We start from the raw sequence: 213,780 nt of genomic DNA on the forward strand, positions 1-213,780 counted from the left end.
CACCCAATCCCACAACACCCAGAGGAGGCTGGACTCCCAGGAGCTCTAACTCGCTCAGGAACATAGGATCACCGGATCTCAGGAGATTGGTCACACCAGGATTTTAGCATCCCAGAGGCAGCCAGACTCCCAGGAGCTATCACAACTAGGATCTCAGGATCACAGTATCACAGAGATAGCTGGACTCTGAGAAGTTCTTACACAACCAAGATAACAGGAAAGACAGGCTTCAGTCAGCGACAGTGACTGCAGTTAGCACTAGAGATAACCAGATGGCAAAAGACATAAGCAACAGAAACCATCCGGGACATGCAAATGGAAGTAGAAACAAAAAAGAAATCACAAAGGGAGACTACCCTGGAGATAGAAAACCTAGAAAAGACAGCAGGAGTCAGAGTCTGTTCCATATTTTACCCCTGCCCATCCGTATGCAAATCAAATTGTGGATCTAAGATTTTGTGGCTAGATTGGTTCCCCAATCCCTCCATTGGAAGTCTTGCCTGGTTACAGGGCATAGGCAGTTCAGGCTCCATATCTCCCATAGCTAGGAATCTTAGCTAGATTTCTGGGAGTTTCCAGTTTCCGTTGTTCTAAGTTTCTAGCTTGTTCCAAAGATGCAAATTCTCAATCCAGTTGTTTCACCCACAGCTCTCTCCCTCTGTTTTCCCCACAACTCATGTCTCCTATCCCCAACCCTCCCACATTCAGTCTCCTCTCTCTCTACAAACTTTTACATATAGAAAATACTCCTAGTTGCTTTGTGAGGAACCGGAGAGAAGAGTGGTTACCGAAAGGTGATAGTAATTTGCTAATCATGGCCCTTTTACCTTGTCCTATGTCCCAAGCTCCCAGCAAGCCCCTAAATTCAGTCACCACCATTGTCTCTGCTCCCTGAACCTGACTGCCAATTGTGTTTGCCTGCCTTCTTTTCTGTATGACAAAGCACCACCAGAGATAACACAAATAAGAAAACAGCCTTGGACTCAAACAGAACAGGTCTGCCAAATCTGCTACAGGACTTGTTGCCAATTGAAGCAAAGAAAGGAGGAGAAAATTTCTTCACATGTGCGCAGATCTCCCCTAGCCTATAATACCAGCTGTGAGTACTTCTCTCACAGTGCCATTGGATCAATGTTTGAAAACATTTTTTTATCCCAAATGACCTTGATCAGACTAACAGCAACCAACACTTCTCTTATGACAGATGGACCATCCTGTGGCTGCAGTGTTCAACCATTTGGACAGAATCCCATGGTGCTTAAGTGAACCTCAAACTTGCCGTGTATCTGAGGCCCCTTAGAATTACAGATAGCCTCAGTCTGAGCTGGGCCCCTGAGCAGACCTTGGGCACCAGCTCTGCACCCAATCCCAAACACCCAAGGCAGGCTATTCTCCCAGGAGCTCTAAAATGCCCAGGATCATAGGTGAGGAGGCCACAATACCCACCCCAGACAGGGAGTAACTGGGACCTCCTGGAGATCCAGGGTCGCAGGAAACTCTGCCTGACCAGTGGCACAGATTCCTTCCAGTCTACATTGGTGCCCTGAGCAGACCTTGGGTGCCAGCTCTGCACCTAATCCCACAACACACAGAGAATGCTAAACTCTGAGGAGCTCTAAAATGCCCAGGATCGTAGCTCTGCACCCAATCCCACAACACACAGAGGAGGCTGGACTCCCAGGAACATAGGATCATAGGATCACAGGATCTCAAGAGCTTAGCCATATCAGGATTTCAGGATACCAGAGATACCCTGACTCCCAGGAACTTTTATACCCAGGATCTCAGAATTATAGGACCACAGAGACAGCTGGACTCTGAGGAGTTCTGACACAACCAAGATAGCAGGACAGACTGGCTTCAGTAAGAGACAGTGAGTGGAGGTAGAACTAGAGATAACCAGATGGCTAAAGGCAATCATAACAACATAAGCAACAGAAACCAAGGTTACTTGGCATCATCAGAACCCAGTTCTCCCACCGTAGCAAGTCCTGGATACCCCATCACACCTGAAAAGAAAGATTCTGATTTAAAATCACTTCTCATTATGATGATAGAGGACTTTAATAAGGACATAAATAACTCCCTTAAAGAAATACAGGAGACCACAGGTAAACAGGTAGAAGCCCTTAAAGGAACAACACAAAACTTCCTTAAAGAATGACAAGAAAACACAACCAAACAAGTGAAAGAATTGAAAAAAACCATCCAGAATCTAAAAATGAAAGTAGAAACAATAAAGGAATCACAAAGGGAGACTACCCTGGATATAGGAAAACTAGGAACGAGATCGGGAGTCATAGATGAAAGCATCACCAACAGAATACAAGAGAGAATCTCAGAAGCAGAAGATACTATAAAATACATTGACACAACTGTCAAAGAAAATGCAAAATGCAAAAAGCTCCTAACCCTAAATGTCCAGGAAGTCCAGGACACAATGAGAAGACCAAACCTAAGGATAATAGGTATAGAAGAGAGCGAAGATTCCCAACTTAAAGGGCCAGTAAATATCTTCAACAAAATTATAGAAGAAACCTTCCCTAACCTAAAGAAAGTGATGCCCATGAACATACAAAATGCCTACAAAACTCAAAATAGATTATACTAGAAAAGAAAATCCTCTCTTCACTTAATAATCAAAACACCAGATGCACAAAACAAAGAAAGAATATTAAAAGTAGTAAGGAAAAAAGGTCAAGTAACGTATAAAGGCAGACCTATCAGAATTACACCAGAGACTATAAAAGCCAGAAGATTCTGGACAGATGTCATACAAACCCTAAGAGAACACAAATGCCAACCCAAGCTACTAAACCCAGCAAAACTCTCAATTACTACATATGGAGAAACCAAGATATTCCATGACAAAACCAAATTTACACAATATCTTTCCACAAATTGCACCCTACAAAGGATAATCGAGAGAAAACTCTGACACAAGGAGGGAAACTACAACCAAGAAGAAGTAAGAACATAATCTTCCAACAAGAGAAGATAGCCACACAAACATAATTCCATCTCTGAAATAAAAAATAACAGGAAGCAACAATCACTTTTCCTTAAAATCTCTTACATCAATGGACTCAATTGCCCAATAAAAATACATAGAATAACAAACTGCATATGTAAACAGAGCCCAGCATTTTGCTGCATATGAGAAATGCATGTCAGAGACAAAGACAGACACTACCTCACAATAAAAGCCTGGAAAACAAATTTCCAAGCAAATGGTCCCCAAAAACAAGCTGGAATAGCAACTGTAGGCAGATCATACCAATACTTGTGGATCACAATGAAAGCAATGTTAAGAGGAAAACTCATAGCTCTAAATGCTTCCAAAACAAACAAACAAGCAAAAAAACTGAAGAAAAAACATACACTAGCTGTTTGACAGTGCACATGAAAGCTCTAAAACAAAAGAAAGCAAATACACCCAAGAGGAGTAGATAGGAGGAAATAATCAAACTCAGGGCTGAAATCAACCAAGTAGAAACAAAAAGAACCATACAAAGAATCAACAAAACCAGGAGCTGGTTCTTTGAGAAAATCAACAAGATAGATAAATCCTTAGCCAGACTAGCCAGAGGGCACAGAGACAGTATCCAAATTAATAAAATCAGAACTGAAAAAAGAGACAAAACAACAGAAACTGAGAAAGTTCAAAAAATCATCAGATCCTACTACAAAAGCCTATACTCAACAAAACTGGAAAATCTGGATGAAACAGAAATTTTTCTAGACAGATATCAGGTGCCAAAGTTAAATCAGGATCAGATAAACCATCTAAACAGTTTCATTACCCATAAATAAATAGCAGCAGTTATTAAAAGTCTCCCCACCAAAAAAGCCCAGAACCAGGTGAGTTTAGTGCAGAATTCTAATAGACCTTCAAAGAAGACCTAATACCAATTATCTTCAAACTATTCTACAAATAGAAACAGAAGGAACACTACCTAATTCGTTCTGTGAAGCCACAATTACACTCATACCTAAACCACACTAAGACCCAAAAAAAGAAAGAGTAATCTCTCTTATGAATATCAATGCAAAAATACTGAATAAAATTCTTGCAAACTGAATCCAAGAACACATCAAAACAATCATCCATCATGATCAAGCAGGCTTTATCCCAGGAATGCAGAGATGGTTGAATATATGGAAATACATCAAAATAATACACTATATAAACAAACTCAAAGAAAAAAAATCCCACATGATTATTTCACTAGATGCTGAGAAAGCATTTGACAAAATTCAACATCCCTTCATGGTAAAAGTCTTGGAAAGATCAGGAACTCAAGGTCCATATCTAAACATAGTAAAAGCAATTTACAGCAAAACAGTAGCCAACATCAATCTAAATGGAGAGAAACTTGAAGCAATCACACTAAAATCAGGGACTTGACAAGGCTGCCCACTCTCCCCCTACCTATTCAATATAGTACTGGAAGTCTTAGCCAGAGCAATTAGACAACAAAAAGAAGTCAAAGGGGTACAAATTGGGGGGAAAAAGTCAAAATTTCACTATTTGTAGATGATATGATAGTATACTTAAGTGACCCCAAAACTTCTACCAGAGAACTCCTAAACCTGATAAACAACTTCAGCAAAGTGGCTGGATATAAAATTGACTCAAACAAATTAATAGCTTTCCTCTACAAAAAGGACAAACAGACTGAGGAAGACATTAGGGAATTGACACTCTTCACAATAGTCACAAATGATATAAAATACCTGATGTGACATTAACCAAGCAAGTGAAAGATCTGTATGACAAGAACTGCAAGTGTCTGAAGAAAGAAATTGAAGAAGATCTCAGAAGACGGAAAGATCTCCCATGCTGATGGATTGGCAGGATTAATATAGTAAAAATGGCCATCTTGTCAAAAGCAACTTACAGATTCAATGCAATCCCCATCAAAATTCCAACTCAATTCTTCACAGAATTAGAAAAGACAATTCTGAAATAACAAAAAACCCAGGATAGCTAAAACTATTCTCGACAATATTCTCAACTTCTGGCTGAATCATCATCCCAGATCTCAAGCTGTACTACAAAGAAATAACTATAAAAACAGCATGGTATTGGTACAGAGACAGGCAGGAAGATCAATGGAATAGAATTGAAGACCCAAAAATGATCCAACGCATCTATGGTCACTTGATTTTTGATAAAGGACTAAAACGATCTAGTGAAAAAAAGACAGCATTTTTTAACAAATCCTGTTGGTTCAACTGGCAGTCAGCATTTAGAAGGATGCAAATTGATCTATTCTTATCTCCTTGCATAAAGCTCAAGTCAAAGTGGATCAAGGACCTCCACATAAAACCAGATACACTGAAACTAATAGAAGAGAAAGTAGGGAAGAGCCGTGAACACATGGGCACAGGAGAAAAGTTCCTGAACAGAACACCAATGGCTTATGCTCTAAGATCAAGAATTTGCAAGTGGGACCGTATAAAATTGTAAAGTTTCTGTAAGGCAAAGGACACTATCAATAGGACAAAATGGCAACCAACAGATTGGGAAAAGATCTCTACCAATCCTACATCTGATAGAGGCTTAATATCTAATATATACAAAGAATTCAAGAAATTAGACTCCAGACAATCAAATAACTCAATTAAAAAATGGGGTACAGAACTAAACATAAAATTCTCAACTGAGGATACTTGAATGTTTGAAAAGCACCTAAAGAAGTGTTCAACATCCTTAGTCATCAGGGAAATGCACATCAAAACAACCCTGCAATTCTACCTCACATCAGTCAGAATGGCTAAGTTTGAAAACTCAGGTGATAGTAGATGCTGGCCAGGATGTGGAAAAAGAAGAACACTCCTCCACTCTTGGTGGGATTGTAAGCTGGTACAACCACTCTGGAAAGCAGTCTGGCAGTTCCTCAGAAAATTGGACATAGTATTATCTGAGGACCCAGCTATACCACTCCTGAACATAATACTGAAAAGATGCTCCAACATATAACAAGCACACATGCACCACTATGTTCATAGCAGCCTTATTTATAATAGCCAGAAGGTGAAAAGTACCCAGATGTCCTTCAACAGAGGAATGGATACAGAAAATCTGGTACATTTACACAATGGTATACTACATAGCTACTAAAAACAATGAATTCATGAAATTCTTAGGCAATTGGATGGAACTGGAAAATATCCTGAGTGAGGTAACCCAATCACAAAAGAACACACATGGTATGCACTCATTGATAATTGGATATTAGCTCAAAAGCTCACAATACCTAAGATACAACTCACAGACCACATGAGGCTCAAGAAAAAGGAAGACTAAAGTGTGGGTGGTTTGGTCATTCTTAGAAGGAGTAACAAAATACTCACAGGAGCAAGTTTGGAGACAAAGTGTGGAGCAGAGACTGGAGGAAGGACTGTCTGGAGACTGCCCCACCTGGATATCCATCACATGTGCAGTCACCAAATGCAAACACTGTTGTGGATGCCAGGAAGTGCATGCTGACAGGAGCTTTATATACCTGTCTCCTGAGAGGCTCTGCCAGATCCTGACATAAACAGATGCAGATGCTCGAAGCTAACCATTGAACTGGTCACAGGATCTTCAATGGAGGAGTTAGAAAGATGACTGAAGGAGCTGAAGGGGCTGGCAGACCCCATGGGGAGAGTGACAATAACAATCAAACAGAGCTCCCAGGGTCTAAACTGTAAGCCTGGGAACACACATGGAGGGATCCATGGCTCCAGCTGTATAGGTAGTTGAGGATGGCCTTGTCAGGCATCAGTGAGAGAGGAGGGCCTTGGTCCCTAGAAGGATGAATGCCCCACTGTAGAGAAATTTGAGAGCAGAGAGTCGGGAATGCATGGATGGGTGAGGGCACACCCTCATAGAAGTAAGAGGAGGGGGGCATGGGATAAGGGGTTTAGAGTATGAATGTGGAAAGGAGATAACATCTGAAACATAAATAAATAAAGTATCCAATAAAAATAGGTAATGGAACTGGCAATTGCAGTCGAGCACTGAGACTTTTTGTCAATAATTTATTATGGGGATTCCTTATAATCCTCAAGGACAAGGTACTGTGGAAATGGCCCATTGAACTTTAAAATAATCCCTCCATAAAATAAAAAACTGGGAGGTATATCCCTGTATACCACTAATTTATTTAAATCATGCTCTTTTTATTTTAAATTTTTTTAAAAGTGTGGATACCAAGTAACTTTCTACTGAATGTTTATGGCACCCTTCAACTAGCCATACGTATGCTTAGGTGAAAAGGAAGGATCCACTTACAGGAAAATGGCATAATCCCGACCCAGTATCAAAATTGAGGAAGAGAGCAAGTTTGTGATTTTTCTGCAGGATGCCGAAGGTGTGTGGTGGCTGCCAGAGTGATTGGTGAGGCATGCTGTTGCTGAGCCAAAGAATGATGCTGACCTGTGAGCTTGCCTAGTGCCCTGACAAGGGTGACTGGGAAGCTGTATTGGACATATATTCCTGATCCACCTTTGCTTTCCTATATCCCAGATGGGACAAGCTACTTTGTCTCAAGTTTTTAGACCTTGTGGGATAGAGAATCAAAAAGAGAAGATATAATGATTCTGATATTTTTCTTTTTTAAAATTTTTTATTGGATATTTTATTTATTTACATTTCAAATCCTTTCCCCATCCCTCCCCCAGAAACTACCTATCTAATCCCCACTCCTCCTTTTTGCTTTTTCTTTATTAGTATTTTAAGTTAACATACAAAGTACTGGGTTTTATTACAGCATCTTCACACGTGTCATTAGAGTTCTGATTTGTTTCCCTCTGCCCCTTCCCTTTCTTCCTCCACCTAGTTTCCTCATCTGATTTCCTGTCACATGTATTCTATCACCTTCCCTCCTCATCTTTTTTTTCTTTTTTGTATTAGTAACTTTTTAAAAAAATGTTAATCAAAGGCTTTATAAGTTTGGAAATGCTCAATAACAAGATGCCCATACAATCAGAAGTGTAACCTAATACCCAACCTAGATATACCAACTACTACCTTTGACTAGCAGAGACATACGAACATCTGCCTCCATGTTCCTCTCTCTCTCTCTTCTCTCTCTCTCTCTCTCTCTCTCTCTCTCTCTCTCTCTCTCTCTCTCCCTCCTTTCCTCCCTCCCTCTCTCTCTCCCTCTCTCTTTCTCTCTCTTATCTCCTAGCTCCTCCTCTCATTCTCCTCCTCTTACTCCTTCTCTTCCTCTCCTTACTTATCCCACCTTAGCTCCTCCTATATATCACCCTTCCTGTTAAAATAAAACTTTTCTCTCAAAATACAGATCATAACTATACCAATTTGTATCAGTAAGGTACAAGATAGACCTAATACCCAGTCCATCATTTTGTTGACTAACCAGAACGTCTGTCATCTTTCCTAACTAAAAGATTTAGTTCTGAACCCGGCTTTTTTTTTCTTGGCTTTAGAATGTCAGCTAAAAACCATCCTCTCAAGTCTTTTCTCTCAAAGTAAATAGCCGAGATTGACTATGAGAGTATAAGTCTTCAACCACGTCAGAAATCCAGAATGACTGAATTAACTGAAATTATGGGAAGCACAAAGCATAGCTTCTAAAACTTAGCCAGTTTATAGAGACCTCTGAACACCTGGACCTTCCCTATACTACAAAACATTGGAGCATTCGATCTTCAGCCTTCTGGCTCAGGATCATCTGACAGATCCAGTGATACAATTATTAAGGGCTGATTACTCTGTCTTGGCAGATATAATCAGTCGACTATTCTGCAAGTGTGTCCTTTTCTGGACAGTAATTAGTCTGTAGATGAAAAGAGGCAATTCTTGCCTAGTGGCTGTCTCACCACAACTGAAGTAACTCCAAAAATGCTCAATTTCTTCTTAGAATCCAAGACAGGAAGCTGTCAGGAGCAGACAGGTCTCTAATCAAAATGAACATTAATACAGAAATGTTTGTAACGTCAATTCTGTGGACTTCTGATGTTTTGAAAACCAACTATCCATGTAAGGCAATCTGGACTGTTGTCTGCTAATTCCTCTCAGCTATTTCTAAGTAAAATATAAAAAACACCCTAACAATAAACTCAGAGCCATGAATTTGCTATAGGCCCTTAACTCACAGGCTACCCATCTTGAATCAGTTAAAAGAGTTAAAGAAGGACTGGGTCTAAGCCTTGTATTCCTAAATGTGTTATATAGGCACAATGCCTATGAGAGTAACGATATTTATCTCACTTTTATATCAATAAGAAACTCATACCAATGAAAACCTTAAATTTGAAATCAAAGTAAATTTTGTACCATTTAAGAAATTTTAACTTCAGCTTAATAACAATTATACAGATTTCTACCAATAGGTTATGGAAATGCAATAAATCCTAGCTCTTCCTCCATATTCCAACAAAACCACTACTTTTCCCTAGAAAGAGAGCCCAATATTAACTACCTCAGTCCCCAAGCCCAGGGAATAGGGTCACCGACTCTTCATTAACTTCTTCAAGCTGATTACAGGCATTGAGATATTAGAAGAGGGAAGTGGGAAAGAATAAATTGATAAGCCTGACGTCTGCGTCTTCACTGCATCCAGCTGAAATTTCAGGACATCAGAGGTTTGAGCCAGTCTGCTCAGCTTGCTTGATGAATAAATATACCAAGGCTGGGTATTCTGCAATATACAATTCTCAAAACTAATTTTAGTATTAAGGTAATTTTTTGTTTGAATTGTGAAATCTAGTCTTCTGGCGGCCTGCCTCTGTCATGTCTAATTCATATAAGTTTCTATGAGGGTGTGCTCCCACCATCCTCCCATTCCTGCCTCCCTGCTCTTAAATTCCCCAACACTAGAGAATTCAAACTTTCAGGCACTCTACTTCCACTGATGCCTGACAAGGCCAGCCTCAACTACCTATACAGGTGGAGCCATGAGTCCCTCCCTTTGTGTTCTTGGGCTGGAGGTTTTAGAATGGCTACTCCAGCTTGTTTCTTAGGACCATTTGCTTGAAAAATTGTTTTCCAGCCTTTTACTCTAAGGTAGTGTCTGTCTTTGTCACTGAGGTGGGTTTCCTGTATGCAGCAAAATGCTGGGTCCTCTTTACCTATCCAGCCCATTAGCCTATGTCTTTTTATTGGGGAACTAAGTCCATTGATGTTAAGAGATATTAAGGAACAGTGATTGTTGCTTCCTGTTATTTTTGTTATTAGAGGTGGAATTATCTTTGTGTGGCTATCTTCTTTTGGATTTGTTGGAAGAGGATTACTTTCTTGCTCTTTCTAGGATATAATTTCCCTCCTTGTATTGGAGCTTTCCTGCTATTGTCCTTTGTAATGATGGGTTTGTGGAAAGATATTGTGTAAATTTGGATTTGTCATGAAATATCTTGGTTTCTCCATCTATGGTAATTGAGAGTTTTGCTGGGTATAGTAGCCTGGGCTGGCATTTGTGTTCTCTTAAGGTCTATATGACATCTGTCCAGGATCTTCTCACTTTTATAGTGTCTGGTGAGAGGTCTGGTGTAATTCTGATAGGTCTGCCTTTATATGTTACTTGGCCTTTTTCCATTACTGCATTTAATATTCTTTCTTTGTTTTGTGCATTCGCTGTTTTGATTATTATGTGACGGGAGTTGTTTCTTTTCTGGTCTAGTTTATTTGGAGTTCTGTACGCTTCTTGTATGTTCATGGGCATCTCGTTCTTATGGTTAGGGAAGTTTTCTTCTATAATTTTCTTGAAGATATTTATTGGCCCTTTAAGTTGGGAATCTTCACTCTCTTCTATACCTATTATCCTTAGGTTTGGTCTTCTCATTGTGTCCTGGATTTTCTGGATGTTTTGTTTTAAGAACTTTTGGCATTTTGCGTTTTCTTTGACAGTTGTGTCAATATTTTCTGTGGTATCTCCTGCACCTGAGATTCTCTCTTCTATCTCTTGTATTCTGTTGGTGATGCTTGCATCTATGATTCCTGATTTTTTTTTCTAGGTTTACTATCTCCAGCGTAGTCTCCCTATGTGATTTCTTTATTGTTTCTACTTCCATTTTATGTCCTGGATAGTTTTGTTTAATTCCTTCAACTGTTTGGTTGTATTCTCTTGTAATTCCTTAAGGGGTTTTTGTGTTTTCTCTTTAAGGGATTCTACCTGTTTACCTGTGTTCTCCTCAAATTCTTTGAGAGTGTTATTTATGTCCTTCTTAAAGTCTTCTATCATCATCATTAGAAGTGATTTTAAATCTTGCTCTTGTTTTCCTGGTGATATGGGGAATTCAGGACTTTCTAGTGTGGGAGAGCTAGGTACTAATGATGCCAATTACCCTGGGTTGCTGATGTTTATGCTCTTGTGCTTGTCTTTCGCCATCTGGATCTTTTTAGTGCTACCTGCCCTGTCTCTGAGTGGAGCTTGTCTTTCCTGTTATCTTGGTTGTTTCAGAACTGTGTAGGGTGGGTGTTACTACTGGGGTTAGAGCTGGGGCCCAAGATCTGCTCCGTGCTTGAGCCCAGATTGGAAGGAACCAGTGCTCAGGGCCAGGAGTGAATTCCTGGGTCCCAATGGGTCCCAGTTATTCCCTGTTTCAGGTGGGTGTTGCTGTTTCCTTACCTAAGATACTGCCCAGGTTAGAGCTCCCAGGAGGTCCACTTCCTCTGGGATTTGTGAGATTGGGTGCAGAGCTGCCACCCAGAATCTGCTCAGTGCTCAGGCCCAGACCAGAAGTCCTTATATTTTTCTTAAAGGTGACAAGTTATTCAGACTCAGACTGAATGTAGTGGTCTAGAAATCAATCCAATATTGGAAATAACAGCCTTCATTTGGAAGGCTGGATCTGAACATTTTCAGAGACATATTTGGAAGTTAGCTGCAGTTCTCTATGATGTTATGTTAGCAAGGCATAAATTGGGACAGGCTCTGGATTTCAAACAAGTGTTAATGCATGTGATAAGGCTCTTTTAATTGTCAAGTTAAATTTACTTTTGTCTCTTCTACAGTACTTATTCTAAGTTGCACTGATTGTATCCTTTTTAACTGTCTTAGTGTGTTTTAACCTGGCATATCTGTTACAGGGGTCTATCAACCAGCTTTTGTCTTACTGTCCTGATTATTACAGAACCTTGGTTTTCTGAAAAAAGCTTGCAAGTGCTGTAAAAAGTAAGTTAGGCTTTAAGCAGAAGCAAGAGAGTAGTGAGTTTGATCATTGCAAGTATAACAGCTTTAATTACATTAATTGCTAGCACCACTGCTTCTGCAATTGCTTCGACACAAGAAGTTAAGAGAGCTACTTTTGTTAATCATTTAGCAAAAAATTTTACTAATGTGTTGCGTATACAAGAGGATTTAGATAGGCTTTTGGAACAAAGGATTGGTGCTCTTCATTCTATTCAAATTATTGGAAGGAGATACAGAGTTTAAGAGTAAGGAGTCATCTCAAGTGTCATGCCAAAACCAATGGAGCTGTGTTACTTCTAAAATTTACAATGATACTCATTACAATTAGAAAAAAAAGTTTAAAGACAATTGTAGGGTATTTTGCATAATTCTAACACCTCTCTGGATGTTTTAACTTTTCACAGTGAACTTATGAATTTAAAGAATGCTGCTCTGCTGAGCACTGATGCAGAGGATACTGCTGACAAAATTACCCATTATCTGAGGTCAATATTTTTATTTTGATCAAGCTTCAATAATGGCATATGTAGCTTGATCATGCTAGCCCTTTTTGTCCTGGGAAGACTTTTATTCCTGCCCATCGTGTTAAAGCTTGTTTTTAACAACATCAACATGTTGGCAGCCAAAGTACATGACTTGAAACTGAAAATGGCCCCCCAGACAGAGTTATTAATTTAACAGGCTGGTAAACCAAGGACAGGTACAATTCTATACAGAGCCTAACAACCTAAGACAGAAGTGCATTGCTTTTGATAATGCATATTCCATGATGGATAAGGAAGGCATTCTTGTCAGAATGACTTAAGACAGGCTCAGTCTTGTTTATGCAATAAAAAAGGGGGAGATGTGGATAGCTTTTAGGGCTGCCAAGGACAAGGAAATGGGCTGCTTGGAAGGAATCTGACATTGGCCAAGGACAAGGAAATGCAGGTAGGCATCTGACATCAGGCTAGAACAAAAAAGTAATTTCAGGCAGGAATCTAAATCTTAGGCTATAATGAAGAAGTAGGCTTCCGGCATGAAAATGCCTTGGGGTAGGACAAGGCAATAGGCTCAGATATTTTGATCATCCTAATAAGCCCATAGAAATAATGATCATGGGAATGATCACAGGACTCTGTTTACTGCCTTGCTTGTTCTTTGACTATCAGTGTTAATTTTCTTGTTTGTTCCTTGACTATTTGCACCTATTTTATTGATAGTTCCTCAACCTAGAACTTACCTTAATACTTGCATGTAGTTAAAATGGTATAAAAGCAAAAGGGAGGAGGAGGGATGTGATGGGGGGTTATGGGGGTGGGGGAAATGGGGAAAGGGGATATCATCTGAAATGTAAATAAATAAAATATCCAATAAAAAAAGAGAGAAAAAAGAAAAGATCATTCCTGAGTCCTACAATTCTACACAGCAGTATGTGCCCCATGTTATCATCGAAAAATTAGGTTGCAGTGTATCTATACCCAAAAGAGAGCACAATAAAATTCTAAAGGATCAGGAGAAATGGCTCTGTATTTAAGAATACTTGCTGCTCTTGCAGAGGATTCTGGTGGGTTCTGTTCAACGTGCTCATTCAGTGGCTCATACTGTCTATAACTTCACTTCCAGGGGCCTGAACACTCTCTTTAGCCTATGCAGGCTGTTGCATGTACTAAGTATACATACCTTGTACTCCATACTGCAGGACTGGTTTCTATTTTCTACCTTATTTCATTACTACTAGAAACTTGGGCAACTATGTATGTCATGTAACACAATACTGGGTGTGATATGTAGATTCTGTATATTTTAAACCTGCTGTTAAACATGCAGTTTAGTGTAGACAACTCTATGATAATCAACATTAGAAAGTATGCAAAATTTTAAACCTACAGTCTCTAGGAACTCTAGTGGAGCTGTCTGTGATACAGAAGTTTTTAATGCATCCACACTTTTTCTTCTCCCATCTTCACAATTTGAGAAGTTAAAAATTTGGTTGTTGGCAAAAGGAGCTATTTCTATCACTAAAACTAAAGTTAAAGTGGTACTTTTCTCAGATAAACTCAAGACTGAGGTGGGTGTGATCTGGGAGGAGTTAGGGGAAGAAGAAAACATAATCAAAATACATTATATGAAATATTTAAATAAAATAATATAAATTGAAAAAATATTTATTTAAATGATTTTTGGCTTGTCCCATAGACTCACAAAGCTCCTTATGAGTGTGTCATGTCCCACAGAAGTGAGAAGACAGAAATGAAGTCTGAAGCTCTGCCAATTCTCACATCAAGGCATAACCCTCACTAGTCCCCAATGCTTACTGCATAATAAATACACTCCACACACTTAACCACTGAAGTGATACTGCATGCAAAATGAAAAACTCAACATTTACAAGCTACCCTGATTCTCTGTTAATTCCACCTTTGCTTTGATTTTAACAATAATTTTATTGCTAAAAATCATTATAAAATGAATGTTAGGTTATGAAGTATAGTTTTCCTGCACAAGGTTAATTACCACTTTAATTAATCCAGCCACCTGTGGTCTGTCTTTACCTTCGAATCACCCTGTAATTAAACAGGAAAATTTAGAGAAATCCAACAAAACTAGTGCTTCCATCCCATTATTTTGCATTTTCTTGATTATTTTGTGTGTAATATTAAGTCTAGAATTCATATAAATCATCTACAAAGTTACAGTGACATTAGGTAACAACCTTTATCATGATATGTAGCATAAAACAGGACTAGGTTTCAACAGGGTATTTGAAAATAGTCTGTTGTGATAAGGATGAAATGATGGAACATGATGACTACTGGCGGATTGCAAATTTGGCTAAGTGTGTAACCAAATGAACAAGTCAACCAAAGCCAAACTAATAATCATCATTAAGTTCCGACAACTCTGGTTGCTTTACCAGAGGGAATATTAAAGGCTGAAAGGGAAAAAAAGCCAAGTAACATATAAAGGCAGACCTATCAGAATTATATCCAACTTCTCAGCAGAGACTCTGAAAGCCAAAAAGGCTGGGGCAAATAGCTTGCAGTCTCTAAGAGATCAAAGATGGCAGCCCAGACTGCTATACCCAGCAAAACATTTGATCACCACAGATGGAGAAACCAAGATATCCCATGATAAAACTAAATTTAAACAATATCTGTCTGTTGACAAATACAGCACTACAGATGATACTAGAAGGAAAACTCCAACCCAAGAAGGGTAACTTCACCTAAGAAAACACAGGAAATAAATAATTTCACACAAGCAAAACCAAAAGAAGGGAAGTGTGCTGTGTGCATGCTCACGCTCTCTCTCTCTCTCTCTCTCTCTCTCTCTCTCTCTCTCTCTCTCTCTCTCTCTCACATACACACACACAAAACTAACAACAACAACAACAACATCAAAATCACAGGAATTAACAATCATTGGTCATTAATATCTCTCAACCTCAATGGACTCAATTTCCAAAAAAGACACATGCTAACAGAATGGATGTGAAAACTAGGCATGATCAAGGCAAAGGATGCTCTCTGTGCTGTGCTCCAAAGAAAGTTATCTACCCCATCTCAGTTCCCTGAAGACTTTCACCACAAATTTGGAGAAGACATGCCATGTTGAGTAGACAGCACGTAATCTGTAAGAATTGAAACATACTGTAGACTAAAGAGAGCGCTCAGGGGGTAACATGTCTTGCTATGAAAGCATAGAAACATGAGTTCAGATCCCAGAACCCATATAAGAAGCTGGGTGTGACAGTGCATGCTAGGGACGTGGAGACAGCCAGATTCCAGAAAGTAACTAGCCAAGAATCAGTAAGCTGCCTGACCAGTAAGAGAGCTTTTATCAAAATATGTTAGACATTGCATCTGCCCTCCAACACTTGTGTGAATACATAAGCATATTCATATATGGAAATATCCACATTAAAAAGTATGTACAAGAAACACTGCATGCGCACACACGCACACAAACACACACACACACACACACACTGCTGACAGGATAGAATAATAAGAAATGTCAAAACAGGTACAATTAATAAAAATCAATTAAAACCTTTTGTAACCTAGATTCCATAATTAACTATAGCTAAAGAAAACAGAAAATTACATCATGCAGTCATCACATGACAAACTATATTGTAATTAAAGATATTTAATATATTCACCAATATTACGTAATTGGTAGAAATATAAAAATGAATACCTGGATACATAGGCAATTTCTTATGGGGTTTGTAGAGTGAACTGAAAACTGCCAACCACACATATAAGTCTAATGTAAAATAAGAATTCACTGAGAATTGTACAAAAAAATCAAGAAGCTGTGTTTAAATTACAGCTGTATTAGTAGTGAAGTATTTGCCAAGCACATGGAATGTCCTGTGTATACTCCCCAGCATGGGGAAAAACAAGTTTTATAAAAGACTACAGTAACAAAGCACTAACCCTTTACTTACACAAGTCCCTCTGCAACTCACAGAACATATACTCACAAACCCATTCTTCTGCTGGTATTACATTACATGGGACCCATTCTTATAGTTCTGTTCATCAGGGAAACTTTAAAACAACACACTGAATAAAATTTAAAAGTAATTAGGCATTCCTGTAACCCAGGAGGTTTGCCTTAACCAGGGAAACAGGTGAGAACCCTCCCCCAATATGCATGCCTGTTGGGACCCCGACAGAGCCTAGCAGATGTGGGATCTACCCCACTCTGTTGAAGCCCCATTGCCTTTCTGGTCTGCACTTCCACCTGCACCCATGTTAAATCGGTGTGCCTGCCTCCCTGCCTTCTAACCCCACAGCCTGTCTGTCTCCCAGGAGGTCAATCCTAACCAGGAACACAGGAGGAACACTCTAACCAGGGACACAAGCAGCCTGCTCTAATCAGGGAAATAGGAGGTCTGCTCTCAGCAGAGACAACACTGCCTGCCTCCCAGGAGGCCTGATCTAAACTAGGTCACACAACTTTACCTGCATCCCAGTAGGCCTGCTCCAATCACAGGCACCCAGGCCAGTCAACACCAGAGATAACCAAATGGTGAAAGGCAAGGACAGGAACAAAAGCAACAGAAGCCACTTTAATTTGACACCATCAAACCCAGTTCTCCTACCACAGCAAGCCCTGGATTCCTTAACACACCTGTAGAGCAAGATTCTGACCTAAAATACCATCTTGTAAAGATAATAGAGGCCAATGGGGAGGATATAAATAACTCCCTTAAAGAAATACAGGAAATCACAGGCAAACAGATAGAAGTTCTGAAAGAGAAAACAAACAAATCCCTTAAAGAAATACTGGATCAAACAGGTGAAGTAATTGAACAAAACAGTTCAAGACCTAAAAATTGAAATAGATAGAAACAATAAAAAAAAATCACAAATGGAGGCAACTGTGGAGATGGGAAACCTAAGAAGGAGAACAGGAACAACAGACGCAAGTATCACCAACAGAATACAAGTGATGGAAGAGAGAAGAAATTGATATATTGGTCAAAGACAATGCAAAGTGTAAAACGCTCCTAACCCTGAAAATTTGGAACAAGATGAAAATACCAAACCTAAGAATGATAGGAATAGAAGAGGGTGAAGATTCCCAGTTAAAAAGGCCAGAAAACACCTTAAACAAAATCATAGAAGCAAACTTCCTTAGGCTAAAGAAAGAAAGAAATGGCCATAAATGTACAGGAAGCCTACATAACACCAAATAGATTGTACCAGAAAAGAAAATCCTCCAGCCACATAATAATCAGAACACTAAATGTACAGAATAAAGAATGAAAATTAAAAGCAGTAAGGGAAAAAAGGCCAAGTAACATATAAAGGCAGACCTACCAAAATGACACCTGACTTCTCAACAGAGATTCTAAAAGCCAGAAGATCCTGGAAAGATGTCATGCAGACCACAGACATTGGACAAGACAGCTACATACCAGCAAAACTCTCAATTACCATACATGGAAAAAAACAAGATATTATATGACAAAACCAAATTTAAATATCTTTCTACTAATCCAGCCTTACAGAAGATACTAGAAGAAAAATTCTAACACAAGGAAGGTAACTACACCCAAGAAAACACAAGAACATAACCATATCACAACAAACCAAAAATCAGAAACGAGATTGGAGACATAACAACATAAACTAAGGAAATTCAAAAAAATCATCAGATCTTACTACAAAAGCTGATACTTACCAATACTGGAAAATCTAGATGAAATAGATGACTTTCTAGAGAGATACCATATACCAAAGTTAAATCAAAATCAGGTAAACTTTCTAAACAGTCCCATAATCCCTAAGGAAATAAAAGAACTCATTAAAAACCTCCCAACCAATAAAACCCAAGAACAGATGATTTTAGTGCAGAATTCTACCAGATCTTTAAGGAGCAGATAACACCAATACTACCGAAACTATTTCACAAAATAGAAACAGAAAAAATGCTACCTAATTCATCCTATGAAGTCACAGTTACTCTGATACCTAAATCACACAAAGAGCCAACAAAGAAAAAGGTAGGGACTTGAAGTGCTTCAACAAGTTTTGCTTATGAATATTGATGCAAAAATACTGAATAAAATTCTGAACAAACTGAATCCAAAAGAACATCAAAATCATTATTTACCACAATCAAGTAGGCTTCATCACAGGGTTCCAGGGATGGTTCAATATACAAAAAAAATCCAACAACATAATCCACTATATAAACAAACTCAAAGAAAAAAGTGACATGATCATCTCATTAGATGCTAAAAGCCTTTTACAAAATCCAACACCCCTTCATGTTAAAAGTATTGGACAGATCAGGAATTCATAGCACATATCTAAACATAATAAAAGCATTATACAGCAAACCAACAGCCAACATCAAATTAAATGGATAGAAACATGAGGCAATTTCACTAAAATCGGGGATAAGACAGAGCTACCCATTCTCTCCCTAGCTATTCAATACAGTGCTTGAAGTTCTAGCTAGAGCAATTAGACAACAAAAGGAGATCAAGAGGACACAAATTAGGAAGGAAGAAGTCTATGTATCACTATTTGTGGTGGATATGATAGGACACATAAGCAACTGCTAGAATTCTAACAGAGAAGTCCTACAGCTGATGAATAACTTCAGCAAAGTGGCTGGATATAAAATTAACTCAAGCAAATCAGTAGCCTTCCTGTATACAAATGATAAACAGGTTGCAAAAAAATAGACACCCTTCACAATAGCCACAAATAATATAAAATATCTTGGTGTAACTCTAACCAAGCAAGTGAAAGATTTGTATGACAAGAACTTCAAGTCCCTGAAGAACAAAACCAAAGAAGACTTCAGATGGTGGAAATATCTTCCATGTTCATGGATCGGTAGGATTAACACAGTGAAAATGACCATTTTACTAAAAACAATCTACAGATTCAATGCAATCCACTGCAACACAAATCTTCAAAGTTATGGAAAGAGGAATTCTTAACTTCATACAGAAAAACAGAAAGCCCAGGATAGGCAAAATAATTCTGAATAATAAAAGAACTTCTGGGGGAATCACCATCCCTGACCTCAAGTTTTACTACAAAACAAAAGTGATAAAAAAACAAACAAACATGGTATTGGTACAGAAACTCACAGGTGGATAACAGGAATAGAATAGAAGACCCAGAAATAAACTTACACACCTATGGACACTCAATTTTTGACAAGAAGCCAAAAACATACAGTGGAAAATGCATGTTCAACAAATGATGCTGGTCTAACTGGCAGTAGGTATGTAGAAAAATGAAAATAGATCCATATTTATCACCCTACACTAAACTCAAGTCCAAGTGGATCAAAGACCTCAACATAAAAACCAGATACACTGAAACTAATAGAGAAAGAAGTAGGAAATAGTCTGAATCTCATTAACAGACGAAAATTTCCTGAAGAGAACACCAATGGCTCAGTCTTTAAGATCAACAATTGATAAATGAAACCTCTTAAAACTAAAAAGCTTCTGTAAGGCAAAGGACATTGTCACTAGAACATAACGGCAATCTACAGATTGGGAAAAGATCTTCACTAACCCTACATCTGATAGCGAGCTACTATCCAAAATATATACAGAACTCAAGAAGTTAGACTCCAAAAGATCAAATAACCCAATTTAAAAAATGAGGTACAGAGTTAAACAGAATTCTCAATAGAGGAATATCGAATGGCCGAGAAGCACTTAAAGAAATGTTCAGCATCCTTAGTCATCAGGAAAATGCAAATTAAAATGACCCTGAGATTCCACCTTATACAAATCAGAATGGCTGAGATCAAAAACTCAAGTGACAGCACATGCTGGGGAAGTTGTGGAGATAAAGGAATACCCTTCCATTGCTGGTGGGATTGCAAACTGCTACAACCACTCTGGAACTCAATCTAGCAGTTCTTCAAAAATTAAAAAAAAAAAATAGTTCTACCTGAAGACCCAGCTATACCACTCTTGGGGATATATCCACAAGATGCTCTAGCATACTATAAGGACGTGTGCTTCACTATGTGCATAGCAGCCTTATTCATAATAGCCAGAAACTGGAAGCAACCCAGATGTCCCTCAACTGCAGAATGAACACAGAAAGTGTGGTTCATTTACACAATGGAATACTATTCAGCTATTAAAAATGAGGACATCATGAATTTTTCAGGCAAATGGATGGAAATAGAAAAAAAAATCATACAGAGTGAGGTAACCCAGACCCAAAGGACATGCATAATATGTACTCACCGATAGGTGGATATTAGTCAAAAAGTACAGACTACCCATGATACACCTGACAGAACCTAAGAACTTAAACAAGAAGGAAGACCCAAATAAGCTTGCTTCAATCCAACTTAGAAGTGGAAAGGAGAAGGAGGCAGAGGCAGAGGGAGGGAGGGACCTGGCTGAGAGAGGGCAAGGGTAGGGCAAAAGTGTGGCAGTATCAAGTGGGGAGTGGAGAGAGAGGAGAAAGGCCCAGAGGGCCAGGTGAATGAATGAAAATATTCAGCTCCTGGGAATGGAGGTGGTAGGAATTTCTAGAAAGTCTCAGATACTTAGGGTGGAGGAGGCTCTCAGGACTCAAGGTGGTTTACCTTAGCCGAATACCACCTCCAATAGCCAGACAGGACCCCCAGTGGAGGGATGGGGACATCCACTCACTTACAAAACTTTTGACCCAAAATTGCTCCTTTCTAAAAGAATTGTAGGAATAAAAATAGAGCAGAGACTGAAGGAATGACTTACCAATAACCAGAGAAACTTGGGATCCATCCCATGGGTAATCACCAAACTCTGACACTATTACTGATGCTATGTTGTGCTTACAGATAGGAGTCTATCATGGCTATCATCTGAGAGGCTCTACCAGCTGCTGAGAGAGATGCAGATACTCAAATTCAAGCAATGGACAGCGGATGGAGACCCCTATGGAAGAGTTAGGGGAAGGATTGAAGGAGGTAGCTCAAGGGGATTGCAACCCTGTAGGAAGACCAGCAGTGTCAACTAACCTCGACCCCGGCACCTCTCAAAGACTAAGCCACCAACCAAAGACCATACACAGGTTAGTCCAAGTCCCCTGGCACATATGTAGGAGAGGACAGCTTTGTCTGGCCTCAGTGGGAGAGGATACACCTAATCTTGTAGAGACTTGATGTCTCAGGGAAGGGAGGTGCCTGAGGCAGAGCACCTTCTCAGAGGCGAGGGGGAGAAGGATGGACTAAAGAAGTCTAGGAGCATGGACCAACGTGGGGGGGAGCAATATTTGGGATTAAATAAATAAAATAATTAATTTTAAAAGTAATTAGTATTGTATAATTACTGAATGGACTGAAAAAAATGAGTAATAAGTCTGTTAATATCCTATTCACAAATTGGAAATATAATTATAGAAAAAAGAACAGTTTTAATTATAAAAAGGAGTCATGATGTTTTCTAGCACAGTACTTGGGCAAACCTATGTTTCTAAGCCCACTCATCTAAGAGAACTCCTCAGCAGTTCCTAACATGTGACAAGGTCATACAATATAGAGTCCCATGACAATAGAAGAAAGAGAGCCAATGACCATTTTGAGGCAATAACCAGTCACTAATAAGGGCTGAATCAGGTTGTATGAGGTGAGATTTAAATAGAACAAGGACATGGAAAGGACAGATGCAGACCAATGCCATTATTGTTTCCTTAAGAAACAGGATGAGGGACTGGGAGCATAGGTCACTTGGAAGAATGTGTGCCTAGCATGCAGGAAATTCCTGGTTCAGTCTCTGTACCACATAAGAGCAGACATGGTGGCCCTCACCTGAATTCCAGTTGGGAGGGAAAAGCAGGAGGCTCAGAGTGCGAGGTCTTCTCAGCTATCTGATGAGTTCCAAGCCAGAATGAAAGAGAAATGGAGGAGGGAGAAAAGGGTGATAAAGTTGTTATCAAAGGGGTTTCTTTTCCACTGTTAGTATGAAAATGAGCTCCAAGCATGAGATTTGTGTGTTTAAAGAAAAAACTGTGAAGAGAATAAATCTCTGTCCAACATAATCTGGGAGGAGGCTCCTGGGTCGAAATAACATGGACACAGGAATGGAGAAATGTTCCTGAGACAGAGCTTCTACAGGGTTTTGCACTAGGTTCCTGCCTAGAATTCCTGTCTAGATTTCCTCCCTATCTTGCTTTTGGTCATGGTGTGTCTTGTTTGGTGTTCTATTACTGTGAAGAGATGCCATGGACAAGGCAACTCTTATAAAAGAAAACATTTAATTGGGGTTGGCTTACAGTTTCAGAGCATTAGTCCATTATCATCTAGGCAGGGAATACGGGGGCAGGCAGGGAGGTAGGCAAGGATGAGTATGCTGGAGAAGTAACTGAGAGTTCAGTATCCTGATCTACAAACATCATGCAAGAGACAGAGAAAGGAGGGAGGGGTGAGGGAGGGCTGATATGGGCTTTTGAAAGCCCACCTGCAGTGTCCTAGTTAGTTTTGTGTCAATTTTACACAAGCTAAAGTCATCTGAAAGCTGTCAACTGAGGAAATGCCTCCACAACATCCATCTGTAAGGTATTTTCTTAGTGATTCATGGGAGAGGACCCAGCCCATTGTGGGTGGTGCTATCCCTGGGCTTGTGGTCCTGGGTTCTATACACAAGCAGGGTGAGCTTGCTTAGATTCATCATGAACAAGTCAGTAAGCTGCATTCCTCCATGGCCTCTGCATCAGCTCTTGCCTCCAGGTTCCTGCTCTGCTTGAGTTCCTGCCATGGCTTCCTTAAACTAAATGATGGACTTCCTTCACTGTGTAAGTGTAAGCCAAATAAGCCTCGCCAACTTGCTTTGTGGTCATGGTGTTTCACCACAGCAATAGAAACCCTAAGACACCCAGTGAAACCCTAGGACACCAACATGGCCACACCCCCTAAGTATCCAAGACTAAGGATGCAAATATACAAGCCTATGGGGGTCATTTTCATTCATCCTACCAGATGATGTTTATCATGGCAACTAAAAGGCCAATGAGAAAGGACAGTTAAGGGAGAATTATGCTTAGCATAAATGGGAAATGTCTATCAAGACAGAAATGCAAAACTTTTCTGATTTGCCTTAGCAGAAAGGCTGAGTATAACACGGCCATATTCAATCCCTGCCCAATTTCTGCCCATTTCCCACTGAAAGACCCAGGGGGTAGGAAGGTAGAGAGTTAGGATGGTCCAACAAGAAATTATATGGGAAAAATGAGAAGAATGAATTTAAAATCAGAACAGCAAAGAGACTGAAGAGACAGACAAGGATTCTGAGTTAGATGCACTAACCAGGGGCTCTCCCTCAAAACAGGCAGGTGGTGTGTGTGTGTGTGTGTGTGGCTTTGGAGTGTGTGGCATAGTATACAGGGAAGTCCAGCAGCCTGAGGTTTTGTAGAAAGCCAGCTGTGTCTCAGCCTCCTGGACACTGGAGTTAGAGAAAGGGCGAGGCTCAAGCTGAGCAAATAAAGAGAATTGTGATGTTAGGGAGGGTCAAAGCCTGAGGGACATGAGTGGCACTTTAGGCAGTAGGTGCCTAGGGCACCTTAGAGCTCTGCAGCATGTGCCTTCGATTTAGGGATGACGAGCCTGAACAAGTCTACCCAGTGAGTCCTCTGAGGTCTTTAACTATATTCTACCCTAGGCTTGCAACCCCATGCAGTCAGCTCCAGCCATGCAAGGTTCCAACTTGGGGACTGAGATTTAGAAATCTTGAGTGAACAGACAAGATCCTAAGCTGATAGGGAGATCACTGAGGAGGAAACAGGACCACAGTTCTTGCTCCAGTTGGACCTGATCTATTAATTTTGTTGACTGAAGCACTGGCCCACCCTGGAATGCTGGGTAGGAACTGCAGAAATGAGGAATATGGGCTCGGTGAAGCTCTAGATGCTGAGACATGGAGTGGAGATTTACTTTGAAGTTCAAGGTTAGAGTTGGATTAAAGTTGAGAAGAGAAGTATTTAAGGGCCTCTTTATGAGCCGGACAGTTGGGACTCATAAAGACATGCTTGCTGTGCTCCATGACTTCATTTCTCCAGTTTCCTGGATTTGGGAGCCACATTAAAAACTACACCTCCTTCTGCATGGACACAGATTAGCATCTGGAAATCAACTTGTCAACTGAATTGTGACACTTTTTCAGTTTTTGTACCTCTTTTTCTTCTGGAATGAACCCAACACTCTGCCTGCTCTCTGTAATGTGACTCAGAGCCTGCTCTCCATCCTCTTTCAATTATGTTTGATTGTGCTTTCTCTTGCCCTGCTTCTTGCCTGCAATGATAGTTGTAACATTTTAAAGAGAGGGGCTTTCCTTTCTGCATTATCTTGACTTTGTGTGTGTTCTTACTTACTATGTAGGAAGGACCACGAAAGCACCATCCTTCAGATGTTTCAACCAGGCAGGTAAATTTTATTTCAACTGTTTTTAACTTATGCATGAATGTGTGATGATCATTAGACAGACACTCCTTCAATGTATCCCTTATACATCTTGGGTCCTGAGACTACTATAATAGGTCTTGATTATGTTGGATATATACATCATATATATGTATATCACACACACACACACACACACACACGCACATATAACATTTGCAGCATATATAAACTATAAAATAGAGTAATAAAACAGATTTTAGACTTAAGACTTTGAAACATTGTTTCCAAATCCACCTAGAGGCTACCTCCCCATTTTACCTCCCAGCATCTCTCAAAACCACAAACATTATTTCAAATACCATTTTCCAGCCACTTTTTCCAAGTATGTGGCTGTGTGTGCCTCTTTAAGTGCATTGCTGACATTTCCTTGAATTCGAACGTCATAATTCAGAGTCACAAATGTTGGCTCCTTAGTCCTGAATGCTGTATATAATTGTAGTTCCCTTATTTTCATTGCTGATTAATAAATTAATTATGGGACAAAGCATGCTTCATTAGTTTTTTCTTGCCTGCTACACTGGTTTAGCTCAACATTGTTCTTTAATGGACAGTGGCACTATGAGCATTTGAGTACAGGTCTCCTCCCCATGCACAAGAAGTTCTGCATACTTACACAGGAGAGGGATATTTGGACCATGGGGAAAACAAGCTCTTCATTGATCTGAGGACTGCCTCATTGTGTACAGTGCATCATACTCACTCCCCACCCCCCAGCAGTTGTGTCTCTACACTGTGTGGCATGTCTTCACAGCATGAAGCTTTCATTCCTTGGGCCTCCGGTACTCATATATGCCATACAATGGTGTCATAAAAGGCTACAGAGGAAATAAGACATGTATCATGGACCCATTTTCTTATTTCTATATGGAAAAAAAACCTCTGAACAGTTGTAATAAAATTATACTTAACAATAAAATTGAAAATGTGTGACCATTAGTCAGGGTTTATAGAAACATGCATGCTATTGATGTGGGAATCAAGAGTAAAGAAGCCCCCGAAAGGCCTCCTGATGCCATAGTGTGGTTCTTCTCTACCTATGAACAACAAGATGAAAAGAATAGTTTGGGGGTTTGTGTTGTGATTTCCCCCCCACCTCCATTCAACTAGCTAAGTAGTCTACGCGCTGCTCTTGTCATTTTAATTGACACCAAGTCGAAAATGAATCACATGTTGGCTTTATATGTTCTGAGAGGTTCTATTTGTTTTTCTGTTTTACAATTCTCCTTAAGTCTATGGAAAAACGTATCCATTACATGCAAAACATAAAGAAAGAAAAGAGGAAATTGGGGAAGAGGTTCGCAAGGCCTACTCCAATTCCGGATCCAGGAATCTTGGTAAGTGTGTGACTCTCACAGAAGTCAACAGTGTTTGCATGCTACCAACACCCTCCTTTTTAATGCGTCTGATTGTGCTTTCATTTTCTCTGGAAGAATTTGGCAGGCCAGTCTTGAGAGACTCCCTGAAAATTTACATAGAAACTGTCTCCTAATAAAGACAAGAAGTTTGATCTTTCAAGCCATATTGTCTGTTGTTTTGTCCGGCTTACTCATTTAAATCTTTGATTCCATTATTTAAAAAATGAGTTACAAAATTTCCTAAAATTATTTAGCCTATAATTGAATACTTCAAATCTTAGAAAATTCTTTACACTGATTGTAACTTTGTGTGTGTGTGTGTCTGTGTATATACCATATGTATGTATAAGTATATATATATTTATTTTATATATGTATATATTCACATATATACTTACTTTTATATGTGTATGTCTTATGCTATGTGTATCTAAATCCCCACAGAGGCCCAGGAAAGGCTGTCACATGCCCTGAGGTTACAGGTGGTGGTGAGGTGTACACTTGACAAGGGTACTGGAAATCTAAGAGCTAGAACTGTTAACTCTGAGCTATCTCTGGCCCTTGATACATTTTTATTAGAATGCAAATGCTTTTCCAATGCAGTCTATCCTACAAGAGCCTCTTACAGCAGCACTGAACTGCACATTCTGTGGCTCAGCAGAGACCTGATGGCCTTCCGACTTGACAGTCTTTTGGTTATCTGAAACAGCTGTCACTCTCCTCTAGTGTCAGAATTTCTTCTCTTCTGGTTGAAATCAATTATTTTCTTATCTATCCTGCTTTCTGCTGACTGCTGAGCCCTGGCTGTTTTCAAGCAATGATTGTTTCATATATAAATGTTTAGATACTTTATCAGTTTCATGCACTGCATGTACAATATAATGTTTTCTGTATTCCACCTAGCATGTCCGTTCTTTCCTCAAAACTGAGGAATACTCTGATATCTCACCGTTTCTATCCACTGTCCATAGCAAGTTGTCACATTGCAGAAATCACCCAGCATGGAGCTCTAAGAAAAGATTGTTCCTTTCACTTAGAAATGTGCAGGCAAGGTTCCACCACATGTTTATTCTTTGATAAACCAGTTTAAATTTAAACTTATATTGGTTTGTTTATTGTGGAGTATATGTCTTTGGATGAGGATGCATACACCACAGTATAAATACATAATCGTGTAAAAATTGATACTCTCCTTCCATCATGTGTGTTACAGGAATCAAACTCAAAATGTTAGGCTTGTCAGCAAGTGAGCCATCTCACTGGTCCAGCTCACTTTTATCAGTGAAAACTACCTAATTTTTTGGATGTATATAGTGACCGCAGTGACTGTATATAGATATACTGTAGGATGTCTTTGTTGCTATTAAATATTGATGTATGTAATACTGTTTGGAAAGGAAGGTCTCAATCCTGAGAGGGAGATAATTGATAGCTCCGATGACTTTTTCTTACATGAATTTCAATTGCATTTTATTTTTAATTGTGTGTTCTACTTCTTCATAGTGGACCTAAGCCTGGAGTCCTCTAGAAGAAACCACACTCCAGACCAAAATATGTGGACTTCTGGCATTGACCAACAAGTCATGGTTTGACTTCATCTGAAAAATAAAGGAACGTGTGGCCATTCTGCAAAATAAACACTGAGCTTGCACTAACATCCAGGCTTCTGAATTGTATTAGGTACCATGTCTTATCACTGCTTTTATTCTGTGGTAAACTGGAGTCTTAAATAATATGCAAAGATTTTGAAAAGATATTGTGCTTAAATTTTTGCAATTGAATGTGTGGCTTATTTAGATATTGGGAGCTATGATTCGATAATAGGAGAATAATAGGATAATAATCCCATCTAGAGCTACCAAAACTCAGGTTGATACAGCAAATAAAGGGTAATATAAACAAAATTGCCACTTAAAGTCCAATACTGAAATGCAGTTCTATGTTCACATATAAAATAAATAGTAGCTGTGTCTGGTATAGTGAAATGACGCTTTGTTACGAAAGTAATTTCCAACTTGAAAGTGAAATGGTGGTTGTTTTCTAAAATAGTTGGCAACTGTTCAATAAGTGTGAGCAATGCAACTGGTCAGTTATTTGCAGTCTCAGAAGTGAGATGCAAAATGAGATACTAAGAATTCTGCTTTTAAAACTATATGGAACTATGAGAAATGATGGTTAATAGAGTCTGGAAAAAAACAGCCAGAAAACAGGACGAAATACTTAAAAGTCATTTTCTAGAAATTGAACAATATTCAAAGTACAACCTGTGTTTTCAAGGAATGAGAAGTAAACTTGATCAATCAAGAAGAAAGTTTGCATAGAAGAATGTTTTAGACTATTCTAAAAGGCAGGACATGGAACCTGAGCAGAATTCAGAAACTTCTTGAGTTGTGGGCACACTGAGGAAAAGAATAAGAATCTAGGAAGTCTGATTTAGCTGATGTTGTAGGGATGAACTCCAAAGAGTAACGAGTGGCCAGGCAACGACAGTCTTCTACTACTTGAACTGATGGCTTCATAACCATATAACTGCACATGTGCAGGGTGCAGTTCAACAGTTTTCTTTACTCTGTATTCTTGATGAAGGTCAGTCTATAGAGGGCAGACTAATTGTGAGTTCAACGCTTACCTACGAGCCAGCATTCACAGTCCTTGTTGATCATACAGGGTATTTAGCTAGCAATAGAGAAGTCAAATGATAGCAACAAATTCCTCCCAAATAAGCAGCTCTCCAAGACCAGGTCTTGGAAGCTTAACAAGAAGTTTGGATCTCACCATCCCCCACCCCCCTTACCACTTCAGAGGCACTGCAAGATCTCAACAGACATCTGGAAGTGCACTTGGTACTGAGGGTACAAAGTCTATGCTTTTCTCTGTACACACGCATATATGATAAGCTGAACTTGTAAATTAGAGAAAGATTAACCACCACAACTAATAATGTTTTTATTACAACATATTAAAAGAATATAATGTTTTATTACAACAGTGTTTGTGATAATGTTATGGTTGTAGGCATTCCCTCTTGAGAGAGTTAAGACAAAAACAAGAATTTTGTAGACCATGGTTGACTGTTAAAAACAAATGTGTTTAGGTGAATTTATGAGCAAGATGGGCTCCTATACCCAGACTTATTCACGTATAACTGCCCCCTAGAGCAAAAAGTAACACTCAAAAGGAAGAGTTCAAATTCTAGATATGCAACACTCACCACATTCAATAGCTGGTAAGGCAATATGATCACAGTGCAGCACAGGGTTGTACAGAACATGGGGAAATGGAGTCTCACAGACACAAATATGAAAAGAAATAGATTAGATATAATTTAAGCATTTTTAAATGCATTACCTATGTACACTTAAGAATTCAGTGAGAAGCATGGAACATGGACACAAGAGAAATAAAAGGTATCTAAAAGAAATAAGCAGAACTGATACAATCAAACAATAATTGGAATTTAAAATTTTACTAAAAAAATTAGCACAGGGGCAAACCCATCAGGTAGCGAAATCAAAGATATCACAAATAAAGCCTCAGAAGTTATCCAAAGTAAAGCAAAGACAAAGACTGAGAAAATGGCTGCTGCCTTGAGACCAGATCAGGAAGACTGAGATGTGCTGTTGTGGACCCATTTACAATCATTTTTAGGTGAAAAGTTAAATGCTCAAGGATCTTAGAATACAAACATGTTTCGATGACTTCAAAATTAAATGTCTAAAACTGAAAGGAGGAAAGAAAACAGGAGGAAAAGGATGAGGAGGAGGAGGAGGAGGAAGGAGAAGAAGAAAAAGAAGAAGAAGAAGAAGAAGAAGAAGAGGAGGAGGAGGAGGAGGAGGAGGAGGAGGAGGCTCACAAAAATGCTGAGACATGAAGGTATGAATGAACAGACACATAAAATCAGCTAGTCTAACTGAAAAGGTGGCCACTAGGTTAATGTTGAGAACCTATCTCAAAGTCAGTCAAACAATCAATCAATATATAAATGAATATAATGGAGAAAAAATTTAGAAAGATGTCCTTAGCCTTGACATATATCCGTATAGGAACACATACACACAAACACACACACACACACACACACACACCACAGTTAACAGTGAAGGCAAAATGCAATACTAGAGTTCTAAATGAACAGAGAAGAAAAGGCAATACTGATTGTCAAACTATCCATAGCAACCATCTACACAACCTAACCATGCTACCATGGACTATGAAGAAACTGAGATTTTCCTCAACTTGTAAAATACACAATTGTTATAATTTTATAAATGCTGGCAGAGGATAGGTATGCTACCAGTCAGAGACAAAGATGAAAGAAGTTTCTACAGCTAAAGCACAGACAACACAAAGTAGAGACATTGTGGACACAAGCAAGGAGTCAACTGTAATTATCAAGATTGGTTACCAAATATGTTTCAAAGGGATGTTCTCAAGAATGTAGAGCTCATAGGGGCAAAGAAAAGCAACAGGATACAACTGACAAAGGAAGGCATCCAACCAGAGACAGGGCAGGGGGTTGGGCGGAGGGTAGCGGGGTGCAGGGATAGATGAGAACACAGTATAATGACGTATATATATTGAACAGCCACAATTAATTGCACTGCTCAGTATGAGTATGCTAATGTTTATAGTTCATAAAAAACTGACTTGTATAACTAAATAGTGCTATTGCAGTCATTTCTGAGACATCTACCAACAGACAAAGGAGTTTGTAAAGGATGTGGAGATGAACCACTTCAGAGACACAGAACAGTGTCTGTTTTAATGCATGTGAACAACTGCTTACACAGTGAAAGCCTATCGACTGTGATTGCTCAGCACAGTACCTCAGCGTAGACAGGGAGTGCTAATACCTCTCTGTAGAGAAGAAACACATAATAAGGTGTGGGGCAGTGGGCTGTTAGAGGCAGCTGGGCCCTGTTCGAGCATAAGCTTCGAATCCCGGACTTTCATATGATGGAAGGCATTCGGTGTCGCTCCTAGCGCCTGGCTCTTATCACTCAGTCTCAGCCCCTCACAGCACCTCCCACAGAGTGGTCTATGGCCATTGATCGCATAGGAATAGTGCCTCAGGCCCTCTCACATGTAGATGAGGCATCCCCAAGCTCTCAGAACAAGCCAATAGGGGATATCTGCTACCAGACTTTAACCCACCCAAAACTGTATATATTGAGCTAACTCGGGAGAAGTAAAAATTGCGAGAATCATCCCGTTGTCCGAGAGTTTCTGTCGTGGACCCTCCCCTCTTTGCCAGCTACCCTGCACCTCACCTGCTCAGCAAGAGCTATAACACTAGAGCTGTAACACTTAGGAAAAGGTCTCCTCTCCCAAAATGCCTATGGGATTCTCCCCTCCCCGTGCCTGGACTGGCTTGGTGCAGAGAGACGACTGCAGCATCTGGGAGCAGCAGCCTAGGCAGCACTCTCTCCTTTTGGCCCGGACCTTTGACTTTCCACACCAGGTCAGGCGGGAGACCAATGGACAGCAGAGACCCGGGTGGAGGCAGTGACAGACCCTCCCTGCTCACACCCTGTCCCCAGTCAGGCCAGAGATCATCATGGGACACCCTCCAGCAAGGACCTACAATAAGAAGCCAGGAAGAGTGCAGACTGGTCAACAGGCCACTATCTGCTACTCAATGCTTCTTCAAAATTCATTGTTCTGACTTTTGGGAATATCAAGAGGGTAATAATGTGCCATGCTTCTTATTTAGAAGTTCAGTGTGCTAGGTAGGCTGACTGCCAGGTGATGCCTCCGTTTTCTCCTACAGAAAAGATTAATAAAACACATTTCTAAAGCCGACTTTCTTAAGCCAAGAACAGCAAACAACATCAAATGCAAGTTTTATCTAGTCTCAAAGTTGGGAAATGTCTTAGAATATTTTCTATTGCTGTGATAAACACATGACCCAAAGCAACTTGAGAAGGAAATTTTTATTTCAGTTTACAACATTCAATTACACTCTAGGACTAAGGAAGTCAGAACAGGAACACAATTCAGGAAACTGGGAATCTGAACTGAAACAGAGGCCATGGAGGGGTGCTGCTTACTGACTTGCTCCTCTTGGCTTGCTCAGTCTGCTTTTGTAAACACTCGGGACCATGTATCTAAAGGTAGCAGCACACACAGTGGGCTAGGCTCTCTCATATCAATCATCAGTCAAAAGAATACCCTACAGACTTGCCTAAGAGCAATCTGATGTAAGCATTTTCTCAATTGCAGTTACCTCTTCTAAGATGTCTCTAGCTCATGTCCAGTTGACAAAATTAACCAACACAGAGAATGAAGCAGTTGTGTCAAAGAGGATACTGGGTACACAATGGGCTTGCGTCACAACTAGGGAAAGCCCTATGTTACCTAACAGGCTGCTAGAAGACCTAACCAGCTTCTCCTCTGGAACATCAGTATTTTCCTAGATACTAAGCATATCTGATTCACAGAAAGCTTCGCCAAGTATTCTACCACAAAACTATCATGGAATACTCCTGTGAACAGCTTTCATCTCAAGGGAATGAAAAGGTTGATAATAGAAATACTTTGCAAACAGCATTTTCTCCATTTTTATGTAACACAGTTTTAAAAATTATTTTCTTTATTTACATTCTAGCTGTTGCCCACCCTCCTAGTCCCTCCTCCCACAGTTCTTCATCCCATTCCTCTTCCCCCTTACCTCCAAGAGGGTGCTCCCTCTCCAGCCCTCCCCCTTTCCTGGGACCTCAAGTTTCTCAAGGATCAGGTGCATCTTTTCCTACTGAGACCAGATCAGATAATGCGCTGGGAATCAGGGGAGGGGCTCAGGACCAGCCTATGTATGCTCCCTGGTGGGTGGCTCAGTCTCTGTGAGTTCCCTGGAGTCCGGGTTAGTTGAGACTGCTGGTCTTCCTATGGGGTCACTCTCCCCTTCAACTTCTTCAATCCTTCCCCTAATTCAACTATGGGATCCCTGACTTCGGTCCAATGGTTGGGTGTTAGTATTTGCATTTGTAACCATCCCTGACTACAAGCTGTACTACAAAGCAATAGTAATAAGGAAGGCATGATACTGGTACAGGGACAGACAAGTCAATCAATGGAATAGAATCAAAGACCCAGAAATAAACCCACACCTATGGACACTTAAATCTTTGACAAAGAAACCAAAAACATACAGTGGAAAAAAGAAAGCACCTTCAATCAATAGTGCTGGTCTAACTGGCAGTCTATATGTAGAAGAATGAAAATAAATCCATATTTATCACCTTGCACAAAACTCAAGTCCAAGAAGATCAAGGACCTCATTAGAAAACCAGATACACCACATCTAATAGAAGAGAAAGTGGGAAACAGCCTCAAACTCACTGATACAGGGGGAAATTTCCTGAACAGAACACCAATGGCTCAGGCTCTAAGATCAACAACAATTAATAAATAAGACCTCATGAAACTGAAAAGCTGTAAGGGAAATGACATCGTCAACAGGAAAATCGACAACCTACAGATCGGGAAAACAATCTTCTAACCCTATACTTGATAGAGGGCAAATATCCAAAATATATAGAAAATTCAAGAAGTTAACTTTCAGAAACCCAAATAACCCAATTAAATATGGGGTACAGAGCTAAGGAGAGAAATCACAACAGAAGAATCTCGAATGTCCAAGAAACCCTTAAATGTTCAAAGTCTTTAGTCATCAGGGAAATGAAAATTAAAGTGACCCTGAGATTCCACCTTATACCAATCAGAGTGGCTAAGATCAAAAACTCACGGGACAGTACATGCAGGAGAGTTTGTGGAGAAAGAGGAACACGCCTCTATTGCTGGTGGGATTGCAAACTGGTGCAACCACTCTAGAAATCAATTTGGTGGTTCCTCAGAAAATTGGAAATATGTAATGCATTTTTAGTTAAAATAAATCAATTGCCAAACTGATATAAAAAACAATGTAATAGAATTAAACAAACAAGGAATTATTTACTTTAAGGTGGAGACAGAACTCAAGTGCATTGCACTTAAAGGCAGGAGTGATTATACATCTTGAAGTTACTACGTTATTTTGCTTTCTATTGCTATAATAAAACAGCAACTAAAACCAACATGGGAAACAGTTTACAACGTGTTACAGCTTACAGTTTATCATCCAGGGAAGCCAAGGCTTGAAAGAGAAGCCAAGGAGGAGCACTGTTTACTAGCTTGCTTCCTGGATGAAATTCAGCCATTTTCTTGCACAGCAGAGGCTCTTCTGCCCAGAGGTGCTAAGATTAGGCCAGGAGAAAAACATCTTAAAAGGGAGAGGAATGTTTAAAATTGAAAGATTTCTGATGTAAATTCTTTAATAATAGGGAGGTCAGAGACAATTAGAAAGAAATTAGAGTTTGGTCAAGTTGAAGGAAAAAAAGGCAATCAGTAATCTTACACCTGAAATGAATTTCTGTTAACTGTGCTTTGTACTTATCAAAACATGAAACTAACAAAATGTGAAATATCTTGAAAATGAAAAAAAAACCCTCAAAATTCTGAGTGGGTAAAGTAGGGGAAATTTTTATATGTTTATAAGAAATAGAATTACAGAAATTTGAAATATATTTGTACTATTTTGAAGTGCAGCAACTTCAAATAATAGATTCTGTGTGATTACTAAAAGGAAATGGAAGCATCCGTTCACTTGAATGAAACATATGTGAGTGGTAATCCACGGACAAGAGAAATAGAAACAGAAGGAAAAAAGAAGGAAAGAAAAAAACTAGAAAAGAAAATGCCACCATTGTACAAGTCTGGTAGACAGAAACTGTTACATACCTGTTGATTGTCCTATCTAAAAGAAACAATAAACGTGCTGGGGTTTTTGTTTTGATTTTTGTTTGTTTTTGTTTTGAGGGCAAACAGCTGCATTTGGGAAATAAAGACTGTCAAAATAACCACGAAGCCTTGATTTGGCAAAACACGCGCTGAACAGGAATGATAGGCTTGGCCCTAGCGTCTCTAAATCTAATTTTTATCACATTCAGGGGAATCTTACAGTCATAAAATCTGAGCTGCACTTCACTGAAGTGTTTCTGGGTGTACTTTTTCGTTGTCCCTGGGGTGGGAAACTTGGATTATGTAGTGGTTTTCTCGCCCTGCCATCTCAGCGATCCAGTACTGACCTCACTAAGATGCCAACAAGGTAGCAGATGTCACCCTTGAACCGCAGGTTTCAGAGTCCAGGGTTACTACTTTCCCTAGCGCGGATTCAGCAGGTGCCTACCCATGCCCAGTACGCTTGCGCAGAGCTCCTGGTGGCCAGGGCTCCGCAGCAGCAGAAGGTGCTCAATCCGCCGGACTTGGAAGGAAGGGTGGAATTTCAGGAGTCTTGATGGGAGTGGGAGGGTGGGGTTGTGTGTGAACCGGGATAGGAGCGGGCGTTTCATTTAGGGAGCTGTCTGACAGCCACATGGTTCAGGTGGAGCACTACTGAAGGGGCGGGGCTTGCCGCAGATGGGTGGGGCGCTGCCACAGGAAGGCTTCAAGGCTCCCGAGAGAAACCCCTGGGATGGTTTGCTGTTAAGCCCTATTGGGTGGAATTTGTGGAGGAGGCGGGACTTGATGTTGGACCGGATGATAGGGGATTGCCGCCGGGTCGGGCGTAGCAGGTTCTCACTGGGGCGGGGCTTGCCGTAGGCCTGGAGGGGCGGGGCTTGTTGCTAGGGCGGGTAGGGCGGGGTCGGCCTCAGGCAGGACAGGGGCGGAGCTTGTGGTGGCGCTCGCGGTAGGGCGGGGCTTGCCCCTCAGGTGGGGCGGGTCTGACTGAGGGGCAGGTCTTGGCGCGGGACAGAGCTTTGCAGCAGGTCGGGTGGGGGCGGGGCTTGCTGCTGGGCGGGGCCTGCTGCAGCCCCCAGCGAGGATTCGGGTTCCCGGCCCAGGGTGCCTGCGTCCCCATGGGGCTGTGCTTCCCGTGTCCCGCGGAGTCCGCACCGCCATCCCCGAGCCCGGTGAGTAGCCGGCCTCCCCGTGCAAGTTTTGCTCGTGGCGGCCGTTGCAGTGCAGTCGGAGGGAAGGTGCACCTGCCGGGCCTCCTGTCCCTTTCCTAGGCTGTCCTGCGGACCCTCCTTGGATAGGCTAGGGCTGTTCAGTTCTCAGTGGCTGCTCCGGACATGTGTCTCTTCTCCTGTCTGTACCAGCTGTACCTGGAAGGTCCGGGACGCGCCGCTCCCCTTGCCTTTTAGTGGCTATTTAATTAACCTGCGTCTTCCCTTTACTCAGTTTTTAACAGCTGGTTTGAATGCCACATAAACGAACAATACGTCTGGGTGTAGATTCCCCGTAGTGCTGTATTTGTGATACTTTTGTGTGAAGACAATCTTTTTATTTATTTATTTATTTTTGATATTCGAATCTAAGCAGGCCTTGTGCTATAACAGTATATTTATTTTAATATCCTTTACCCGTACTTGATAACATAACAATCTAACTTGTTCTCAACATCGATTCTTGAGGTAGCTAAAGATTATTAAAGAAATGTGGAATTTGTGGAAGTACATTAATTCCTTAGCCACTAGGTCATAGATACTAAGTGACTGTTTAGTTGATGTGGGCAAGTTCAACTTGCCTTTATGGCTGCTGTTGTTTTAAAATGCTGTTAATTTTGCTTACCTCATGAGAAAAAAAATATCATTCTGCCAGCATTTGTTAAGATATCTCTCCTCCCAGTCTCTGCCCTTAGCCATAGGGCCCACTGGTATATTTCACTTAGTACCTAAGATGTCCCTGACCACCTAAATAAACATGCTCTCTGTCCAGCAACCTCCATCCTATTCTGTCCCCATCATGACTATTATATCTCTTCCTGAGTAGTCACTCCCATCAGATGTACGTTTGTGTATTTGCTTACATTTGTTTCCATGCACTAATCAAAGCTCAAGCAAGCTTTGTATGCATGGGTGTCTGCATTTTGTTGCTGTGTTCTCAGTGCCTAGAAAAGTTAGTAGCAGTCATGGTGATGGATGAATGTGTGTAGTTGATGAAAAATGAAGACCCCAAGAGAATGCACTTCATTGTCTCAATGTATTTAAAGAGTTTATAAATAAGAAGAGAAGGGCATAGGAAAATAACACGTGTCCCAGAGGTGGGACAAGTGCCTGAGTTTCTTTTCTTTTTCTTCCCCGTCATATACAGGGAGATTGGCCCATTGGTTCTAAATGTCTTCCCCAACGTTCAGCCTTCCTCATTCTCCTTTTTAACTAACTTTCATCCTATGTTTCTATCCTTATAGTTTAAACACCATTTTAAAAAGTAGCCCCACTGTAAGTCCATTTTTATAAGAAGTAAGTATTCTGTAAGCCAATTTTTGTCACATGTGCTAATTTGGCTTGCTGGTCTAGAGAATGACATTCAGAAAGTCAAATATTTAATAAATATTGGAATATTGATAGAATTCAGGGCTGGTTTGTTTTATCTTTTTTTTGGGTGAAGGTACGCTCTTACCACATTGCTCAGGCTAGCCCTGTGGACTCCAGCAGTCCTATGCACCATCTCTCACATAACTGCCATCTTAGTGTCCTCCTACAGTGACTTGCTTTGTGAGGCCTTTTGCACCCATACTACATTTTTACAAATTGTTTCAACTTGTAATTATGATTTATTTTTGTTGCCCTCTAAAGTAAAGGTGTGGAAGGGGTCTATGCTGTTTGACTTTATCCTTGAGACACGTGTCATTTATTTTCTTAGGAAGAGAAAAGAGCAAAGCTCGCAGAGGCAGCAGAACGAAGGCAGAAGGAGGTGAGAGCCCAGTTGTTTGTCTGCTCCATAAGTGTTCAGTTCACTTTCTGCAGGTGTCTGTCATGTCCCCACGATCTAAACGCAGAGTGCCTGATGACGAACACGGTTCTGTACTCAAAGATAACCGCTCTGGGAATGATGTCCGAGTACTCACAAACTGTATGCATTTACCTTGTTTTCTGTGATGGATTCACATTTGGGCCTGTCCTGCCAGGGCATTCTTCCTGAGGAGAGTCCTGCTCTGCTGAGGAGAATGGGCGGACTAGTTTCAGAAAGAATTCCCTGTGGTTCTCCCTGAAGCAATGGCTGTGTTCTCTGCAAGGTTGTCATAGCAAACTGCCCTGTTACCCAAACCAGACCAACTCCCCACCCCTAAAGGAAAAGTAGAAAGGCAAAACAAGTGCCTCTGGATAGCAGATACTTTTGCTTTTTCCTCTAATCCCTGCTTGTTGAATTTTTTAAAGGCGGCATCTCGGGGGATTTTGGACATCCAGTCAGTGGAGGCAAAGAAGAAGAAGAAAGAACAGTTAGAAAAGCAGATGGAAACATCGGGGCCACCAACAGCAGGGGGACTTAGAGTAAGTAACCAAGCCAGTCATTCCCCTGGGGATGCCCTGAGAAAGATTGTGTGTGGCAACAGAGAGAGCAGAGGCTGGAGGAAGTGTCTACTTATTTTAATATTATGGAAATAGATTTGCTTTCTTTTAAAAAAAATCATAGATTTTCTTTCTAAGCACAGTATCTTAATAGTTTTAAGTGGAATTCTAATCGTCAGAAACAACCAATATAGGACACCACCTAGAATGTAAAACTCTACCAAACTGTCATTTTGACATGTGTCAAATGTCTGCTTGCACATAAATCATGAAGTTGGGTTCTTCTAAAACTCATGCTGTGTAGCTTTAATGTTCTCACTAGAGTTTGAGACATTTGGGTGTGTGTAGCATATTTGGTTTTGTTTTTATTTTGTTTTGTTTTTGAGATATGGCCTTCTGTAGCCCATGCTGGCTTCAAACTCACTCAGTAGCCAAGGGTGGCCTTGAACCTCTGATCACCCTGCCTGCCCCTTACAGTGAGTCCATCCAGGCTCTAGGTACTTGTAATCTTTCTGTTATCTTAATCACGCAATTGTGAATGTAGACGACGGTTTGTGCGAGTGAGTGGTGCGTATTCCTCCCACTGTCTGTCTGTCCGAATAGACCCTGGGTGTGCCTTTGGTGGACAGGCTAACCTGGGAGGTCTTTGAATTGGAGGCTGTAGTGTAGCAGGAGTGGAAACATTTTATTGTACATGTTGCTGACCAGGAAAATAACTGTTCAGTTATTGTGATTTTACAAATCACTTCACAGGAACCCCATTTTTAGCATCAGGATAATTGTGAAAAGCATAGCGCCCTTAATTGCGCTCAGCTTTTTGGTTAATTACTCTGTAATTTGATTTGCTTTTGTCTCAGAATCACACACGCACATACTTGAGGCACATCTGTCTACGTGGGTCATATATGTGAGCCAGAACTGTAGCTCGAAGCTTAGGACCACCCTGAGCCGAGCTTATCTAAGCCAGGAACGGCTCCTCGTGATGGCCACCATCTGTGCGGCTTAGCACTCTCATTTACTGCAACCTGTTTCAGTTAATGAATTAAATGAAAAGAAAACTGCTTTTCTTTACATTGGCGTTTTAATAACTCATAAAATGATTGGGTTCAGTCTGTGGCCATTTTTATGGATGTCATTTCCAAGACTCAAAAAGAAGACAGTAGTAGCTCTAGTATAATTTTATTCGAAAATAAGATCAAGTTGTTATAAGAAACATATCCTTTCTTTTTCCTACTAAAATAGAAAGGTGCCACTAGGTTAAATTCAAATAGCGTTCTCAAAAAACAAGAAAGAATAAAAAGCAAACCTTACTACTAGAAGTAATGTTGAGCTCCAAAGTTTCCTGGTAGGAACAGAGGTGCTGAGTTAAGTTCATCGGGAGTGCTAGGTACTAAGTTTAGGTGCCGTAGCTGTCGTGCATGAGTCAGAAGTAAGAAAACATTTGTTTCACATGTGATAGCCTAGCAAGTCTACTATTGGCTCTGCAAGACTTTCTCCTTAAATCTGAAGCTTCTTCATTCTGAAGCTTGTAGATTGCAAAGATATTAGGCCTCCTGTTACTTCTAGGCCTCGTCTCTTATTCCTTCAGGCTTCTTGAAGGAGCTCAGTACCAAAGCCATTTCCATGGTTATCCTTTCTCTTTTCGTGGTGTTTCTCTTACAAAATCTGATTTCCTTAGTAAACTGCCGTGAGCATCAAGCCGCAAAGTAGCTGTAAATTTTTCTCAAAAGGAGTGAGCCATCACCCAGTGTTCTGATGCTGCCCTGTTGGGTGGTAGTCCTGGCCACCTCTAATCAGCAGCTTCAGGGAGTGTGTACTCATCCTCTGTAGCCACCTGACTAGAGCTTAAAAGGAGAAATTTAAAGTGAATATGTTAGTACCTCAGGAATAACAGGAGCACAAGCACAACATAGACAGTGGCTTGTTCCTCCAGTGCCTCCTTGTTCTGTGCATGGCCTGGAGGACCCAATAGGCCAGGAAGAGTCTTATGAAGAGGAAACTGTTTCCTCCCCATTGTCATATATCCATCATCTGCCTGTCCACAGAGGTGGCATGGATGGTGCTCTGAGTCTTACAGAAAGGGTCAGTGCTAGGCCGACGCCAGGGTTCACAGCCCACCAGAGGGCATGCTAATATAGGAGCAGTGGCTAAAGTGCAGTGTTGAAGTCTCAGCCAGGGCTGTGCCTGTGAATATGAAGTTTCCCTGAGGCTGGGGTAGAACATGGAGATGGTTATCTTCCCAGCACAGTTTCCATGTAAAGCCAGATTGAGAATTTCCAATGTCATATTAACACTAGTCTTCAAAGAAACTTTTAAATAGAGAACTGTTTAAAAATCCTAAACAATACAGAATATACCCAAATGTGTGCCACAATTAAATGTTCATTTTTATTATTTTCAATTTACTGTGTGCATGCAGGGTAGGGTATGTCAGGTGACTGCAGATACCCTCAGAGGCCAGAGAGCCTCCAGATCTCCTAGAGCCAGAGTTACAGGAGGTGGTGAACCACGCAGTGTGGGTGCTGAGGATTGAACTCAGGCCCTCTAAGAGAGCCCTCTATGCTCTGTACCACAGAGCTCTCTTCGCAGCCCTGCGCTTCTTTTTTGGAGACTAAAGACACACAGTATTTAGACTTCAAATACATCCTGTAATACAGGATGGTAAGTTAACTCCTATCCTTAATTCTGGAAAGGTATACTGATTAAAAATATTTAGCACTAAATGTTTCTTGGATACAGTTTGAAAATAGTACTTAGCAACCGAATATTTATTGTCTTTATTTGGAGGATTTTCTAAAACTTATTATCACAGATTTCATAAACTTTGTTAAAAACAACAACAAATAGAGTATTTTCTTACTCAAGAAAGGGGAAGATCTTAACACAAATTATTTAATAACTACTCTGTATTGGGTCCAGCTCAAGAAGAAAGGATTCCCCTTTTGTGTTTTGTTTTTGCTTTTTTTGGCTTTATTGATGCTGTTTTTCCCCTCACTGTGTTGAGTGTTTGGGATGTAGCTAATGAAGGAGGTGTGGTGTGTGCCAGCGTCTGAGTCTGGTGAACAGCCACTCACATATGCATGCAGTAGGTATATGCCATGGGCTTTATTACTTATGGGCAAGCTTTAGGGGACAACAGAAACTTGGGAATGGCTTCTGGGTCAGGACAAATTTTTAGGTCCAATAGAATGTACCGAGGAGTCCCATTGGAAAGGAGAACACTCTGGGCCCTATTTCTTGGGGACAACATGACTAATGTAGTTCCAAAATTGGAAGAAATCCAGTAACAAGATACTGGCTCTTGTGGCCAGTCCCCAACCCCATTAGAAGATGTAACATCTCCAGCACATTGAGGAAGCCTCAGGCAGTGATGTCCATCCAAGAGAACAGAGTCCACCCAAGGCAACCCTTTTATCATATACTCCAAAACATGTCTTATCTGTATTTTTAAGCTCCTATCTTACTTCAGATTCTTGTTTGTAATATTAAAATTGTATCATTCATAGCTATTTGCAAAAAATCCTTTTGGCATTCCTTTATCCCATATTTTTCTGGTTTTTTTTTTTTACTAGACTATCATATAATTTAAATGAAAATGTACTGATGCCTATATATTTTCACTTTTTTTAGTGGACGGTGTCATGAAGCATATCATACCTGGAGGAGAATCCTGCTACCAACTCCAGCATCTTCCGTCAGTGGATTTCATCTGAATGTCTCCTCTTTACAGATATGAAGAGTCAGACTGTATCATTAGTGCCCTTTAATGCAATCCTAAAACTAAATACACTAATTATACAAAAATATTGGTAATATTTTTATTTTCAAACTTACAAAATAACCTGGCTTTTCATTCTATTCCATTTTCCCTACCTTTATTTTCTCTTCTATAGAAAGTAACTTTGTAGTTTTTGTAGTTAAAATATGGATCCAAAACTGTACATATGCATGGCGTGCCCTGGTCCTACATATCTCTCCAGTGTTGAGTTTGCTGCTGTACCTGCTTCATAAGTAGCCTTGCTCCCTAGAGTCATGTGACAGAGCCTGCAGTCTGTCTCTGTCTCACTAAATAGGGAGACTTCAGTGTCCAGACTTAGTGCCTTTGCTGATCATCAGGGAAAATCCTGAAGATGCATTTGAAGGATTTCAGGTGAAGGAAGTCTTTATTTTTATAACCCACTAAGAAATGAATATTTGTAGGCAAATATTGACTCTCTGCTAATTTATTTTCTATACCTAAGGCATATTAACTTGAAGTTACATGTCAGTAGGATGTCACCTGAGTGACCTGCTGATGTGTCCTACTAGAAGCATGAAAGTCTGTGTAGTGAAGGGATGAAGCCAACTGAAAATCAGGTTGGAGATAATGAGTGATAATATATTTGTCGTAAGCAGTTTATTCTTCCTCATTTATTAAAGAGCAATTGTAAGATACATACAGACATGATGTTGCCAATGAAAGTATGAAAGAAAAATATGTGAATTCTGTATTTGGAAAGTATAAGGATGTCAAAGCATGCAAACATCAGGAGGTATCTTGCTTGCTAGTCAGACAAGAGGTGTGCGGATCTCCATTCATTAGACTTGACTTATGACATTGTGCTTGTTTTCTTCTGTGTAATAAGCAAAGATGCAACTGTGCAAGGCTGCTGCTGCTATGGATGCCAAGGCATTCAGTGCCAACATGCAGGCCTTACCTTAGAATTTATAGATTCTAGCCAGTCAAGAATCTCAGTGAATTAGGTCAAGTCACAGCCATAAAAAGAAACTGAGCCACTGGCTTGTCTGCCCCTCCCACAAGGTATCTGATAGTGTGCCACCCATGTTCTTTTTAAAGAATTGGAGCTATAATATACGTCTCAAAATGACTGAAGTATTACTTTTCTATCATTCAAAATGTTTCATGAATATCTAGGCAAGAAATTTTATCAGCTCAGTTTTCATTTAGTAATTGTGATATTTTTCTTCATAAATGACAGTGATATCATCAATAAGTTGACTTTCAGAAATAATTTTTAGCTCATTTTGGTAAGTAATATTTCTGACATAGGAAGGCTGTCTCATAGCTGAATGGGGAGAGAGGCAGCACACACCATCCTTCACCATAGGAAGCCTTCCAACTGTTAGCACAGACATCCCATTTTCTTCCCTTCATCTTAGAACATGGCTTATGCAAAGAGAAGTCTTCGTTGAGTGGGTAGTGCTGCATTTATTGCCTAATGAGTGACATACAGGTTTATTCCTTGCTTGGGATATTAGGATACACTGCTTTTGGCAGCTATGGGCTGCCTCTGCCGTTCCAAAGCCATGTGCATGGCTATGGCCTGTCCCACAAATATGATGATGTGCTTAGCCTCTTCCCAAGGCCACACATGTCATCGGCACTAAATGGTGAAATTGAATCTCATGACTGTGATTGAAAGGGGGAAACAGGATGCTTGATGAGAAACTAGGAATTGGCTATTAGAAATCATATATACATCTAAACATTTTGTTTAGGTTATGGATAGTGATGTAGAGGTAAGTTTTCTATAATTTAAGGCTCAAATAACACAGCATAACATTGAATATATCTTCCAAACGTTATGGTCAAGTTGCTAAAACATAAGAAAAACCATCAGATGCAGAAAGGTAACCAATGTATGAAAGCTACAGCCTTTATTGTAATTCTGAAACTGATGTATCTGATGATAAAAGAGTTACATATCATTACAGAAGATCTCTGTGACTGGTTGTATGTTTGGAAACATCTGTAAATGGCTCTTTTATCTGGTTTGTGTTATGATTATACCTGGAATGTGATTTATTCGTTTTCTAATATGTTTTGAGCTCAATCTTACGTATTACATACATCGTCCTATACGAAAGTTTCCTTTGGCCATCTCTCTTAGTAAAATCTTTCTACTCCATTTAAACAAATTGTGAGTTGCCTTCGTAGTTAGGGACACGTCCATGTCTCTGGGGTTAATAATGGAAAGTTAACTAATAACTACCTGGAGGAGGCATGTTTCTTATCTCATCCTGTAAAGAAGTAATGTTATTATGTTGTTATTACTTTTGCTTTTAGATAAAAAAATAAAGCACTGTAGAAAGGCTCTGTGCATCATCCCCAGAACCATGAAAATTTGACATAAAATTTGAATTTATGTTTATCCAAAAATTTGGCTTTTTTACACTGTTAAGAACTATACTGTGTCCTTGGAAGATGAAAAGCATACCTTGTCAGTTTTGAATAAAGTATATAGTTTAACAGATTGGCAAGAGTTAGGTGCATGTGCCTGCCTCTTGTTTTGAGAGAAAAAGGACATGCCTTTAAAAAAAACATTTTTAGTAATTCCTTGAGAATTCCACAATGTATTTTTATTAAATACATCTCCCCAGATCCACCTCCACCTCCTTATCCACTCAACCTCATGTCCTCATTTTTGTTTCCTTTTTAAAATTAACCATAGAGTCCAATTTGTGATACCCAGGTACTCTTGGTTGTGGGGCCTGCCCTGGAGGGTGGGAGACCTACCAAAAGCCACTCTTAAAAGTGACTCTTCTTCTCCCAGCACCTATCAAATGCCATTATCTGGGGGTGGGACTTCATGCTCATGGCTCACCTTGCTTTGATTCTGTCTTGCTTGAGTTTGCACAGGTCTCATTGATAATGTCACAGCAGCTTTAAGTTCATATGCACAACTTCCCTGCTCTACTCTTACAATTGCTCTGCCCCTCTTTAATGGTGACCTATGAGCCTTAGAGGGTGGGGTGTGAGGGACATCCTATTTAGAACTCAGAATTCTATGGTCTGTTATTCTCAGAATGCTAACCAGTTACCAGTCGCAAGTCTCTTTCTTAATCACCATCTATTTCCTTAACTTCTTTCCTCAAATTCCTTCAGACATTACACACACACACACACACACACACACACCACACACACACACACACTCACACACTGTAACCTGACTCAGATATGATAATAAGGCCCTATGTATTAATTTTCTAAAACGAATCATCAAACAGAAAAGACAACACCACTAACACAAACCTACCTATAAAAGCCACTAGTGTGCATAGCAGGCCTTTGAAGTCATTTTGTATTTGTTGTTGCAGAAGTTGTCACAACCTGAAGTCTCAGTTCTTCTCCAATGTGGCTTTTTATTGCACTGTTGTTCCTGTTTGGTTTATGCAGACACTGCATCAGAACATGACTAACATAGGTTAAAACCTAAATAGACATGAAGTCCTTTATCTGTGTTCTCCTTGCATTCCATCCTGAAGAGCACTGCCTGCTTTCATGGTACTGCTTTTGACCCTTTGACTTATCCATTATTTTAAGGGAAGAAAGAGAAATTTTCTTCTCAGCAATACATTGTCCAGCAACTTCTGAAGTAAGCATTGCAACTTGGAGAATATTTTTTATGATGTTCCTTCATTTGAACGAAGTTTCTGCATGACTATCCTGTATCTATTGTTTTGGCTAACCACAAAGCAATACCTAATGAAGATATCAAAGAATTCCCACTGTAAATTTATGAATGCTACAATGAACATCTGAACGTATTACTTGTAGTGACATCTATGCGGGTACTGTACAGGTATGCTGCCCTCCATACTTCAGCATGTCCCCTGGCAATGGCCTTGTCCCTACTTGTTTATTTGGATGCTGTTCTCCATATGGGTTATAAGACTAGGTGGATCCTTAATCCTCTATCTCTGCCCTATCATCTTTTCTTGCATGTTACCCTAGCTGAGAAACTGATGCTAGACTCGTAAGTCTTCACAGTTCAGTAAGAGCCATTTGTATTTGATCATGTCCTTCAGGGTGCAGTCCTATTTTTCTTTATCCCTATTGGTATGGATCAGCTAGCAGCAAGTCCCCACTGTCAGTTTTGAACACATTCTTAGACACACTTGAAAGATCACAGTGGGTATCATATAAGTCTAATAATCTTCCAGGTCCTAACCTTACCACTCTTAAGTTATTTTGCCTTACTAAGGCATTTTAAAAGGTTAACCTAGGCAGAGCTAATCTAATCACACAGAGTCTTAAACCTGAGGACTTTTCCAACCTCTAGCCAAAGGAAAAATTATGAAGAGATAGGTCTAAACAATGTCAAGCCATGTTGCTGCCATGAGCCAAGGATTGCAATTGCCTCTGGAAGGTCAAAAAGGCAAGAAATGGATTCTTTCCTGAAGTCTGCAGAAAGACACAGCTTTGAGGGCACTTTGACTTTATCTTAGCAAAACCATACTGAACTTCTGACAATAGAATTGCCAAAGGATAACTCATACTCTAATGACTTTTTTTTTTTTTTGCTAAGCCATACATTTATAACTAAAATTCTCTATTGAAAGAAAAATTTAGACATGGGAAAGTTGGAAAGAGTGTCAATAAAAATGCAAATTTTAATGTTGATTTTAATTGATAAGGGTTGAACTACTAAAATGTACTATGTTTCAAAAGCCAGTAGAGTTATTTATTATGCCAAGATCATCTTACCTGGCACAAAAGCCGGAGACTCTATTTTAGTTTCTCACTGACATGCTTTCCTAGACTCCCAACTCCTTTCCAGTACCACTAACTTACAACATACTTGCTAAAATGTTCCCCATGAATAAGTTGGATGTTTGAATAATCGGTCATGTGACATACAGATGCTTTCTCTCTGAGGTTTTGCAGCAAGGAAGATGAATTTTTCTTATTTGAAAATAGTGAAATAATAAGTCAACTCCACCATTTTAAAAAAATGTCAACATCCTTTGCTACTGTGAATAAGCACCACCTACATTCTCCTTCCCCACATGAAGATACTCTACACAGCCATAACGTGACACTCCTCATATTGCTGGCAAATTAGTAGTTTTGAAGATTAACTTTATTTAAGAGTGAAGCACTGATACAGAGGCAGATAATATGTAGGGGTTTTTTTAACTTTCTGTTTTTAATTTTTAAATCAGTGTGGACAACATCTTGCTGTTCATTGATACAAAACAGCCCTGCCCTGGATATACATGTCTGTAACATCATTTACTACATGAATTTACTTCATGAGAGAGCATGGCAGAATAGGACTAACTAAAGATATATATTTTAATAAGAAAATGCTTGAAATAAACAAAATCACAAAGTTGATGAACATTTGACTGTGCAGTCCACACATCAAAATATAAATGTCTGCTAGCTTAGGCATATGTATTTCACTAAGTGATTATCCTAAACACAGCTTCTGTGTGTGTGAAAGGTACCTGCTATTCCTAAGGGGCTGCACAGGCAACATCCAAAAGTACCCCAGAGGTTGGTTTGGTCAGGGATCAGAGATGAACTTTAAGGCAATCTTTCCAAGTCAATGGAAACATCTCTGAAGTGGCCTTTCCAGTTAAGTATTATGGCTGAGAAAACTCTGCAGTATATAGTGTTGTCTGACAATTTTAGTAGCACATTATCACATTGTCAATTTGTAAAAAATAGTTATAAAATCCCACCATTATAAAAGTTTCTGGGGTGCTTTAGCTCATAGACAGACATACAGCAGGCACTTTCTGTTGATCTACCCACATATGTAAATATAGTCTAGTCATGATCACCTTCAACGGCTATACCTAGAACTTACTTCCTAACAAAGTTTGTTCTAAATACTATGTTCACATATTGAGAATAATAGTGATTTGTTTACAATTTGTGTGATCTCATTACGTTTAGAATTTTTCCCCATAGGCAAAGTTCTACAGATGCATTAAAAATAAATAGTGCTACCTTGTGAGTATTTTCCTGCCTGATACTGTGTGGTTTTTCAGAGCATGTGAACTACACTGACTATACTGTAGAATGGACACAGGCCATTGCATGAGTCCTCTTTCAGAGATCAGTTTCATTTAATCTCCTTCTTAGCCTTGTAGGTGGCAGAGACCACCAGGTAATTATCTGGGTTCATGTCCTTCAAGGTTGGGGATTTGCTCTGCACAGGGGATGTCTTGCCGTCCACACGAGAGATCTGCAGCATGCGGCAGGGGTCATGCTTGAGCAGATAGCCTGCGAAGGTCTCCCAGCCTCCTCCCACACGGACCATCACATGCTTGTTGTGCAACATCTGGAAGGAAAGAGCAGTACAGTGGTCAGGCTTTGAGAGTTTGCACCAGATCTTATAGCAAATCCCAGGTCTAGTGAAATTAGCATTGCTTGCCTTACTTCCATGGCCCTTGTGTATCCATACTGTCTGCTTGGGACAAGGCTGCTTGTGAAAGAAACTCTGTGCAGGTGAGTCCCAGGAAAACACCTGGAATCTAACTTTCATGTGGCACAGAGCATCCATATATATTTCTCTGAAGTGTGCATAGGAAAGCTCTGTGTTGCACAATGGACCACTACCACTCACCACTGCCTCAGCTCACACCAGTGTTCCATCCTTCCCAATGGGTCATTTCCCTCTCCACTAGAACTTAAGAGACCACAGAAGTCTCTGGCTTTGACATAATGTTGGTCATGATGTTAATGTCCACAAACACACTTGCTACAAAATACAAATGAAAATGCACTCAGAAAAGAAGTGAGATATGTTCTAGTCATTTCAAGGAGTGATATATTTGTTTTTCATTGACACTAGTCTTCCCCGTAGCTTCAGAATACACCTATTAAAATCAACAAAGCCTTATAGATGGTCATGAGCCACCATATGGGTGCTGGAAATTGAACTCAGGACCTCTGGAAGGGCAGCTAGTGCGTGCTTTTAAGTAAATAAATTAAAAAAAAACAAAGCCAAAACAAAGTATGTAAATGTACACACACACACACACACACACACACACACACACACACACACATGCACTCTTCTCCAAAACAAGAAAGACAACAAAAACTTACCTCCAGGCTGGGAAGCCATCGTGAGCTCCAGCCTCTACCTCTCCAGTGCACTCAGGAAGTGCCACTACACCTGGGGACATGGTGCTGGGGACCGAACACAGGGCATCTTGCATGCTAGGCAACTCTACAAAGTGAGCTGCATCCCCAGCCCCAAGAGAGGTGTTTTTTTTATTGGATTTTTTTTTTACGTTTCATATGTTGTCCCCTTACCCCATCCCCCACCCACCCAGGAACCCCCTATCCCCTCACTTCTCCTCCTGCTTCCCCAAGAGAGCTTTTAACTCTGGGAAAAAGTGAAAAATCCTTTTCAGCCTAGAGTATTCTTATTACATAAACACACTCTGAAGGTTCTATGACAAATCTCAGATGCTTACAAAGTGGAAATATGAAATATAGTCTCCTGAGCATGGAGAACACAGGAAATAAACCAGTCCCCCACTTCTGCAGCAGAGATGGGGATCTCAGCACAATACTGTTGTCAGAGTCAACAGCTGAGGATTGCCAGGAAACACCCTTGAGGCTCCTCTAGGGTCACTGTCCTGACTTGGTCAATGTAGACTACTGGACTTAACTAGTTCTGTGAGAAACATGGGCCCTGAGTCTGGCTTCAGCAGAGGAAAGCGTTATTAATGACAGACACCACAGTTGAAACAGTCAGCTGTTTTCCAGGTTCTACGGTGGATTAAGGATTGTGAGGACTGGGGGCAGGAGACACATCCATTGATTTCTTCATTTTGAAATCTGACCCTGCATTCCTTGCAGGTGTTTATTTTTGTTTTTTTCTTGCATTCAGAAGGCAATCACAGGAGAGGTGACTCCAAAGAATGACTGACCAGCCTCCTCCTCCTAAGTCATTAAAGGAAATAGTGTACAGATGCTCTCTTGTACACTATTTAATGTAGGGTTGCTCTCAACCCTACATTAAAATATACTTACTACAAAGTTGGAAAAAGTCTTCCCTTTTAGAAACAGACAAGACTAACTGTGTATAAAATATTTTTATGGTACAGCAGTCACTCAGATCCACTTGACAGCCCAAGACTGGGGGCACTGGTAACACAGGTCGATAATGTGATTTGTTTTCCCATTTTTTTTCTTAGAACTGTGAAATGCTTCTCTTTTGATTTGAAACAAGGTGTGTACATGTATGTGTGTGTGTTCTTCTGCCCATAACCTAAGATATATCACAGTGACAATAACAAAAGGAATGCAAAATCAAAAAAGCAGCAGCTCGAAAACTTTACTGTGAGCCCTGGACACACATATTACCTAATGTTTCACACTTCAAAGAATACTGACTCCGCCCTGAAATGGGGAGAGGTGGGCCTGAGCACATTATCTTCTCTCACACCTCCCTTTCACCACACCATGTCAAGCCCTTTGTGAGAGAAGAAGCTCCAGACTGTCTTATGGGCGGTATTCTTACATTCAGACCTCGCTATAATGTGCAAAAATGTCTGCGGTCAATCTTAGAGCTTCAAGTATGAGATTAAGATATTAAGGTCACAGTGACAGGTATCTAATTCCAGAAATTTAAATCCTATGCCCCTTTTACTTAAGTATGTGCTCATTTTTAAAAGAGAGTCCTGTACCACTACATCTCCATGAAGAAAACCTCTATGTTTCAACCTAAAAGCAAATTAACTGGATATAAACCAAATTACTCTGAGCTTGGTCCTCCTAGACGCTCTGGCCCGTTCCTTTGATGGATTCAACACATGAAGATATTATTGAGAGGTGATCAAATACAGGAGATGGGCCTTTCAGAGGAGGTGGACCACGAAAGGCCCCCTTTCAGTCTCTCAGCTTTCCACCATGAAGCCAGCAGTCTTTGCCTCACATTCCACCCTCCATAGTGCTCTGCCCTCTCCCCCAGGTTCACCTAATCCAAAGACTAACACCCCTTAACCTCTGAGCTAGAATAAGCCCTGCTATGGTGCTTTTTCCTTTGCTGTTTGCCCTTATAATCTCTGAGCTCTCAGTTTTAGAATCCCATATCCGCAATCTCACAGCACTGCCAATAGCAAACTTGTATGATGCGCTTATAAGCTATGCTCACTTTGCAAAAACAGTGATGCCTTTACCAGAATTCCACTTTATACATAGGAAAGTGAGATGGCAAGAAGCTTCTGTAAGGTCATAAAGAAAGCAGTGAGCAGCAGCAGGAGCAGAAGGGCCCTTTCTTAATTGCATTCACTATTTCTACAGTCGAGACTTTGGTTTTTGTGTCTTCTAATCATTGGCCACTGGGGTCCCATCACAGACATCATCCATGTTGGGAATAGCAATACATAGTTGGAGCAGATTAACAACTTGCTTAAAATAATTTATAGATATACCCTAATAAATTTTAATTTTAGAATACTGTCTGGCTATGGTTCTAATCATTCAGAAACAAGCATTCACATATAGTGACAGAATGAAACACATACACAACCAGGTGTCCCTGCCTCTGCCCTTCCAAGGGACACAGTGCTCTATCTTTTATCTGAAGTAAGAGTCCAGAAAGAAGGCCGCTACTTCAGGTTAATTACCTAGCCTGCAGGGGTCACATTATATGTAGGTACCAAGAACTTCAGAATCCAAAATTGCTTCACTCCCTCTTCTTAGAGTCATTAATGAGTGCTTAGAAATAGAAACAAACCAACTCATTTGTCATTTAAGAGGTAAAGTATACATGCAGATCACAGATAACTACATGTCACAAAACTACAAAAGCACTCACAGAAAACACCTAGAAAAGGTAGGGGGTACTGGTGATGCACTTGTGCCAGCATGATTAAGTTGACTGTGACCATACCATGTCACATAAACAACAAGCAAAATTGCCTCAGATTTAAAAAAGGATGAATACCAAGTAGTGAAAGAGTTTTCAATGGGCAAAATTTAACATTAAAGGCTTTGTGCTCACATTTGATAAGACTTTTTTAGTGACATCCCTGGAGGAGGTCTGCATGAATGACCATGTCTGTCCCAGCTCAAAATCCCCATGAAATGCTTCAGGTTCCTTCTCTTTTCTGAGTTAACTCTAGCTCTGCTCCTGCTGGCACCTGCCAACATCAAGAGCAGCAGGAGTGCGGGTCAAGTACTATTCCATGATGCTCTCATCCTGGCTCTCACTAATCCACACTCTACCCACGACACAGAAGCCTTTCCACTGGGAGCATCTCTTCACTGCACTGCCTCAGTTGAACCTCTGAGAGTGGTTCTTCATTGTCTCCTGTGCTCCCACCAAAGGACGCATCCTCTCCCAAGCTGCAGGTTTGAAGCCAGGCAGGGAAGAGGTGGCAGTAGTGGTCCAGGCAGATTTGCCATCCCCAGACTGACAGGATGACAGATTTTTAATAATCTTCTATCCATTCTGCTGTTTCCTTTCTTCTCTGCCTGCTGGACATGACAGGAGAAACCTTAGGGGCCAGCTGCCACTTCTCTCATCCTTTCTCATTGTTTCAGATTACCACAAGCATAGCAGGACAGAGGTCCCACTTGTCTTTGTCAGAGCCTAAACTCCAAATTTCCTACATTATTTTGAAATAGTCGAAACTTCACACATCTTTCTACATATACTTAACAGCTCTACATTTTCAAGGAGAAATAAAGTCCATTCCTTCATTTAACTATTCAACAAACATGGTCTGAATACCCAGCAAAGCCCTGGGGCTCTTCACAGCATTAGGCACACAATGGTTTTCAAATGCAGTTTAAATGGATATTAACTGAATAATGCTTATCCAATAAATTAACAAGGTTAATGCTTAATACTGCTCCATCCAACTGCCTGTTTGAAATATTCTGCATTATTCATTAAATTATGGAAAGAGAAAGATGAAATTATTTGTGTCCTCCTTTAAAAAAGTCCTGGTGTGGATAATAATCCATATCATGCTATGTGTAGAGAACATCACTGAGAGAAGGCAAGCGTGGAGTCTGAAAGGGAAGCTAAGGGGCCACTGCACAGGGAAGGATAGGGTGGATCTAGACAGCTACAGATGGAAGAAAGAGAAGGTGGGAGGATGAGGAAGAAGCATCATGACTAAGTACAAAGAGAATGAAATCCAAGTTCTTTGAGATGGTCTTTCATGAGTCCTTCTTACCTCTAATGCTGTTTAAATGGCAAGCAGTAGCAATAAATTGTTCAACAAGGTTTCCACATGCATGACCTCCATGATACTTAAGTGGGCAGGTGCCATTTAGCCTGGGTCGTCCAGCCCCTCTGTGGCTTTCAGTGAGCTTTTCTCTTCTTAATGGATCTGGAAGCTCACATTTCAACACTGTCTCTGTTCTATGCTCTCCATTGGAGTGGGAGGCAACTGTCTGACAGAACTTCCTACATGAAGTGGGTCACCAAAGTTAGATTCTTAGATAGTGTTTGCTTCCTAATTCCTAGTCAACTCCGTTCACTGTGTGTTTTTACAAGGCGTCATAATGTGAGCACAAATATTGTTTTTAGAAGGCAGTCATCTGTTCTCCAGAGAATATTACATTAATTTATAGGACTGCAAACTCCACCATAGTTTCATATCACTCTGCAATGACATATGTTTCAATTAGACAACTGGGAATTCAGCTGTCTGCCTCAGGTTCCCTGACACATTCACAAACAAGACAGCAGATGTTGAGCAGATGGTTTGATGGCAGGATTTTCAAAATAAGTGATAAGGTCATAAGGCTGCAGGACAAACTAAGGCACCAGTGACAAAGCATGATATCTGCTACCTACTTCAGAGATGAGGATTTCATGTTAGGTTTTCATAAAGCAGCTCATCACAGCCCAAATAAACAGGCTCAGGAAATCAGCCCTCAATGCTGATTACCTCTGATGCTCCCACCCTTCCTATAATAAACTTCTGAGAAATGAGTAACATGGAAAAGAGAGGATACTGTCATTTGCTCAGTCTCTACCAAGAGTGCCAAGCTGTAACCATTACTAATTCTGTAATACTTTGACAATTGGATAACTCTGCCTATGCCTCAGTTTCTTTCTGAGCAATGGACATTTCCTTTTAGATTCATTGAGACAGAGATATTGATGGGTAAATACGAAGACACTGTGTCTGGAACACAGAGGGTACTTAACAACTGTAGAAAGTTGAATGTTCTGGCAACTATAGAAACATACCTTATCAGGACAAGGACTTGTTTCATTCTGTTATCACAGGGGCTCCACCTTGGCAGGCTGGCATTACTGTTACCTCTATCTAGAGAGAACTGGAGCCTCAGGCACCACTCAAGAACACACGTAGACTTGGCTTCTGATGCCCAGTGGTGTGGCCCAGCCTCCTCTGTAGAATTATACATCGAGATAATGGAGTGTGCATGCCTTTACTTGACATCTGAATTACTGTAGTGCCCCAAATGGTGAGACCCAGCCCCCAAACAAGAATAGGCCTTGTGTCACAAAGATTCTACTAAGGCTTGCTCAGTCTCTACCAAGAATGCCAAACTGTAACCACCACTAACTAAAGTACATGTCTGAGGCTCATTTAGAAATATCTGTCTCCTGAAGCTTCCTTCTGGAAGCTAGTATGAGACAAGCAGATCACAGAAAACACGCAAGTGATGGTGGGAAGAGTGTTCTAGCTGCCTCTGCTGGAGACTGTGTGGGAGCATTAGCACCAGCTCCTTTCAATTCCTGTTTCCTCCCTATGTAAGGTATCCTTTTACCCAGCTCTGCCCCAGATGCAATTAAGAGGGCTTAGTTGCAATCTAATTACTTACCAGAGGCAGAGAAGACAATGTAATAATAAATATTTTATAAGACAGTCAGTGTGGCAAAAGCAACGAGGTGGAAAACACTGCTGCTAGAAGGGGAAGACTGCCTAGAAGAAGGATTTGTAGTCAGTTTATTCTAGAGTAGAACAGGAAGTCAGCTGCTGCAAGACAGGAATCTATTCAAGAAATGAAGCCAGACTCCAGCAGCAACACAGAAACACACACACACACACACACACACACTCCAAAACAAAAGTATTCCCTGGATGACACAAGGTTTTGCTGATTCAAATCCAACTCCGTAATCTCTTCTAAAGCCAGTGTAAGCCAGGGAAGAGCCAAAGTCAGTAGTAAGCAATGTTGATGCACAAGATTGGTGCCCAGATGATGTCCTGCTGGCTCTTGAATGTTAACAGCAGAATTTGTAGTCCAGATACTCTGAAAACACTATGAACTTGTCAGTAATTTTAGTAAAGGGAGTCACTAAAAAGGAAATTTGGATATTTCTGAATGAATTCAACACTTCAGTGATCCATCCAAATGAAAGGCAATGAATAAAGCCATTTATTTATTTAAAAAAATATAAAGTCACAAGGAAAAAAAAAGAGAGAATTTTGGCAGTTAAAATTGCAATGTAGGTAGTAGTATTTGTCCAGCATGTATAAGGCCCTGTGTTCCACCCTCAGAACAGCATAAAAAGTTTAATTGAAAAGGGATGAAACAGGCAGCTGGCTCTACAAGCCCACAGAGGAGGCTTTTCAAAAGAATCTAGACAATTCATTCCTGGAAACTACAGAAAACTTAGGTTTAGAGCTGCCTGTTACCTCCATGAGATGAAGAGGGACGCATGGCTGAAAAGACAACAGCATGACATTGCATCGGGGCTGTTGGGTCTCACAGTCTAAATGTGCACCAGAGCAGAAGAGAGCAGGGCTGAGGCTGCAGAAACTGAACCAGTTACTCCAACCCATGGCAGGACAGGTCACAGGATGGAAAATGGCCTGAGAACATGGAGAGGAAATGCAGTCAAATGCTTACTACCAACCCTGACAGTGCTCATGTGGACCTTAACTGCCCCATTAGTATGCTGGAAAGTTTTTCCCTAATCTTGCTAGATTATCACAATCACCTCCGTGTCCCTCAGTATACTCTCAACTGGACAATTACAATAAAGATGCAACTTCTGAAATCACTACAAGCTAATGATGACACTGGACTCCCCTTTAACAAACTTGAGGAGGTTTAGGTAATGGAGCAATACTGCTACCTAATCACAAATCTATTTATTAACATGGTAGTGGAATTGATATTTACAAAATTCTTTCTGATACTGCTTAAGATTTTTTTTTAATATTACCCATCAGTTGAATTTTCCCATCAGCACAGAGGCCATCTCAGCACCCTTAGGCAAGTTCACGATGTGAAGTTTCCCTAGCCTCCCATTTTCTGTAAGATACAACCCAAGATTTCTTTTTCACCCTGCTTCATTCCAAGACCAAGATTCCTATTTCTCCCCACGGAAGAAACCATGTTTTTTTTAAATCCTATTAGCTTTCTCAGTGTCAAGATTTTGTTCTTTTAATTTCATCTCTAAATTATTTTCAGCCTAGAATCTATTCTTTGGCAAATTTTTCCAAAATCTTGATTACTAAGTAGTTCATGAGCTCAGAAGAAATTTACAAACAATTCCGATTAAGCAGTATATAGGAATAAAATTCCTAGTATATATTGACTTTCAAAAGTATTTTAAATTTATTTTTTTACATTTCCTACCCAGCTATAAAGACTATGAGTCATAACAATGGCCAGAACAACAAGATATACCCAGAGATGATGGTGTTCATGTCTTAGGGGTACTCAAAAGATGTCTAGATGTACTTAGGAGAGAAACCATTCCTGGAACTGTAAGCTTAGTGGACTACTCATCCTGGTCAGGAGAAACTGTTGCTGTCACTTTCCTAAACTCGTATAATTACCAACTGAATTCTAAATTCTTATCATTCTACCCACAGAGAAGTGTGTCTCTCATCCTTCATCAAAGAAACTTCTTTTTGTAGCAGGTGGAGACCATCACAGAGAGCCACAACTGGGTGACTGACTGGTCACCATGCCTAAATGACTGAGCACAGGAACTTCAACTGTAGATGATAGCTGTATAACACAACCTTTGTTTTCATCTTCCACATAGCTAACATCATTGTTTAATCTACATAGTTTTATCTGTTCAGAATCCAGTCTGTTTCATATTCTTATCTCTCCGTTTGTTCTCCCAGGGAGTGGGTGAATATTGGAGTGTTCTCCACATTGTTGGGTCTTCTTGCATCCAAAGCACAGAGAACTGAAAATTCACCCTGATCTGTTCTCACCAGGCTGGTCACATGTTAGCATACAAATGAGACTTCTGTTTCACAGGGCCTCTCAGTTCCCCGTGAGGAGAAAGGCTCAGTCCCTGTTTACAATGCCACACATAACTAAGCCTCTTGGGAACGTCCCCAGAAATCCAGTATTCACTTTTCCGACACAGACTGTCAACACTGCCACACTAACTGGTTTTTGCTTGTTTGTTCTTGTTTTTGTTTGTTTGTTGTTCTTAAATTTATTTCACATTTAGCAATCCTAAAAATCTTATTTTTATTTAGTAATGTACATTTTCATCAGGTCTTCTATTTTGTAATTCAATGACTTTTCTCTTCTGTATTCTCTTATCCACACATATCTGTATTCTCTACCCATGACTTCCTCAAGGCTTTCATATATAAGGCACATGCAAAGTCATGTGACACACACATGTGAACTTACAGAAATGTTCTCTTTATATTCAACCCCTGTAAACATATCACTCTCTACTCTCCTCCTTTTCTACTTCAGGAACATTTCATATTTGTCCAACTGTGGTGGGCCAGAACATTACAACTACTTCCTGTTTTTCAGTTCATGTCTCATACAATATATAATTTCATTTAAAATTCATGTTGTGGGGGTCGGAGGTAGAGCTGGAGTACTGTCTGCTCTTGCAGAGGACACAGGTTTGATTCCCAGCATCGATATAGCAACCCTCGAGTGTCTGTGACCCCAGTCCCAGATGACGTGATGACCTCTTCTGGCTTCTGCAGGCATCATATGCATGTGGTACAGACATGTATGCAGGCAAGACACCCATATACACAACTTAATAAAAAATAAATATCAACAACATTTTACAATTTATTAATTTTTATATATAATCGTGTGTGTGTGTGTGTGTGTGTGTGTGTATCTCAGTGTCTACATGGACATTTGAGTGAAGATGCCCTTGGCTGCCAAAGAAAGTGAACTATAGTTCTTTAGAACTATAATTAAAAGCGATTGTTATTTGCTAGATGTTGGTGCTGGGAACCCAACTTGGATACTCTGTAGGAACAGTACTAACTTTTAACAGCAGAACCATTTCCCCAGCCCCCATGTTACAAATCTTAAGACATGGTTTCCTCACCCACTTCCTTTTTCTCCCCAACAACCTGTTCCATGCAACAAAACTATGTTCCTCTTTGCAAAGTGACAAAGCTCAGGAAGTGTCCTGCAAGACTCCTCCTCCCTTTCAGTGAGTACATGGGCTTTCTGGCGTCCTGTTCACTGTGATAACGATGTGGAAAGAGCACTCATGCCTTCCCATGACTGAGCATGCTAGTTTTCCTTCTAATTCAGCTGGCCCTCAGTAATGTGTCTGTTTACTTAACAGCTTCTTAAACACACCAGTCTCTAGCTTGCTGACAGAACTGATACCAGCACTGTTGCTGTAAGACCCACACCTTTACCTGTAGAAGAAGCCTCTGGGTAAAGACGGCAGTGGGACAGACTCAATCTGATCCTTCCTCCTATCACTTCTTTACATTTATCATGTTTAATTATGTGTCTGCATGAGGACACATGCATATGAACACAGGTCTGCCCAGGCCAGAGTGGACCCCTAGTGCCAGAGTGGAGGTGGTTGTGAGCTACCTAACATGGGTGCTAGGAACTGAACCCAGATCCTCTGCAAGTGCTCTTTGCCACTGCGCACAGCACCTCCTCACACCACTCTTATTGTCTCAAATGCATTCTTCTCTTTCACTGTCTTTAAGTTTATTTACGTACCTTTACGAGTCACAATCCCTTAGTATCTAACCAGCTTGTCCAAGAAAATCAAAGCAAACATGCTATAATTCAGTTAAAGTCACTTTGATTATTTCCATACCTAAAATCCCCTCTTCTCTTCTTGTGGACATGCTACTATTAATACAAACTTCTGTAAGGGGCATGGCTGTTTCATGCTTGGTTCCTGGTTAGGTCACGCTCAACATTATAGCTATTGGTTCACAATACCTCAGCCATGATATGTGGCAGCTGAGACAGGCCTTCAGTGGACTCCTTTGGAAGGAAGGGTCTCTATCATGTGACACTAATGCCTACCATGCTCCTTCTGCTTTTCTGGCGTCCGTGGAGAGGACAGAGCCTACCTTTCTCAAGCCCTCTCCAGCTCATAGTTTCACAGAAATCCCCTTTGTGCACTTCTCCATGTCTTCATCTCTGCATCCTCAAATGTCAACCCTGCCTCTCTTTCATCTGTATCTCTGCCATGCCTCATGAGGACCTTGGGAAGGAGGTTAATTTTACCTTATCACCTTTCTTCCCCTTCATCTGGAATCTATCTGATCTCTGGTAGTAGTTATTTCTGCCTGAGTTTCTTCAATGTTACAGTTCTGTTATTAATTCTACTTCTGGTGTTACTTTTATTTCCCTTCTAAAGTCCATTTGTATAGCTATTTTATTTCCAATTTTCTTTTGATACCGTATAGCAAAAGTAGATCTTCTCTGCATGGATATTTTAAATTTCTTTTTATTGTAACATAATTTTAATCATTTCCTGTATACCGGTATCATGCTTGCTCCAATAAACTTTTGCAGAATAGGGCACTGGGTGGTCAGGATCTGTAGGTCAGGATTTGTAGCCTAATGTTCCTAATTATAAGTTGTCTCTATTACAGCTGAGCAGGGATCAGTGGCTTCTGTAGTTCTGGGCAGGTGAGGCTACAGCAAGAAGGTCACTGAGAGGCATGAGGCATTCCTGTCTTTCAACCCAAGCCTTAGCCATTTTTTTCTAGTCTGCTGTGTTATGAGGTAGGATGCCCTTCACAGGAATACCTTTCATACTCTAGAATTTAGGAAAGGAGGCCCAACTATTTCTTTCTCCCTGCTTTCTAACATTCTAACTCAGCATCAAACTGTATGATTTCCTGTTTCCTGATCACTCTCATTTCTTTTTCAAAACAGAATAGAATACTTCTAAGGACATAGAGGATGATTTGAAATCTATGCATTCTGTACTTGGTTATTTCCTTTATCTCCTAAAGGAAGATGGAGATCATGGAAGTCCTTATTGCTAGGAGGTCCCATAGGCCTACATATCAATGCCTACCATTAGGTTATTCACTCTTTATTTACTCTTCAAAAGGCATTTACTAACCAATTGCTGCTTAAAAAAGAGTATGATAACCCCTGGGCCCATCAAAGAGAAGATGGTGAGCACATCCATGCTTTTATTTATCCTAACAGTCTGTTAATGTAAACAGATGGTGGGCAAGTGAGTGAGGCCATGGATGGCCAATCCAGGAAGCTGTGAGATGGAGATTCTAGCTGTGAAATGCAATGTAGCATCACAGAATCACACCCAGTCTTAAGATCTGCTCATTCTGGTTTCCACTTTCAAGGCAAGAAAGTGAAAAGACTCAGTTTCTCAGTTTTCTTTGCATCTAAGCAGCCATGTGGCTCTCCTCATTCACAAGCCATATTGAGATGTCTAGAAAGAAGTCCTGGCCATCTCTGCTTCTTTTTCCCATCCTAAAAGTCAGATGTGGTGACTCAAGCTCTATCCTGCAGCAGCCATATTGCAGTATAAAGAGAGGAATATGAAGAAGCTAACAATATACCAAAGATAGAAGACCAGAACATGGATAGGTCCTTTGTCTCATGCTCTACTATCATTTGATTCTGACTCTGTCACATATATGAATATGTAAATAATTAAGTAGACTGATAGAATTTTCCAGAAGTCACTGGATCATTCAAGATGTATCCCCAATTATTACACACCTTAAACTAATTAAAATTATCACAGGGAGCTTTTGTACTCTGGTTCCCAACCCATGGGACAGTTAGAAATTAATTTCTCCCTCCCTCCCATATCTCTATGTCAATAATAGAGTTTTAAGTCCCAGTTTGGTGGCACATGAGTGCTTCATATGGAGGACTCAACTTGAATGGAAACCTTTCCTGAAAGCAAACACGCAATCTGCATCTTAATCATTTCCTAACTCAACCATAATTTCTTGTTGCTCCTACTCCTGCTTCCTGGATTCCCTTTGAAGGTCACTCAAATTCTTTGAGATAATTAGCAAGCAAGAATCACAAAATAATATTTCAAGAACAGCAGTGAGAACAGAGGAGATGTAATGGCATGATCCTTTTTTAAGCTGAGCAGATAGATCTTGCTGAAACACAACTGTAAGGAGATGCATGCTATTTCATCTTGCAGAGACACTCGGACTCCTTACAGATTAGGTCTCCTAATCAGCATGAAGCCAATAAATCTTCCCATAGAACCAGCTGCAGATTCACTGTTGCATATTTTAAAAGGAAAGAAGAATCAATATACTCCCACAGACACATGGAGCCTTTGCAACATTTGTTTCAAAAAATAGCAAAGTAAAATGTCATGTGGTAAATAAGCACTGGATTCAGAGAACCAGACCTAGTGTGATGAGTACATATCTACAACTGGTTTACTTGTTTCAGTTTTGCTGGATCATGTGGTGTTTTGTGTTTTGCATCTATAGTAAAATCCAAGGCTTCACACATGCTAGTTAAGTGCTCTACGAATGAGCCATATCCCCAGGCTCTATAAGAGACATGGTGAGTTTTAGAGGTAAGAGGTAGCACTGCTAAAGCTGAAGGGAGTGAGGAGGGCTTGTATATGATAAAATGTGTTATGCTCATGTAGGAGATTTTTAATGATAAAATAAAATTAAATTAAGAAAGGAAGGGAGGAGGAGGGAGGGAGTCAAACAAGGTACCCAGAAGCTTTCCAACTATGGCAGTGGTCACAGCAGACCTGCAGTTACTGAGTCTGAGCAGTAGAGGGCAGAAGCACATAAATCCTTGAGTTTGTTCGTGCTTTAAAAGAAATATTCTTTTGTTGAAATTCTATCTACGCAAAAGAAGCCAACATGTCTCACTCGGCACCTCTCACTAGTGCATCTTCTTTTTGTATTTACTGAACTCAAAACTCTTAGGCTACTGTGCTTTCAGAATAAATCTACTTTTCAGTCCTGAATATTTCTTTGTGTAAAAGCAAATGTGTATATGTATACATAAACACAAATGATGCAGCTATAACTACATATGTGCCTATGGAATTGCCCAATAATACATTGTGTGATTTTAGAATTAACTTTATGAGTATAATGAACCCAGTACAGTACCTGTAGTAAAAGTTGCTTTGTACATACAGAACACTTTACATCACCCAACACTTTTGTCAACATTAAGGGAAGGTACTTGATGTTTTTATTTGTGGTTCAGAATCCAGGAGTCAGAGTCATGAAGCAACTTGATCAAAGGTCACATGCTGTGATTAAGTGCAGCACTGGGAGTTCAATGCTCTGAGAAACTGGGGCTATGGCTCAATCCCACAGAATTTACCCATCATTCACAAAGCCCTAGATTGCTTTCTCAGCCCTAAGGAGTATAATCTCCAAATATACATGTGAGCAATTATTAATACTTATTGTACTTGCATTAATATTACCAAGTGCTAATCCTCTGCATATCACACAAGTGATTACTTCTTGCATTATGAGTAAGTGGATGTCTATGAGCAGCAGACAAGTTGACATAGAGGAACTTATTATGCAATGGAACACAAGACTAATCTGATTGGCTAACCCTAGAATTCGTAGAATACCCACTGGTGTTTTCTAAAGTTCTTGATTAAATACAAGTTTCATGGTATCAGCTTGATGTTTCTTTGCATAATTTTTAATTCAACTGATATGAATGCAGATCTGCTAGCAATGGCATACATCAAGCAAGCATCATGATTTTTGTGAAAAAACTAAGATGAAATGATCGATGTCTTAAGGTCCTGGGTGGTAGAGCTCTCCCAAGCAGGCTCTGCCTTTAGGAATACAAACCATAAATGTATGGGGTTGTTCTTTAATTTTAACTAAATCTCTCTATGGAACACTAACTCCTTCTAAAAGATTTGGGCAAGTCTCACTTGTATGATTGTAATCCTCTTTTTTAGACTCAATTACAGCTCAGCACATAAAACGTTCTAAGTATTATCATAAAGGCAGTTCCCATGTGTGCTAACAGGAGGTCTTCTGGTTGTATGATATCTCTCCCATAACAGAAAATCACTCCTTCACAAGTTGTTGGCTGTTCACTTTCCTACAGTCTCTTATTCCCTGAAGACGGGAACTGAAAAGCTTTCTAAACACCCTTCAGGTGAAGATGAGCAGTACTCTAGGCAGCAGAAATCTGAGCCAACCACCCAAGCTCTGCAGAAGTGATCACAAACCTAGGATGGAGGCCTGAGTAGAAAATAACCTTGTGATTCACACAGTCTGCCAAGGCATAGCTGTGGAGGTGCCTAGGCATCCCAACTCCTAAGATACCAATGAAGTCCTAAAAGCAAGTCCATTGTTGTGTGTTGCCCATCTCATTCCTGAAGATCAAACATTTGTTGGTCCATTGCCGTCTGACAGTCTCTAGTTAACTCTGTTCTGGTAGAGTAGATGTGTCAGGAGAGAGACAAAGCAGTTACCAGAGGGGTCTTGTGTCAGAGTGAGTCAGAGAGAACAGTTAATTTCTCACCCAGGATGAGTAGAAAGAGAGGGTAGCACAGAACCAGAGGCTGTGTGCACTTGACCTTAATTTCCTATGCAGACTAGAGGATGCATTTTGTGAGTGCAGTGGAGGGTTTTGTTTTTCTGTTCAGCTTCCCCACCCACCTTGGTGATGATGTAATCACTAACATAGGCTGCAGTTGGGTGTGAAAACATTGTCAGCTCACATCAAACAAGGTATTTTTGGAATTCACTCAGTAGAGACTGTTTGCAGCAGTGGTTCTCAACTTTCCTAATGTTGTGACCCTTTAATACAGTTCCTCATGTTGTGGCTACCTCCAACCATACAATTATTTTCATTGCTACTTCATGACCATAATTTTGCTACTGTTATGAATCATAATATAAATTTCTGATAAGCAGGATTATTTCTAGTGAACTCTGTGACAGGATCATTTGATCCCAAAGGGGTCCTGACCCACAGGTTAAGAACCACTGGTTTAGAATATGATGGAGTTTTTCTATTCTTACTTCCCTATTTTGTCCTCTATCCATGATGGTGTGACATAGAATTTGTTGTGTCAGGCTTGCCTCTTAGTCATCCTAGAAGGTGGAGTGGTCTACAAATGAATCTATACTGTGACCTTAGTACTAACAGAGTCAACAGCAAGTTTAGGAAATCAGGGAGATCAGATGTGATGGTTAAGAGCCTTATATTGGAGTAGAAGACAGAAGACACGCATAAGTTCTAAACCACTTGTGAAAAGATTTGAAGATGGAGACTGAAATTGGGACTGAAGGAGAGTTCCAGAAACTTGAGCATGCACGGTTGGGGTTATTAGCCTGATGAGGAGCCTAGCAAGCTTTGACTTTGAAGAAAGACAAAATGAATGCTTTAGATGATGCTGAATGAAAAATTTCTATGACATACTTGGTTCTTTATGCCAAATAATCTAGAAGGATGCTACTTTATATCTACTTCACAACTCAGAAGATCCATAGTCTGCCACACACCACCAGATATGGCTGAACTGAGATGGACTGGAGGTGAAAAACGTAAACTGAGTTTGAATGCACATTAGATATCAGCAATTCAAATCTTCCCCCTTGAAGCTGAGAGTAAAGAGTGATTATTGGGTTTTGAAGAAATGAAGAAGTTAGAGTAATGATGGTGATTACTGTGATAGTGATGATGATAGTGGAAATGAAGATAGTGATGGTGATAATTTTGAATGTATGATCATGGTGATGGTCACTATGGTGGTGATGTTGATGATGCTAACTGTTCTTCAAAAGAGCCTCCTGGTAAGGTTACAGACTAATATTTTCCCTAATTTTCACAATATATCCTACATACTATGAGTCCCTCTCACAGCAGTTTTATAGCTTACTCAGATTGATAAAATAGTATCAGGTCCATATTACATTTTAGTATAAAATGTGTATTATTCTACACTATCATGTTGAAAAAATGTCTCAGAAAAATTCACTTAAGAAATAACATAGTCCTTATTTTAATCAATCAATAATGTGTACAGTGTACACACCATGCAGTATATAAATTGGTTTTTATTGAGAATCAATTGTTGTTTTAATCAGACCTGATGTTTTTGAGCCCAAGCATCCTTGCCATTAGTGAAATACAAGTGCACAATACTTTATAACCCAGAGCCCCTATTTCACTAAGCTCAAGACTAAAAAATTGCAACTTCAGGGGGAGACTACCATAGAAAAATTACTCCTGATGATATTTTGGTTTTGAGTTGATAACATACTGCAGTGAGTTAAAAATAAACCTCCATGCTTACCATTCCCTTATCTTCAGCTATGAATCCAGACCACCAATTATGATTTCCTTTTTATAGAGATTCCCAGTGCAAACCTACAAGTAGTTAAAGGGATCAATGGAGGAGCCTCCTACAGAAACAATGGCAACGCAGCCCCAGGAGAAGGGTTGAACACCAAGCATTTTTTTTCCTTCTGACAGAAAACTTTCAAAAGAAAAATGACAGACAGCTCTTGCTAGAAATTTTAATTAAAGCTCAAATGAGAAATTCTAGATCAGGCCAGATGGCATCTGCACCGATGTGACCCGCTGCAATAGCAGCACGAGGATCTCTGCCAGAAAATACTGTGCAAAATGGGCCATCGTGGCCTCATGTGCCATTTAATCCAGCTTTCTACAAAGGCTAGTTCTGAAGAGCCTTCAGAGAGACCCTATGCCTCTATAACTAGCTCAGAATTCAAAGCAAGCTGCGCTTGGTTGCTTAGTGACACCCTAGTGTAAATCACAGGGTGTTTTAGTGCGGAGGGTGGGGGGAAGGAGTCCCTTATTTATCAAAGGACAATATGTTCTGCTGCTCTGCCCTTCTGTTTTTGCTGTAGTTATTAAGCAAGACTTCCTTTAGTTGCAGCCTAAGAACTAGCTATCCATATAAATACCAGAATCATCACCCCCTGAAACTGCCTGCTTCCCAAAAGGTTCAGGGGAGATGTGTTATTTCCCTCTACTCTGCCACAGTTTCCCCTCAGACTCTGACAGGTCCCACAGGTCAAAAGAAAGAATTTGGAGTTAATTCCATATGAACATGGTTTAGTCTTGACCCTACCACTTACAGATGGTCTGTCTCTAGCCAGATCTGTTCATTTCCCAGGTTTTCATATGCAAATCTATCTATTTGAGGGAGGCACTGCAAGATCAAATGCCCTAGTCTGCAGGGCCTTAAAAATCATTAGACATTAATTAAGTATACATTTTTTACAAGAATTCTTTCATTATTTCTCAATCTTGCTTATTATTTCATTAATACTCTTTAAAGGCTATATTTACTCTTTAAAAGCTCATATCCTCTTTAAAAGATGGTTAACTGAATTTAGTCGAGTCCAATTTACAATTAAATTGCTTGTAAGAGAATACATCTTACTCTAAAAACATAATATTCTTTGTTAAAACCATTCTTGACTGGTACCTTTCCTATATAAATTCCCCAAAAGAACAAAACAGGAAATAAATAAATAAATAAATAAATAAATAAATAAATAGCACTAATGGAGCAAAAGGGTTGATTTCGTGGGTTAAGAACCTGTACTGCTCTTACAGAGGACCCAGGTTTGTTTCCCAGTACCCTAGTTCAAGGGCTCACAACTGCCTATAGCTCCAACTGTAGAGGAATATGACACCTGCTTCTAGCTTCTGCGGGCACTCCACTCCCATTCACAAACACATGCACACATACATACATAAAATTAAAAATAAATAAAATCTACAAAACTAATGTTCAAAGGAAATGGTTTGAATATTAGTAACTCTTGTCCTTTTAATTTCTATCACCCATCATAGAGTCAAAGTCCTAACTCCCAGTGCTGAGATAATGCTTGCTATTCTGCCACATGGTCACTCCAGTTACCTCGTCACCAAAGTCTGCTCCCCGAATCCTTGGTAATGACCAGCCAGCTCCTGGTATCATTTTTCTTCCTCCACATGCAGAACAAAACCTACTTTCTACTTTTAAAAATCTCCTATGAAGTTAGCAATGACCACAGGTTTTAGTTATAGTAGATTAGATGCAATCAGAAAGTGAAGTGACATTTTTAGAATCTTCCTTCAGGGTTCACATGTGTTCCACAGTTTCCATCTTTCTTTCTAGACACAGAGGCACTTTGGGCCATATGTATCTCTTGAGACTCACTACCCCTGCAGAGTGCTGAAACACAGAAACTAAGTCCCTGCATCCTCTGAGGAACAGTGTCACAAACATAAACTCTATGAGGAAAAAAATACATTTTACCTTCTCTGAGTCACTACCATTTTATTTATTTATAGCTGTCAACCCTGACTCTAGTCAGTGGAATGACTGCTGAACTTTAAAACGTTTTCTATTTCTTCAAAGGCATCTGTTTGATTTTGCACAACACATTTACTATACGATTACGAGTCAGTGTGGTGCATAAGGAGGAATGCAATGAGGGGCCCTGCACAGCAACGGAACACTCACTAGTGAAGGGAATACATTGAAGAGATACATTTTAATGCAAGGAAAGTGGAGCCTTAAGGTCTGCAATACTGAAGAGCAAGACCACAGACGATTAATTGCAACATCACAAATGTTTTCAATGAGAAGAGTAAAGTGTCTGCTACAAGTAACTCTGAAGCAGAGCCTGCTCTGACAAAGCCCGCCCAAGAGAAACTGAGGCTTGTTGGAGTGCCAAGCTGAAATAACAATAGCCGCAGTATAAGCAATGCTCCTGAGGCTGAGGTCAGGAAGCTGGCAAACAAAGGAGACCCACTGCATCTAGAGGAGCCGACTTCCCCAAGGCCCTTCACCTGGAAACAGCACAGTGCACTGATGGACTCATAGCCCACCGGCTAGGGCTGAGCCATGGCCTGTAGGACAAATTCTCACCCTTCCCCATCACGTTCTCTACCAGAGGGGTGTACACAAAGGAGAATGTGCATCAGGGTGTGGGACCGAAAGCATTCTGGAACTCATTTTTCAGAATCTTTTTGTGGGTGAGGAGAAAGAATTTATACCCACACCATAGAATAAAATTATTCTCTGAATCTAGGGTGGTTTGCTTTTTATACTGCCAAAGAGAAAAATACTAAAGTGAAAAGCAGATAATCCTTAATGGGACCATTGTCCCCCTAGTTTATATAATGAACAGACCAGACTGAAACATGCAAGTCATCTTGCCCAACAGAGCTGGCTTTGTCTCTGCTTACACCACCACTTGGTTACCAAAATAAATATATTTATCCTATTCAATAGAAGCTGCCTTCTCAGAATTTCTTCTCATTTTTTCCCTACAGTAAGGAATAAGAATACATTTAACAGAACAAACAGGCAGCAACAGTTTCACTGAGCTCCTTGGTCCAGGGAAGAAACTGAAAACAATCCGTGAATGGATGGAAATGAGCTCAGGAGGCCACTAGAGGGCAGCGTCGCTCCTAAAGCCAGGACTTCTAACCAAAACCTGAACCAAGTATTGGCAAAGTGGGTATGCATGCATCAGTCAGTTGGTAGCACTGCCCAGACATGCTCAAACATAAGCTACAAATATTCTAGCTGCAGCCCTCCGATAAGCCAATTCCAATCTTCATTTTTCTTGTTGAGCTCTTCCTTTTCTTCTGTTCTCAAGGCAAGTCCCTCTTCAGCACGTAAGTACCCAGCAGATCACAACAGATCTACTGCAGAGGTCTTACTAGGTCACTCTAGAGCCCATTTTGAATTGCTTCTAATACTCCGTTCAACCTTATCAGAACCTCTGTGTTTGTTCCCTCGGATGCATGTTTGTCAGAAGAGCACCCCTCAAAGGCTGGAGCCCTGTCTTTACACAGCTCGGTTCTTAAGAACCAGATTAATTTGTAGATTGCTGTTGGATGGGTGGATGATCAGACCTCTGAAAATTATCAGGGTCATGCAGCAAACAGGTTGAAGAAGCATGTGACCCAGAAACCTGCTTTACAAAATGTACATGTATTTACCTGTTTGAGTGGGGGGGGATGTACACCATACGCATACCATGGGAAATTTGGGAGTTAGAGGAGAACATTTAAGAGTCGGATCCCTCCTCTATCATGTAAGTGTTAGGGACTGAACTTAGGTCATCAGTCTTGGTGACAAGCACCTTCACCTGCTTAGTCATCTTGCCAGCCCCTGAACTATAATTTAGACACACTTCTGTCTAGTTATTTTCTTAATACGTAGTCATTCTCTCCAACTGTGACGTAAGATCCACAAGTCAGAATGTCACTTCTTCGGCTTGACATCAAGCCCCTCCACATTAATCTATCTGTCTTTCTTGCTCTAATACATTTTCTCCCAAACAAATGCTGAGTTCTGACTGTACCGTATGTTATAAATTTGGTGGGATACTAATTTGATGGTGTCATCTGGAGAACAGCCTTTTCTATGATAGTCAGGTTAAGGTTCCTGGGAGTCAATACCAGTGATCTTCTAGGAGGGACAAAGACAAAATGACACACATGTGAACTTCCTGATTTCATGTGACATTCTGTACTACCAGAGGAGACCCCTCTGCCTTGGGCTTCCAGAATTATGAGTAAAAGGAAATGAGGCTGTTGTCATCATAACCCACCTTCTCTGTGACGTTGTGTCATCAACAAAGAACTGACCAAGACATAGCACCTTCTATGTACTCTCTCTAGAGTCTCAGCAAACTGGCCCACCAGCATTCAAACTTCTGCTGTGCTCCCCCAGCCTTTGGTGAGGTTTGAGATGGTCCCATTTCTAGAACACACATGCTTCAATACCCTCTAAAAGTTCTCTTCTGAAAACCCAAGATACCTATGAGTCTTTAAATCTTATTTTTTTGTGGAAGGACTTCCAGATGAATTGTCTATACTTTCTTAGTCATCTAAATCCATTAATATCTAAAATGTGTCAAGTCTATTGTAAGTACTCAGCAAATTTTGTCAAGAGAAGTAATGTGTGTAGTTCAACTCAGCCAGGCGCCTTTACTTTCTGTCTCTTTTTCTCTCTGTTCATCTTGGGTTTCCTCCAGATGGAGCTAAGTGTTTTAAAGTCAAGAACCTGACTCAGCTCCTTACACAATGGAGATCTCTAATGCCTGTATATTTTAACCACATGACACAAGCACTGGACATTGCTGTTAAATGCAAACCCTGAGCTTTGCCTGTTGAACAGCATTTAACAACAACTGTATCCACAACAGAACTAACCCTGTAGATCTCATCAGGGAGATTTATGAATTTCATGAGTATCTCCTTCCTTTTCATTAGTTAATATGTTGTACATGCCTAAGCTAGCCTGGACTGATGCATTGTAAAATGCAGCCATCACTCTGAGCTCTTCTTAGAATCCTACCAATTCTTCCTATGAAAATAATGACTCAATAGTTGTGACGTATTAACTATAGGAGAACAGCAAATGAGGCAACCTGGAAAAAAACCCAGATCAAATTCTGTCCACAGGCCCACCATGATGTCAGAGAGAAGAGATATTGCGGTGAAGGTTGCATGTTCTCAGTGCTGATTGCAAACCCCTCACTTGGTAAGCACCATGTAATACAAGGTAAGCCTGATTAGTGATGACAGGCTGAAAAGAAAGGATTTCTTTTTCTTGACAAAATTTGCTGAGTACTTACAATAGACTTGACACATTTTAGGTATTAATGGATTTAGATGACTAAGAAAGTATAAACAATTCATCCGCAAGTCCTTCCACAAAAAGAATTTCTGAAAAGAGGATTTTATAAAACCCTCTTCAGTTACAGAAAGTTTTCACACGTCATAGTTCCTACCTTCTCCTAATTCTGTAGTCTCTAATTTTCCTAATTTAACCTACATTTTAAAGGGGAAATAGATGGGCAATGTTGACAAAAGTTCTCTCTTCATGAGCCAATCACAAATCTCCAACCACCTAATCAGTTACCCCCAGTCCTCTAAATCACCTATCAGAGTGACTCAAAGGCCTCCAGATCCCCGAATTAGAGCATCTCATAGACCTCCAAACCACCCAATCAGACCTCCAAACCACCTCCAAATTACCCAATTAGAGTGGCACAAAGACATCGAAAATACCTAATCAGACAGAGATAAAGACATCCAAACCATCTAATTAGAGAAACCCACATACCTCCAAATCATCCAACCAGAGTGGATATGGTTGGTTCCTTTGTTCCTGTCTTTTTTTTCTTTCTACCATTTAAGATGGCATTGCAGTGATCTATGTCAGCACGTGGAAAACTATGTATAGCCAGAGGACAAATTTAGTTCACCATGGTATATATAAAATATTATTATAACACAGCCATGCTAATTGATTACCTATTACAGTCAAAACAAGAGAATGGAGTAGTTGTAACAGAAACTATGTGCTGTAAATAAGTTGTAAATCATTATATCTAGACTCTTACCCTTTGCCATCAATCTGAGTGTTGTGTCTTTCTCCCACTCCTGGGACATGAAGACATACCTTGTTTACTACCCTGTTCATGATACCCATGCCAGACACTTGGTAGGTGCAGAATATCTGCAGGTTATGAAGAACTTGCAGACTTCATAAGAGAAAAATGTATTAACTCGTATTCAAAGCTCTCAACTCAGCCACACATCTGGAACCACTGCTTCTGGGCATGTGTGTAATGAACTCATGCTGAGAAATTTGTAAATGGCTGGAGAATACTCCAGAAAGGATTTTTGGCACAAGGTACAGTTTTAATATAAATGCCACAGGCTCACTGTGGGGCTTAGAGGGGGCAGAGCAGCACATTTTTTTATAGCCCTGTTATGCTAAGCAAAAAGCATGCTAAATCACCAGGCCAACTGGGACTGTGAAATCTGGGCGACATCTGGAGAATAAGAACTTGGAGTAAGAAATGTCTGAAAACTTGTTGATAAGGAACACCACTCTGTTTTTTGTTAACTTATTTGGTCTTGTCAACTGATATTACCCAGAGATTAAAAAAAAATCACTACTGTCAAAAGGCATAAAAAATACCATTTTCTAGAATTCTTTTTTTTTTTTTTTTTAGTTTCTGTGAGTAGTAAGCAAATCTATTTTGTATAAATTTCTCACCAACGCAACTCCTTATTAACAAGTAGAAATCACAATCTATTGGAACCAACCAGTTACAGCAACTAAGCAGATGGTTGCAAGAGTGGCCAGTGCCAGTATGTTTCAGCTATTGTTGAAGGCGCAAAGATGGCCTCAGCAGTTCCACTGGCCTCAGTGTTTCCACATGAAAGAACTCCCATATTTAGGGGAAAAGTTGAACTCATGGGGTTGTGATGCCAATGGTATTTTGTGTGTGCATACATGGGAAGAGGCATGAAAAGATAGAGGACAAGCAGTTGGTTCCTTTTCTACCTGTTGGTGCTAGAGATTGAACTCAGGTTGTCAGATGAAACCCAAGTCATTAGTCTTGGCAGCAAGCATGTATACCTGCTGACCCATCTTGTTGGCACTTATGTGTGGAACTTTGATCAGTAGAAGGTCTTGGGTAAGGAGCCACAGTCCTAATGCACACATTCTCCAGCCTAATATGGCTAGCTAACATTTCTTTAATCTCTACACTTAAGGTTTATTCTCTGCAATGCGACCAGACTGAAGGACAATGCCATCTATCCACATATTTTTTAATTCTAGAAATTTCTCTAAAATCTCTGTATGATTTCAAGATAAAGTCAATGTTTTTATGGCAGAGAAAACTCTTTGTGACTCCTGGCCTCATTCCATGTGTATATATCTGGCTCTTATGACCCCTCCACACTGGCCTCTCGTCGCACCTCCTCCTCTGGGCTCTGGGCTCAAAACTGCCCTTCCACAGTCTTGATAGTGTCTGATTATATCTCTATTTTCCTTGTTCTATCTTTTCTGATACTGATAGCTTTTTATACATGACCTTTCCAACTCTGATCGGAGCTTTCTTTTCTGTCCTTTGATAACCATCTACTTTTTTCTTGAGGATCTTTCTAGGCTTTATCTTTGTCCTAATGGCTTTTCTTGATTCTTGAAAAAAGCTCTTCTGGGACACTCACCAGAAATATAACCTCAAGAAATACATCACATAAAAGATTAATGAAGACACAGCTCAGGTTTAACTCTGGGATGTGATGCTGATGTCTCCCCGAAGAAAACATTAACGCCTAAAGTCAATGTGCCAAATACCATTATAAGCACTGCCCCAAGTACTGCCCCAAGTACTGCAACTGTGGGTCTCTAAGATAAATATTAGGATATTCTCCTATGAAATCACTCTCTTATAATACTTCTTAATTTGTATTAAATATCTTGTAATAAAATCAAAATATATTTTGTTATGAAAGTCATTCATTTAAAGAAAGTCAGAACAAGGTAAAGATAAGCCACATGAGGTGACTCACTAATTAGCAATCAGAGAAAGCACCAGAGATTTGAAGAATCATGTGAAGCACAGAAATGGACCACTGACTGCTTAACAAAAAGTATCGAGGCAGCCAAAACTCAGAGACCAGGCCATTGCACACTATATCAGCCCAATGGGAGCTCCTCCAGCGCAATATAGATGTAGCAAGCTCAGGGTGGTCCAAACAGAAGGGATCAATGCTGAAACAGGGTACAGGATACAAGCGGCATATGAGTGGGGTGAATTCAATCTGTGGCAAGTGATTTAACATGAAGCACAGAAAATAGGGAAGTGGGCTGAGATGTAAGGAAGGCACAGCAAGCCTTACACAGAAGCCAGAAAAGCTTAAGTATCAAGCAACTCCAGAACATGGTGCAGGTGCCCACACAGGACAAGCTGTAGTCTAAAGTTTCCAGGAAGAGGAAGAGTCAGGTGGCTTGTTCTGTACAGACTTCTGCACAATTAATTTTATCCCTGGGCTCAGAGGTGTGATACACCTTCTTATTTATGTTTACTGCCCACTATGTAGGAAGGTCATGACATTATTCTCTGCAGCTTCAAGCTTAAACTAGAGAGAAAGCTGGCCCCAAAAAGGGCTTCATTCACTGAAGATCTAGGAGAGTCAGAGGCCTACAAGATGGCCAACTCTTGAATCTCAACACCCACATACTTTGGGCATTTCCTGGTCCCCGGAAAAGAACAGGAAACAGACCTGCTTCTGATTTTGGCAACTTCCATTGAAACACCACCAGGTTCATCATTCTGTCTCTGTGTTTAGACAGAACAGTAAACAAGGAACTGAGATGGGAATACAGTCCTAAAACTTGTCAGGGTACTCCCGGTCTATCATCTTCTCTAGGGGTAATGCAGACAAAGAAGTAAGAACAAAACAGACCCTGAATATTACATAGGGTCCCCCAAGGGGATCCAAGCTCCCCACAAAGAACCAACATGCCACCTACATTACAAACTTTGCATGGAAAATCCTGTTTCTAAGATCATATTATTTGAAAAGTTTTCTTTAAAAGGACTCCCTAAAATAGGAAATGTCCTGACTAAGGTTTCCATATCACATTCTTATTTCTCTAGTTCAATATTCATTTTGTTTAAAAAGACATACACACTCACACATAGGCTTACACACACATGCACACATACACACATACTGTATATGTGTGTACACAATCACATGTACATGGATATAGATAGCCAGGCATATATCCATGCATATGAAATGACAGTCACACATACATGCACACATATGCACATACACACCCATTAGTTAAATGCATGCATACACATACACACACAGGTGCACACAAATGTGCAACATGGACAGCTACACAAACCATGCAAATGCACATGGATGTACTCACACTTATACACACATATGCACACGCACACACACATACGCACATATAGTAATCAAATAGGAATATGTGATAGATGAGATGATGCATTTAACTGTTCTCTCTAGAAATAGGTATTCTCATAACGTAGTTCTGAGATATACCAACCATCTCATGAAAAGAGAAACTAAAAACATTTCTCTAAAAATATGCATTTCTGTGTAAGAAATAAAGCTCTTTCAAGTTTACTGCTCTCTTAGATCATATTCTTTTCTTTAAAAAATACATAAAATGAATCAGTTTTCTAGGCACACTGGCAAACTGAGGACCTCAAACTAGAATATGTTTCTAACCCTGTAAACAATACACTAGTAAGGCCAGGGCACATGTGAGCTGGGGGAGCACGCATCAGAACTATGAATGGTGCTGGAACAGAAATGTGGCAAGTGCCACAAGAACACACGTGTGTTAAACTACAAAAGGTCATTTGCATAAAAGAGTGGAAACTTCCCCAAATAAATGGTAATTCTTATTTCACAAATCTGTTATTTAAATGTTTAACAGAAAAGATTATGACAATATAGTTTACAGAAGCAAGTGTCAGGCTAATATTTCCAAATGATTTCAATAGTAAGGTCTATAAGGATAAGCATCTAAGTGTGGAGGTCTTATTAAGAAGACAAAAACATAGCCAATGTATTGCCTTCCATCTACCCACAGTATACATTTAAAACTTTTACAAATATGGAAAATCAAGGAGAAGTCATGTTTTATATTTTACTGAAATGATACATGACTGTCAACCCTGAATGCCCAGCTCCCCTTGCTTGGTTGGAGGTCAAAGTTCTACAGTGAATGCAAAGGGAAGAGATGCAGTCTAATCAACTAGGTAATTACCTGCAGTGTCTGCTTTGCTTTGGCTGTTGAGACATAGGCACAACTATGAAGACCCTACTGAAACAAGAAGATACAAGGTTCATAAAACACTTGCCATCTCCACTGCCGATGGCGAACGAACGGACAGCACCTAAAATTACAAACTACTCCTTTGTGACAAGAGTAAAGAAAGCTTTTTGTTAGTTACAGTAAGAAGACTATCTGTTTAAATCCTGCAGTGGAGGGATGCTTTATCACACTGGGATCCACAGTGGTTGAGAAGAAAGAGGCACACATCCTCTGGGAATTACACACTGTTGACTCTTGGGGTTTTGAATGGCAAATGTTAGGATGATCCCTTTTCTGGAGTACTGCTGTCTCCTGTTCAAAAACAAAGGAAGCAAATGAGGGAAGAAATTTCCTGCAGGACACCAGATGTAGGTCTCAGTTCTGTGTGGGATACATGACAGCTCAGAAGACTCCTAAAGCAAAAAGTCCTGGAAATCTGTTAAGTGAAGGATCCTGCCATCTTGGTATGACTTTCCTACCCCACCAGGTAAGACTTTATATCTTTGACAAGGCTCCACACCTGAAAGCTGTGTGTGTAAGCAGTCTTACCTTACAATCACACCATTCTGTTGTAATAAAAAGTGTATTTTGAAACAGTCCAAGATCATAAGGGCTACAAGGAGACATCTGTTCTATCTGAAGGGCAATTCGGTAAAGAGTTCAATGGGAGTGGGAGTTGAAGTTTGCAGTCCAGACTTTCTGCATAAACACAGTGTGGGTGGACAGCTGAGTCATCTCTGGGAAATGAGGGTTTCTTTTTCTACGACTGTGTATAAGTGTAGCTGTAATTCTATTGGTTGGTTATTTGTCAAGGTCATCTTCCCTTTTATCCTTAGAGTTTCCATCTTCAGTCTTCCCTCAGTGGAAATAAGCACCTATATTACTCAGCAGATCCACCAGTGTTTGGCACCAGGCTCTGAAGAGCCTATTCATATCTTTGGAGCTAAAATGTCCTTGAAATTCAGGCTCCTATGGAGTGCTACCTGAAGAATTATTCTGTTGTTATTAAGACTCTGAAAAAATATATACAAGATGAATGTGATGCCTGAGTGTAGATCTTCTTTAGCTGCAAGCTGTGAGCAGCTGTTATCTAAACATCTGTAAGTGCCGCTTTGCGACATGTACACCTGTATGCAGTACCTTCCTCTGCAAAGCTTGGTCCAGCTTACCCTGAGATCTCAGGACAGGAGCAGTGCTGTCCATCCTTTGTCCTTTCAGGTGGGGAGGCAATGTGCCACTAATAAAACCTATGCCCAAAGAAAGCCTACGTTTCCCGTAATAATCCAAAACTTCACAGTACTAAGAATATTAAAAAAGACTGCCTGGCTGGGTAGCAGCCATGACTGACACATGTGTAGATGGAGATAACCTAGCACATTGTTCTATACAGGTGTTATTGCTGTGGTCTAGGACTTTCTGCAAAGCTTCCAAGACACATATGAAACCTGTTCTGCCCTTTATCTACTTTTCAGTGACGCCTAAGAAAGACTCAATTGTCTCTGCCCTTGATAGTCTATGAGAGTAAATTTTAGGGGGAAAATATGATTAATGTCAACATTCAAAGTGAGAGACAAAAAATGTTAACCAAAATGGCTGCTGGGAAAGAAAAGGAAACATTCAATGAGTTGGTTTTAAAAAAAAAAATCTGAAGAACCTTTTACATGGCTATGTCACAAATACAAGTCTACCTTGAATTCATGGTTCAGTAAATTTTGTTTGTATCACTAACTCTCCTGTGGAATTTCTGTGCTAGAAAACAGCATTTCTGTGGAATTGACAGGGGCTTAGCCAGTGTGCAGCTGCAGGATCATGAGCTGATGGCAGAAGCTCACTTAAAACAGCTCACACCACCAAGGGCGCTGTGTTTAGAAGAGGATTCTTTAATGTAGGGGTCACCATTTAGGGTTTTCTGAGGTGAAAAAGGCAAATATTACTTGCAATTTTTGTTCAATTTTGTAATTTCAGAAATTTTATTTTAAGAAACTACTGATTTATCATAAGGAAAACTGATTGTTAACTGCAACTGTCAATCTGACTGGGTTTAGAATCTCCCAGGAGATATAGCTGTAGGCACATATGTGAGAGCACGTCCAGAGGCTTCACTGAGAAGAGAAGCCCATCTGCATGTGTGCAGCAGTGTCCCACTGTGTGAGAAAGCACACTGAAGGACTGAACAACAGGGAGAAAGGAGACAGCGGCTTGACCTCCAGGATTCATGTCTTTGTGCATCCTGTCTAAAGGCACAGAATGTCTATTGCTCTAGCCACTACGCCTCCTTCACCATGCAGGACTATGCTCTTAAGCTGAAGCCAAAGAAAATCATTCCTTCCTTAAGTTGCTTTGCTCAGTATTTTGTCCCAATGAGAAAAAAATACACTGATATCTATTCAAATTTTTATGCCTTGTTTTTCCCTGAATCTACAGCAGTGGTTCTCAACCTGTGGGGCACTATTTCTTTGGGGGTTGCCTGACCCTTTCACAGGGGAAACCTAAGACCAGCTGAAAATGCAGATATTTGCATTATAATTCATGACAGTAGCAAAATTACAGTTATGAAGTAGCACAAAAAGTAATTTTATGGTTGGGCGCGCTACAACATGAGGAACTGTATTAAAGGGTCGCTGCCTTTGGAAGGTTGAGAACCACTGAATTCCTCGATTATTCCTGCCTCTAACACAGTAAGTGGCAAGAGACTACTTTTTAATACAATGTGCAGGCAAATTTTACCTGGTTACCACCATGTCCTAGTTACAGGCAAGGTTTGAAATATCAATTTGTACAATTAGTGCTAAGAATGTTAGACTGTGCCACTCTGGTGAGCTGTACAGCAAGGCTGGTAACTTAAGGAGAAAAGGCGATTTCTTTTAGCACAAGATAATATGGTGTCACTGAGAAGCAGAAATTAAAATTTTCAAGCATTAGAAGGAAACTAAGAAGTGAAGTGAGCAAGCCCTATGGACATTTGACTTTTTATCTATACAGAAAACAGCACTTAATGAGCGTACTGTTCCTTATTGCCCGTAATACTGCGGCACTGTCCCACATGGCCTGTTGTTATGCACTAACTACAAAGCTCCAAGATGGCTCAGTGTGAATGCAGGTCTTCATGGGTCTGTCTGTGTTCTGTTTTCACAGCCTGAACCCACAGGGGACTACGTGGGATTCATAGAAACGATATTCACACTTCTTTCCCCTACCTCGGGGTAGATGGGTCTCGTCAACAGTTCAAGAGAGCAGAGCCCTGCATTGACCTGCGCCATTGGCTTCAGTCCTCTCCTTTCTCCACAGTTCACATTCAGACCAGCATAGCTGACTTACACCAAAAACTGTTCTTGTTGGGGAGACTGCAAGTAAAAGGCAAATACCAACTTGTGATTTCCCGTTACAATGTAATGCTCATTTTGTTCTAGGTAAATGGCTGAAAATTTTAAAGTATTTTCATCTTAAGGAAAACTTCAAAAAGAAAATTTATTGTGTAGATTTAAAACATATGACGTTCAGGTATTAAAATTTTGTAATATGATTTAAACTGAATTTACTGCTTACTGGCTAGACTACCTCAGCAAGGTCATTTTTAGCTACCAGGGCAATGTATAAACTAATGACCACATTGGCTCTTCTTAAGGAGTGGTGATAGTAACAAAAGGGGGTCATCTGTAAACCAACATCTTTAATAAGTCCTGTCAAAGTAAAGTAACTTCTGCCACCATGGAAGGGTACTGAAACTACTGAAGGAAGGTGGAGAAGCCCTATCACAGTAAGAGAGCCATTGCCACTGTGGAGTGATGTCACACCATGGAGGGATGCTACCATGGAGAGAGGCCACATCCTGGAGGAAGGATGTGCAGGCAGATGCTGATTTCTAAATTTCCCTTTCAGGCATGTGCTTCAGAAGCGCACGTTGTTGAGCTAAAGACTGAGTTTATCCTTATTAATCAGTTCACACTAGCCCTTTCTTCTAGTATACAGAGGTGTAAAAGGCAACATGTCCTCTCTCCCTGAGAGAACTCCTCTGAATGAAAACAGATTAAGACATTTAATCTTTATGGAGCCAAAACCAATATTAAATTAAAATGTACAATTGTTATAAACTGAGAGCATTCCTATTTTTTCATTCAGATGATACACTGGCTTTTGAGGGCTTTCAATCCACAGCAAATACGTTAAAAAGAAAATCATTTTGTTTGTGGAACATATGAAAACTACTCTTTTGGGGTTCTTTGCTTTTATTCATCTTTTGGATTATTTCTTTGGAGTCTTCAAGGAGGTTTGTTTATAAAACTATGTTTTGACAGAACACAGGTAAAGGAATAGCAAACGAGAATGCTAGATATAAAAATATGGGTTAGCTGCTATCAGGTGCCAAGAGTTGCACGGAAATAGTCAAAATGATAGTGATAACCTAAGGGTAGCCTTGCTGTAACAGCCTGAAGACCGATGTGAGAACTGCGTGCCCTGAGTCAGACATTCAGTTTAGACAAAGTCTTTGATACTCAATAGTTGTGTGATCGTCACAAATACCTGGTCATCTGGTAGCTAAGTTCCATATTTTAAAAATGAGGATAACAGTTTCTACCTCAAAAAACTGTGTGCCCTGGAGGGTATGAACCAAGACAAGCATTTAAACAATTAACTAATACACAGAAAGTGGTCCAAGACACTGTGTGTGTGTGTATGTGTGTGTGTGTGTGTGTAAGACTGACAGCAGAGAGGAAACATTTTGTCACAAAATTCTTGAAATTGATTAAAATATCAAATCATTGAACTAAATTATCAACTAATTTTACTTCTAATACATATACATGCATGAATATGCATGTATATATGCCCGCACTCATTACATGTAAATATTCTCATATGCTTTTTTATGCAGAGAGGCTAAAGCAATACAGAAATTGGGAGTACAGAGCATAAGCAAATAAAAAGGTTAAATAATCCTGGGGCAGAAGAGATGGCTCAGCAGTTAAGAGCACATTGCTAAATAGCTGTAGGTGACAAATTGTTAGTCTTCAGCTCTGATTTTTTTATTACACATCAGAGTTACATCTTAAGCCAAATGAGAAAACAAAAAATGCCATGAACTCAGAGACTTGTTTAGATTTATAAGCTGTTCTTTTCAGCCTTGTGATAAATATTAAACTTCATTTTCCTTTCTTTTAAAGATGATCTAAAATGCATATGACATCAGGTTGTAATCCCAGATAAAAGTCTGGTTTGAATTTCCCACATTTGAAGGTTTTCAATCTCAAAATTAAAACCTCAAGAAGACCACACATCAGCTGTGTTTCTTCAGTCAAGGCATCACCTTAATTATATTTACATTTTTCCATCACATGCATTTCTCAGAAAGAAGTAGCTAGCAGGTTTTATTATTGCTTGATAAGTGCTAAAGAGACATTTTACCAAAGTGCAACTTATACCATATTGTTAGCCCCAGTGAACATGGGTAAGTGGCCAATTGAAATTCTTTAAAGGAGCAGACTCATTATCCAAAAGAATAAATTTTAAACGCTGAAGTCAAAGTACTACATGCATTTTTAGACATTTTTGGTTCCTTTGTCTAAACTGACACTGAGTTGGGCCAAATGAACCAGAAATATGTTCACAAATGCTCCTTTTTGTTCCCATAGATCTGAGCACTGGAGGTATGTTTTGGGATTTTGCATACATAATGGAAATGAGGCCTTAAAAAAAGCATAAACTGTTATCGAGTTTTGAAAACATAATCATCACTCTCACAAGTTTTCAAGTTAGATAGAGGGACACAGCCATGGGTTTCTAGAGACCGGGTAATGGCTGCCCCTGTGATGCTCAAGCTGAGACATATGGAGGCTTTAATCTCGTCCCTACTTATTCTCAACTGCTTTTTAACACAACAGCCCGTTTTTCATCACCTGGAGTGGTTTGCAATTTGAGTCTGGCTACTTGTTACTCCCAGTAAATCAATATGTGTCAAAACAGCAGCAAGACAGGTAATATGACTCTCTCATAGGACCTCCAGCCTCAAAGTCCCAGAAGACTCGGCCAGGGTCTGTTACTATGGCAACAATGCTAGGCACCTCTCTGGCTTATCCAGCTGGAGTGAGTTGATTTTTATCACACAGGTGTAATATTCTGAAGAAATTTTAGAGTAAAGAAAAAAATTCAGAGTCAATAACAACATGTGTAATTTTTCTGTTGATCTATGATGATTTAATTCAAAGATAATTCTCAGAGAATGTCTCCACAAACCCCTCTCCCCCGGCTGGCTAAACTGTCATTGTCTTTCACTCAGGGATGCCGTGTATTCACATTTCTTAAGATGAGAAATGAAAGGCAGGGAACTAAGAGACTGCAGGATGGAAGAGCATAAAGCTTTACCAAAATGCAGACACATGTTATGCAAGTGTTTCCAAACAAAAGGGATAGACTTTAAATTTTTATTCTATTATCAACGGAAGACTCAACAAGATGATTCGGGCAGCCAGAGAATTATCTTTGAGTCCTCTTAAGGCATTCGAACAGATAACAGCATATCTTAAATTACACAAAGCTCTAATTTGTTGTGGCAATTGAAAGGGACAGTGGATTTTGAATAGTGTCATTTGGTCAGCATCTGTAATTATAAGAATTGTGACCAGTGTAGGCAGGTAATAGGCTGATTTAGAGTGAATCCTGTTGTTCACAAAGCAGAAACACACTTTGTTCTAAGTATTTTAAGCGAAAATGGCAGGGGGTGGTTTATTATCATGGACCTTTAAATGTGCCATAAAAGTGGACAGATATTTTTAAAACGTTAATCTAGTTTGATACAAAGCCTCACATGTCTTCCTGCCTCCAGCTCCCTCCCAGGTGCTACAATTACAGGTATATACCACCGCACTAGAGGGGCTTGGAATGGAATGTGCTCTTCCAGGAGTCTGGACTTGAATTTTATGGACATAACATTTACTTGAAATAGTCAACACCCTTTTACCCACAAAAAAGATTGAAAATAATTTCCCAGCTCTATGAAAGAGGTAAATTTCTTAGACAAAGTATGCAAAGTACTTGGAAAACTCCTAGCACAAATGGAACTAATTAAATTTCAGTTGTCTTTCCTACAAAGTTTCTCTACTCATTTCCGTGGATATAGTTTTTAAATAAAACAATGCACAGACTCAAAACTTAGTCTTTATTAGTAAGGGCCTTGAAACACATTTGTTTTAACTGTGCTAAACATGTTCTAGACAACCTGTATTTCAATACAATTCTGAGTTTGAAATAATTTAATTTTTTTGTTTCAACACATAGGGTCCTTTCTAGAATGTATTTTTGTTAATTCTCCACCCAAGAAGACATTCTAGAAAGGGGTGAGGACCAATTCTATGATTGAATATATTTGCAAAATGCCATTCAGGACATTCTCCCTAGAAGACTAAAGAATGTATACTGAATGATCTAAGAAAGTTCAGGTAAAGAAATCAGCAGTAGTAAAAAGTGAACATAAAAGTTCATCTGCCAGGCTTTATATGCCAGCTCCACCACTCTTCAGCTTTTGAGAAAGGTTTGAAAATAAAGACATGGCTTCATTTTGTGCCCAGGTAAAATATCACTAGGTTCCCTTTTACTCACAATCTTCCTGCCTCAGTGTCACCAACACTGGAACTATAGCCATGTGCCACCATCTTCAGATCCTCTAACCTTAAGCGTTACTCATGTCTTGAATCTAAGCTTCCTCAACTTTTAAATGGGAATGACAACAAGACGTTTCCCAGTGTAGGAAGGAATTAAAGTAAGATATGTAAAGTGTTAACTCACCAGTGGCTAACAGAGTCAACTATCAGTATTTAGAGTCATTTGAAAGGCTGTCAACCTCTAAAGATGTTTTGACCATTTTTCAGAATGGCTGCTGTTGGAATATACTTTGAACAACCAAAATTTACTGTGATAGTTAGGGGAACGAGTTACGATTAATTAAAAAACCTCATATATATGCTTTCACCGTCTCAAAGCATAGGATGTCCTGCTCCCACATAAAACTAGAGGAATGCTGTGGTGGGAGATTTTGTCCCATGCACAGGTGCTGTACAGGCTCAGCTGGGGTAGCCTGTAACCACTTCAACACACCAGCATACCTTGTTCCCACCAACCCATTATCTTGGTGTATTTCCAAGTTGCTAAGTTTTATAGGGATGGGACACCAAGTAGCTAAAGCATTAGAGATCAAAGAGATTGTAGATACAGCTCTCTTGTGGGATCTGCAGAGACAAAACACAGTACTCAGAGACAGAACTAATATCTAGAAGTTTCCTAGGGATAATCATCCACACAGTAAGATTTCAAAACAGAGAGGAAATGCAAACACATACACGGATACGAGCTTTGCCCTGGTGGGAGTACAAGGATTTTCTGTTGACAATAGACTTGGAACCATCTTGGAGACACAATCCTGGATACGACTGTGAGGGCATTCCCACAGAGGTAAGAGCCATCTGGAATGTGGGCAGTGCCGTCCACTCAGTCAGAGGTCTTATCCCATACCACCTACAATGGGCCTCATACCCTTAGAGTCTGAACCATAATTAATCCTTCCATTATGCTGTTTTCTGCCAGGCATCAGCAATGAAAACAACCAGAGAACAACATGCCAGAGAAAATATGTAAGAAGTGTGAAACAAACCAGAGAATTCTTCCTGGCCTAAGTAATAGCAACAGAAATGCAATACAGTTGCTTGCCCTCCTCTAGAACAGGGAAACTCAGGGAAAAAATCCATGAAAATGAACAATCAACTAGTTAAATAACAACCTTCAAGGGACCTTTAATTATTTCTAAATTTATAGTTGTATCAGTTGGCTGAATTATCTTTGATCGTATTTTAATCATCATCATCATAAAATATAAAGAAAAAATTTCATGTTTATAATTATTTGTTAGGGGCTGGAGAGATGGTTCAGCAGTTAAGAAAACTGACTGTTCTTCCAGAGGTCTTGAGTCCAATTCCCAGCAACCACATGGTGGCTCACAACCATCTGTAGTGGGATCCAGTGGCCTCTTCTGGTGTGTCTGAAGAGAACAACAGTGTACTCATATAAATAAAATAAATAAATCTTTTTAAAAAAAATCTTTCGATTATCACTATTCTATTCACATTTTATTCATATGTTATTTCTACATAAACTAAATAGTTTATTTCTTACTTAACCATGTATACAACCATCCCCTAGCATATAGTTGTCTTTAAAATTGTCATTTCTGGAGGCTGGAGAGATGGCTCAGCAATTAAGAGCACTGTTGCTCTTCCAGAAGACTCAGGTTCAATTCCCAATACTAGTATGGTTGTTTGACCTGAATCTTAAGTGGTTTTGTTTCACTCTGGGAAGGTGAAAGAATATGCATTCTATCAGGTTCCCAGATGTTCATATGGCTCACCTGGGGACACATTAGCAATCTCAGTGAGACTGAACACTATTCATCTGGTTGGGAATTCTGACATCTCTTCTCACATGCTCATACAGATTAGTGGTGCAGATGAGTTTTCAATATGGGAGGCCCCACTAGACAGCAGGTGAAGGAAGGAAAAAAAGAACATGAAGGAATCCAGGCAGCAGTCAGAAGCCTTTGGTTTGAATTACTGTGAAGCACTTGTCTGGTTGACTGGAAATATTAAAATATTGCTGAAAAAATTGTTAGATTTTTTTTTGTCCTGACCCCCTACATCCTGAAATAAATGAGAAATTTATGTTGGATGACAGTAAGTTTCTACCTTCAGAATAGAAGCCAAGCTGTTTTTAATGGAAAAAATAAAAAACAAAAATTAGTTTTATAAAACACCATGTGTGTATGATATGTTTGTGTACATAAGCATATATGTTCTAGTGTATGACCACAAGTGTACACATGACACAGTAAACACACAGAGGTTTCAGAAAAGCCACAGTGGTCTATCCTTGCCTTCTACTTTCTTAAGAATTTCTTTAGTATATTGCTGCTGCCTAAACAGGCTAGATAGCCTTCAAGCATCTAGGAATTCTTCTGTACACCAGCTGAGGTTATAGACAAGTGTTATCAAGTGCAGTTTTACTGGTCAGATAAACCCAGGTCCCATGCTTGTGTGGCAAGTGCTTTACTCAGTAAACCAACACCTCAGTCCCACTCCCACAAGGCAGCCCCATAGTTTTGTTCATGAAAGATACAGGGGAAAATCTGGTTTGTGAACTTATTGTACATCAGTTAGAGATCATATTTTTTAATTTGGGAGATGATTAGTAAGATATAGTCTAAAATCAGAGTTGAAAAATCATAGAGATTTGTTCCCTGTATCACAGGTTTCAATAAATTCGGGTAGAGACTAATTCAGTCCCTCTAGAAACATGCACGTATGAACATATGTCTACATAAGCATCTGGCAGCATGTATTTAAATCTATCTTAATTGTATGCTCTCTTCTAGAAAGTCACAGATAATATGTACACTTAACAGATAGCCTCTATAAAATATCTTCCTGGATCTTTTTCTGAATGCCACACACATTCTTATTTACTTTTTTTAAAATTTAGTTTGGCATTATTGTTTTTCTTTCAATGTACAAAGAGAAATTATGCTCTTGTACTTATACAATCACAAAATGGTCCCAGTGAGGTCTTCCTGAATCAGAGATAGAGGCCTACTTGCCCTGTAGGTAGGACTCTCTGAGGGCTAATTCTATCTGAGCCTGTGTTTTTATCATTGTGTTGTCTTTAAGATTGAAGTCCAATGTTTTAAATTACCTTAAATAATTCTGCATAGTTCTTTGAAGTCAACGGGCTCCTTAAGTCCTTAGGGAAACAAGACATCTCTTAAAATGGATGGATAACTGAGGATGAAGCCTGAGATGGCATATGTTTCACTGTCTGTATATTTAATATAACAATATTCAAGAATGTATTAAAGAAGACAAAGATGTATTTGATAGCTTCAGGAAGCATGATAAATCTAATTTTAAGTTTAAAATTTAAAATATGTTGATACAAAAGAATGTAATTAAGCTATTGGGCACGGTGACACACCTTCTATATCTATGGATTCCACTATTGCCACTTGCCCTTTAATCCAAGTGTTCAGAAATCTATAATTAAAGTATTACATCCTACAACCTTAAACAGCACTGAATTTCTGAGCAATCCCTACCATTTCCACACACAAACTGTTACAGCACAATGAGAATGCACTACAAAGGGCTCAGCCAGCCAAAACTCTAAAGCATCCGTCAAAGCATCACGTGATAACATGTGTTAGCCGCGGGCTATATTTAGTCTACTCATCTGACATGGGGAGAAATAGAGAAATGTGCACTATGGGTGCAAGTCGGGTGTCTCAAATTTCAATAAGCAAGTCTCTACTAAGATAAGAAGACATTGCCTGAGATTCCTCTCACTCTGTTAGGGTAGACACAGACTCACAGGACAAACATGTCTCTGAAGGCCTCTCTATGAAGTGGGTGGCAGTTACTGCAGAGACAATTGGTCAGTGTTCAGAGAGTTAGTACCTGTGGAATGCTATGGTTACATAGTAAGTCTCTAGATCACAATCCCTGATGCCAGAGCCCAGGAAGCATCATCGAAGGGAGGTAGAAAAATTGTAAGATAGAGAAGACTGCTGTGAATAGTGTCTGTTCGACCCTTCATGGCCACTGCACTCCATTCATGAATTCAGAACACACACTCAACTATTTGCAGAAGATCAACCCAGTCAATAAACCAGCAGGGATGAGGGAGAGTTGCTGAGGAGTTTTGGTAGGTGATGGGTACTCAAAGGGAGACCCAGTTACTTTTAGGTGAGTGGCTCTTGGTAAGTAGCTCGTGCTCCACTGATGGCCCCACACTTGTGTCTAACAGGCACCCTAAATCTGACTCAATGCGTTGACAGAAACGATATGTGAAATTTGGAGGGAGAGTGTAGGAGGGTAGTACAAATGAGAGGAGGGTGGATATAAAGTATACATGACGTTCTCAAGAATAAAAATGTTATTAAAATATTTATGAACATATATTCATGACATTAGCTTTGTGACCAAATGTGTTTCATAGTTTAACCAAAGCTACAAAATTTCATTCAATCTGTACTTGCTTTAAAAATCACATGAAACATTTTAGAAAAGAGTAGAACCACTTAAATGCAAGACTTGTGGTGGTGTCTCATTAAAAACTGTTGTGAGCATGTTTAACAGCCTGATGCTGCACCTTGCTGCCAGACAGTGAGCAACCTCCCTGTGGGTCATGATTTTACAGGCTTGCCTGAGTGTGCGATAGTAAGTGAAAACACTGTCACCCAGAAACATGATGATTTCACTCACAATAAAAGCCTTAATTCTTCTATAAATGATGGAATAAAATTAGCAGATATGGAACAGTTCCTGAAAACTAAGACAAACCATCAAAAACTAGCACACCTAATAACTACTATCAACTCTTATGCTGGCCATAAAGTCTTTGATAATTGAACAGACATGAAAATCAGACATAATTAAGCATGCACACTGCATTCTTTTGCTTGTAGATCCTAGGTGACATCTGAGGAAACAGCGTCCAATTTATTAACATCTCTATCACAAAAATACAAGGCTGTTTCATAAGGTCCTTTGTTTTGACTGTAGGCTCTGGGGTCTCATATTCTAATGGAAGCTGATTCTCAACTGAGCAATTAGCCTGGTAAAATGTTAATGCATCCACAGAGACTCTAAAGCATCATTATTTAATATGGTGATGTAAAAGCAGGCTGCTGAGCTTTAAACATGCGTGTTTTCCTTGCAACAAAAAATAAGGCAACAATAGCAGCCGGTGTGCTGTGACCCAGGGTGATTCAGAAACCTCTAGTACTGGTCAGCTTTTATATCACTCTGAACCACAAAAGCTATTATTACCTGTATTTGTTTATATCAAGTAAATATTACCCTGAAATTAGGAAAAAATCTAAAATGATTAATAAGGTTTAAGATCAAATTAAGATAATTATTTCTTTGTCAGTGCTGCAGATTCTTAAGGAGGTCTGTTGTTCTAAGTTAACAAGTGTAAAGTTTCACACTGACAAGCTTTCTAGTTGAGAATCAACCTCCTTTAGACTATAGGAGCCCGGAGCCTACAGTCAACACTGATGAGTGTTTGCTGTCCCTGACTCTTACTTGATGCATTCCTTAAGATGCTTCAGTTCTACCACATAACCAAGATATTTTTAACATGTTGAGATGAGAAGTGAATAGAGAATACTTCCCTTAGAAAGAGCCCAAAGGACACTGAAAAAAAAAAAAGCACTTCTCTGAACCAAAGCTTTCTGGGGGTATATACATAGTTATATGTCCATTTTTTGAAGAATTTTTAGCCTTAACAAATATGACAGCTTGTTTTGAGAGAACTGACTCTCTTGACTGTTAGCAAAGCAGATTCTGAGTAAAACGCTTTAAGTTGAATCCCTTTCAGCCCCTGAGAACTCTGATGACTTACGTTAGGGCATTCTCTCTCTTCTAATTCATAAACCTTGGTGGGAACAGCTTCAGTCACTGTTACACCAGAATACTGTAGTGAGGTACTTTTTGGGGATTTTGGTGTTAGGGATCAAACCTAGTACCCCAAAGTTTAAAGCAAGCCTCCTCCTAACTGTGCTCTATCTTCAGTTCCCTAGAGAGTTTTCAATCTTACCACACTGATCCCTAATCCAGACCTATGGAAAACTCTTGCTGAACTAATCTGGAAAGCTGACAAGAAGCAAAAGGATGATGATTTATTTCCTCACTGTGATAAATGGAAGGTCCTGGAAGGGCACGTTTTCATTCCACTCTATCGAAATGAAAGGAATACAGGAAACATAAATGGCAACCCTGTCCCTTTGGAGATGATACTCCTGTATGCTCTGATATGCTCTGTTCACCCAGCCTTCAGTAGTACATTGTCATGTCTACTGCTCTGCACAGGTTTAGTGACAGCAGAGGGAGTTCCTGATTAGTCATATGTCATACTTCCCTTGACCTTTTCTCTGATTCAGGCTGAGAAAAACGCTCATGTAGATGAGAAGGGGATAAAGGACTTTACCCTGATGAAGAGGATCTTCTCTCCCACTCGGTATCGACCTTGAGAGAGCCGCTCCACACAGAACTTGGTTGGGCACTTGCAGGGTGGATCTTCAGAGATTCTTTTTACCTGAAATAGAGGACCACAATCACTGTCTCCAATGAAGTTGCATGTGATTATTCTCCAAGAGCGCAATCATGGCTGAACTGTCAATCATTTAGACTTGTTCTGTATCAGAAATGATATAAGCCTAGGAACTCTGGCTGAAATGTGAAGATCAGGCTCTCAAAGTGTCTTCTGAATCTCTGAGTGTGAAGCTGATGATGATACTGATGAGGAGGGAGAATGAGAGCAGTTGGCATGGTAACAGACAATGAACTAGAGATCCCAAAAGACAGTATGTGTGGGGTCCATAAAGCAAAGATATTAAGAGCTAAGATAAAGCATGCATAGGCAACCACACTGAAAGCTAGGGCAAATAAATGCACATGACAGAATGCTTCTTCAAGACAACCCCACTATACCAATCTATTTAATTTTGAAATACATGAAGAACAAATATCTTTTTGGAAACTTTTTTCTTTTTTGAAACTCTAAGGTTTCCCCCTAAAATTTTACTAACATGTTACTCACAGACTCCTGCACATTTTACCTCATCTTAGGTATCATATATAGTGAAAAACTAAAACATGATTCTGATTAATGTTCCTCTGGAGTTCTCATGAACAGACATCAATACTGTAATCCTAAGAACAGCTTTAGGAAATTCATTTGTTTTCATAATCCAAGAAACTTCTAGAATGTTTTTAAATGAGAAAGCTCTTTGAGACAATCTAGAGTAACCCAAATATCCCATACATTCAACACTGATACTTAATTTAATTAATCTGCTGTCAGCAACTACTATTTTATATAGTAAGATTAATTCAACAAATATGAAAGGGTGGCACTTACAGCTGGCCATTAAGAAACCCAGCCATTGCTGTTTATTTATTTATTTATTTATTTATTCATTTGCTGAGTGTGTACGTGTGTGTATACACAAATACACACACATGTGCTAGAGTACACATATGTGCGTGTATGTGTATATATGTACATGTGTAGGAGGCAACTAGGTGACTGCTTCTATCTTTCTCTGCCTTATTCCTTGAGACTGAGACTCTCACTAAACCTGGAGCTATGAGTGACCAGCAAGCCTCAATGAAGCAAACAGAAGTAACATTATTTTGAAAGTGAAAGAACTAACTTCACAACACTCATGTCTATCAGTGTCTTTCTAATCCTAAATTTTATACTGACACAGTCCTAAGATTCTGGGACTTTACTGTGATGGTAACCTAATAAATTAATATTGATCAACTCCAGCATCACCTTGTTGAGTTTAGTTCCTTAAAGGCTAAGATAATATTTTACCTCATCTGAAATCCTAGACATAAAGCATAGCACCCTAATGGAACAGAGAAGATTTTAAGGCATGGATCCTCCAAGACACAGAAGGACATCAGTGGAACAGAGGAGTCTTGGATCTAGATAGCCTTGGAGACAACTTTCACTGAACAGTAAGGGAACAACTATCATTCAGTTAGCAATCAGGCTGTAGATTTGAAATCTGAGTTTTTGCCATCCTGTCATGGTAAAGCTAAGGCAAGTAACATACATGAAGGGAAATAGTGATGTAATCCCTTACAAAACAGACTTACATTCTGAGCTAGCCATGAGCTCATAGGGCACAGAGTTTGACGGCTCACTGTTTTGTTTTTCTGTGTATACCTCTTCCTACAGACGTTTGTTAATATGTCACAGAAACACATAGCATCCTTACCACTACTGTAAGGGTGGTGGGGAGAAGAAAGAAGATAGCACAAAGGATCTAGAAGACAGGGATGAGGTCTTTGTCACCAAGGAGCCCAGAGAACAACAAAGCTCACAGCCCAAGGCATCATAACTTATTGAGAAAATGCACTACTGAGAAAGGACAACCCTGGGACTGTATGGGAGACAACTCCAACTTGTAGGATCCTCAGAAAAAACATAGAATCTGTTTGCATCAAATAACCATGAGAAGCATTTTCTCAAGTGGCCTGCCCTTTCTTTACTTCATCCTCACTACAAAAAAAAAAAAAATGGACTTGTTTGTTGTTGTTGTTATTGTTTTGTTGTTACTTGTTTGTGTTTTTAAATCAAGGCCTTGTTTTTTTTTTTCATTTGTGTCAAGGACAGAAGCAAAAATAGAAGAGAACAGGCCAGACTAGGGGCAGTGGAAACACATAGTTAACTGTGAATGATGACATTCCTGCTTCTTACATTACCATGAGGTAATTCTGTCTGCCAGGTGCTCTGCTCTTGGCTAGGAACTGAGCCGGATTGGGGCTGAAATGAGATTTCAAGAGGGGTCTAGTTACTCAGAATTATATTATCTCTCATCCCCAGACTGAGGAAGTTGATGAAGAGAAGGGAGACAGGGAGAGCCATTTCTTAGAGCTGCATTTAACACCCTGTAAGAGCAAGCTCAACACAACAGGACGAAAAGAGAACCCTCAGGCCGACCTCTATGCCTATCATGGCAGAATCACTCCACCAGGACTTAGGGAAGAAAGTAATCTGAATGGACACCACTGTGTTTCCTCTGAGAGATCTTGATTAAGGAAGGGGGGCTTTATTGTCTACATAAAAGGTCACCTATTTCCCTGTGGTTCCCCTAAGAATCAGACAAGAAAATGTGAGCAAACAAAGGTGGTTTCAGTCCTAGCTCTTTCTGAAGTCGTCCGCTGGAATATGATCATCTTGGCTCGGCTTCCCTTTCTTTCTCAGTCTTTTCTGCTTGTTTCCTTTGCCTCCTCCTTTCACTCTTCCATACCCTCATCTTTCTTTCCTTTGTGGAGAAACATAGAGTAACTGTGTACAAAATAACTCTGTGCTAACTACACACAGAAACTTAGAGAATCGCCCTTTTTTCTTAAATTCTTCTCTCTCTTTTTTTAGTACATTTATTGGGTTACATTAAGTTCAGATCCAAATGGCTATGTGTACCTGGTATGTGGCATAGTGGTTACAATGCTAGCTATTTCCTTTTTACCTTAGATACATGGGGTCCAATTTAAACCATTAATGGGGTTCAGATTACTTTTCTTTCTGTCCTACTGTCCCCGAAATAAAATACTTCAGTGAAAAACCATTAATGCAAAAAAATTCAATGCAGTTTACAAGGCTGAAGAATGAAGACGACTATAAGAAAGGTCTACGTTCTCATATATTTGGAGAAATTCCAGGTCAATTAGATTTTTGAGGGAGCTCGATACAATTTGCATGATGTTGGCAAGCTTTCTGAATGCCAGACTGAGAAAGTAATATTTTGTAGTTCTTACTTTAACCAAATCTTTCCCCACAGGCATTGTGGTAGTAGTGTTTCTTTAAGAATTCTTTTAGAAATGCTTAAAATCTAAACATTGTACAGGACACAAGAGTTCTAACTGGTAAGAGACAGATGTGTCCACTTTCCGCATTAAATGTGTCCACTAATGCACATTCTTCCATTAAACCAAGAGTTATATTCTCATAAGTGCCCACATAGATTTGGGTTGGAAGAACAGAAAGAACAGACCTTAGAGCCACAGCAACTTGTGAGTCCTGCTGTCCTGGGTCTCTATATTACTGGTTGTTGTTGTAGCTGTTGTTGTAGTTGTTGTTTTGTTTTGTTCTGAATTGGGATATTAATAAAACAGCATCTAATCCCTCTCAGTGTTATGACTGGTTGGTGTTGTTGTTGTAGTAGTTGTTGTTGTTTTCTGAGTTGGAATATTAGTAAAATAGAATCTATTCCCTCTCAAGGTTATTCTACACCTTGGGGTTCTCTTTGTATTTCTCCTCTCCCCAAAGATGAAGAATGGCTAGCCATGAGACAAGCTCCTAAAGATATGGGAGCATTCTTGCTCTTTCTCCCTGGTTCTGGTAAATGGGCTCAAATGGCAGCACCTCTTCCATTTCTAACAACACAGCAGAGTACACAGGGCATATGGTTCAGAAAAAATGATTGAATAAAGAGGACAAAGAAGAGACTTTGTTAGACAGCATATCTCTCAGGGAGCTGGGTAGATGTAGACTTAGTCTTGACAGTAAAAATAAGATTGCACCTTGGGAAGAATGGACATTTAGGTCCCATTCATAACTAGCTTATTGCACACTTAAAAATACTTTGGACAACAATAAGTAAGATGTGACATTTATTTAGAGTGATAAACAGCAAGAAAAAATTCATATGTTGGCTGAGGAATCAGATTAGTGGTAAAATGCTTATAATACATATATGAAAACCTGAATTTGGATCCTTGTTAGCCATGTCAAAAAAACAAAAACAAAAAAACAAACAAACCACAAAAGCAATCACATATCTGTAAACCTGTTCACAGGAGAACCCCTGAAGTTCTCTGGCCAGATAGTTGGCCTAAAACACTGGGTTCCAGGTTTAGTGTAAAATAACAGCAACAGCATAAGGTAAAGAAGTAAACAGAAAAATACCAGAGTAAGCCTCTATCTTCTGTGTGCATGAACATATATGTGCACACCCAAGCACAAGCACCTCCACAGGTGCACATACACACAATCTTTTATGGAGAGTACCACAATGTAAATATTGAAAAAAATAAAATATATTTAAATAAGCATTTAAAAGAAAAGTATATGTTATAAAAGCAAAAAGGAGGAGGGGGGATGGGATGGGGGTTTCTAGGGAGGGGAAATGAGGAAAGGGGATGGCATCTGAAACGTAAATAAATAAAATATCCAAAAAAAGAAAAGTATAATGAAGCCTGTTGAGGAACTAACAACAGTTACCTCAACATGAAAGAGGTAGTTCAAAGGACTAAAGAGTTGTAAAACGCACTGGGTTAGAACAAGGAAGACTATGAGGTATCAGTGGGGCAGGGCTTCAGGTGGATCCAAGAGGATCCTATTGATTCTGTCTCCAGCTTGCATTGTCTTAAAACATGCTGCCTTTGAGGACTGCCTCTACAGAGGATTTTCAAGACTCTAGTGATGAAACAAAGCTATGGTAATAATAGGCCTGGACCTCATAGTAAGAGCTGTGAGGTTCTCCTGACCAAGTAATTAGGAAGCAAATATAACACTGGGTTGATATTCATCAGGCACTGTAATATGGGGGGAAAGAGTGTAAGTACATGTAACAGCTGAGAGGAGGAGAAAGAATGGGTGTGGCCCTGTGGAACACATGATTTTTGATAAATAAGCCAAAACCATGCAATGGAAAATTGAAAGCATCTTCAGCAAATGGTGCAGGACAACTAAATGTCTACATGTAGAAGAAAGAAAATAGATCCAACTTTATCATCCTGCATGAAACTCAAGTCTAAGTGGATCAAGGACCTCAGCATAAAACCTCAGCATATTTAGATATACTAAATCTCATAGGAGAGAAAATAGGAAATACCCTTGAATGCATTGGTACAAGACACAATTTCCTGAGCAGAACAACAATGGCTGAGGCGCTAAGACCAACAATTGATAAATCGAACCTAATGAAACTGTAAACCTTCTGTAAGGCAAAAGACACTGTCAATAGGACATATCTGCAGCCTATAGATTAGACAAAGATCTTCACCAACCCTATATCTGACAGACAGCTAATTTCCAAAATTGACAAAGAACTCAAGAAGTTAGACACCAACAACCCAAATAACCCAATTAAAAATGGGATACAGAATTAAACAGATAATTTTCAATAGAGGAATTGCCAATAGCCTAGAAGCACTTAAAGAAATGTTCAAAGTTCTTAGTCATCAGGGAAATGCAAATCAAAACATCTCTGAGGTTCCATCTTACACCCACCAAAACAGCAAAGATTAAAAATTCAAGAGACAGCACATACTGGTGAGAATGTAGAGGAAGGGAAACACTTCTTCATTGCTGGTGGGAGTGTAAACTTGTACAACCACCTTGGAAATCAATTTGACTCTTTCTCAGAAAACTAGGAATACTTCTACCTCGAGACACTGGTATATACTTCTGGATATACACCCAAAAGATATCCCAATATATCACAGGGACACTTGCTCAACTATGTTCATAGCAGCTTTATTTGTAATAGCCAGAATTAGAAAAAATATAGTTGTCCCACAACTGAAGAATGGATTTTAAAAAATGTGAAACATCTACACAATGGAATATTATTCAGCTATTAAAAACTCAGACATCACAAATTTTACATGGAAATGATAGATATTGAGAATATCATCCTGAGTGAGGTAACTCAGTCCCAAAAGGATATGCATGGTATGTACTCTCTTATAAGTGGATTATTAGCCATAAAATACAGGTACCAGGCTATACTTCATAAGCCAAAAGAAGATAAACAAGAAGAAAGGCCCAAATGAGGAAGCTTGGATCTCACTTAGAACAGGGGATTAAATAGTCATAGGAGGCAGATTGAACAAGGGTACTCGGAGGGAGGGAGACGAGGAGGATAATGGGGGGGTTCACAATCAGGTATGGGCACAGTCAGGAGAGATGGCTAAATGGCCATGAAAATGAACGGAAATCTGCAACCAACCCAGGCAAGGATGTTGAGGGGTGAACATCCCCAGGAGGAAACAGGGACCTGGGATAAGGGAGGCCCCAAGAATCAATGGGGGTGACCTTAGCTGTGACTCACTACACTGGGGATATGGAACCTGAAGAGGCCACATCCTGTACCCAGGCAGAAACCCCAGTGAAGGGATAGAGACATAAACCCACCCACAAAATTTTTAACCCCAAATGTATCCTGTTTACAAGAAACGTAGGCATGGGGGATGGAACAGAAACTGAGGGAATGGCCAACCAATAACTGGTCTAACTTGAGAGACATCCCATGGGCAAGCAGCAATCCCTAACACTATCAATGATACTCTGTTATGCTTGCAGACAGGAGCATGCTGTCCTCTAAGAGGCTCCACCCAGTAGCTGACTCAGACAAATAGACACCCACAGCCAAACAGTAGATAGAGCTCAGAGACTCTTATAGGAGAATAGGAGGAAGGATTTGGGGCCCCAAAGGGGGTTAGGAACTCCACGGTAAGACCAACAGAGTCAACTAACCTGGATATTTGGGGCTCTCAGAGTCTGAACCACAAACCAAAGAACATAAATAGGCTGGACCTCGGCCTCCCCAATCATATAAAGCAGATGTGCAGCTTGATCTTCATGTGGGTCCTGACCAACTGGATTGATGGCTCTCCCAAAATCTGCTGCCTGCATGTGGGATATGTTCTTGGAGTTGGGTTGCCTTGCCTGGCTTCAATGGGGAGGAAGCACCTAGCATCACAGAGACTTGAAGTGCCAAGGTAGGGGGATACCCAGGGGAACCCTACCCATTCAGAGAAGAAGGGGATGTCGGGTGGAGGAAGGATTGTGGAGGGGTAACCTGGAGGGGGGCAGTGAGTGGGATGTAAGGTGAGTAAGCAAAAAAACCTAAAATTAAAAAAAAGAATGAGTGTGGCAGCACAGAGAAGAGGGAGGAGAAGGAGGAGAGGGGAGGGGAAGGAAGAGGGGGTGGGGAGGAGAAAGAGGAGAAGGAGGAGGAGGAGGAGGAAGAGGAGGAGGTTGAGGAGGAAGAGGCAGAAGAGGAGGAGGAAGAGGAGGAGGAAGAGGAGGAGGAGGAGAGAAGAGGAGAAGGAGAGAAAGGCAGAAGGGGGAAAAGGGGGAAAATCGAGAAGAGAGAAATGTGGAAGGAAAAAGAGGAAAAAGGGGGAAGGGGAAAGGGGCAAAGGGGGGGAGGAGAAGAAGGAGAAGGAAGAGGAGAAGGAGGAGGAGCAAACTCATGCTAAGTCTAAAGAAAAAGCATAAAACATCATGGAAAAATTACTCTCAACATGTTAACAGCATGTTTTTGTTATTATACCACATCATCTAATTATTGTACAAAGTTAAAAAATAAAGAATTATGAGAAACAAGGCACATGATCAGTCCGAAAAGGATTCCAAGAACACCTTCCTGTGGTAGGAAAGCTCTCTGACTATTTGCACATTCGGAGTGGTGTGAGTGGCTACCAGAAACAAACTGGATTCAAATGTATTGCAGGGATACCTTGGTGGGCCACGCTCAAGTATACTACCTTTGTGGGAACTCATAGTTGCTTAGGAACTTGTTAACTTTCTCCTTTTAAAAATTTGTCATGTGAAGAAAAGCAAAAGATGGGAACATGTCTTTCAGCACAGGAAAGCACCCATCAGTCCACTCTACCACTCTTCCTCAGCTCAGACATTAGAGAGGGATCCTGCAGTTCTGGCAGCCCTGCATCCTAACAACTAAAAGCATCAAGGTTCCTACGAGCCTTCCAAGGACTTTGCTTTCTCTGGCAAGACGATACTTCAGTCTCATACCTCTAGCACTGTGATGTCCCATAAGCTTACAGGCAATTATAACTCATAAAGGCAAACTTCGTATAAACCATACCAAGACATGTTTTTTTCTTGTTTGTTAATGTCTTCATGCATTTAAGACATGAGCATGATAGCACATGGAAATATTTTTGAGACATACCCCTATCATAAGCAAGGATTGTTTACTATAACCCAGAACCTACTTATTCCTATAAAGATGATGTCACTGCAGTGTGTTCTAATCACCAAAGCCTGTGCCTAGAGGTCTGCAGAGTAGACAGACCCTAGAGTTAGATAAACACCTGCTGGAACCTAAGCTCCTCTCCTCCTAGAGTCAGGAAATTTCCAATTTCCACTCCCCCTGCAAGCAATCTTCCTTTCATATATAAGAGCTGTCAAAAACATAATAATAAAAGCCAACTTGGCCAATACCAGGCAATCAATACAGTCACCTTTTCTGCTATATGGGTTGTTCCCTTCCTCAACAATCCTCAAGATTCTAGCCATGAAAGGAGCTATCAGGAACTAATAAGAATGAGGATTAAATATTTTTGAAAATATTTTTAAGGAGTCGACTCATTTCCTAGATTTTCAGATCCTGTTCAATGGAATTACATGACACTTTAGTTTAAATCACTGGTTCAGTTTTGAGTTTCCAGATGAGCTATAGGAGCACAAATTGTCTCACTGGTGTTAAAATGAATCCAGAGGATCTGAAATGCATGCACTCAAGTCAAAATGATCCAAGAGGGCAGGGGAGGTTTTATATTTGGAAGACTTGTAAATTTCACTCACTGCATCATCCAGTAGGTTTCCAGTACTCTTCTTTCCTGAAGACTTTGATGAAGGAGAAGGTGAAGGAGATGGGGCAGAAAGTGTCTCTTCTTGTTCAATTTCTTTTTCCAGCTTTATCAGACCAGGAGGCTCCACACCATACCTTTCAAAAACATCAGACAGTTATGCATGCACATGTACACAGTATAACAATGCAACAGCTGTACAGCATTCTGGTTTGTGAGTGCCAAGAATTACTGCCTTTTTAAAATGGCATAGACTCTGTGACTCTGAAATGGAACTTCGTGAATTAATATCCTCGAAGCAAGGTAAAATACATGTAGCTGCAGTGTATGTGTAAGGGCACATGCATGGAGGTATATGATTTAAACATACTCAATTTTACATGTAACTGTCTCAGCGACATGAACACCAAAGGGAATTTATCTTAAACATTTTTCTGTATCAGAATTGATAATATCAATGCTATAATGAGAGCCTGATTTAGAATATAAACTTGGTAATGACAAAGATTAAAACAGAGGGCCAGTTTCAAAATTAAAACAGCAGAATCCGAGAATTAAAAAAAAAGGGGGTAGTAACTGATTCTACAGAAAAGAATTTCACTGGGAAGCTGTTTATTTCCTATACAGAGAGAGCATTGCACGTGGTTGCACAATATTACAAGCCCTTAGGAACAGGACAATGAATGCACAGCTAAGAGAGTACACGATAGTCTCTGTTATCATTGTATCTCCCACAATCACGTTTTCCTTAATTAAAATCTAAAGAAAGATCTACTAAGTTTTATAGGTCTGTATCAGCTTTGCTTAGTGGGAGGAAGCAAAGATAATTCTGAAACTTGACAGCCATGAGGCATTTAGGAAATCGTCTAGGCATATGCTTTCATTAACAAACAGATGAATGTCTGCAGAAGACTGAGATGGGATAGACTCTCCAATAAGGACTTGCTCTTGTCAGCTTGCCTATTCTTTCTGATCAGGTGATTATTATAAAGGAGAGATAACACTACTTGGTGATTAAAAGGTTGTTTTGAACCAAGTGTGGTGGTGCACACCTGTGATCCCAACACTCAGGAGGCAGAAGCAAGATATTAACTTTGTGATCAGTCTAGACTAGTTGGAGGAACCCTCTCTCCAGACGAAACAAGAGAAACAAACCAGGAGTTATTGAATAGCATACAATATAGACAGTCCATGAGCAGAAAATAAGAGCTGACACCATGCTCATAACTCTTAGTTGAGCACTGTGTCAATTCAACAGCCAATGTCAAACCTGCCTATGTGCTCCAGTGGTGGCTTGCTACTTTCACAGATGTCACTGTATACAAGTGCAGGGCAAAGTTTCTAGGGAGGCAGGTTTTCTACTAGTGATGCTTGATCCTGACAGAGGGGGCTCAGTTGGTTCAGTTTCTGTCCTCTTGGCTCATTGCCCACACTTCTCTCTGACATGAAAGGACATGGATAAGTTGATGTGGCTTCACTAGTTCACTCCGTTTCCTCTAGGGAGAAATCTCCTCCTCCATGGGCCCCAGGCCATTTCCTCCTTGCTGATGGCCTTATTCTAGAGTTCAGTCATAGACACTCAAAAAATCTGTTAACTTGGGCCTTTTAAGTCATAAAAGAAATACTGTGATTCTTTTTTCTTTTATTTCTTTTTCTCCCTTCAGAATCTGGAGAGTAGAGAAGGGTTCTGTGCATCTGTGCATCAGACGCCTTTTGAGAGCAAAAAAGCTTATGTAAGAATTAAGTACAGTTTACAATGCCACACCAGCCTCTAATCTATTTAGTAACTTTTGTTCCATAGTAAACAAACAGTTGCTATAAAGATTTGGTTACCAGATTTTGTATTTCTACCTTTTTGTATTTATAAACCAATTAATACAACATTATAAGACATATGGTATACTATGGATTCTATCCTATCACCAGAATTGATTCACAACAACGTCAGATTTCCAAACAGGCCAGAAAGTCTTTGGAAGGCAACCGTCTAAGCTGTTAGACTTCTGTGGATTCTTAGCTCCATTAAGGTATAAATCTTGCCTGCCTTGAATGTTCTCAAGAGAATAATATAAACCTGGTTAAGTCTGAGGAATCTGAGACACTGTGATCATCCCAAATTCACATTAGTTGTAAGTAAAAACATATTTTAAAATGTAAATAGATTAGAAAATATTTTATATTCACCCATAGGTGGACGATGGCCACCTCCCAAGAACAAGGGACATATACTTTGCCTTAAAAGAATAAAATAGCAAAAATGCTATTAAAACAGCAAAAGGCTCATCTCATGTCCAACACAAAACAGACAGGCAAGCTCTGATGAATTTAGAACAGAAACACACATGGAAAATGTTTCCCTGGAGATTCTTCTTTACCTGAGAGAGCTGAAAATCAGTTGTGCCACTGACTCAGAAAGTCAGTACCAAGCCCACAATCCGATGCTTAATTTGGCTTTTGAATTCTTCAAGCTGTTCAGGGTAGAGTTGGGCAGTAGCAGAATGCAGATGAATATGATTTGTTGGCTTCCTGTCCTTTTTTGGGCTATCAGCAGGCTATCATGACCCACCCCAAGGCTGGAGGCTTGCACCTACAAGCCAACTTAGTTGTCAAATGCATTTGTTCTTCAAAAGGCAACCTCGGCTTGGTATCAGTAACTTTTATACCTCTTCACATGCCCATTCTTTCTATAATGTTTTTACAAATTAATGTTTTTTAGAATAGGGTGATAGAATTTGGGGAGAAGGGAGGTTTTTTTCTAAGCCTCATTAAAGGATCTAACCAGAGTCATCAAGGAAGTTGAATTCACTGAAGCTAAGTCCTGATTCCTGCAGGGTGGATATGGTCTAAATCCTCAGAGGCTGAACACTTACTTTCATCTCACTAAAAAGTAATACAGTCAAGGTTTGGCAACTGTACAGGGATGGCTCTCTCATTTTGCTGGCACAGGATGCAGTGTTTGGGATTAAGCTAACTGGAAGGAATACACCCCAAACTCATTCCTGACCTAGAAAATCTATTCAAACTATTTAGTAGTCTGTACATTCCAACAGGAAACATCTGTGTTCCATTGTAGTAGGGTCGGGGGACAAATTTTATAGACTAATGAAACTTCATTTTTGTAAGGCACGTAACAGATGGTTTATAGATTCTTACCAGATAATTTTGCCCCATTTTTCCTATTTTAAGACAATGTAAACTTAGATGTATATGTGGAAAATGCCCCAGCCATGGGAAAGGATGCATAAACTCCCAGCAGTCCTTACAGGTCCTCCAAGTGAATCCATTACTGATCTTAACACATGATCACTTTTCTTTTAAGTAACATTTCATTAGACCATGACTGAAATAGAAGATTAAAGAAAATGTCCTCAAAATATTTCCTTTGAATGGTCATTAACTTGTTCTGGATCAAGAGAACTGCAAAACCCAAAGTCATGAGATGATGCGGTGTGCCACTGACACCCAAATTACCATTTCAGAAGCTTTCATTTTTATCATGAAGATAACCTTAATCTTGCAGTCAGAAAAGATGTTGAAATACTAGTTATTTACTTTTTCATTTTGCATAAATTAATACTAAGTATTGGTCAAAACAATCTTGATTTTGTTGAGTTGCATTGGTCAATGCGATATTTTTTTGAATTCAGAATTGTGTACTTTTCTGATCTACTAGGAGAGATATTTTACCATCCAACAATGACAGTTCTGTTTAGTTAAAACGCAAAGAAATTTTACAATGAGAACAGAAGTAATGTCACCATCTCAGAGCCCAGATTCGCCTCAGTTCTTGAAAGAGTTCTGCTGAATATCCGTAGGCAGATAAGTATAGCAGAGGTTCCCAGCATTGTTTCTAAAGCGATGGTGGTGTTCTTAAGAACATACATGTGAAATCTGGAGGTATCACTTAGAATGGAATATAAGGAGGCATCTCCTACTAGTGAAAAAAACACAAAACTCAAGATATTTCAGGAACTTCAGTAGAATCAAACTCATCTTTATGGGAGAAGATGAATGTGGTTTCTGGGTGTTCCCTGAAAACCACTCCTTGGGCCAACATTGTTCAAATGCATTAATCTATCTGATCTTCAGTAGCAGACACAAGAGAGGAGGGAGTGAGGTCAAGTATCTAAATCTAGATCTAAACCTCAGGGGGAGCTTAGAAGTGAAATGAGACAAGGTGGGTTGGGTTATCTATCCTTCATGCTATCTTACTTCAGGAGCTTCCAGTACAACCAAACAAATAGCTTGGATATGTTCAGAAAGAAACAAGTGGACCTTTTTACCTGAATAAAACTGTCTAAGGAAAGTAACAGCAAGAGGAACGCATTTCCCCATTTTCTTTTGTGCTGAACAGTATAAAGTGCTTCACAAGTCTCACTCAGTTGAAGGAGTCAGAAATATAATCGAAAGTTAAATATTGCAATTTCAGGGTGATCTTTATCTCAACTCTACCCTGAGGTACTTATTTCCATGGTGTATTTTCTGGAACAAATGTAGCCTTTATCTTAACTCATATGGTCATAAAATGTGAGTGTGTACAGACCAATACACAGTAATCACTACCTAAAATATCTGTGCTGGTCTTCAGATGTAGGTTACCATAGAGTGTTCAACCTATACATGAAAGCCCTAGGATGAATCCCTAATACCCTGTGCTCCCAAGGGTATATGCCTACAGTCTTAACCCTGGAAAAGTTGAAGTTGGATGCTAGGATCATTCTAAACTATACAAAGAATATGAGGCCAGATTGACCTACAGGGTATTTTGTTTCAAAATAAACTAATTGACTGAATAATTACTTACTTTACTAATTATAGTGAGGAGGAAACTCTTCATATGACATTTTACATTGAAATTGATAAATATATTGCTATTTTCTTCATTAACTAAGATGTACACTAGTTTTACATTCCTATGTCAAAGCTAATTGTTGTCAGATCAACAACTAGTAGCTAGGCTTTAGTTTTGGTAGTGGTCATATCTAGAAATATTCTTTCTAAATTAAAGTATTGTGATGAAAAACCGTTGTAAAATAAAATGCCGAAAGCAGAAAAATGACTATCAGCCACATGAGGACTGTAACTGACCCAGCTACTCTGAGGAGTCAGTCTTCCTGCAGAGGCAGTCTTCCAGTGGCTATATTCCGTTCTCAAAACTTGACCATCTAATGAATCTGTTTGTACTGTTTAGGCACAAAGTAGAATCTAGCGCTTTTCTTATATTTAAATCATATAATTATACCACATACTACTTTCCTAACTCCTTATGTCAATGCTATTGCAGAAGCAGTGGTGCTAGCAGACAGAGTTATTAACAGGCTGGCAAGCCAAGGACGGGTAACATTCTGCACAGAGCCTTACCAACCTAAGACATAAGTGCATTGCTTTTGATAATGCATATTCCATAATGAGTAAGAAAGGCATTCTTGTCAGAATGACCTAAGACAGACTCAGTCTCGTTAAAAAAATTAAAAAGGGTGAGAGGTGGAGAGTCTTTGGGGCTACTTAGTAAGAAGCTGACATGGGCCAAGGACAAGGAAATGGGCTGCTTGGCAGGGATATAACATTGACCAAGGACAAGGAAGTAGGCTTCAACCAGGAATCTGACATTAGACTAGAACAAAGAAGTAATTTCAGGTAGGAATCTAAATCATAGGCTACAAACAAAGAAGTAATCTCAGGCAGGAATCTAAATATTAGGCTAGAACAAAGAAGTAATTTCAGACAGGAATCTAAATTTTAGGCTAGAACAGGAAGTAGGCTTCAAACATGAAAATGACCTTGGGCTAGGATAGGGAAGTAGGCTCAGATACTTTGGTCAACTGATAAACCTTCAGAAACAGTGATCATGAGAGTGTTCACATAATTGGGGTTAATGCCTTGCTTTTTCTTTGACTATTTATGTTTATTATATTGCTTGTTACTCGATTGTTTGCATCTATTGTATTGCTAGACCCTCAAACTAGAACTGACCTTAATATGTGCATGTAATCAAAATGGTATAAAAGCATAAAGGAAGAGGGGGTATAGGATAGGGGGTTCTAGGGAGGGGAAATGGGGAAAGAGGATGACAACTGTATTGTAAATAAATAAAATATCCAATAAAAAAGAAAGAAAGAAAATTTTCAGGAAAAAAAAAGAAAAGAAAACTTTCCATAACACATCTTCACATAAGAATAAAGGGGGCTGGATAAATAATAGCTCAGTGATTAAGGGTAAGTACTACTTTGATAGAGTACTGACATAGGGAGGCACATAGCTGTTTATAACTTCAATTCCAGGGACTCTGACAAGCTCGCGTGGCCTCTGCAGGTACCTGCACAAACATTCACAGAACTTCACATATACAAAGATGCATACATTTACTTAAAAAAATCTTATAAAAATAAAACCCAGTGTCTCTGTTAAAAACATAGAAAATTATATAAAAAACAGCCCCATTCAACTCAAAAGTAAAATCTCTGAAGGGTGAAAACTGACAAGAGAATCTCAAAAATATGTAAATGGGAGACTAAAATTATTAAACAGAGAATAAGGGATGAAGGGGAGGAAATAAGAGAGAAAAGATTTCCCATTGAGTAAACTGTCCCAGACGGTGTCAAGCAAGGACCTGCAGAGATAACTAAGTGGCTATAAGCTCTTTCTGATTTTCCATAGGCTCCACACTGGGCATATCAAAACTTCCTGCAACTCCAGTTTCAGGGAGCCCAGTGTCTTCTTCTAGACTCTGCAGGCTTCTAAATGGATGCACATCCAGACAAGCAGGCACATAAAACCTATGGACATTTTTAAGGCATGAAAGAAAATGAACTTCATTTAAGGATATCCATGACAAAGACTGTCCTGACCACGTGAAGCAGTGTCGACAATAGTAGAGGCATACTGTTAACTACAGTTCTCAATATGATCCAAGCAATTCCATTTGCAAAATGGCTTCTTAGCATCTGTTAAAATGTCAGCAATGAGATGCCAGCATACTTTGGTTGCCTGAGGCTAAGATGTGTCTGTGTCTTGACAAGAGAGGTCTTACCTACCTGGCTGCAATCCGACCAAGCTCTAGCAAACAGAGACACACTTCTCGGGGCTGCTTATGCAGAACTGGAAGAGAAGACAGACATAAACACCTTTATGATAGAAAATATTGTAAAGTATCTATGGGGGACATGCTTGCCAATGACCCTTCTGTTACCCTCACAGTCAGAGACGAGCTACTTTTCATTCTGCCATTCATAAGACTCAATCCAAACCCTCAACTGAAGATGCACAGTACTTTTGGGAACTCTAGCCAAACTGTATCCCAAACATCATTGGTCCAATGAACTCTCCTTATAAAAACATTGCCTTCAATTAGTCAATGTTAGTAAATCTATGCTTGATACACATGTAGCAATAACTATGATATAAGTAAGATAATTAATTAAACATATCACACACAAACTGTGCGGTGAGGACTAACCTTTTGAATATATTGTGTAATCTCCTGGTTTTTATATGAGATTGAATTAATAAGAAAACTACAATTCTTTGTTTACTTCCAAATAAAGGCATTTGTCAAATGGGACCTACAATTTGATGTTCTCTGCTAATCAATAATTGACAATTTAGAAAAAGACACACTCCACTGACTGGATTCTTAAAACATGTGTGTATAAAATAAGGTACCACTAGCCAACAGATAAGCTGACAAGAAGCCTTCTTTGAGTTGCTATTCCTGAATTATATGACACTATTGCATAGTAAAGCTGTTCTGTGAATGGCCTTGGGCAGGTCAATGCAGACAAGACATATTTGTATTGGTGAGTCAATACAAATGTTGCTTGTTCTATACTCCTAATCAAAATTAGGGCCATTAAAAAATATTGTATTCAACATCAAATAATCAATAATGTAACAAATCTTTACATGGAGAAAAGTCTTCACAAAGTTATTATTCTAATAAGATAAAATAATATTTATTGGTAAGAAAAATAGAGATTTTGCTCTAATTCATAAAGCTAGAATTTTATAATAATTCAAGTCCCATTCTCTCTATTCACTTAATCTAAATATTCTAATTTCCTGTCTCCACTCATTATGTAATAAAAATATTTAATCTAATGATAATGAAAGGATTTGTTTGATGTAGATCTGAATATTAAACATATTTGTATTTTGACTATTAAAATTTGAGATTTCATTTGGTTGGAACAGACAATCAAATTAAGTATCATTAATAATTTGGTTATAAGATGTCACTTTTAAACTTAAAAAAATCAGAAATGCTTACTAAAACCATAATTGATCATAGAAATCCTGAAATAAAAAAATATTCTCATTCCCCATAAGCAATGGAGCTTTAGTTGTCCAATGGGAAACTATTATAGAACCTAACTAAGGGGGGGCCTGAATATTTTCTAATTAAATAAAGATTCTTTACATAAATATCTTACAGCTACAGCTACAAATCTGTCAGCTGACTGTGGCTAGGATGACAGTCACCTCATGAAGCTTAACTGAAGGTGTTGTTCAATCACCTTCAATTCAGTGATAGGGGCATGTGGCATTACACAGACAGCAATGTCAAACAGAGGACAACACTGAATACCACATAAACAGAACCAAGAGACCAAAGCCAATCTACCCCATCAATTTCTTCATATCCTAACTTTTTAAGACATGGTACTAAAATTGAACATGGAGTTTTTATTGGGAGGAAGAACAAATGGAAGTGAGGAAAGGAAGACATTTAGATGCCTGATGCTTCCCTCATCTTCAGTGAGAGCTGTGTGAAGGAGGTACAGTGTCATTCACTTCTAAGTGGAAACATCAAAATAGTAGTGGTCAGAGCAAGTGAGTCCACTTGCAGGCAAGTGACTGTTAAAAAGCAACACCTGACACAACTGACTTGAGTTTTTAGCTGAATGAGTACTGGAATTCTGATGAATTGGTGTGAGTACATAGTGGTGTGGAAACAGGACTGCTACACAGAACATTTGTTCTAAAGAGGACCAATGATGGGGATAACATGAGAAATTTATAAGAGGGATCCATAGTAATTACTCATCTCTTGCTTTCCTCATTTGCCAAAGTAAAACATTTTGCATATGAAGCTCAAATGTTGACTCAATGTGGACATATCAGAAAATCAGTTTGACAAACTAGAGTAAGCTCTGGGTCCCCATCAACATTGTAACAGAACTGACCCAGAGACTCTAACAGAAACAAAGCTGTCTGAGATGGGAGGGGGAGGAGGAGATGAAGAAAAGCAAAAAACAACAATGATGTACATGTACGTCAATGCCATTTGTACCCAATCTTCAAAGTTAGCGTAAAATATGGAAAACAAGACAAAACAAAACAAAACAGAACAACATTTCATAGAAAGAATTTCACAGAAAGACTGAATTTCAATGTCAAGTTTTCATGGAATTATTATCATTTACACAATAATAATACGCTTCAAATTTTTATAATTGTAAATTATTGTCTTTGACTCGACTCTGACAAAAATGGCCAGAAAAACATGAACAGTCAGACAAAGAAGATACAGTGATGCATGACTAGCAGACCTGATGATAGGTTGCACTGCACATTGCAACAGCGTCTTCACCACACATGACACCTCCACCATGTTATGTGTTAGAATACCAAGGGTGATAACGGTCTTGTGGGACAGGTTATGATGAACAAGCAAGAAAGATGAAATTGCCTAGCATTTTTATACATGATAAGAATTTAGCTTAGGTAAATGCTTATTTAATAAGCAAAGATCACTTTTAGCATAGCACTTGTAAAACTGGATTTAGAATCCTTTAATGCCATAATGTGTGTATAAGACACAGGAGTCTGCCTTGACTTTGACACAGTAGCAAGCTCCACTCTGAAGGGACCCGGCTATAGGCATGGATCCAAACTGCAAAGGTGCAGGCATGAGTGTGAGGACCCATGGGTCTTATCTGTGTTATATAGAGAAGTAATTCTGTGAATTCTCACACTGCCTATCTTATAACATCCCTGTGGTAGTTAGATAAAAGAATACTTTACTAAGCACAGTACTTAACACACAGGAAACACTAGCCTGATGGCACCTCTCCTTTTAATTATTACACTTTTTGTTGTTATTAGTGATTTGCCTAGGAAGATTAACTTCACTTGTTTGAGTCAATTAACATTCATCACTTTTGTTTGTTCCTATGGTCATCTTATTGTACCCTTGTAGTGAACAGTGATAAAGTTCTTGGGCTGGAGAGATGGCTCAGCCCTTACGATCACTGGCTGCTCTTCCAGAGAGCATGGCTTCAATTCCCAGCACCCATATGGCAGTTCACAACCATCTGTAATCCTAGTTCCAGGGGATGTGACACCCTCACACAGACATGTATGCAGGCAAAAACCAATGCACATAAAAATAAAGAAAAAAATGAAAGAAAAAATACTCTAAAATGAAAAAGAAAACACAGAATAGTTGGGAAATGCTAATTTAGAGCATTCTGTGACAATGAGTATTTTTAATATTATGGGACAATATACTTTATGGGCTGATATACATACAGTTTGGCTATTACAAGTTTATGCTAGATTTAAATTTAAGTAATAATTACATTTGTGCATGAGTCATTTTGTGCATTAGTCTCTTTAAGACCTAACCACCTTGACATTGATTTTTTGAAAATAAAACAATTTAGTGGAATCCATCTTCAATAATTAACCTGGAAGTATTATGAAGATAGTGAATGATTTAGGAACCAATGAATCGAATGTCTGTCTCTAAAACGGCAGTCAGGAACAATTCCAGCATGCTGTGTGAGCTAAGGCTCCTGCCTCAGCCTCCTGCAGTTCCCGTCTCTAACTTAATTCCCCAGTTGCCTTTTAATAGAGACTTCTACTGCAGTGTACAGTGGGAAGCATTTCCCCATTCTATCATCAAAGCAATATGGGTTTTTCTTTGAGTCAGTGCTAGAAGCTAGATTTCTTCCTTTCCTCTGAAAGGATTCTTTAAAACAAAGCAGCTCACCATCAGAGGCTTTTACAAGTTATTTAGAAACTTTGACACTGAGGTCTCAGAGAAAAGCAACACAACCTCCAACTCAAGATGCTCATGAAGCACGAGTGGTGCTCCACACTTACGCCCTGTGCTCGAGAGGCAGAAGTGGGCAGACAGAGCTCTGGAAGCTGGAAGCCAGCCTGGTCGTGTAGAGACCAGCCAGGAGTGAGGAATAGTGAGATCCTTTCTTTAAAAAAAAAAGTGAGAGTTTAGTTTATAACTTATGCAGAATGCTCCTGGCCCCAGAAATGGAACCTGAGTTTAAATGTCACAGAATCTTCAAGAACAAAATGCACAGGACTAGATGTATAGGTTACCTACCTTCTTTACGCTTTAGCAGATGGACAAAGAAAGAAAACTACAAACAGTGTGATGTCCACTTTTTTTGTTTCTTTATGCAAGTAAAGGCTATAATATTTAGGACAATGTAGAGAGAAATGTTTAGGGTTTTTTTTAGGAAGAATAGCTAGAACAAAATATTATTATTATATGAAGTTTTTAAATTAGAAATATGTCATAAATTTATGGCTGAATATCATACCAAAGTAGAGAGAATAAGTCCTAGTAAATCCGATGGGAAGTCGGTAAAAAAATAAACTGAAAGGCAGTCTGAAGATCAGTGTATTAGTCAACATTACAATATCAATAAGCTTCTTTTACAGTAACATCTTTATTTACTAAAATCCATACGTATGTGATGTAGCCGGTTTATAACGCATGCTGTGAAATACAGCAGTCACAATGAGAATACGACTTGATGGACTTTGTAGGTATTCCTCTCCTGTTGTAATCTACACATTCAAAAGCTGAGGGCTGGATAAGTGGAAGGTTAGCCACAAACTGTCCCCTGTGTGTTATTATTATTCTGGGAGCTACCCACAGAGAAATCTAATTTAAATACAAGAGCTGTCGAGGGCTGCCATTTATGAGGCACAGAAGAAATCTAAGGATTGCAGTGCCTGGAACAACAAACTAACTGCTCAGCAATTAAGAAGAAAGACTCTCACAGGTCACTGATGCTGGGTGTGTTGGCTACCACTCATTGTTAACTTGATGCTAGGAGACTGGCCTACTGGTACACTGAAGTAAGGGTAGCTCTGAGAATGTCTCAGTTAACTGACACAGGAGGACTCATCTGCTTAGCAGGAATCTCCAGCTATATAAAATAAGCATGTGGGCACTGATCCAGGCTGTCTGCGCTCTCTCTCGCTCTCTCTCTCTCTCTCTCTCTCTCTCTCTCTCTCTCTCTCTCTCTCTCTCTCTCTCAGAGAGTAAATTGAAATTCCGAGGCAAATAAAACTTGTCTCCCTTGGTTTGATTTTGCCAGGATTTTTAGTTTAGCAACAAAAATTAAGACAACACATGGCTGAAGAGAGACATGCATACAAATAATACACAGTCAGACCAGACCCCCCCAAAAAATCTCACCCATGAGGAAGACACTGTAAAACGGAATTAGATGTAGTCAAGTTCAATGAACAAATGTGCTAGGACACGGGTTTCCTTTCTCTAGCACATAGCACTCAGAATTGCCATCAGGGCAAGTGTATCTAGTTGGGTTTATTTACAGTTACTTATTTTCCTTTAATTTAAAGTAATTCTATACAACTTTCTAATTCTATTCAAATTATTCATTTCTATAAGGAGTATAATATTTAGAGGTGAATAAAAATGAATTCAAATCTTGGCTACCACGTGGGAGTGACAAAATGTGGTCACAAATGATTTAACTCTTCCTCACACAAGCTTTTGTTTGTGCAGTGACGTTTCCTGGCAGACTACAAGGAGTAGCGTATGTGCTCTGCTTTGCTGCCCTTGATGAGCACAGAAATACAACAATTAAACCTGAGCCAACTTAGACCCCACCCTGGAAAAGGTACACAGCTGCCCAGTATCCTTTCAAGCAACTTGGATTCTTTAAAGTCCTTGAAACTGCCACCCAGTAAGATACTCAACAGTCTCCATAAACTGAGTGTTATTCTCCTGAACATTTTCCTAGACACTGTGCAGACAGCTACTTCTGAACTGGAATGCTTGAATTTCTAAGTAAAAGCTGATTTGGGGGATGGTTGTAAACATCTGTAGTCCCAGCATCAGGAGGTGGAAGCTGGAAAGTCAGGAATCTAAATCATTCTTAGCTATATAATGACTTTCCCGGGTTGGCCTGAACTGTTTGAGACCATTCTCAAGAAAGAGATAAAAAGAACAAAAGCAAACAAAACATAAGAAATTAAAGACAAGAATTAAAGTGCTAAGACAGTATTTTTTTTTAAGTAAAAGAAGCTTCTAAATGAAATCTAAAACAAAATAATCCTGGAGAAAAGTCAAATGAATACAAACACGTGGCTATGAGTCAGTAATGTGGCATTGCTATCCTACAGTAATACTAACACCTAACAAATAAAGATATTCATAACAATAGACTAATAACAATATTGACTTGATTTAGCCCACAGACATATTCTTAGTTTTTAATACAGACAAAAACAGGAACAAGAACAGGGGGCATATCACACAAGGGATGCAGGCATCAAGTATTGTTTTTCTGATGCAGCCAGTGACCAAGCAGTATAGATTGGGGACAGTTATTCCTGAACCCCAGAGAGTCCATCTCACTTTAGTAAGGCCATAGATTTGCTATGGAGAATGTCTGGAACCATAGATCACAGGCTTTGTGAAAAGCTCTGCTAGTCACAATGGTGCATGGAAAGAACAGAAACCACACAACAAGCACAGGCACAGCCAGCGAATCAGAATTTAAAAGGGTGACAGTCACATGGGTCACATAGTGCATGCTACACAGCAGACAGCAAACCCGTTTCTCGGTGGGCAGATTCGTTCTCTGAGAAACAGATGAACAGTCATTGCGCTCCAGGTCCTACAATCAGTCAACAACATGTTGATATTGACACCAGTACTGCAAGCAATCTGTGTGCTTTTAGAGTTTCCCTGACCCACCCCTCTACCTCCTAGATAATGAAAATTCACAAACAGAGAAAAATCAAACATGTCACAGGGGTGGGGGAGAGCTGACATATTCTCAATGAGTTTTCTTTTGTTAGTTGCATATAATACTCCTTATAAATAAAAGCATCACTTTTCAGAAAAATGTATTAAACATTAATAAGCCTTAGAAAAATCACACAAGAGCACCAATTTATGACATAATTTTAAAATATTTTAAGCTGGGAATAAATCAAATATTTCTGACTTTAAATTATAAAATGAGTCAAGTAAAAATAACCAATGTCATTTTAAAGGTAGTTAAAATATCTAAACTGACATTTGAAAACATGTCAATTACTGATGGAAGGACTACTGACAAATATAGTCTAATAATCTTTATATCTAATAACCTTTTGAAATAAAAAATATAAATATTTTACTGCTTTCTAACTTGTTTTTTATTCCATGTTTTAAAACTCACTAAAATAATAAATAGAGAATTGTTTTGATACTAGGCTTATGAATGGCACATGTTTAAATTCAAAGAAATACCTATGGCCATCTTTTTCATGTGAAGCACAAGCACAAATACTGAGAAGGCATCTAGAAAGGCTACCATCTGTGTAAAGAATCAGCTAGGTCAGGGCAGCTACCACATGGACATCATCAGTGCGACAGCTGCACGGGGTGCAGAAACACAGCCTCTGTGGCAGGGTTCTACACAGTTCTCAGTCACCCGGACTCTATAGCCTCGAGATACCATGACAGCTTGTAGAAAATATCTTTGAATGTCAGGGATATGTATTTTTAGTTTTTAAAATGTGTCAGTGGGCATTGGGCTTTCCATCTTTTACAATTTTCTTCAGAGAAGTCAGTAGAAATTTTTTTAAAAATCTGTTAATGTATGCAACTTTATCTAAAGACCATAATAACTTTATTCAGCAATATACTCAGGAATCCTACATGCAGGCTTTTCTTAACTTTTCATTAATTATTTTGGATAATATTCACCTATTACCACTGCTGAAGTGTTGGGAACATTTTCCAGCATATTCTATGATTTTGTATCTCAGTTTACTGGTTAACTTAACCTGTTATCAGTACTCATGGCCTTTGTCCCTGTTCTCCTTTGCTCATTTTTGAAGGCACGTTTGAGTACAGTTATATCGTATTATATAAAATTGACATTTACAGGAGAAAATTCTCCCTCAGACTCTCAGAGTTAAAGCAGGCCAAGGGTGGTGGCTGATATATATAAACCCAGCATTTTGGAGGCTAAGACAGAAAGATCCAGAGCCCAAGGTCATTCTCAGCTACAAAGCAAGTTCAAAGCCAGCTTGAGTCCCTCGAGGCTCTTTGAGACTCTGTTTTAAATAATAATAAATAATGATAATAATAATAATAATAATAATAACAACAACAACAACAATAGGATGACCTGCAGATCACTTCCTTTTTGTACTATGTGCTGTACAATATTCTCTTCCAAGAATCAGAAATGCAACAAACATGAGAGGCACCTGGAGCTGGTAGCTGCCACACTCCCTCCCCATTTCACCCTATATGCCCCCAACACTCAGACTTGAGGATTTTCTTGACATTTACAGTTTTGGGGAAAAAAAAAACCCAGATTGAATCAGCTGTAAGCAGTGGAGAACTTCTGAGAAATAACCGCAGGAGAGGGCTGCTGCACAGGGCAGCTACTGGCTGCTTTGGAGAGAAGGCGGCTTCCTGTGTGCCCTCTGAGCACCGCGAACAGAAGCCTCTTCACATGGGCAGCACTGTGATCTAGTTTATCACTCACTCAGACACAGTCCCCCCCTCCATCAGGCATCTTTTTACTCTACTTTCTGTTCAAAACACTAGGACACAAAGGATGTTTTTCACTGAGAACCACTGAAATGAAATCTTGAAGTAGAAAAAAAAAAGAAAAAGAAAAACCTTGCCCTAAATTCCCTTTCAAAGGTGAAGCATGAAAGACATCAAGCAGAGCACACAGCACTATTGTTGTGGAAAAGTCCAAGGCCAAGGCCAGCAGCTTGGCTCTGCTGCCTCCTCAACACAGTGCATAATAAAAACACCCAGGGAGAAAGGGCTCCTCTGGGAAATGAGATTTCTCTTTGTCCTTCCGCTTTATTGTCATTAATATCCACGGGCCCAGCTGTTTCCTTTCTCCAACTAATCCTAAATCAATGCTATAATATTGACCCTTTTTTACTGGATCCCAAGGGCCTATAATACATCTCCTTCTACACACTCTGAGCACCAGAAATTTCAAATATATTTTTAATTGAGCAGCAAAACAGAAAGCCTGATTATCAGACTTAGTTTGGTACTGATCTTAAAAATAGTTTTTGAATTTTAAAAGGCTGAAATTTTAGATGTAGTGAATCTGCTTGGATGTTTAAGCACCTTTTAATTTAAATTTACAAGATAAGATAAAAAACCAAATAAAACCCAAATATTTAAGGAACAGACTATGTAGTAAATTTTTATATATAAATTATCATGGACTTTCTTTTCATAATACCACCTTCTATTATAAACAGGAAGATACAGGGTATCTAATTTTTCTTTACATAACTGTACAGTTGCACAGCAAGGTCACTAGATAAATTGCTTTAGGTCTACAGTTTCAGTATAAAATGTATTATTTATGACTTAGATTGAGTTGAGTGTTTCAGAGCATAAAGACATCACAAATGTGAATTGCAGTGGTATTTCCAGGGAGGAATCTGGTACCACACTGACTTCTGCTAAATTCTATGGAAAGTCCTATTTGTCCAGGCAACAAAATGACTCACAGGCTCAGAGAAAACCAAGCCAAGGCCATGGAGATATTCAGAGCTTTTGTAACCCATTTGGTTTTCTATTATAACTGAAAAAATAGTAAATGTTTAATGGAAGTCTGTACAATCAACAATGTCATGAATTCATGCAAGTGTAAAGCACTTTCTTCTATGTAGCCATTCTTTGTCAGTTCATAATTTGAAGCATGAGGTTAACTGTCTCCATACACAGGTGAGACACAGGATGCCTTCTTCACAACTGACACTTGACTGACCACAGCTGTAGAGACAGTGTGTGCTTTCAAACCATTCTTCTCCATTTACTTTCTATAATCTTCATTTCATAATTCTAAATGCCTACAAGTTAAAAACCTACTTGTAAAGTTGCTATTGAGCTGAAGGGACAGTAGCTTCAACAGATGCACACACCTGTCACCAAGAACAATCAATCAAAGCCCACTTGTTCAATAAACCTTCAGGGAGCACACTTCTGTATGTGCCAAATTACTGTCTAATTATTCTCATTCATCCTTCTCTTAAATTTAGAATACCTTCTCTTCCCTGCTGAGAAATTTCGCAGACACTTAGTGACCATCATTTTCATGTCTCATTCCCTCACCTTGGAACAGACACAAACGGCCTTAGCATATGAAATGTCAAGTTCCCACCATCACTGTGAGTTTGCTAGGTTTAGCAGAGAAATACTATTATCCAAAGCTTAGGGACAAAGGCTCTATTAACTATTTGGAAGGTAGTTTATATACTTATTCCCCTGAAGAATGCTTGGTTTATTTTAATGATAATATTTGGTATTATATGATTTGGTAAATTGATTTTGAGAACCTTAGACAAAAAGGCCAAAGCTTTTCCTTTTCCCATTAGATGTCCCCATTCTTCACTTTGTTATACTTTGCTGGGGCCAATTTAATTCCAATATTCTCCATGTTGGAATTGCATTACAGAGGGACTTCTGCAGTTAGAATTACATTGCAGAGGGACTTCTGCAGTGAGCTTGGACATTTAATCCCCGAGTGTCAGACAGTATGGAACCACTTGCTAGTTCAATATGTCATGTGTTTCCTTCCAAGCAATTAAGCCTCTCACTGTGTGGTCTGGAAATGGAATTGCCAAAATTCAATCAGAAGATAAAACCTCAGGAAACAGCAACCTGGGAAGGTATTTTCACTGAGGTGTCTGTCATCTCTGTTACTTTAATATCCCTTATGCATACCTGATTTTTAACCCAAAACCAGTTAGATACATAAACCAGCAACCTTCAGTCACGACAGGCAGAACTGAAATGTTCACCCTTCACAGAGGTAGCCACACCTTATCCTCTCTTGGTGGAGCATAAGTTACCTTCCAAGTACAGATTAGTTAGAGCCTAGTGGTAAAACTCCAGTTCTCCATCCAGTTTGTATTGGTCTCACTCTGTTCTGGCTGCAAAATGCTCTGCCACTTCTATCCCTGTATTTTACGAACCAGCTGACCAGAAGTAAGACAGCAGGTGTATTTTTCTACCTTGACCTGTTTACAGCTTCGATATTTGAATTTACCTTGACTTCTTGAAAACAATTTGAAAAATAACAGCACACAAAAACTATGGTGGATGGATACACTGGAAGAAATGGCAGTGATGATACCCGACAGCTAAAGTCTTGAAGGAAGTACATACCTAGGCCCTCAGATTCAAAAAGGCATGTTTCATCAACTCCCAGATCTCGGCACCAGGATAGGAAATTGGCTGTGTTGTCTCGGGCAAAAAAGGAGCCCGAGGGTGCACTGGCTTTGCAAGGAATCTTCTTCAGTGGTAAGGTCTAGAAAATAAAGAGATTTCAGTCCGGAGGGATGCTAGGCAAGTCATTTTATATGCACATTAAAAGTCACTTATGCTTTCAACAAGATGCTTTGAAGTTTATCTCATGTTGACAAACGTGTGTGAAGAACAAAAAAGAAGAATGTAATGTTATAAAAACACAGGAGACTGAACATCTATGTGGCTGACACACATCCTCATCTCAAGAATACCCACTGGTAAATGTACATGAGCCCTTTCCCTAATGCAGATTGATTTTTCTTTTCTTCTGTGATTACTTTGGCTTTTTTCTTTCATCCAAATAACATATCAGTCTTCTTCAAAAATAGGTAAAATTTATTTTTTCATATCAGTATTACAAAGGAGATGAATGTGTCCTACAATGCAAGCAGATACACCACACCACCAAGTTCACAGAGTACAGAGAGTGTGCACAAGCTGAAGCAAAAAGGCAGCAGAAGAAATCGCTACCTCACACCTCTCCACACTGGGCCCAAGATGACATCCTAAAGGTCAGATTGTTATCTATGGTAATCCTTCTAGGCTCCTTTCATTTAGACATATGATGTAGCTTGACCAGATAGAAATAATTCATGTCTAAACTTGATGTTTTTACCTTTAACAGTATTTACGTTCCAAGTGACTTCACTTTGGACACATAAGAGAAAATACTTCTGATACAGGTACATGTGAACCTAGAAGACAATCCTGCTAACATTTTCCCTGGAATCTTAACCAGGAACTGCTGCTTAGCACCACAGGCTTTTCCTTTAACAGAGCAGAACCAGTTCCCAAGCACTACACAAAGCTAAGGAACTCATGTGATGTTAAGGCCAAGTCAAGTATTTTGTAGAAGTGAGTTGTATAAGATCTTGCTGAAAAAGCAAAAAGATCCAGGGAGACTATTTGTTGATTTGGATTCAGACATAGACATTCCCTCTACTCACAGGAAAAGCAAGATGCTATGGGTTGCTGAGTTCACTTATAGGGCATTATAACACCACGAAATGGTAACCTGACTAAGCTGGTGAAATTTACACAGTTCTTCACAGTAAGAGGTTCTGTAGCTACAGAATAAGAAATATCTGCTGCTATGTCCTGGAAGGGCTTGCTACTTGAGAGGCACATCTTTCCACTGAAGAATAAAGTTGACAGGAAATACACACGACTGAGATTTGTTACATGAATACTCAAATATGTATGTTTTAGGTACTATAGTTATCATACACACACACACACGCCACACACAACCCAATATATATGAACCTGCCTACATGGTAATCAATCACTTTGTTTTTTATTAGTATAAGTTAACTGTATAATATATTGAGTTGCAGTGTGACATCATCATGCATGCACATAACCCTTGACCACATTCACTTTGGGCATCGCCCTGTTCCCTTCTCTGAGTCTAACATCTAACACGTCAGCTTCTACTCTCATATCTTCTTTACATTCTGGGTATCACGCACGCTCCTAGGTCTAGCCTATTTGCTTAATATGGTGATCTCCGATCCCATCCACTTCTCTGCCAGTGACATAAACCACTCGTCTCTATGTCTGATTCTTCACTGTGCAGCATCTGTCACATTTTCCTTAATCGTTCCTTTATGCTCTAGAGGGGCATCTAGACTGAATCCTTCCTTGGCTACTGTGAATGACAGTAGAATAAGAAAAAGTATATGGCCATCTCTATGCTGTGCAGGTTGATTTCTTCTAGCACATATCCAGGACTATTCTAGTAGGCTTTGCAGTAGTTCTATTTTAGCTTTCTGAGGAATTTTCATACTGATTTTCATAGGACTGTTTTAAATTTACTGCAAATGATGTATAATCCTCTCCAACAACCTTAGCAGCATTAGTTGTTTTTTGCTATAAAGAAATGTCAGGTATCAGCAATCGTTTTCAAAGAAATGCTTCCATATATGAGTCTCAAAAACAATCATACAAATCATGGTATAATGTCTCCTTTATAAACTATTTATGGGCACCAATTTGTATTTTAAAACATTCATGTCTTTAAATCCAGCAATTTCATTCTAAGAATATATACTGTTCAACAGTGACTAAGTAGGAAAAATAGAAACAAGAATATGTCGGAGAAACTTGGTGGAGTAACAGACAATGTAAATACTATGTAGTTCTATATGATCATTTAAAAGGAACAAAACATACATATACTGAACCATAAATGTTCTCAGAACATACTCTTAGGTACACAGTAATTTACATGTGTGTATTCTGATTTTATTCTATGATGTGTGTAAGTATGCATAGATGGCCTATGTATGTTAAATTTCATATAAAATGTTACTGCTCATATTTATAAAATAAAAAATTATAAATATGTCAAGAAGAATATGCATCAAATTAGGCAGAAATTACCTTTGAAGAAGGGGTTGGGTGGTGAAGTAGGATTTTGAGTCACTTTATTTATTTATTTATTTATTTATTTATTTATTTATTTATTTTTAAATGTTAATCAAAGGCTTTATAAGTTTGGTAATGCGTAATAACAAGATGCCCATACAATCAGAAGTGTAACCAATCCCCAACCTAGATATACCAACTATCTTTGGCGGAGACACGCGAACATCTGCCTCCATGCCCCCCCCTTGTCTCCTAGCTCCTCCTCTCATTCTCCTCCTCTCCTTACTCTTACTCTTCCCCTCCTTACTCCTCCCACCTTAGCTCCTCCTACATATTACCCTTTCTGTTAAAATAAAACTTTTCTCTTTGAGTTACTTTTGATGTCAGATAAAATCCAGCTTCAAAATGTGGTGAGTGGGGCTAGAAAATCAATTCATTTTTAAAATTTGATCAACTTAAATTCAAATAGGCACATGTGGATAATGGTTATTATATTAAATAGCACATCAGATGAGAAAGCACAGCCTTTATCTGATGTTTCATAAAATGTACGTGACTACTTATCTACTTTTCATGAAAGGAGAGGTCATATCTCCATGCCTCCTAACCTTCTTCAGACAGACTATTCTCCATGTATAATAAACACACTCAATGGTACACACCAAAGATTTTACTTGAAGGATGAATGCTTGACATAAAAATGGAATTGTTACAGCATTGGGTTGCTTCAACTTCAAATGGGTTGTAGTGACTACTCAGTCCACACTGCTTGTATAACCTACCCTTGGCGACAGGGTCTTGTCCATTGTCCAACAAAACACTATCTCTGTGATGCCCACAGTGGTCATGCACAGGAGAGCCTTACTTCACTACTGATACATGGTAGTATTAAGAAGTAGCAACACAGAGTCTGTAGCATCTACCACAGTGGATGCACATGATGCATATTCATATATTGACCTCTCAACTTAAATGACAAAGCACAGCACCCTGAGTTAGGTAACTAAGAGGACAATCCTTAGACGTTGAGTACATACAGAGGTCAAAGTAAACCACTCAGTTTCACATACATGAGTTTCAGCTATTCTGTGATAGCTCAAATTTGTCTTAAAGCATGTATATTTTGGCATTTGGTATTCCCCAAATTTAGCCAACTGAGTCTAAAATAAAGAATTGTGCACTGTGTCCATAAAAATCTGATGGTCAATAAGCTGAAGCAGAATTAAAAAGTGGGACATTTACCAGAGAGAGGGGAACTCTGGGAAATATTCAGGTGGGAGTTTTCACCATCAAGATTCAGAGGAAGTTGAACACATGAGATTAAGGAGAGGTAACCAGCCATGTGGCAGACATAGAACAGAAAAAAATAGGTTAACTGAGTTATAATCTAGTTGGGGATCAATCCTAGCTTAAGGTCTAGGCAGTAATTCATAAAAAATTAACCTCTGTGTGATCATTAGGGAACCTGAGGAACATAGAAAAGCCCTAAATAATTTACAAAAAATTAGGTATTATCTGTCACCTACTCCAGTTATTTAAAAAGTAAAGTAAGTGAAGAGGACTGAGAAAATGCCATCTTTCGTTCCCTTTACATTGTTAACTACAATTTTATTTCTGGCAGTTTAAATAAGATTTTTCTTCATAAAAGCTCAAGACAGATGCCTATTCTTAATTACATCCAGTAGACATTTCAGATATAAAGCAGAAGATGATGTGGTGCTGGCCAAGAAGTAATACTGTTTCTTTTCCAAAAGGTACGTGGAGTGTGCAGTTCAAATATGCAGGCAATAAAGTCACTTTTTCCACAGTGGAAATAACATTTCCATTTGAATCCCTGTTGCTCTCAGATTCCCTGTATACTTTATTGAAAAGTAATCTCTCTCTCTCTCTCAGTAAAAATTTTTTGCTGAGATTTAATGTACCAAAGTATGTAAATTCAAATACCATGTCACTTTAGGAAGGATAAAAATAAGGGCTGGCAAGATAGTTCTATGGGTAAAGACACTGGCCACTAATTGTGATGATCCCCAAGTGCCACATGATAGGAAAACCAACTCCTGAAAGTTGTTCTTCGACCTTCACATATGTGCAGTGGCACTGTGCATACATGCACACACATTAAAGAATAAATGCAATATTTAGAGAGGTGGCTCAATGATTAAGAATACTGCTCTTGCAGAGGACCAAGGTTTGGTTCCTAGCACCCACAACAAACAGCTCATAACTACCTGTATCTCCAGACCCAGGGAACCCAACACCCTCATCTGGCCTTCATGGGCACTGCAAGCATTTGATGCACATAAACTCACACAGGCACATATACATAAATAATGAATAAACCTTAAAAATAACACCAAGTTTCTAAAAGGATGAAAATCTGTTCTTTAAAATAAAATTATACAAAACTTTGAAGAGAAAAAATTAATCATTTTTATCATTGCAGCCTTCAGGACCTTGTACTTCAACACTGACTTAATACACATGCAACTGAAAACATCAAGCTAGAATTTTAAATGACTCCTCTACTTCCTCTCTAAGACAAATTTGATTTGATACAGATCTGGCGTTTTATGTAAATTCTGTTGTGGACATCATATTATAATATCGTGAAAGAACTCACGAGAAAAAATACAGAGCTTTCTCAAAGCATAGCTTGCTTGTTTGCTTGCCATAGCTTTCCTTCTTTAAAATAGTGGGAATAATTGCTTAGTAGGTCTATTGCACTCTAGTGTAATGTCCACAGTCAGAAGCATATGGACAACACAGACTAGAATCCATGAGTTATTCAAATGAAAAAACAGAGGTCACAAAGTTGGAGGGTAGAGAGTTGGGAGTGGATCTGGGAGGAGCAAAGGGGAAGAGCTGGCATGAATATCATCAAAATTAAAATCATAGTTTAATAAAACTTCCAAAGAATCAATAAAACACTAAAAGTTAGACTTAAATAACACATAGATCTTCTTAGTTACTTGGAACGGTCTCTGTTATGACATAAGGGAAATGAAGATCAAATTTTGAGTGAAACGTTAACCTTAAAAGATACATAGGCAATGAAAGAGTTTTGATAAGTTAAAATCCTCTGTCTGCTGAAAACCCTACCCAGGAGTTACAAAAGCTCATTCATAACTACTCACAAGGAAGCAACCAAGATGGCTTCAGAAGTTGAGGTAAGAAACTAAGTGGCTGAATAGATAGACAATTAAATATTAATCAGCAGTTAGGAGAAATAAGCTCTCAAGCCATGGAGAAGCATGGAGAGAAATGTAAAGCCTTTCACTAAGGAAGAGATGCCAATTAGAAGTGCTAAAAGGATACATGCTACTTGATCAACTCCATAGCAAACTGTGATAGGCAAAGCTAGGAAGACAATGAAAGATGACCTGGGAGGCTGGAGAGATGGCTCAGTGGCTAACACTTGCTGATGAACCATGAAGACATCAGGCACTCACAACTGTCTAACTCCAGTTATCTAAACATTATATGTCCATATGTCCCACAAATATACTTACATATATACATGCATGTACACAAAAGAAAATTTTTTTTTAAAATTTGGGACAGTAGGCACAGAAGGATCTTAGGATTTTAAGGTCATTGAGACTACTCTGTATGATGTCATGTTGATGGACATATGTTATTATTTACTGTCAAAATTCATGAGTGGAATATACAATGAGAAGAGTGGACTCTATGGTGATCTTTGTGCTGCTGAAATCTGTTAATGAAGATTCCTAGGCGGGAATAGATGTACCACTCTGGTGAGCTTACCACCGAATTTTACTTTAAACTAAAATCACCTCTAACAATTGGAATAAAAGCCAAATTATTAAAAACAAAAAGGAGAAAATAGAGCCTGGTGGCGGTGGAGGAGTAGAGTGAGGCTAGGAGACATGGCTGAAAGAACACAAAGTCCAAGAAACAGAGTTGATAGGCTGGCATGGTAAATAATAAGAAAGTGAAATGTCTGACAGACTTGAGCAAGATGCCTATAGGGAAAAGGACGAGGCATGATGCAACTAGAAATGCTGACCAGGAACCAGAAAGGTCTTTACATCCAGCAAGTATTTATGAAATTGTATTCTCCGTCAAGGTCACAAGCTCCTGAACATCCTGCAGAGGCCAAGGAGAATACCTAAAAGATGGTGGTGGTTAGCTCCAAGGGGAAGGTGGCAACCCTGGAAACAACTGGGAGCTCACCCAGTATCCAGTGGGGAAGCCCGTTTTATTCTTGTCACTCACTATATACCTACAGAACTATAGCCTCAGTTAGGTTCTAAGTTTAAAGGTCTCCAGTGTTAGTAAAGATTTTGCCCTATCTCTAAGTATTGAGGGCTCCACTGAAGAATTCTGATCAAAGACGTGATTGGCTGACTTCAGTTTTAAATGACATGATGATCAGATTGCCATCTGATAGAACAATCAGTCAAGAAAACTTCACTGTTTTATCACTGTACAAGGTATTGAGTATGAAGAGAATAAACTTCAACCTCCAGTCTTCAGACAGTATCAAAATGGCAATCATAAGAATGTTAAACAACATACAAGCTGTTTCCCATTTGCAATTTTCTAAGTTACTCATACACACCAATGTACATGCACACACTCGTATGTATGTGTGCTCACATGTGCATACTCATGCTCATGTGCATGTGCTTATGCATGTGCACAACCTATACATGAACTCTACAAACATATATGCATATACATATGTGCAAACTCATATACATATGTACATACACTTATGCATGCATGTTTACACATACTAATGCACCTGCACATACTGACAAATACACAATGATACAGACATGTGCACACACATATGCATAAGTATAAACACGCACATGAAGAATATCCTTTCCCAGAAAGCTTAAGGCTCTTTTCAGATTTTCCGAGTTTCTTAGATTTCAGAATATTTTCATCAATTTGAAGTGGTATTATAAACGGAGAGGAACTGAGTCATACTAAGATGCTCATCTCTGTTTTGTATACATCTCATACACATAGTCTTGTGCAGCTGGGATTTTACTCTTCATCTTCAAGGCTCTCACGTGACTATGACAGGTCACACGAGGTCAGATGTGCGATCTTTTTCCCTATGACATCACAACAGGGTGAAATGCTCCAGTTTCATATTGTAGAAGCACACTTCTATGTTCACACATGCATATACAAAAACATATACTTTATATATGCACACATACACATATATACATATAGATATATATTCACAAGTAGCAAATATATACATATATATGCATACACATATATATACATACATGCACAAATAAAACATATATGTCCTGTGTACATATATATGTATGTAAAACATATTTACATGTACATTCCCATACATGCACATATACATTTAATATATATACATATGTATATATGCACACATTCATATATATACAAGTATTTGCACACTCACTTATGATATAGGTAAAATGTAAAATTGTATCTTTTGTTCTTTAAATCTCAAACTGTTCTCATTTATTCTGTAAATCTCTGTCTGAAGTTTACAATCCTGACAGCCCCTCCCACCAACTGAAATCCCGAAAATACTCCCATCATGTACTAGGAGGACCCTGAGTATCAGATGAGCAGAACTTCCTTTATTTTAGTAAGTGCTTGTCAAAGTTTACCATTCCCCCATTACTAGTGTAAAAAGAAAAAAAGAGTCTTCCTATTAAAAGAAAACATAGAGTTTATTTGCATTATAAAAGGTGGCAGAAACTTGAAAATACTACTCCCTACTCACCTTTAAAACTTTAAACTTTATTTCAACTAGTCAAATTAAGGTTTGAAAAGGCTAGCGTTGTTGCTTCTGTTGAGCCTCATGTTTGTTGTTACTGTTAAAGATAGTTTCTGCTCCCAGAATCTATTTCAATAAAGTTGGTTTGGCTTGTGTTGTTCGTAACATTATGTTCTATTTCATGAATTTAAAAGCCTCATCCTGGGAGAGTCTCAATGCTTCACACACTGTCCACAGCAGTACAACAGGAAGCTCTGAGGACTTCTCATTTGGATGGAGAACTTGAGCATCTCTCACAAGACTGGGCACAGAGCACACTGGGAGGTTTCTGAGGTCAGCCTCCACACCTAGAGGATTTTATTCTTTATTCTCAGTCCTGACTGAGCCAGATTGCTTGATTTTCTCCATTTGCCTTCAATGTATCATTCTACCATGTACTTTTAATATGGGACAATGATTGCAATTCATCTAACAGACAAGCAGGCTGTGCTATGTGAAATTAGACATGACCAGTGAAATAATGCCAGCCCAACATGTATCCCAGACAACTTCATGCATGATATAGAATGCATATCCAAACTGCTGACTGGGACAAAGGAAGCTTTCACACAACAGCCCCCAGAGAACTCAGAAGAGCTGGAAGTTCTGCACACTGTAAATTACCTCATCTGAAAATACCATGCCAGCTCTGTGATGAAACAGAATCCTTTCCCTGGACCACACACACAAAAATAGCATGAGCACTAACATTTTAAATTACCTAGAAATTTTCAGATACTTGTAAATGAAGAAATACCTCTCTTCCTTAATTTTTAGACTTATAAAAGGCTGTTGCTATAAAAATCTCAGTGTTTCTCGTTTTACAAAATAGCTTGCAAACTCACTATTGATTTGTTCAAAATACCTTGAATTTCTCCATTTAGAAACAGCTCATTTTCAAACAATTAATTTCTCATTTTCCATATGGGGAGGGTTATTTTTCTTGACACTGTATTCTACATTCTCCTGCCATAAAAGCAACGACTAAAATTAGTGCTATCAGATATCATGGAAACACTCACTTCTCTTGCCAATGAGTCTGAATGTGGTTAAGGCAGGAAGTGGGCCTGATGGGGGGAAAGATGATGTCATTGTGGAAAAATTCAGTAGATTTATTTCCTGCTAAGAAGCAAACTCTGCTAATGCTTGGAAGTCACACAGATGAAGTGTGTACCTGTGCTTGCTCACGTGTCTGTGCTTACGTGTCTGTGTATGTGTGTCTGCAGAGGGTTGGGGGGATGGATTATATCACCTCCTGTGTCTGTCTGCTTTTACTTGTATACATGTGCATGTGTGTGCTACTGTGTATGTCTGTGTGAATGCATTTGTGAGCCTCTGTGTGTTTAACATGTTTCCAACTCAGAAGGTACTGGAATTGTTAACTGTTTTCTGATGTGTTAATTTGTTTCATTTTCTGTCTCATGTGTTTTAATGGAAGCTGTTTACACTGTCAAGCAGCAGCCTATGATTTGGGCTTGTGACAAGACTGGTGTCACCTCCTGGGAGGTGGTCCTTTCCCAGTATTCACATAAACCTGCATCGGCTGGAATTCGGGCAGGTTTCTAGGGCAGATGTTGCCAGTCTATTTCTTCCTTCTCTCCTCTCTTCTGACAAAGGGGCTCTCATAAATGTAAAGTAGAGTTTGAAATTCTCTCTTGGCATTGTGCAGCTCACAGACCTTATTAGAAGCATACTTTACAATAAAGAGGCTCTGAGGTGAGAGTGGGGACATAATGCCTTTCTTTGATTTAGCAAGGTTGTTCTCATGGCTAGACAACCATCTAACTGTGTGAAACAAACAAGAAAGGAGATGAAGTGACTGAGGTAGGTGAGTGAAGTTCTACACAGTGGACACTACTCTAGTTTAACACACTCTCTAAGTTCAGTCACACAGTGAAATGTCCCCTTCCTCATAGTTACAGCTCTGCCTGCATGGAACTAACTTTCTTATGGCTTTGTGAGTCTTGTCTCAGGAGCATTGTATTGTTACCATGTATGCTGAGTGTCCTGAGTGTTGGCTTTGAGGGTTTTCACAACACCTCTACTCCTAATCATACACAGAAATCTCCTCACCAAAGATGTGACCCTAACATGTACCTAGCAGCCAATCCTCTATCACATTTTCAGCTATATGATATAGTATAATATAACACACACATTTACATGACAGCTATAGAATATTTACAGCTCATAGTATACTGAATTGCTAAGGGTGATAAAATGAGGACCTGGCTATGCCATATTTTTATTCCCTTGTCAACTACCATTAGCCAATAGTCACACATTCTCAGAGAGTTAACAACTGTCGTCACACACTGATCTGAGCACTGGAATTCTCAGGCTCTCTTCTGCATTTTCATACAAACTACTTTTACCTTGGTTGTTAAATGGTACTTGGGTAGATGGCTAATTAGGGATCTAAAGAAGAAAGAACCTTCTCGTTTTCCTGTTTCAGTCATTTTATTCTACAATCAGGATCACTTATGGAAGAGATGTATAGATGTATATACATGATCTCATCTCTATGGTTCTTTTAGCAACTGAAAGGAAGATTCCTGATTACTGCAATAATGCCTCAGTTCATGTCAGAAGTATCTCCTGAGGACCCACTGCGTGAGTATCCAGCAGTTGTTCTCTTTATTAACTCTCAGAGCAGAGTAGCTGGACACAGTACTAGCTGCCATGACTCGTCTGATTATCACTGCAAGCAGCTGTGAAACACTGTAGACACAGACCTTCAATCCTCAAAATGAACAGATCCTGTCAATCCTAGTTAGTTCGTTTTTTATCCCCATCTTCACCTTTAGGCAAACTGTGAGCTCTTCCTGTCGCACTTGGCCAGTGAAGTTCATACAGTACACATGTCCGCCTCTGGATTACCCTGAAATCATGCAGTCTTAGCCATCTCCTTTTCTTAAAATGTACCAGCCTACAAGATAGCTCAGAGAGTAAAGGAGCTTGATGTTATCTGATGACTCGAGTACAATCCCTGACACCCACCTGACATCCACAAGGTGACCTTCACCCTCCACATACACATGTGATGCACGCACACACACACCCACACAAATAAATATTTTAAGCAGAGAAAAATTTTGTGGAAGGTGTAACTCAGTGGCGATCACATTCCTAGTGAGTGAGTGCTCCTAGTTTCCATCACAAGTACCACAAAAATAAACTATTAACATATGTAAAATACTAGAACGATCATAAGGCATACAAAAGCCACATAACCTTTCTATTTAAAACAATCTAATACATTAGACAAATCTTCCAGTTTCACAACTCATTACAGGCAAATATAAATTTTGAAATTTACAAAATTTCTATTGCCAAATATTTATAAATCAGTCAGGTTTCTGATTCCCACATGAACTGTCAGCTGTAGAAACATTTTCCACAGAAGAGCTGTGTTGTAAGGAGTTCAGGGAGTAACATGAGTTGTTACTGGCTCCTGATCTTTGCTAAAAGGCATGCCCATGCTTTAAAAATTGCAAAAGGACATCACCACCTACAAAGTTAAAAATGAATGCATTAGTGCAACCCATAATATTTTTTAAAAATTATGATTTGGTGTTAGGTCATAACCATAGCTATTATAGGGTAAAACTGATCAAGAGGCTGTAGGCTGACCATGCCTGGCCCCTGGACTATAGGTCTTGTCCTAACATTTCTTCTATGGGACAGGACAAAGACAGAAGAGGTAGAACTCAGTCTCCAGGAACAAATAGGTCCTAGGAGGCATGATCACTGCTGCCTTTCTCCTGACCCTAATGAGAAGAAGGTATCCATTATCGTGGGCTATCCTAGGACTAACTATCCGTGTGTTCATAAACATCTTACCTAGACAGATTTAAGAACCTACATCTTAGCCTGAGCTGAAAAGTTCACAGGTGTCAAAACACTGCAGCATAGCTAGGAGTGTATTATGTTTCATCTCACAGCAAGACTCAGAAACTCCTGGCCAGATAGTTATACACCCTCAATATGTATTTAAAATCTCAAGCACCATGCAGTGTCTTTCTCTCCCTATGAATGAGATTGGCAGATTGATAATCTGAAAAGAATAAGCTTGCATCTATGACTTCTGTTTCCTTCCTAGGTTTTCTATCTCCAGGGTAGTCTCCCTTTGAGAATTCTTTATTGTTTCTACTTCCATTTTTAGATCCTAGATGGTTTTGTTTAATTCTATCGCCTGTTTGGTTGTGTTTTCTTGCAATTCTTTAAGGGATTTTTGTGTTTCCTCTTTAAGGGCTTCTACCTGTTTACCTGTGTTCTCCTGTATTTCTTTAATGAGTTGTTTACGTCCTTCTTAAAGTCCTCTATCAGCCTCATGAGAAGTGATTTTAAATCTGAATCCTGCTTTTTCCGGTGTGATGGGGTGTTCAGGGCTTGCTATGGTAGGAGAACTGGGTTCTGATGATGCGAGGCAACTTTGGTTTCTGTTGCTTGTGTTCTTGTGCTTGCCTTTCGCCATCTGGTTAACTCTAGTGCTACCTACACTCACTGTCTCTGACTGGCGACTGTCTTTCCGGTTATCTTGCTTGTGTCAGAACTCCGCAGAGTCCAGATGTCTCTGTGATCTTGTGATCCTGAGCTCCTGGGTGGAAGAGCTCTTGGGACTCAGGCTTCCTCTGGGATCCTGAAATCCTGGTGCTCTGAGTACAGTGGTTCCTCAGCTGCTCTGAGTACAGTGGTTCCTCAGTGGCTCCAAGTGCTGTGGTTCCACCACTGCTCTAAGATGATTTAGGGTACGGCTTCTTCAGAGGAGCAGACTCTCTATGTGTCTGTCCCAGCCAAAAGGACCAAGCAAGTGGAGGAAGGGGAGTGGTATTCTGGAGGGACAGAGTTTGGGTGGGTGATGGGTCCAGAGTGCCCCAGGCTCTCAGTTGCAGTTCTGAGGTATAGGGTTGTAGGGGAGGGCTCTTACCAGCTGCTCTAGGAAGGTTCAGGATAAGGTGTCTTCACAGAGCAGGCCAGCCAGGTGTCTACAACTAGCCTCTAACCCTTATTCCTGTAAGTAAGCCTGATGACACTCAATGGATCAATGAAAAAAAAAAAGGTATAAAAATAGAAGGGGATGAGATGGGAAGCAGATGGTGATCAGGAGGAATTCGAGAAGGACTGAATGAGAAATGGCATTTATGTGTAGGAATATAGTCAAAATTCACCTCTCTCTCTCTCTCTCTCTCTCTCTCTCTCTCTCATACACACACACACACGCACACACACACACAGGTATACACACCCATACACATATGTATGTATATGAAAAGGTCATGATGTAACCCATTACCACATATAATCAGTATATGCTAATAAAAGCATGAAAAAAACAATAAGCAACGATTATAAAGTCAACAAAGCAGTGAACTATGACAAGAAAATGAGCTGTCCTGTGTGCACTACTCTCCCAAGAGTGGCCAGGGATGGGTCCCATGAGCACTTACTACACTATCTAGTGCCAGTGCAGAACTGAGGCTGGTGAAACTCAATGACATTAGTTGGTGTTATCATGGAGAAAGAAAGCTAAAACCTAGAAAATGTAATGTGACAGGCAGGGTATTGTGCATGTCTCATCAGGATATGAGTTTGAGGTCACTCAGTTGGACTTTTAAGATCTTTTTTATAGTAAAATCTTGGCTGTTTTTTTTTTTTTTTTGTGCTATGAGCAGATGCCCGACAGGGAGCAATATAGGGGAAGGGGTAATTCTGGCTCAAGGCTTAAGCAGAAATACAGTCCATCATGGTGAGAGAAGGCATGGGATCCTGCCCTGTGTGTATGTGTCCAGGCTATTAATCTTGAGGCCTGCCCCTAGAAACCCACTTCCTCCAGTAAAGTTCCAATTCCTAAAGATTCCCTAGCCTCTTGCAAAATACCGACTGCTGAGGTTAAGATCTCAAACATGTAATCATGTAGGGAACACTTCATATTAGACCAAGGTAGATATAAAGAACAGCATGACTAGGAAGGGACAGAACTGTGACTGAAACAAGTTCCTTCAATATTAATATGGTCAGAGACTCTCGGAATGAGAGAAGGCAAGAAGGTGCCTAACTCTCAGAATATGTCTGTCAGGACAGAATCAGGCCAGTCATCTCTGTTAGGATGCTTAGACCACTAGAAACCTAACTACTTTAGAAGCAAAGGCCTTTACACGTAAAGTAAAGGCCAACACTCAAAGTTCCTCTATAGTACAACAACACAAAGGGAAGATCTGAACTCCGAGTTCTCTAGCTAGAGGCCATCTATTGAGCCTGTGTCCAGGTAAGTAGGCAACATCATTATTTCCAGTCTCTGTTCTAAGGCTTCTTTCCTGTTCTCATCTAACTGACCCAGACTGTACACTGTGATCTAGGAAAAGAGAGATACTTGTAGAAGTTGCAGAGGCATCTTAAGAGCACACCAAAAGTAGAGCACTTTCCAGTGCATACAGGTTATTTTGCTATTTCGCTGGATTTTTCTGAATGCGTGATTCAATGGATATTCCCAATAACTGTCAAAGTTCTTAGTTCCTGACACATTAATAAGTTCTTGTTTTTTATGAGTGTTTGTCTATAGGTATGAATATGGATCACATGCTTGTCTGGTGCCTACAAAGTCAGAACAGGCATTAGGACCCCAGAATTGGAGTTAGAGACAGTTTTGAGTCATGATGTAAGTTCTAGGACAAAGTCCTCTGGAGGTGTAGCCAGTGATCTTACCAATGGAGCCATCTCTTCAGCCCCTAAAATAGTCCTTATATAATTCAAGTAGCAAATAATATTGCACACCTGTAGGAATATCAGATTCAAACTATTACCCAATAGTTTGTGAGCTGGAAAGAAATCCCAATCTCATCTCCACACACTCAGAGAAAACATAAAAATTTAATGCATTTAAAGTACAGAAGAGGACATATAACAAGATAAGAGCTTTTCATTCACACATCAATCAATGCCCTGTTTCTTGGCTTCCATCTATTAGAATGGAAAATTTACATTTCTTAATTTTTATAAATAGAAAAAACAGAATCTCATATACATATTCTTCACACCGAGCTTGTGTTATACTGCATACTACCTCCAGGTTTGTAACACACAAGGTCCACAGACATTTCAGCATTCCAATGTTATAAAACTTATACTGCACCCACCTCAGTGATTGTTATGAAGCACGAGAACAAGATAGTTGCAAAAAACGCATGCACCCCAGGCATCAGGAGTGAGTCAAGGGGAACCCTGGGAGGGTCTTGAACACATACGTGAGGCTTCAGAGGACAAGACAGGAACTGGCTGGAATTACAGGACAATATGTCAAAGTTCTTAGTTCCTGACCCTGCCTTTCAGCTGTTCCATGATGGAGGCTGAGTTTCTGCAGTGGACTTTTACACCCTTGAACTACTGAAAGACCATCTATCTATGAAACACTTTGACATGTTGTTTTTAGAGTTATTTTGGTATTTATTTACATGTATGAGTATTGTGCCTGCAAGGATGTCTCTGCATCACATGTATGCAGTGCCCTCAGAGATCAGAAGAGCTATCAGATTCCCTGGAAGTAGAGTAACAGACAGTTGTGAGACATCATTTGGGAAATCACCATGGGCCCACTGGAAAAAGAGCCAGTTCTCTTAAGCACTGAGCCATCTCTCCAGACCCTATCATCACAGTATTTTATATATGCCTTTGTACTCTGTTCTAACCTCCCCTTATGCTGTATATAAAATATACAACAATAGTAGATAAATACATACCTAATATGAAATATGAATATTAAGGGCATGTATACTGAAATATTCACATAATGATTTTAAAATTCCTTCTGTATGTAAGAATATCTAAGCTGGAAATGTCAGTCCTGATTGCCCCTCACCCATGTCAAGCTGGTCCCTCTCCTTTCCCGAAACAGCCCGAGTTTCTGCTTTCATGACACATGTTTTAGTTCCCTTTCATTTTCTCCCTCCATTACTATCTCTTACTCCCCTCTGCTGGCACCTTTTCTAGTTTCATGACATGTAAACATCACATACACACACACACACACACACATGCACACGCACACACTTTAATCTTGGTAATGGCCACTTTTGCTTAGCTTCTATTTTTACACCTCAGTCTGCTCATGTGGCCCATAGTAAGTCTAAAAATCAGCTGACAGTAGTGAAAACATGTCAAACTCATTTGCACAGTGTTCTCAAACCTCCCAATGGCACAATACCACGAACTATATCGTGCTGAGCTCCATCAAGGCACCTCTCTGTAAAACAGTCAGGATAGAAATACTCCTCGTTTTAAAAAAGCCTGGATGGTCAGAAATTAAGAATCCATGAAGAGAGAATTTTAATTTATTGGAAAATTATTTACTTTAGTGCATTTACTTCTACTTTATAAATCTTAAGAAATTGGAGTTTATCACTAATTTTTCTACTCTTATTATTTTTTCTTTGCCTTAACCACCAAAATTTATTTCCACATATTTTCAACTTTCCAGATCATCATGTTTCACTTTGTTTGCTTAGTCCTAGTATTTCACATTTTGAACAATAAATTTTTAAGTCTAAATTTATTTTATCTAGTTTTGTTTTTTGTTTTGTTACGGGATCAGCTCTAAGGTTTCACACACACTAGTTAAGTTCTCTTCAACCTAGCTACACTACTAGTTAAATAAATAAATACACATAATTAGAAGTGAGTACCTCTAGTTTAATCACAGCTGAGATTCCTGTTTTTTTTTTAATATCATATACTGCTGTGACTGGTGAGAAGGAGCACAATAAATATCCAAGGAGAGGCATAAACATTTTAACTATCCAGACCAGGCATGCAAGAATCCTCCTCTTTTCTGGAGATGCCAAGTTTGAGCACTGGACTAGTCAGAAAGCATACAATCAAAACAACAAAAGTGTGGGTTCCTCTTTCTTTCTCTTTCTTTCTTCCTTTCTTTCTGTCTTTCTTTCTTTCTTCCTTTCTTTCTGTCTTTCTTTCTTTCTTTTTCTTTCTTTCCTTCCTTCCTTCTTTCTTTCTTTCTTTCTTTCTTTTTCTTTCTTTCTTTTTTTATTCCTTCCTTCCTTCCTTCTTTCTTTCTTTCTTTCTTTCTTTCTTTCTTCCTTTCTTCCTTCCTTTCTTTTTTTAAGTTTCACCCTAGTAGAATGACATTACAGGGCTATGAAGATGCCTGAGTGGGCAGAATTTTGAGTACAAGTATGAAGACCTGAGTTTGGGCCCCAGCACCAACGTAAATGCTATGTGGACCTTATAGGCAACCTCTAACCCCAGATGCTGGCAATCTGATACCCGGTGTCAAGCTGGCTAGCTACACAAGTTAAGTTGAAGTGAGCTCTGTGTTCAAGTGAGAAATATGGCCTCAATACGCATGGTAGAAAATCATCAAAGAAAACAGGCATATGTGTACCCACATGCATGTAACCATGCTAATACATACTATAGATATCACACATATTCACAAGCAAAAAAAATCTGACATACAGGATATTAGAAAGATTATTAATGATACTCTGTTATGCTTGCAGCCAGTAGCATAGCATTTGAGAGGGTCTATCCATCAGCAGACTGAAACAGATGCAGATACCCACAACCAATCACTGGATGGAGGTCAAGTCTGGGACTCTTATGGAAGAGTTGGGGATAGGACTGAAGACCCTGAAGAGGGTAACAACTCAACAGGGTGACCAAGAAAGTCAACTAACCTGGGCCACTGGGAGCTCTCAGAAACTGAGCCACCAACCAAGGAACAAACACAGGCTGGAATGAGGCCCTTGGCACATATACAGCAGATGTGTAACCAGTCTCCATGTTGGACCCCGATAACTGGAACGGAGGCTCTCTCTAAAGCTGTAGCCTGACTGTAGTATCAGTTCTCCAACAGGGCTGCCTTGTCTGGCCTCTGTCCAAAAGGATGCGCCTAACCTGGCAGACACTTGATGGCCAGGGCAGAGGGATACTCAGAAGAGGGCTCCACCCTCTCAGAGAAGGGGAGTGGGGATGGGGGTAGATTTTAGTGAGGGGAACCAGGGTTAGTACTTGGGATGTTAATTAATTAAAAACAGAATTTATTATTAATAAAAAGAAACATTAGGTTTAGATATCTTTTCATCATTCAAGAACCTCAAATCCTTTGATGTTCAGATTGATATTAATAGTAAATTTGTTATATTATGATACATATACTAATTAAGTTAAAATTTATATTAAATTGCTATAGACTTGGCTCAAATATATCATATATCTACCATATGATTCTATTGATTCTATTGCAACCATACTATGTGAGAAAATCACCCATCCAGGAAAAGCAAAACTGTGAACATCCTAGACAGACTGGTTCTAGTCTGAACCTATTAATCTTCTAAGAGGAATTAAAGAACACAATTTCTTCATAAGCACTGTGTCTAAGCAAACCAAAGCAGGTATTAAATGTTCTCAATCTACACAGAAACATTAAATCTATAAATTGCCTATGATATATCAAAATTTGCTTTCAAGTATTAAGAGCATGAAATAACTCTTAACACAGATGCACTCACATGCATTCTTAAAACATGAACATAGCAGATTTCATGCACTTGCTTAAACATGCTTACACAGCTGTAAAAATCCCCCCAGAAATCTAGTAAATAAATAAAAATAATGCTTGGAAAACGAGAATACGTAATTTAAGATAGGAAAAGACATCATTAAGGGCTTCCTGGTATGCTTTCATTAATTAATTCAGAGAAGTGACCAGTTCATTTATTATCACTATCATTGTTACTAAATTGAGTATGGAATATAGGATAGTTACCATACACACAGACACACACACACATGCAAATGTTCACACACAGAGACATATGCATAGCACACACATAGACATATACAGACACACATGTACATATACACTGACATATACATTATACATACATGTACATACATACAAACACATACAGTGACATACACATATATGTACACACATAGATATAAAAACATAAACATACACAGATATTAAATACACACATACACAGTACATATACAAACACACATACATACATACACAGCACACATAAACACATATAACATACATATACAGAGACAAAACAAATACATACAAACACAAACATATATATAGACACATACATGTAAACAGAAACACACATAGACACACACAAACACTGACACATATATGCTCACATACTCATACACAGATACACATACAAACAGAAACACACACTGGCACACAGACATATACACAGAGACACATACACTCACACACTTATACACCCAGACACAGACATGTACACACACATACAGAGACTCATTTTTATGCATATATACAAGCACATGTATACACACAGGACATACAGAGAGATATAACACAAACAAACACAGAACAGACATAATGCTGTAGTACAATTATTATTTATGGACAATGAAAGGGTCTTTTTCCCTTTGGAAAATATTCATATTTCTATATTGCACTGTAATATAATAGTATAATATATATTATATATGTTGCTAAACCTTTTAGTAAATTATCCTTTAATATAGACTTAGATTGAAGAGTAACAAAATGTACCATCTTAAGCATCTCTTTCCCTCTCTTCCCTTTCGCTCCCTGTTCCCTTCCTCTCTTTGGGATAGTCTCCTGTAGCCCATGCCGGCCTTGAACTCTGTACACAGGATGCCTGTGAACTCCTTGCCCTATGGCTTCCAGTTTTGAATTGCTGGGATGGCAGATGTGCACTAGCATGTCCCAGCTCTCCTATGTATCAATTTTCACTGTGGACAGAAGCTGGGTTGAAAATCATAGTTTGACAAAAACATATTTAAGAATTATAATGGCCACTGTGATAATAACCATTTTAATTTTCATCTTTTCAAAATGCTGTATTGTTCATACAGCAATGTATATGCTATTTTGACTTCAGAAGTCATTGTGATATACATAAATTCTGTCAAAGACAGAAAAGAAAACTCAGCCAAAAGCTAGTGTGCCAAATGGACTCAGATTTAATTTGGGCGTTCAAGCATCAGAAATTAAGCAATACTATATTTTAATCATCTCTTTAAAAATCAGAATCATATTCATAGACTAAAATAAATTTGTTACAGCCATAGTAAAATTTTACATCGTATTTAACTAAAAAGACTGGGATTAAGGAAATCCAGATTTTATAAAATCTCACTGTAGTTCTTGTGGACTTGCAAGAATTTTTTTTATTTTGTTACCTTTTGTATATAGTTTTATTGTAAAAACAGAAGCTTTAGAAGAAAACAGTTGTAAAGTTTTTGGTCTCAGGAGTCCCCAGAGTGTCAGAACTACCATGAAGTCTAGTGCAAATGGCTACAGATGTGGTCGCAGAGGCTGTTATGCTAAATATGGATATTTACAAAGCATGAATTTTCTCCTGGTTAATCTAAAATATTCACTAAGGGTCTGTTAACCCTAGTTCATGTAGGGAAGGGATATAGATGGATTGAAATGCACAGGTTAATTAGAACAGACTTATAAATAATAACGGCCATAATAATAGTAACCATTTTGATTTTCAACTTTTGAAATGATGCATTGTTCACACAGCAAGGTATATACTATTTATCCAGAGCTGTTAATTACTGTAGTATAAGTAATTAGTACCAATTCCAAGTTAGAGATTAAAAACTAAGCATTAGACACAGCCAATTAACAACTAGCACAAGCCTGTCTCAAAACAAACTTGAAGAGACACCTTCCAACACAAAGAAAATGACAGAACTATGCAGTATTCTTAGCAGGGCAGTTTTCCTCTGTATGATCCTGACCTTGGGCTTTGGTCTTTCTGTTCCTAACAATAATAAAAATACGTGCTAGCAACATCTGCAAATAAAGCCTAGTGACAATGCCATTTTTTCTTTGCTAATTGCTTTAAAGTTTCTTATAAACTGGCCTTCTTTCAGGAAAACACTCTCTCTTTGCTAAACTAAATGAAGCTCTGTCCTATTACAGTGAAGATGATGGAGTAAGGACAAGTGTCTGCTAGTAAGCATTATATAAAGCACTTTCTACATGGAAGCAAGGGCATCAAGAATTAGACATGGAAGGGAGTGTGTTCCATTCTTAGCAGCTGCTTTCTACCCAGAGGAGCTGTGCAAATCCCTTGGGATCTGCAACCTTCCAATCAAGGGAGAAAACGTGAAAAGAAAATACATGGGTATACAGCACAGAGCATGGGTCTCCTGGGTACCTTTTGAGGAATGTGTCCAGGAAGCAACTTATAGGGAAACAAACTTCAGGTCAGAGAGGAATTCCAGTCTACTTCTTAACAATAGCCACATGCTACTGGGTTACCAGACAGCATCACAGAACTGCTTTGAAGAAAAACAACTGAGGCTCAGAGTTGGTGGAAGACACAGTAACATGAACATTGACATAAAATTTAAAAATGCCATAGTGAGAGCCATCTTCCAGTTAACTCGCCAAAATTACGAACACAAAGGGAAAGAGGAGAGGCACTCGGTATATGTTCTCTAGGCCTTTTAGGAAACATGGAGTTGTTCCTTTGGCCACATACATGCGAATCTATAAGAAGGGTGATATTGTAGACATCAAGGGAATGGATGCTGTTCAAAAAGGAATGCCCCATAAGTGTTACCACGGCAAAACCGGAAGAGTCTACAATGTCACCCAGCATGCCGTGGGCATCATTGTAAACAAGCAGGTTAAGGGCAAGATTCTGGCCAAGAGGATCAATGTGTGGATTGAGGACATTAAACACTCGAAGAGCAGAGACAGCTTCCTGAAGCGGGTGAAGGAGAACGATCAGAAGAAAAAGGAAGCCAAAGAGAAAGCACCTGGGTTCAGCTGAAGCGCCAGCCTGCACCACCCAGAGAAGCACACTTTGTGAGGACTAATGGGAAAGAGCCCGAGCTGCTGGAGCCCATTCCATACGAATTCATGGCCTAGTGTATAAAAGAAATAAAGGACCCAACTGCAGAGTTTTTCCTTAGGTTCAAAAAAAAAATGCCATAGTGAAATCCATTGGTAGGCATAATCAACATATGCTAATAAAAATTTAAAAGAAAACCCTAATAAAGCTATATTTATATATGCATAAAGATAAAATATATCAAAATTAAGTGTCTGGTGAAAAACAAACACATGCCCTGCACCTCTGCCCTACCACAGGTTCAGGAATCACTTATAAACTGTATCTTCCCATTTTAACCTGTCTTCAACATATTTTGAACTTCGTTTTTTTCTTTTTCTCCCATATATATTAAAATTAGAAAGACTATTATCTAACTTGTTTACTCAAAATTACTGAGTATGGTATTCTCCCAATATCCTGGCAACAGCTAAAAAGATGAGAGAATTAAGACCCCCCCTAAAACTGAGCAATTAAAAAGGAAAATAATTTGCCTAAAGTTACATAAATCAATGATACCACTTATTAAAACACACAAAAATAAACATTCCATATACATTGTATTATACAATATTACATTACACCAGTGTTCTGATAACTAGTTTTAGAAACAAAATCTATTCGGTAAACCTTTGTGCTTGATTCATTTCATTGCTCAATGATACAGTTATATGTTCGCTGTTTTTCAATAGTGTTTCAGATGTAGCAAGTTTATAGACATGCCCTCTTAGAACAGCATCAGTTTCTATAAGCTTTCACTTAATTACACTTATTGAAAGGAGTATGTAATTTATATAATTAAAAAGAAGATGGCATGTTCCCTAATTACAAACTAGCTTCCGTGCTGTTTTGTTACTGCAGACATGATGCATCATTCACACCCAGTTCTCACACAGAACCCTTTTTGTAAGTCACTGTAGAAATTTCTGCTCTGAGCAGTGCTGTCCGCACAGAGATCGCAGCAGCAGGGGTACCTGTCTCTTACCAGTGTCTTCTACATACAGACCTTCCACACAGGAGTGTCCATATCTTAACAATATATTCTGCATAGAGACAATCACTGTGTGTGTATGTGACCCTCAGGAGTGTCTTCTACATAGAGACCCTCCACACAGGAGTACCTGCTTCTCAGCATGACTTCTGCATTGGCATTTTCCACACAGGAGTACCTACCTCTCAGCAGTGCCTTCTAGATGGGGACCCCACACACAGGTATACCTGACTCTCAGTAGTGCTTTCTACATGGGAACCGTTCATACAAGAGTATCTGCCTCTCAGCAATGACTTCTGCATTGGGACTTTCTACACAGAAGTATCCATCTCTCAGCAGTGCCTTCTGCATGAGGATTTTCCATAGAGGAGGACTCATCTCTCAGCAGTGTATTCTGCACTGAGAAACCTTCATACATGAGTATTCATTTCTCAAAAGTACCTTCTGGATAGGGACCCTCCATATAAGAGTATGGTCCATTCATCAGTGTCTTCTGCAAAGAGACCCTCCACACAGGAGTACCAGCCTCTCAGCAGTGTCTTTTGCAATGACATCCTCCATACAGGAGTGCCTGACTCTCAGCAGTGTCTTCTGCATGGGGACCATCCACTCAGGAATACCCAACTCTCAGCAATGTCTTCTCTATGGAGACGTTACCTTGGCAGGTTTGTTGGCATCCATGCTCTCTTTGAATTTCTCCTGCACAGTCGCTGCAAGCTGACACAGCAAGGCACCATTATCCAACTTCTCCATGAAAGTTTCTGCTGTTATCTCTTTCCCTGAAATAACACAATGGAGAATTACAAAAATATTTTCTTTCCCTAGCACAGACATCAGATTAGAGCATTATTTCCCTAGCACAGACATCAGAATAAAGAACATTATTTCATTAGAAGTGTCTTCTATTCTCTCTTAATGAATTCTATGAAATGGCCACAAGCATGGTTTCTTTAGCATTTTATGTTTTCATTTCATGGTTGGAACCTCAATACTTTATATGCATTCTCACTGTACAAAAATTGTATTTCATTTTAATTTGACAAATGGTATCTTGGATAAAACATTCCCACCATTTAGCAACCAGGGAAAATGAAAACCAGTCAATGAAACTCCAAGAACTAGACTTCACAGGGATTATATATTAACAGAAATAACAAAGCAAAATGTATTAGACATAAATACAATGGATTTCTCTGCATGTAAAAAGTTCTCATTCTTGGTAGCCCACTCAATTATTTTGGCCTAAAAAATAGACCTGGTATGTCATATGACATTATTTAATTATCACAACAACAGCTCAATTGAGAGAGTACATGTCTACCATGCAGAAAAGCATAGGTTCACTCCCTAGCAACACATATGAAAATTCTTCTCTTTTTAAATTGGATATTCTAATTATTCACATTTCAGATGTTATCCACTTTCTCCAAACCCTCCCCCACCCAGGAACTCCCTACCCTGTTCCCCCTCCTGCTGCTTCTATGAGGGTGTACCCCCACCCACCCACTCCCACCTCCCCACCCTCAAAATCTCCCTGCATACTGGGGCATCCTGACTTCACAGGACAAAGGACTTCCTCTCCCAACAATGCCTGACCAGGCCATCCTCCACCGCAAATACAGCTGGAGCCATGGGCCCCTCCATGTGTGTTCCCAGACTGGTGGTTTAGACCCTGGGAACTCTGGTTGGTTGGTATTGTGGCTCTCCCAATGGGGCCGCAAGCCCCTTCAGCTTTGTCAGTCTTCTCTTTACCTCCTCCATTGGGAACCCCATGATAGGTTCAATGGTTAGCTGTGAACATTTGTCTCTGTATATGTCAGATTCTGACAGAGCCTCTCAGGATACAGGTATATCAGATTCCTGTCAGCATACACTTCCTGGCACTCACAACAGTGCCTGCATTTGTTGACTACACATGGGACAGATCCCCAGGTAGGGCACTCTCCAGATGGCCTCTCCTCTAGTCTCTGCTCCACACTTTGTCTCTGTATTTGCTCCCTTAAGGATTTTGTTACTCCTAAGAAGAACCGAAACACCCATGCTTTCGTCTTCCATCTTCTTGAGTTTCATGTAGTCTGTGAGTTGTATCTTGGGTATTGTGAGCTTTTGGGCTAATATCCACTTATCAGTGAGTACATACCATGTGTGTTCTTTTGTGATTGGGTTACCTCATCAGGATGATATTTTCTAGTTACATCCATTTCCCTGAGAATTTCATAAGTTCATTGTTTTTAATAGCTGAGCAATACTCCATTGTGTAAATGTACCACATTTTCTATATCCATTCCTCTGTTGAGGACATCTGGATTTTTTCCAGCTTCTGGCTATTATAAATAAGACTGCTATGAACATAGTGGATCATGTGTCCTTGTTATATGTTGGAGCATCTTTTGGGTATATGCCCAGGAGTGGCATAACTGTGTCCTCAGAAAATACTATGTCTAATTTTCTGAGGATCCACCAGACTGATTTCCAGAGTGCTTGTACCAGCTTGCAATCCCACCAACAATGGAGGAGTGTTCCTCTTTCTCCACATCCTCGCCAGCATCTACTATCACCTGAGTCTTTGATCTTAGCCATTCTGACTGGTGTGAGGTGGAATCTCAGGCTTGTTTAGATTTCATTTCCTTGATGACTAAGGATGTTGAATATTTCTTTAAGTGCTTTTCGATCATTCGAGTTTCCACAGTTGAGAATTGTTTGTTTAGCTCTGTACTCCACTTTTAATAGGGTTATTTGACTGTCTGGAGTCTAATTTCTTGAGTTCTTTGTATATATTGGATATTAGCCCTCTATTAGATGTAGGATTGGCAAAGATCTTTTCCCAATCTGTTGGTTGCCGTTTAGTCCTATTGACAGTGTCCTTTACCTTACAGAAACTTTGCAATTTTATGAAGTCCCATTTGTCAATTCTTGACCTTAGGACATTAGCCATATGTGGTGGCACAGAACCACAATCAAAGCATTCAAACAGAAGAGGCAGGAGAATCAGTAGCTCAAGATCATCCTTGGCTACATTTCATGCTGAAAGCCAGCCTGGGATACATGGGTCTCTACTAAAAAATGACAAGGACAGCAACAGCAACAATAACAACAACAACAAAATCAAAACAAACACTGATTTTGGTATGATGGGTCAACTGTAAAGTGCTTGACAAGCAAGCATGAGTACCTGAGTCCAGGGCCCTAGCAGGAGGGAGGGGAAAAGGGAAGGAGGGAGAAAGGGAGAGAAAGAGAAAGGGAGGGTGAGATGAAGAGAGGGAGGGAAGAAGGGAAGGGGGAAGATAAGAAGGAGGGAGGAGAGAAGGAGGGGAGAGAAAAGACAGACAGGCAGGCAGGCAAGCAGACAGGGAGAGAGAGAGAGAGAGAGAGAGACCTGTAAAATGCTAGGGTTCAGGTTTGTAACTCTGGCACTGAGGAGGCAAAGACAAGAGGCCCTCTGGACTTTGCTAGCACTGGTTTAGCTGAGTTGGTGGTTCTGGGTTCAGTGAGAAACCCCGTCTGAACAATACGGTGAAAGGCAGCTGAGGAGTACATCTGATGTGGATCTGACCTCCATAAGTTTAACCTTATGCAAACACAACATATGAGCCACCATATATGCACATGCATGAACATATACACAAACACACACACACATTTTTTGTTCTTTTTAAGGAGAACAATGGCACATAAATAAATGATCATTGACAACTAAGAAAGCCACTAAACCTCATCTAAACTACACTAAACCTCATCTTTAAACCCTACAAATGTGTTATTCTAGATTAAGATTCAGATAAGAGTGTTATAAAAGATAAACTCTAAGTAAAACATAAAAACCATTAGAGTATTGCCCTTCTGAGCACAGCCTTGAAATGGCAGTCAGGTCCAGAACTCAGCTTTGCTCCTCCCTCCCCGCAATGACCCTCAGAGAATCAGCATAGCTCTTAGAAGCTTATAGTCCTCAACCACCATAGCCATACGTGACTGGATCCCAGTTAGTTATTTACGTTTCTGAGATGATCCCAGACTATATTTTCTTTCTCCTTTTCCTCTTTAATTTTTAGATAGCTTTTTTGAGATGTATTTCACAGCCTTTCTCATTTGATGTTTTATAAATACCATGCATATATTCAGAAATGTACAGTCATCTTCATAATTTCAGAACATTTTAATCACATCACATGGAATTCAACAACATTTAGCTGCCACGATTCCTCAACCACGTAAATGCAAGCACCACTTGTGTCTTGCCATAGCTGCCACAAGGCAACTTTAGCACGCCCTCCTCTCCTTTGCTCTGGTCCTCGTTTTCAGTGATCTGGATTATTTTGTTAGTTCATTTGTTTGTTCTTGGGTTTTGGGCATTTTTTTTTCCTCCTTGATGTCCCAAAACCTGAAAGTTGCAAATCCTACTGATTCTTTTGCTCATCCCATTATGGTCTGATGACTAGCATGATGACAAGAGGCATGGGGGTTGTTTCCTAGGTGTGGACTCACTTTCTTCACTAAGACATCTTCACTGAGAACTCTCGATCCCACCTGTATTTTGCAAAACATATCAATACAACTTATCCCAATCTCCAATGGGCTCCAGCCATGCCTCTATTTAGCTATTCAAATGCTTCACAATCTGCCGGTGCTTCACATACTGCACAGACTTGATCAGACCCTTCACAGACTTTCCCTGACAGAATTCCATCTCCCTCCTCCGCTTCTCGGAACTGATTTCTCAGGGTTCACTACTCTCTTTTATATAGTCATTCTCACAGATAGCTCTGTTTGGGGTGCATGTCAAACATTTTCTTCCTTTACAAATTACATGTTTTGTATAAAGCTCTAGTTTCCTCAGTATTATGTAAACCTTTTGAGACGTGTCTTTTTAAATCTCCTACAGGCCGCGAATGTAGCTTAGTTGGTACACTGCTTGCCCAGCATATTCAAAGCCCTAGGTCCCAACTGAGCACTGTAAACAACAGCCTTGGAGCTGTACAGCTATAATCCCTGCACTCAGAAGGTACAGGCAGCAGGACCAGTTCACAGTCAAGGCCTTGTGTGTAAAAGATAAAATTTTTAAATAAAATCTCCTATAGAGGTAAGCATTGTATGATTCATGTGATGGGCACCAGGTAAATGCAACCAGCAAGCATGTGAATTAACAAATAAAACATCTAGAAAACCTTGACAAAACATTGGGGCTAACACAGGCTTACTTTCTTATCTTAAGAAAAGCACAGGGGATGCAATTCCATGGACACTTAAATATAGCCCACATAAGTCACAGAAAAACTACTGATTTACACTTACAGAATCCAATATTTAAATTTCTTTTTTAAAAAAGTCTGTTTGAAAGAGTCTGTTTGAAAGTCTATTTGAAAGAGAAAAAGTCTGCAGTGTGTGTGTGTGTGTGTGTGTGTGTGTGTGTGTGTGTGTACATGTCAGGGGGCATATATGAGAGGGGAAAGGAGTGAGTGAGTGAGTGAGTGAGTGAGTGAGTGAGTTAGTTAGTTAGTTCTTGCGTTCTCTTTGTCCCTGCTGAGTAGCTCACTTGCTATCCTCTGGTGAGGATAATGACTTCAGTAGGTGACAGAGCAGCAGTACTGTAAGTACAGACCGCAGAGGTTCTCCTGCACAGGCTGCTTTGCTTTAGAAGTGCATTGATTTCAGTTGACTCAGAAAGGAGGAGAGGAGTCTTGAAACACAAAAAGCCAGCAGGAGAGATTATATGCTGTGCTCTTATGTCAGTCCAATGAGGAGAACATTATCTTGAAAGCAGTCATGGCACATCAATACCAGAAATAGTCGCTTAAAGTTGTCAGTTTATTGCGATTTATTTAACTATCACGATAAACTTTACACCAAGTACTTAACTGACTGTGTTGAATGATCCTTTTATAAACTGCAAAGATACTCTGCCCCTGGAAGGAGCTTGACGTTGTAAACTCCACAGCAGCTCTAGGGCTCCTCCTCATATTTTCACGTGACTAGATGATTACAGTAAGTTGAAAAGGACTCTTAATAATGAAAAGAAAATTAGTTTTCATTAAAGAGCTATCAGAAATTTGCCCAGAGTTACATTTTTCACTTGGTTTTCCTTGGATCTCACAAATGTCCATTGTCCTGCCCTATATGAACACTTGAAAAAACTTTACACTGAACATCTGTAACCAATGAAGAATATATTAGGTGTCAGCTTTCAATTCTGTGTATTTTATAGCTTAGAAAGGTGGGGGTTTTGGCTAAAACACAGACTGTTATATACTTTATAGTTGAAATGGACTGCCTCAAATGAAGGAAAAATGCAAGGCTGAAAAGATCTATTAAAAAATCCTTTATATGTAATATATTTTCCATCAAAATATTAAGTCATTAAATATATATTTTCAATGTACTATATAATTGTAAGAAGTCAGCTATAATGGTTTTCTGGAATGATTCATTACTTCACCTACATTCCACACATATCACTAACAGTGTTTAAGGAAAAGGTAGAATACCATGCCAGTTGGGTTTACCCAAAACATATCCATAAGAGCAGGCTGTGAAGAATGAATTACAATTACTTAAGTAAAATTATCATGTAATTAATGACCTCTGCATCACAAATCAGGTCTCCCTTATTGTGTAGGCAACTTCACATATCAGATTATAAAGCATACACAAGTGTATTTGGAGTCAGATCATTGCCACTTTCTCAGCCCTGCCTTTCCCATATCTTAGTACATCTAGAGAATCAAGAATAATAGATGGGTACCACTAAGCCATCTTGGATTACCAGATACTTCACCCCATACACGCCATGGTAGTGAACTCTGATTTAACATCCTTTCAGTCATTCCTGATAGCTGACTGGCAGACAGTAACCAAGGCATCTGATCGAGAACACAGGAGTCACTGGCCCATAAGGCCCTTATAGGCTAAATGAACAAAATTAGCATCAGCCTCAGAATTTCTAGGACTTGGATAACTAAAATCAGCATGAGTGCTCATCTGTAAATACCTTTCAAACTATGTTTGACATAATTTCTATAAAGATTAGCTATCCGTCTATAAAATATTTTAGACTGGCACTACCTGAGAGTGGGGACAAAAATCCATTTATCTTCTATTGGAGGGAGAATGGATGTTTGTGTCAAAAAGTTAGCAATACTGGATTACCAAAGATAAGACTACAGGTAATATTCACATTTGACATTTGGACACAACATATCAGGCATGTGAACACATTTGTATGTTACTTCTCACAGTACTACAGAGTACATGTTACTACTTACCTTTAAAAAAAAAAACAAATTCACACAATGAGCACATAGTCCTTTGACCCTGGCATTCCAAGTTCAAAGTCTATGTTCTCAGCCATTTGGCTTGACAATTTCAATATTTACTGAACATACAGTGCCTACTTCCTAGAGCAGACCATTCTTCCAAATGAAATTGGGATTGTTTTGTTTCCTTACATAGAAATGTCACAGATAGCTTGTAAGAAAGTGATCATCTTAGGACTGTGAAATGAACAGGAAGCCTGGAACATAGCTGAGAAAATTGTGCAGCCATGTTCTAATATTTGGTTTGGAACATGGCAAAAGAAAGCTGGTATGGTTTCAATGTCTAAAGATAATTCTGATGGTACAGTGGCAACTTATTTTTCATTACTAGAAGATTCAAACATGACTCATTTTCTAGTGCAATCCAAATTACTCAGCATTTTTGACACTGAGTTATCTTATCCCAAATTACTTGGTATTTTTGAGACTGAATTTTGAGTGTGATATAGGAAGTGACACATGATATCAAAACACCAGACCAGGACCTATCACATGCTGACTCACTAGTCTGCCACACATCTACATCAGTGATGGCAAAGGGGCTGTGTTACAAGAACTGCTTTCAAACAACAAACACACACACACAGACGGCTCTGAAGGACAGAATCAGGAGAACATAAACCTGTGCCTATACATATCTACACTGAAAAAGCACACGGGTGCTTATGAAGTTTTATTGACTTACCAAGAACACGAGGGTCTCAGAAGACAAGAACCCAACCCAATAAAAAGGTATCCTACAGTAGGAAGAACCTCCTGTCCCAAGTTTACTGGACAACAGCTGTGTTTGATAGCACTGGCTCCAAAAGACAGATGTTTCGTTTTCTTCATTTGAGACAGGGTTCCTCTGACTAACATCACTGACTGTCCTGGAACTGGCTTTGTAAACGAAGTTGGTCTTGAACACAGAGATCACAGCGATCTGCCTGTCTCCCTCTCTCAGCTGTTGGGACTAAAGACATATACTGCCACATCTGGCTTGATGTTTACTTGTTAATAAAGAAAATTGCAATAAATTTTTAGCAATAACTGAAAAATTCAAATACATCACTCATGCTAAATTGAAAACTTATAAATTTTCTTTTCTATCCATGTAGAAGATCAGAAAACCGGAATTTGCCAGACTATCAATTATTGATGCATTCTCTAAATATAGGCAAAATCAATTCAATGTAACTTAGCTTTGGGAAAAATAGAGGATAATTTCTAGGTAGATATAGACACACAACTCTTCATCTTGAAAACCTACAACCATTAATAAAAGCATCAACTCTTTCCAATGTTTAATAACCTTTCTTTAAAACACAATACCCATGGCTTCAGTATCATAAAACAAAACTAATAGAGAAATTATAATGTTTAAACTATGCATAATCCCAAGTGACTACATTTGTCTTACAGCCAGACCAACACAATTCTCAGACATCCACTGCCAATCACAGAGCTAGATGTACTTAATTCTACATCATAGATGAATCCTGCAACCTAGAGCTATTTATTTATGCTTCAATCATCAATTAAAAATTTCCTCAAGATTTGCTGGCATAAGCTTTTAGTGTTGTGGTACATTGTAGAGGCACAAACAATGAATGAGTGATACTTGGTTCAGAGTTAAAAGAACTGAGTCGACAGCCTACAGTACAGATAGAACATGTGTGTTTAATGTGGATCAGACCTGTCAATAATGGGTAACAGAAATCACCATGTAAGAAGCAGTCCAGCACACATTCTTACTGAAGATGGAAGAATCTTGACGGCCCAGCTCAGTCTTTCCTAAATGTTTAACATATGCTACTACATGGCCCCAGTTACAATTGGAAAGTGTAGCAGACCTACACTGAATATTTCCTGTAAGACATCAAAGGGCATGTGAGTGCTCCAAAACACAGATAGTGACCTCCTCACAAGTCATTTACTTCAACACATCCCAGAGAATAGCCAGTATTAATGCATAAGTTGAGGGTGACTAAGAGTTCATTACTGTATCTTCATCTCTATAATTAGAACTCTACAATGGTATTTACAGCATCACATATCACATTGGAGCCATAAATGTGAATATTTATCTCTGAGAAAAATAAGCAGTCTCTTATCCATCAGACCATTTTTTGGTCTTTGGAGAATCTTAAAATAAATTGTTCTTTTAAAAAAGTCCTCTCCAATTGACATTTTATGTATAGGATCAGAAATCTCCAAGTTTAATCACTGACTAGCCTTTAAAAAGTACATTTTTAAAGTTACATTTTTAAACAAGATAACTAAAATGGGGTCATCAAAGTTCTCTACAAGTATGACCCCATGAGAACAAGAATCTAAAAGCTTAACATTTCTTTCTCATTCAAGAATTTTGTGCTTAATATAGAAACAGGAACAACATGGAAACTGTCACCAGGACAGTTCTATGGTATAAGTACATAGAAGTGGAGATCTGAGAGACGGCACTATACAGTAAAATATATGAATATTACTCAAATGGTAAAAAGATGCTTTAAAACATTTATATATCCTCCCTCCTCTCTTGTGTGTGTGTATGTGTGTGTGTGTGTGATTGTATGAGTTTATGTGTACCAAGTGTGTGTGGTGCCAAGAGAGACCAAAAGAAGACAACCCAGCCCCTGGAACTGGAGTTCCAGACGGGTGTGAGCTGCCTGATGTGAGTGCTGAGAACAAAGCCCAGGTCCTCTGCTAAAGCAGTAAGTGCCCTAACCCTCTGAGTGCTCCATCCACAATGATAAAACATTTTAAATTTTCACTTCTAAAGCAAGTGCACACCGGGAGTTGCTACTAAGTATAAGAAACCCATCTTCCAACAAAGCCATTCATCTCTTCATCTCTCACTATTATTCAAAACATGTTTATTTTTCTATTTCCACATGTTTTACCATTTTAAACAGTTTCAAGTGTTTAGACTCCTTTCCAAATGATCATGAAAGTGTTTCTTTGAGGTCTAGTCTCTGTCTACCTGGGGTGAATTCCAGTCCATTGAAAGGTAATACTCAATAACTACATTTTTAAAATCCCTTTAGGATCCCTTCTCTTCATAAACTATCAATTCCATTCACTACAATTATTAATAAATATTTTAAAAAATAATCTGCTTCTTTTAAAAAAATTACCCATTATATATTTACTTTGCCTATATATGTATTTTGTTGACCAAAACTACCCAAACCAAAGCTCCAGACTCAGACTTCTTGGAAACTTAGACTTTAGGAGCTGGAAAGGATATTAAAGAGCATCTCCAACTCTTTCATTTATGGTTGAGGACATCCAGCCCAGAACAGATAGCTGAGTGACTTTGGGCATGTTTCCTACCAGTGGAACAGCCAGAAGCTGAAGCCAGGTCTCCTGATGCCCAGAAAGGAGCCAGGTCTCCTGATTTCTAATCCAAGGATCTTTCCATTACACATACTGACTCTGTTCTTTGAGGCTGTATTGGGCTGCTCACACCGATCAAGCCACTTTAAGAATGATCACATTGGTAACAGAACACTTTGATGACCTAGACACCTAACACTGGGTCACTCCTGTGTGTAATCGGGCTGTGCTGTACTCACTCTCATTCCTCCTGTTCTGACATCTCCGTGTCCCTTTATTGATCACACTACTGATTACAGTCAGTACAATTTTTTTCAAGACAATGTGTGATTTAGCCCCCAACAAGTCTTTTTTTTTTAAATTAACAATTTCACAGGACTGTATAAGTGGAACAGTAACTTACATAATATTAACTATGACCCAGGAACTGTACAAAGTACTAGAGCCTGTTCTCAATGTCCGTATCACAGTTCCAATGAAAACTTGTATCTGTAGCAGATGGCTAAACATTAATAATAGTCATTAGTTAGCCCTGGAAGGACAAAATCAAGGAAGGCAATGACTGCCTGTTTGATGAGGTTAATAGTAAATTACTACCAAGCACAAGTCTCTTCCTCCTTTTAGAGACAGTCCCATAGTGGGGTGGAGGACTTTGCTTGGGGGAAAGGGGTTCTGAAATATACCCTTTCTGAGGGGTATATTGTGTATATCGACATTTAGTTTTTGTTAAGCTATGAAGTTAGTCCAAATTGGGTGTTTATGATGAAGAAAAGAACAAGTACCTCCCCACAGACAAAGACTTTTATAAATATAAAAGCCAGGAAGCATAGAAAAACTCTGCAAGAGGCAAATGAGTTCTCAGCCTCTGCTAGATTACAGCCAGAGGGATGCAGCACATAAGCTCTATCTTCCTAGCTAGAAAGTGAAGCCTTTAGCTTGCAGGATTGCTTCAGTAATAAAATAGTGTGGCTCCATCCTCTCTGCCAACCACAAAGCAGCACCTAGGCTCTGCTTGTTCCACAGTTCAGTCCTACATCCTGAAAACTGTAAGCTCCTAAAGTTGTAGCTCACTCTTCTTGTCTGGGAAAATCTGGTACTGAGGATGCTCTGGCTAAATATATGGTGAGCCTTTAATTGTACAAATCTGTACCCTTCATTGGTGCACTTTGATCCCTGAAATTCATCAGACAAAAGGAAAGACACCATTAACATGCAGTATCACTTTTCTCAACAATGATACTTTTCTAAAAGTGTATATTTAAAACAACAGAATTTAGTTCAAAGCTAAATTCCTTTAGTCAGTCCACTTGGACAAAGCATAGGTATTCTCCCTGAGTCCCTGCACTCAGCAGCTTTGGAAGGTGTGATGGAAAAGTAGGGCAAGAAGGAAAGTTTTAGAAGCAGCTCTCACAGAGCCTGCAGTTTGAACCAAAGCACAAGTTAAAGTGGTCAGCTGCAAACCCATGAGTCAGAAATAAATCAGACCAGAGCAGGAACAGCATAAGCAACTTGACCGCAGGTTTCCACATTCCAGTGCAGGATGCGGGAATATGAAACACAGCTAACGTGAGAGGCACTGGGAAATTCATTTAAATTTCCACAGGCTTCGATTTCCCAGATGAAATATCCTAATAAAGAAGGTCTTTCTTTCCCAGGTACGGTCACATGCTTGGGAGAAGGACACTCTGAGAGGAGGTAAAATACACAAGACGCTGTTATCTTTGCTCTCAAAGTGATATCTTATAACCTTACCTAATAGATTGGTTAACCACAAGGCCAAGTCTTCTTTCATCGGCAGCAAATTAGCTTCGTGTCTGCTGGCCAGCCACTGGCTGTACTGATGCATATCAGACAGGCCAGGGCCGCTGCGAACCTTGGGGCTCAGGGCAGAGCACATCATTTATCCACTCCTAACACCTACTGTGGAGACAAAAGAGCAATGGCTTTTTATACAAGTTAAAATTTAAAAACTTCCACCACCATGACATTGTAATGAGCCTCATCCATGGGCTTCTGTGACGTCAGCTCAAGTTATTAATTATTAAACCCCAGAGGCATTATTTGCTTTATTCATCTGGCTCTCTAACTTTTAGTCAGCTACTTGGTAACAGAAACAATCAAAGGTCAAAGAGAAAGTCAAACAATAAATGCTTAGCTCATGTAAAACGATGTATTTGGGAAGGGCCAACTTCAAGGAAAAGAAACAGAGTAAAATGTAGTTAAATGGAGATTTTAGTGTCTGGCATCCTTTAAGCCAGAGATTTCCACAAAATGTGAGTGTTGAACACAAGCACTGACAGTATTCACATGATTTCTAGTAAACACATGGGGACTGTTGGTAAGACTCCTACCTAAAGGATTAAGCATAACATGCAATTTGTTGGTGATGGCCAAACTCATTCAAGGACACACAATTGAAACACCAAGTATTGGGTAGGAGAGGAAGGGTATTCAAAGAGTCCCCATTACCACTCTTGAAATCACAGAAGACCAAAATGAGAAGGGAGGAGTGGCATAAGCAGTCTGACTCCTTGACATCACAGTAGAGTCAGGCTAAGATATTGTTCTTAAAGCCTCAAGAACTCTTTCCATAAAGACACAGTCTGATAGAATGCAGTAGTGGAAAACACTATTCTTGCAACTGCTGCCTCTGGTAGCCTCTGTTCTGGTTTCCCTTGCTCTGAATCTTCCTTATTTTAGTTATACATATTGAGTTTTGTTTTTAATTGGTTTAGAGTATGTTAATGTTTTACATCTAAAATACAAGTGGCAGAGAAAGAATTTGCTTCTCATATTAGATATCCCATGTTAATACACAGCACAATAAAAATAAATAAATAAGATTATTTCATGACATGATTACTTCATTGTATGCATAACATAAATCTCTACTTGAATCATTAAGTACTTAAATAAATATTTTAAAGTACATAAATACATTTAAGAAGTTAAAATACATAAGTCGACCTTAGTATATCACCTTTGTCTACGTTTCTTTTAAAGACAGAGTCATAAGTAACCCAGAGTAGCCTCAAAATGCTATATAGCTAATCGTGGCCTTGTTCTTCTGATTCTTCCGTCCTACCTCCTGAACTCTGGGATTACAGATATGCCCACCATACTGGCATACAAAATGCTGGAAAACAGTCCCAGACCCTTTTGCATGCTAGGCAAACATTCTACCTATTGAGCTATATCTCCAGCCCCTCTCTGAATTATTTGTAAAACCTGATGCTATATAAGTAAAATAAATATACTGAGGCAGTCTTTTATCTGATATAAAATGACTTCACCTTTGTTCACAACAGTTCAATCATTTCATTTACAGTCTATTTCACCATAGGACCTACTCTAGGTACAAATCAGTATGTACATAAAATAACCAAAAAAGTCCACCCAAGTGACAAAAACTACAAGACTATCTGCAATAGGCAACTCGTTAGATGCATATGACATCCTGGATACTTCATCTAAGCATTGCAGTGTAAGTAAATGACATGTTGTCTCTAGGGTTTTACTCTTTCAAACTTTGTGCAGGACTCCTTGGTAGTTATTCTCAAACTCTCATTTATTTAGGTTAATTTCTTTTAAAAGTTTTTTTTAATAAATGACCTATTTCTATTTTTCAATGCAAAATGTGGTTATCTCCAAAATCTTAGAACATACTGTTGGGAGAGGTAGTTAAATACAAAAAGTACATAATAGCACACAACTGAAAGGTACAATTTCATTCTGGATGCAGTCAGCTCACTCTTTTGACATTTTCTAAGTATCTGAAGTGAAGCACTAGGAAGGTGACTTGTGTTTACTACAACTTGCCATAGGTTACAAGACTGTCAACATATGAATTACAATGTTGCTGTTGTTTATTCTCTCCCAGTTAATAACAGCATTGCTCACGTTTCCCTAAATGTTTGCAATTAAATATTAAAAACAAAAAACCTCTGAAATATTTTCAATACCAATTCTTTTTAAATTATGTTCATTTCAGCAAAACAATACCTCTGTCTGTAGCTAATCAGGATCCTACAAGATGGTTAGCCTGTCAACATGTATGTAATCAATTGTGTACATCTAAGCACATGAGTCACACATTCAAATAGCTAATTGAAATCTTAAAAGGGTTACCTCTAAATTATCTTCCTTCTCAAGACACAATCTCTCCCACTACTTCCCTGAAAGTGAGATACTGTCTCACAGTAACTCTACCCTCACTCTTTTGTGTGTCCTGTGACTCCCATTGATGCTTCAGAGCCCTGTGTCATTCTACAAAGGCAAGAAGACGCCTCAGGTTCTGAAGCTCATTGTGTAGCACAGAGTCCATCAGAGGATCACTTACAGTGAGCCTAATGGCATGTAACAGTTCCAGTGAGGCAGAGAGACAACAATCCTTCCCCTCAACATTTCTGAACAGTGAAGTTGTTATTTTCCTTGACAGTAACACCTTTATTTCTCATGCAATCTCTCTTGTGTTTCACCAGAAATGTAACCCAAACTATCTCCTAATATGGACAGATGAATTAACTAAAATCAGTAAAGATAACTAAGCTAATTTTATTTTTAAAATGTGTACATAACCACAATTTCAGTAGAGATGGTCAGTAAAATTGGGGTCAGATTTTCCCAGAGGCTTAGTTGGTAATTCAAATACTAGAAAGGTTAAATAACTAAACTATGGCAGATGCAGAGAGATACAAAGGTATCTTCACAGATAGGACTTCTCTAAGCCTTCTATAAAAAGAAGAAAGATGGGCAACCTAATTTCTCTCCATATTTTCCAATTTCTCTCCAATTATTTTCCGTATTTGCAATCATAAATACACTGAGCATAACTCAGTAAGTTTTCTTAAACTCTCTACACTTATGCCTTAGAATTAGCTAGATAGTAAACAGAAATGGAGCCAGCTAGAAGGAAAAAAAAATACGGAGTCTGAGGAATTCACCACATAATGAAGCAGACTCTCACTGAAATGACTAAACTGTAAAGAGGGAAAGAAGGAAAGAGAAAAGGAAGGAAGGAAAGGAGGGAGGGAAGAAAGGAGGGGGTATGGAATTTGATTGTTATATAATTTGTAATAAATGTTATGTGTGTATAGATGAACTGAGTTAGATCCTAAAGAAAAACTATGGAAAATATCATGCCAGTTTTTTTGGAGCACATTTAAAGTTTCCAAGACTACAGAACATGTTAGTAGTAAATTTAAATACAGGGTATAAAATGATCAATGAGACACTGAACAGTGCAGTGTCAGGATAAGGAGAAAAAGTTTTCATTGTCTAGACAATGAAAGACATTTTCAAAAAAAAATGTATGCAATCCAAATATTTTAAAAGACCAATCAATAACTTTGTTAAATATTAAAGTCAACCAATTGGAAAGAGTAAGACTTCAAATATGTGTATAAGCTCACTAAATTGGAGCTTCTGCGAGCTTTCTCGGTCTAAATGTAGGTAACTGAACTGTCAGGACTTGGAATGAATAAAAATAAACCTTAAAGGGAAAAACATGCAGAAACGTACACAACCCCCTTCAAAGATTGTGTGCTTTTCCTGTCTTTCCATAGGAAAGGTGACTCTGGAATAGCAATTATGGATCTGATGAGACGTGGACAAACCCGAGGGAAGGAGGGAAAAAGTTAATGAGCCTGAAAGTTAAACACCGTGTTTAAAGACTGTCTAGCTCATGACTCCAGAATGCAGCTGAAAACATCGAGTTTGCTCTGATGGGGAAAACAATTCTTCCATCCTCCTAGAGGTGTGCTTTGATTGTCGTCAAATGGTTTGTCCTGTATCGAGAAGACTGGCATGAGAGAAAACCGATTTTCATATATCTATATAGCACAATGTTATATAGATAATAAATTGTAAAGAAAAAACAGAAGCACAACAAGTAAACGTACTACTTGATGATCACCTTCTGTGAGACTCCACTAGGGATGCTAATGAACAGACACAATACAGGAGATGGAATCCAACATCCTGAGGGGAGATAATCACTCAGTGGCCTAGCCATTTAGAAACTGTACATGTCATTGGACTTTTCTTTGTAAATCTGAAATCCGGGTTGTGTACTGTGGACTGCAGCTTTCAAAGATGATTGTGAAGATTCAATATTCATGATGTTCCTTGGCAAATATCACCACAAGAAAATGTGGCAAAATAAAATGGCTTATTTTGGAAAGAAAATCTACAACAAAATAGGATTTTCATAATTATCAATCATTAATATGAAAGGAGAGAAGAGAAAGAGATGTCAACAGATAAAGAATTAATGAGCACTGTACATCATTAAAGCTCCAACATTCTCTGCATGTTGAGATCTACACCCAAGCTTAAGTGTATAATCAATTATGTGTAGCAAAATGAGTAGTTTATAAGGAGTTAAAGATGGTAACAAAGAATACTGTACTTTGATGTCAGTTAATCATAAGCTAATAATATGATAATATTCTGCACTTACTGAAACACACAAGTGCCTATAGCTACTATCCAAACTTCTCTGTCTCCCTTTCTCCCTCCACCTCTCCCATCTTCTTTATTTAAAACAAAACAAAACAAAAACTAGTAAAAACAGTAAAGCTCAAAGGATGTGCCTTTAGAGGCAATCTGAGCTCTCTTCCACAATGTTGCCCTCACTTCTGACCATTAAGTTTTAAGTGTTAAAGGTTTCAAACAATGCAGAAACAGAGATTATAGGACACTAACCCTCCCTTTTAAAAATTAAAAACAAAATGAATACGTAAATCCAAAAACTCTTCCAACATCTGGCAGGAGAAATGTCATCTTGAACTAGACTCAACTGAGGACTTTAATATCATGTGACTTACATTAAACAACCAGTAACATCTCTGGAATATGTAGATTCTCAACCAATGTTCTGAATGCAAAATCCTTGCTTCTGCCGTTTTTTCCTTTTATTAAAAACAGATTTATCTGTCAAACAATAAATCCAGATTACATAGCCCCCTCCTTCTCTTCCCAGTTACTTCCCACTTCTCCTGTTGATATCTACTACTTTTCTGTCTTTCATTAGAACACTGATGTCATTATTGGTTTGTAGTTTAACTTTGTTTGGTTCTCTAGCCCAGTCTGTGCCAACTCACTATGTAGTCCATCTCGGCCTACAATCTGAAGTGTTCCTGTCTCAGTCTCCCAGGTACTAGGATCAAATGTTTGTACCTCCATTCCAAGTTATAAATGTGAAACCTGAATTCAAGAGCCTAATCAGAAAATAAAGTCCACAATTTAAACATAAAAGCAGTCTCAGATATTGTAATGGAGATATAACCTCTGTTAAGGACCAAATCAAAATAAATTGAAAAAGTATCAGGCAAAATAACATACAGCTTTAGTTATGTAAATGGGGAACAGACTCAAAAAGCCCTTGGAAAAGCTGAACAGAGAAATTCTCAAATACTCCTAAGAGACTTGCGGCCTAGGAAAATATTTTGCCCAAATTAATGGGCTATTCATACAGTCATTAAACCTCTGCACCCACCTTGTTCCTAGTCTAACTCTTTAGGTATCTTTCTTACTGACAGCCAGCTAGTGACTTATCTTGGATAAATCAATCAAAGACAGAGGGAGAGAGAGAGAGAGGGAAAGTGGGGGGGGGGGAGAGAGAGAGAGAGAGAGAGAGAGAGAGAGAGAGAGAGAGAGACATATACACACACATTTCTTTCTCAAGACAAAATATTTCTGGCAGCTGAGATTTTTTTACAAGTCATTGTTCTCAAAGTCCTACTTAACCGTTCTTCCAGACAGTGAAGCACAGACTTTTAGACCTCTGCCAGACTAAGCTGAGACACAATTTGAGTAGAAAACCATCTAAAGTCATTATGTGGAAACTATTATGGCTCACATCAAAAGTTTATGTAACTCAATTTGGGAAGCTCTTCTTAATTCATGATAAGATTTGTATATTGTCTATAACACAAAAATTATATTTTAACTCAAATATAGCAATGAACTATCAGAATTCCACATTTTCTTCAGATATATATGCAACAAATAAATATATTTGTGTGCAACATTATGTATATGTATATATGTATATGTCTGTGCATATTTCATATAAAGAAAAGAGAATAGAAATATCTCAGGTGAATTTCCCTGAAAACATCTAATACAGGAAGTTACCAAGCACCTTAGTCCACCTTGGCAAGAGATACTTCTACTCTCCCTCATGTTCTTTTCTCTAGTCTAACAACATTGATTGGAAAACAACTGTGAGAGTTCAAGAAAGAATAAATAAATTTGGTTTTCTTTGGGACACAATATCAAAGTCACAAAACCACAAAAATAATGCTACAATTTCTACAGAAATTTCAATCAAAACTTCCTAGAAACTTGTTAGAAGCACACCATATGTTTTAACCTGCTCAGGTCTTCACAGGGTTCCATGAACCTGCACAGCCCTCCAGTTCTGAAACACAGTTAGTTCTAAAAGGCATGTTCTTACAGGCTCAATTAAGTCCTGAAATTTTGCCACATCTTGAAACTCAAAGTTTAATGCTTAGTACCAAGCTTGGCCATGCTAGAAAACTCGAGGAGAGGGGCCAAATCACAAGTCCTTTGACTCTGGTGAATTCTGCCATATAGATTTATTTCCCAGCAAAGCGCAGTCCACTGCACAGAGTAGGATGCTTATAGGTAAAAATGAAGAGAGATATATAAAGCTCAATGGCAAAGAGTGAAATCCAAGCTATCCTTCCTGGTCAAAAACCTCTCAGGAAGCCCACAGCACAGGTTCTGAGAGGCATGGTCAAGGCACTGTGCCCAGTCTTGGTTCCTCCAGCGCTTACCTTCTCTTAGGCAGTCAGAACCTGAACACCCATGTTGGAAGGGACGACCACCACACTCTCCACAGCTAGAGCAGGGCATTCCTTGAAGAAGGGCTCATTGATAAATGCCAAAGACAAGCTAGGCAAATCAGATGCGAGCTGTAGTTACGAGCACAAAACTAACAAGTTGGCTGGGAAAAGCAGCAATGAGCACAGGGTTTGTTCTCAGCCCTGCCTCTCAGAGTCTCTTGGGACAGGTGGGAAGGAAAGGAGGACTTCCTGTGCCTGGCGGATGCTCCCAACCTGTCTGAGCCTTTATTTAACACCATGAGGCCAAATGAGCGTCCCTCTGAACACAGGACCTTATTTCCTCTACATAAAATCTCCTATGAACAAATTATCAAGTTTGTTAGAGAGGTTTGGGGTGGTGGGTGGGGAGTCGATGAAAATAAAGAAAATGGGAGAACAAAGAATAATTTAAAAATAGTAATTGGAAGAAAAAACCCACCCCACCTCTATGTGTATTAGAATACAGAAAACAATGTTGGGCGCTGAGTTTGCTCCCATTCTAATCCCACACTAGGAACACACTCAGGATGTCTAGACCACGTCAGTCCTTTAGAGTTGATATAATTTAATTTTGCCAGGGTAACTAATGCAAAAAAAAAATTATTAAGTTGGCTCCTTTACTCCCCAAACAGTTTCAGACTCCAGTTGTATCAGGATAGGCTAAAATGAAACACCACGTCAAAATACAAAATTACAGATAAATTTAACGTTTGTTCACACACAGAAGGTTCAATTCTACCCAAGTCGTTCACCAAAAACAGTCACCCCAAACTGCATCACGACTTCTCTCCTTCCTCTTCCCCCATTAAGTCAAACCATCAGGAAGTGTGAATAAGACCGCCAAGCTCCCCATGTATCCCCCCCACACCCCCCCCCAAGAACCGCAGAGCATGCACAGCGTTACAGACACGCTTGAGCATCACGTATGTGTACATTTACGTCCAAGCGCTAATGAGACTTCCTCACTTCCTCCCCTGGTTGGCTGAGCGGTCCCAGAGGGCTTCTGGTGCTGCTCAACAATAGGGCTGGAGGAATGGAAGCTGTTTCTTGGGTACCAGGAGGTCCCCCTCTGCAGTGAGCACTGCTCACCCTTGGTGCTGCTGCTGCTGCTACTGCTGCTGTGGGTGTTGCTTCCAGTTCCCTCCCCGGCTCCTGCCTGCAGTAGTAGCTGGGCTCCCCTTCTGGTTGCTTGCTCACCCAGCCAGCTGCTCCCTTCGACTCAGCTCAGCAGCACTCACGCTCTGGGCTGCACCCCTGAGGCTCTTCCAGAAGCGGGTCCTGTGGCCCCGGCTCCCTGCAGCCCAGCAGCACGGTGGCGGCAGTTGTGGCCGCACCGCCCCTCTTCATACTTCTGTGATGGCTCCTCTTGGTGCTGTTGGGAAAATGATTTTAATCCCTTTCGCCAGAAACAGATTTCCTACATTTCATCAGTCCACACGGACCAAGCGGAAGTAAAACGCTTACTTTTTTTTTTTTTCCTGCTGGACAGCAAAGGCTGATTTACCCTTCAAATGGGAGAGATTGTATTACAAGCCCTTGGCAGCAATTCCGAGTTGGGGCCAAGCTCCAGCCCCTTGCCTGTCCCCCAAACACTAAGCTAAGGCAGAAGGGGTGGGAAGCTGGGAGGGTATCATATTTAACTTCGGGGATTTTAAAAGTCAATGACTTTAGCACAATGTTAAAATTGGGTGTTGGAAAGCTTTTCTTTCCTGACCTGTGAGTTTGCATACTCAGTGGCATGAGCTTTCTAGTAACTTGGGCCAGTGTTCATTACAAATAGAAGAATGTGATGTCTTAAAATTCTGTTTAAATATCATATTTTAGAAGGGTCTGCACCCAGGGCTGTTTCTACTTTAGAAAGGAAATGTGATTGTGTCCTTCCTTCTCTCAGCCATAATTCAGTGTTGTGTTGAACATCACAGACAATTCAACCCAACTGCTGTGTATTAGGATATGAAACTTAAGATGAACAGCTTTGCAAGAAGTGGACAGATGCTGTTCTGCCTGGTTCACTTCTGAATGACAGGAGCCTCAAGCTGATTGTTGAGTTTCAACTTCTCACAGAGTCTGCTGTAAGGGCCCACGTTGTGTACTTCTCATCTAGCGTGCTTGACTGCAGCACACAGGTTCTCACTGACTCCTAGATACTAGGTTAAAACGGAATGAGTCATGCTCACATCTCTTACCAGAAAACAACAACAAAACCAACCAAAAATACCCATGAATCTACAATAGCAAACCAAGGCAGAGTACTTTACCTCCCATTGAACGTGCATTCCGCATTTATTATTACTCCCATCTGGAAAGGTTATTTGCGCTAAAATATCCAGAAACGGCACCAGTTATTTGCATGCAGTGACAGTACAAACAAAAAGAGAAAGACAATGGAAAGACTTAGGATTGTGACCCTTTTCATTTATGTTACATTTTTTTATTGCAATTGTTGGCTCCACAGCTCTCCTTAGCATCCCCAAAGGGGAAAAAGATCATTCCTCAGATTGAAAATGGACAGTATCTAAAACTGACATATATAAAGAACAGAAAAGGAAGAAAAAAGGGAGGGAAAAGAAAAGAGAACAGACAAAACCTGGTGAACTGGCATGCATAATCATGAGGAACATTCCTCAATTTGACCTGGTTTTAGTTTTCATAGAACTCTCCTCCACAAGACAGTTTGAATTTCTGAACCTGTGCACTTTACATAAAAGTTTATATCCTTGGTAATTTTCTACCATCAAAACACCATCATGTAATGAATATTAAAGTATAAGTTTTCAGGAGATATCACAGGAGTTCAAAGAGTTTACCACCTTGGACTTTAAAAATCTTATGTTCTATCTTCCCTTAGATAAAAATAAGTCTCATTATTCATTACCTCAGTTATAAATAGTGAATTGAGATGTATCTGCTGACTTGAGGATAAATGCTAAAGGAATAAAAGGAGTCTTTCAAGGGCACTCAAGTAGCCTAATCTCACACTCTCCCCACTTCCTCATGGTCCATTCTTCCCATTTTTTAAGTTTTAAATTATGCAGCATGTCAGTCTCTGCCCTTCAAGGCAGATCTAGTATGAATATACCAGAAGGCACAGGGAACTTACATTTTCTTCCTTATATACTTTACAGTGAGCGAAATACTCTTTTGGTGATAAAACTATAGAGCACAGGAGTTCCAAAGAGCACTGCGGTGGCTAGCTGTGCTTTTGTTTCCCTTTTATTGAAGAAAGATGATTTTTTCTCTGACATATCTTCATTGCAGTTTCCCCTTTCTCTACTTCTTGGAGTTCTTCCCCACCTTCCATCCCATCCAAATGCACCCCTTCCTGTTTCTCATTCCAAAACAGGCTTCTAAAGGAATATAATATAATATAATATAATATAATATAATATAATATAATATAATATAATATAATATAATCATCACATCAGAATAGGACAAAATAAACAAACAGAAAGAAAAGAGTCCAAGTGTTGTCTTAAGCAATGGCGCCTTGCCATCAATTTGTGGAGAGCCAGATAACAGGATGGGTTGTTAAGGGTTTCCATGAGACCCTGTTGGCCAACAGTTCAAACAGATGTAATCCAATCCCAGTACTGGAAGCTTTGTTTGGTGAAAAGAGATGGCAAGTTGGGGCTCTGTCTCCCCCATTATTTAGGGATTTCATTTAGATAACCTTCATATGTATATACTTCAGGACACCTCTACTGTAGTATATTTCCAAACTACTCTTCAAATGCCCCACAATTTTAGCTTTCTCTTCTGTATTCCTTCTTTTGTTCTTCCCTCCACCTCTGCACTTAACCTTCCCAGCCTCCTAACCCTATATATACATAACTATCTATTCAATGTCCCTTTCCTATAGAGTTGCATCTGCCCCGCTGCCCAGAGTCCCTTACTATATACCCAAGCTCTGCTCCAAAGATTATTCCCAGGTTATCACTGACTTAATGAATAATATCCACATAGAAAGGGATATATGCCATATTTCTTTTTCTAAGTCTAGACCATCTCCCTCAGAATAATTTTTTCTAGTCACATCAAGTTACAAGTTGTCTTAGCAAGGGTTTGCATTGCTATGAAGGGACTACATAACCAAGATAATCTTATAAAGGGAAACATTTTGTAGGTGTTGGCTTACAGTTTCAGAGGTTTAGTCCATTATCAACACTGTGGGAAGCATAGTGAAATGCAGGTAGACATAGTACTGAAAGCTGAAAGTCTTACATCTTGATCCAAGAGCAGCCAGGAAAAGGCTCTTATGGGAACTGGGTGGAGCTTAAGTTTCAAAGCCCATCCCCACAATGACACACCTACTCCAACAAGGCCATACCTTCTAATAGTGCCACTTCCTATGGACCACGCATTTTCAAACCACCATACAATTGAATCTCATGATCTCAATTTTTAGTGGCTAATAGTCTATTTCGTAAATATAACAATGTTTCTTATCCGTTCTCCTATTGAGGGAAATCTAGATTGTTTCCAACTTCTGGCTATTATGAATAGAAAAGCAATGAATATGGTTAAGCAGGTTGTATCTATGGTAGTATGAAGCATCCTTTAAGCATGCTTTTTGGGCATATCCAAAAGTGGTTTAGCTGGAATTGAAGTAGACCAATTTCCATCTTCCTGAGGAACTGCAACACTGATTTCTAAAGTGGTTATACAAGGTGGCACACCCACCTGCAATGAATAAGCGCTCCCTTGATCCACATCCTCACCAGCACATGTCATTTATGAACCGTAGCCATTCTGATGGGTGTAAGATAAAATATCAAAGTCGTTTTGATTTATATTTCCCTGGTAAATGCAGATGTTGACCCTTTCTTTAAGTATTTCTCAGCCATTTGAGATCCCTCTATTGAGAATTCTGTTTACAAATATAGCCTGTTTTTTAACTGGTTATTTATTGTCTTGATATCTAGGTTTTTTTTAGTTCTTTAAATATTTTGGATATTAGCCCCTTATCAGATGTGTAGTTGGTAAAAATCTTTCCCCATTCTATAGGCTGCCTCTTTGTTCAAACGACCGTGTCTGCTGCCCTACAGCTTTCCAGCTTCATGAGCCATTTACGAATTGTTGATCTTAGTGCCTGTCCTAATGGTATTCCATCCAGAAAGCCTTCTCCTGTGTCAGTGAGTTCAAGGTTTCTCCCCACTTTCTATTCTATCAGATTTAGTGTATATCCATCTATGTTAAGGCTTTGGTCCAGTTGGAGTTGAGGTTTGTGAAAGGTGTTAGGTATGGATTTATTTGGATTCTTCTACATGCAGCCACGCAGTTTACCCAGCACCACTTGTTAAAGATGTTATCTGTTCATTCCACTGTGTATTTCTGGATTCTTCATAAAAAAAATCAAGTGTCCATAGGTGTGTGGATTTATGTATGGGTCTTTAATTCCATTGATCAAGATTACTATTTTCATGCCAATACCATGTTGTTTTTATTACTGTAACTCTGTTAGTACACCTTACAACTGGGGATGGAGATATATCAAGCAGTTCTTTTATGATTGTTTTAGCTATACTAGGTATTTTGTTTCCATATAAAACTGAAAAATTTCCATTCAATATCTATAAAAATTTTTGTTGAAATTTTGATGGGTATTTTAATGAATCTGTAGACTGCCTTGCTAGGAAGGCCATTTTTACTATGTTAATCCTCTCAGTACATGAGTATGGGAGATCTTTTCATCTTCTGTTTTCTTCTCCAATTTCTTTCTTCAATGTCTTAAAGTTTTATCATACAAGTCTTTCACTTGCTTGGTTAATTACCCCAAGATATTTCATATTATTTGAGGCTATTATAAAAGGTGTTAGTTCTCTGATTACTTTCTCAATCTGTTTGTCATTTGCATATCAGAAGGCAACTGATTTCTGTGAGTTAATTTTGTATATAGCTACTTCATTGGAAATACTATTATGTCATCTCTAAATAAAGATACTGTTACATCTTCCTTTCCAATTTTTATCACTTGGTAAACTTCAGCTGTCTTAGTTCCTCTCACAAAGACTTAAAGTACTACATTGAATAAGTATGGAGAGAGTGGACAACCTTGCCTTTTTCCTGTTTTTAATGAAATTGCTTTGAGTTTCTCTCCATTTTTGTTGATATTGGCTACAAGCTTGCTACAAACTGTCTTTATTATGTTGAGTATGTCTTTTGTATCTCTAATCTCTCCAAAGATTTTATGATGATTTGTCAAAGGCCTTTTCTGCATCTAATGAGACGTCCATGTGGTTTCCATCTTTCAGTTTGCTTATGTAGTGGATTGCATATATTGATTTATGTATAGTGAACTATCCCAATATCTTTAGGACAAAGCCTAATCATGGTAAATGTTCTTTTTAATGTGTTCTTGGATATCTCTTACAAGTATTTTATTGAGTATTTTTGTATCCATGTTCATGAAGAAATTGGTTTGTAGTTCTCTTTCTTTGTTGTGTTTTTATATGGTTTAGGTATCAGGGCAACTATGGCCTCAAAAAAATGAATTAGGCAATGACCCTTCTGCCCTCTTGTTTCTACTTTGGGGATTAATTTGAGGAGTACTAGCAATAACACTTCTTTGAAAGTTGGGTGGAATTTTATGCTAAAATCATCTGGCCCTGGCTTTAGGGGTGGGAGGGGTAATTTCTAATTGCTGCTTCTAAAATTTAAACAAACTTTCAAATTACTTGTATAATATTGATTTAATTTTGGTAAGAGGGTATTGATTTAGAAATATCCATTTCTTTTAGATTTTTCTAATTTGTTAAAATACAGCTTTTAAAAATACGTCTTTATTATTGTCTGTTGTTATGACCCTCCTTTTCATTTCTGATTTTGCTATTTTGGATAATCTATCTCCATCTTTTACTTAATTTGGATAACTGTTTTCAATCTTAATAAGTTTCTCAAAGAAACACCACTCTGTCACCTTACAACAACCTAGGACCACATGAGAAGAGAGCTTCAGTTGAGGAATTGTCTCAATCAGGCTAGCCTGTGGGCATGTCTGTTGGGTAGTGTCTTGATTCAACAGTGTGGGAAAACTCAGCCTATATGGACATTAGCATTTCCTAAAAAGGTAGTCCTGAACTGTGTAAGAGTTGAGAAACTGAGCTACAGACAAGCATGCAAGAATCTATTTGTTTCTCTTTCCTCTTGTCTATGGAAGTCATGTGAACAGCTACTAGAATTACTGCCTTAACTTCCCTTCAATGACAGATTATAAACTAGATTTGTAAGCCAGATAAACCTTTTCCTCCCCTAAGCTGCTTTTCATCAGGATTTTATCACAGCAGCAGAAATAAAACTAGACCAAATGCAAAAGAGTAGTTTTACTTGATTTGCTTGGGTGTTTGTGTTTCTCAAAATAAGTATTTTTCTTTATATATTCCAATTGCTCCCTTGGAATGCTTTCAAAGATAACTTGTTCAACTCAAATTCTTTACCATTGGAAGCCAGAGTCCAGTGATGGCACTGTCACCAACCTGAGAGGAAGGGGAATGAAGCAATTGTCTCACTTAAGGAGATTAAAAATATCTAATTATGATCTTGATATTTTACTCCATTGAAAACAATCAAGCCAGGTTTAAAGAATTCTCTGCTACAGTTTTTGTTTTTAATTAACATGGAAACAGGAAACTGTATGTATCAGTGGGTATTTCCTGAGTTACTAAACTTTTCATATCATCCTTAACATGAACTATCCGTTTTCTTAAGTGAATGGAGTAACCAATTATATGCCTTGTTGTCCCTCCTTCTGTATGTTACCTTCTTCTTTTCTGCCCCCCCACCCCTACCTCCTTCAATAGAAATAATACTTATGGACTTATTCTGGAGGGGAACAAAATGGAAATTAGAAGACATGCAATAAACCTAAAGATGAAAGCAGACACTAGAATAAAGCAAGTGAAAAATATTCTAAAAAGTCATCAAGAAACTTTCCTATTTCTTGAGGGCTGGAGAGATGGCTCAGTAGTTAAGACGGCTTGTTGACCTTGGAGAAGACCAGAGTTTGGTTCCTGGTTCCCTTACTGGGCCATGCATAACTGTCTATATGTCTAGCTTTTAGGTATCTAGCTTCACTGGTACCTGTATACAGGTGGTACCCACCTGTATGAAAAGGTGTTAGAAGAATGGCTCAAAAGTAGCAAAGCTGCCAGACAAATTCCTGCCTCCCCTGTCTGCTGTTCATCTTTTGCAGAATGTCACAGCACATGATGATGTGAACAAAGAGGAAGCCGTGTGGAGCTCTTTAGGCTAGTGCTCTCTAGTCTGAGGACAGGCATAGTGCTGTAAGAGATAAAATTAATTACCAGTAGGGAGGTGTTTACTACGAGTCGGTCCCTGGGTTTGATGTTCACAACCATACAAATATACACATGTCCACACACATATACACACAGAGACACAGAATCAACGCAGACATCCCACAAACTAAAAAGCCAATGGAAGAATAATCCTCATAAATGATCTTGGGAACCTGTTGTTATGAGTCAGTAAGAAGCAATGTTACTGTGAGACTGTCTAAGAACAATTTCATTTTCATAGTATGTTATGGCTAACTTCATATACCAATGGATGTACGGATATCAGAGGCAAATGCTAAAACTATTTCTGAGTGTGTTTGCAAGGCCGCTGCTTCTAGAAGATGTGAGCATTTGAATAAATGAGCAAAGAATTTCCTGATCACCAGTATGGGTGAGCATCCTCTACTCCACTGAGGACCCGAAGAGCCAACAGCAGTGGCGGTGCTTGTCCTTTTTGATAGTGTACTAGCTGACACACACACACACACACACACACACAGAGAGAGAGAGAGAGAGAGAGAGAGAGAGAGAGAGAGAGAGAGAACAATTCCATGTGAAAATTCAAAGGTTGTTCTGATTATACATGTGCAACGTAAGCACACATTTTTTCTACTGTGTAATTCTGAAAAATGTCTGAAACCTGTGGGAAAAGACTAAAGTCGTCTATAAAGCAATCTGTCTGTCCCTGAAAGTTCACCTGTGAGCTGTGCAGGCTGAGGTATAGCTTTTCTACTTACACTGGAGTTAAGTAAATAAGTAATTTTTCTTCATTACTCATTTCTGTAGTATGTTTCTCAATCTATTTTAAAAACAAAATATGTAATCCTAATTCTGCAAAGCTCACTTTAATGAAAATGTTCATATTAACTATTTTGATAGCCATACCTTGCATGTCCTTTATGGCCCTGAATTCCCAGCACACTGAACACCATAAGGCATGGAGCAGGCCCTGAAAGTATAATCATTAAATAAATGAATGTCACAGATATCAGTAATGCAGGAATCATAATACTCTTTGTCTATACTTTAATCCATTGTCTCTAATTTCACAAATTGAAACTCAGAGTAGAAGACCTATTTTTAACATGATACAGGTAATGGTTTCATTCTATGTTGAGAACCACTTCATCTGGTAAAATACAAATATATGTCACTAAAACAGATGTTAGCTGATCTACCAGACTTATAAATGAGCTTAACCTGTGTCACCTGTCACTTCATCTAAAAACTAAGTTGATTTGGACCCAAGGTTTAATCATAAGTAATGTAATATGACTACAATGAACTGTTTGGAAATATTTCTACCATTATGGCTTTCAATCTATTCTAGTGTGATTAAAAATCAGAAGAAATGCATTATGGAACAGATCCAAAGGCATGCAGTCTGACACACAGACTGTAACCACTTAGAAGTAGTTACCTCTAAGTTACTTTACTCTGGTATTTTTCTCCTTGGCATTACCTTGGTCTCCTTTGTGTCATGCCATTGAAAAGCAACACTCATGGAGAATGGGTAAATTTGTTTCATAAGCCACTGTAAAATAACTGTAAGGAAATTGAACTCAAGAGGAAATCGATAAAAACTGAGGAAAAGTACCAATGAACAGGTAACTTCATTATAAAATTTAAACCATATCGTGTGTATGTCAATCACACATACATACAATACGAAATACTATCACAAAATCCTAAATGCTCACATCTTCACAGCTCCTGATCTTCACTGATGCTAATAAGAAAGATATTTCATGCTTTGTTATCCTGTTGAAGACATTTGTTCATCTAGAAACACATCTCAAATTTCTTTGGATCTCTTTGAGCTCTAGGAGGAACAGCTGTTTCCTGTGTTCTTTCAGAACTTAACACTTTCTCTGATTTCTGATCTTCCACACAGCATGACAGTTTACTTTCCATTCTATCTCATCTACAAACTGTGAGTTTGAGAAAGCAGGCATGAGGGCTGTAAAGGTAGCTTACCTGCTCCAGGTCAAAGCTCACAACCAAAACTAGAAGGGAAAATCGGCATGAGATTGTGTGGGTTCTTAAGTCTTTATCATGGTATCAAATATGCATTTGCTGAATACTTGACTGGATGAATAAGTGAAGCACAGAGCCTCTGAGTTTCTGAATCAAGGTGGACGCTGTTGCAGAATGGAAGAGTTATAGGCAGGCATCCAAGCCTCTCAATGAAAAACAGAGTTATTAACTCTTTACTGATAGAACAAACCACAATATGAGATTTTTTTTTTCTTTAATGTTTCCTGAAACTCTCATTCATGAAGACATTGAAGCAGTTTTCTTTTGGTATGGGGTCACTTAAAATGACAAAAATGATTTCAAATCATGAAAAAACTTCTTGACATCTTTATTAACAGAACTCTGACATTTCACAAATTGGGAACCCTTGCCCACTGCTGATTTTCAGGAATATTTGCAGTAGAAACTTTTAAAATGAACCAATTTGGTATCTGCTGCACCAAACAGACCAGACAGAATACTGAAACGAGTAGCCCTCCAAACCCAAAGAGAGAACTTCACAGGAAAGTGAGGAGAGATGGGAGAGCTGTGAAGAAGAAACCTTTGTCTACCTGTAGTGGCCATGGTGATCATTGGCCTCTAGAGTTATTTGCAAAACAATTGTGCCAACCACAATGCCTGGCTGTCAAAAAGTAAGAGTAATACTTTACACTAGTCATAATGGCCATGGCCATTGACATCATGAATAGAAGACCAAATTTGGAAAGAGAAAAAGTAGGATTTGAGATCTAGCTTCTTTGTTAAAATTTATCTAGCATTTTCTGATGGACAGGACTTTAGTGTCACATAAAATATTTAAATGTTCAGTCTGAAGACTAACTGCCTCCACTTCTGTACCGAGTATCATCACAACAAACCCCTGTAGTAATGATATTGCTATCCTTCCAAACAGAGACCAGAACACAGCACCCCTCTTTCCCCAGCTCTCTCCTGCTTTACTTTCTCTTGGACATGGTTTGTTCATTCCCTCATTCTACCCTGTTGTGTCAGCCATTCGCTATATAAAGCCAAGGGTGAGACTCCTACTGACCAGGACCTCACAGTGTCACTGGGAAAAATGACTTTCAAGAGTCATGTGGTATCATACATCAACTAAGCAGGTTAAGCTGGGCATGGTAGAGTAACATACACCTAGAGTCCTAATACTTGGATAGTAGAGGCATGAGAATCAAGAGCTTGAGGCAACCCTGGGTTAACTTTGCCTTTAAAAACAAATGCATAGCAAGATTCAACTCATGTCTGTGTGTGATTGGTTTTAAAGTGTTTGTTTGTTTCCCCACAACAAAATATGAAGTGATTTGAAGCAACTTGTTTGAATGACAGTACCTGTCTACTTACCCCCTTTTTTCTCCTTCCTTCTTCCTTTGTCTCTTCCTCCCTACCTCCCTCCCCTCTCCCTTTCTTCATTCCATCTAGGCTTTCTGTTTTCTTTTCTTTTTTTGTTTTAAAGAGAAGGACAAGAACTCCTGGTATTACAATAAATTTATATCCAAATGTTTAACTATGATAATAAAATCCCCCAAGGAAATGAATGAATACATTTGAAAAGACCATGTGCTCTGAGTCAGTGTGAACTGTGCCTGGGGCTGAGAGCTCAGGGCCCATAGGAGTTAGTCATAACACCACAGGCACAATGGCGGTGCATCTGCCTCCAGAATTCAACAAACACCTTTGAGAACTATGAGTGGGGATACATAAAAAGCTCACAGAAAAAGATATTCAGAGAAAACTTCTGACAAGAAAAAACTTATAGAAAGGGTCAAACAGTCCACAGGCATAACCTTTCCTTTGGCTTTGGTTAACGGGAGAGAAATGGGAGACTGAGGAGCAGCTTTTTTTTAACCACCTCGAATCCAATCCAGAAGTGGCATGAATGCCAGAAGACTGAGTAATAGATAACCCCTAAGGAGAATTTTTTACTATATTTGTTTGTGTACTTAATAAGATACTCACAAACTGAATGATTAACACTCAAAACAATTTTACTTGAAAACATGACTTAAACAAGTGATTCTCTGTAGCAGTATATTCCCCCACCCCCTCCCGCTACACCTTACAATAAATTCAATAATTTGGGAGGATCTAATGTGGGAGGAGCGAAGGAGAGGAAGAGGAGGAGGAGGAGGAGCTGGGGGAGGGAGGGGAAGATAGTGTTGGCTGTCAGAGTGTCTCTAGCAGTCTAAGATAACAACTTATCAAAATGTTAAATATTGGTTTACAACTCTAATTGTATGCATCTTGTTAAGTGAGCATTTCCAATTATATAAAGCCTTTGGATAATATTAAGCATTAGAGTCTCATTTCTACCAGGTACCGTGTGGATGGTAGGTACTGACTAGGGTTCAGCTACGCTTTGTGGAAACAGCATGGTAGACTGGCAGAGCCATCTCCCACGATAGCATCTCATGAGTGACAGGGCAGGTACATTTGGCCGGTCTGAGCCTCAGGCCTTGTCTAATTGGGAACATGGTGGTCCATAACAACAAGCCAGATTGGGTGCCAACGTTTTAAAATTTAACCATAACAGTTCTCAACATTCTAATGCTCTGGCCCTTTAGTACAGTTTCTCATGTTGTGGTGACCCCAACCATGAAATATTTTACTGCTATTTCATAAGGTCTGTAACTTAAACCAAATTAAAAATATTATTTGATCTGAAGAAATAGTTTTCTTTTGAAACTAATATCTTGTTAATAAATTATTTCATCATGAAATGTAATTTTTGCTTAGAATTATATCATTGATTATAGTCTTTACTGCTACTCTGATTAAAATTTCTAATAGTTCCAATGATTTACCATTACACAGTAAAACTGACTTTACTAGTAGTAGTATTATTAATTATTCCTGTTTTCTAGCCTGCATTGCCCACAGTAATGTCTTGTTCTCATTCCAAAGCATTATCTATTGGTCAGAAATAAGCATGGAGGAGGGAAAATCTGCAAGTGAAAGAGGTACAGCCAGTACCCTGATTTGCATGCTGCTCACTAGTGAAGGTCCTTCTGCTCTCAGAACAGCAGCAATAAAACATAAACACTGGGACTAGAGAGATGTCTCAGTGATTCAAGCCACTGTGCTCTTGGAGAGGACGCAGGTTCAGCTCCTAAAAACCATGTGGCACCTCACAGCTGTCTGCAATTCTAATTCTAGACGATCAAGCACCCTCTTCGGGCTTCCCTGGGCACAAGGCATGAACATGGTGAGCAGACAGAAATGCACACAAAACATTCAGACCCATACAATTTGAAAATTTTATTTTAAAAAACACAGTAACAAAATTGTACCAATTAAACACAGAATGGTGATGCCCTGTATTCTGCAATAAAAAGCAGCAGGAACATGTGCAGATTTGCTAGATACTGACATGGAGATTTTAAAAATGGCCATCTACATTATGCTCTTAAATAAAGTGAAAGAAAAACTAAGCCATATAATCATTTTACCTTAAACACTTCTCTCTTCCTTCTCATGGACCAGCTCCATTAACTGTGACTGGATGTTCCCTGCAGCACCCCTTAGGATTGTTTTCCCTTTTTATTTTAAATATTTATGCTACTTTTTTGAGGACATCTCTCATACTTAAATGTTGATAATTAACAAAAAAAACAATGCTATAAAAATATTACCCTCCAGTAAAATGTATCTGTAATATCGCAAATTTTATTTTAATCACTTGTTGCTGGTTTCAGCCAATTTATTTTGAAATACCAGGAATCTCTTGTGAGAACCTTCCTTGACATTAATGCTATTAGCAGAGCAGCCCAATCTCATAACCCACATTAGGTCTGGAAGTAATTACATACAGCAGCTTTCGTGGCAACTTCTCACTGTGTTTGCTACTTTGTAAGAGACTAATTAGAAAAATTAGTTTAATCTATCATTGTGAAATGGGAATTAAAGTGAGTTTATATATGTACACACTTTTCAGTTTCTATTTGCTTAGCATACACACACACGCACACACACACACACACACACACACACACACACACAAATCTCTTAGGACATTTTGTGTTATATGTCTGGAACTTTCAGCCATCCAGAAAAAAAAAAATGGAGGCTGTGAAATAACGAAAAAAATGTGTCTAAAAAATCCACATAAAAGTTTTGGGAGACTTGAAAATGGGAACAGCAGACACTTAAAAGTTATTGAACCAGAAAAGAAAAAAAAAAAAAACTCCTTCCTGGCAGGTGCTCATACATCAGCATACAAAAACCATTGGACAAAATGAAGGCATGCAAACAGTCACATATCTACATGAAATCCATATTCAAATAAAAAAAATAGCTCATTTCCTTTCTTATTTAAGACGGAAAACAAAAGAAGGGAAAAAGGAAAGGAAAGAAGGAAAGAAAGGAAGGAAGGAAGGGAAGGAAGGGAAGAAAGGGGAGAAGGGGAAGGAAGGAAGGAAGGAAGAAAGGAAGGAAGGAAGGAAGGAAGGAAGGAAGGAAGGAAGGAAGGAAGGAGGAAAGAGAGAGAGAAAAGAACGTCAGACAGACAAGTCAATAATTATAAAAGAAAATGTTAAGACTGTAGGAGGTACTCTAAAGTCTTCACAGTCTGGATCCCGTTCCAACACCTCCACCATGCCACACTGTTACGGAATGCTTTGTTCACCGGTACTTAATTACATTATCGGATGAGGATGAGTTCACATCGCCTGTCATGTAATTGCTGTGATGATAAATTTTGTCACAGACTGGTAGCACATATGTCAACGTTAGGTATTTCAGAATGCATTCTTTAAAGTACTCATCACTATGTAGATGAGTATGGAGGGAAAGTGTGAAAGTGTTATGACTCATGAAATCACATGACTTACAAATATGACTGAGAATTTGGGCAACTGTCTCTGTTGAGGTCTTGTCAGAAAATAAAGGCAGATTTTGAAGATAAACAAACAGAAGAATATGAATAAAATTCTGGGCAAGGCAAAAGCATTCAGTATGACACCACATGCAGAAGTCCTGGGGGAACATGCTACAGAACAGACGCAGGATAAAGATGTCTCAGACTTAGCAGACAGGGTCTGCCCTTGGTCCTCTTGCTTGTTTGCTATACTGATCAGTTCAGCAGAAAATCAGAGGTCAAGGGCAAGAAAACAACATAATGGTGGGCTATCATCTTCTCAGGACAGTGGGGAAAGTATGAAGGAAGCACATTAATGAAAAGGGGGGCAAGTGGATAATCTCCCCCCTTTCTATTTACAAAAGCCTAGGTCAGATAATCAGAACCACAGTGCACTTTCCATTACCATGCAATGTGGCTTCTGCTTGTGTTAGAACAATGTTTCCAGCCTTTTCACACCCAGGCAAAAGATACTCAAGTAAAGAACAATTGAGAAACATATCTAAAACACTAGATTTCAAGGGAAAAAAAGAAAACTCTTTGGAATGTAATCCTATAAATAAAAATGATTGTAATTGGTTTCAAAACAATAGCTTCATTAAGACATTATCATATGTCTAACATTTTTACCTCCTTTATATTCACCAACCATTATCCTCTCACATCTCCCCTCTCACTGGTCCCCTTACTACCTGTATCATTTACTTTTCTGTTGCTATAATAAAATACCAGGACCAACACCACTTAAGGAAGAGTTTATCCTGGCTTATGGTTTCAGAGGGATGGAGTCCATCATAGCAAGGCAGCAGGACCAAGAAGCTGGCTGACCACATTTTTAACAGCACACAGAAAGCAAAGAGAAAGAACAGAAGAGAAAGAACAGGAAGTTGAGCACAGTTTACAAACCCTCAAAGCTCTCCTTAACTTGGATAAAATTCTTTCTACAAGGCTCCACCCCCTAAAGGTTTCATATCCTCCTCAAAGAGTACCACCTACTGGGACCAAGTGTTAAATGAACAAGACTATGGAGACAATTCTCATCAAGCCATAACACTGCTCTCCTAAATAATGGACGTTCTACCTTCATGTTATATCTAACATATATTTATGTATTTCTTTAATTAGAGTCCTCATAGTAGAAAAAACAATAGACGTTCTTTTGAGTTTGAATTATTTAGTATAACATGATCTCCTGTTTCATCTACTTTCCTGAAAATGGCATAATCCAGATGATAAACATCTTCGCTGATTCCATATCAGATATAGATAAGAAGGTAGAATAAGGGCTTAAAATATTAATTTACATAAAATTTTCCAACACCTAAAGCTGTACTTTTAAAAGTTTGCTTGTTTCATATGTGCATATTGTGAATGTTTATGTACATTGTTTGCTCCATGAATCTATGTGTACAGATGCAACAGACCAAGGTGGAAATATATGGAAGTCAGAGGAAGTTGTTAGGTATCTTCCTCAAACTCCCTCTTACAGCCTTGAGGCAGGATTTCTTACTGAATTTAAAGATAACAGTTTTTGCTAGGCTGGCTGGTCAATAACCTCCTGAGGTAACCTGTTCCCTCTACCCCAGTGTCTGCACTGGAGGCATGCAGAGCCATGCCCAGTATATTACATCAGTGCTAAGATGTCGACCTCATGTCCTCATGCTGGCACTGTGAGTGTTCCTCACTGAGCTAACTCCCTAGGCCCTAGAAGTGCAGTTTTTAAAACACTGACTTTGATGTTTGAAAGGATAAACATAAAAGCAGTCACTCTCCTGATGATGACTTTTTAAAAGGATTCACAGAGGTGGGCTTTGGGAATGCGAGATCTAGCCCAAGACAAAATAATTAGCCTCTGAAACAGCATCGTTTTGATCTTGTCACCACTGAAATTCTAGTCAGTTAATCTCTGAAGACACAGCTTTTTTTTCAGGAGCTTCTGTTCACAGTTCCACCACAGTTTTGTGTATATTTTTGAAACCTATTAACTAGCAGAACACCAATCTAAAAGCTCAGATGGCACCATGAGTCTATAGGAAACTCCTTCATCTCATTCCACCTGCCTCTCTGAAGTACCCACCAATCTACTTTAAATTCACCCTCATTATGACTTCCCTTATTCTGCAAAACTATAAAAAACAAAAACAAAAAAAACTTAATGAAACTGCTTCCATGTTGGAACACGGAATTTGGGGTAACTGAAATCTGTGTTCCAGTGCCATGGTCACGCAAAAAAAAATGCCACCAGAATATAAACTATCTCTTACCCCACTTCCCTCAAAAAAAAAAATGAATTCACTTCATATGTTTGAGACTCAGCATTAACCAGAAATGATAGCATTGGCAGGACTGTTAAAACCGGAGTCCTTTCTGGTTCCTTTAAAAGCACTGTGTGGTTAAATGCTACTGTAAAATCCAAGTAAAGTTTTCTTAGCATGTATTTTACACTGTTGGTGGAGCGTTGTCATGAGGGAAGGCATGGTGGCAGAAGCCTGAGGTTACACTGTCAGCAGTCTACAGGAACTACAGGACAGGCAAGAACTTGGGGCAGGCTATGAAACATGGCCTGCCCAGTGACTTTCTCTAGTAAGACTCAGCCACCTAAAGGTCACCTAACCTTCTACTACAACACCCTCCACTGGTGACAAAATGTATAAGCTCATGAGCATGTTGGGGACAGTTCACATGCCAACCCAGGTGGCCAGTAAGTGACTGAAAGTGATGAGGATTGCACACATTGTTCAAAAGGACAAAGTAAAATGGTGTGGGGATTTTATCACACTCTGAAAAATGGCTCTAATTGAAAACGTACTACCTATTTCCAGAATTTTCCTTTTAATATTTTCAGACTGTGGTTGGCTTTGGGTAGCTAGAACTATGTCAAAGAAAATTGTGGGTAAGGTAGAATGAGTGGGTGGCACTCTGCAGAGTGACAGAAGTGGACACCAGATACAGCTGTATTCATTTATTGGTCTCTCAGCTATATAGTTTGTTGATATCTTGCTTATTGCATATCTTAAAACAAGCCTCTAAATTATACCCAATAAGAAATAATAACAGCTCAACATTTCAAATCAAAATATTCTTTTGAACAGTATTTGATGAGCAACCTAGTACCAAGACCCAGATGCATCTTTGATTGAATCTCCTCTATTACTGCTCATGACAAGGTTGCTGAATGCTGCTCTGTGTTTGGGAAGAGTAGTATTGGAAGCAGACCATGCCAAGGCCTATATACTACAGAAGTACATATTAACAAAACCAAACCAGCCAAAGTTTATAAGTCACATATTAAAAGACGGTGCTTCTTTAGTTACATATATTTAAATTAAATAAATTTAAAAGAAACCACAAGATTGACATATGCAATTAGAAATATATAAAGTCCCATACTTGTAAGCAGATTCAGATTAAAGACAGTTCATTCAATTGTTTTTTTCCTGAAAAAGAAACTTAAAGCATGCCTGGTGTTCAACTTAGACTCATTACCAATTTTAGAATGAGATTTTTTTTTTTTCTGAATCCTATAGACCGACTGACTACAGTTAATTCCTCAGGCCACTTCTGAACTTATTTTATGTAGCAGAGAATGTTATATAGAGAAGCTTAAAGCTGGATTCCTAGACTAATTAGCAAATGAAGACAGGGTTTCACTGATGTGATCAGTTAACATCTTCTGGCCCTGCCTGTGGAACTGAGCTAGCATTGCTATCCCAAAGTACAAGTTAACTTTTTGGTGCTATGATAGAACATCATGACCAAGGCAACTTATAGCAGAATTAATTTAAGCTTACGGTTCAGGGTTCTAGTAGAGCAAGAGTTCATCGTGGCCGAAGACAAGCAAAACAGCAGAGGAAGGAAGCTAAGAGTTGACATGCTCACCTGCAAACATGAAGCAGAAAGAGATGAAACTGGAAGTAGATGATGCTTTAAGCTCTCAAAGCCTAACCTAATTACATGTCCCGAAGCAAAGCCACGCCTCTTACACCTTCTCAAACAGTGTTACCAACCAGGAACCGAGTATTCAAATGCCAAAGCCTATCTCTTACTGAAAACACCACAAAGCACAAATTGAAAGTCAACAACAAAAGCCTACATCAGTATGTTACATATATGGTTTCCATCTTCTCCAGAACCCTGAGGTAGGCAGGCTCTTGGTGAAAGTGTCTTATTTTAGTTGTCTATGTTGCTCATCCCTCCATTTGAATGAAATGCTATTTTAATAAAAGTTTCCTAACACTGAGCTTCCATTTTCTGTTCTAATTTACTACATATGGGAATTTGCAGTGTGACCAGCAGGTGGAAGATTGTTCCTGGCACTCTCAGTATACAGTATACACATCTTACACTGACATTTTAACTTGTGCCATTCCTCTCACTTGATTTTCCTCATGGTGCAAACATTTGTGTGGCCTAAATCAAAGAATAGTCCATAAAGTCTTCCAACGCTCTCTTATCCATTTCCAACTGGTCTTTAAAAGAATCATATCTGTCACTTTAAAAATACACAAAATCTGATTTGCATTACACTTAAGTGTGTTTGGAATCCTCCTAATGTCTGCCTCAAGCACATAGGTTTCTTGAGATTAAAGTATTTATTGTCTTTCAGTCTCTAGATGAATTTTTCCGAATGGAAAACTAGTTCCAAATCCAAAGTGCTTTCTTCTGATGGGAAACTGTCATAGGCATGCATAGCTACTTAACAAAAAATGGCTACTGTGAAGCAAATAATTACTCACTGTGGTGCTGAGAATTAACAAAATTTTGGTTTTGAAAAGGTGAGTACTGCTGAAGTTTCTCTGCACTGTCCCAGCCACTTGGAAATGAAGTTGTTTTGGACTTCTTTCTCATCCTAGATTGGATCTGATTTTCATTCTGGTGGCTTAAGACTTATTAATGGTCCCCCATGGCCTTGAGGCTTTTTCAGAGTTATGTCCTTTGGGCAGTCAGTTGAAAGGAAGGTTTAATGGGGTTTTCCTTAACATCTAGGATCTAGTGACTCTTAGTTTTGTCTACCACATTATGAGGTTAACTTGAAAGTCTCTCTTAAGTGGAATGTTAGTGTTTCCTTTGGGACAGGGTAGCATTTAAATACACTTATCTCTACTGCCCTAGCCCTGTACTTCACTCGCTATCACATCATGTGACTTGAGTATTCAGTGACCTCTGTAATTCCTAACAGCCACAACCAGAAACTTTAAAACCCATCATACAGTTAGACTAAAATAAAACACAAGGCCAAACATTAGTCTGGACTAAGGGTCAAAAACTAAACGAAACTGGCTTAACTATATGCTCTGATAAGAATGCTCAGAATTTTTCAGAGTCTAGCATAAATAAGTAGATTAATTTGAGCTTAAACTTTCATTTACTGCTTTGCCAGTATGCCTCAGGATAGTGCTGCCAGTCACTAGGTTAGTCGAGGCAGGATTGCAAACTGAAAGGCTGCGTGTACAATTTAGTGATAGGTTTCCTCAGAATCAATAAGTAATATAAATAAGGAAAAAGGAAAAAAGTCCGGGGATGCAGCACAGCGTGTGAGAGTCCTGGTTCCACAAGTACCAGAAAAACGGGCCATTTAAGATCACATCCGCACTGCTAATAACGATGAACATCGGTCCCCTTTCGGGGAAGCGGCAAAGTGTCTACCACGGGCATTTTTAAAACAATGAGGCACATAAAATCCTGGCGCTTAAACACGCACTCTCCCATCCTCTCCCATACTCAAGAGTAAAAATTTGTGACTTCCTCCTAGTTCATTTCCAGCGCCAAAGTGCCCCGGAAACCACGTTGCGAGACTGACACGGCCGTCGTCCAATAGCACAGCACGCTGAGGCGGGCCCTCACGCTCACGTCCAATCGGCTCTCGTCTCGGAAGGTCAGGGCGGAAGCGGCCGCCATGGAGCCACTTGTGCAGCATACAGAACGCTTTTCAGAGCTGCTGGCCGTGTCGTGCGGGACGCTGGTGAGCACGTGGGACGCCGCGACGGTGCGCAGGGCGCTGCAGTGGGCGCGCTATTTGCTCCACGTGTACCGACGCTTTGCGGGCCGGGGCTGCGTGCGGGAGGCGCTAGAGAGGCGGCTCCACGGGCCGAGAGGGCCGCTCGGGCTGCGTAGCTTCGCAGCGCTAGAGTCTGGGGACGCGCGGCTCGCCCTACGCCTGCTGCGGAACCGCGCGCTCGCGCCCGCCGCTGTCCGTGTGCTGCCGAGCTTGCTGTTCCCAGGCCCTGCGGCGGACAACGAGGACGACTTGCCGCAGTCGCGCTTGGTCCTCCAGGCGCGCCGCGGAAGCGCGCTGCACCTGCTCTTCCGCCTCGGCGGGGACGCGCCTAAGGACGCGCTGCTGCGCACGCACGCGGAGCTGCTGTACGCGCGCCTGCACGAGCTGGGCGGTGCCGACTCCACGGCCGCGCGCAAACTCCTTGATACCCTGTGGACTCACGGGCCGTGGGAGCACGTGCTCAGCGTGACGGCCGAAGCGCTGCTGTTCCGGGCAGACCCGGTGCCAGCCCAGGCCACAGACCCTGCGGATGCGGATGAGACACAAAAACTACTGCACTGGCTTCTAGAAAGTCCCGAGATATTGGCCGCTTTTTGCCGCCATCTGCCAGCTAAGCGCCTGGCCTCGGTGGCAGGCTGCCACCACGCACTGTCTCGCGCCTATCTGGACCTGCTCACAACGTGGGCCAAGCGACTGCACTATGATCTGCTAAAGGGCGCCTGGGTCCCCACACAGCTGGAGGACATGCCCTGGGAAGAGCTTTGCCTAAGGCTGCAGAACTTGTGCCATGCCCAGCCATTTCTGCAGCAAGAGGTGCTGGTGACGTTACGCACCTGCAAAGCCTTAGATGGAGATTTTGAGGTTCCTGGAATGAGCATCTGGACAGACCTCCTGCTGGCCTTGCCTGGAGGTGCTTGAGTGTGGGATCTCTAGAGGAGGTTCTCAGATCCCAGGCTAGGCATCTGGACAGACCCTGTCCCATGGAGGGAACAACAAGCTTACTTCTCACCAAAACCTCTATGCACAGCATCCTGCTACTGTTTAACTATACAGTTTACAAACTGTCAGTGTTCTCACCAACTCCCTGTATACATGTTCCTGAAACCTAATTTGTTTAGGTGTCAATTTTAAGTGGCTCATTATAGAAATATATATATAATATGGACAAAACATATACTGTATGTTATATATGCATACGTAGTATATATAGTTCTCTCCATTCTGGTGGTATATCCAGGACCCGGCCTATGTTAGACAGTGCTCACCACTGAGCTACATTCCTAGCTTTGGAAGTGTTCTTAAAGTCATCGAATTTTCAGCTTGTTTTGTATAAAGCTAATTTGTAAGAATCCTAAACATAGATGCACTTTAAAAAGAAAAGGCAACTTTAAATTTCCAGGAGGACACCTTTTATGTGTATGATTTACTTGTTTCCTGGTACTCTTCAGTAGTACAAAGTTTTGTTTAACCAGCAGCATGTGGTAGCATCAGATGTTAACTGCAAACCTGCCTGGGCTAGAGTTAAAGCCCTAGACTTGCTTTCCTTGACTTGTTTACCATCCTTCCTGTGCATTAAAGTCGTATTGTTAAGAAAGTTTTGTTCTTTGTACAAGTCACTACTCTGAGAGTCAAAATAACAGCAAATTAGTTTAAAGCATTTCTTGAGTACACGCTTAAGTGTATAGAGCACAATATATCCCTTTGGGTTATATGATGAAGGAATCCACTGAGTTAAGAGAATCAAGACCACTTCTGCCATTTTCCAAGTTAATAGCCCTAACTTGGTGTCATCGCTATGGTGTTTAAATATCTGATTCTGTTTTTCCTCGTGGTTGCTGGGATGGAGACTATTTGGAGTGTCTGTTTTCTGACTAACAACCCAGCTTTGCCAGGTAGTGGTGGTACAAGCCTTAAATCCCAGCACCAGATAGGCAGAGACAGGCAAATCGCTAAGTTCAAGACCAACCTGGTCTACTGAGCAAGTTCCAGGATAGCCAGGGCTACACAAAGAGAAAAGCTGTCTATAAAAAACAAACAACTTTGTCTGTTTGAGTATTTTAAGCTTAATAAATGCTTTTGTTAATAAATAACTTGCTAAGTAAATTTCCAGGGATCAACACACTTTCTCCATGGTAAATGCCTATAATTCAGGAAAATAATTCTTCATTCTAAAAATGGAAAAAGAGCAAAAGGCTATATAATGCAAAGAAGGACCTCCTTGCACTACAGTGCCTTTGTAAGTGGTCTTTTTCTTATTTTCAACTGACTGACTCTTTGTTCAACATTTGCATCCCAGCCATTTCTGCCATGCTCCTGATGTTCCTAATCTCTCCTGTAACTGCCTGGGCCTTTACTAGAAGGTGTATGCTACTCATACCATAAAGCTCTTTCCTGGCTGTCTCCATATCAGTTTGTGCTGCTGTGGAAACGGTTGGATTCATATGTCCCATTTCCCAGTACTGATATTCTGCCCCATGTTTTACCTGCAGTGACTAGCCAGCCTTGAGAATAAACATTGTAAATCCCTCAGCAGGTTAGTATGTCTGTGACACTGCTTTGGGGTACCTTGTGAATAAGTAAAAGTAGGACCTACATCAGAATTTTCATTTTAATAGGCAGAAGTCAGTGTGCCTATTAAAGTTAAGTTACCTGGGATCATGGCTAAAAAGGTTGAAGAGACCTTCCTAGAATGTATGAGGGAAGAAATATGCTTTTCTTTCTATATGCCTCACTTTTTAGTTAAATCATTATTTTTAGAAGTGGGTCTCTATGTAATATCAGCAGTGCCTATGATACTAAGTAGTATTGGCAAGGCTTGGTAATTCAAGGCCTTGATATATAAATTTAATATCACTTGTCCACATTTTGATTTGACCTCCTTCCTCTCAAATTTGCCCACCATGTATACATAAATATATGTGGCATATCTCATTTACTTTTTTTTATGATTCCAGGATTAATTTTTAGCATTTTTACTTTAGATTTATTTTATCTTTAAACATGCATATGTGTGTCTGTGTGAGGATGTTTGCATGTGAGGATAGATGCCCTTGGAGGCCAAAGGGGAGTGTCCTATCACCTAGAGCTATAGTTACAATTAACTGTGAACTGTCCAATGTGATCCCTCTGCAAGAACTGCTACTGATAGTTTTCTGGAGTCTGCATTGCATTTTAGAGTCCGAAGTTCCTTAAGAGGAGAGCAAACCCCAGTGTGTTGATGGGGCTTTGTTTCTTTGTGTGTTTTGTAGTGTTTCTCTTTGACTTTTCCTTTCTTTTTGCTTTGAGTTGATTTTCTTAGGTTGTAATCTTGATTGTCTGCTTGATTTGATCTTTAATCAATTAAGAGACAGGCCTCTGGACAAGTCTGAAGGTATTTGCCAAGAAGATTAACTCAAGGAGAAGACGAGAGAGAGAGAGAAAGAGAGAGAGAGAGAGAGAGGGAGGGAGGGAGGGAGGGAGAGAGAGAGAGAGAGAGAGAGAGAGAGAGAGAGAGAGAGAGAGAGAGAGAGAGAGAGATCCTTCCAACTGCCTGGGTATGTGGAGATCAGCAAGAAAAACAATTGCTTTTTGCTGCCTGCCTTGACACTTGCTCATGAGTGCATATAATCTGTATGAGTGTCTCTTGGGACAGTATGCTCAGTGGGGAAGACTTGTTTCTCTAGAGCAATGAGGACCCCAGACTGCAACTGACACTCATAAGTAGCCAGTTACTATGGTGGCATGAATAGAAATAGAGCATCATCACTGGGGTATCTGTCTAAGAAGTGCAAATCACTATAGAAATGATTTAAGTAAAATTAATCTGAACAAGCATCAAGTCCCGATATATGGTGACTTTCTCAAATTTTAGCCCATCAGCCTTAACAGCTTTCCTGAGTTAACTTTACACCTCAGAGTTGAATCAACGTTCATATATGTCATAATTATGTCTGAGGGTAGCCTGGACTACATAGTGAGTTCAAGCCACTCAAAGATGAGTTCCAAGCCAGTCTGAGCTACATACACAATCCAAGCTAGCCTGGACCACAGTATACAATTCCTGACTTCTCCCCAAAAAGAATTTTGTTGCTGAGGATTAATTCTCAAATGTACTTTCTTGTTGTCACATATTTTATGCTGATGCTGTATGCCAAAGTTCAAAAGGAGAAACAGATTATAAACAGAATAACCACTGGCGTAAAACCTATGGATACAAGATATTCATTATTGACACAACTTAATTGATGTAAACACTCTAGGAAGCAAACATTGATTTTTCTCAGGAATTAATTGGAAATGATCAATTAGTCTATCAGAATAGTGTCACAACCTCATTTATCAGATGCTCATTGTCCTAGTAGGCTGAGGATGCCCTTTTGACTTAGGAATATGGTGGCCCTAAGGGAAAGAGCTTAAATCATTACTGTGATGGCTGTCTCTGGCTGTCTCTGGCAGCATCATTGTTCTTAATACTGAGGTTGGGGTTTAAAGCCCTATTGTAGTTCTATCTTTGTATGCAGGGAGTGATATGAACCCCAACCTGAGATAAGTTCCACACACAATGGCTGTCAGGTCCAAAGGAAACCCCAGTTCTCCAAACTCCAAAAGTCCATCCAAATATACAAAAATGACTTCTTTTAGCAGATGGGAACTGGCTTCACAGTTTATTAGAAATAAGTGGCTTTTCCCCAACCACCAAAAATCTTCCTATACTCCAGATCTGAGATCATCTCTAAATATATGGGCTGCCTTTTGGAGCTTAGTGAACTGGGGTTTCTTATAGACCTCACTGTGACCACAGGGATATAGGTATAGTGTGAAAACTGAATTTGCATTTTATATTTATGTAGAATTTATGTAATATACACACACACTGTATTTATGTATAATACAAGGCTCTATCAAAATCTACAATCTATAACCTAGATCCTAGGATTTATTCTGAAATTGACTAGTAGAATTCATACTGAAAGGGAACATGTTCCAAAGACAAACCATATCTGTGTTCATAATATCCTTACCTTATGACACCACATTCAAGTGGCAAGTATTTACTCATCTGGCAAGCACTCTGTCACTGTGTTGTGATTTGATGTACTAAAAATTATTAATATCCAATCTTCATAGTAAACAATTTTTGGTTTTTAAGTGATCTTGATGGGCTCCACAGGATGACCTTGATCTCAGGGTTTCTTGGCCCAGTCTCAGCAGCTGCAGGGGTTACAGATGTGTGCTGCCACTCCTTTTTTATGATTTATATGTATTTATGTTGTGAGCCAAGTGTCTCATATTTTACAGACTATATAGAGAAAGCAGAACATAAAGAACAGGTTTGTTTTAGGTCAGTACTGGGTCTGTTAATTCCAGTGCCTGCTCCATGAGCTCTCAGATGGTTGTTGAAATATTCATTAGTTTGCTGTGCATTTGACATAATATCAATAACCTTGGTAAAATATTCTATGTGAGGCAACACATATACTTAGAGTATTGATACAGTGCCCACAGGGATATAAGCTGTGAGCTGTTGTTGGTTTTCAGTGAATGTAGATGCAATAACCGAAGAAAATGGCCAGATTTCTTTGCATGTCCCAGACACATTCAGTACCTTAAAAACCTGTGATGTTCTTTTTAAAGTTGGTCTTACTGATGACCCGGTCAGACTCTGGAGGACACTGATCAAAAATCAAGACAAATACAAGAAAGAGGTGTGTTGGGAGAAGAGGAACTGCTAGCGACTGGTAGGGGACGAAAGGAAGTTGGACCAGGTATAGAATCCACAATGCACATGTATGAAACTGTAAAAACAAAATCTACCAAAAATGATAACTGAATTTGAATCTATAACTAAGCTTTAAATAGTCTTTAACATATTAGTGATTAAAATTTAAAATAGCAAAACCATTCAGATAATGAGTTGTTTTATCATCTGGAAGTAAAGAAATCTGATAATTTAGAATATTTTGGCAGGAAAAAATAAGTTTTCTATCTTCTGTTGTAAAAAAACAGAAAATGCAAAATGTTGACAATAGTTTAGGCATATACTCAGTATTTTACCTGAGGAGAAACAACCGTGGGTGGGATCAGAGTACAGGCAAATATGTGTTCCATTCCTTCTACTCTGTTTTCCTAATAATTACAGAAACATAGATTCCTGACAAGACGAGTTTGGAATTGTGTTTGAGACAAAATAAAATAAATGGCAAGTGACTAATGAGCAATTTACAGCAGATACATGCCATAGTCCACTGGTCAGCAGGTGAAGGTTGTGTACGGGGTTGCTATGGTCACCCAAACTCATCCAGACCAGCCACCATGTTCTAATTATAACCAGGAAGCCCTGAACTCTGCTCAGCGCAAATTGGGCAGTGTAGATTCAAAATGATTTCATTGTTGTTACAGGCATTAGCTAAGGAGGGATATTTGAAGAATTTATGCTACAGCCAGGTTTACTGGCTAGTTCTACTAATAGACTATCACCACGGCTGTCACCACATTATAATTCAAAGACATTATTTCAAGAGCGAAATAGTTTTTAAGATACATTTTTTTATGTTATAGGAATTAAAAGATTGAAAGGGGAAACAGTTTAAAAACATGTTTCATGACTTTCAAACCAGTTTGTGCCTATAATGCCATTTCTGGGAAACCACAGACTGCTCTTCCTTAAGGCCCCATCTTATTTGCATATTCTGGGAAGAGTTGGAAGCATGTCATTTTTTAAACAGAGCAACAGGAATGCAGCTATTCAAAACCTGCTTTCAACACTTTGTAGAATAGTGCTTCTTGGTGGTATGTTGGAATAGTGGTGCTCCATCTGACTGGGCATTAATTTTTGGAAAATAATTTAGCCAGAGATACAACGTGAGGTATATCTTGTCTTCTGGCCTTTAAAAACTCTGAGGTATTTTCTTTTCCAGGTTTCTCATGGAAACTCTTGTCATTTGGACTATTTTTCTTCCACAGGTAAAATGCCAATTCCCACAGCTTCCAGACTTTTCTTTGACTATCCTTTGCAGAACTTTGATGCTGATGTATTTCTATATACTTCTGTCCTGTTTTAGTTACATTTCATATTTGGAATCTTTGGTGTGGGGGGGTGCCAAGTAAGGAGAGAAAATTCCACAGTTGGGTTTTAGAATATTTTTTCAACATCACTTACTTTCTCCATCCTAGACCCTAATGATGTGATGTTGGAGCTTTGTTTGTTTGGGATTGTCAGGTCCTTGAGTGTCTGTTCACAGCCTGTATCCCCAGTCCACATCTAGTTTCTTTTCTTCCAGCTGGATAGTGTCTAGTGCTCTACCTTTGAAGGAAATGATTCTCTCTGGCCTCTGCATTCTGCCTTTGACCTCCCCCACTAAGCTTTAGTTCAATAATATGACTTTCATTTTAAATCTGAAAAATAAAAAATCAATTATTTGGGAAGAGAAAGGAGAGGGGCTGAATGTGATTAAAGGACATTGTATACATGTATAAAAAAGTAATAAGTGAACAGCATTTTGTATGACTAATATATACAATAATTACAATGTAGTTGTTGTAAATAATTATAATGTAATTGTAAATAATTACAATGTAATATATACAATAATTGTTTTTCTTTGCTTTCAACATTTAAGCTTTTCCCCCACCTGTTTCAAGAGTATCTGAAATTCTTTGGTCCATTTTTTGGAATTCTTGCTCTCTGTTGGGTAATCACAATGTATCCATTATCTCTGTGGTAATCTCTCTGGGTTGTCTTTACTCAGTCACTTCCGTGTGATGCATTTATTTATTGTTCTACTGGAAGTAAGGAAAACACCCACCCAACTCCACAGAGGTTACTTAGTAGAAGGTGTTTCAGACATCATTTTCGTACAATTCTATTTAGGAACTTGTATGTTAACGTGTAAATAGTATAAATGTGATATACTAAGATGTTAATCGGGCTATTATTTCTTCAACTCTTAAACTGAAGCAAAAGTAAGCACACATTGCTTGAGCTCAGCCCCTAATTGATAAAAACCAGAAGAGTCAAAGCCCTGTGCTAAACTTACTTTGCCGTTTGTTCTGATCTGACAATGTCCAGAGTGTCTATGTCCAGAGAAGTGGAAAGCAGATGAGGTATAATGGCCATACTAGTTACATACTAGCAATACTAGTACATAGTTTTTGTAACTCTTTACAAAAGGCTGGTCTTTCTAACTTCGAAAGCACAAATTAAAGTTAAAATTGTTTTCAAAAGAGAACCGACAAACTCTGAAAATATGTTTTCAATCTAGAGTCATTAAATATTGGATAGATCATTAAATTCTCAACACCCCATTTAACTCAGAGTATATATGGCCTATGCAATGACAAAATCACAGGGTTACAAAGAAAATGTTTCTTTATTGAATCTGATTCTCCTAACTGTTTTCATAGCCTATCAAAATTAAACTATAAAATTTATCTAAACTATGAAACTACCAAAAACAACAGAAGGGCCATATATCTTCAGTTCCAAGAAACATTCCCATGGAGAGATAGATTCAAATCAGATTGGATGCTTTGACTTCCAGTCACACTCGTGACATTGTGTTTGATTGATAGCACCTTTGTGCCGGGCCGCATGCTGGGCTCAGTGTTTGCTGATTGATTTCTGCCAGCTCCATCTATGTGAAGGAGAGCGTGTTCCTGAACTGCCCTGCACTTTCCACTAGGAATATTGCTGTGTGGGTCACCAGCTGAAAAATAGTCACCAAAGTCTGCATAGCAATCCTATTAGTTCAGCTGTCGTTCTGGCTGAGCAAAGGGCTTTAAGAAAGACATTGGTAGGTGTGACTATCCACATTTTACCTGGCATATGGTTCCTTGTTGAGAAAAAAATAAATCCCTCCTGCTGACTTCGTTCAGTTCTCATGTTTATAGCATAAAACAGTCAGCTCAGATGGTAGATCTATACAAAGCAGTCACTTGCGAATAACTTAAGAAATAATTTGCTTATATTAGTTCCACATTTTATATAAAATGCATAGTATACTGTCTGCCAAAGTTATCACATTTATCATTTAAAATTGTAAAGATTATGGGTATGCTTTCTTCTTTTTTATTTTTAGTCTAACCCTGAAGCCAGAGAAGCATTTTTATAATGGAAATTCCATGTGTACTAGCAGAGATGGTTTCTATTCCTGTTTGTACTGAATTCACAGACTTGAAATACCTTCCCAATATTGCTCAAGTCTATAGATACCTCCTTGATATCTATGTCACACTGGGACCAGACAAGGACCCTCAGATACTGTCTTTCTGAAAACTTCAGGGATGTCTCTTTCACAACTCATAATAATCTCTAGATTTTCAAAAGTTCAAAAATAGCTCAAATCCAGACAAAGAGCCAAAATGGTGACCTTGCTCTCACGCCTGAGTCATCTGTGTGTTACCAGTCTTTGTTACCCAGAAGTACTCGGTCCTAGCAAACTGATACATATACTTCAGGGAGAAGAAACATTTTAAATTATAAATCCTAGTACTTTTTTTTTAAAGACTTTTAAACTTGATTTAATGTGTACGCACTTAATGTGTATGCCAGAAGAGGGCATCAGGTCACACTATAGAAGGTTATGAGCCACCTTGTGATTGCTAGGGATGGAACTCCGAACCTCTCGCAGAGCAGACAGTGCTCGGAACCACCGAGTCAGCGCTCCAGCCTCCTAGTAGCCTTCTTGTTCATTGCCTTGCAGGTTTAAATTATATATAAATTATCAGCTCTGTTCATCATGACCACCTAATTAGCTGCTTTTAACGCTTACATAATGCTAGACATCATCATATATTACGACTCAGACTAAAATGCATAAATACACATATCCTATAGCATCTCAATGACAGTGAACTTACTAGATTTCCATTTATTGCTGTTAAAATAACACATAGCTCCTTTCAAACTTCTGATCGATCTGTTTATCCTTTAGGTGTCAATCAAAACCATACACCTCTATGACTGGAGACTTGTGTATATTGTAAAAGGGTTACATCAAGCATATGAGCACACATACTGCATCACATACTAACTCGGGTAATGGAAAAACTTACAATTACTGAGTAGTGTTCAAATCCGCAGTGCATTCTGTTAGCTGTGGTCACCATAGGGAGGTTGAGCTCTGGAGGTTATGCCTTTTGATACTCTCTCCTGTCTCCTAACTTCAGTATCTGTTAACCAGCACTGTACTATTTCCAGGAAATCAACCGTTCATATTTCACATAAAACGAGGCTATATGACACTTCTCCTTCTCTGCTGGCTTAATTCATTTAGCATGGTCTAGTACCATGTTTGTTTTGTAGGAAAGGATTTCAGTCTACCAAAGGGCCGATCAATATTTAATTGAATATGCATACATGTACATATCTTTTTATTTTCCACTCTATTCATGTGTGTATGTGAGCTTTGTATTTAATTTAAAGCTTCTTTAATCTAAATGTTTGTGTTTAAAGGGACAAAGGAGATCCAGTTTTATCATCATCACTTGTAAAATACTGAAGCTTTCCACACTGGTTTATGTTATTGTTTTTGTTTGTTTGCTTGTTTGTTTGAGGCAGGATATTTGTAGCCCAGGCTGGCCTCCAACTCACTATGTAGCAGGTAATGATATTGATCTCCTAGTCCTTCTGCTTCTGGGATTACAGGCCAGACAGAGACCACCACACCTGCCTGTGCTATTCATTTTTCTTTCTACCATCTTGGAAATGTTTATAGACTTCTTATTCTATTTGATCTATTGTTTTGGTAAAGTCACTTTTTAACTTTCTCTGTCCTTTTAATGTAATTTGATCTCTGGTAATCTTCCATGGTTTATCTACGACATCAGTCTTATTCATTGGGTTTTGGGGATTTACATCTTTGTTATTTTAACTTTTCTGGGAAAATTATATATCTTTTTTACTTTAAAGTTTTTTATAATTAATTATAATGTTATTATTTATAATTGTATTATTTCTTGATAAATTGTTCTTATGTATTTTGAGTCTTGCCATGTTTGTAACTCTTGGCTCTAAAATATATTAACCAGTGCTAAATGAAAGGCACCTACCCACTCCTGTCAATCATGCTAATAGTGAATATCTGTCTACATGTGAAATCTTTGTGAGTATTCACACACATGCGTTGGTTGGGTTCTCGGGCTTCTGCTGTTTGAGATTGATATAAAGACTACTGTTTATAAATAAACACTCAAAATTTAAGGGGAACATGATTAATAACTTTGTCCTGGGAAAAGCTAACACATCCTTTTCTTCAAATGTCAATGCTTCAGTAACAAATACTCACAACAGGATCTGGGTATGTATAATTTTTTTACTTCAGATTCAGTTGTGAGCAGTTCTGAGCTATAGTCAGCGCTTGACTTAAGGAGACACTTTATTTTTACCCCCAAGAGACTTTATATTTAGCTCTTACCTTTTTTGCAGTCAAGTTATGAAGTATGAATTTGCATATCTACTTTGGACATAACTCGTCATGTCATTGACTCAGCTCTGCATCATTCGCCGTGGGATGCTCATTTGACAAAGTGAGACCCTGAGTCAAAAGAGCGAGCAGTTATTATATCATAAATACCGAACACCTTTAATAAATATTTTTTTCATGGCACAGTTTTTGTTCATACATTTCTCTGGTACACAATGCTATATTTTTACCTAATTTGTTTATAGTCTGTCTTTATTTCAGTGTTAAAGATATCGTGGAGTTACTGACACATCCAGCTGCTTAATTTACTGGTTCTACAGGTGAGAAATGATTATTTTAAGGATGCAAAAGAATAAAATTCGAAGAGTTTATGTTGAAAAGTACCTCTGATTCTCAGGAAACACTGAGTCTGCCCATTGTCTTAAAATAAGAAGTTGTAGATCCTCAGTCATACCTGAAAAGTTCCTTTGGCTAGCTCTGTTTCCTCAGCTATGGGATAATTTATATTCCAGAGCAATAGTTTTCAACCTTCTTAATGCTGTAACCCTATAATGCAGTTCCTCACATTGTGGTGAGTGCCCCAACCATAAAATAGATTTGTTGCTACATCATAACTGTAATTTTACTAATGTTATGAACTGTAAAGTAAATACCTCTGTTTTTCAGTAGCCTTAGGTAACCCATGAAAAAAGACCTGAGGGTCCCTGGCTACTCCACTGTAGTCCCTTTTTCCAGAGTTCACTAAGAGCCCACCCCTTCCCAGGTCAGTCCCATCATTGTTCCTGGATCCCTTGTAAAATAACTTATTCTTCCACCTAACAAGAATCTGATCTCAAGGTCTCTCTTGTTACCAAGGAGACAGAAGGCACAGGAGATGGAAGGCCTATAATTTCTATCTTCCCATTCTATCTGCACACCTTTTGTCTTTCCAGGGGGAACAAGTTGGGTTGTTGCATCTTTTCTTCCTCCCTTTTTTTCTTTCCCTTGTCTTGAAAAAAATTTTTTTCCAGAAACAAACCCCACATTTTTTTTATTCATGTTTTTTTATTATTATTACATTTGTTTCCTCACAAAGCCCCAACACACAGCTGGGCCTCCTACACTTGTTGGTTTTGCAGAAGGTTGGAAATATAATCCCCTAGGACTCACATATGAGACATGGTTGTATGCACGCCTATAAGCACAGCACTGGGAAGACTCTGGAGAATGACTGAAGCCTACATACTACTGGCCTGCCTCCTGACTCGGGAGTAAACTAGAGGGTGAAAGAGCAAGACATCCAATATCCTCCTCTGGCCTCAGGAAGGACATGGATATACACACCTGCACATGCATATAACCATACACACACTCATAGAAACACTTGCACACATACATAAAAAGGAACCTAAGATGCAGATTTAGTAATATACCACCTATCGATTTGACTAGTAAACACAAGTGCTCTGAGCTCATTCCTATGACTCCAATTCACATGATTTCTTAATGACTAAGGTGCAACAGCATCTCATAGACTGAGGAGAAAGCTAGATCCATGTTTCTGGGAATGTTCTTGGAAGATCATCTCAATTGGCTGTTACAGATGCAAAGCATATGTTCTACCCTAGAGCTCTTGACTCAGAATCTGAGGTTTTAATATACTTATCATGCCTACATTGTTTTGACAATATGGTGTTATATATCTTTATTCTTGGTGGAAATTCAGTTGATTAAAAACTTATTTCACAAACTTTCATTGAAACTTTCGGGCAAACTTTGTCTTAGTAGTAGAAAGATTGATGCTTGCCCATAAGGTACTTACAATTGGATCCAGGGGAGACAGCCAATGAAACCAAGATTCTCAAACAAATTGTGAATATAAAACAACTATAAACTATGGAGTTGCTTGTAGAGTGAAAAGGGGTCTCCTGTTTAGAAGAGTTTACATCTGTTGTGGGCCTGCATGTTTGTGTCTGCTTAGCATAAGAATACTAACAAATATACAGTATGCAATTTTGGAGATACAAGGCCCAAAATGACATGCGAGTTAGCATATTGACACAATGTCCAGATTCTAGGCTGACCAGGTATGCACCATAGTTTATAAAAGAGAGATAAACAGAAAGAGACAGAGTGCTCGTTTCCAACTTCATACCCCAGGTTAAAATGGAAACTTAAAAAACTCATTTTAAGAAAGAAGAAAACAAAAAGTAGTGGCTCAATAGAGCATTGGTGTTTCAGAAGGTAACAGCTCCCTAGCCATTCCTACACTTGTTTTGAACTCCTTTGTGGCATCAATAGAATATCTGCCACTTCTAAAAGTCTTTACCTAAGTAGGTCAAGGATCCATTCAAGTGTTATCCTGTTAAGTGTGAATTTTATCTTGAACAGAATAAGGCCATTTCTTTCTATTTTATAGCTAAAATCTTGGATTGACTTGTATCCATAAAAGCCACCATGTTAACATCAGAAGAGTGACAGAGCTCTACTCTCCAGTACTCAACATCAGTCAGCTAGAACTCAGGAGAACCATTGCCTTCTCAGTGACCCACAGAGTCCTGCTTGCAGCTTCATACCCAGCAAAACCTTCTAGAAACAAGTGTTATTATTTTGCCAAATGCTGGCATCACAATATATAGCTTTTTTATATTTCATTAAGCAAGCTTTATTCATTCATTCATTTGCTTATTTGTATTATTTATTTGATTATTTGCATATTTCTTTCTTTCCCTGAGTCAGAATCTTGGCATATAGCCTGGATTCCTTTGCCTTTGCTTTCTGAATGCTAGGGTTATAAGTATGTGCCTCTGTAGCCACACTAAGCCCTAATAAAGCTGTTTTGGAAGAAAATGGATTTGAATCGAAATATAGTCCCCATCTCTTACCTTAGCCCAAATTTGTAACTTACTCTTAGCTGGAATTTGGGTTATACGAAAGGCAGTGGTATATAATACACAAAGTAAAAAGTAAAAGCAGAGAGACAGAGGTTTGGGTCGCATTCGAAGCAATAGAAGAACTCAGTTCACATACTGGTCAGCATGAGCATGCTCAGTCCTGTTAGTAGCCAGCAAGTAGTAAATATGACCCATCAATGTCTGTATTGCTCCCTCTCCCCTTTCCTTTCCAAAGACCCTCCTGCGCTCTCTCTCTCTCTCTCTCTCTCTCTCTCTCTCTCTCTCTCTCTCTCTGTGTGTGTGTGTGTGTGTGTGTTAATTTCTCTTTCGAAAGGATACAGAACTTTTTCTCTCTAAAAGCAACAAGAGTCAAGAACTCTTTCTTCATAGAAGAGCTGTGACAGTTTGTCAGCAGCATGTTTGCATTTCAGCCATAGGCACTCCTGTATGTTCACCTACATGTCTGTGGGGACTGAAATAAAGATTCAGAGTAGGAATATTAGTAAGCTAAAACAGTGATCTCAAGTTTTAAAAAGAAAAAGAATCACTTAATGTGAAGAAGTATTTCTACTTTTAACATTTGAATTATTTAAACCGTGTTTCAGTTTTAGAATTTAATTTGTTTTCAGTCATAGAAAGATCAGGTACATAGTTTTCCTGTAAGTAATTCATTTTACACAACACCTCTTTCTTTCATCAGAGCCTAGATTAAAAACTAGGGCCTAGCTTGTCTCTTAGCGCGTAGAGCAATTTAGCAGCATGTTGGTTGCTTATAAAATCTGTACATGAACTGGAAAAGAAGCCACATTATTTGCCTCAATTTAACTGTCTCAGAAAACTTCAAACAGCCTTATAAAATGGAACATGTTGTCACAGCTGAGCAACAGGACACCACACCAGCTTCTGGCTTTTGTACCACATTGAAGTTCAAAAATGAAAACTACAGAAAATGTCAGTGATGGGCTGGGAACATGGCTTGGTGGGTCAAGTGCCTGCTACACAAGGGTGAGGACCTTCATTTCCACATAAAAGCTGGAGATAGTATCTACAGCTCTAGTGCTGTGGAATGACAAGCTACTGAGACAAGGGTTTCTGGTGCTCATGAGACAGCCAGTCTAGCTGAGCTGGTGGTGAGCTCCAGATTCAGTCACTTTAAGTATGATTCTGGTTATTTCCTGGTTCTTGGGTATCAGCACAGCCTTCACTGCAACTAAGAAGTCAGTTGTCTAGAAGCCTAGGGCAATGGAAACTCCCTGGATCTATGAGGGTGACCCTAGCTAAGACTCCTAGCAATGGAGAATACGGATCCTGAACCAGCCACCTCCTGTAATAAAGCAAGATTTACAATGGCAGGATTGGGACACCAACCCAGCCACAAAACTCTCAACCTAGAATTTGTCATGCCTACAAGATGTGCAGGGGTAAAGATGGAACAGACATTGAGGGAGTGGCCAACCAGTGACTGGTTCATCTTAAGACCCATGCCATAAGAGGGAGCCCACCCATGACACTGTTAATGATATTCTTATATACTTGGAGACAGGAACCCAGTATAACTGCCATCAGAGAGTTGACCTAGCAACTGATGGAAACATCTGGAGAGTACCACCGTCAAGCATTAGACAGAGTCTGGGGAATCTTGCAGGAGAAGGTAAGGAAGGATTGAAGAGCCAGGGGTGCCAATCAGGGAGCATGCATGGGACTGACCTTGGCTCTCTGCACATATGTAACAGTTGTACACCTTGGTATTCATTGGGACTCTAGCAGCAGGAGAGGCTGTCTCTGACACTGTTGCCTCCTTTTGTGACCTTCCCTCCTTACTGACTTGTTTAGCCTCATTAGGAGGAGATGTACCTAGGTCTTACTGTAATTTGATATGCCAAGGCTGGTTGATATGCATGAGAGGCCTTCCCTTTTCTAAATAGAAGGATAGGAGGAGTGGATGGGAACTATGGGGAGGGACTGGGAGGAGAGAAGGGAGGAGAAACTACAGTTAGGATGTGAAGTTAACTAACTAGCTAATTAGTTGATTAAAATTCAGCTGTCCACACTCTGACTCTGCTTCCTGAGCACCCTTCTCTTTGTATTTCTCACCATCAGGAATTGTGGGATTTCTTTATTCATTGAGCCTTATATATTGCAACTCTTCCTGCAAGAAGATTGTAAATACTTTGTCTCTCCTGGTTCTCGTTTGCCCTTCTAGGTTCTGGCATATAATAGTTGCTCACTATGTACTCTTATTTCTTTATGAAAATGTTTGTATTATTATTATTATTTGTATATTTGTATTATATGTATTAGTGTCTGTGAGAGTATCTGCTATGTCTTTGGGGATGTCCCTGGAAGCCCAAAAAGGCCATTGGATTTCCCTGGAGCTGAAGTTACAGATGAGCTGTAAGCTTTCCAATTTGAGTCATGGGAACAAAGTCCTTTGGAAGAGCAGCAAGTGCTCATATAACCATTGAGCCATCACATCTCCCCTGACTGTTCTTTAAGCATCAATCTCATTTAAAAACAACAAAAATACCGGGTCTTTCCTCTTTGGCTTCTCTGTTCAAAAGGCTGCTCCTTCATACAGAATCACTGACTGTTTTTTTTTTGTTTGTTTTGTTTTTTTGTTTGTTTTTTTTTTGCTGTTGTTGTTTTCAAAATACTTCAAAAATAAAACCAGAATTAAAATGTGTGGGGAAAATTTATTTGTAAACCTAACACATTCAATATGCTCCAGAGACATCTTCAGAATCCATTTGTAAAACATATCATCCTTCCCCTTGTACAGGGAGGACAGGAGATTCATGCAGTACTTGAGTATTTAGTTAAATCATACATACTACCTGAGCAGCTGCCAAGCAGAAAGTAGGGGGCATGTGGACATTTTACTTGAGTAGTTAATATCGTGGCCAAATATCCATGTTTTGGCCATGTCATTCAATAAGCTCCTTTATTTGTATAGCAAAAAATGTGCAGCACCTACTTCATATGGTAGTAGGTAACATGAGGGGGTCTTAACAGCTGGCAGAACAAGGCCATCTTTAATGCTAACTAGAACTGCTGTTGGCTTTATAATTCCAATGTCCAGAGAAAGTCAATCCTAAATCATTCTCTTGGTAAAAATGCAGCAATCAAAATTTTATGATTGTAGAGAGGCAAATACTTGAAACACGGTCTGAGTTTAACAACTCGAGGTTCATATGCTGTACAAACTAGTGACTGTAAACTGCTTTCTGTGAGGGTTTGCTTTACTCACCTCATCCCTACCTGGAGTCTCATTTGAGTTACCAATCTGTAGCCATTTGAGTTCAGGCCTCTGGTCTGTTATGCTATTTGGAGGAAAAACAACTGTAAATGTGAATTTTTGTTTATTTATTTATTTTTGGTTCCTCAGAGGAAGTGATGAGATGAGAGCCATACTCAAGCTGTTCTAATTAACAAGCAACTTGGGCTGAGTCCAGAGTGTTTCTTTCTCTGCACCTAGGTGTAGGCCTGGAAGATTCTATCCTCTGTACAATCTAACATTCTGCTAGCCCAGACATTGAAGGCTTCAGTTTCCAGCCTCCATCTACTAATCTAGGCCTAGAATGTTTCACCTCCAAGACTTATTGCTGAATAATGTCATTCTTTCCAGCTCTTTCTGAACTCTAAATGGCTGGTTCATCCTAGCTGTTCTGACTAAAATTCCTTTCCAAGCTGACTGATTCAAATTGGCTTCTCACTGTATTGCTCTGCTTGGTAGGACTATCTCTGAACTCAATGAACTGAACTGCTCTGAACTGGACCAAACTGAATTGAACTGAACTCTCTCTCCCTCACTGCTCTTAAATAGCCTCTTTTTTTCCTGTCTGTTCTTGTGTGAATTGGGCATATCATTTCTCTGACTCATTCAGTCAAGTCTATCTCACTTTGTCTGCCCCACAATTAGTCTTCATTGGTTTGGATTAAAGGTGTGTACTAACAGTGTGTCTATATTCTAACCCTCACCTGAGGGATTAAAGGTGTATATTCCAGCTGGGTCAAATCTTTCTGTAGTAAGTTGGCCTGATGTAGTAAGTTGGCCTGATGTTTCTGTAGTAAGTTGGCCTGATGTTGCTTGTATTCTAATGTTAATACTGCTTCCTCAAGACCTGGTTGCCCCCTGACAAGATAGTCCTCACCCAAGTGACCTTGTGACCCAAGTGACCCAAGTGACCTGATTAGTGAATAAAGATGGCAACAGCCAATTGCTGGGCAGAAGAGACATAGGCAAGGTTTTAGAATTCCTGGGCCTGGGGGATCAGAGGAGAAACATGAAGGAGAAAAGAGGAGAAAGCAAAAGTCACCATTACTTAAGAGTCAAGAAAACTTGGCCTCCAGGGCTGGCCAATTGGAGTTAAGAGCAGCCCAGATGAAACATAAGAAGTAATAACTCGGAGTTATCGGTAGCAAATAGATTTTAATAGCATAGAGGGTAGGCATCTGCCCAGCTCTAGTGCTGATTAAGCCTTATTGTAAAGATAAAGGTTATGAAAATGGTCAAAGGTGGGGTAGAAACTGCGGATTGAGATTAAACATTTCTACAACATCTTTGGATGTGATTCCTTTCCAAAGCAGCCATGCTGCTAGATTAAAATTCCTGTAGGAACAACTGCAGATCTACAACAATTAAATAATTAAATTAATTAATTAAATAAATAAAATAAATTAATTAATTAATAATTAATAAAATAAATAAATAAATAAATTTTAAAATAAGACAAAACTCTTTTTTCTTACCATAGAGTATAAATTTTCTTTTATTTTTTTACATCTGTTTATGTCTGTGACTACATAAACACATACACATGTGTTAAAAGAGGAGTTAGAGCTCCTGAGACTGGAGTTACATATGGTTGTGAGCTTCCATGTGGACATTAGAAACTGAACCTAGGTCCTCTGGAAGAAGAGCAAGCACTCTTAACCACTGAGCCGTTTCTCCAGCTCCACGTTAGCTACTGTTTTGCAAAAATGAAAAAAGATTTGAGCACTGTGCAACGACCCTCATGTGAATAGGCTGCCGGCCAAGCATGAAAGGGACTATGGAAAGCAGCCCCACTTATCCAGTCAAGCTCTGTATGACATCTATGTGACATGAGTGAGCCCACCTAGACCAAAAGCAGTACCCAGATTAAACCCCCAAGGATCACATGTCTGAGAGATTGATAGTCATAGAGATCTAGAGGGTTGGCACAATTGGTAAACAAGCATGCCAGACTGAGTTCTATCAACAGCAGCCGTGTGAAAGAGTTGGGCTGTGCTTCTAATCTCAGAGCTGAGATGATAGGTAGATCTTTGGGGCCTGTTTGGTACCCAGCAAGCTGAGCTCAATGGGGAGATGCTCATTCAGTGAGACCCTGTCTCAAAAGTGTAGAGAGCGATTGTGCAAGATGGCATCCATTGTTGACCTTCAATCCTTGTATGCATGCACACATACAATCATACATGTTAAAAAACAAGAAATAGTATAGCGAAAGCTATGGTTAATTGAAATATAACTGCGTAAGCATGAGACTTCCTGCACTTGACTGCACCATTTCTCTGACAGAGTCATCCTATGAAGGAAGGAACTTGTTATTATAGAAATCTAACCTTGTATCATCAGGATTCTGTACACGTTGACTATTAAATACTAGTGAGGATAGATATCTAACTCCACAGTTTAAAAGGAATGACGTTCCTGGTCCACTTCCCTAACCACGGTCATGTTCAAAGGATGGCAGCTGCATCATGAGACTGTATGCTTGCAGATCGGCGTGCTTCATGTGGTTGACTGTGTTAAGGGACTATTGAAGTGAGAACAGAGTGAAATTGCTAATGTTAGGAGGCATCTGTCTCTGAAAAGAATCTAGAATAAGCAATGCCAATCTAGGCTTAGCTCTCTTACACACAAGCAGAGGCTTTGGGTGTTTTTTTGTTTGTTTGTTTGCTTAACTATGTGGACAGATAACTTAATAAAATAAAGATGGATTTGTAAAATAGTTGACTCAGAGGTGGAACCCTAAGTTGAAGAGAGTTGAGCCATGAGAGCTACAGCTAAGAATAAGTAAAAGTTGGCAGTTAAGGATGAAGGGGACTTCCTGGTGTGCCTGTGTCCCATGGTGGCCTTTGAGCCTGCAGTACTAGATAAAGAACATACTCTGAGGAAAATGGGAAACAAGATTTTCTTTTTCTGTGAGTTTTAAATCAAATTCAGTCCTTATGTCTCTACAGATTGCCATGATTTATACTTACTCCATAGGTTTCATGACTGCCTACACCTTCAGGTAGAACCTCTCCATTGTGCATGTATGTTTGTTTCTCAGTATGTGTATCTGTGCATACATGTGTGTATATGTGTGTACATGTCTGTGTCTGTGTAGTCTCTCTAGGTGTGTATACATCTGTGTGTATTCCAGTATTTTCCTTTTCATATGAATGTCAAACAATTTTATTAGTGGCCTACTAATACCTTACACAATAACTATAACTTAATCTTTCCTAATAGCTTAAAAAAAGACTCTATTCCAAACAAGTTCACATTCTGGACATACTTAGGGGGCTAGAATTGCCACATACAATTTGAGAGGGACATGTTTAACATACAACAGCTGAGGCATAGTTTCTTTTGGTTTGGCTTTCTGATGATGGATGACTTGTGTATGCTTACAGAATGTTCTGAAAGAGAATAAGAGAATGCCGATGCAGATTGGAGGAGGAGAGTAGATAAAAAAAAACACTAAGCTGTTTCAAGATAGCATCATTATCATTTCATATATACTATATCACACATACTCAGACACATACGCGCACACATACACACAAACACACACACACACACACACAGACACACACACCTGAGAATAAACAAGAGAGAATAAGATACAGAGCTTGCAGGAAAAGCTCAAGTTCTGTAAAAGGTGCAGCCTGCTCCATGATAAGGAAACAAAGGACCATGTTAACAAAGATGTCAATGGGAGGGGCTCGATTTTGCTGGAAAGAACAATCCTGTCAGTGTGCTGTCCTCTGTTCTCTCACTGAATAACAACATGACATTTACATTCAAATGTAAGGCTGAAAGTGGGGTGATTGGTAGAGAGGCAGACATTAAAAAATACTGTTGGAGGAAACAGGAAAGGAAATCAGTAGGGACATATTGCTTTAAAATGAAAACAAGGACACTGCATGGGACTGGTTAGTTATGTCTTAATAGCTTGAAAATAGGAAAAAACAGAATAGGAAATATAAATCCAACAGAATGAGCTGGTGGGGATGGAGCCATTGTCACTTAATAGGGGAAATAGCACAATGTCACATTCCACATAAAGTGATTCTCTATAGCTAAAGGCATCATACATAGCCTGATATACCGTTTTTCACCTTGGAAATATCTGCAAAAGAGTTTTAAAGATGTTCACTGTTCATTATTACTTTTGGAAAAAGATCGTTAGTGATACACACAGACAAACACACACACAAACGTACACTCAACCTTTCACACCGATGTGTAATATACACACATGCACACGCACACACACACACACACACACACACACACACACACACAAGCAAAGACAAACACACACACTTGATTAGCTGAAGCCTAAAGTGGTTAAGCATTTTGCTGTGAATTTCTAGCTGTAGTTTGAAATTAGAAACTCAGATTTCATAATTTTCTCACAAGAAGGCAATAGTGCAGACTACAGATGCTTTGGCAAGGTGATAGATCATAGTCTTGCTGTCCATCTGAGGTGTGTGATAGTCGACAGTAACCATCAGAGCACTTTCAACTAACTTCTATTGATTGATACTGAATTCAAATTAAGACCCCTTCAGAAAACCTTATCTCAGATTCCAAGATTTTAACTGAGTCACCTCTTAATATTTTTCAAAATAATGATGATGATGATGATAACAAATAACTTATAATCACTTTAAAATGAGTAAAGACTAAATCACATACACAGGCAGTTATAGGAGAACTGTGTAGAGCTTTGAATTATGGGAAGGTTTTTTATTAATCACTGTCATTCTGTAATATCTGAGACTGACTTTAAATCCTGTCTCCATTACAAGCTTGCACGGTGTGTGTTAATTTTCTGGAGAGAAATTGAAGCACAGAGCCACACAGAAGTGACGAGCTTTCCCTCTTTGTGATTTGGCCTAAAATAATCTGATTATTTATAATGCACCAAGTAAAAATTAATGCTTACAGATCCCTAGGGCATCTCCCTGAAATTGTCCAAGATCCTTCAGTATTTCAACATCCTGGCTTTAGAGGAACTATGGGAAAACTGCTGTATAGCATGTCCAGATGGCTAGGGCTCTCATCAGCCCACACTCAGGAGAGTGAAGAAGGGCATTGATAGTTCAAGGCAAGAGACAGGAACAGTGATTCTTAATATCAGATGTTGTACATATTAATTATTTAATTATGATTCATAACAGTAGCAAAATTACAGTTATGAAATAACAACAAAATAATTTTATGGTTGGAGTCACCATACTGTATTAATATTAAAGGGTCACAGCATTTGGAAGGTTGAGACACACTGGAGCTAGAGGAAGCCAAGCAAAAGTGGTGAGTGGGAAGATGAAAAGCAAGATTTGTGTGATAATCAGGAAGAGATTCGGACTCCTATTAGACATTTGGACAGAATCAAAGTGACTATCTAGTGTAACATGTGTTATATTAAGTTCTGAGGAGATATAGAGGTTACAGAGAGGAATAGGAAAAGCAGATGTGAATTCAGAAGCTCAACCTTAGCTTCACCAGTGCTTGCCACTTGATGACCTCAGGATATACTTGAACCCCTTGATATTAGAATTTAGATAAAATGGTGGTGATGAAAATACAGTAACAATATTCTTCACGGAGGCTTTGAAAAGTGTACAAATACCAGAATTAACTCACAAGAGAGATTGTTTGGCTTATAGAAGATGGATAAGAACAACTGTGTTCTAAGCACCACATTCAGTGCTGTGCACACAGTTCTTTACTTAGATATTAATCCAAGTTTTGGTTCTTCATTTTATCACCTATGGCCTCAATAGATGAAAATAATGCAAGTGATTTAAGACTGAACTTACCTTAAATGGTGTGGTAGTTTGAATGGCAACATGCCCTCCTCTAGGCTCAGGAATTTGAATACCTGGTCCCTAGTGTTTGACACTACATGGGGAGGTGGTGCAGCCTTGTTGGAGTATGTGTGTCACTGGGGATAGGTTTTGAAGCTCAAAGGCCAATCCTACATCTAGTCTGTTCTTTCTGCTCCATGTTTGTCTTTGAAGATACGATCCCTCAGCTTTCTGCTCCTTTGACCATGCCTTCTGCTTGCTGTCATGCCTCCTCACCACGATGGACTCTTAATCCCTCTCTAAACATGAGCTGGAAAAATAAAAATTATTTATATAAAGAATTTTCCTTAGAAAATAAATACAAGTATCCTCTTTTTAATATCTTTTTAGATTAAAGACATTGAAACACACTCCTGTGTTGTTCTGTGATTCTACATCTATCACACTTAGCTATTTGGTGAACACTTGGTTGATCCATATCTTTTTCCACTCACCTTACTGGATCATAAACTCTGAGACTACAGCCTATTTTCCGTTCTGATTTATCATTGATTGACACAGTACAGAGTACAGAGTGAGGCCTTCACCAATACATACTAATCACCTGAAGAAAGATATTATGAAGGGCATGATGAAGAGTAGGTTTGACTCATCTTCACAGTGGGAATACAGCACAGATATGCATGTGGCTTTGTGATCAACAGCTGTATTTACTAGTCAGGTCTCCCTTGAACTTCACTGTGAGCTTATGAGGATGTCTTCCCAAAGAACACTATCTTTCATAAATAAGGCCAATTATATTTTACCTGTCATTTCAATGCTGTCAAACTAACAGTATGCTAATGTGACCTCTAAGCCAGATATATATAATATGATATATGCTAATGTGATATATGCAAATATGATCCATAAGTCTGATATATGATATGCTGATCTTGGAAGACAGGCTGTACAATCTTAGTGTGGGACTCTTTCAAAGAATGCAAAGGACAATGCACCCTGATTCCTTATAGGCTTCACATACATTTTGGATTCTGATGGTGCATTGTACTAAACCAAGAGATAAAAGATGAAAACACATGGGAGTTGCCTGTCTTCAAAACATTTCACCGTCATAGGAGAGAAAGCATTACTTTAATTCAGATTAGAATACATGAGTCATGCTTTTACATATTGTGAGTCCCAAAGAGAAAGCAGATTTTGATATAAAAATATTTATGAAGGCTTAGATGGTGGAACTTCAAATGGTAAGAAAACACAAGAGGCATATGTTTTCTATTTATTGTATGTAATCCTGTGTTTAATAAATAATCTATAGTATTGAATATTCTACACAGAATTCATGGTATGTAGATGTTGAGAACATGTGTGTTGATCTAAGTTCTCATATTGGGGTGTGTCTTTGCAGCTAAGTGAAGTAGTAAGTTGTAGGTTACTAATGAAATATTTGTGTTTATGTAAAACTAAACTACTTCATGAATGTATAACGTGGCTTGTTGCAAGTTCCTTAAAAATTGTTTCTTGAGAGTCAAAATGTGAATAATTTTGAATTTTTATTCATTTATGTATTTTGTGTGTATGACTGTTTTGCTGTATATTTGTGCACCACATGAATATAATGCCCATGGCTAGAACAGGGTATCAGGTACCCAGGAACTGGAGTTTCAGATGACTCTGAACCACCATGTAGGTCCTGGAAACACAACCCAGGTCCTCCACAAAAGCAATAAATGGTTTAGCGACTGAGACATCTCTCCAGGTATGTACATGATTTTTAAACAACATTTAGGCTTCTAAATTAAACTAAACTAAAAAGCAGTTTATGTACTTGCTTACATCTTTTTATCTGAACAATAATTTTGTTTGTTTGTTTGTTCGTTTGTTTAGACTCATGTACCCTGGGCTAGTATTTAATTTACTGCATAGCCAAGGATGATGACCTTGAAACCTCTGCATTTTGCTCCCTAGAGCTGCAATTATAGGTATGTACCACCATACCAGTTCACATGTCACTAGGGATGGAATTCAGGGCTTTGTGCCTGCTAGGCAGGCAGTCTGCTAACTAAGCCACATCCCCAGCCCCATATAAACATTTTTCTGATCATTTTCCTCTACCCTGCACTAAGGTAGTGGCATTAACATGGCAATCAGGACTGCTTACAGCAGAAAGGAGGCATGTTGACAGAGTGACCACTTGCATGATCCTGGAGTTGTCCAAAGAACTTCAACCTAGTCACTTAACATAGTCTCTCCAGGGTCCTTGCATTCATATAAGACTATAGAAAAATAGAGAGTTATTAAAATATGATGATTTGGTGATGGCAAGAAAATTAAGCAGCTGAGGCAAAATGAGCCATGGACTCTGGGGAGAATCTAACCAGTGTCCACAATAAGGCTCTACTACTTTGTTGGGAAAGCAACATAATTCATTAGATAAATTTTGCTGTAGTCCATGGTGTTCTACAGCAGACTGGTTCACACACGCTGAGTATTGCAACCACAGGATAATAAGGAACTTTAATCACGAAGATTGATGATTTACTAATTTATTCCAGAAGCCATCTAGAGAAGTATTTGTTTGCTGGTTCATTTGGTTTGATGAAAATGTAAAACCCAATATATGAAGAGCTATGAGCTCATTTTATTTTCTTTTTCATTTTCAGTAGACTTTCAGCACATAATAACTCATGTTGCATTTCCTTCTAATTAAACCGGCCTCAAATTTCAGCCAAAGCAGACAGAATACCCTTACTGTTTTATTTTAATCACAACTGGACAGAACCTTAACCTTTTTTTTTTCCCTGATAGACTGCGGACTAGGTCCAGAGGGTTACCAGGAAGGACAATGGCTGTTTTTATTTAAATGGAAAGTTCTTGTTTGGTGACCTTGTTCTATAATATTTTTTATGTGTGTGCAATTTATACCTTTTCCTGAGGAGTTAGGACTGCACACTGTGGGGTTTCTCTCTGGAGACCTGTTCTCCTGGCCGGATAGGTATGACAGGTTTAGGCATTAAATAGCTCTAAGCTTGTCAAAGAAAGGTTATTAAAAATGTCCCTGCCTTTCAGGCTCCATGCTCAGTAGGAGACCAAATGCTATCCTCTGGGGCTGTCTTTCTATTTAGTCATGTCATTTGGCTCTTTGCCTATAGCAAAAAGTGAGACACCATCTGTTATTTCTCACTAATGGCTGTCGGCTCTGAGCTTGCCTGGCTCACTGCTCACCCGTTTCCCACCAATGGCTGGACACAGTCTCGCTAGCAGATTCTCTGCAGACAAGTGTGCTTTATTATTAATGGGCTTAGAGAGGGAGAGGTGCTTACAGAGTCTAAAGCACAGTTTAGATTTAAGCTATTGTCATTACTGTGTGACCACTGTGAAATCTATGTCGTTCGTTTTTGTGTGAGGCTGATCTGGATTTTATGTGGGAATAGCCATTTGCTGATACTAACAATTGCTTATATTAATTGAAGGCACCTATAAGTCAACATATTATTCTCAGGAAGTCACATAAGATAGGTATTATTATTCCTTCCTTCTAGATAAGCCAAAATCACAATAAAGTTATTTTACTTGCTAAATGCCACAGAAGCTGAAGGGTTTACCTAACCCAAGCCTTCCTCTAGAACTGAACCTTCAACCGCTACACCATCAGCTCCTCACAAAGCCTGTTCACCCATGTAACCACCAGCTCTTCGCAACATGTGCAACCACCAAAACACCAGCTCTTCACAAAGCCTGCCAGGGATTCTGATTTGAAACTTGGATTTAAAAAGCCACGATATGCTAGGAGCAAATTATATCTTCGGAGATTTTCTATGCTGGCATTTATTTAAAGTGGGAATATATTTCTTTTTTACTTATTTTTAATTGGTTCTTGTCTCATATAGTGTTACACCCTGACCATAGTTTTTCCTCCCTGCTCTCTACCCACTCTCTCTCCCTCTCCCCATCCTCCTTCTTTCTCCCCTGATCCTTCCCTCCTCCATTTCCCTTCAGAGTAGGACAGCCATGGCATATCAAATTGCAGTAAGACTAGGCACATCCCCTCATGTTAAGGCTGGGGGAGGTGACCCAGTAATAGGAAAGGGGTCCCAAAAGCAGGCAAAAAGAGTAAAAGACCACTCCCATTGCCACTAATATATGAGGATATATTTTCTATTCAGCTACAGGAACTACCAAGTACTTGGCTGGCTTTGCTGTCTGCTTTCTAAATGTTGTTCTTAGCTTCCAGAAACAGACTCCAAGCTCAATGACAACTCTAAAGTTAAGTCCTCAAGTGAGACACTTGCAAGCAACAACCATTTAAAAAAAACATTGACATTATTATCTGTTTACAATGAGGGCATATATTTTCTGTTATAAATGTTCAAAAAACACCAGTGCTTTTGCAAACAAGTTGTTACACAGACACAAGGAACTTTTAGAATCTTGAAACAGTGCCTTGCCCAGGTTTGGTTCAAGTTCCATATTAGCTCAGGCTACCTTTGGCCTTATTATTCTTCTGCCTCAGCTTCTCAAGTGTTAATATTATCAGTTTACATTGTCATGCTATTCAACAGGCAGTGTTGCACCAGGCGAGACCCTATGTAACGACTTCATCTAGGAGGACACATTTTGTAGTTGAATATATAATATATATTAAAAACCTTTTTTGTTTGTTTGTTTTACTTCTGATAAAAATTACATTGAAATAGCAAAATGACAAAAAATATTAAAAATAAACTTCACTTTGTTTGTAAATCTCCAAGAACAATAAAAAAAAATTCCATCAGGGTTTACTGTGGCTAATGCAGGACTGAAATGATGCTTTCTTGTACTGTTGGCAACCGGGGAGTTTTAAAAATTGCTTCATTTCTCAGCATGTCATATTTTCAGTAAGTTAACACCATTGAACAAAAAGTTTCATTTTCAGACAGTTTTCAAAAGCACAGCCTTAAAAATGTATGGATCTTTGGGGTACAAAAAGGTAAACAAGTCATTTTGGTTTTAATATTTAATGTCAGTCATAAATGTCTCCAAATCTAATGTTTATGTGTTTTTTACAGCTGTTTAAAATGGAAATTGGTTTTGCAGTTATCACATAGTTATTTTTCTACTGTCCTGAAAAAAGACTCAAAGAGTATATTATCTTCACATTCCAGAGACTTCTCAAATTCTCCACACTCCTCCATGTCCCTGGGGAGAGCCTGTCTTCACTCCTCCAGTTGTCCAAGGCAGAGGCTCACAAGCTTCATTCATGCATCCCTTTCTCTGTCTCCGAAAGCTATTAACTGCCAACTCTTTTCCATGTTCCCTCCAAGCCATTCCTTGTAAGGGGCCATTCCCCATCTCACCTTGTATACCCAGTGGCCATCATTATCGGCCATTGCCTTTGTTCCATCATGGATGGTAGTGTCCCAGCTGACTCTCAGTGGTCCATTTCTATGTTTAACAGAGCAATCTTAATAAAATAGAAACTGAGTTTTGTAAATCAGCTCCTGATAGAACCTCACAGGTTCTCCACAAGGGACAATGAAATTCCCCTTCTCCGCTGGGCTTTTAAGACCTTTGTGATCTGGATCCTGCCTGTATCCCTCAAAGTCTCTAAGCTTTAATAGCAGTGGCCTGCTGGTAGCTTCCTGAACTCTAGAACTTTATGTGGTGTATGTTTTCTTCCTTTTTCCCTTTTCTGGGGTGCCATGATTTAAATGATACTATGTCTCTGAGACTGTAATTAACCTAATCTCTTGCAAAAACATTCTAGCTTTCACACATACAGATATATACTTAAATCTGTAATAATGAATTTCTTACCTGGGTTCTATGGTACATTGTTCTGGAAAGAGGTGGGTACAGAATGTGTCTCTTGACTCTAAAGGTGACCTTCCATGTCCCTGCTCCTTTGGATCATCTAATAACCCTTCTGTTGCTTTCTCCCATATTTTATCAGAGTTGGTCTGTAGGACAAAGAATACTACATGTGTGGTGACAGCCAGAAAACTCATTGCAGTCTTTCTCTGTCTCTTTGGGGATCAGTCACTCTGAGGAAAGCCCATTGCCAAGCTATGGACACCCCTATGAAGAATCTTACACAGCTCAGGTCCCAATTTTTCGGCTTTAGTCTGCAGAATTTCATGCACTCACTTCTCTAAACCAATAGTGAGCTGTGTGGGATGTGTTTCCTCTAGCCTCAGGCTTTCAGCTACAACTCACTCAACTGATAGCTCTCTCTCACCTCCATGTGACCTTGAACCAGAATCACTCAGCTTAGTGATGTTTAGATTCCCCATCTTAACTTCAGTGAAGGCTATTTGTTGTTTTAAATGCTTAGCCTTTGGACATTATTTATTATAGCAATGAACAAGTACAGCAGACCAGGATGCTCTTCATCAACATCTGTGAGCTAAAAGGACCAAGAATCCTCGGTACTTATACTGCTCATCCTGCAGTCAGCTGCTATCAACATAGATTAGAGATGTGCACTTGGCAGGTGAGTCACCATAGAAGAGCAAAACTTTTATTTATTATTATTAAATACTCAAACCACACCTACCCAGAGATGGAATACAATACAACATTCTTTAAAGGTTTCCTGTTTAAAAGGAAATTTGTCTTTTTCCATAGCTTGAAGTGCATATACTATATAGAGAAGCTTCAGTCCACAGAAAGGCAATGAAGTTTGTCCTAAAAGATCTATGGTACTCAGGCGTACTTGCTAGGAAGGGAAAAGGAATCTTAGGTTATGTGAGACTGTCAAAGAAATTCTGTAGAGGAGACAACATGGAAACATTCTTTTTCCTCTTTCAACAGAATTTAGGTTTGTGTCCCTTATGATACAAGAGTTGAGGGAGAAAACTCCAGGCATTTCCAGGTCCTCAGTGAATAAGGACTTTACAACCTCCCAATGTGTGTATGTGTGGGTGTGTTTGTCTGTCTGTCTCTCTGTGAGAGAGGAAATAAGGAGAGTGTTTGTGTGTGATATGTGTGGACACTTATTATGAAGTTTTTGTTTTCAAAACAAAACAAGATAACATTATGCAGCTATGAAGAACAACTTGAATCTTCACACTGTGTCATTTATAATAATAACTTTAAAAAAACCCTCTAGCACTTCTGCCTTATTTAAAACCACAGAGCCAAAGGGAATGAATTAGGCTAAAAGAATAGGCACCTCAAGGTAGAGTCATTCTGTCTGTGTACACTCTGTTCCATTGCCACACACTATCTTTATGAAGGTTGGAACCAATCTCGGGCAGTCACTAGATGGTCAAATTCACCTCCAATCTACGTTCCTGCTAAGCAGGACAAATGAGAAAAATCAGTTTCTGAGAGTACACATGCTGTATCCCTAGAGATCTCTTAGTCTAGCCAGGAGAGATCCATGATGGCAGCTGTCTAACCAGAAAAGATCTCAGAGCAGTTTTTGTTTTCAGAAGAAGTTTTTAATTCTATTTCCTTTCATCAGATGTTTACCCCTAAGGACTATTTCTTATTATTACCATTTTTTTTCTTTCAATGGGAAGTAAGTGACTCCAAAACCTTCTACCTTGAGATGGCCTTGAATAGTTATTTGTTCTTACCCCCTTGAATCATCCCTGTAAAACTCTCATCAAGTTGTGATCTGTATCTAAGTGGTTATGGAGACAGGGCTAACTGCTTTTAAAATACTGAAAGAAGTTTTCTTTTCTTTTGATTTAAGAGGTCATTCCAAAGGTACACGTGTGTCAGCTTAGGCCCCCTCCTTCTGGACTCAGCATCTGGAGCACTTCCCCTGGCCCAGCTTCACATGGCTTGCTCCCACTGCCATGTCTTCTGGAAGCTAAATCTTCTATTTCCTTCTGCTCCTGCTACTCCTGCTAGTTCTTCCCTCTCTTCCTCTTTCTCTTTTTCTCATGCTCCTCCTCTTCCCTCTCACTCTCTTTCCTTTCTGTTCTTCCTCTTTCACTTCTTCTTCATTCTTTCTCTTTTCCTCTACTCCCTCTGTTCCCCCTTTCTCTCTTCCCCATCTATCTCTTCCCTCCTCTTCCTTTTGTGTGTGTCTGTTTTTGCAGTTTTGTTTTGTTTTGTTTTGTTTTGTGTTTAACAGGTTCTTACTATGAAGCCACAATGCTGATTTGGAATTGAGGATCCTTCTGCCTCTGTTTCCCAAGCACTACAATTATAGGTGTGTGTATGCATCCTCAGTTGGCCTCTCCTTGACTTATGACATCAGTGAAGGTTGTTACGAGAGTCTTGAAAGTTCCCCCATCCCTTACCAAGTAAGTTACTTGACACTGCTTGTTCAGAAGTCAGTTTTTTTGGTCGTTACCATGATATATTTCTAGTAGAGCCCCATCTCACAGATATACTTTAAGGACACATTTTGAGGAGGAAACTCAGTGGGTCAAAAGTATTGTCTGAATGCCAGTAGACCTGAATTTATATCCCTAAAATCTATGTAAAATGCTAGGCATGGTTGTGTGTATGCTCATAATCCCAGTGCTGAAGTACAAAGACTAGGTAAATCCCAAGAGGAAGCTCCTTGGTCTGCCAACTTAAAAGAAACTGCAATCTTCCAGTTCAGTGAGAAACCATGTCTCAAGACAGTAAGACGGGGTTGGGGGAAGAGAAAGAGAGAGAGAGAGAGAGAGAGAGAGAGAGAGAGAGAGAGAGAGAGAGAGA

General features: G+C 39.3%; 4 protein-coding genes across 7 annotated transcripts; 3 read left to right on the forward strand and 1 right to left on the reverse strand.

The window, feature by feature from the left end:
- The first annotated feature begins 24,162 nt into the window (after nt 1-24,162).
- On the forward strand, nt 24,163-28,092 carry Ccdc179 (coiled-coil domain containing 179). The gene is made up of 4 exons (XM_028789209.1): nt 24,163-24,241; nt 24,996-25,040; nt 26,309-26,413; nt 27,938-28,092. The coding sequence occupies exons 1-4, from the start codon at nt 24,197-24,199 to the stop codon at nt 27,944-27,946; spliced, it is 204 nt and encodes a 67-aa protein (XP_028645042.1). The 5' UTR covers nt 24,163-24,196; the 3' UTR covers nt 27,947-28,092.
- Nucleotides 28,093-36,213: 8,121 nt separating this feature from the next.
- On the forward strand, nt 36,214-44,858 carry Svip (small VCP interacting protein). The gene is made up of 4 exons (XM_028789228.1): nt 36,214-36,381; nt 38,117-38,167; nt 38,632-38,745; nt 42,394-44,858. Exons 1-4 carry the CDS (start codon nt 36,328-36,330, stop codon nt 42,406-42,408), a joined length of 234 nt encoding a protein of 77 aa, XP_028645061.1. The 5' UTR covers nt 36,214-36,327; the 3' UTR covers nt 42,409-44,858.
- A 2,754-nt stretch (nt 44,859-47,612) lies between these two features.
- Nucleotides 47,613-181,033, reverse strand: Gas2 (growth arrest specific 2). 4 transcript variants are annotated; one of them, XM_028789233.1, is made up of 11 exons: nt 180,535-181,033; nt 179,590-179,677; nt 169,798-169,861; nt 153,516-153,683; nt 141,796-141,917; nt 117,963-118,104; nt 106,564-106,627; nt 99,525-99,666; nt 90,375-90,482; nt 76,305-76,358; nt 47,613-48,842 (listed from the first exon to the last, which is right to left on the reverse strand). In XM_028789233.1, the coding sequence occupies exons 4-11, from the start codon at nt 153,661-153,663 to the stop codon at nt 48,624-48,626; spliced, it is 999 nt and encodes a 332-aa protein (XP_028645066.1). In that variant the 5' UTR covers nt 153,664-153,683; nt 169,798-169,861; nt 179,590-179,677; nt 180,535-181,033; the 3' UTR covers nt 47,613-48,623. The 4 variants fall into 4 exon arrangements, with proteins under 4 accessions (XP_028645066.1, XP_028645068.1, XP_028645067.1 ...); XM_028789235.1 differs by lacking the exons at nt 76,305-76,358; nt 180,535-181,033 and having other exon boundaries at nt 179,590-179,901; XM_028789234.1 differs by lacking the exons at nt 169,798-169,861; nt 179,590-179,677; nt 180,535-181,033 and having other exon boundaries at nt 153,516-153,734.
- Nucleotides 181,034-181,687: 654 nt separating this feature from the next.
- Nucleotides 181,688-183,390, forward strand: Fancf (FA complementation group F). The gene has a single exon (XM_028789232.1). It carries the CDS (start codon nt 181,695-181,697, stop codon nt 182,712-182,714), a length of 1,020 nt encoding a protein of 339 aa, XP_028645065.1. The 5' UTR covers nt 181,688-181,694; the 3' UTR covers nt 182,715-183,390.
- Nucleotides 183,391-213,780: the final 30,390 nt, after the last annotated feature.

Source organism: Grammomys surdaster, unplaced genomic scaffold (genome assembly GCF_004785775.1).
Source record: "Grammomys surdaster isolate TR1022 unplaced genomic scaffold, NIH_TR_1.0 125801, whole genome shotgun sequence".
Taxonomy (NCBI): Eukaryota; Metazoa; Chordata; class Mammalia; order Rodentia; family Muridae; genus Grammomys; species Grammomys surdaster.

Excerpts from the sequence above, each read along its gene's own strand:
- Ccdc179 (XM_028789209.1), top strand. The coding sequence starts at position 24,197 with ATGTGCCTTCGATTTAGGGATGACGAGCCTGAACAAGTCTACCCA. Across the intron at positions 24,242-24,995 it reads AGCCTGAACAAGTCTACCCA|GAAGGACCACGAAAGCACCA; the intron begins GTGAGTCCTCTG and ends CTTACTATGTAG. Across the intron at positions 25,041-26,308 it reads CAGATGTTTCAACCAGGCAG|TCTATGGAAAAACGTATCCA; the intron begins GTAAATTTTATT and ends ATTCTCCTTAAG.
- Gas2 (XM_028789233.1), bottom strand. The coding sequence starts at position 153,663 with ATGATGTGCTCTGCCCTGAGCCCCAAGGTTCGCAGCGGCCCTGGCCTG. Across the intron at positions 118,105-141,795 it reads ATGCCAACAAACCTGCCAAG|ACCTTACCACTGAAGAAGAT; the intron begins GTAACGTCTCCA and ends TTTATTTTCTAG. Across the intron at positions 99,667-106,563 it reads CTTGGTCGGATTGCAGCCAG|GTATGGTGTGGAGCCTCCTG; the intron begins GTAGGTAAGACC and ends TGTTTTTGAAAG.
- Fancf (XM_028789232.1), top strand. The coding sequence starts at position 181,695 with ATGGAGCCACTTGTGCAGCATACAGAACGCTTTTCAGAGCTGCTGGCC.
- Svip (XM_028789228.1), top strand. The coding sequence starts at position 36,328 with ATGGGGCTGTGCTTCCCGTGTCCCGCGGAGTCCGCACCGCCATCCCCG. Across the intron at positions 36,382-38,116 it reads CACCGCCATCCCCGAGCCCG|GAAGAGAAAAGAGCAAAGCT; the intron begins GTGAGTAGCCGG and ends TTATTTTCTTAG. Across the intron at positions 38,168-38,631 it reads CAGAACGAAGGCAGAAGGAG|GCGGCATCTCGGGGGATTTT; the intron begins GTGAGAGCCCAG and ends AATTTTTTAAAG.